General features: G+C 37.8%; 4 protein-coding genes and 1 long non-coding RNA gene across 9 annotated transcripts; 4 read left to right on the plus strand and 1 right to left on the minus strand.

Annotated features, from left to right (window-relative positions):
• Positions 1 to 50,205: 50,205 nt before the first annotated feature.
• Positions 50,206 to 69,225, plus strand: rps6kb1a (ribosomal protein S6 kinase b, polypeptide 1a). The gene is made up of 15 exons (XM_084401301.1): positions 50,206 to 50,646; positions 51,675 to 51,718; positions 51,858 to 51,975; positions 55,181 to 55,249; positions 56,455 to 56,602; positions 56,770 to 56,827; positions 57,645 to 57,745; positions 57,863 to 57,953; positions 58,883 to 58,973; positions 62,201 to 62,308; positions 62,401 to 62,463; positions 62,572 to 62,649; positions 62,773 to 62,880; positions 64,054 to 64,166; positions 65,369 to 69,225. Exons 1-15 carry the CDS (start codon positions 50,575 to 50,577, stop codon positions 65,628 to 65,630), a joined length of 1,524 nt encoding a protein of 507 aa, XP_084257427.1. The 5' UTR covers positions 50,206 to 50,574; the 3' UTR covers positions 65,631 to 69,225.
• rnft1 (ring finger protein, transmembrane 1) lies at positions 66,330 to 76,139 on the minus strand. 4 transcript variants are annotated; one of them, XM_084401305.1, is made up of 11 exons: positions 75,951 to 76,139; positions 75,667 to 75,804; positions 74,722 to 74,754; positions 72,525 to 72,964; positions 72,361 to 72,437; positions 71,424 to 71,524; positions 71,170 to 71,323; positions 70,922 to 71,080; positions 70,773 to 70,838; positions 70,560 to 70,661; positions 66,330 to 69,520 (listed from the first exon to the last, which is right to left on the minus strand). In XM_084401305.1, the coding sequence occupies exons 4-11, from the start codon at positions 72,907 to 72,909 to the stop codon at positions 69,386 to 69,388; spliced, it is 1,179 nt and encodes a 392-aa protein (XP_084257431.1). In that variant the 5' UTR covers positions 72,910 to 72,964; positions 74,722 to 74,754; positions 75,667 to 75,804; positions 75,951 to 76,139; the 3' UTR covers positions 66,330 to 69,385. The 4 variants fall into 4 exon arrangements, with proteins under 4 accessions (XP_084257431.1, XP_084257430.1, XP_084257428.1 ...); XM_084401304.1 differs by lacking the exon at positions 75,667 to 75,804; XM_084401302.1 differs by lacking the exons at positions 74,722 to 74,754; positions 75,667 to 75,804.
• A 29,610-nt stretch (positions 76,140 to 105,749) lies between these two features.
• med13a (mediator complex subunit 13a) lies at positions 105,750 to 192,117 on the plus strand. The gene is made up of 30 exons (XM_084400918.1): positions 105,750 to 106,378; positions 110,261 to 110,495; positions 133,291 to 133,459; positions 149,682 to 149,827; positions 154,821 to 155,018; positions 155,965 to 156,162; positions 156,262 to 156,424; positions 157,204 to 157,317; positions 162,290 to 163,012; positions 170,631 to 170,847; positions 172,688 to 172,718; positions 172,977 to 173,098; positions 173,378 to 173,468; positions 173,816 to 174,024; positions 174,981 to 175,180; positions 178,326 to 179,242; positions 179,800 to 179,967; positions 182,461 to 182,684; positions 183,197 to 183,386; positions 183,524 to 183,926; positions 184,072 to 184,291; positions 185,035 to 185,226; positions 186,031 to 186,254; positions 186,557 to 186,699; positions 187,013 to 187,171; positions 187,948 to 188,127; positions 188,269 to 188,426; positions 188,643 to 188,807; positions 190,725 to 190,825; positions 190,932 to 192,117. Exons 1-30 carry the CDS (start codon positions 106,313 to 106,315, stop codon positions 191,062 to 191,064), a joined length of 6,459 nt encoding a protein of 2,152 aa, XP_084257044.1. The 5' UTR covers positions 105,750 to 106,312; the 3' UTR covers positions 191,065 to 192,117.
• On the plus strand, positions 188,888 to 190,392 carry LOC311285320. Its single transcript, XR_014626340.1, has 2 exons — positions 188,888 to 189,019; positions 190,172 to 190,392. It is a non-coding gene; the product is annotated as an uncharacterized lncRNA (long non-coding RNA).
• A 1,119-nt stretch (positions 192,118 to 193,236) lies between the features above and the next one.
• On the plus strand, positions 193,237 to 215,752 carry ints2 (integrator complex subunit 2). 2 transcript variants are annotated; one of them, XM_084401394.1, is made up of 25 exons: positions 193,237 to 193,666; positions 194,215 to 194,511; positions 194,670 to 194,808; positions 195,515 to 195,617; positions 195,879 to 195,992; positions 199,831 to 199,961; positions 200,056 to 200,226; positions 200,317 to 200,537; positions 200,792 to 200,917; positions 201,777 to 201,848; positions 202,714 to 202,828; positions 204,183 to 204,251; positions 204,597 to 204,731; positions 205,862 to 206,032; positions 206,785 to 206,893; positions 207,697 to 207,801; positions 208,090 to 208,254; positions 209,534 to 209,735; positions 209,823 to 209,948; positions 210,472 to 210,673; positions 210,830 to 211,123; positions 212,079 to 212,186; positions 212,613 to 212,718; positions 213,190 to 213,366; positions 214,768 to 215,752. In XM_084401394.1, the coding sequence occupies exons 2-25, from the start codon at positions 194,219 to 194,221 to the stop codon at positions 214,938 to 214,940; spliced, it is 3,627 nt and encodes a 1,208-aa protein (XP_084257520.1). In that variant the 5' UTR covers positions 193,237 to 193,666; positions 194,215 to 194,218; the 3' UTR covers positions 214,941 to 215,752. The 2 variants fall into 2 exon arrangements, with proteins under 2 accessions (XP_084257520.1, XP_084257521.1); XM_084401395.1 differs by having other exon boundaries at positions 193,283 to 193,666; positions 194,218 to 194,511.
• The last annotated feature ends 72,606 nt before the right edge of the window (positions 215,753 to 288,358 follow it).

Consider the following 288,358-nt stretch of genomic DNA (forward strand, 5'->3'; position numbering starts at 1 on the left):
AAAAGTAATAATAATATCAGACGAGAATTTAATCATCAGTGTAACTCTTTGACGTCTTCTCTGTACATCTATTAGAGCATAAAACCCATTTATAGCTACTGTATGGAAAAATAAATACTGTGATATTGTAAATAAAATAAAATAAAATCATCATTGCCAAAATTAAATAATTGCAAATTGCAAAAATATTATCTGGATTTTGTATTTATTTAATTAGGTTGACAGAGTGTCTGAAAACAATTGAAGAATTTTCAGAAAACTATATGCTCATATGTTTTCTTCCTCATAAAAACTAGTTTATGTAAAAAAAATAGTTATTAGGCCTACCTTACATATCGATAGTATCTTAAGTTTGCAGGTCAAATTTTGTAAATGACATTATGTTAAAAAATAATAATAATATGTAAAAAGTCTTTTTTTTGGGGTCTTTTTTTTTTTTCCTTCAGGGAACCCCTTTGTTGGTTATCAGTTCCAGTTTGAAAGTATCATAAAAGTACCATCCTCCCTCAAAGTACCAAAAAAATACCCTGTGTGTAAATGTAGTAATCATTCAGTTGTGTCTTGAAAATATAATGTGCATGAAAAGGAAAAAAAAATCTTTGAGGTATTATGCAGTAATAAGATTAAGATTAACAAGAGCCCCTCTTTTTATGCTTTATTTGTTAGTTTGTGTATGTAATGAAATTGTATTTTTTTTAATTTGTTTAATGTCGACAAAGGTGCACTGTGTTGCAGATGAGTGAGGTACCATTGTCCCAGCGTTGACAGTAAAGGCCATTGCTAGTGCCTGGATTCACAACTTAGGGAACTAGGTAGGGTAATGAGAGCTTCTGATTAAGGTCACAGGGTCACTCTGCATCATCTCTCCCACTCTCACCATGCATACCTTACATGGAGCCACAGTTGGCTGGTGACACATCATTTCTGTATTTGTGATATGAATGGATTACAGAGAAGCAGTGAATGTGTGTGTTTCTGTGCTTTTGTTGTGTGTGTATAACGGAAAGTTCTCTGATGCTCATTCATGCTTCTGTGGCTTTTTGGCACAGGTGCAGGACACTCACCCTTATAACGGCCGTTTCTTCCCCAGAGTTTCTTTTCCTCCTTTGATCCGGGGCTCGTTTCTGCCCCCCTGGGTTTCCAATTATCACCTCCCTCCATTTCTGTCTCCCACTCATGTGTTACTGGGGTTAATGATGTGACGCTCATTTTTATCTCGATCTAAAAAGTTATTCAAATGCAATTTGTGCGAAACATTACAGCATTACACCACCTCAATGGTCTGATATGTTTTTAATTTCTGAATTAAATACTATTTTGTTGTTTCATTTAAAGGCTGAAATATTTGGAGAAGAAATGGATAGAAAATATGAAACATATATATATAGTACTGTGCAAAAGTCTTAGGCATGTCTCCAAGATGCTTGAAGAAACCTTCCTGCAAAGCTACCTGAAAACCTATGCGCAAGTGTACCTGGACAAAAGCCGTTTTAAACGCAAAGGGTCGTTAAACCATATATTGATTTGAATTAGTTAATAGAAGTTAAATTCAATTTGTGATTTTATTTTTGAAAGCATTCTCACTTTACAGCATTTTAACACAAGTGCCAGTACTTTTCACAGTACTGTAGCTTTTGCAGGAAGGTTTCTTCAAGCATCTTGGAGACGTTCCCGCAGTTCCTCTGGATTTAGTTTGTCTAAATCCAGAATTCAATGATGAATACATGAATACAAATACTAGATAAAAAAAAAAAATGTGACAGGGCATGATTTTTGAACTGATTTTGTCTTCTTTTTAACAACCTGTTGTGCTTAGTGGTGAGAGAAAAAGTAAAAAACAAAACAAATATTGCATATAAAAAAATATATATATATATATATATATATATATATATAATGTAATATTCAAATGATTTATCCCAAAATGGTTCACCCAAAATGAAAATTCTACCATTATGTCTTTGGAAACCCATGTGACTCTTTTTCATGTGAAACACAAGTTATTTATAGCAGAAAGTCCAAACTTCTCTTTTTCGTACAATGAAAGTGAATGGTGACCACAACTGTCAGGCATGATTTTCAGAGCAAGATTCTGACTTTTAAAAAAATATAAATATAAAAACTTCTTAGGCCTCATTAGACTTGAAATGCTCTGTAGCTTCACAGCCCCTGATTCCCATTCACTTTCACAGTGTGGAAGATAACAGCTCAAACATTCTGATTCTCTTTTAATGTTCCACAGAAGAAAGAAAGTCATACAGGTTTGGAACCAAATAATTAAATGATGACAATTTTGGTATAGTGTTTTTAATATGAAAAATCATGTAGGCATATTTGTTAATGCCTATCCAGAACCTTACTTCCCCTCTTTTTGTCTTGCAGTGTCGTCACCTAACCCATGTGATGCTACCTGCTCATGAGTGTAACTCACCACCAAACCAGATCTGGACAGCAGAAGAGTCACACAGCTGCCTGGAGGCAAGGAATTCATATAGTCAATGCCTCAAGTTTGCCACAGTATTAGTGACTTATAAATAGTGTGATATTTCTTATATCTCTGATATTTTATGTCATAAAGTTTCCTCGTTTTGAATTTGTCAGAAACCCCACAATTCCATATGTTGACTAATCTCAGACGTTTGGACCACAGTTATATATTGGCTGGTTCGAGAATGCGTTTAGCTACCAATGAGCTTTTTTGTTATGTTAAAATGAATTCAGCAGATTCGAAAGAACAGCCAAAAAAGGCTGCAGATTCTGTCTGGACCTGCTTGTGATTCATGGCCCAGTTTAATGCTATTAATACTAAGGTCTTATTTCATTGAGGTCTATTTTTTTCTGAATGATAAGTGTGTGTGGTGGGGAAAGAACCTGTCAATGTTTGCGAATTTCCCTGCTGCTGCTGCTGCTGCTGCTTACTAGTGGTTTCACACTTCTCACACCAGACATGTGGTTTAGCATTTTTTTACTATGAGTAGTACAACCTGTTCCTTTAAGCACACGCTCCTCCAATCACACCCGCATTTGCGCTACCCAATGAGGAAGTGATTCTATTGACAAGGCAAAGATGGTACAGACTGATCTAGAAATGTTCTTACCATCTTCCTGCCACTCACCTCATTTATTGTGTACATATTCAGCGTTTGCGTACATTGTATTCACTGTTTTGACTTTAAACCTCAGGGCTATGTTACAGGTTGTCCTGTTATCAGTTCATCTTTATATTAGAAATCTACATTTTTAAATCTAAAATTAAGACCATCAGGTGTCCCCCAAAAAAATCGTACTTGTTTGAAATAATTGGAGAAAGATTATGATCTTCAGCACGCCAAGTTCTCAACCTTGCCCTAGCGTGCAGATAATAAGCCTAGTACGCAGGAATCACTGATTGGCTGATTGTAACCCCACGTAGGTCTGTCTTCAGTCCAAAGGCATGTGTTGCTTTCTTAGAAAATTTTGGGGAAGTTTTGATTACAGAGAAAAACGTCGCTTTGGTTGCAAATGTTAGAAGAAATGCTGAGAAGCCTCCAGTAAATGATGCTCTTGAGCTATTTTTCCACTCAGAAATGAGAAGTGCACTCGAATATCTGTGACGTCATTATCACTTCATGTCTATCAACGGGTCATGTGCAAAATAGACTTTCTCCAGAACTGTTTAACAACTTTAAGACATGCAAAAGGAGCAGTGATGAGTCATATTCCAAAGCATGTATCATGAGCTGTATGTATATAAATCTCTAACCAATGTTGAATTCATAGAAATTGCTAGTTTCAGATATAGAGATATAGCCTATAGATATAGCCTATAGATATAGATATAGATATAGATATAGAGAGACCATCAGGATGTTTGTTCCACACAGTAAATATGTTTTGCCGCATTCAGTGTTTATGATTTTGTAGTACACTCATTGTTAATGATTCATGATGTGCTGCTCTTGTAGAAATATCTGTGAAAAATAAATATCATATTGCACTGTACGAAATGTTGTGCTTGTCAGGGTGCAGCATTTGGCACATTTGCTTGCTGCAACTGTGGTGCTTGTGGGGATGTAGGGTTGAGTTCGGCCTGCGCTATATACGCTATAAAGGCTTATGTCACTCATCTTTCCTGTTATTTTATACTGCCCTGTCTAATGAAGGCAAAGTGGCATAATAGACTCCCCCCCCAAAAAACGTTAAAGGTGAAGTATGCCATTTCTGTGTAACAAACACTGTGTTTCAAACACTCCATTCCATCTGTCTGCCATTGGTCAGACAAACATGTAGTTCTGCCCCAAACTCACAACATTGGTTTTGATAAAGTATACATTTTATTATATGTATCAGATACTTTTTCAAATTTGTGTTGCAGTTTTTTACATGAGCTGTCAAATATTAAATGGTAGTTAATTAAATTGTAATATAGCCACAATTTGAAATTGCACAATCATTTATTGTGCAATTATGTATGTTCATAATGTACAATTAGCAGTTTCCCTGTTTGATCACCACAGATGAAGAAATAATGTAACAAGTGTTCTTTTTCAGTGAGTAACACTTAATAAGGCTTTTTTTAATCTTTCGGAAGTTGACAGTTTGATCCACTTTGAGATTAATACAAAAATAGCGTACATTCATATTTGATTCATACATTGAGATTAATACAAAGAATAATGTAGATTGTTAATATTATAGTTTCAAATTACATTTAAATGCATTCAGACAAGTTATCAAAAGCCTGTGTTTGTTGGGTTTCCTAAATGGATTTATTTGATCCCCCATCCAAAATCTGTGCCTAACCTGTGTTAGTTTCATTTGTGTAAAGCAAACCGAGAGTGATGGCAATATGGGTCTCAAAACACCTGGCAGTGCCAGACTGTCTGCCAGGCTGCGCCCAGTCTCAGGAGACTGACGATGTCATAACTCTTGTTTTTAGCACTGTCATTGGCAGGAGAGACATTAACTACACATTATTGTGTGTGTTTTCACCCTCAGGGCTTTCTACGGTGAAGGGGGCAGAACTCATGCCACATATACACACACAAACACGTGTTCCTGTCTGTTCAAAGGTGAGAGTTCTCAGGGCAAGGGTTACTTGCTTCAACACGCGCTCACACAACACCCATCCATCCATGTTGGAGGCGGTTTATCAGGGAAAGTGGAGCTCTCCTCTCCTGCAGAGCTCATCTGTTCCTGTGCCACCCTGCAAACCCCCTGTAGACATTAGTGGGCTTTCCACACTCCCCACCCAAGGGGCAGGTGGAACACACACTCACACTAACCAAACACCTCCTACTGAGTGGCATTGAATAGGACAGCTGCCCAGGAGATTAGGGCCAACTGCTTTGTGAGTAATGCAGTGTCGGCCACCATCAAAGCCAGTTGTGTTGAAGAGACAGGATGTGAGGCAGGATGTCCAGATTAAATAACAGACCTATTAATGTCAGCATGACAACAGCTCGAGAGAGGAGAAAACTCGTCTGAACTTAAGCTGTCATAATTCGATATGCCACGGAACAATGCTTTTTGATTTCAGATGAAATAATCCTAAATCACACGACTCCTTTTTTATGCGCAGTCATGTATACAGTCATAAAATGTCATTGATCATGTGCGTGTGTTCACAGGGTGTAGGGTGTGGGAATGGTGATGGGGAGGCCCCTGCGTTCTTCACGGCCCGGGCTGCCGTGTTGTCAGGGACTGGCCCGTGTGATGAAGCCTGTGAGAAGTTTGCAGAAATGTTCCACTCAACAATGGTAAGAGCAGTCAGGTGGGTCATATCACATTTATGCCTCCCTCTCTCTCACCTTTTCATTTGACCTGCTTATTCTCTTGGTATCTTTTATTTCAGCACTCTTTTTATTCCTCTTTTCTCTCCTGCATTCAATCCACAACCACACCCCCATGTTTCACATGATGCCTGTTTCTTGTTCTCCTTTTCTCAAAACTTCTATTGAATATTATTAGAGGCGTTTGGTTAAACAAGCATCGCTGCTAGTACTAATACTTATGGTTAGGGATTTAAACAAACTCGGCATGCAACCCGTGAATGAATGAAATTTCACATATAGCACAATCCCATAATACTCCAGGAAGAGGTGGTGGCTTTTTGCCTATCATTTACAGGCATTACCAAGGAAACCTATCACATGGTTTATCCCTCTGATTAATCTGCAACCAATAGGTGACCTGTCGCCATGGCAACTGTGATAATGACTGAGAGGAGTTTAACCACAATAGCCTCATCCACTTGTAAACACAACCAACTGTTCTGGAAACTGGTGTCAAAGAATCCCACAATCTTATGTCTTTTTATTTCATGAATTGATCAAACACTTTTTCAAAACAACACAGAAGTCGTCCTGCACCATTTGTGCTATTTGTTGAGGAGAGGTTTGCTATTACCTTTCGAAGCAAAACAATTGCATAGACTTACATTAAGGCAACCACATAGCAATGTTCAACCATTCAAACAATGTAGCAATGCCATAGCAACGTGATAACCATTCAGAACATCCTAGAAATGGCATAGCAACATGCTATCAACCATTCAGACCACCATATGGCATAGCAATGTGTTAGCCAACCATTCAGAACATGGTAGCAATGGTATAGCAACTTGTTTAGAACACCTTCGAAATGGCAACAGCCATTCTGAACACTCTTGAAATGGTATAGCAACTTGTTAACCATTCTGAACACTCTTGAAATGGCATAGCAATTTGTTAACCATTCTGAACACTCTTGAAATGGCATAACTTTTTAACCATTCTGAACACTCTTGAAATGGCATAGCAACTTTTTAACCATTCTGAACACTCTTGAAATGGCATAACTTTTTAACCATTCTGAACACTCTTGAAATGGCATAGCAATTTGTTAACCATTCTGAACACTCTTGAAATGGCATAACTTTTTAACCATTCTGAACACTCTTGAAATGGCATAGCAACTTTTTAACCATTCTGAACACTCTTGAAATGGCATAACTTTTTAACCATTCTGAACACTCTTGAAATGGCATAGCAACTTTTTAACCATTCTGAACACTCTTGAAATGGCATAGCAACTTTTTAACAATTCTGAACACTCTTGAAATGGCCTAACTTTTTAACCATTCTGAACACTCTTGAAATGGCATAGCAACTTTTTAACCATTCTGAACACTCTTGAAATGGCATAGCAACTTTTTAACCATTCTGAACACTCTTGAAATGGCATAGCAACTTTTTAACCATTCTGAACACTCTTGAAATGGCATAGCAACTTTTTAACAATTCTGAACACTCTTGAAATGGCATAGCAACTTTTTAACAATTCTGAACACTCTTGAAATGGCATAACTTTTTAACCATTCTGAACACTCTTGAAATGGCATAACTTTTTAACCATTCTGAACACTCTTGAAATGGCATAACTTTTTAACCATTCTGAACACTCTTGAAATGGCATAGCAACTTTTTAACCATTCTGAACACCCTTGAAATGACATAGCAACTTGTTAACCATTCTGAACACTCTTGAAATGGCATAGCAACTTTTTAACCATTCTGAACACCCTTGAAATGACATAGCAACTTGTTAACCATTCTGAACACTCTTGAAATGGCATAGCAACTTTTTAACCATTCTGAACACTCTTGAAATGGCATAGCAACTTTTTAGCCATTCTGAACACCCTTGAAATGGCATAGCAACTTGTTAACCATTCTGAACACTCTTGAAATGGCATAGCAACTTTTTTGCCATTCTGAACACCCTTGAAATGGCATAGCAACTTGTTAACCATTCTGAACACTCTTGAAATGGCATAGCAACTTGTTAACCATTCTGAACACTCTTGAAATGGCATAGCAACTTGTTAACCATTCTGAACACCCTTGAAATGGCATAGCGACTTGTTAACCAGTCTGAACATTCTTGAAATGGCATAGCAAATTAATAACCATTCTGAACACTCTTGAATTGACAAAGCAACTTGTTAACCATTCTGAACACTCTTGAAATGGCATAGCAACTTGTTAACCATTCTGAACACTCTTGAAATGGCATAGCAAATTAATAACCATTCTGAATACTCTTGAATTGACAAAGCAACTTGTTAACCATTCTGAACACTCTTGAAATGGCATAGCAACTTTTAACCATTCTGAACACTCTTGAAATGGCATAGCAACTTGTTAACCATTCTGAACACTCTTGAAATGGCATAGCAACTTTTTAACCATTCTGAACACTCTTGAAATGGCATAGCAACTTTTTAGTCATTTTGAACATCCTTGAAATGGCATAGCAACTTGTTAACCATTCTGAACACTCTTGAAATGGCATAGCAACTTGTTAACCATTCTGAACATCCTTGAAATGGCATAGCAACTTGTTAACCATTCTGAACACTCTTGAAATGGCATAACTTTTTAACCATTCTGAACACTCTTGAAATGGCATAGCAACTTTTAACCATTCTGAACACTCTTGAAATGGCATAGCAACTTGTTAACCATTCTGAACACTCTTGAAATGGCATAGCAACTTTTTAACCATTCTGAACACTCTTGAAATGGCATAGCAACTTTTTAGTCATTCTGAACATCCTTGAAATGGCATAGCAACTTGTTAACCATTCTGAACACTCTTGAAATGGCATAGCAACTTGTTAACCATTCTGAACACCCTTGAAATGGCATAGCAACTTGTTAACCATTCTGAACACTCTTGAAATACATAGCAACTTTTTAGCCATTCTGAACACCCTTGAAATGGCATAGCAACTTGTTAACCATTCTGAACACTCTTGAAATGGCATAGCAACTTGTTAACCATTCTGAACACTCTTGAAATGGCATAGCAACTTGTTAACCATTCTGAACACCCTTGAAATGACATAGCAACTTGTTAACCATTCTGAACACTCTTGAAATGGCATAGCAACTTGTTAACCATTCTGAACACCCTTGAAATGGCATAGCAACTTGTTAACCATTCTGAACACTCTTGAAATGGGATAGCAACTTGTTAACCATTCTGAACACTCTTGAAATGGCATAGCAACTTGTTAACCATTCTGAACACCCTTGAAATGGCATAGCAACTTGTTAACCATTCTGGACACTCTTGAAATGGGATAGCAACTTGTTAACCATTCTGAACACTCTTGAAATGGCATAGCAACTTGTTAACCATTCTGAACACCCTTGAAATGGCATAGCAACTTGTTAACCATTCTGAACACTCTTGAAATGGCATAGCAACTTGTTAACCATTCTGAACACCCTTGAAATGGCATAGCAACTTGCTAACCATTCTGAACACTCTTGAAATGGGATAGCAACTTGTTAACCATTCTGAACACTCTTGAAATGGCATAGCAACTTGTTAACCATTCTGAACACCCTTGAAATGGCATAGCAACTTGTTAACCATTCTGAACATCCTTGAAATGGCATAGCAACTTGTTAACCATTCTGAACACTCTTGAAATGGCATAGCAACTTGTTAACCATTCTGAACATCCTTGAAATGGCATAGCAACTTGTTAACCATTTTGAACACTCTTGAAATGGCATAACTTTTTAACCATTCTGAACACTCTTGAAATGGCATAGCAACTTGTTAACCATTCTGAACACTCTTGAAATGGCATAGCAACTTGTTAACCATTCTGAACACTCTTGAAATGGCATAGCAACTTGTTAACCATTCTGAACACCCTTGAAATGACATAGCAACTTGTTAACCATTCTGAACACTCTTGAAATGGCATAGCAACTTGTTAACCATTCTGAACACCCTTGAAATGGCATAGCAACTTGTTAACCATTCTGAACACTCTTGAAATGGGATAGCAACTTGTTAACCATTCTGAACACCCTTGAAATGGCATAGCAACTTGTTAACCATTCTGAACACTCTTGAAATGGCATAGCAACTTGTTAACCATTCTGAACACCCTTGAAATGGCATAGCAACTTGTTAACCATTCTGAACACTCTTGAAATGGGATAGCAACTTGTTAACCATTCTGAACACTCTTGAAATGGCATAGCAACTTGTTAACCATTCTGAACACCCTTGAAATGGCATAGCAACTTGTTAACCATTCTGAACACTCTTGAAATGGCATAGCAACTTGTTAACCTTTCTGAACACCCTTGAAATGGCATAGCAACTTGTTAACCATTCTGAACACCCTTGAAATGGCATAGCAACTTGCTAACCATTCTGAACACCCTTGAAATGGCATAGCAACTTGTTAACCATTCTGAACACTCTTGAAATGGCATAGCAACTTGTTAACCATTCTGAACACTCTTGAAATGGCATAGCAACTTGTTAACCATTCTGAACACTCTTGAAATGGCATAGCAACTTGTTAACCATTCTGAACACCCTTGAAATGGCATAGCAACTTGTTAACCTTTCTGAACACCCTTGAAATGGCATAGCAACTTGTTAACCATTCTGAACACTCTTGAAATGGCATAACTTTTTAACCATTCTGAACACTCTTGAAATGGCATAGCAACTTGTTAACAATTCTGAACACCCTTGAAATGGCATAGCAACTTTTTAACCATTCTGAACACTCTTGAAATGGCATAGCAACTTGTTAACAATTCTGAACACCCTTGAAATGGCATAGCAACTTTTTAACCATTCTGAACACTCTTGAAATGGCATAGCAACTTTTTAACCATTCTGAACACTCTTGAAATGGCATAGCAACATGTTAACCATTCTGAAAACTCTTGAAATGGCATAGCAACTTGTTAACCATTCTGAACACTCTTGAAATGGCATAGCAACTTGTTAACCATTCTGAACATTCTTGAAATGACATAGCAACTTGTTAACCATTCAGAACACCCTAGCAATGGCATAGCAATGCGCTAACTAACCATTCAGAACATGGTGTAGCAACTTGTTCAGAACACTTTAGAAATGTAAACAGCTTGTTAACCTTTCAGGCCACTCTAATGCCATAACAACTTGTTAACCATTCAGACCTTGCTAACCATTCAGAACATAGTAGCAATGGCATACCAATTTTCTAACCACTTTAGCGACTGCATAGCACCACCCTGGCAATTGTGCTGACGTTATGGAGTAGGGTTTTGCATGGGCAATATTTCCTCAGAAGTTGTAAATATCAAATTTCACTTTTTTTTTGCACCCATCTTAAAAAGTTCTCTTGAAGCAACTAATACAAATATCTATGAACACATTGTGTGTGTTTGTGTTATGACAGATGTAGGTCTTTCGCAACAGTCTTTCTCATGAATGGTAAGTTTCTAGTCATGTCAGACTTATAAGGAACCTTTATCTTGGTGTTAACCTCAAACCGTCACTGATGGAAGTATGTATCGTGACTCATTTGTCATGGTCATTTTGTTTCTGAATTACTCTGCACCTCAACAGCCATATCACTTACAGAAAAATCATTTAGATTTTAGACACATTTTTCCATCAAATGTGCAAGCCCATATTTGTTTGGTATCTGTTTGCTTTGATATTATTTTTACATCATTGCTACATTAAGGCAGGCCTGGTACTCAAACTAGTTGTAATGTATGTGATCTCAGAAATGGTGGTTCAAAAACTAGTTTTGCTTCAAGTCTTCAAGTGAACTTATGCAGTACAGTAAAAAAAGGATTGAACATTTGAAATGTATTGATATTGCAAGATTTCAGTCATTTACTGCACAAAACACATTGTGGACATGTTGGCATTTAATTTGGCTAACTTTTAACAGATTTATTTGCACTCTAGCATTTGATTGGATGCACAGCCAACAACATAAGATATGGGAGGAGGAGTTTTCTCCTCCCTAAAAGCCTATTTATTTTGCTGTTTTTGATGATTAGTTGCATTTTATTGATTGCATTCAGCATAGTTTATCCTTTAGTCTGTGACTCATCAAAACAGATGGGGTCACGACCCACCAGTTGAGAGCCACTGCTATATATTTGAATAAGTGTGTGTATTTATTATTTATAAATGTTTATCTGTGTGTCTATTTGTGTTGTCCTATCCTCACAATACCGAAAGAGTATGTGTATATATATATATATATATATATATATATATATATATATATAAGATGTATATATAATAGAGAATATAGTTGTTTGAAGAAAACTAACATTCATTTTTCAGGTCTCTCAACTGACTTTTTCGAGTTGCGATGTGTCTCCATTGCTTTCTCTACCTCTCTGTCTCTCTCCTGCGCTCACTCTCTCTCTTTCTCCCTTTTTCTATCTCTCACTCCCTCTCTGTCGCTGTTTGGTCATTCTGACGTCCGCTTCTGGATCCCAGCATCTCTTTCTGGCGCTGCAGGAGAGTTTCCCTGTGCAGTCTGAAGCCTGATTCCCCCCAAATCTCTCGTTTTACTCCTCATTTGCTCTGTGACTGAAGACGGCACGCTTTCTTCTTCTGTGGCTTTCTTCTGCCGAAATCTTCTGCCACTTTGAATCTGAAATCATCCTCCAGTAGCTTTGCGATCGAAGACGATGCAGGTCCCTTTTTCCAAAACGGATTTGATTTTAGCTTGGTTTCTAATTGCTTTTTTGTAAACTCCATTTTGTCCAGGACAATATCCACAAAAGCATTGCAAATATTTGTTTTATCGATTTTTCAGCTTTGACAGCGCACAGGAAATTATTAAATGGGTTTTTGCGTGTTTTACTCATTTGTTTGTTTCTATGTGTGTTTCTGTGTTTGTGTGACGTCTCTAAGTCTAACAGAATGGTTCCAGACATCCTTTGCCCAAAGGTCAAGGGCATGGGATTATATGTCAAGTGTCTGTGTCGTCATGATTGGTTTCTAGAGTGCACCAGACATATCGCACGTGTGTGACTGAACACACACGAGCCAGGCTGGCACAAAGCGAGGAGACATCATCAGCTGCATCCGTTTATAGTCATGACCAGCTGCTTTAGTCACAGGAGTGCATTGTTTTAAAAAGAACCGTCTTTTTCAAGTGTTAAAAAGATGTCTACTTCCTTGTTTAAGTTGAACAAGCACTGTTAAGAAATGCTAATTTTGTTTTATGACTCATTATCTCCAGCACTTAAAGGGTTAGCTTGTCTGTGAATTCTCCCCTGCCAACTCCCAGGCAGTCGAGTAAGTAACCCGATTCGCAGGCATCTGCTCGGGGAAGGGCGTGTATCTGCCTCCCCCTCGCCCTGATTCCTCTGTTCCTCTCCTCCTCCCGGAGCTGTGGTTAGCCCTGCCCTTTATGGGTCATGTGACTTCTCTGAAACTCCCTCCTCCCCCTGCCTCCCCCCGTGTTTCCAGTAAACTGCTGAAAGGAGGGGCTGAGTCAGTCTTCAACCAGCTTCCCTTTGACCACAGCTTGTTAAAGAATTTGTCAACGTGGACTCCAGGGTGCACATTTTTTTCCTCCTTGTGATATATAGATTTGAATTTTTTTCGTCTCTCCCTCCCTGGAACGGTCCGATTACGTCAGGCACACATAATCACTTCCTGCGCTACGCCGTAGAAAGAGAGAGAGAGTGTGTGTGTGTGTGTGTGAGAGAGAGAGAGAGTGTGAGAGAGAGAGAGAGAGAGAGAGCCTGTATAATGGACTTTGATATTTGGCGGCATGTTGTGCCAGAGACGTTTGTCTTGGTGCCTGTCTGAAAGGGTTTCATTCAAAAAGAAAAAAAGAAGGGGATAATAATCTGAGAAAGGTGGTGGTGGTGGTGGTGGTGGTGGAGGTACAATTTACTTTATAACCTGATTACGGTCTTCCTGTGATTCTCCCAGCTGGCGGTCTGATTTTCTGGATCATATTAGATCATCCGTAATATTTGCTTTTGCAAACTCACTTGCTCCACAGACGGAACAATTAACATTCCATGCAAATGAACATGGAAAACGATCCAAATAACCTCATCGAAATCTATTACCTGAGCAATTTGCCTTTATTAAATTAAGAAAAGACAAAAGAGTTGATGTTAAAGGGTTAGTTAGCCCCCCAAAAATGAAAATTCTGTCATTTACTCACCCTTCTGTCATTAAAACCCTTTATGACTTTTTTTTTTCCTTTTGTGAAACACGAGAATTTTGAATAAATAAATTGTGTGTGTATATATATATGTATATATGAAGAGTTCAGATGCAAAAGCCTCTAAGTGCCATCTGAAATGTTCTTCTAGAATGATCATTTTTATCAAGTTTGTATATTTAAGTTCAGTTCACTTAAATGACAATTAATTTAATTTAAGTGAAATTACTGAACTTAAATATACGAGCTTGATAAAAATGATCATTCTAGAAGAAAATTTCAGATGGCACTTAGAGGCTTTTGCATCTGAACTCTTCATATATATACACATCCTTATAATGAAAGTTGTGTAGTAAAGTGTTGTTTTGGTCCCCATTGACTTCCATTAAATGCACAAAAAAAAAAAAAAAAATGCATAAATTATCATAGAATTCAAATTTTTGGGTGAACTGTCTCTTAAAATGAGCTCTATTAGCGTAAGTCGGGCTCAGGTAAATGTTGATGTTGTATGTATAGGAGTGTTGCTATTGTTACCAAGGTGCTATTGACGTAAGGGGAAGTTGTAACTGTAGAATGTGGCGTGGAAAGAGGAATATTATTAGGTGCAAATGTGGATTAGGGAAGTCTTTCGTCTATATGCGTCAATCCTCGTCATTTCTCTGGTAACAAAAGCAGGTTGTGACTTATGGTGCTTCGCTAAATATATTAAGTAGAAGAGAATTTTAGTGGTAAAAATAATCAGAAGCCTTTCCAGCAATGGATTCTGGTAAATCGATGTCCCGACCAAAATAATGCAAAAATTGCTTCCAGAAAATGATATGCCCTCTGAACTTCTGAACTTGAAAACAAGCCCTAAGTAAACAACATAAAGGTGATGATGACCAACATCAATAGCTTTAAAACCAAAAAACAGCTGAATAGTGCTGGAAACATATCAGAGAGCCGAAACTGTCTCCCATGGTTTTACTGAAGGCGCACCTTTGACGAGATCTCTTAAATGTAATTGCTGGTAAACCCTGCCCTGAGGGACGCTGGGTCGGAGCTGGTAAATGCAGGGAGGTTGTGGTGGCTGAACGCTTTGCCAAATGGTAATTTTCCATGCGCATGAGAAAAAGATTGAAATAGATTGAAATAAAAAAGAACAACCAGCCTGGTTATTCATTCATCATGTCAGATGGCCACTGTTGTGGTTAGAGAAGGAAACTTCCCACTAGAATTATGAATACGTCACATAACGGCATGATTACATGTGTACCGCTCTATAAAACGCTGAAATAGCTGCTCGATTTAGCTCTCATCAGTTTTCTGTGTTGTTTTCTGGGTAAAATGATTAAGGGGAATTAGTCAGCAATACGAAACATTCTGAGAATAACTTTGTCCGCCATATGGGGTCCGTTTACTTGCTATATTGGGCATTAACGCGTTTTGCCGCATCTGTTCTGTGTGGGGTATGGACGGCGAGAGATAGTGTATACAGATGTCTGGAGATAAAAGATACCTTTGAAGACAGATGAGAGACTTGTGACTGGGCCTGAATGCAGTGATTTAGTCTTGACATTACTCAGCAGTTTCTTGTGCCCGACTGAAAGTGACTCACTGCTCGGAGCAGAATGATGTGTTTGTAATGGGGATGGGCATGAATGTTGCTCTTTAATCAAACACTTTCATCCTGCGGTTTAGAGCTGATCCAGAGTGCTCAAGCTCTGAACAAAAGACATTCCTCTCTCACCAACCTGACATTTTCGACAGCCATTTTTATGTCTGGTTTACTGTAAAAATGAACAGTAGAATCTATAGAGAGAGAGAGAGAGAGAGAGAGAGAACGGCAATGGAATGAAATGTGCTGTTGCTATGTGTCCAACCAGTCTTTGTGATTGGACAGAACAAATTTGGAATTTTCAAGTTTGTCCAATCAAAACACAGCTGTTCTGTCTGCTTCCCGTCACCCCTCCTTTCTCTCCCCAGACAGCTTTTCTTGGACCGATTTGATGTCCATATTAGGTTTGATTCAGTAAAAATCCCCTCCCATGCCCTTCGAGTATTATATCGAGTGCTAATGTACTTTTATCTCTAGCAGCAAAAAGCATTCTCAACCTGTGTACAGTAAACGAATTAAAGATGATCTCATTGGCCCATGCCATCAATATATTAATTGTATTTGCCACCTGTCAGTGATTTTTCTCAGTGCCTTTGCTCATTTTTATGATCAGTGGGTGTTAAACATTTATTTTCGATTTTTGGAGATAATTAGAGCATTATATGTATGCCCTGAACTGTAAAACATTATTTAAATGAAAAACATGTGCATGCATTGATCCTGAGATGAATGGTGAATGTTTCATATTTGCAGAATGATTATGTTAAAATGCATTTCTGGAAGAATTACATACAATTCTTTAAATTGCATGAATAGGTCAATATTATTTAGAATAATTGTTGTCATTTTGTTAACACGTTAAAATGTCTATTTATTAGCCTAATAATTATTTTGACCAGTTTAATTTGTATAATACAAATTAAGACGCTCTTACAGGTGAAACTCTAAAAATGTGAATATTGTGCAAAAGTGCATTTGTTTCAGTAATTCAACTTAAAATGTGAAACTAATATATTATATAGAAAATTACATGCAAAGTGAGATATTTCAAGCCTTTATTTGTTATAATTTTGATGATTATGGCTTACAGCTTATGAACATTTTCAAAATTTTTGAATTTGGGGTTTTCATAAGCTGTAAGCCATAATCATCAAAATTATAACAAATAAAGGCTTGAAATATCTCACTTTGCATGTAACGAGTCTATATTAGTTTCACCTTTTCAGTCGAATTACTGAAATAAATGAACTTTTTCACAATATTCTAATTTTTATCGAGTTTCACCTGTAAATGCTCTTAGATTTTCATTATGAGATATATCTATGTATATGATGAATTAAACTTTAAAGGCATTTAAAGCAAGCACAAATCCAGCTGCAAATTCTACAACTTTAACTTGGTTTGCTTGTCCATCTAAACCCGTCATTTAACTGTAATAAATGCATAAAATAAAAAGAAATCTGCATATTTGTTAGTTTGTTATCAAAAGCATTCATGTCTGTTAGACATTAATGCGGGCATTCATACAAACATCCAACACAATTTCCTGAAAATGTCCTGTCATTATCTTTTTAATTATATAGTTTTTTTTATATATATATATATACCACCCCTCTTCCCAGAAAGGGTATCTGCAGGAAAATCCTTGTCATTTCTGTAAAATAGCTTTTTGTGAGGAATAAAGCTTCTGTGACTCACTGGAAGCACCTAGGCGTCTGGTCTTGTCCCCCTTTCCAATTCAATGAAAATTTAATATTTGTCATTCAAAGGTTCATGGATCTTTCTGGTAAGGGTTAAACATTTGGATGTTTGTTTTGTAAAATGTATATAGAATGGAGCATGAGAATGAAATGTGTTGGGTAAGACATTTTACTGTTTCTAATATTTTGGGAACAAGTCCTGCAAAAAATATGCATTTGCAGAATAAGATTATGTAGTTCTTAGAATAGTATTACACCAAATTATTAAAAAATGTTTAAGTTCTTTTTCTTAAGTGTGTTACAGAACAGTAGGTTGATGTAATTAGTGTAGTTTAACTTCTTGCTCTTAAATGAACACAGACCTTCTCTTTCTCTCTCTCTTTGGTTTTCTACAAATAATGTTTTTCTCAGTGGTTTTCTACGAATAATTTAGTGGGGAGATATCATGCAACAACAAAAACATACTTAGAGAATAGAGCTTATCATTGAACTGTTACAAATCTTTTCATTCTAAAAACATCCCAATATATTTTCTATATTCTCTAATCTATTCTTCTCCTGCTTTGTCAGTTTGTATGCTGGCTAAAATCCACCTAAATCCTCCCTTTGATTCCTTAAATTCTTAAGATGCTACGATTTGTTCTAATTGTTTCATCAAGATCAGTTAATTTGACTTTTTTTTTTACGTTATCCGTAGCACACAAACAATTTTAAAAGTGTGTTTTTCAAACTAAATGATTGTGTAAAATATTCTCTGAATATGTGGCAACATTTTGTCCTGTAGAATCCTCCCAAATCATGTTAAATAATTAAAACTTGCAAAATAAGATTCGTAAATTACTGTGAAGTAAACAATTAAAGGTTTATTTTTTTAAGATCGAAAACAGTTTAAGACAAGTGTTTAGAGTTATTTTAAACTGGGAATGATTAAATGAACTACCTAGTTGAGTTAATACATTTAGCACATTGTCAGAATGTCTCTGCACTGCAAAGTGGTTATTATTTCATCAAGAATTTGATATACTATTCAGATATGTTTTTTAATAAAAAAAATAATAATAATGATGCATGACAAAAGCATGAAAGAATCATTTTAGCAAGCAGTTTATTCGGATTAGTCTCACTTTTATGGACGGGTTTAGATGAAACAGGTTCATTGACTAAAAAACAAATGTGACAAGTGTTAAATGTATTACTAAATCCCTAAAAAATATTTCATTTAAGCTTTAATTGAATCAAAATATATTTTTCATCACTGTTTTTGTTACTCTCTTATTTGTTTCTGTATTATCATAACTTCATTTCTATTTGCCTGTTGGCATAGTTTATTAACTAGACGTTAATCATTTTTGGAGTTCTGTAAAATTAGTTTTGCTCTGCAAAGAACACAAAGTGTGCGTGAGCATTAAAAAAAAAAAAAGATTTATTAGTAACGTCAGTTTTTTAAGCCTTTTTCCCTCGCAAATGTCTCTAGACAATTGTGGGAAATGATTTGACTGATCTCTAATTATTAGTTTTTGATCAAATAAAATAAAAAATGTAAAAGCTCAGTTTTAAATATGCTTTTCCTCTTTTTCATATATAATGTATGTTTTGGTTAAACCGCATCAGATCTTTGAATTTTATTGCACATCAAATGCATCATTTTGATGCTTTAAAATGTAACATTTTAAATTGTTTTATCTGTGTTATGTTTTCCTTTCGGTAGTAAGATAACTGTTTAAAAATAGTTTTTTCATCCGTTTCGTAAGGGTAAACTCAATGTTTAACTCTTAATTTTCAACAGTCAGATATGTTAATTTGTGTCTAAGTGTCACTATTCTCTTACACTTTTTGTTTTAACTCTTTTCTTCTTAAGATCTAATGCAATCAGAACAAACTTTGCCATCTGAGACATTCCTCAGGAATTCTTGCCCGTGTCTCTGTTAGTGTTCTGACGAATAGAAGACCTTTCAAGGTTATTAGTAATAGCAAGAATATGTCACTGTTTGACAGTGATGAGTAGTTTTATTCAGAGCTTCCACTTTCAAAAAATCACACTTTTATTATGGAATCAGACTGAAGGATACTTGCTCTTCCTTGTGTGTTTTCCAGAATTGAATTACTAATGCTAACTTATCTATTTTACTTTCATAAAGAACAAGGTAAACATCACTGTTACTATATTGCATTACATTGATTTCAAATATATTTTCAGAACAAAATAATTGTACGTTTCTTCCCCTTGTGCTTTCCTACACCTTTATGGTCTTTTTGTATGTTTCAGATCTCATATCTGTGTCATGGATCAGCTCTGGACATTTTCCCAAACCCTTTCTGGATTTTATTTTCAGTGCTGTAAGGCAAACAGTGGTAAAGACACACACTGAGGTGAGTAAAGACTTTGTTTCTCACAAACATACAAAAGAGATGCTGATACTCTATTTCAGTCATGCAGGTTGTGGGATGTGTGTTCACAGACTTACCTCTATATGTTTATATATATATATGATTCAGATTCACAATTGTCATCTAACAAGAATTTGACAGTACAAACATTAACTTGTGTCTGACATTCAGATATTTAAGAAAATGTGCAACAATCATGTGTTGTGTTGTTCTTAGTTACATAAATGCAAACCAAGACAAATAAATAGGTAACAGAGAAATGTACATTATTGTAAAGTTGTTTGTGAATATATGAACAATTAATAATGTCTCTATATGTAGCCTATATGTACTCATATATTAAAAGAAATATATGTATCAATACAAAAATAACCGTAAGGTTTTCATCCTTTTTATATACAAAGTATAATGTTTCCATAATTTTATATTTGTGGAGTCAGGATGCCAGCTGGAGCATTCACATTAACTTTGACTCTAAAGTAAAGTCAGAGGCGGCCATTTTGTGTTTATCTGCCTCCATTTTGTGAAAGTTGCAGCTGTAGCCTCTCGATTGAGACACCCGGACATTCATTCCATACTCAGATGTATTAAATTATGGTGGAAATTGTCCAAAGATGCTGTAATGCATACCTTGAGTAGATCCAGTAGAACAATGTTTAGGAAGCAAGTTTAGGAAGTCAGACTCAGTTTTAACATATAGCCTATCATACAGGGTACTCCTTGTTTTACATTGTGCCAGTGCATTTAAAATATATTTAGATGTTTGTATGTGTATTTAAATACCTGTGCACTAAATGCCTACAGAGAAGATTGGGGGGAAAAGTTTCCACGTAACATTCATCATGATGATGAAGTGGGCCCGAAAATCTTTCGTCTAGTAATTTCAGCAGAGTTTACTCACAGCTTGTTAACATAACCGTTATGACAGCTGGCAAAACACTCAAAGTGAAAATGAAAAATGACTGCCTTAATATCATTTGAAATCAATCCTCGCAGTGATAAATAAACATGCTGTTATATACATAAATGATATTAATCTCATGAAAATGTGTAGTTGTTTGAGAATTTTTTTTTTTATCTGTCATTGGAAAAACCCGATGTTCCTCTCAAAGTCTGTTTTGCTTATAGCATTGCATTATGATGTACAATAATTATTTTCTTTAAGGAAAATGTAAGTTTGTGTACAAATACCATACTTTCTCAAGTATCTTTAATATCTAATTAATAGATATTTCTCATAATAATTGTATTCATGTGCTAAACTGCACATTTAGAACCAAAAAATGCAGTGATGAGAATAGATTTGCACTGTTTGGACTGTTATGGTAAAGTTGTGTGAGTTTGCGAGGAGGACAGAGGGAAAGTGAAGTGATGGAGTGTGTGTATGTAAGTTGAAAAGAGAGGGTGTGAACGTATGTGTGATGGAGAGAAATATGAAGTTTAAGGCAGACAGAAAGTGTGTGTGCATGTAAGTGCGTGAAGGGTGAGGCGGACAGAAAATGTGCGAGTGTGTCAGTGTTAGTCATACATATACTATGTCTGAATGGCCTCACCTGTGGATCAGGTGTATTCAGACACACAATCTGTTTTTGTGTATAACATGATACACTCGTCTCAAATGTTTTCTTTTATTTCATTGGGATTAACCCTTACCTATTCTGACTAGCACTTACTGAGATCTGGTGCTGTACTTGTGGTTTAGTATTAGCATGTTTTGTATATCATGATTGGATATGAAAATGTATTCATGCTGGTATGCAACAACATAACCATATACGCCATGTGTTTTGTTTTTGTTTTTTATCATTATAATTTACTATATATAATGGTTGTTTATATATAATGTTAACCCCTCGTATAAAACATCATTAAATAACAAAAAAAAATAGATCTTTATTTATTCATTATTCTTAATTCCCCTAAACCCACCACAATTGATTCAAAAATAAACATGTACTTTATACATAGAGCATATACTCATTTTAATCGCACAAATAAAGTGATACAACTAATTGAAAGTACCTCCAGATGTGATTATGCAGGCCCCAGACATTACGGAGTGTTTTTGTGCGAATCAGCTATGACAGACGTGACAAACACTGCAGCATGAAAACATAATGAGTAAGTCTTGACTGATTGAGTTGCACCAGGCACCAGCCAACAAAACCCCGACCCCCAAAACACCCACGCCGCCCATCCTGCCTTTTATCATGGCTGAACTTGTGAGTCAGCAGGATCCAGACTGGACAGGAGCAATCTTTGATCTTGCTATACTTCCAGTCAGGTTTTCAGACATGTTTTTGTTTCTTTTTTTTTTTTTTTTTTTCAAAGTCCCCCCCTCCCGCGAGTATATTAGCTGTAGCCCTGGGCCTTGTAAAGCTTACGCCATCTGTATAAGGCCTTGTCTGTCAGCTCTAAGATGTGTCATGTTGTGCTTTAACCTCTGATCACAGAAAAAACTCTCTTTCTGCTGACCACCGCCTGCTCATTTGCTGTGTTAGAAGGTCCATAGGGGGGCATCTGATGTGGTTATGAGTGTATCACCCAGTACCACTCCCAAATGTGCACATGGATAACTGATGAAGTGACTTCTCTCTCTCTCTCATATAGAAAGTCTTTGTGATTCCTTCAGCAAGCACATATAGTGGAGCAGATGGTGGCCCTCATTGGGTGAGTAATTCAAGACATTGACTTATATCTGGAGGCCCGTGAGCAAATGGAAAGGCAGAATGGTGTGTGTGCACATGCACATATGTGTGTGTGTGTGTGTGTGTGTGTGTGTGTGTGTGTGGTTTCGGTGTGTCAGAGAGGGTGGGCGGAGTACTTAGATGTATAGCAGAAAAATGAAAGAGTTAAATGAAAACAAGGAGAGAAAGTCAGAACTTTGTTCTGTGCGCTGGGGAAACCCTGTACATAGTCTGCAAGGTGTCTACCTACAGTTCCCATAAAACATCAAATTGCCAGTTTGACTGTGGAAATTAGTATGGTGGTAGTGCCATTGGTAAATTACAGGCCGAAATGAGATCATGGGGTCCAGACTTTGTCCGTTGCTCTGAAATTCCCATCATCTTGTTTTCAGAGCTAAATGGCCTAGATAGACGAGAGTTGTTGATGCTGTACGCCCACATGTTTCTTGTTGTTGTTATACTCACTGTGAGATCGCTTTCACAAACATAGACTAAGCTTGAGCTTGTATGTGCTAAATATGTGTTTTAAAACCATATATGCTTTCTGGAAGGCATTAAATGGCGCGTGGATTTAGCTTTTGGGTTAAATGGAACTTGACGCAACACACTACAGGTGAATAGGTTAAATATTTGAATTAATATGCACTACTATTCTTTCCCCAGTTCATTAACCACAGTACATTATAACAGTTGTTCATGTTTTCTAGATATGATTTAGATATGCAAATTAGGTATTATCTAATTAAATATGCACACTTTTCCAGAATAGAAATCTTAGCATTGTTTAAATCCTTGGTTTTTACATAGAGGATTTTGGATATCTCTTTTTATCAAGTATGTTTTCACCATGTTTTAGGAGTAACATGTTATATAAAGCAGGTGAATAATATATGACAAACTCTCTAGTTTAGTGAATGTAAGTGCTACTGAAGTGGAAATTTCTGGCTCGGTGCAAAAGGAAAAAACGAACTCATAAAAAGATAAAGATGTGTATGAAATTAAAATCTACAGATGTGAATAGATCAAGTGTAAATAAATAAACACTTAAATGTCTATTTTGGATGTTTTTTCCCCAGTAGTCTGAAAGAAGACATTAAGTAAGCCAAATAGCCCAAAATTGACCAGTGCATGAAAAAAAAAAAGCTTTTCCCTATCGTTTTTATATATTTTTCTTGTATTAGTTATTGTTTTTCCTCAGGGATGAGAAGTTGCACCCTAGATCTGATGGCATAGCTCAGGTTGGTCCTGGTTTGTGGATGGAGTTTTGTTGACAGTGCAAGATGGTGATTTGGCCCTGTCATGTAATGGATCTGACGTCGTCTCTGTCATTGGCCTGTGGCCTGTGGTCCTTCTAATCTGAAGATAACGCCCACCCAGAGTGTTTCATATGAACCGCTACTACACATAAAGATCCCATAATGGTTAAATGGACTGTTTGGAATACTGTGAGTGGGTGTGTGTGAGAAAAAATGAGAGAGAGATGGAGACAAACACTGAGAGAGACAGATACATGCAAACTAATGCAACTTATGAGAAGCATCTTATGAGAACTTCCTCTCTAGGGCACATAAAGCCCCCTAAACATATTGGACACAGAACCACACTTAAAGCAGAACTTGGTAACTTTTTTTACTTAATAAAACTGTCTAGAAATCATTTGGATGGTTAAACAACCTGTTCTGGTGATATTGGTGACTTTCCCCGCTCCCCCCAGCGTTCCCAGGCGGAAAACCAACCTTGCAACTTGGGGACTACCGTCCCGGCAAGATAGAAATTGGAAGTCTCGTGAGAAGCGAGAACGAGCGCGAAACACGAATTGCTTTACCGCAATTCGACATAAACACACACGCATGTATGTATTACCCACCTCGGTAGACATAGCTCCACACGATACAGTTGGCTTGCTCCGATCATAACAAACGCACATGAGCAGCGGTAGAGAGGGGGAGGAGGCCGCCGCAAGTGAGTTTTTTACGACAGTGTTGTGAAATATATGTGAAATATATGCTCGTGGGGAAAACATGCGACAACAAAAGGGAAAATCAGCGAAGGAGTGACTAGAGTTCGCTAGAGTTGCCGAGTTCTGCTTTAAAAGTAAAATTCATCGCATTAGATAAGCTTCCTTTTTTAATTATTTGAAACCAACTGGTATTGATGTTATTTTTCATGCATGTAAGAAGTCAGTTCCTCCTCAAGTTCACACACTAATAGAAGAACCACCGGTGTAGTTTTTATATTGTGAACATGTTCCGTAAACATTTACAACCAGATAGTGTCTAAGACTTTTTGCCATTATTGTGAATTTGTGAAATATATTTATTGAAAAGTGTGCTTGTGATTATATATGTAAATATACAGGGGTTGGACAATGAAACTGAAACACATACAAAGTTCTGGCATGAAACTCTAGATGGTGCAGGCTAATAGGTCCTTTTACTCACTTATTCATAATCACATCGTTATCTATAGGGCGCAGCTGATTGGTTTCCTGCCGTATCACTAGCCAATGAGCTTGCTGCTCAACCTTCAAATACTTGGGTAGCATTTGCCTTAGCAGTGCAGCGCGCTTCAGAAACCCTCCACCTTCCCCAGCACCACCTGTATAGATCTGCTACGGGTCATTCATGTACACTATATTGTACAGCAGCAGCATGTCTTACTTGCTCACAGCAGCGTGTCGTGTATGTATTGGCAGTAGCAAGTCCCGTACTTGCTCTGCCGCAGCAGCAGCGTAGCAGCTGAGACCAAAACATACAACATCTATTCCACCAAGACCAAACATACAACATTGTCATACCTATTACCATGCCAGTCACTCCGAGAGTTGTCATGACAGAACTGGTTTTAGACCACAATAATTCATTAGTATGGTGTTTTGCAGCCAATACAGCATCAATTGGAATCAATGACAGATACAAGTCCTGCACAATGGCCAGAGGGACTGTCTTTACTTTCATGTTCATCAAACCACTCTGTCAGGAGTCTTGCTGTGTGTATTGGTGCATTATCATCCTGATACACTGCCCCACCTTTAGGGTACAATGTGTGCATTGGGTGCACACGGTCCTCCAGAATGGTTCGGTAGTCTTTTGCAGTGTATACGCCCATTTAGCACAAGTTGTGGGCCTAGGGAATCTCATATTGCAGCCTAGACCATCAATGATCCACTCCTGTGCTTCCATCAGGGTATGCAACAGTCCGGGTGTTAAGCTTCTTTGGGCTTTCTCCACATTGTAACTCTCCCGGATGTAGGTAAGATAGTGAAGGTGAACTCGTCAGAGAACAAACAGCCCACGTTTTCCTCTGCTGGCACCAGTGAAATCGGCGTTTGGCATTGGCACGAGTAACCAAAGGTTTGGCTATAGCAGCCCGACATTGAATATTGATTCTGTGGAGCTCCTGATAAACAGTTTTTAGAACAGATTTAATTTCTTAATTGTTTCTCCTAAAGAGATCAAATTAAAGACTTTTGCTTAAACGTAAAAAAAAATTTATTTGCGTTTCATAACAGATCTTGTTTGTGTTGTTTCTTATGGATAAAATTAAAATCAAAGACAAAAATGTCTCAAATTCTCAGACTTGACAATACCACAGTCTGCCAACAAAAGTCAGTGAATCTCTACAATCTCATGTTTTGATGAACTGAATGTTCAAAAGAACAGCTTTTATTTGGAATAGATTTTTATTTTATTTTTGTAAAAAGGCAAGTCTTTACTGTCAATTCTGATCAATTTAATGAATCCTTTCGGAACAAATTGATTAATTTCCTTTAAAAAATCATATTGACCCCACACATCTGAACGATAGTGTATAGGGAGGGCTTTCCTGTAGCTCAAACAGTAGAGCGCTGGCGCTTGCAACCCCAAAGTCATGTGTTTGATTCCCAGGGAAAGTAATAACTTTGTTAGATGTGTACCTTGAAATGCAATGTAAGTCGCTTTGGATAAAAGCGTCTGCCAAATGCATGAATGTATATTCAGTATTTAGGCCTATATATATCAAAACACTATTGCTATAAATTAAAATGAAATTAAAATAATAAATTATAAATATTGTATTACAATATGATCTAAATTGCTACATGTTACTTCAAAATAAAGATAATGTATTTGGACACTATAGTTGTTAAATGTTAGTGAATCATGTTCATAGTTAATGAACAACATAGTTAATGACACCTGTGTGAACTTGAAAGTGAAATTCATATCTAATAAAAATCTCCTTAAGGCGTAAGTGTAATTGTGTAATTCCATGAAATTCATTTTAATTGTGGCTTAAGTGTTTCTTATGTACGTGCACACTTACAGACCTTCATATGTAGTACATTTATGTTGTGCAGTGTTTTTTTAGAGACTGTCCACAGAGTGATTGGAAGTAGAGTTATATAAATTGAGCTATTAAGATCCACATTAACTACCATCTGCTGTATGTTGAATTACAAACACATGGTGTATTGTGTTAAACCCCAGACTCTTCAAGCACCTGTGCAGTGGCGGTGGCCAGTAGTGTTGCAACAGGGAAATAGGATGCTATAGGTGGTGTTCAGTCCTGCTGTTTTTGGCTTGTGAACACCTGTCTTCGGGGCAGCCCCATCTGACAATGCAAAGCGTCAATCACCCCGGCCATAACTGCAACAGCACATGTAGATTGCATCAGCACTCCGCTTTGAAAACAGCTTGTTACTCTCTTACTTTCCAAAAATTGCTGATGCTATAGGGAATTTCTTACAAATCTGTTTCCAATGAAGAAGAAAAAAACATTATTTTCCTCACTTTTTGTCCACATGATGTTTTTGACCCTAAATTAAGTGGAGGGAATATCAGCAGATTTGGGTTATTTATGGACTTGTTTTTCTTCAGAGAAAATGAAGATGTATTCAAGGAACTGGATGTGATTTGAGAGTTGCATTTACCGTGTCATTACTGTTTATCTCTCTGTGTTCTTTCGTGGTTTTACCAAGTACACACTAAAATATGATGCAACTCAAATCTATTTGAGTGTGTGTGTGCGTGCGTGCGTGCGTGCGTGTGTGTGTGCATACCTACTTAACCATTTTGAGGACAAATTTGTGTGTCTAATGTGAAGGGTTGCATATAGGGTTGTTGCGGTTTTGTGTGTGTGTGTAAGAGAAAGTATAGGTAAAGCTGCAGAAATGTGAAGTTTACCACAGATCAGAGTGTTTACTTGTTCAGGTCTTTTGTAGAAGTGTGTGTGTCTAGGTCAGGTACCAAAAGTCCCCACAAGCATAGTGAAAAGTGGAAACACCTACACTGAGGGCAGCAAACAGAGAATGTAAAAAATTACAAAGGGGTGTGTAAGGTTAATTTTCAGTGTTAGGTGATTGAAAATATTATTTACTGAATTTTTTAAAAGAAATGGAAATTCCCCATCATGATAGAAAATCAAAGGCATGTGTGTTGTGAGCCTGAGATTGTAAGATAAAACTGCGAAACCAAAGACACCCCCACTTTTCTTTTCATTTTTTAATAGAAAAAAAGCCCGCTAATGTGCCCTTTTCCGAGCAGGTCTGTAGGATTGCACCCAGAAAAGATCTTGCTTCCCTTCCTCATTTTTCCTCAAGGCATCAAAAGATTAATTTTATTTACTGCCATTTTAAGTCATTTTTCTCTGTCGGTGAAACAAGTTAAATTGGTTTCCTCTGTCCTCCTTTCTCCAGATTTCACATTTTTGGCAGAACAACGCTATACATTCAGCTCTCTTACATGAAAGTGTGTGTGCATTTACTAGTTTTTAAACTCAGCTCATAAATATCCCATAGAGAGCATTTAGATTTACACTACAATTATCCAAACATCACGCAATCAAATAGAAATAAAATGCTGTTATTTCTGGAATATTCTTGTCATCGCTATAAAATTTCTGGAGCAATAAATTTTTAGTATTTAGTCGTAACCCAGTAAAAAGTCATACGGGCCGGCCTTCCTGTTTCAGGCCTGGATGGTGTGCTGCACCGTATCCTGTGCTTTATGACACACAAATGTTAATGTTTACCTCTTTACTACCTTCTACTTATGAACTCTTCTTCCTCTACATTTATTGTCCTGCCTTGCTTCTGTATAGCCTTCTCCTCGATTTTATAGGTGTGAAAAACTCCGTCAATAATCACTGAGCTTTGTTCAACTTAATAACGTTAGTACAGTGTTTTTAAAGTGTTATTTAATTGTTTATAGGTATGTGAATTTAAGGAAAGACATCTTTCCTTAGACAATCCTTTCAGATGAATTGAATTTGTGAAGTGAAGGTTATCAGTGTATCTATATTGAATTATCATACGATAAATCAGTTTCAAAACAGTATTTTGTACATTAATGGGAAAATCAAGGACATATCATTGAATTATACAGCTTGAAGACATGCACATCTTTTTAACTGTCTGTTATGTGTTTTCCTTCCGTATTAGATCACAAACCATTTTTCAAAAAAAAATTGTATTACCGTGACAAGCAGGGTGTGTAAGTATTTCTTTCTCACACAACTGTTTAAACTGTAAGTCTCTGTTTCACAATAACTCTATGCTTTTGTTTCATTTATTTTATTGGTTTTATTTTCTTATAATCACCGTATCTTGTTGTTGGCGTTGTGGAAGCATGTTACGAAAATGAATTGCCTGTAAACTAGTGTTGATATTTCTTCAGAAAGTGTGAGACTTTTCTTCTTTTTTAAAGGCTTTTTTTGAATCCTGTTTATCATTAAAACTATTATATGTGATATTATATTATAGACACTGTGGCCGTGTCATTTTGATACATTATACCATCATTGAAAAGTTCAAATATATAAACGTGGTGATGTGAAATCTAAGATGACTTTCTGGTGTATTTCATGTTAGCAGGATTTTTATGGGTGATGCAAATATGGGATAAGCTTTCAGTTCTCTTTCCCTCAAAGTGAAACTGAGTAAATTCTTCATTTCTTATACATGAGGTTGCCGTTTTAGCAGGGTAAATGTGCTTCATTCACACATGTGACACATGGCTAAACATTCATTTAAGTTTGAATGTATAACGGTAAAGATGTTGACCCTGAATTGTGAGCAACGTGCAAGCAATAGATTATGTAGCCTTTTTTATATTTAAGATATAAGAAAATATTATTTAAAGTATAGTGATTTCCATAAATTCATTTTTAAGTGATTCTACATGCCAGTTTATGCACTAGTGAAATTCTGACCCTTAGAATCTGGTGAAAAATGTTTTTTAGTAGCTGGCATTTTTGTGTTTTATTGTTGTTGTTAATTTGCTGGTTCTGAAGCACATACTATATGTAACAGATTTTATAAATGCTCATTACATTTAAAAAACAGGAAAGCAGTAATTATATTTGTACTTAAAGTCTCTAGAATTTAAAAGAAACAAAATAATTGAGTTATTTGTACTGTAATAAATGGACATGTATGTATGTTCAATAACAAGAAATACTCATTTACTATTTTCAAAGCAAAGTTCAATCAATGAGAAGATATTATAGATGGAAAAATAGCTTAAATATTTGTCCAGAGAAAAATAAGGGGAACAAGAAAAACAACTCTATTTAATGCATCCTATCTGTGGGACATAGAGGAGACACATCCATTACTATTTGAAGATTAATACCAATGAAATGCATTTATGCATTGTTTGCCAAGAATTTAAAAAAAACATGTAGGCTACAGTTTCTGCACGTATTGTATTTCATGACCAGGTCAATGGTTTTGGCCGAGGTAGCCCTAAAGAATTGTTTAAATGAAGAACAAACACACGATTAAATGATGGATGTCTGTTTTCAGTGTGTGTTCTATAACTGTATGTTTATTGCTATATGGATTGTCCTGTCTTAAAGTGGAATATCTATAAATTACAATTGTTGATAATGGAAAATCTTTTATCTTTGCAGTTAAGAGTTATTTTATGCATTACAGTTTGGCAAAGTCTCTGAAAAGCTGATTTGTGAGGACCTGTGTTGCTAAATAACTGTGACGTCAATAAGTTAAAGTCTCGCTTTATTTTGTGGAACTACACTTAACCAAATTATCTATTGTGAGGAGATACCAGGGTCCTGAAGCAGCTTTTTACAGGATGTGAGGAGGGGGGGGGGAGAGAAGAATTCAAAAGTCGGAACAAAACGTGAAAACAAGCAATTACTGGAATGGAACCGTGTCCTTGTTCACTCAGTGCAAATTATCTTCAGACTATGCATGATTTGACATTACTGTAGTCTAGTAGTCCTGAAAGGCTTTGATTTCCTGTTTAAGTCTTTTTCTTTGTTTCAGATGGATTGTGGCTTATTGTTCTCTTATATTAATGCTATTTATTGTTGTTATTTCCTGATTTGCAGGCTAATCGTGAGTGAGATCTAATGCCTTGCCAAGGGCAGGCTTGCTTGTAGATATGAAACTGCTCCGTCTGTATGGGCTTGCTTTCAGGTTGTGTAAAAAAAAAATAGGATGAATAATAAAAGAAAAGACAATGTTGTCACATTTACTGACATTTTTTCTTCCGTGCAACACAAAATGAGATATTTAGCAGAACATCTGAGCTGCTCTCTTCCATACAATGAAAGTGAATGGAGACCAAAGCTTTAAAGAAACATATTCAGAGAATAACGACTTCAAACTTTCATATGGCTTTGAACGACTTTAAGCTTGACCCTGGACCTTTCATGAGAAGAAAGCTGCTCAGATAATCTGCTAAACGTCTACTTTTGGAAAAAGAAAAGATATAGGCGAGTAAATGATGAGCGAATTTTCATTTTTGGCTAAACTGTACCTTTAGGTGTTGGCTTAGAGTGTTCCTGTGTTAAATCATACTGAAACAGTCTGTGGTCTCACCTCATTTAACCCCTCCCATCGATGATAACACGTCAAAACTGTTGATTGGTGAAGCCAGGCGCTTGTTTTCATTCAAAAAACGCTTTTGTGCGTGGCTCATTTTGTGCCTATTCAAATACAACTTGCTGTAAGAATTGTATTGATAGTCATGAACTCAGTATATATGAGCTCAAAGTGAGTGGCGGCTAACTGATTAACAGAGGAATGCTTCCTTTCTAAATGCACCTCATACATTTCCATCTGACAGCATCTCCTGCTGTTCCTTAAGAACATTCGTGAATAGTCACATTATCAGATTAAAGAATATGCAGATGACCCTGTTTTTTATTAAAGTACTTTAAATGTGACTGATGGTGACTGGCCAAGACAGATAAAAGAAGTAGAGAGACAGTGGACGGATGGGAAGAGATATTCCTGACACGAGAAATCAAAGCTAAAGTCGTCTAATGTGATTGGTCAACTCATTCCAGTGCTAATAGGGGACATTACTAACTGACCACCCTTGCTATTTCTGGTATGCTCATTGGTTTAAAATTGTGGTCATAAACAACTAATTTGCCTTTGCATTCCTGGTATTGAGGAGTTAAATTCTTGCTCTTTTCTGGAAAAGCACAGAGGGCAAAGTCACCTGTTCGAGAGGCATCACTGGACAAAGACTGCATTGAGTAGAAGGTCTCAGGATTGAGTCCCCGTGGAGGGTGACTGGGTGGTGATCGAGCTTTTTACTGGAATGTTAGTAAGAGTTGTCTTACAAAATACTGACCGTAATAATACACAAGACAATAATCAGCCCTTTATTCTAAATATTTATGAGTAGACAGATACTGGATCAGAATCACAAGGGGATGAATAAACCGATTGCACATCAAGTTGAACACTTGCGACGTGGCATAGTGCACTATAGAAACTAGGCTTTGCGAGCGTTGAACAGTGAACAAAGGTCTTTAATTGTCTTACTAAGGCTTTAACCAGCAAGACGGAACAGAATTGATCAATGACTTATTTCATTTAGATGTGAGCAAGATGACAGCTTTATCTGCAGCTGCTGCCCTAGGCCTCTTTTCATGCGGGAAGCCGTGCGAGTAATTGCAGCCCCGTCCAGTTGAGAATCTGAGTCATGAGCCTGTTTTACCGTCCTCTTTCAGGTAGACATGTTTAAACTGTGCATGGGGGTCAATGTTGGTCAATGTAAGTGCGAAAAGGGGGATTTTTGGGGTCTGGGTTGTTTTCACGCGCAGCAGTTTGAATTTAGAAGCGTGTCACACACCACGCAGGAATTTTGAACATTTGCATAATAATGTATAGGTACTTTTTTCAGGAGTTTTTTTTTTTTTTTTTTTTTTTACAGTTTGAGATAAATCAGAACCAAACCTGAATCACATGACAGTATATTTTGTGAATTTAGGGGAAAAGGAGGGGCATTTTGTTAAATTCTTCAGCTTAGAGAGCTCTAGATGCATGTGTTCTTTGTTCGTGCCGTACAACTAAGTAGGCCTACCGTTAAACTAAGTTTTTTAACAACACCCTTCTTGTTGCATGACCCCACAAGAGTGGTAAATCTCTTTTCTCGCATGGAAGTTTATTTACATTGGAAATCCATTTCATTTAAATGTTTTATATCTATGTATATTAAAGGATCTTATTTATTAGCTTATTTATTTATCAGAATTACATGATTTTGGCAAGAAAGTGGAGGGGGAATGGGTCTGGAAATATGCTTTTTGATTGTTCCAGAGAAAGTATATGAATGATCAGGGATTAAAGTTATCTGTCGCTATACGACGGATTTCCGTTAATTGCAGCGAGTCTACGACAGATTTCCGTCAGTTGCGGGGTTCCTGCCTGTCCTTGTGTCTTAAATTCACTTTTCATAATTTTTAGGCCGTAAATATGCTTACATTTCTCAAATAGTGATAAATGTCTTAATTTCAGTTTGAATAGGTCTTAAATTAAGGAAATATGAGGTGTATTCACCCTGCTGAGGGGGATGTGATCAAAGCGTAAGTGCGTTCCTCTCTGCACTCTAAGCATTCTGTAATCACTCCGCTCTGAGTCCACTCCGGGTTTTCCATTCCTGATATATATATATAGATAGATATATAGATAGATAGATAGATATAGATATAGATATAGAGATATATATATATATATATATATATATATATATATATATATATATATATATATATATATATATATATCATGCCTGTGAAGAAGCCTATACGCTGAGTTTCGGTTCATTTATGAGACGCGCTCCAGTTCACGTGCAGTGCAATATCGCACCGGCGTCTCCATGTCCTGATTATATTGTCTGCTATATTTGCTTCTCATTTATTAAATCTAGGCAATTGGTTGATGAAACATCGATTACAATTAAGATACAATTTATACAAAATGAAATTCACTTTAAAGAAAGGATTTCTACAAAACAAAACTTAATGAAGTGGTTAAAATCATGTCTGACCCACTCCATATGTCTCCCGATATATTGCGCATCTAATGATCCTATCTTACTCATCATGCTGTTCACTTTTCATATAATCAACATAGATAAAATGAAAAAAATAACATTATATTATTTATTTATAATGGCTTGGTTAAAAACATAGTTCGTGATATTAGCTCACTTTTCGGCAAAAGCTCTGTTGGCTTTTATTATTTGAGAAATAAAAACTTGTGTTAAAGTTATGCAAATGGTTCATTATTTGTATGACTACATCACAAAGAGTCAAGTCTTGTAAAAGCATTAGATTGAAAACATTGAAATTTCATAAAATGTGTAAATAATAGAAACGCACTTCAAAACGGCCTTTCTTTAAATGCAAATGTTCTTTGAGTATTTCATTTGTGAAGGTAAAGCATGTACTCACTATATTCCTAATTACAAGAAGAAGAAAAAAATGATCTTAAACTGGGTGTGTGACGGGCTGTGGAATGGGGTTTGGCCGAGGAAAATTTTTCTGTCAAAATGGGTTTTTTTTGCTTTAACCCCTGTGAATGCAAAGTACATATCAGTATAACTTCATATACATATTGTAGTTTTAATGCTAATGTTTTAACGCATCTGAAATGACCAAATAAATTAGAATAAATCAAACCAACTAGTGTAAGGCTCTTTTCTTACTTGAAATGAATAGTATCAATTAAATGTATAAATGGGAACAATCTATAAATCTAAGAAGATTTATATTCATAACTATATTCAAATTATAATTAATTGTGCTTAAGAAAAATCCTAATAGGACTTCTTAAACCTGTGATTACTTTATCATATTGTTGGTTCATGATATCATATTGTTGGTTTAAAACATTTTAAATGATAGTTATCTGCTTTGGGTTCTGTTCATCTATTTGTCTGTGTCACGGGTGATTGGTTAAGTGACATCCTGTTGAAGGTGAGCACGGTTTACCCGCAGACCTAGAGCTCACCGGATAACTCAACCTACAGCTGCCTCACTGTATGACTGTATGAGAGCACCGTTCCTGTGCGGTTACAGCTCTGGAGGTGTGTGAATGCATTCGTCTCGTATAACTCTTCTGCATATTTCAGAATAAAAGTTGTGTGCAGGTGAAATGTCATTATCACAACCTTGGCATGCTTCTGTCGCGAGCGACAATGCAGGTGACAATAGGCTGGATTTGATTGGATTTCAGGAAACGTTCTTTTCGCCGCTAAAGGTTGCAGGTTCCAGGAGTAAGCTGGTATGCTGAAATTTATCATGACATCTTTATACCCCAGCTTGCACCCTCCGTAACCTTAAAATGTACCTAATTGGAAGGCAATTTTTTTCCTTCCTTTAGTATTTTCTCAGTAGTCCTATCAGGCTATTCCAAATTAGTTTCCCTGTGTGATGTTTGTGTTGATAAGTGTATGTTAATGCATCTCTATTGCTGCTGTCTTTGTGTGTGTGTGTGTGTGTGTGTGTGTGTGTGTGTGTGTGTGTGTGTGTGTGTGTGTGTGTGTGTGTGTGTGTGTGTGTGTGTGTGTGTGTGTGTGTGTGTGTGTGTGTGTGTGTTTCCGTTTCAAAACTCTTGTTCTTAATCATCACTCCCGTCAAATACAAGTCTCATTGCATGAACCTATATCTCACGTCTGTTTTAGCTACAATGGCAGAGCAGCCGCAAGTGCGTCAACATTGAATGCCGTTCTGAGTGTTGCTCTGACGTTTAAATATCCTGTTTACTTGTTTGCGCCATTTTCATTATAACGAAATTGACCTTTGATGAGGGTAATGTTTATTTATCTGTTATTAATAGCATCATTGGTGACGTCTTTTCCACTTTAACTGTACAGTTATAGAGGGTCTCCAGTGCGGTGGTCAGCTAGAATAGGCAGATTGCAGACTCAGTGTGTCTCATGGCCATACCGAAGTGCCAGTGTTTTGTGATTAAGAGGAAGGGAAGGGCATTACTGGGTGGACTGTGGCAACACCATCCTCACATCCTCCTGAACTAGACACCCCAGCTTTACCACAGCCTGGCCTTGCCCGCACAGTCATGCTGGGCATGTTTGGTCCTCCAGTGAGTCAGTAGACAGTCCACCCTTTTGATTTTGTGAATTGTGTTCCCGTATAATCAGAGCTCGCTTTGAAGGATGCCTGATGTCTGGCTGATCTCTCGTGCCCTAGCTTGTTGCATGGGCACATAGGAATGATTTATGTCAATTGAAACTTTCAGCTGATGTTTTGGCACAAACAGCTTTCATCGCTGGTGCTCTCTTCCAAAACCAAGTGAGCAGCCGATTTGGAGACAGCATTTTAGCCCTCACAAGGACATTACAGAAGCAAAAGCTGTTTCGAAATGTTTCCTGGGAAACATGTTTTAACCAAATTCTAAGGCAGCAGTGAAGAAATTGATATATGGCTCAATGACATGAAGTGCATATTTTTGTGTCCAAGTCCAAGCATTATTCCAAGTGCATTGTGCATTAAAAAAAAAAAGTGATAACTATAGAAATGTGACACTTTAATCTTGAAAACGTATTTAGTTTGAACTCATTTGTTGTACATTTAAATAATACATATTATTTTATGTTTTGTTATCTTATACACCCAAAATGTCAGGTGATGCAGTTGTCCGAACAAATAAACAGACAAAGAAACTATTTAAAATGGTGTCTTAATAATACAAAATTTAAAACTAAATACTATGGCATCATTTTAGGTTTTGTAACCTTTCATATAAACAAATTATTTAATGAATCAGTAGTTTTAAAGCTGCTGAGATAATTGAATTGTATGTCAGGGTGGCACAGCTGCAAACATGGCTCTTTTATTATGAATTGACAAGGTTATAACAGTAAACATGATAATGCATCATCCAGATGACCTCAACTGATCTTTGTGGCATGAGTGAAAAGGTTTGTAGATCTGCTTAGTGTATTATATCTATGTTATATATCTAGTTACCGTGCTTGTGAAGAACGATTCATATTGCTTTCTATTCCAGTGTTGTGATCTAACTGACACCCGGTAGAAAGTAACATGATTTAGAGAGAAAGTAATTTTATGCGAAACCATAACCCTTTGTCTACAGATCAAGTATATTAGGAACACTCAAAGAGAGTTTCATCGTGCGGAGGGAAGCGTTTACGTGAACTTGAATTTAACGACTCACATTATACTATAGAATGGCTTCAGAACACTTATTTATGTTTTTGTGCCTTTTGTGGTTCTTAACAATAATAGAGAATAGTATACGTACAATATCGGATTTGAATCGGCCCTGTCTGACCGACACCCGATCCGGCAAAGAATGGCAGTATCGGAGCCGATACCGATACTGAGTAATGGATCGGTGCATCTCTAAAATGTTCCAAATTTGTCTCTTATGATGTTCCGTGACAGTTCGGATGCTTCCTTAGTAGACAGTTGCCTATGTAGGCTGCAGGGCAGATCACTAGGCTTTGTGTCTTTTATCAGATTATTTGGGCCTTTTGATTTCACAGCCCTGTCCATGGATAAACTAAATGTTTTGGCTCTTTAGTGGAGGTGTGCGAGTTTGTAAGCACACTTGTCTGCTTTGTGTACGTATGTTTGTGCGTTCGAGGTGACGAGTGTCTAGCCTGTGTGGTGGGAAGTGACACTTGTATGAGTGTGCTATAATTACTCCGTTTTTTCCTCCTCTGAGCAGGCATAGAGCCCCAGAGGGTAGGAGATCAGTATTCCCTGTCTCCCAGTCCCGTGCTGATAAGTCTTTTCCAAAATAGGAGTGATCTCACCCCTCTCTTTCTGTCTTCCTCTTCTCCTTTGTTTAGTCTGTTTTTTTTTACTTCATTCTTACTGTTTAAACATGGGACTGGTGCAGCTGGTGGAGAAACAGGAATGAGTGTGAGCACGTAAAGCAATGTATGTGTGTGTGTGTGTGTGTGTGTGTGTGTGTGTGAGTGAGAGAGAGAGTGATTAATACCCTGAGTTCGGGGATCTCCATTCAGGACGCGTCCTCGTGGTTTGCTCATGAGGTCATTGGGAAAGATCCTCATGTAACATGGAGCTAGTTTTAACTGACACCAAGAACCAGACCAGAGGTGAACAGCAGTGCAGTTATCAATTCCTCCTCAGAGCGATACCTTCTTTTGTTTTCAAATAACTGCACTGTAAATGATTATAGGACAAACTGATCAAGGCCTTTTTTTAAAGCCTCTTACTTCATTAGTGCGTACAGATGTGTCTAAGTTGGTAAGAAGCTGTAAATGTCCGTGATTAACGTACACTGGTGTATGGCCTCCACCCTTTATTTAAAAATGGCTGTCCTCATCAGCTGGCGGCATTGTTCCCTCTAATTTTTACTCTTGCTGAGCACAGCCTATTTTTATTGGGCGTGTCCTTCATCCACCTGAACAGAGAAATATCTATTATATAATATACATTTTAAATTAATTATATAAATGTAGATTATTAATCAGACTTTAAATAAAATATAAATTAATGATTTAAAAATATATTTCATTTTTAAATAATTAATTAAAAATAATTATTTTTTACATGTGTATATATATTTAATTAGGACAAATTATTATATAATATAAATTTAGTTTATAACATTTTTAATTATTACAAAATCAGATGCATGCATATATATATATATACACACACACACACAGGTAACATCTTTGATTGATTTAAATCTGATTAATAATCAAAAAAAATTCAAACTCTTGTTTTCTTCAAGATTACTCATTTTGTCATGATAACATTTGCCAAGATCATAAAACAAGATAAAGAGCAATGATGCATTGCCCCTGTGCAGATGACAGAAATTCTCTAGTAATGCAATCTTTATCTTGCGAATTAGTCAGGCCTGCATATTCACACATATAATTTCTCACAGCTTCAGTTCTGGACTGAAAATCAATGGTCTTGAAGTTAAAATCCCATCCATTTATTTAACTCTGATTCCTTAAATGTCATGGTTTTTCTCACTTGTTTTTTTTTTTGTCTACATTCTGTGCAGAATTTGTTCTCATTTGCGCGGGAACGACATCAGAAGTGTGCGACTGTGCACGAGCACAGCTTAGAGGGAACATTGGCTGGCAGCTTTAGAGGGGACCTGAGGTCAGAGGTCACCTGTGACTCAACACTTTAGGAATTCAGTCTCAAGGAAATGAATAACATGGGGGGAATAAGAGACAAAAATTGTAACGGCTACAGGAAATGATAGGTCATTAGAATGTTGTCAGATGGTGACTGAGAATTATTAACTGTTTTATAGAGGGATCGAGAAGAAAAAGGAAGCGGGAACCTGTTTACCTCCAAAAATCCCCATGTTGTTTGCCTGTTTTCACCTTCCTGCATGCTGATCTCATAGTTCTTCTTGCTTATTCGTCCAGTAATGTTGCTTCTGGGAATGTTTTAGTCACCTCTCCAAATATTGCAGTGTGTAAAACACAAGTATTGACAAGTAATTCTGTTAATGGTGTCACAAGGCCTCTTTATGTTTTTGCATCCATTATACTGGTTCAACTTACACTAAAAAAAAAGTAGTTCATTTATTATTATGACCAAATTGAGCACAAATTGTAAGTTAATTTTGATTCATTCAGGCAGGGGATTTCTAGTTGCATGCTTTGCATTGGACTTAAAAGGCAGGTATATTGTTGAAATGAAATGTTTGGCCTATTTATGCGTTTTTGAGCAAAATGAAGAAAGGAAAGAGACTTTGTTAGTGTAATGTTCTGTTATATTAAAGGGTCAGTTCCCCCAAAAATGAAATTTCAGTCACCCTCATGTCATTCCAAACCAGTAAGACCTTTGTTCATCTTCAGAACATAAACTAAGGTATTTCTGATGAAATCCGAAAGCTTTCTGTCCCCCTTATAGACAGCAACATCCTAACCACTTTCAAGGCCCAGAAAGGTAGTAAAGCATAAAGACAGTTAAAATAGTCCATGTGACTACAGTGGTTAAACCTTCGTTTTATGAAGCAAGACTGACACTGAAGAGAAAGAGATTGTTAAATAAAGTCATTATTTTTGTTGTTTTTTTGCGCACTTGAACCACTGTAACCACTATTTTAACAATGTCTTTACGACCTTGAAAGTGCTAGGGGTGTCAGAGAGCTCTCGGATTTCATCAAACATATCTTAATTTGTGTTCCGAAGATGAACGAAGGTCTTACAGGTTTGGAACAATATAAGGGTGAGTAAAGGGTGAATTAACCCTTTAAGATTTAGAGGAGGTACTGGTATGTTCTGGTAGCTTGTGTTTAGCTTGGATACATGCTAATGTGAGTGAAAATTGAGGTATTTGCATAGAATTTGCAGTTAAGTTTGTTGCTAAGAAAACCCATTTCCTACTGTCCACAATTGATTTAATTTCAGCCAGAGAATTACTGTTTCGAGCGTACTCTCATGCTAATCTGTTTAGCTAATCCCACAGTCTTCCTCTTCTCCACCATGCCTCACTCCTCAATAAAGTGTGTCAGCCTGTCATCTGTCCCTGTCTGGAGAGCTTCTGTTGCTCTCTCTGTTTCTTTCTTTTTCTCGCCCAATCTTGTTGACGTTAGCAAAGACTTGGAGCTCGCCGAGTCAGAAGTTTGTGCGGTCAAACAGGCCGTGAGGAGAAGTTGCCTGCACTGTCATGCTCTACATTTTCACATCGCCGATGACCGGCATCCTCATCATCCTGTTCTTCAGGATCATCATCCTTCCCTGCAGTTTGAATCATCTCCCATTTCCTGTCACTGATGTCACCCAGCAGGGAGATGGACAGACACATAGGAGCCAGTGCTAATGAATTGACCTCAGATACCCGTCTGCTCACCTGTGCTTTAATGCTGGCCGTAACATATCCTCAGCATCACTTAAATGTGACTAATCCATACTAATCAATATGGCAAACCTTGATAACATTGTTAGCTTTCTGCAGTCATCCTAGGTGTGAGTGAATAGGCATTGTGGGAAGACTTGGCTCTCGATCTGCTGACGCGCTCATAAGGTGTATTTGTCTTTGTGTGATTGCAGTGTATTTGTGCGGATTCAGAGTCTTGTCAGTTTTTTTGTGATAGAATAAATGATACAATATGATGTGAATTATATGATGTTTAAAACATATAGATAGATTATATAAAGGATACATTACTAATTCACCCTAGATTTTTATTTCATATTTTAATGGATATTAAAAATGTTATATATAAAAAAAAATGTATAAAAAAGGAAACTCTTTTTCAAATATAAGTGTTTTGCTGGCTTTTTACTCATTGCAAGAAAGCCGTCTTGCGAACAGATTTAAAAAAAAACAATGACGCATGGCTTTCCTGTAAATCCAGCATAACTGAAATGTTATTTTTAATTATTGACTCATCATCCCTGGTCATTTTTTACATACACAACATACAATAGGGTTAATGATTGATTTTGAACAATAATTCATTATTGATCTGTTATTGCTTCAGTATTTTAGGTCATGTAATTCAGTTGTGTGTGTGTTGTGCAGTGTTAAGCCATTTACTTTCCTAAGAAAACTCATAAAGGAATTTTCATACATTAAAGGATGTAGATAGTTAAAAATAGAAAATATGACGGGATTGCAGAAAAACAAGTCTCAACACATTAAAACAGTGTAACACGCATTTCAATGAATACAATTATTAGGGGAAATTACATGTTTATCCACAATATACATAGACAGTGTGCACTGTACACTAGTTTTTTTTTTTTTTTTTACAGTTAAAAACAGGAAATTACACCTTTAGAGTATTTTTTTCTTTTTCCATATTAACCCACATTTAAACAGTTTTAACAAAGCAAGCAGTTTATCTAATTGACTTATTTGCAATTTGAACTTTTGTTTATATATTTTTGCCAAGTTGATCATTGGCTTCAATTTTGAATTTTCCATTTTTAACCTTTTCACGTTACTCACAGTTGCAGCCACAACAATATTTTTTTTTTACTTTTTACTCACAAACGGGACAGAGACAACTTTAGCAATTAATTAAAAATGTATAGTTAGTGTGTAGTGTTGGAAATATCTGAGGTTTTGAGGTGACTATTCATTTATAATTCAGCATGAAATACATTTTGAACACAGATTTTTATCAACTTTTATGCACATTTTTATTACTGTTATTATTAGCTGACACATCTCTCTGCAGAATTTACATGTCGTAACAGCTCAAAAATAATTTTCCTCCTGCTCAGATATGCACAAGAATTGTTGTTGTTTTTCTTCTGATAACCTCATGATATACACTTTCAGGGTTGTTGTTCAGCAGAAATAATACTTTCCCACCATAAAATATGTTTTCACTCCAAAACCATGCCAGATATATTTTTGGAAACATTTCAAGTACTTACTTTTATTGCCCTTCATTGTACAAATCGCATGGGTTCCACCGTAAACAAAATCTGCCTTTAAAAAAGCATTTTCCAAGACATATCACAAAACATTTTGTCATCTGAAAATATAAATATGACCAGATCATGCAATGCTGACAGTGAATATATATATATCTCTTAGTCCGGCATGTTTTTCCAAAGAGATCTCTGCCCTAGAAAGTTCCAGAAGCAAAGTGAAAATCCTTGTTTTATGGACATGGAGATAGTCCTCATGTTTTAGTAGCGTGCTTCTGACTGTTGGTAGGAGTGTAATATCTGACTCGTACAGGCACTGACTCACCGTGGCTCATCGGACAAGGCTCGATTGGAGCCCGCCAATTTCTCAAACACAAAGACACAAGTTTTTGATCTGACTCTTTGTTCTAGCGCAACAGCATTTCGCTATACCTGTGCTCCAAAATCCCACTGACAGAAAACAAAACTAATGAAGGTTTAGATCTGAGATTCTGCTTCAGATGTGCTAATGCTAGCTTCCCTGTGTGTTTACAGTTGGTTGGATTTTGGTATGTTCTCCTCTGAGGTGTGTGGGTGTTGGTTTTGATGGTGGATTTTCAGTAACGTCCTTATAAACCTGCATCATTTTGGGCTTTTTTTGGGCTTGATGTGTTTGCGCTTAGTTAACCCACATCATGGGTGGATAATGATAGTGCGTTTGGTTAATGATTTAACAAAATAACCAGTATGAGCTCATCTATTGTTTATCCGTGAAGTTGCACTTTCAGAAACTCGAGTGGGCAGAGGGTCCTGTTTGCGTCTGTGAAATGTAGAGTTCAAAGAGAACGTTATCGGGCACATGACCGTGTAAAGTGATAAAACAAAAGTCCAAGTGTGTCAACGAGCATCAGGTCATGAAAAAAAAAGTTGAATTCTGACTCAAATGTCATTTTATCAATAAATTCCCTGAAGAATCTTACTTTTAAGTTGAAAAAAGTGTATATAATTTTTTTTATTTTTTTTTAAATTAATTTTCCTTGGCTTGCTTAGCCATGCCAAGGCAATCTCCTTCTCTTTTCCTTTCCGTGTGTGTGTGTGTGTGTGTGTGTGTGTGTGTGTCGTGGGGGGAGGGGAGGGGAGGGGAGTGGAGGGGGGGGGGGGGGGGGGTATGGGTAGGTAGTGACTGAATCTCATAAAAGGGTTTCCTAATATGGGCTGTCTCTCACAGAGCCCCGCCTTCCTGCCTCAAGTAGGTGGGGTTTACACTCTCTCTCGACCAGTAATGACACGCCAAGGACTTACTTCCTCATTAATTGGCTGAAACCAGTTCTTACAGGAACCGCTGGTGATAAATGTGTGAGTTCTGAGAAATCATTCATTTCTTCCTTCAGCCTGGCTGAGGGACATTACAGGAGAGTGTGAGTGAGGATGGCTCCCTGCGTGAGCATGCCTTCAGGACAAGCTTTTTTTCTTTCTATTTGTGTGCGTCTCTCTGCGTGTTTTTTTTTTTTGTAATTTTTTTTTTTTAAGTGCTTAGGATATGTAGTTCCCAGAACAAGCTGTACTTTTACAGGTTTTTTTTTTTCTTTTTTTTTCTCTTATTTGAGTTTCTGTCTTTTGGGATAAACTCTGTAACAGCTCGGTCTCTATCTCCCTCTGTCTGCGAGCGGAGAGAGAGCGGAGAGAGAAAGGAGAGGCAGGGTAAAGGAAACTCACTGACCTCTCGAGTCGGTAAGTGAAATTTATGTGACCTCTCTCTCTTTCCCCCCCCTCCCTTTCTTTCCTTCTTTCTTTCTCCCTCTCCTATACCGTCCCCTCCTCCTTTTCTTCTTTTCTGTCACAGAGCTCTTCCCCTGTTTGGCGCCTCTCTACAGAAGCCTTTCAGGGAGTACCTTGAGGCCCAGAGGGCAAAATTACAACACCGGACGGGACGGGCGGGCGGCTCGAAAGGAGAGGCCACCCCAATCGTAAGTCCCATCACTCATACAGAGTTTCTCTTAAATTTACCTAATTTACAGACGTGGCTTTTGTATTTTTGTATATTTGCCCTCCGTTCCTCCTTTTAATTTATTACACGCACCCGTATTTCTTTTTTGTTCCACATCCTAATTACCTCCCTGCCCTAATTATCGCTTGGAGACTGGTTTTATTCTACCGTGTGATTCCAGTGAGGTGTTATTGTTTGCATGTGGCAAACCGTAGTGTCAGGGGCTCCGCGTGGGCCGTGCGGTGGTTGGTCGCGGGGGCCTGTTCGGGGTCTGGCTGAGGAGGGATGCTGAGTCATACTCCGAGCTCTTTGAGTGAACCGGACACTCCCCCGCGTCACACTAACTCCCCCCTCTCGGCAGCCGAACCCTGTTGAACCCAGCGCAGCCGGAGACGGGAGGGGCCCCTGGGAGTAAGAGAAGGAGGGAGGGGGGGGGGGGGGGGGCGTTAGGAAGAGAAGCGGGAGAGGGGGGGGGGGTTGAGGCTGTACTCTCGATTCCTGCCACTGATCCCTCACAAGTGCGCACGGAAACAAAGAGCTACACCTTCTTTTTTTTTTACCGTCATCTGCCCCTGTGCGATTTGTTCGTTTTATCTAAAGCGCTTTTCCAGCTCGTGAGTGCATGCGTGTGTACGTGTGGGAGGAGGAAATGAAAGAGAGAGAGAGATGAAGTTGCACAATGAGAGATTACGGATGTTTCTGGAACAATGTTCCTTTTTTTCTGGTAACTTGAACCTCCTGCAGTTACTTAAGGAAAGCTGTGGGCTTGTTCAGCCGGCAGGAAGAGACGATGCCACTGTGCGCGTGTCACTAACGTAAATCTTGTTGCAAAGGAACGGAGAGATTGGAAGGAAATGCACGTGGAGATGAGCGACTGCTTAACCTGAGATGTTTCTGATGAGTTAATGCAGTAAAGAATATGCATAATTGATTGTTTTTTCCCTCTCTCTCTCTCTCTCTCCTTACAGGTTTCTGAAGACGATGATCAGTGTGGTTTGTTTCTCATCTGATGCATCTTGAACTTGTGGCACCTAACAGTAAACACAGAGCTAAACTAAATCAAGAAACCCAAAATTTTACCTTGTTACCTAAATTTTAATTTGCTAGAATAGGTTTTTTTTTTTTTTGTATCATGGTTATCGGTTAACATTTTTACTTTTTAATGTGCTTGGTTAGCTGGCGGATTGTGCTGAGATACTCATGTTCTCAGCTCTGTGTCTCGCAGGGGTTATCTGATCCCATTGGTGGGGATGTTAAGGTGCGCTGTGGCTTATGTTGTTTGTGGTCTATTACACTTAAGGGACCAACTGCATTACTTTAGCTTTAAATTAGTTGAATTAAAAAATTTGCTTTGAAATCGCTGCATATTCCAGTGTATAGTTGTTTTCTGATACTAGATTCGAAAATCGATTAAATTAAGGCATAACAGGAAGTGAATGTAAAGTAATGCAACCAACTCTTAAAGTCATTACAAGATGTTATGCATATTGACTGGTGCTTGTATTGCATTACTTTTTCTGAGCTAAGATCTTCTGGTGTTCTAAAAGCTTGGTGAATCATAATGTTCCTTTCGTCTAGAGTTATTGTTTTGTTTCCAGAGATCCATAGAGGAGAGGGAGAAGGAGTGAGTGAGTGTGTGTGTGTGTGTGTGTGTGTGTGTGTGTGTGTGTGTGTGACCACATGACTCACTACAGGGCCACTCCACCAGATGCAATAACGCATTCAATCAGATTAAGAAGTGCGTTTGTGTTCAGGCACATATGTGCGTGGGTGTCTGCCACGTTTCGCGCGTATAGCTTCTTATCCGCACGTATTCTTTACATCAGAAGAGCATCCGGTCACGCTGGAGGACTAGATGATGCTCGCTGCTGTGAGAGATGCTCGATTGGATTTGACTAACGGATTGTCTGGCAGTTGGAAAGGTAATTATCTTCCTTCTTTTATAGTTTGAATAGTTTAATTTACATGCGGATATCTAGCTTAAAACTAATGCAGGGGTGGTTTCCCCAAACCGCACATTTTGGGTGTCTCCCTGATCTAACACACCTGATTCAACTCATCAGTTCACAATTAGAGGCTCTATGTCCTGAAATGGGTGTGTCGCATCTGAAATGTGCAGTGTTGGGGGCCACGGGGACCAGATGAAGAACCACTGCACTGGTGGCATAACATCAGGCGGCTAGGCAAACGTCTTGTCCATTGCTTATTTTTACGTCTTTTTTTTCCCTTTTAATTGCTTGTGAAATGTTTTTTCGGTGCCTTTTTGTAACGCTGCCCTGGTATGTGAGTCTGGAAGCTGCAGGCGTATAAAAAAATGGAACAGTGTGGAGTTTCTTTTGCCGTTACCTTAAATGAACCCTCCGCTGAACTCAATGCACTGCGCGCTGCTGGCGTAGAGGATGAGGCGGTGTTGCCAGATCTCGTGAGAAAAGCAAGTGAACTCAATGGCTCCAGTTTACTGATCAGCATCGCATAATTTAGATTACAGAAATAAATAAACGTATTAAGCAACGCTAACCTGACTGCATTAATTAACAAAATAATGTTTTATATACGTAAATACTTTTGCTAAATTAAATTGTTAAAACTATTTAACATATACAAATAGTTATCTAAATCAATAAACAAATGGAAATGTTTGCTAATCGAAATTAATGTAAATAAAATAAAAAAACAGACAAAAGAACAAGAAAATACATTATGATAATTTGTATGAAACAACATAAAAAAAATTATTTGTTGAATTCTACAGTCATGTAACGTTGAAATCCTAAACACGCGTTTGTTTTCTAGAAATAAACCAAAAAGCGCAACGCGCCGTATTTCTAAGCGTCTTTATGAAAAGTGGCTTATAATACGCGGATATGGCAACACTGCTGGTAGAGAGGGAGCGAGAGAAGGGTAGCGCGCGAGAGAGGATGTGTCTCAAAATCCAGCGAGACAGTCTCTCGGACGTTCGAGCTTGATGCCCTCAGAACGCTGTCTTGTTAGGCACCTCGCTATGATTCGAAACACAGTCAGGGTGAGACAGAAAGGAGAAACTGCATTCGATTATCTCACACAACATCCGCTAAATGAGGGGAAAAGCTTTCGGTTCTTCCATAACGGGATTTAAATCATTACATTGTTAGAATTAGTGACCACGCCTCTCTTTCAGCCCCACCCTCTCGTCTCATCATTGGTAAGTGAGTTCATTCTTTATTATGTGTCTTTATTGGTGTGGACAAGTCTCTCCCAGTGTGTCAGATAGCTTATCAGACTGGTGTTGGCTGTTACATTCGCCCGGCGACAACAGTCTGTAGGCTGTCTGACATTTTGGGCTTTTTCATCCCTGCTAGAAGACATTCTATTTTTAATCGCTGTCGATGTTTTTGTTATTTTTTAACTATTTTTTTTTTGCATTACTGAACAATGTTTGTTTTTTCCTGATATTGGTGTCTAATTTTAGTGGGGTATTTATACATGGGGTCAAAATATTTCCAACGTGTGTGTTTACAGAGAGCGTTATTGACGTGTTTTTGCTTGTTCTATAGCCGTGTGTCTCTCCGTAGCCCTTCTCTTTAAAGGGCGTGTGTGTGTGTGTGTGTGTGTGTGTGCGCGCGCGCGCGCTCGGCACTTGGTTTTGTCCACTTGAATAAAATGAGAATCCAAAAAGAACACACCTCATTGCAACACACTCTGTTATGACAGATATTTTTGCCCACCCCTTCATATGCACTTGCTCTACAGTTTTTCCCTTTCTCATGTAACTGTTCAGTCGTTATCTAACATGTGCAACTGGTATTTGTTATTAAATTAAAAAGATGTTCATTCAGCAAACCCCCCCCCCCCCCCCCCCCCAGGGTGATCTGCTTGGCTTCCACAGTCGAGTCATATCATTTCCTCTAACTGTTCAGAACATCCTGTACTTTTTAGGGAACCCCCTCTGCCATTCATGTTTGACTGCGTATGTCCTGTGTGTAAATCAATAAAGTTTAAATGAACTAAATGTCAGTCTGTGTCCTGGTTTTTGTGAGTTGGGTTAATGAGTTTTATATAGGCCTATTTTTGTTATTTGAGCTTTATTATATATTGTTCACACATCAAAGTTTTTGTAATGCACAGCAATACAACATTCATTTAAACAATTTTAATAAAATATATTTTTTAAGTTAAGATAAGCTACACATTTTTTTTAAGTAAAAATAAATAAAAATCAGTTAAAAATAAAAAAAATACTGGGCTATAAAATATAGGTAAATATACATGACTATGAAAATAAAGATCAATAACATAAAAATGTATAGCCTGAACACTTAGCAAAGTGACAACTGCAGTAAGAAATAGCGCAAATGTCATTCCCTTATGCGCCAATAAGAAGCATCAATGAAAAGTGGCTCAGGAAATGTGTAGCCTACTGTATAATAGCATATTTACATTTTCATCCCGTGTCAGAATGAACTAGTTAAGACACTCTTCCTTCAGTGATGTGATTAACTCAGTCACGCGCACTACAGTTACGGCCTTTGCTTGAGGGCTCTCCAATATGCAAATCGCTCATTCAAACAGGTTTTAATATTCAAATAAGGCTTGACATGTTCAGTTGTAGTTTTTAACCACCCTCCTCCTCCTCCTCACCACCACTCTTTTGTATAGGTTGCACAATAAGGTGTTCTTGTTTGGCATGTGACCAGCACAACATCACACTTTTGAGGGATTAGTTAGATTCCAAACGTGCACGAATAGTGTGCACTACCTCTAGAAACCAGTAGGGGACACGCGCAAACATTTGTTATATTTTAAAAATACATTTACAAAAACATTTTCCAATATAAAACGGACACATTAAAAGTATTATAAAAAATAACATTAAACATTGGCATTTTAGCAGTAGTGTTCTCACACTTTATTGTGTTTTGTGACAAGAAGCTACATGTTAATGATCATTTGACACATTTTGGAAGATTCTGGGTGAAGAAAAACCCATCACAGTTGTCAAAAGCAAGTGTATTCATAACTAAAAGTCTGATGTCGAGGTGAATCAGGGGATTTAACTGTCACATGAATCAATGATGTGCTGTCACCGAACAGGAGAACACTGGCACACCCAGGTTGAGTCAGAAGAACCAAGTAAATGTTACCCTACCTGACGCAGATCCTAGGTATCTTTACCCAGGAAAACTCTCACATATGCATGAGCTTTGCATATCTGCACATGCCACAGAAACCCACAGGTATGTATTATTAAAACTAGCAGAAAAATGGAGAGTTTTATAACTCTTAGCTTCCTTCATTTCTCTCATTCTAAATTGCCACATTTTTAGGGGAAACGTTGTACAATCTGTGTCTACAATCTACACCAGGAGGCCTGTTTTTAAAACAATACAGCTTAAAATAGTTTGATTGTAGTTATTAGCATCAACAGCATACATTGTGATACACAATGTTTTGGTGTCAGGTTGTGTAAAGTATGAATGAGTTAGTATGCCTCTTTTTGAAAAAAAATAAAACTTTGGAAAGTCCCTGTAACTGTAATTTGCATAGTGATTTTTTTTTTGTTTTTTTGTTCTGCTTGAAGCATATGTGACAAAGTGCCCATTGTGATCCATTCATGTGGTTTTATAAAGTAGGGAACAGAGAATTGTGGCTACCCAGCACTTTGTAACAATGTATAGTGTGTGAGCTCGCATCTTTCTTCTGAACATGCCTTTTGGCAAGCTTGCTGACTTTTGAACATTTTAAAGTAAAGGATAGGATAAAAGGTTTGAAAGGAATTACCCCCATTCAACAGAATTACCCTTCACGATCACAAATAATCCAGTAGTGGCAAAAGGACTTCACTTTTCTTCCGCATTTATCACTGATCTCAAAATCCAAACAGAAGTAGCCTATCTACACCTTATTCTAAAAAAAAAATCTAATCAAGCCAAACAAAATAGGCCTACATGTGTCCCCTAACCCAGATTATATTCATAATATTATTATCTGAAGATGATCACACATTCTATGTTACTGAAATGGCCTATTGGTTGAATAGGCCACTATACAAAATACCTTGAATGCATGTATTATATGCAATTCTAATCTACAGTACTATACTTATATATTTAAAATCAGAACGTGCAGTTATTTTATTATTAAATCAATTAAGCTTGAAACACATGGGCAAATCGCTGAAAATGCAGTAGCTGTGTCATCTGTGTGTCTTTGAGCTGGAGCAGCACGAATGTTGAAGCTAGACAAAAGCAAACCATTGTCAGTCTTTTGTCGACGCCTACTGGCAGTGAAGCGGTACTAAAAGTAAAACTGCTTCCTATACACAGAGAGTGACGTGTATTTCTATCTATATACACCCACTTACCTCAGATACAAACCGACGGGAGTAAAATAAAAGATATTCTCGTGTTTAAATGAATAAAAACGCGAATTAATTTATTGGCATTTGTGTTACACATTCAGGAGCATGCGCACAGACGCTCAGTGATCTGTTAGCCGTGGTCGTTTACCGGTATTAGTTCATCTCTGTAAGGATATGTTGCGTAATGCGTACTGGACCCGGTTATGGCGTCTGTGACTCGTGTGGGAACATGAGCCGTCGAGATTCAACATTATTCCGGTATTGGTGCGTGTAAATAAACTGTTACCATGGCTGGTGTGTTTGATATCGACCTGGACCCGGTGGAGGACAGCATGTCAGATGAGGAGCTCCCTGACGGGGTAAGTACTCGGTAACAAGCTCGGTTCCAGATTTTCCGCATCGCCTGGACCGGCCAGAGAATCGATAAGCGTTTCAAAACTCGGCATTAAAGTACTTTGACTGTACTATGTAATTTACTATGTTAAACTAATAGATGACAACAATGGTACTGTAAGATTTACCATACTACTGAATTATCTATGTGATTTACAGGTGCGTTTTTTTACAAACGATAAATTTGCAGTAGCCTGCTTACCATGGTGTGTGTGTAAATATATGTAATTGTAATTAACCATGGTAATGGTATTTTATTATAGGTGGACATGTCTGTTTAAATAAGATATATTTTGAAGTCTAGCTTAAGATGGTTTCTAGTTGGTCTAAGCTGGTCATTAGTTGGTTATTAAGATGGTGGACCAGCAACAAACCAGCTACCAGTTGGTCACACTGAAGATATTCCAGTTGATTTTTAAAAGGTCAACCAGTTAATGACTGACTCAGACCAGCTAGAAACACTGCTACCTGCTTAAACCGGATTGTTGGATATCCAGCAGCATCACTTCAGGTGTATGAAGATGACTGTTTAATGGGCGGTCAAACTTTTATGACTAGAAATATGAACTTTTAAAGAACTTAAGAGGCAGTTAGTTTATGTAACACTGAAACTAAAGCAAGATAGAGTTTTAGTGTTCAAAAGTTTGACAAGTTCTTTGTCAGATTTTTAAACCGGCTTAGCTCCTGAATTGCCTCTGAAACCAGAAAAAAACCATTGTAGGTCTGGCTTACAGTGGTCTGACACTCTCTCCATTGTTAGACTGGGTCCTGTAATGTGATAATAGCGATCAGTGACCTTGATAGTCCGGTTTATGGAGGAGAGCCAGTGCGCATCAGTCATTGGTATAGATTGAGCTTTAATGGCCGACCGTGTCAGATCTGCACACTTGGCAATTGGTGAGAAAGCTGCAGAGATACAAAAACTGCAATCCACACCTAAAACTCCCTGTAAACCTACCAGAAACACAACAAGTTTTTTTTTTTTTCCCCACAGGCCAAGATTAATGAATACATGGATCAGTGCAGTGGCTTTGAATTGTGAGTATGCCACCGTGCACTTTTGGATGCACAAAATTATATTTGTGTGTTTTGAAGTTAGCTTCTCCAAAAGTGAGTTGTCTTCTCCTTAAGGCAATTCCATGTTTATATTTTAATGTACTTATACTCTATATTTCAGTACGGAAGACTGCGAGAAGTTCGAGATCTCTGAAAATAGTGTGAATCAAGGCACGGAGCAGATTCGTCCGGAATGTTTTGAGTTGCTTCGTGTTTTGGGTAAAGGAGGATATGGAAAGGTAAGCAAGACTAGCAGTGCTACTCAGTGTTTCCTCCCTGCATGTGGCGTGTTTTGGACACATAATGTGGGCTGCAAATTAACGCACTCTACCCTTCAAATGTTTGGGGTCAGTATGATTTATGTTTGTGAAAATAGTCTCTTATTCTCACCAAGGCTGCGGGTGTTTGAACAAAATACAGTAAAAATAAATACATATTGTGAGATATTATTACAATTTAAATTATTCAAAATGTAACAACTGAGGAGAACAATAGAAGCAGTCAAAACAATAGGACAACAATATGCAAGTGCTGTGACAAGTCCCAGTTAGTCTAGCCAAGCACAGTACACATAGCAAGTTTATATATATATATATATATAAATAAAAATAAAAATAGCTATAAATAAAAATAGATTTATAAATAGAATAGAATAGTAAGTGTTAGTGTTAGCGGGTCATGTGTTGACGGAAAAGATGCATCTTTAGCCGTTAGTGATAGAAGTCCGATTAATTTCCGTGAACCGTTTGTTTTAATGAGCCTGTTAAAAAAAAGTTTCATTGGTTCCTTATGTCATCACGCAATGATCTCACTATGCATTTCTTTTCTAACAACTCAGTGTCATGTCATATCAATTAAACATTCAAATAAAGTCATTTGTGTCTACGCATATTGAAACATTCAAATAAGAAGTTATTTGTGTGAATGCATATTGCTGATAATTGCCTTTCATTCATTTAAGGTAATTGTGTTTGTGTTCAGTTTCATTCGCGGATCCATTTCGGATATGACTGACCAATATTGGCTACGTTTACATGCAACCAAATAATCTGTTAGTAATCTGTAACTGAACAGCTGAAAAGTAACTGAACAGTAACTGAAAAGCCTTCATGTAAACAGCTTGCTCGATCCGAATGAAATTTCGATCGGATTGAAAGGGGTGGTTTATTCCTTTTTTAATCCGATGGAGAGAACATCTAAACACTTGATCGGATTGTAAACCGAAACGGAAAGGACTGCGCATGTGCAATGACGTTGAAATAGCGTAATGACGTATGACACGTGGAACAAGCTGTTCTTCCTGTTGAATAAAGTTTCATAAATGAGTGTCTCGTCATTCTAAAATTCTCCTTTCACTCAGCGTTTGTGAAGTGGAGCAGGACAACGTCCCACAAGTCCTTGTTTCGGATTCTCATCCATAGACGACTGGTTTTGGGCACGGGAATATAAGCAGCACGGCGCAACGGTTCATATGCTCATTGTCTCCAAATTATGACCAGAAATGGATAAATATTAAGTCTGCTGTTTAAAACAAATAAAGAACCAATGTAGGAGAATGGTTATTATGCACAAACAGCAGGAAACTCTGTATATTCGTGCATGTCAAAAAACACGCGCACATCAACCCGATCACATGTTTAGCGTTCATGTAAACACTACGTTCGGATTCATCAATCGGAATGAATTCAGTCCGATTGAAACAAAAGTTGTGCATGTAAACATAGCCATTGAGTAGACTACATCTTGGATAAGATTCCTAAAAGTTTTGCACCTACAGCACACATTACAGACATTGATGCACAAGCGTGGATATGTTCTACGTGTCTAAATTATACAGAAAGAATAACCCAACCTAAAGTCTTATAAACTCCTTGTTTTTCTCTTAGCAACTCAAAATATAATCTGCATGCACAATGAACTATAATAACATTTATTTACAACTCTCGACAGAAAGGTTTTTGCTGGTTTTAATAAAATGTTATTCAATAACAGTAGTCATTAATAAGCATATTTCCAGTACGTGCCTCAGGCCTGCATAGCAACTCACTTCAACTCATAAGAATCCTCGGTAATCCTTGTCAAACTTCGGCAGTTGGTTTAACCGGCTCATTCGGTTCTTGTTGACTTCGGCTGTTCGATTAGTGAACCAGCTCAACCGGTTACTTCCTATGAACCGGCTCAAAATAACGATTTGTTCAAGAATCAAACATCACTGTTAGCTGTTTCTTGAAAGTGGCTAAAGACTCAGCTACTCAACATCTCAAGTGATTTTGTGACTCTTTGGATGCCACCACAAGGCGCCGTTCACTTGCAGAACGCAAGATTCTGGAGGGCACATAGGTCTGAAGTAGTGAGTTTAGGTTTGGGGGTGCAGAGCCAGAGGTTGTTCTTTAGGCAAACATCAGTGCCTTGAATTTGCGAGCGGCTATTGGCAACCAGTGCAAATTGACGAAAGTGACATGCACTCTCTTCGGCTTGTTCAAGATCGTTCTTGCTGCTGCATTCTGGATCGGTTGCAGAGGTTTGACAGTATATGCTGGAAAGCCTGCCAAGAGAGCATTACAATAGTCCAGCCTAGATAGAACAAGAGCTTGGACAAGGAATTGTGTTGCATGCTCCGATAGGAAGGACCTGATCTTGCAAATGTTGTATAAGGCAAATCTGAAGGACCGGGCTGTTCTAGCAACGTGGTCTGTGAAGTTTAACAATTTTTTACAATTTCAGTATCAATAGACTTGACTATTGTATTTCTCTTTATATTGGAATGAGTCAATCCAATATTAGTCGGCTTCAGATGGTTCAGAATGCAGCAGCCAGACTTTTGACTGGCACAAGGAAGTTTGATCATATTTCCCCAATACTGCGTTCGTGGCACTGGCTGAAATGAAAATGAAATAACTCTGCTAGATCATGAAGGAAATCTCAACAAAGACTGCTGATGGTTTCGAGATCTAGACTTAAGACGAGAGGTGACCAAGCTTTTTCTGTTGTTGGCCCAAAATTGTGGAATAGTGTTCCTCTATCCCTAAGATAAGAGATCTAAAGAAGTTTAAAACCTACCTCTTTTCACAGGTTTACAACTAAGCCTATCCTTGATTTTAATGTTGAATTTTTGAATTGGTGTTTCCGATGTAAACTCCCTTTATCATTTGCTTTACAGTCTTTCTTGTTTTTGAGATATTTATCCTGTTGTACAGCACAATGGCCAACTACTGTTGCTTTTATTGTGCTATATAAATAAAAGTTGATTGATTGAATTTCTTTAAAAACAAATCATACTGACCCTAAACTTTGAATGATAGTCATAATACATAGTCTACATAAGCACTGAGGTCTTTAATGCTGTTTTTGTTTGCAGATTTGGATTGTAGATCTAACCGATCTAACCATTTTTAATTAGACTTTCGACTTTTATCTGTTAACAGTCCTCTTGTTTCAAAACAGGTTTTTCAAGTTCGTAAGGTAACTGGGGCAACTCCTGGGAAGATATTTGCCATGAAAGTATTGAAAAAGGTATGGCCTCGCATATTTCCCAATAATTCCCATTAATTAATCTTTCCCTGAAAATCAGCATGGGTGTTCCGCAGTGTTGGGTAAGTTACTCTTAAAAAAGTAAAGAACTAGCTACTAATTACATCTTCAACAGTGTAATTAGATTACTATTCTAATTACTCTCATCAAAGTATTGCATTAGTTTCTAAATCCTATATCAACCTCGACCAGTTGAACAATACAAGGAAATATATATATATATATATATATGAAACTTCTCTTTTCAATTAAATAATTTAAAATTGTATAAATTGTTCTTGAACTGACCAAAGTATTTAAATGGAGGTTACATTAAAAACACATGTTTACATACACATTACATTTTGATGTTAAATCCACTATTGTTTTATATAGAATAATTGTTCTATACGGTATTTAATGCGAATACATCAGAAGTAATTAAAAGTAATCCCATACTTTACTTTTTCAAAGAAAAAACTAATTAAATTATAGTAATTAATTACTTGGTAATGAGTTACACCCAACACTGGTGTTCCATCATGCCTCATCCTGCTGGTTAACAGGTTGTATTGGTGTAGTTTGCTTCACATCTATGAATAATCTCTAAGGAATGTTTCATTACCTGCTGATAGTTTCGTTGTAGAATCACATTTTTGGCTCTTTGTAACTGTAAACCATTAGATCATTACACAGTTCTCAACTGGTTTGGCCATGGGACTCACATTTTCCTGTGGTCATTACCCATGACCCAAATTTCTAGGAACTTGAACCAAGTATTTAGTACTTGGTAAGGCTGTAAAATATCAGCAGTTGAAGAGTGCGTGCCGCGAGCACAGTATAACATCTGACAGGACAAGCAAGTTTGTTTTTCTATAATGTTGGAATAATGACATACGGCCAGACAACATCTCATCTGACAGCTAATACTGAATCAGGACAATGCATTTTTCTCAGGCACTCTTTACTTAAACTGCATCTGGCAGAAGAGTCAGCAGCTTTCAAGCACATCTTTTAAAATAAGTCTCGCATCAGAACAACATTTAGAATTACATTTGGCTGCTGTTGTCGTTTCTTTTATTACACACTCCGTGACCCACCGGTTGAGAAACACTGCTTTAAACCATTCTAGGATGGAAGGAGAGCAAACGGTGTCTGTGTACACAGCTTTCCTTAATGGATTATGTTGCTTTTGTCTTGTTCAACAGGCCATGATTGCACGCAATGCAAAGGACACCGCTCACACTAAAGCAGAAAGGAGCATCCTAGAGGAAGTTAAGCATCCCTTCATTGTGGATCTCATATATGCCTTTCAGACGGGGGGCAAACTTTACCTCATCCTGGAGTACCTTAGCGGTGAGTTCAACAAAGCTACTGGTGCCCTCGAAAGTCTACAAATCCTGAAAAAAAATCTATTTTAATTAGTCTTGGTTTTCAGAAAAAATGTAAATTGTCTCGAGTAGCAAAATAGCATTCATGTTTTTAGAGAATGTATCTGAATCAAGGTCATTTTTCTCTAACAGGTGGAGAGCTGTTCATGCAGCTGGAGAGGGAGGGGATCTTCTTGGAGGACACAGCCTGGTGAGTGAGGCTTTGTTATACAGTACTCAACATTTGAAGTGGATCAAAACCTTTCATCAAAGTTATACATGAATTTTGAACAATACCCGTTCTTGTCTTAGGACAGCTTCGATGAACTTTTTTGATTCACTTCAAATGTTGACTACTGTAAATCATTCATGGGTCAAGATGACCTGTCTGCTATCTGGATGATACACTTCTGTTGTGTATAAACATTGATCTCCTGTGGGAGGTTTCAAAAAGCATTGGCTTAACAGATATAGTTTGTACAGCTGGCCCGAATGTTGATTTGATAGTTTGTCAGAACAAATACATGAAGTTGCTTGTCAAATTATTGGAAACGGTGACCATGAAATTATATATATACATATACATACATACATACATACATACATACACATACACATACACACACACACACACACACACACACACACACACACACACACACACATAAAATTCTAAGAGTCTACATGGGTGTTTTCAATACAACAAGTGCTCTATAAAAGGGCTGGAAAGCACTGTAAAAGTACCTTAAATGTGGTCTTTGTGACTCTTGTACTTGCACTATATATTAAATGTTTTTAACCTATTTTTATTTAAACCCTAAATATAAAAATAACTTTATAAAGGTTTAAAAATTGCATGAATGTGAGAAAATAATACTAAGAAATTTTGGGGTGAACTATTTGTGTAACAAAAAATTCAAATCGATGGTTTGGGAAAGCATTTACCTTTCTAATTAAATTTATTATTTAATTTTAACTTTTTATTTTATTTATAATTTTCTTAATTTATTTACAAAAACTCCTTTTAGCTTTTATCTGGCAGAGATTTCCATGGCCTTGGGTCACCTTCATCAGAAAGGCATCATCTACAGAGACCTGAAGCCAGAGAACATCATGCTCAATTACAATGGTAATAAAACACACTCACCTCTGTCCTTTTTGTCCCAGACAGTCCTCAGGCTTGCACCACATCCTGTTCAATAAAGACTGTACTACTATGGATTTGCTCATTTCATTCTCATCTCAGGTCATGTGAAGTTGACGGACTTCGGACTGTGTAAGGAGTCGATCCACGATGGTACCGTCACACACACCTTCTGTGGAACCATAGAGTACATGTATGTACAAACTCACATTTTCATCCACTTAAACATAATTTTTTTTATGCTACTGTAACTTCTTTATGTAAAAGACCAGTGTAGTTCACTCATTGCTGAATATTTTTATTTTATTTTAATATACTCATGGTTGTGACGTCAACACAACACAACACAACACAACAATTAAGATTTCTGAGCAACCTGCTGTTGCATCTTCAGACTGGAATACACTACATGACTTTTGCTCAGATTGTCGACCTGATTTGCAGATTTCTGTGTCGACAATAGTTGCTGAAAGTTTGTGCCAGTTTGTAGATTTTGGGCAGTTGGAGTTGACATTTCACAGAAAGTTGCGTAGTATATGATGGGCACAGACACAGATTTCTTTAGCCTCAGACTATGTTTCCATCCAATCAAAACATGTTTGAGATTTTGAGCCAATTTTAGAATACATATCGTTGTGTTTGATGCGTTGTACTGAAACCGAAGCTTTCCTCTATTTACCAGTGTTGCAATAAAATACAATACAATAATAAAACAAAGGTAAATTTACATAACACGCATAACAAATTAGCCAAATTAGCAATTTAGTGTTTTAAAATCTGTTCAGAAGTTGTGTAATGGATTCCAGCCTTTAGTTTAAAAAATGGTCTGTGTAGGCTAGAAAGCTTTGGGTTGTGGAAGTTTAACAACTTGAACTTTAAAATCCAATAGGGTCACGTTTTCCATGATGTGGCCTCTTTAAAAGTCTATCCAGTTCATAGAGGTCAGAGCCTCCATCAATCATGCCCACTGAAGGCTTATTTGTGGCCTCCGGTGTCAGTTAAGGTCAAAGTAAAAAAGACATAAGCACAAAAATGGTTGGTGCGCTGGCCTTTTCTCTCTTCACTCACTCATTCATTCATTCTGTGTCTGTCTTTGTTTCTCTTGTTCTCTCCCTCTTTCAGGGCACCAGAAATTCTCATGAGAAGCGGTCATAACCGAGCTGTGGACTGGTGGAGTCTGGGAGCCCTGATGTATGACATGGTTACAGGAGCTGTGAGTGCCCCTTCTCACATCTCTTCTCTGCTATGTTGCTTCTTATTAAAGTTTCACATGAAGATGGGAACAAAATACTTCCATAAGCTATAGATTATATAATTTGATAAATATAGATTATGCTGTTCAATAAATGCTGTTCTCTTAGAATTAATCTATGTGTATATATAGAAGCAATGCATTTTTGTAAGAAAAATATCCATATTTATAACTTTATAAACTATAATCACTGGCTTTCGTACACAAGTCTAGTTCCAGCAGCAGAGTGAACTCTGACCCAATTCATCAATTACATCGATAAGCCAGTTGGTGGCTAAAAGTGACTGTTAAAACAAATGTATACTGTCATTGAATCATTCAAGAGATAACAATTGAAAACAAGTGAGTCATTGAATCATTCATTCAAACCGATTAAAAAAAATGAATGAATAAATAATTCAAATTAATTTGGATAAATATTTGTAAATAGACTGCAGTAATGACATTTTTTTTAGAACCTGTTATTTTGTTTATTTGTAAATTCAGAATTGTGGGAAAATCATGATCTCTATTATAAAAAAATAAAATTGTCCAGAATTGTGCAGCTCTAACACTAACAATATCGTACAAAAGCTTGGGGTTGGTAAGATTTTTTAATTTTTTTTGAAAGAAATCTCTTATGCTCACCAAGGCTGCATTTATTTGATCCAAAAACTGTAATACTGTGAAATATGAATACAATAAAATTCTGTTTCTATTATTTAATTTTTTTAATTATGGGTATAACAGTACACGTTTGTGCCTTCGGTTCGTTACACATGTGTACACGACAAATACAGCATTGTAGCCTATTAATAATTTTTAACCACCAATAATAGCAATAAGCTCTGTGTTTTGTTACTTTTGATAATAAACAAAGTTTCATCTTTCAAATTCTGTCCATTTTACCATGAAATTCATGCCGTTTGACACTCTTGACATGCGACAGATCGCTGTATATAGGAGCTGCTAGTTACAGAATAAACATGAATGAACATCTAAAGGTATGTTGAAAGATACAGTACAACTTACTGAGACTTATATCTGGTATAATTGCTCAATCAGTGTTTCAACCATGGAAAGAATATCAATCAATAAAACAGCTTGTAAACAAAATGTCATTACATTTACCTCAGGCAAGTCATTCAGTGTCCACAACTTGTTAGTTCGCTAGAGAAATTAACTCTAGAGAAGAGCATTTCGCTAAATATATGCATTATGTGACCCGTTCTGGAAAAATTAGTCACAATGCACAAATTTAAAAAAATGAGTTATTGTTATTTTTATAAAGTATTCGTACCCCTTAATTTTTTTCACATTTCATGTTGGTGCCTTGTGTTAAACTGCTTTAAATGACTTTTTTCACATCAGTCTACATTCCATACACCAAAATGACAAAGCATAAAACTCATTTCTGACAACTTTGCAAATGGATTAAAAATAAAATACTGAAATAAATACATTGGATAAGTATTCGTTCCCTTTTCTGTGACACTTGAAATTTAGCTAAGGAGCATTCCAATTTCGCTTGTAGATATTACAACACCTCAAATTGAGTTAACCTATGGCAAATTCAATTGAATGGAGGATGATTTGGAAAGGCACAGACCTCTCAATAAAAAGTCTAACAGCTGAAAATGCATATCAGTGCAAAAACCAAGCCATGAGAACTGCATGTAGAGCTCAGAGACAGCATTGTGTCAAGACAGATCTAGAGAAAGATCACAGAAGCATGTAGCCTCCATAATCCTTAATGGAAGAAGTTCTGAACAACCAGGACTCTGCTCAGTAGGCCAGCTCTAGGAAATCAATGGAGAACGGCCTCGTGACCAAGCTTATGGTCACTCTAGTTTCAGTGGACATTTACAGAAGGACATTTTTATTTAATAATCCAAAATGATTTCTTTTTAAAGGTCTTTTGAGGCGTCTTGTGTATTTTTAATATCCAATAAGGCTTTTTAAAATGCCTCAACAAAATGTTTTTGACTTTGATTTGGCTTTGTTTGACACTCATAAACCTCCTGCCATTCATCAACTCTAGTTTTCAGTGAATTGCCTTACACCGTATTGCTAGACCTGGATAAGACTAATCTCTGTTGAGGTGTTCTATTGACAGAGCATTTTACCAATAATTCTGTTAACCTAGTTTGTGGCCTCTTTAACAAATAGATACTGTTTTGACTGTGTGAACACCCAAAATAACATGGATGGAGTCTTATACAAACAATTAATGTAAACAAATGTAGATCAAACCTGAAACTTACTCCACATAGCCAAAAGTATATGAACACCTACACTTGCATGTGCTTGTTTGACATTTAATTCTAAATCTTTTGCATTAAAGGAGAACTCCGGTCAATTTTAACATTGAGCTCATTTTTTTGTACATTTGGAGTGCTGTCAGTACAGAGAACAACGACAAAAATCGGTGTTGCCTACACCGAGTTATCCTCTTTTTAAAATTTGCACCCTGTTGACTTCAATGGGGCAAGTTTTAAACCTGCTTTTAGCCTCTTAACATCCTTGATGTGTCATTACAAGTGCACAGGTCATGTGAGTGAACGCGGGTGAATCTGACTACAGTAGATGTGAAAGATATTAATAAAAATGATGTTAATTCAGCCAGCGCACATACCTGTATTTACATCCTGTTTTCGGTCGAAGTCCACAGTAGTCGATTGTCGAGTTCACGCGCGTGATTATACTTACTAAACCTATGCGTGTGAACTCGACAATCGACTACTGTGGACTTCGACCGAAAACAGGATGTAAATCCCGCGTTCACTCCGAAGGAATCACTCACATGACCTGTGCACTTGTAATGACACATCAAGGATGTTAAGAGGCTAAAAGCAGGTTTAAAACTTGCCCCATTGAAGTCAAGAGGGTGCAAATTTTAAAAAGAGGATAACTCGGTGTAGGCAACACCGATTTTTGTCGTTGTTCTCTGTACTGACAGCACTCCAAATGTACAAAAAAATGAGCTCAATGTTAAAATTGACCGGAGTTCTCCTTTAACAGGGAGTTGCTCCTCCTGAACAGCTTCCACTTTTCTGGGAAGATTGTCTACTAGATGTTGAACATAATTTCCTTCCATTCAGACACATTTCAAAACAAAGTAATCATTATTGTGAAGATATCAAATGTCTTATGAATTTGTACAGAGAATAAGTTTGTCCTCTTTAACCTCTTAAACCTCTCACCTCCAGCCGCCATTCACCGCAGAGAATCGGAAAAAGACCATTGACAAAATCCTAAGGTGCAAACTGAACATTCCACCTTACCTCACCCTGGAAGCACGGGACCTTCTGAAAAAGGTAAGAGGTTTTAGGTCAATCAGATTTCACAGCAGTGTGGAATTCGGTCTTATTTCTCAACTTACGGGGTTGTGTGTGTTTTTCGCACCCAGCTGCTGAAGAGAAACGCATCAGTGAGGATAGGAGCTGGTCCTCGAGATGTTGTAGACATCCAGGTATCTGCCCTTCTGACGTGGTGAACCCATTACCATAAAAGCAGGAAATGACATATACATATATAGTGGAGTTGTGTAGATTATAAAAAGAGATTGTATTTTTTTTAGACCCACTCCTTCTTCAGACACGTCAACTGGGATGATCTCCTGGCTTGTAAAGTTGAACCTCCCTTCAAGCCTTTTTTGGTATGAGTGTTTTCTCTCTCTGTACAATCAAACTGTTGTGTATTTCTAGTTGTAATTATCATTATTATAGATCTCATGATGAAGCATCCAATAATAACTCATCACGGATCTCTCTTTCTGCAGCAATCAGCAGACGATGTTAGCCAGTTTGACTCAAAGTTCACTAGTCAGCCTCCCGTGGACAGTCCCGATGACTCGACGCTCAGTGAAAGCGCCAACCAAGTCTTCCTGGTCAGTTTGTTTCTTTTTGGGCTAAATTTATCTCTTAACTCTTTTAAATATAATATTCTTTGCAGCAACACTATACCTCTGTGGTGATTTCAACGTTAAATTTTTATTCATGCATGTAGCAGATGCCTTTTCCAAAGTATACCAATAGTGAATATATTTATTTTTGTTTATCAGCCATAAACAAATAAATAATCTGATATAATGGGCTACGGTTTTGGATGCACTACAATTCAGAAGTTTGGGTCGAAAGAAGTCTCTTCTGCTCACCGAGGCTGCATTTCTTTGATCAAAATACAGTACAAACCGCAGTATTATGAAGAATTATTACAATTTAAAATGACTTTTCTATTTGAATATATTTTGAAATGGTATTTATTCCTGTGATGGCAAAGTTTAATTTTTAGCATCATTACTATAGTCTTCAGTGTCACATGATCCTTCAGGAATCATTCATATATGCTGGTTTGGTGTTGTAGAAACATTCTTATTACTATCAATGTTGAAAACAGTAAATTACTGAGTACTGATGCACCCGTTAATGTACCCTTGCTGAAGAAAAAAAAAAAATAAGAAAAAAACCTTAGTGAACAGTAGTGTAGATAAATTCACTAATATTTTGATATGCTACAAGTATTAAAAAAACATGCGTTGCAAAAGATTCATTCATCAGATTGTCGCCATGATCTACCAGATGAGCTACAGAGCTACATGGGTAGTAAAATACCAGATTTTTTTAGCCTAAACATAAAGATGTTCTTCAGACAAATAGAATAGTGTTACACATCAGCACTAAGGCCTTGTTGCACGTGACACCATAGCCCAAACACAACACGAGACCAACGGAAGCCGTTTGAATTTAATTATCATCAGCATGCTATGTCGAGCACTCAAGAATGCATATGAGATTAATTTCTGACTCCAGACCTACATTTGTGAGTGTGTGTCAGCATGTGCGTGTGGTAAATTGGTTATTTTTGTAGACAAACTTACGAGAAGGGAGTAATGTCTCTCATCTGGTCTGTATTATTACTGTTTAACTGTTTTTTTCCAGCTGTTTGTGTGTTTTTGCTTCATCATAATTGCACATCCTCTACACTCATCTATTTTTTTTGTCTACCCAAACTCTTTTTGTTTTTATTATTTAATCTTTTCTCGGATGTTGTCTCTCCTCAGGGCTTTACGTACATAGCTCCATCTGTGCTCGAAAACATCAAGGAAAAGTTCACTTATGAGCCAAAATCCCGTTCGCCTCGCAAGCTTCTGGGAAGCCCAAGAACACCAGTGAGGTAATGTGTTTTTCTCATTCCACTGAGGTTTGAACAGTATTGTTTTCATGATCTTGTAGGGCTGTGTAAGAAAAAAAAAAAAAAAATTAATTCCAATTATGAGTTCTTCATTTGACGGATCTTTAATTGATCTTTTACTCTATGCTAGTTTTTCCCATTCCACCGAATCATATTTGAACCAAATTTGCATCTCAAAAGATTGTGAAAATGGCATGTTTTGCAAAACAATGACAACACCTTTTTTTTTTTGTGAATCAAAAACAAACCGCATGACCGTTGTGGTCTGATTCACAAACGGATGACTCTTATGACCTGGTTCTTTTAGTGAATCAAAAATGTTTTGATTCACATCAAAATTTTTCTTTTTAATTCATCTAAACCTTACAGTGCAACTTGATTCCGATCCATATTTTAAAAGAATCGTTCAAAATAAACTTACAGATTAAATGACCATTTGAATCAGTATGACGAATCCTTTATTGAATCAACTGACTGAATCCGTCAGAGTGGGTATTTAAGTTAAAAAAGTTAGTTGAAGAATATATTCTTAAAGGTGCATTGCGCAACATTTCATGTTAAAAATACCCGTTTTTCTAACCCATACATGCTTAAACAATTGCCTGATGGGCTGAATGAGCCCTTCTATGATCACTGCGATTGCCTCTATAATCCTGTACAGTAAAATAAATAAGAGGGATTCGGGTCGGAATCGACTGGGCGTGACGTCATGCGCGTTCACGCTCACCTGGTTATGTCTGGCAGTGGCAGGTTTGTGTATTCGCCGCCATAATCCGCATCAGCGAAGACAACTCAAGCGACTTTTGCAAAAGTAGAAGATGGATTCAAAGAGACCGGCTTCTAGTTCATCCCAAACCCCAACGCAAACTCCACGTAACCGCGTGCACAACTCTGGTTGCAGTTTCGCGTGTCACCAGAAGGGGGCATAGTTCTGCAAAAACTCAGAGACTTGCGCAATGCACCTTTAAACAAAACATGTATTGATTCCCAGCCCTATGATCTTGTAGGAAAGGGCATTGATTTAATTTATCTGAGTTTTAAGTGTAATTTGTTGACCAAAAATGAGAACCAAATCTAAGGTTGTGCATGCTGGAACATGCTTATCTGGTCATGTGTATACTGGTTATGTGTTTGAAACACAAATAGAGATCAGTAACCCGTGATCCCATACTTGCTTTTTCCAGCCCCGTGAAGGTTGACGGGGAAGACCGTTGGTCTCGAGGTCCACCCTTCCCAGAAGTGAGCAGAAACGCGTCGTCTGTCCTGCCGCGCTCTGATCCGCCCATGGAGGTGTCTAATGAGGAGCAGATGGACAATAACAGCAGCATGGAGGTGTCGGCCCCTCTCCCCATCAAAAAACCACTGGGATCCAATGTAGGGTCCGTCGTGAAACAAGCTCACCCAGCGGGCGGCAGGAGACCCAAGCATTTGAGAATGAAACTTTGATGAAGACTTGAGTTTTGCACTTTAGGAAGTTATTCAATTACCCAAAGGCCTTTCTGCACCCAGTTTTCTTCACTTAAACACTTGCCGCCTCAGCATACTTCATGCAAGCATGCAGCGCTTGTTCAGATCAAAGCCTGTGGCCTCTCTCTACTTGCACCGTAGTGAGTTGGTCTGCCGCTTGTTATGAAAGAGAAGGAGACCACCTTGCACTTTAGGCGAATCTCGAGCATGAATTTCACAGTTTTTCTATTATATGCCATGCTCATGCAAAAAAAGTAAGGAAGAATGCATATCTTCTGTTCTATATTTGAAGTTCGGTCTGAGAGACTGAGGGTGAGCTTCTCGTGATAAGTGATAGTTTATCCAAACCTATTTGACTTTCTTTCTTCTGTTGAACACAAAAGTCTTCTCAGTGTTTTAGACCCCACTGACTTCCATTATACTTGTGTTTCACAGAAGAACAGAAAGTCATACAGGTTTGGAGCAATGTGAGAGTGGGTAAATAATAAGTTTTGGGTGAACTATCCATTTAAAGTAAGAGAAGATCCAGGTCTACATTCCAGTGGAATCTGTTTATTTTGCGGTGTATTTGATTCTTAATGCATCAGTAGTTATTAGGACTACTAGAATCACAGATGTGATTCAGTGTCAACCAATGATAAACTATAAAGTTAAATATAAGCTGTTTTTTCTTTTTCCTTTTGTCCAATGCATCAGGCAGTGTTGGATGACTTCAAGACATTCTTCCCTTGTTTTCGTCTGTCATACAATTGAGTATGAATCTACCTGCGTTCTGGGCATCAAATCACTGTTTTTCTTTTGCATAGTATGCATTATTTTGACCAAAGAGTATTAAAAAATACTTAATTACCAGATAACGCTAGATAAATCCTTTCTAAGCTACATCTATTGCCACTAACATTAATATGATGTCATTTTTTTGTGAAAACAATTGGTGGAACATCCTTTTTCAGTTTTACTTTTCACTTTAGTATTAAAGACCGCAAGACAACAATTATGAAATAGTTTCCTAAACAAATTTTTTTTAATGTTTCTTTCTAAATATGTGTGTTTTCATTTTATTTATTTTCCAAGTGCCAGATAGTTTTTTTTAAAACTATGCAAATTATTTATTCTTAATAATCAAGAGTGCCGTTCAAGATTTAGCCGGATTAGTTACATAAAGAAAAAGATGAGCCCCCTTTATTTTGTATTTAGTACTTCTTTCTTTGGGGATCTTGGAGTCAAAATAATTGTATTATTATTATTAAGGATAAAAGTTAAAATCTTGGGATTTTAAATATATTTTCAAGATGTGCAGTGTATATAAATACACCAGATAAAGCGAAAACCACTGGATTATTTATTGTTCTGTTGACTTTTGATGAAATAAGCTTAGATATATGTGGTTGAGGTGAAAGAAAAATCTATATTCTAGTAAACCCAGAATGATGTAAGCATAATAAAATAGTTAATCCTTCAAAAAAAAAAAATCAGTATTCATTTCATTGCTGTATATACACATGGTTCTTCATGACTGTTGGTGCTCTTTCATTGTGTTATAGTTCTTATAGATACAATAAGTGTCTGGTCGACACAGAGTCTGCTTGTTAGGATTGTGCTGTATGTAAGAAGGGGTCCTTTAGACAAAGTCATCAGTGATTTCATGTATCTTGTTTCACTGTGCTCATAGTACTGTTATTGTTATCAATGAACGTCTACGTCTGAGGCTGTTTAACCACTTTTTTTTTTTCCCATGGGAATGTAAAATAGGCTTGTTTTCTGCTTGAAGACATTGTAACTCACTGATTGAATGTGATGTTAACCTCACATCCTCGAACTAATTTCCGTGGTGTAGATTGTAACTGTGGTTGGACATTAGGAGGCCATTGCTCTGATTGAACTGTCTGGACTTTGCAGCAGATTCCATCAAGCCAATAACTGTCTATACTCACTATGCACAGAAAGCATGATTGTGAATATCTTAAGCTTAACACAGTGCCTACTGATAAACAACAGCGTGCTGCGCCGTGGCAGTTAACAGCCCGTAATGGCTTCTTATGTGAAAGCCTTTGATTTTGAAATCTGCGCAAGACCAGCAGCTTAATTAAATTGCCTCTTAACTGGTACTTTGACTATGGAAGCATCGCATTATGCCTTTGCATACACAAATATAGACCGTTTATTCAAACTATGCAATGCTAGCTGAGAAAGGGGCCTGTAATGTGGCGTAAATGGCTTTGTGTGTCACTTTTGATTTGGTATATTTTCCATAAGCCCAGTCCCTATAATCACAAGACTCATGGCCTGGGTTTAAAACCTTTCAATCTGTCTCCCACTGATTTTTACAGTCATGTTGGAATATTAAGACATAACTTGGTGCTAAGTGTTCATTACTATATGTTCCTTATAAAAAATGTAATGTGGTGTGCAATTGAGCTTTAGAAAGAGTTAAACTGAACCTGATCTCAAAAATGTGTGTACTTCATTAGGAACCAGGGTTGTAACCAATTGTGAAACTTCCCGGATTATAAAGTCAAATAGAAATATGCCTGTAAAAAGAATTGAGATGCAGATAAGAGTTAGCATTTTAAATGCTTAAAGTGCTGTGTTTGATTTAGAGCAGCACATTTTGGTTTTAAAATACTGAATAAAATGGTGTTTTGTGACTGTTCATATTTATTTTAAAACTCATTTTGATCCCTGGAGAATTCTACATCATCAATAAAATTGAACTGGAGTATTTAACAAGCAACCCTGGAATTTTATATTGCATTTACTCCGCAGGTATTTCAATGACGCTTCTTAACAGTTTGAAAAGATTTATTTGGTCAATTATTGAAATATACTGGAAAAAAATACAACTGCATACTGTATAATGGTACTAAAATAGATGTTTTTTTTCTTCAACTCTTTGGTTTATTACACTAAGTGCAGCATTAGAAAAATACCATGTATCTGTGAAGGGCCTGAATTACAAATGCATTAAAGCATGTACAGTAATATAATAGCTCTGTTCAATCAGCAAAATATGTTGTTCATTCACTAAAATCACATGGTAACAAAAGTCTAATGCTACATCGTTTGATAAATCAGCAGTTCATGTGCGATTATCTCGCATTCGGATTATTACAGAACTAACCAGAATACTTCAAACGGAACGTAAGTTTCAGATTTTTTTTTTTAACACCTTATAATTGGATTAATAAATGTGTTTAAGACAAGTTCAGTTACAAAAGCCACAGTCTCTGACAGGATCATATGGGAGGAAAAAACCCAGTATCTATAAAAAATTAAACCCAAATTTTTTTTAAATACATTAAGGGAGACAAACATGAATTTCTAATACATTATTTCTGAGTGTTTTCTCCACAAATACAATCAAGAAACCCATTTGTCCACTATATCCTTCTGCTTACACCCACAGGGAAATTAGTAAAAACCAGAGATGGCATGCAAGAACACAAAGAGGAATATATATTATAAACATTAAAAAATAAGGGAGTTCCACATACAATAACAATAATAATACAAGAGCTGGTGAATGTACTTGTCCTTCTGACAAGATTTTTTTATATATATATATATATATATATATATAAACAAACCTCAAACCGGCGATTTTTCTAGTGACTATCGCCTTATAACAAGTGCTGTTTGCTCGACTGAGATGTTTGAGAGGAACAATCCACTGCCGGTCGACCGTTTCAACATGTCCCAACACGGTGTCTTCATCCTTTCAGTGAGCACCGTGTTCAGTAGATTTGTAAATAAGCTGATGTTGCACCATCTTTCCACTTATTCACCTTGTCTGTGATAACAGTGCGGCAGAGGGGGCAGGTCCTCTCCTGGTTAAGCCACTGGGCTATACACTCCTCACAGAAGATATGCTGGACACAATCAAATGGGAAACAGTTTACATTTAAGTTCTTGGCAGGAGGCTTACATGCATTATGTGACACAGGCTGCACCTGAAATTGCATAGTTCCCTACTATATAGTAGGCCAAAAACTGTATGTGGCAAAAGAAGTGTCTGAATTCACAAGATTGTTAAGTGCATAAGACGGACGCTTTACTATCCCATGAGGCCACGGGAGAGGATTTGTGAATCAGCTGATGCTGGTAGGTCACATGATAATGACAAAATGGCGAATGTAGTAAGTCCGGATTACATTCATATTATATAACACATACTTTGTGAGTGCTAAAAAAATTATTCATCAAAATAAACACCTATTCAAGAGAGTATGCGATTTTGTACGCAGCCACTGTGTATAATAGAACAAGAACAAGCTGTTCAAGTTAATGCAGGGGCATAGAAATTATCTCAAATTACCGTCAACACGTTTACTTAAAGAGAAAAAAGGTAAAGAAAAAAAGCATCTTGGCATATATTTTATATATCTGGGTGTGTTAGTTAGTTGTTAGATAAAATGTCAAATTAAAACACAATTTTAAAATAAAAACTGTGAAAACAAAACAGCAGCTAAAAAGATATATTTGATTAGAATATTTTATAGGTTTACTTGCATGTCATGTGACCATTAACAAACATCAGAGATTTGTGAGCATGCAAACGTGTTGTTAAATTATTGAAATATTAACTTAAACCTCACATTTTAGGTTGAAGGGGTTTGGCTGACAAAAATAAGAGGAATTCCTTTTATATATTATGAAGATATTTTTTTACAAAATCCTTAAAATATATGATAATTATGTTGTTATAGAGCTGATAGAAAAAGTGCTCAGTGTTTAAGAACACAAACTGTAATGACGAGTTAACGACTTGACATTATATAAGCTAATTTGTTGAGCCTAGCTTTGTAGTAAATACTACGCTCAAGAAGCATAACGGTTTAGCCAGTGAATGAGGTTAAGGGGGCTTGACATCAGAGGTCAGAGGTCAAACTCAAGGATATCACTTCTCACCTGACACACGAGGACCCGAGGCTGCTTAAAATCAGCCTGACAGATCGGACAAATGTCACCCGCCTCTCTAACCTGAGCTGGACTGGCTGGAGCTCCGTTCAACTTTAAAGACAGGTAAGAAGAACATGATACAGCACATAGATATTACAGATTACACAACAAATATAAGAATAAGGAGAGGAGCATAAACAGGTAAAAAGCAAACTTTCGTACCTTAGAACTGAAAAAAGTCCGTAATGTTTTTTGCAATGATCCTGACAGTCCATACAGTGCCAAAAGCTAAAAAAAGAAAGGTAATAAGATCAGATTGATGAATGTCTTCTAATACCATATTCATTTCTTATTGTGATGATTGTGCAAACCTTCATAATGAGGTAGAGCAAGGCTAGCAGGATTCCCAGAGTCAGACCCACTGAGGTTTCCATCTCATCATAGCTGACCAGATAGCGGAACCAGAGTGGGACAGGAGCGATCACCTGATACAACTGACCCGTCTCCTCGATGAGCATGTACCACTGACCCTATGGAAAGCAGGATGGATACGATGAAGCTATCGTTCATTTTGATTCAGTGCAGAGAATGAAATAATAATGTCACAAATCATGCTCACTCTTTGCCGGTATGTCATGAGCGGGGATGGGACGAGGAGAATAAGACACTTGAGCCCCATGAAGAAAAACTTGACGATGAAGTTAGTCACACCAACGCTCCATAAAACCTCCCAGAAGTTTTGAGAATCTATCGTAGGGTTGGCAAAAATGAGGCTGAGGGACACAAAAAGAGAGAGCCAATGATCTACATGGTACGCATTTGTCATTTAGTGGACATTTGGTCTTTTAGTTGATTTATTTAGTTTGTACCAACCAGCGGTAAAGTGACTGAGTGTGAAAAGTGTAGAACACGAGGAGACTGGAGGATGTGAGGAACACCAAGAGCCAGGCACAATGCAACTTCCTCCTTCGGTCCTTTACACAGGAGACACAAAACAAAAGAGCCTTCAGATTATATATACACACTACCGTTCATGAGCTTTTTTTTTTTTAAGTCTCTTATGCTCACATTAAACAATATTGTGAAATATTATTACAATTTAAAATAACTGTTTTCTATTTGAATATATTTTAAAATGTAATTTATTCCTGTGATGGCAACGCCGAATTTTCAGCATCATTACAATCTTCAGAATCGCATGTTCCTTCAGAAATCATTGCTGATCGTTTGCTGATTAGGTTCTTAAGTGACATCTCTTATTATCAGTGTTGAAAACAGTTGTGCTAATTAATAGTCTTTTAATCTTCTACTTTTTTTGCAGGATTCTCTGATGAATAGAAAGTTGAAAAGAACAGCATTTATTTGAATTTATCAATTTAATGCATCCTTGCTGAATCTTGCTAAAAAAATCTACCTTTTGAATGGTAGTGTGTGTATAAATATTACCTAAATGTATCAATATTACGTATACCAATCGTTATTAAACGTTCACCTCTTTTGCCATTATGCATCATATTTCTATATTCGCCATGACCACATGATTGTGAATTATTTAAAAAAATATATTAAGAAACAAGTGATTATTAGTATTATCAGATGGGTGGTTTTGTTCAAACTTGAATGAAGAGTGGTTTTACACTTTGCTCTTGGTCTGAATAGACCTTCATGCTTCAAGCAAACAATTATTATAGGTCACAGGTCACCACAACAGATTAACCAATAACCATACTAGAGGGGTAACAGGCCCTGCTCTTTAACCCCATGCCAAGCCAACCTTGATGTAACAAATTAAATAATAAGGTGGACTTACGTGGAAAAAAACTTGCGTTTGAATGCTTTTGTTGACATACATAAAAGTGGTAAACAGGCCCACTGCAACAGCCAGACCTACAGAAAGACGACATAAACAACAGACGTGTGACAGAGGTCATGAACTTCACACATCATAACCACTGCATCACCAGCTGTTCTCACCTAGGGCGTGCTGAATGACTAATTTCGCAGAGAGAATCACTATGAAAGGAAGACTTTTCTTGAGCCAGCGGAGGAGGTAGCGCAGTTCTGATAACGAGCTGCTGGATTCTCCGGATTCCAGGTCGGACTCGCCGCTGTCCGACTCGTGCTCCTGGCTGTGAGTGTGTGCGTGAGAATGGGAGTGGCCGTGACTCGCGGTTCTCACCCTCCGCGAAGTAGCACCTCGTCCACTCGCAGACCCCGATGAGCTGCCGATAGGAACCCGGACGTCGTCGCCTGTTTCCGGCCCGCTGGAACTTCCAGCCCCCGGCATTCTGGCGAGCAGCTCCGGCTGCAGGGTTAATGACAGCCCGTTTCTCTCCTGAGGGCTCGAATCGGGTTGCATCGGATCAGGTGAATCCCTCAATTTATACGCTCTTCTGGTCTCGCAATTTGTTCCTCTGTTGAAAAATAAACCAAAACAATAGATTAGAAGACGCCAGACACAAAACAGTCAAAACTAAATGCAAAACATATGTTGTTTTTTATATCATGTAATAAGAAATACATTTTTTCAAGCTTCATGGTCGCTCGAAGTGGGTTTCTCTCACTAGAAAGCGGCGAGTGTAAAAAACAAAACAAAGAAGAGCAACTGTTATAACGGGGATCTTGTGGGTGGGAACAGGAAATCACTGTAGCTCCGCTCTAGTCACACGGTCCAATCCGGGCGTTGCGTGGCGATGCAAAGAAGGGTCGCGTTTAGCGTTTGCAACCAATTCTGTCGGCTCCGAAGAACTATACAAAGTAACTGGCACATTTTTTTGTCAAAGTTACTTTATTAGGGCCCCAAGCCATGAAAGGACGAAGGCCCTATTGTTTTTCTTAGGATTATTCTATAATATTATTATTATTTAAAGTGACCTAGTGCATCCTATGACATAATGTTCATTTAGGGTGTATTCACACCAGGAAAGTCCGTTAGTTAGTTCACTTGATTTGGACCAAATACAATGTAGAATTTTTTTTTTTTTTTTTGGTTTGGTGTGCTTCACTTTCACACTGCCCTTTTTGCAAGTTAACCAAAATTTGTAAACAAAACCACATGTGTGCTAAGGTCATCCATTTATTGGACAGAAATTCTCAAGCAGGGAAACCGTAGCAGAATTCGTTTGGAACCGGACCGAGACCCAGCTGAAGAGGTGGTCTCGGTCCGGTTCCAAACGAAGTCTGGTACAGTTTCCCTGCTTGAGAATCGGTTGTTTGGTCCGCACCAGAGTGTGATTGCTGTATTCACACCTGCCCAAAAGATCCGCACCAAGGGGGGACACAAACTTGAGTTGACTTTGACGTAATCCTTCTACATTTACCCAGTTTAAATGCATATTGCCCGTCGTGCACAGTTGCCCTAACGCCACCAGGGCTTGGGCCTGGCATCGCTGCTTGCAGCTATATTTTTTAATTGCTTCCTTATAGAACCATTTGTTTTATAAAAATTTGTATCACATTTATTATAGCCATAATGTTCTGAATATCAACACCTCCCTCATTCCGAACCAGCTGACACCCGAAATCTCTGCTTACATAATATTTTATGGTGACATTTTATTTTACAGTGTCATTGTTACACGTTACATGTAGTTACTAGAGTAATAACTATAAATTATGCATAATTACTTGTAACTAACCCTAAACCAAACCAAACCCTAATCCTGTTGTAAGTAGGCCTACATGTAGTTACTTAAATGTATTACCTTAAAATAAAGTGTACCCATTTTATTTCTGTATTAAAAAAAGATTACACTTTATTTTAAGGTGTCTTTGTTACACTGTAGTAATACATTTAAATACAAAGTAACTACATGTACTTACTATCAGAGTAATATTAAGTAACTAGGCTACATGTACTTACTATAGGGTTAGGGGTTGGTTTAGAGTTAGTTGCATGTAATTATACATCATTTATAGTTATTTCTATAAAAGCCACTATGGGCAGCCTGGCCACTGGGAGAACTGGGAGAATTCCTGATGGCCTGGCAGCCAATTTGGCCCGATGCCCTGTATTATTATTGTCTGTCGAATAATAGTGTTTGTGATTATTGTGTAAGTGATTATTTCAGAATTCGCCATTCAATAATAAATAATCAATTCGAGAGAGGCGAGAGAGACTTGAGAAGGGAGTGGAAGCGCCCAGTTGGAGCAGAGAGGCAAAACTACTGACCTGTTCAGGACTTCAAGTGCAGGGCAGTCTCATCTGTAATTGTAAAATAGGCTAGTTTTGTCTTTTTTTTTAAGAAAAAAGCATTAAACTGCTAGCAGTAGTATCCCCCCATTACATCATCATCACTCAAAATACTGTATGCTAAAGGTAGGACATCATTACCTATTGTAAAGTTACAGTAGTAATTTAGCAGACAAATATTCACATCGTTTTATAATAGGTTTAGAGCGAGCTAGGGCAGCCAACAACACAACCCTCACGAAAATTAACCATGGTTTTACTACGAATAAAACCAAAAAATATGGTTACTATAGTTAAACCATGGAAACCACAAATTAATTATGGTTTTTCTACATTTGTAGTAACATTTGTTGTGGTTATACAAATGGTAAGTAATCCACCAAAAACCGTGGTTACTATACTTTTACTATAATAAAACCATGGTTAATTTTCGTAAGGGAAAAACATGACTCATGATAATGCAAGAACATGTTCAGAATTAGGATTTTTCTATAAAGATATTTTCATTATGTAGTTATTATTGTACTAATTCTGACAATTAAGCAATTTAGAAAATATAGTTTAGTTAAATCTCGAGTATTTAAGTCATTTTAAGATAAAAATGGTCGTAATGTACTTTAAATTAAACTGATATAAATGTATATTATGTGCAAACAAATTACAATGAGGTGGATGTTTTGCAACAAGGTGGACGTGTAGATGAAAAACTGACAGCGTGACAGGTATAAGAAACAAGTGAAAAAAGTAAACACACACACGACACACCCACACCCACACCCACACAAGTGAGAGACAGAGAGATATCAGGGAAAATGCTACCAATCACTCTTAGCTACTACGTTATGTCCTCAATTTTATATAGCAAAAATCATCATATCGAACGTAGTATCATCACTACCACTCCACTGTAAAATTGTAACCTACCCCAACTTTTGGCCCACCCAAAATGGATATCCTTGCTCCGCTTATAGTTCTGAACAGGACAGCAGTTTTGCTCGTGTCGTGTTATAATACTTACGTACACATCTGTTTACATGCTTATTCACGTGCATATGAACTGACCTAAACAGCGGGGTTAGACAGAAAATATTCCATGACTGCATAAAATCAAAGACAATATATTATCTCTAAGGTTTATTAGGTTCGTGGTGTTTTTCTTTCTATAATTGAAGCCCTGAATTGTTTTTTGAGATGTTTTAGATAAATACCTGTCATACTGCGCGCGGAGTTTCATGACAAAGCACCGATCTCCATTCTACAGCTTATGGTGGTGTTTAAATGATACAAATAAAAAACCCAAAATAACTCCAAGAGATTGTAATCAAAACATCGGCTAAAGGAGTTTAGTTTCAGCTTGACATTGTTCCGGGAGCCATCTGGCCTGACCTACTAAAGGAACCCGTGGCTCTGCTGGAAAGCAAAAGAAAAGTCCTCAATAAGTCTGCCCCGTGCTTTCAAAATAAAAGTCCGATTTAGGAGTTAAACTCAGTTGACCAAAAAATGTAATATTCTGTCTTCATTTACTCACCCTCATCTAGTTTCAAATCCATTTAATTCTTTGAAACCCAAAGATGTTAAGATGTTAAGTACAGTGTTAAAAATGTCTCAATCACCATTTAGCCTACATAATCCTACATCTTTTTTCCCATATAATGTGAGCGAATGGACTTGGAGAGTGCCTAATGTTTTGATGTTGGTACACACAGCGCTGAACTCTCACCTGCATTCAGGTTTGTTGATGATGTTCTGGATGGTTGATAATGCCCACTGCCCTCATGCCAATGATTGTTATCTGTTTCTTTTTTTTTAATTCAGCTACAGATACATCAGCTGGATACCTGGAGTTCATTTACTGAACTGGAAGAGTCCCACTTTCAAATCATAATATATATATTACTTTCCTCCCTACCCTATATAGAGAACCTCCCTCTGACGGTTAGCCTATATCTAACGTTACAGGGCTGTCTCTGACCATTTTGGCACCTGCAGTCGATATTGGTTGTCATAGTAATGACACTAATGTGCAGTGGTTAAGTCTAAGATATTTAGCAATCCAGGTTTTACAAATTTCAAGTACACAGTATCCAAATCTAAACTTGATTGTAAATTTTCCAGTTTACTTTCTATAAAGACTTCTAGATGACCATTTCTCTCTCCTGCCACTCGCTGCCCAATCACTAATAAAAAAGCTTGCACTGTATTCACTCCATATCAGAATTATTTAATTATTTTAATTATTTCAACCTCTAGACACACAATGTATTAAATGAAAAATAATAAATAATATTACAAACAATAAAAAAAATACAAAATTTCCAATAAAATATGCTTTATTAAAACACTTTAATTAGCCCATGTCCAAGCATATATTACATTTTTGTTTTATAATATTACTTGAAATTGTAAGTAAATTAAATGAACATGACAAAAACATCACATATTAATACCTTTACGTTACACAAATATGAATTTAATAAACCTTGCCCTAATTCTGTAAACAAAACAAAGGCTTTAATGACAGTCCCAGTATGTTTTCAACTTTTTTTATGCATTGAAAAATAAATAAAAATATTTCATATGAGATAGATGTTAGTATATTACTGACATTTAGATTTTATTTTCTACGTGTGAATGGCACATTTTCGTGTTTTCTGGAAAAAAGTGTATTATTATTATTATATTATTAATATGATATTATTCTGCTGTAGCATCATTCATTTAAAAAAAATATATAATTTTAATATACACAAAATACTTGGATTTCTGAATGCCATCTTTCTAAAAACATTAATACAAAATGATGCTACTATTCAACTGCTTAAATGTATTTAGCACATGGTGAATTTTGTTGTTGTTATGTCAAGGCACCCTATAGGCAACCGCCTTGTTCATCTATCCCTAAATGACCCTGCATATTATCTACATTAGCAAATCAAAGTCCGGCCTATCTGAACTCATCTAGTCACGTCCAATGTTCTGCTCACTTGACCCCACAGCATGGTATCTGTCTGTCTGCACAGGATGTGAACATAGCATAGTATGCATAGTATGCTTATCCAACACTTCAAAATAGATTTTTGCACCTCATGGGCTATCATCTTTCTCACTCTCTTTCAGGTTATCTCGCAACAGTCACTTTGCTGTTGCTCACTGTAGGTCTTTGTGATAATTACTGCTGTTGAAAGTACTGTACAAATAAACCTCAGTTAAATTCATGGTTTGCAGTGTTTAGACTTATGGTGAGGCAATTACAATGGAAGTGAATGGTACATTTAGGATTTAAAACCATACAATTGAAGCTTATACATTTTTTTAATCCTTCTGTTAAAACGTGTGTGTTATTTGAGTTTTAAAGTTCTTTTTTGTTATTTTTACGAAATGTCATGGGAACAAAGCCATTTAACCTTTACACAGAAAATATTTTTTTTTACACTAAAATTATGTTAACTTCGATATTATTCCCAAATTGAAGAAAATGAAGAAAGAAAAAAACATTTTTGGAAATGAATTAAGGGGTGATAATCAACATTATGCCACAAATGCTGTGGACTGAGCTTGACTTGTAAGGAATATTCCTTCAAATAGGCCTACTTGACCTGACCTCAAGACATTACTTCTGTGTTACAGGATAATTGGATATCAATGTTGCTTGCATGCTTTCTGTTAAGCAATACAGTGGGGTCCAATAGTCTTAGACCATATTGAATATGTAGGATTCGAAATCTAATTTATAATTTTTCTTAGAAAGAACCCTCCCACCACCACAGTCTTGTTCAAATTCAATTTAATTCTTCTGTTCATGCCGACAATATGTGTAAATTAAACTGTGAAATAAAATAATAATAATCAGTAAGCATTTTCAGTAGTGGTTTCAGACTTTTGGATCCCTCTGTACATTACTATGAGATGTACTGTATGTTGTGTTTTAAGGCCTGTTTACACCAAGCACGATTACTATAATGAAAATGATAAAGATATAGTTCTAAAAATTGTTAAATATAAAAGAATAGCAGAGTTCACACAATAACTATAACAATAACGGCACAGATAAATGATATCGTTGGAATCACTTTCAGAATGATTTTTTTCCAGCTGATGAAGGATAAAAACATTGGCAGCCAATCAGAATCCATCCTGCTTTAAAGAGCTCGAGCATTTAAAGCGGCAGACGATAAAACTGCAGGGCACTTAAAATAAACAGTATGATAGTTCGCTGGTGTGGGCGCTAATATGATTATCATTTAAAGTTATCTTTATATTGTTATTGCTGTAAGTGTGAATGGGCCTTTATGGACTTAAGGGGCCATTGATACCGTTTTCAACTAAAAACGGAAGAAATTGTATGCCTTTTGGCCGTTCATTTACAAAGTGTTTTGGGGGCCTTAAAACAGGTTTCAAAGTGCAAGTTTTTGAAAACGATAGCATTATCGTCTCCGTCTAAACTACAAAAACACGAATTTGAGAATATGGTGACGTCACTCGCATTATCTCATAGATTGCGTTCAAACTATAGGCGCATATTTCTTTACAAAGTGGCATCGCCAACACCAACTACTGGCCTGGCATGCATAGTGCAGCGTTTTTAGTCGTTTTCGCAGATCCCTGTGAACAGTTTTGAAAACGTTGTCATCTGTGCGGCCAACTTTTCAAAAACGCAACAAAAAAAAAACCACACATTTTTCTAACACATCAACTTTGAGGACAAAATGTCCACTTGCTGCCTAATATATCCTAATATTTGTAGCATTCATAACCAAACAATTTCAATAATTATTGATTTCATTTGCTAAAATGTTTCAAAGATGTAATTTCACATATCAAGTATTAGCACTAATACAATACAATAGAATCAATTATTAGGTGACCCTTCACTGTGTCCTGTCTCCAGAGTCTGAAGTTTGCTTTCTGTTTGCTTTGTTCCACATGTTCCCACTCTTCATTTGTTTTGGTAGCAACCCATTGTGTTCACCTGTGTCTTCAATGTTAAGATTGGTATGTTTTATGAGGTAATTCTGCTGTTAACAGTTCCTCTATTTGCCTCATTGAGGAACCAACCCATGACAATTACCTTGTAAAACATTTTAATGCATGTGGAAGTCTTCATATCTGATTTGCCAAAAATCAACAACAAAAAAAATGTATTTATACGATACTGCTGTAGCTGCTGCTGTTCAGAGCTGTGATGTTCCTCCGTGTTCAAAAAATGATATATAGTTTCCAAACTTGATTGGTTGGTTGATTGGTAGAGATTCCTATTTCATTACAACAGCAGGCCATTTGCCAATTTAGCAAACATTACAAACATTACAAACAAATAACATGTCTGACAGATTTTGATCACTCATTGAGAAAAACTGTAAAGTCACCATAAAATCAAAAATGGATAATTCTTGTTTTTATGGAATATAGCAATGTTTCTTATAAATTATTTATCCGTGCACATAAAAAAAATAAAAAAAGACTTATAATCTTTAATCAAAATAATTTCCCCTCCTTCTTGCAGCAACATCTCTTCTCTTGACGTGTTCACTGGCACAAGGGCGGGGCAACCTGTCAATCACATGACATCACAGCCATAACAAACTAATCGAATCGAATGATCCAATCAAATCTCAACTTTCTTTCATGCCAATTATAAGTATTTCTCTGTGATATAAGGCATTGAAATAAACAGTATAAGAGTTACCGAATTTAATTAGGTACGAATTATGATTCCCATAAACACTGTAGCATGATATCATGCTTCAGATAATCACACTCATCATGGAGTCAAACCTAAAACAGGGTTAATGAGGTTATAGTGAGAGCAACACCCCTCTCCTTCACTACCATGTAATCATGTTGCTCAACGTGGAGGCTGAGAGTTGTCTGTCTGCAGTAACTGTAGCTTATAGAGGTTAACTTGACACATAAATTACTACCTGTCAGATATGAATGGGCATATCAAGAGCAGGATGTGGATATAGTGAGGAGTGACAGACAAACTCTCTTTCTCTCCTTTCCTACCAACTTATTTCAATAGAAACATATAATGTATGTTATTTCCGTTTAGAAAGAATAGCTTCCCCTTAAAGGGATAGTTCACCCATAATTGAAAATTCGGTCATGATTTATTCGCCCTTAAGTTGTTCCAAACCTGCATGAATTTATTTTGTCTGATTAACACAAAATATGGTGTTTTGAAGAATATGGGTAGCCAAACAGTTGATGGACCACATTGACTTCCATAGTATGGGGGGAAAATACTATGGAAGTCAATGGGGTTCATCAACTGTTTGGTTACCAACATTCTTCAAAATATCTTCTTTTGTGTTCAGCAGAAGAAAGAAATTCATACAGGTTTGGAACAACTTGAGGGTGAAAAAATCATGACAGAATTTTTATTTTTGGTGAACAATCCCTTTAAAGAGTATGGTCCTTTTACTAACAGCAGATGGCGCTTCATAGCAAGGAGTGATTTGAACAAAGGACTGACTGAGGAAATCTCTATATTGTTAATAAGAAAAAAATCCAGTGATAAATTAGGAGAGATTACATGAGGGTAATTTGTGTGTGTGTGTGTGTGTGTGTATTAGGCTTATATCCTCATGTTCAAACTATCTGCTTTTAAATATTTTAACATCTACATCATTTTTGTGTAATTAATTTTTAAATGTTTTATTTATTCAGACTGTAAAGACAAAATTCACTGGACAATATGCATAATCTTTTGTAAAACTAATCAAATTAATCGATGTAGGCTAGTCATCATGAACTAATGTTCTCTTACATCATCTGTTCAGCTGAGAGGCACTGACAGAAAATATAGTCAGACCAGTCCAGCTGAAGTGACTGACCTTCAGTAAAATGCTGAATATGATTTTCTTTCCCTTAAATATCTCATCAGGTTTGCTGCTTAGCCGTTCAAGGTGCGAACTGATGATCTGTGATTGAAATTCAGCTGCAATTTTCAGCCATTTAAAAAAGCAGAAGACGTGTTTGATGTGTTTCTTTGTCTGAGCGTAATGTCTCATTTTCACCACCGTACACTCACACTCTCTCTATCAGGGCTCCCTTAATCAGCTTGTAGGTCAGTTACCATGACAACCTGATCTCTCGTGGATGTGGTGCTTCATGAAGAGGAAGATGATCACCTGCCCTCAGGTGTGTGTCTGTGTGTGTGGTTACATTTTGCCAGACCCCTACCGACAACCCCTCTTTTCACATTTATGATTTCTCTCATCTGAAATGGAGATTATGTGCATTCGCCCTTCAATGAGGTCACTAAATGGCTTTTAGCAGCATGAAAACATGCTTACATAAATGCCACATATCTGCCATATCATACATACATCTCAGTCATCTCCATATTTGATTGACAGATCTCTTTCAGTCGTTATGTTTAGCCGATATCCACTTCTGTCTTACAAAACAGCAAGATAATAATGAATATTGTTCATAAATGATTATTTTGCATGAAGCGCAATTTGTATAAAGTATAGACAGATGGATGGATGGACGGACGGACGGACGGACGGACGGATGGATGGGATGGACAAATGGCCAGATGGATGAATGGTTGGTCAGACATTAGATGGATGGATGGATGGATGGATGGATAGATAGGATGGACAAATGGCCAGATGGATGAATGGTTGGTCAGACATTAGATAGATAGATAGATAGATAGATAGATAGATAGATAGATAGATAGATAGATAGATAGATAGATAGATAGATAGATAGATAGATAGATAGATAGATAGATAGATAGATAGATAGATAGACAGATGGCCGGATGGATGGATGGTTGGTCAGACATTGGATAGATAGATAGATAGATAGATAGATAGATAGATAGATAGATAGATAGATAGATAGATAGATAGATGGATGGATGGATGGATGGATGGATGGATGGATAGATAGATAGATAGATAGATAGATAGATAGATAGATAGATAGATAGATAGATAGATAGGATGGAGAAATGACCAGATGGATGAATGGTTGGTCAGACATTGGATGGATGGATGGATGGATGGATGGATGGATGGATGGATGGATGGATGGATGGATGGATAGGATGGACAAATGGCCAGATGGATGAATGGTTGGTCAGACATTGGATGGATGGATGGATGGATGGATGGATGGATGGATGGATAGATAGGATGGACAAATGGCCAGATGGATGAATGGTTGGTCAGACATTAGATAGATAGATAGATAGATAGATAGATAGATAGATAGATAGATAGATAGATAGATAGATAGATAGATAGATAGATAGATAGATAGATAGATAGATAGATAGATAGATAGATAGATAGATAGATAGATAGATAGATAGACAGATGGCCGGATGGATGGATGGTTGGTCAGACATTGGATAGATAGATAGATAGATAGATAGATAGATAGATAGATAGATAGATAGATAGATAGATAGACAAATGGCCGGATGGATGGATGGTTGGTCAGACATTGGATAGATAGATAGAATGGACAAATGGATGGATGGTTGGTTGGTCAGACATTAGATAGATAGATAGATAGATAGATAGATAGATAGATAGATAGATAGATAGATAGATAGATAGATAGATAGATAGATAGATAGATAGATAGATAGATAGAATGGACAAATGGCCAGATGGATGAATGGTTGGTCAGACGATAGATAGATAGATAGATAGATAGATAGATAGATAGACAAATGGCCGGATGGATGGGTGGTTGGTCAGACATTGGATGGATGGATGGATGGACGGACTAATGGACAGACGGACATTAAATAGACAGACTGGATGGATGGTTGGACAGATGATAGATAGATGGATTGACGGAATGATGGGTGGATGGACAGACGGACTAGATAGATGGACGGACTAGATGGATGGATAAATGGATGGACGGATATGATAGATAGATATTAAAATATATATATTTGTTTGTTAGCACAGGCTATATGTCCTTGAGATGTGTGGACAGATGTCTCCATGGCTCTGTGTTTTCTGTCCTCAGGGATCTTCTCTTACTCCATCTTGAGTGCTTGGTCAATGTCTCTCACACTGCGGTTATTAAGCCTAGACTTTCAATTATTTTATAGTGGGTCGTCAACACATCTCTCCGAGATACACAGTACAGCAAAGCACATCATTATGCGTTAATGAATGTAAGCTTCCTGTAGTTTAAATGTACATACATTAGCATATATCACACATGCAGGGCCGACTGCACAAGGTCGACTCCTGTTATTGACTGACTTCCCTCCAGAAGGATTCTTTGAGGAAAAAGAAGCGGGCAGCGTGTCACAGCTGCTGCTTGACCTTTGGATTATGGCAACACAGATCCAACATTCCGACACGAAATATGAACATTCTCGTGTCTGGATTTAGCAGTCAGATGTTGGACTAACAGGCACTTTCCATGAATAGGGTACAAACATAGAGCGTGAAATGTGAAAGTCATTTTTTTCAGGAGGTACTTAACCTTCAGAAAATGATGACTGCCAATCCCAGGACAGATAAAATAGTATATGAGCTGTTTTATTTGCTATTCATTTTATATGACATTTGAATCTCTTGCAAACCTGTCAACATTTAATTAACATAAATATTATTTCTAATAGTTATATCCCTTGTGCTTGTATTTCTAATCTAATGCAAAGTTGTAGGATCTGCAGAATACATTTAGGATTAAATATTGTAACTTAGTGTCAGTAAACAACTCTTTTTTTTCCATCTAACTCAATTAAAAAATGTGTGAATGAACAGGCCCATGGGAAAACGAGCGTAATTGCAAACATCGCAGTGTGTATAATACTGTGTAATAACAAGGGATCAACAATGCTTTACTCTCTGTGCATGACATCATGCGTGTAATGTCTCTCTTATAAGTCACAAATCACAGCGCATTCAGTCAAGGGTCGAACTAGAGCGTCTTAATACCTTAATGTAAAAGCTCAACTACATCTTCAGAGTGACAAACAGCCTTATACGTCAGACAATGAACGACTCGCTAAGGTTATTTATTTATGTATTTCGAGCATTTTTATCTCACACTTTAATGAGCAATAACTCATTGTGATATGATATTTGCCACTGCTTAATTGCACATGAATAATTCAAACATACTGATGACAACATTGCTGTCTTCCTTCATTTTATAGCACCTGCTGATAATGCAGATGAGGACTTATGAATGTAAAAGAATCTGCTTTGGCTCTATCAGCATGGATGGAAATCCAGATCAAGCTTCCGCTGTCATAAAGACCCGCTCTCCCTCAGTCTGGGTTTGTGCAGTGGCTGTGTGGGGAAGATAATCTCATTTAAACCATATCATCGTGAAGACTTCTCATTTCAGAACACTTACGGTCTACAGCATATGTGTGTGTGTGTGTGTGTGTGTGTGTGCAGTCAGCCCTGTCTCCTTCAGTCTAATATGTGTGATTGCTCTACAAGACTGGCTTAGAATATGTGTTAAGACCAGTTCTCTTTCTCCCCAGCAAAATATATATTCTCTCTCATGAAGTGAGCAATTTCCTTCACAGTATCTTTCACCCTTCTGGTCATAGTGCTTTCCGAAGATCTCAGAATAAGTTGCTTTTCACAGCCGACCTGTTTTTTATAGGTAAACTCGGCCTGAACTTATTTTGATGCGTTGATAAAAAGGAATTGTTCTAGTGTGAAATAACTCCCACCTGTAGACCTGATGATGTGTAATGAGGACTTGACAGCTGTCTCTGTTGTGTAATCTCTCCATCTCTCAGATGCACCATCTTTACCCATAAATCCCTCCGGGCAAAGGCTTGTATAATCAGACTCTATTCGTGGTCATATGGGTTTTCCAGTGTATGTCAGCGAGTGTGTGATTTAGGAGGGTCTAATGTGTTTCTCTTGTAAGGGATTTGATGGGCCGGTGTGCGCGAGGGTTCAGGAAGTTTAGTGTGTTCCTCTGTAACAGTAAACCTTTTTTCAGCTGCTGTGAACTGTCACGCTGCTATTCAAGGGCTCTGTTGATGTGCATGCACCATGTGTGCAGGGATGGGCAGTATTTCAGATACATGTATTTGAAATACAGAATACTATTTTGTATTTTAAAGCCTTAATTTGTATTTAAATACATGTATTTTTGTATTTTCATACATAAAAAAATACTTTTTGCCAGTCAACCTCTTTATCAGGGTATTGATTTTGTGCATCAACTAGTTCAGACATTCACTAGCTCAGCACTGGATAATTTTTTTGGGAATAAGGTGAGAATGTCATGATCAATTCTACTTGTTGATTAAAGTTAAAATAGTGCATTATTCACTTCAGTTAACATGAAAGAATAAAAGAGCACAGACAAGTGGGAAAATAGCGTTAGCCAATCAGTCTTGACCGGTTGTTGATTTTTATCAGCTTGTCAAATGTGTTTAAAGCATCACTGCATGTTAGGGCGGGGTGATATGACACTATCATAGTGATGATATAAAGTGTGAATTGATGGAACTCGTTTACATAGATGGGCCTATTTGTGGGGTAAGCAAATTTATCCGTGCAGCTTTTAGCGGGCAGGAATTATTGGAAAGTTGGAGTGGAAAAGCAAACACTGATGAATGATACACCACAAAAATCTTCAGCTTAGTTTTATTGTATATAAAAAATAATAATAATAAAGGGGTAAATAGTGTCATATGAATTCATTCTAATTTTAGATACACTTTCTAATTTTAATAAACTTATAGAAGCAAATAAACTTTACATAAAAGAAACATAAAATTACTTTTTATGAAAAAGAAAAAAAAAAGAAAAAGAGTTTGAAATTCAGTTTATGCTGTGGAATCAAAACTGATATGGAGAATTGTGAAACCATGATATTGTTACTGTGAAGTAAAATTGAGATTTTGGTCATATCCCCCATCCATATTCCAGATAGCAGAAAAGGTTCCCACAGTTTTACATACAGTATGAATTTTTTAATAGTGTTCACCACAAGTAATAGACTACATCGTAACCGGAAATAAGTATATAAATGGCTGCTATTTTGCATAAGTTTATTTGTAATTGCCAGAAAGAAAGAAAGAAAGAAAGAAAGAAAGAAAGAAAGAAAGAAAGAAAGAAAGAAAGAAAGAAAGAAAGAAAGAAAGAAAGAAAGAGGGCAGAGATGAGGTTAGGAATGAAAAGTCAGTAGGCCTATGTAGTTTCTTCATTCACTGTGACCTATACATGCACTGGATGGCCATTTTCACACAGTATTTTGTATTTGTATTACATTTACATTTATGCCCATCTCTGCCTGTGCATGTGTGTGTGTGTGTGTGTGTGTGTGTGTGTGTATCTGGAAAAAAAAATTATGCAAAAAGGTCAAACTGAGGTTGTTTCTGGCTACAAATCAGCGTGAGTTTTACAGGTGCCATCAGACACTCTCAACCCCTTCAGACCCTGGGTCCATTGGAATGGACATGGTTTTGGTTATAAAATGAGTCTGGTCACTGATTGGTTCCTGATCAACTTATCACAATGAAGATATGACCGCACACGTAATCTGTTTGAGCTTTAAGCATCACAAAAGACAGGCAAGGCTATCCGGCTACACAGGGTGAGGAGTAAGCCCTTTTTATTCTTCATATTTAATGTCCATCGCAATGGACATAAGGTGTTGAAAGATACCTGGAACCTCTTAACTTGTGTGTGCCAGGTTGTAAAATGTGTGCAATTCAAAAATAAAGCTACAAATTCTAATATTTTATGAACATTAATGTTTATTAATATTATCAATATGATTTGATTTGTCCTCAAACTGCCATTCCCTTTTTCTCAGTTTTTTGTGAGAGACAGAAACAGTAAATGTGAAATGAGTGAATACACAGCAACACACACAAACACACACACTGGTGCCTTGATATACGACAATGCACAATTATTGTTGTTGTTGTTAAAATTCATTAATTTAATAATCAATATTTAAAATTCAGTCCTCCACGGACCAGACTGTTCAAAATTATCGATGAGTTTTTTTTATGGTAAAATATTTAAATGATATTAATATAACAACAACAGTAATAATAATAATAATGTTGTTGTTAATAATTTCCTATGTTTATGTATTTTCTATTGAAACAGCAAGTAAAACAAATAGGAAATGCATCAACTTAGGGAAAATGACTGGCAACGATGTGGTCTGTAGTTTTAAATGTACTTTATCACTATCACTGAGTTTGTATCATAAAGAGAAGAGACACTTATTTTGAAGCAAGAATCAAAAGAGTGTTTCCATCCACAAGCAACTCCTCTCTTTCTTTCTTTTCTCTCTCTCTCTTTCTGTCCTCTCTTTTCACATCCCATTTCTGTCAGAAAGTGCACTGGCGTTCAGTCTCTCCCACCGTGTGTGTGTGTGTGCGAGCATGACTCCAGAGACATGCCACGAGTGTGTATCCAGAGAGTAATCAGGTAATTGATCATACAGACAGGTAATCATTCCTGTGCCAGACTCTCTGGCTGCGAGTGGTCGGGCAGCATTAGCGAAACATGTCCTCAAACACAGTACAGAGAGAAAAACAGTCAGGCAGGCCGACGGCTAACACAGAGAGAGAATTAGATCGAGGACACATTACATAAATAGAATCCCTAGAATGTTGCCAATGATTTGCAAGGCCACAACAGTTCTAAGAATCTAAAGAGTCAAGCTAACAGCTCTTAATCATGAATGATTCATAAAGCTTCTTTGACACCTTTTCTGTGTAACGAACTGAGCAGATGGCTGGTGAACCCAAAGAACAACCTTATTTAACTTCAGTGATGTTTGTACCACGATATGTCATACACTTCTTCAAAACATTTGCTGAGACAAACTAGAACAGAAGGAAAGGTTTTGAATGAGTAATTGTGGAAGAGGGTTTCAGAGAGCTGCTTAGAACGAACAGTGATTTACATCGATCGATGTTCCAGAAGAAGGTTATTTTAACAGCTGCATCAAGCAGAATCATTCCCATGGATTAAATGTTTTATGTTGCGGTATCTTGACGGTTATTAAACAGTACATGTTTTGCTCCTTGAGCAGGACAGGACTGTAATGGAAAATGATCTCACCAAACTTGAGTGGCTGGTAAACATGCTTGTATTTGTGGAGTGATTCTCAACACACACCAGCGACTTTGATATGGCAATGTGAAATTTGTTATGTGATAATAAATAACGGATGCTGTATGTCACATCCGCCCATTATATCCACCAGAGGGCACTCTTCCCTCCATTGCAACCGTTTAATGAACTACATTTCCCATAAAGCTTTGCCTGGACTCATCATGTGCTGATTACTTCCACCTGTTTGTCATAGACCTTATTCACAGCAGCGCCGTCTTTGATTTTTAATGGGAATGAAAGGGAAAGACATGCATCTCTTCAATGGGCTGTACTGTTATTTAATGTGTGTTTGGATTGTTCTGCTCATGAAACATTGGAAAAATCTTTCCAAGAAATTTCAGTTGACTCCCGACAATATATGCTGTGGAAAATTGTTAGTAATCTAGGAGCTTTATACAGCGTTTTACAGCGGATGCCATTGGAAACACGGCAAGTCTATCCCTCACAGCCTCACTTTCATACCTGTCATGGCGCTGCTCTGAATAAGGTCTATTAGATCATTTATATTTGCCTTTTTATAGCCTGTGTTCATTCATGTTGTTACACTGTATTTTTTAGCGTTATTCTGGTTTCCTGTGTCTCGGTTTTGATCTTCTGCTCGTCTCCCTGGATTTCCGTGTTTGCCTGTGTCTTGGACTCTGTTATTATCTGGATTGCCCTGTGGTTATTGACCTTTTGCCTGTTGTATGGATTATGATTCTGGATTGTCCCAATAAAGCTGCAATTGGATCTTCAACCCAAAGTCTCGGAGAAGAACGTAACTTGACATTTACCCAGGCCTATACCCTTCCTCTCCATCTGTTCTTCCTATAATAATAATAATAATAATAATAATAATAATAATAATTTATGTATAATAATAATTCTAAAATACAATACAATATTCAAATTAAAATAGTTTCTAAAAATATTTTATTTTCATAAAATGTAATGTTTAAATTGATTGTTTAAAATTATATAATTTTATTTCAATAATAAACAACTTTCAAGATTTAGGTATTATTTAGGAGATAATAGTAATAATAATAATCATAACAATAAAGGATTATTGTTGTTTTGTTGTTGTTGGTGATATTATTATTATTAGATGTTATGTATAAACCTTAAAAATAAAAATATGATAACTGTATTATTATTGTTGTATATTATTATGTGTTTTATAAATAAAATGCAATATTAAATAGTAATAATTTTATATTTACATTGAATGTTTAAAATGCAAAAATAATCAGTAATAAATCACTTTCAAGATTTAGGTGGACATTTAAACAGATTTAATAATAATTGAATTATTATTATTATTAAAAATGTACAGTCTCTTCTGACCAAACAGACTCATTTTTTTATTTGTAAGAAATATTTTAAATACTTTAATATTAATAATATTCAAACAACCCATTCATAATAATAATTATTTGTATTATTGCTGTTGTTAAAATTCAATAATAAATAATTAAATAATCATTGTTTAAAATGTAGTCTTCCACAAGCCATATACAGATCAAATATATTGATGACCCTTTTTTAATTATTATTAAATCAATATTGTTATATTAAATTATTATTATATTATTATTATTGTTGTTGTTGTAATTGTTCAAATTTGAGGATAGTTTAATTATTAAATAATTTAATAATCATTATTTAAAATAAAATGTAATAACTGTAATATTATATATATATATATATATATATATATATATATATATTATTATTATTATTATTATATTATGTACGTTTTATAAATAAAATGTCATTATAAATAATATTTAATAGTAATAATTTAATATTTATATCGAATGTTTAAAAGTCATTTTATTTCAATAATAAATAACTTTCAAGATTTAAGTATCAATGAGATCCAAATACATATTTTAGTGCTTATACTAATATCCCGAATTTAAAAGCAGCCTCGCACTGACATTTTTCCTGTGGCCCTATAAGAAGAGATCTTCTCCATCAACCCATATTTGCCCTGCATTTTTCCAGGGTAAGTGACAGAAGCAATCTCAGCACATACAATATATTCAGCCTACTCTATGCCTTATTTACGAGCTGCACAAGTGCAGCACTGCGTCCCATTTGTTTCTTGTCATTTCACTGTCTGTATAGTTCAGATGCCTTTATGTTCTTTTAGGAAACGAGTCAGTTAAGGGCTTTTACTCTTACTGTCGGATGTGAGGATTTGTGCACACCATATAAAAGACTTAGTGTGAGTTTATAGTTTATTCCCAGCTACTAGTTGCCATTCTTTCATTTTCACATAACACAATGTTCGTTCCAGCTGTAAAGAAACAAATTAGAAGCTAGTTTTTTCCAGGGTTTTTAATGGATGCATGTACATCAGAAGACTATTTTTCTATGGTGTGTTTCGCTTTTCATCTTATGAGAGTTTTTCCTCGTTTTTTCTCTCTCTCTCCCTCCCTCTCTCCCGGCACAGATACCCACTGGAAGCATGTACTTACAATATTTGACTACAGGATAAGATCACTGTCTGCTAAACGGAATTGCCAAGTCTAGCATGAATCTGGGGCTGTGGACTAATCACAAAGTTAAAAAGCAACAAAAGAAAATAAATAAAAAAGCAGCACTGCCAAATTAATTTAGCCTCAGCATGCTGCCACTGCACACAGGAGACAGTAAGACTTTAGGGTTCGATAGGAGGAGAAATATGGGCAAGAGAGAGAAAAGCTGGGAGAGGGTGAGAGAATGGAAGATACTGAGAGAGAGAGAGAGAGAGTTGCTCCTTTCGTGTCTGTTCAGCATGAGACGGGGGAGAGGGCACCGGGGGGTCGTGCTTGTGTTTGTATGTGTGTTTGTGTGTCATGAGAACCCTGCAGACGCTGCCCGTTGGGGGTCTGAGACAAAGTTGAAAGAAGTGATTCCCTGTGTGTTCAGAGAAATAGCACACTCTTCATTAATTATGTATTTCTCCCATAGAAAGCCTGGCAAACTCATTCAGACACCCAGCACTAAGCCAGCTTCCTGTAGCCTATAAAGGAAAAGATAAAAGAGGATCACAACAACGGAATCAGAATGTGGAGAAAGTGACTTTGTAACATTTTAAAAGACAGGTCGTTGTAATAATTTTCCTATAAATAAATAAAATGTGCTGTACTTTCACAGTATTTACTTTCAATAATCTACAATTTGTTGCAATTAAATGACAGGTGAATATTGTGAAACCTGTTCTTTCGACTTTATTTCTCACAATTGCGACTTTATATCTATATCTAGTCGTGTATATATATATATATATATTGTCACAGTTGTGTTCAGTCTTGTTTTCATTAGTCACGTCTTCCTTTGTTCTGTTTTCCCGCCACTCCTTTGTTTCCACGGTAACCGTCATTAGTTAATCTGTCACACCTGTTTCCTCGTTAGTCTTGTGTGTCTCGTTTCCCTGATCTGTTTCCCTATGTATTTAAGCCCTGTGTGTTACCTTGTTCATTGTCTGATCTATGTTGTGTTAAGTGTGTGTGTGACTGTCTGTCTGTTGTTGATGTACCTGTATGATTTATATTGTGAGTAAAAGTTTGCATTGGAATTTTTGATTCTTCTTTGACTTCTTCTGCCTGCACCACACTGTGATTGGACCAGCCAAAATGGACAATAGGGTTAGAATTATCGTCATGGCATCAATCTTTTTTTCATTTACCAAGGACTTTTGCTGCCTTGCCGTCACTAGCACCCTCGACGATGAGAGCCTGAGTACCTTGTTCTGGATCGGGGCCACATTCAACCATCCCATCAACCTCCCTGACATGACTGGACTGGAGGGAGACCGTCCTCCGGTGTCTGGAGTGTCGTGCCTCGATCTGGAACACAGCTAGACCCAAGGCTTCTTCACGTCATGCCTTCCCAGCCTGAGCCCTCAGCCAGGATGGCTGCTGCCACGCCTATACCTGTTCCTGTTCCTCGACCTGTTCCTGTCCCTAGACCTGTTCCTGCCCCAAGAACTGAGCCTGAGCCTGAGTCTGTTCCCGAGCCCGAGCCCGAGCTTGAGCCAGTTCCCGAGCCTGAGTCTGTTCCCGAATTCCCACCCAGCCTCCCTCTCCCACCTCCTCCCATCTGCCACCTCTCAACCCTTCCGCCACTGCCTGTCAGCCCCTCAGCTCATCAAACCACCTTCGGGGAGGTGGGGTCGCCGTAGGTCTGCCAGCCTGCAGCTCCAGCCTGGTCGGTGGATCCCCGGTCTCCGCCTCTGACCTCCGCAACCAGGACTCCGCCTCAGCCTGACGGTCCATTAGCTTCACCTTGGCTCCTACCTCCATCTCCACCGTGGCCTATCAGTCCACCAGCTCCGCCGGGCTCCCTCGTCCCCCAGGCTCGGCCTTGGTCGTTCGTCGGCCTGCCCTCGCCTCGGGAATACAGTCCTCTGGCTTTGCCTTGTCACCTATTTTTTTACACCTATTTTCATTATTATATAATGCTGTTTTATACATTTTTTTTATTTATTTTTTTGCCACAGAAAATGAAATGAGGCCCCTTTGCGTACGCACAAAACAGGCCCTGAAAGAGGTATATGCCACTTCTGACGCACAAGTTGTGATTTATAAAAACAAACTTGACTGGAAAATTTGGCATGCGTACAAACATTTGAGACGGAGCAGTTTGGCGACACCAATGGTGAGCTGAGGAACTGACGGCAGATGAAGGAAAAAAATGTCATGATTCCTAATCATAAATACAATGCATGTTCACAATAACAGTTTAAATAAATAAAAGAATGATTTAAACTGTTTTACATCTGATATACACATTTCGATTAAATTCTCATTAATGGAGTTAAGCACTTCAATTACTTGAAATCATTACCGAGAAGTACAATTTTTTTTTTTTTTTTTTATTCTCATAAACAGAAATATTTGTAGTGGACGTGATGCTTTTGAACACTTTTCCTGTGGTATGCTGTGTTTTAACTACAGCGAGGATTGCTTAGCGCATGATAATAGCAGAAGATTTATAAAGGGAATTCTGCGCAGGTTCTGGCACACGCACGTTTTTTTTGGCGTACGGCATTTTTGGCTTTCAGGCACACGTACACTTTTAATAAGGATTCTATGCACAGTTTTATAAATGAGACCCCTGGCCTGCACTGAATCCTTTTTTAAATGTATTTTTTCATAATTTTAAGGAAACAATGTCCTATCTGCAAGAAGAAGAAAAAAAACTTTAAACAAAAATCAGGTTCACACGACTGAGTTGTGCAATGCAGATCCACCATGCAAAAGATGCTTTAAACATCTGTGTACCAACTAGCTAGGAAAGAAAAAAATGCTGAGAAGATGAATTCTGCCTGGAGAGGACATGTTTCATCATATCCCTGACATATTAAAGCCATTTGCTTAGAGGTTAGAGTTTTCAAGGAAACCTGTGTGTGACTGTGCTGCCCATAGCTGAAATATGCGTTGACTGCTGTCCCCATATCTCTAATGTGAGTGGAAGAGCCCTTAAGCAAAAGTATTATGTAATCAGTCTGTGCGATTGAAATCACCAGAGCCACATTAATGGTTTGAACAAGATCTGGAGAAACTCGCATGGACCTGTGTTTAAGAGACAGACTGAACAGTTTAATTGTTCATCAAAACTCTTGCAGACTGTTGGTGGTTCCAGTCATACACAATGATTACACAATGTTTTTGCCTGAGGGCTCTCAGACTCAGACTTTCACAAAGCTTGAGTTTTGTGTGGAAATGCATGTGAAGGAACTATCAAAACATGATAAACATCCTGATGATACAAATGGGAGTGACTCAGTTTATAAGTGACCCATAAAAAAATAAAAGGAAGAAATGTTGAAAAAAGAGATGAGAATTTTTTGCTCATGATAGTAATGCTAAATCTTTAAAATTTATATTATAAAATATTTTTACAATAATAAGTATTTAAGTTCGTCACCTTCACTCATTCTGGCATTGTCATTCCGGTGTTGGTTTTGTATGGTTTCACACTGTTATGTTTGATCTTGTTGGAATACTGCTTTCATATTGTTTTACTCAGTAAATATCTTTATTTGAACTTCATCCCTGTCTTCATCCTTTTTCAGACAAACCGTGACAGAATACCTGAATATCACTCTTGCCCGTGCTGGGCTTTCATTGTTTGAATTTTCACTTCGCTTTTGCCAGATCGTTGAATGATCAGACTTAGATAATACGACTTTGAATTAAGTTCCAAACGCAGGTTCGGGAGGAGCCTAAAACATTCAGTCCCGTCAATCATCATTTCGAGCGTACTATATAAGCAGCAGACACTGTATCATCCCACTGACAAAATTCTTCCGGCAGGCAGCCTTCCTCCTCCCCGTCTCCTCCTCTAATTCTCTCTCTCCTCCTATGTGCAGTTCCGTTATTGAAGGGTTTTAACTCAGAGCTCAAGCCGAGCCTCGGGTTCGAGCTTCCTTCAAGGACAGCAAGCCAAGTTAACCTTTAAGGATGAATGGGCAGGCGAACTCGTGAAAGTCTCTTTTCTGGATTGGGGCGAATTTTCACTACCCTCGTGACTTACCTGATCTGAAGGCGGACACATGGAGAGAACCAGTTCTCCTGTGTCTGCAGTGTGCCTACCCAAAACTGTTAACATCTGGTACAGCCCCAAAGCCCCCCACATAGCCAAGAGTAGAGCCCAGTCAGCCACCCCCCCATGCAGCACATGGATTACAAGCCAGAGCCCACCGCAGACGGGGAGCTTACACCCGCCATGGAACCTGTGCCAGAGAAAAATGCCCACTAAGGAGTCTGACCACGTGTGTGAACCAGCATCATCCGTGACAGAGGGGACCTTGGTGGAGCTGGACACTGACGAGTGCTTGATAGACTGGGAAATGGAGGAAATGCTTCCCATCCTGCCCTGCCTTGTACCTTCTGAACCTTCATCATCGCCGCTGGTCCTGCCCAGCATAATGCCTGTTTCAACGTCTTGTATTGAGATGCAGTTATCATCACTGATCCCGCCCAGCCTCCCTCTCCCATCTGCACTGCATTATTCAGCAAGTCCGTCAGCCCTGCTTCCCCTGCTTCCCTTCAGCCCATCGACTTCTCCCCTAACACCATGCCATTGTGTAGTTAAGCCTCAAGTCTTCTGGTCACCAAGCAAGTGGATCCCCCGGCTCCAGCCGCTGATCCCGTCACTCCACCTCGGTCTGTTGACCTATCGGCTCCACCTTGGCTCCTCCCTCCCTTGGCTCCACCAGAGACTGTTGTCCGTACCGCTCCACTGGGCTCCCTCCGGCTCCACCTTGGTCAGCCATCACCCTGTCTGCGCCATGGACTTTAAGCTATCCGCTGCGCTCCGTCTCTCCACCTCTTCGACTCTAGCAGGCTCCACCTTCCCTCCGGCTACCCCTTGGTCCTCAGTTGCACCGGCTCCACCTCAGTCCTCAGGCACTCTGGCTCCATATTGGACGCTCGTCGCTGTGGGTCTGCCTCTGGCCTTCTGGACCATCAGTGTCGGCGTCCCATTTTATCTATGTCTGCGCCATGGGCTCCACTTCCTAAAGCTTCATCTCTGTTAGTTGTCCCCCAGGTGTCGTCAGCCAAAGCCCCACGATGGCTCCTCCCTCCGTCGATTCCACTGTGGGCTATCGTCCTGGTTGTGCTCTGGACCACAGCCTGGCCACTCCTCTGATCCTCGCCTCTCTGGTTCTGTCCACCGGGGTTTCGTCTTCCACCAGTCCCTCATCTGCCACCAGAACCACCTCCTCAGACATTTTACAGCAAAAGGTGCCTTCCCAGGAAGGGGTGTTCTGTCACTTTTATGCTTCTTTTGGTTTCGTTTTCTATCAGTCTGTTTAATCACATGTTTGCCTGTGTTCCTTTGTTCTCTTTTTCCTGCCATAATCAGTTACCATAGATATTCATTTAATTATCACAACTGTTCATTATTTAGTTAATCACCATGTGTATTTAAGTTCCTCACCTTCACTCATTCTGGGTCCGGCATTGTTTGTGTATGATTCACATGGTTACTTTTTGATCTTGTTGGAATACTGCTTTCTTTTTGATTTTCTCAAGTAAATATCTTTATTTAATTGAATCATCCTTGTCTTCGTCCGTCATTGGACAAACCGTGACCTTTACCATTTTAATACCATTATTATTATTGTAAATATTAATTTATTTATAATTATAGTCGTATTTTTTTATAGTCGTATTAGAGTATTTATTATTATTAATAGTTATTAATTATGAATACATTAATATTTACCTGTTTATTAACGTTATTATTATAAATATTAATTTATTAATAACGTTTTTCATTAATTAATAATAAAAAATATAAATAATTATAATTTTTTATTGATATTTACAATAATAGTAGTAGTAATAATAATAATACAATAAGTAATAATAATACAAATATATTATTATTATTATAGATTTTATTGTTTTGTTAAAATATAACATAAATGAAATGAGTAAGATTAGTTTTATGTTAGCAGGTAAAGTCCATAAAATAGATAAAATAAGACAATTAATCTGTCATGAAATATAAAGATTAACTCAGATAAGACAGATACCCACACACTTCCATATATCCATGAATTAGTATCAAAGGTGACTTTACTCATACATACAGTTATTAAAGCAGCTTACAGTATGGGGCTCTGTTGCAGCACTGATATGAGTATGCATTATTCATAAGCACTGAGCAAGTGTGTAAATTGCTTTAGCATGGGTGCATGTTGAAACGGTGTATGGTATATCTCTCCATGGCTAATGCTATAATACCCATATTGATTCTAACTGTTTTCAATTTTACACACACACAGTGTTAGATTGCACATCCTTGCCATATCCTCCACAGAGCACATTACAATTTATCATCAGTGTTTATCGCACACTTGTCACACTTTATAGCTCTTTGTGTTAACACCCGTTAAATTGTGCCATTTGCTATTGCAGTTTCACTCTTTCTTGTGGCCTGGTGCACAATAAGTTTTTGGGCGATTATGTGTGTGTACACTGGCCTTTCAGATAAGAGCCAGACTGTCACACCATCACCTGCCCATAAATACTGTTAAAATCTCCAGTTGTAATGCAACAGTCTCTTTTACATTAACTGTCAGGGGCTGTTTACACCTGGCCACTTCATGCGTTTTCTCAGATCGGATAGCTATCCGATCGTGAAAAGACCAGGTGTAAATGCCCTCCGAAACGCATTCGAGACGGATTTGAATCCGATCGCTCAAACCACTTCAGGAGGTGGTCTGGGCCGCATTCCAGACAAAACTGGACAAGTGTAAATGCATCTGGTTGTTGAAACCACATATGTAAATTGTACTCCTCCCCAAAATGCTAAAAAATAAACGTGTGAGAGCGTGTTATACGCTATAGTGTTATAGCCAGATATGACGGCGCTACTGGAACACGCGCGTCACCGCAGATGAGAAGCTGAGCATCTCTTCATTAAGCCAACGTGCAAACTATCGCAAATCAAAGTGAAAGTAAGTCGCAGACGCTTAACACACAATCATCTTCATTAAAAGTAAAGAAACGAAGTGATCTTACCAGGGCTGTTACTGCTCTCTCTTATTGCGGTCTTTGATTTTGAAATTTTAGCTGATGATCAAAAAAATGCAGCTCATATCTGTTGCTTTCGTGACGTGCACTCCATTAAATCTGCATATAGCGCGGGAATTGAAGATCGGATTTAAATCCGTTTCGCAAAAACACATTTATGTGACCAGGTGTAAATGGAATCGTTTTGATAAATCAGATAGCTATATCCGATCTGAGAAAACGCATGAAGTGGCCAGGTGTAAACAGCCCCGTAGTTCTGCAGCAATTCAATCATCAATATTTCTTCCAAAATGTGTTTTTGTCTTACTCTGATTCAATGTGGTATCTCTTAAAGGTATAGTGGAGGATTTTTTACTTCCGGGTGGATCACCTATACTATTGGTCTTCCTAATTGTCAATTATTCTGGTGAATCAATCAAACTTATTCAAAAAGTGGAGAGGGCGGGTCTTATCTAAAATTCGGAAAGATCCTCCACTATACCTTTAAGAGATACCACATTGAATCAGAGTAAGACAAAAACACATTTTGGAAGAAATATTGATGATGCATTGACTCATTATTTAACAAAAAAGTTTAGCATTCATATTGCACCTTGAAATAATGTTAATATACCAGAATATATATAGGCCTGTATATATATATATATATACACACACACCTGTTATCTACCACTTTAAAAACACAGGTGGTAAAGAAAAAGGTAAATAGAGGTAAATACTAATATAGCATAGTGGTCTAGAAGGTGCATGGTGTCATACACACAAATTCAAAACATCATTACACACATGACACTAAAATAATGCAATAAACATTCATTTAACAACATAAGATGTATAAAAACCCTACTGTCCAAAACTGATAAGAAGAAATGTTATTTCATTGAAAAACCATCAAATGTGAACATCAGAATTCTCACACAGAGAAGTCTGGGAATGTCAATGTATGTTTGTTTTTTTCACTGTAAATTATAAAAAATACATATATTTTTCACTTTCAAACACTGTTCATTTAACAGTATTTTACTTGAAATGTCCCATCAGGTGCAAATCTATTACAGTTTTTCTTTGTAGTGAATTTACTGTGAACTAATTAACAAGTTTTTACCGTAGGAGTCTTTTACAGTTAAAATTCTGATAATTTGTAGCTGGATGATGAGGGTTTCCCATCGTATTGCCTGTGTAAATGCCTACATAATCATTCAGCATCATGTCGAATACGATCGTGGTCAGATGGCCAACATGTGGTCATGTCCTCTGTGGCAGCATCCGAGCACACGGACCCCGGTCCCCCCCTCCTCTGCCTCTCTGACGCCTGTCCTTGAGGATAACCTGGCAAGGACGCCACTACCCACTGTTTCATGTCTAATTGGCAGCCCCTACCCAGACCCAAGGTGAAACTGCAGCGTGTGCACGCTTTGATTTAAGAGAGGACCGTGGTTTTCATTTGTCATTGATTCTGTCCTTTGAGACGAGCGGAAGGGAAAGCAGGGCCAAATTGTGTGGGTGGCTGATTTCTCAGTGTCTTGTTCGTTGTGGACGTCTCAGCATGTTTGGACTGTTGCAGGCTTGCTGAGGTGACGCTCACGGGTGTTATTTCTGGATTCCACCGAATGCTTGATGCGTATCTGTTCTTAGCCCCCCGAGAGACACTTGTCAAAATGTCAAAAATAAGAAATTCTAAATTTGAGGTTGTGCTATTTTAATCTATTTTATTTGACATATTTCAGTGCCTTTACTTTATATCATGTCTGTCAGGTGCACAGCAGATTTGACTGAATGCGGGGGTATTTCTAGGATTTCAATCTTTAAGGGATCTGCTTCCTACCTCAACATGTGTTGATGGAGCTCATTTGAATATGTCTTGCTTTAGGTGTGAAGGTGACAACTTTTTAAATTAATATTAACATTACACCTGTTTGGCTGTATGTACCATTCAAAAGTGGGTTGGTATTTTTTAATGTTTTGTGCTCACTTATTTTTATTATTGGTACTCAATTGTTAATTGTCATTAATAGTTATTATTTTGAGGTAGACATATTTTTTAACATTACTTTACTGTCACTTTTGACCAGTTTAATGCATCATTGGTGAATAAAAGTAAAAATATTAAAACGATAAAAAAAAAAATCTTGCACTCAAACATGAATGGTAGTGTATCATGGTGTCTACCAAAAAAAAATTCAACATTGATAATAATAAGAAATGTTTCTTTAACACCAAATCAGCATATTTCTTATTTCTCATTTTGTGGAAAAATATGATTTTCAGGATTCTTTGTCAAATAAAAGCGTCAATTTATTACAGCAGCATGCATATATTTAATGATTTCACTGTAACAATAATTGCAATATATTTGTTATAGAAAAAAAGATACACCATCTTAAAATATTTCACAGGTATTATTTTTTTTCATTTGCTTTGTCTTTAGTACAATGACAAAATGAAAGACAAATATTTAATTTTGAAAAAAAATTGACTTTAAACTATACGTCCCTCAATCTCCAAGGCTCTTTATATAGCTGTCTATAGGCTATACATATATATATATGATATTTGAGGTTGTGCTATTATATATATATATATATATACATACTGTATATTATAGCAAGGGGATCCCTGGCAGGTGGATTATTATATTTGAGGATCTGTGTGGTTGCAAAAAGTTTGAAAAGCCCTTCCCTAGAGAACCATATAAAGGGCTCAGGAAAACAGTCTCACTTGTTCCCCCTCCTAATGCAATGAATTCATTTCAAGCTATACAGTGATTTTCCTTTTATTACAATAATGTGTTGTGTGCCCATATTGTGTCAGATCTAAGTGTTGATGTGTTTATTGGTAAAAGCTGCAGAGGAATGACAGAGTGAGCTGCCACAGAGGAATCTGCAGAGGTCAAAGTCTGTCTGCGATCCAGGGGCTGTTTCTGCTGACTCCTGCTTTTCAATGGTGCTACTTACAGGCTCCTCAGACGGCAGAAAACACAGCTGAGACGGGAGGGGGAGAGGTTCCTTTCATTAACTCTCTATTCATATTGAATTTATTAATCTCATGCTGTTTCTGCAGCTTAACTAAAAGAAGCCGTGATACCGGCACTTTTCATCCATCTGCTGGTGGAGAGAGAGGGAAAAGAGAGGGAGAGAGATGAACAGAGCGACATGATTTCTAACAGTGCTGAAACGGCAAAAGACTGCAAGTGTGTCACATTATTTAGCGGCAGGGATGTTCAGCCTAGTTGTGTATTGCTGGGAGAGGCAGTAGCCCTGCAGAACAGCCCTCCTCGCATCAGGTGCACAACAAAAGCATGTCATGTCTGCATTTGTGTACAGGGGAATGTTCCTGCTAATCTCATGTGTGTTCAACAGCGCTTTCCAGTCTTGCAGGCCTGGCCTCAACTGTGTGCCATGGCGGTATCACAAAAGCAATCCAGGCTCCTAGTAATACGCCCAGACGGAACCGCAGACTTTTTTTTTATTTTTTATTCAGACTTTCTGCAATGATTTGGAGAGAAAATTCTACAGAACATGATAAAATATGCAAAAAATGTATTTAAAAATAAATGTAAAAAATGTTTATTGTCCAAAATGTCTGTGAGACTCAATTGGCCTGATATTATGTAATAAAAATAAAATAAAAAAAGGTTTGGAATATTAAAGTAGCCTATTGTTTCTTGAACATATTTGAACTAAAATGTAGGATCAGTTCAGGTTATAAAATATCATGGTTCGCGACTCCCCTAAATCTTAATTATATTAGGCAACTAATTCGTGATATTATACACTTCTTTTCAAAAGTTTGAGGTCGGTAATTTTAAAAAAAATGTTTTTGAAAAAGTCTCTTATGCTCAGTCAGGCTGGATTTATTTACAAACTAACTTATGCCATTCCCACACCATACTCGAGTGAATCGCGTCACTCAACATAGCCAGAGCAACCCTTTCGGGCGAGTGGCCTATATCCCGCGAAAACCATCCCGATTCCCGACAGGTTTAAAATATTTATAATAGGCTTACCATATATGGGGGCCGTGTACGGACCATATAGGCCTAGTGATTCAGGGTAAGACAAGAAAAAAAATGGAATAAGGATTTTTGGAATAAGGATTGATTATGGAAATTTTGTTAGTTTTTAACAAAAAAGTTACAAATTACCTCGTGCTAAAATGGCTGTTTTCTAATGTAATTTATTCCTGTGATGGCAAAGCTGAATTTTCAGCATCATTACTCCAGTCTTCAGTGTCACATGTCATTCTGATTTGCTGCTCAAGAAACATTTCTTATTATCAATGCGGAAATCAATGTGCTGCTTAATATTTTTGAGGAAACCTTTTTCCAGAATTCTGTAATGAATATTAAATTGACTGCAAATTTTTTAACAGTATTGTATTCAAGCAGAGTTTAAGGAGTATACACTCACACGTATTCGGATGTAAGAAAAATGCTTGTTATATTTTCTTAAGATTTTGCCATTTCTTTATTGTGTTGTTTGTTAATAAACAAGGGGCTGTAGAACATTTTGATGGTGTCGTGAATAGCATTCATCAACAACCTGCTGAAAACTCCCTGAGTAAGTGATATATAAATGTGAATATAAATGAGAAGCTAAATGTTTTTTTTTGTTTGTTTTTTTTCCTTAGAGCAACAAAGGAGAAGGCTTAGAGTTCAGCTGAAAAGATATTGAGCTTGACTGACACAATCTTACACGGTTCAGGGGAAGTTTATGGTTGCAGGCAGCCTCCGTCTGTGGTCAGCAGGTCCTCTCTCTGCAAACAGAAACAGCACAGAGATGAGAGGGGCAGAGATTCTTGTTCAATCCTTCTGTGTTTCTAAACAAGGACATCCAGCAGAGAACTCAGCCAGAGCCACAATTACCCCCTAAATGACCCATTCAGTGGCTTGAAGCTCTTACCAAAATAACCGTGAACCCTTACTGTGTACTCTGGTTCAGCTTGAAGAGCTAACAGGGTATTAGGCTGATTGCAGTGGTGGAAGAGCAGAGAGGTCCTTACACACTCTCTGGCTCTGGCTGATCCACACACCTGATGATGGGATGGGAGACATCTGGAACCTAAATCAAGCGTTGTGTTTAAGCACCTTCTTGAGTTAAACATTTTGCTGCAGCATTTGACCAAAATGAATTGTCGAGAATAGAATAATTATTTCAAGTGAATTTTTTTCCCACATATATAGCCTACACTAAAAGTTTGGAATAAGTACGATTTTTTAATGTTTTTGAAAGAGGTCTCTTATGCTCAAGGCTGTATTTATTTGATTAAACATACAGTAAAAACAGTAATATTGTGAAATATTATTTCAATTTAAAATTACGATATTTCAAAAATGTATTCCTGTGATAAAAAGCTGCATTCTCAGCATCATTACACCAGTCTTCAGTGTCACATGATCCTTTAGAAATCATTCTAAATATGATGATTTGGTGCTCAAGAAACATGTATTATTATTATACACTTTATTATAAACTATTACTTTAATTCAAAGAGGATTCGTTAAATTGATCAAAAGTGACAGTACAGACATTAATAATGTATGGTGAACATAAGACACTTCTTTCAAAAACATAAAAAAAAATCGTAATTATTCCAAACTTTTGAACAGTAATGTTGGTAATATTCATATTAACGAATGTTAATATTACATTTTGTACAGTTTTGGTACTGTGTTGGCTCGCCACTTGATGTCCATTTTGTGAATGCATGTCTGCATATATTCATATGTGTGTTTGTACTGAAAGAAGCAGTCAGACTGCCTCTGTATTTACACGAATTACCCTTTTTGAACCTCTGAATCCCTCCTTGACTCCACTTTTGCTGAAAGGAGCAGGAAGGATATCACCACTTAGCCTGTGTAAACAGCAGGTCTGCTGTTGAACTGTGGCCCTGCAACTACTATTGACACACATTCCACTGACCACTGATGAGTCCCGTGTCTGCCAGCGGTCTTAAATGCCCTGTGTGACAATGTGTGAAAGTGTGTGTGTGTGTGTGTGTGTGTGTGTGTGTGGCTATCAGACAAACTTTAAAAGGAACCTGCCAGGAAGGTGGGGAATAATTACTTTTTTTAATTTTTATATTTAAGTATTTTTATGTAATGGATGACAGAGATAATAACAAATGATGAGAATATGTGAGAGAGATGTGGATGCCTTGACAGATCTATTGTGTGTGTATGTGTATAGGCACGACCTTGTAAATCAATGCAGCCATCAATCCACCTCATTCTCGATCCATCCTTCCCCCTTCACATCAAAAGCCTTCATAATTATACCTCTGACAAATATGCATTATCTAAAGTAAAAGTGTTTCATCTAGTGGACATATCATTTGAATATTAGTACAAATCTATAGACCAAAAGTAAATCATGTGAAGCACCGGTGTGGCTAATAGGTTTGTGTGCTCATCAATGAAGTTTTCATTTTCTAAATGCACTTCAGCCAGACAAGCCCCACTACCATTAGAAAAGCAGCGAATGATGCTTGCATCTGATTATTACATCCATGGGAATACATCTCACTTAAACTCTTGAGTGAAAGTAATCTCATTCAGCCAGCTGCGTGTCTAACTACGCCTAACACTCCACTGTGTATTATATTTATTTTTGATAGTCCTCTTCACGCACAAAAAATGCGGCTCTTGTCATGGAATCATAAAAATGCAAGGACACATTCAGGGAGGCGCTCAAGTCCCTCACTAGCTGTATACTGCACAGTTACTTTAACCTATTATGCTTGACCGCTTACAACATTTATACGTTTCCAATTTCTTATTGATGAGTTGTCAGCTGTAAATAAAGACTGTTTTGAATGTGAACATGGCTGGTGTAAATAGTCATATGTACATATCTATATTTCCATATTTTAAATCTATTAAAAAAATAATTATATTTATTTTTTATATAATTACCACTGATCTGTATAAATTTATAAATCATCATTTATTCCAGAGCAATATAAAGAAGTAACTGATTGATTTATGTTGTAAAAGTATTTTCATGAAAAAAGTTACATTGTCATTTTCTTTCACTCACAATTGCCTGTTGGTAAAATATTAAATTATGTTACTTTAATGTTGCAGTTTTCTATTTATTTTAGTTTTTTGAAAATGTGACCAGGAATAAAACAAATCTTAAAAAAAAAAAAAAAGATTTTATTTTTATTTTATTATTATATTTAAAGATAATGTAAGTGTACTACACGGGATTATCCAAGGAGTAAAAAAAGTGGGAAAAATAATTGGTATTAAAAACTAGGTTAAATTACCACTAGGTGGCGCAGGTTGAAAGTCTGCCAGTTGTAATTGTATCTGCTCAGTGACTCCCCTAGCGGCAGCGCCCGTCATTTACAGTGTTGTTACGCCCCTCATGACCGCCGAGCAGCCAATGGGCTCCGGGAGGCAGAGTTCTCCCTGTGGCCGCCATTAGAGAAAGGAATCCATGAATTCAAATGGAAACCAGCAGGAACACAGACCTTTTACGCTTTTAAATGAAAATGAGCCATTTAATGTAGTTTCTCGTCACCGGTCGACGCTTTTAACGCGGAATGTTTTTCGTTTTTAAAGCGCTTTCGGTGGGGATGGAGGCATAAGAGAGCCGTTTTTAAGCTAAAACCGTTTTTAAGCCAAGGGGGAGGGGGGGAGAGTTGCCTCTTTTTGCTCTCCCTTTTCTTTTTCTATTTTAATAACACATTCCTCTATCTTTACATGTAATCTGTTCCCCCACAGCCTCGTCGACGGTTAAGGCCGTTATTTTTTTTTATTCTAATTCGGGCTGAACGCGGGAGGCGCGAGCGATCGAATGGGGCTGTTGAATTCCATTCCCCCACCGATTGTTTAAAAATAATTCCGTTCACATTCGACTCGAATTCGGAGAAACGTTCTTTTTTCCATGGAAAGCCCGATGGTGGGATGTTCGAGCGCGCAGTGAAAGGATGAGTTCTTGTTTCGTACCGAACGGGGCCAGCTTGGAGGACTGCCATTCCAATCTATTCTATCTGGTAAGAGATTTAAAAACTAAAAGGAAAAAGCAGCCATTTTTAGCCACCTAGCATGCTAACATCAGCCCCAGTGGAGAGAGAGCGAGCAGGATCATGGCCCAGTGTATGTGTGTGATTCAAACACACACTGCTTGTTTATTTGCTTGTTTGTAAGCTTTTCTTAAGAGATTACATGTTTGTAGTATTTTGCACCAGGTGGCTTGACGCAAAGCGACTGTGTGTTTTGATTTGATGCGTTTGTAAAATCGCACGCAAGGGAAGAGAGTTGGCAGAATGAAAGTTGAAGTTTCATTTTAGCAGCACTTTTTTTTGTGCAAGTAACGTTACAAATCACTCAGCTGCTTTTTAAAATATATTATTGTAAGAGATGTGTAAAACAAAGCCTTTTAGACTTCAGTTCAAACTCCACGTTCGTATGTTCGGTGGTGTTTACATGAATGTTTACACGCTACTCCACAGGCTTCTTTTGGGTCATTCCACGAAAAGGTGATTTAATGTCTCTCATATGTTTAAGCAATGCGTTTAACAATGCAAACCTGACACCAGGTTTTAAGGGTTTTTCTAAACACGTAAACAAAAATCCAGAAAAAGTGTTTCCAACTTCTTGTTTTATTATCAAATACGCATTAATGCTAATATAGTATTTGATACCCAGTGTTTTGCATTTTCTTTTCATATAATAAAAAAATAGTGGACATACAGTGTTTTTAATAAAATGCCGTCAATTTTTTTTTTATTCCAACGTTAAGTTGTCAACTTTCCATCATAACTTCACCTTATTAAAATGATGTGCAGTTCCATAACTCGAATGACTGTGTCATAATGACATCATTCTTTCAGTATGTTTGTCTGCAGATTATTGCAAACTGGATGTTTGTAGAAATATCTGCATTAAATTCTCCTTTCTAATAACAAACACTGTTATGTAATGACCTTGAGCCAATGGCTACTAAATTCCAACATATTTTAAAGATGACAATGGAGTTTGTAAACACTTAAATATGTTTATTAACAATCAATTATTAGGATGAAAAATCTTACAGAAATCACCCTTTCAGAATGTAAATCCAGCCTTTTCATGGACGGATTTGGTGTGTTTGCAATAATCATGTGAGCCGTGCATCAGTTGTTTGGCTCAAAATAACCAATGTTGGGTTTGGGGTTTACCTCATGTCTGCAATAAGAGACATGGGGTTTGAAATAGATTGGGCATTCCTGGAGCCTGCAGGGTTGTTTACGGCACTTTCTGCTCTCTAAACGCACGTGCACACACTTGTACACACACACTGGTGTCCCATTGACTTCTTTTGTTGTTAGATTAAGCTAATTATAACTACTATGGACCAGCCCTGCATTTGTAGATTTGAGAACAGACAGTATTTGTTCTCTTTATGCAGCGTTTTCATCGCTGAGAAGGTTTTGCTATATTTGACATTTTCATTAATGTATCCCTCACTATTACTGCAAAACAAGTACACAGACGCACTCTCATGAACAGTGTCAAGGCCTTGTGGTGAATTATATAACTTCAGCTTATCCAGTTTAATGCCTGCTCTGTTTTATTACTGCCACAGCACAATCTCTGATATTGTCTGAAGATGGATGGCTGAACGGAGAACTTGTTTGCACACTTAGTTTGAATGTATTGCTTGATAATTTGAATATGAATAGTTGCAGTTTTCCAGAAACTTGCTTGTGCGCTGTTTCGGAAGAGTTTTTGTTGTTGTTTAGTCACAGGTGTGCTTTTTTTTTTTTTTTTTCTCCAGTTTCCCCCCAATGTCAGTTACATTTGTTTTATTACATTTAGTTAAAAAGCGTCCACATATGATCATGCGGAACAGCCCATCTGCATATTTCTCTGTACATGTAAGCTCTTAAAGTGTTTGACCCCGTTTTGTTTTGCTTGGTGTAATTTTAGCACACGACTGTAAGGCTCTACTCATCATGGGAAACTCTGTCTCACCTCAGCACACACATTTGCTGCCTCATAACACACACACACACACATCTTTTTTAGTTTTAGTGCATAATATTAGCCAGGCAGGTGGAGTACATCAGATTTTGAAAGGAACTTTAATAAGCATCACCTAACAGCTAACGTTAGTACATGTTTATTCACTTTATTTATGTCTAGTGTAGCATTAAAAATGCTTGCCAGAGATGAACTTTAATGTTGTCTGATGCACTTTTTCATGCAATACGTTGCAGATACCTTGTGGCTTCCTGAGATTGACATTTCCATTTTTGTTACACTTTTTGGGTTAGTGGGGTCGTTATGCTTGTGAAATTTCTCTTGAAGAGGAGATCTTTCAGTTAAATGGATTTAAAACAGTCACAGTTTTTATCTGGAGTGTGTATGTAAAGCTATTTTCCTCTCTTTGGACGAATCTCCAGGGGCTATTGGTCTTCGGGCGCCGATTGACTTTTTTTGAGTGGCTGAAGCAATGTGAGACAGACGCTATTGATAAGTGTCTCTTGGGAGTGAGAGCTACAGAGAAAGCATCCGATAGTTTTTGGGCCGTTAGATGGAGTGCGTCTCAGGAAGGTTGTTGGTGTCACTTCACCTGTAGCTCAGCTGTTTGCTTTGATTCTCACTGGAAGCATCTGCTGTCGTTCCTGGCAGCACTCAGAGGAGTTCTTGTAAACTAGTGAAAAGGGGAGCGAGAGGAAGAAAAGATGTTGTGACAAAGGAGGAAGTTATGTGGAAGGCCATGACCCAAGCAAACCACTCAAGTTTAAGTGGAAAGTCAAAGGAGCCAGATTCCTCAACCTGAACATGACTCCTGCTCTTAAAACACGCACTCTTTCCATTGATGTTTTTGCATATTGTGGGTGTTACTAATTTTAGACTATATGGAATTCCATCAACAACAGAAAAACTCTTTTTGGAAAACAAGAATTTTGAGCTGGAAAAGTGGATTGCTTCATGTGGTTGTTTACTTTGCTCTTACATTTCAGCCAAATTCTTCTTTCTGGCTTTAAGTCCATTTTGACTTTTTTTTTTCCTTTTTCTCAGCTGTCAACGGTCTAAACTTCGACCGCTAGTTTTGTTCCATTTTTAGTTTCAGTAACAAGTGTGTAACAGCTTTTGCTGCTGTTTTTTTCAGTGCATCCTCTGCAGATGTTCTCTCCTCTTTGCATATTTTGCAGGTGTTTGAACTGCATTATTTTCCAACAGCTGCAACAAGTTTCACTTTGTAATAAACGAGCATTATTATGAACATGGCTGTAAACACCTGGCTTAAGCTGTCTTTTTCCATCTCTGATTCTAACTAGGCGTGCACAAGAGAGAATGACTGCTGTTAGGCTTGCCGATGGTCAGGGTTTTTAGATTGTAACAGTTAATGGTTGTTTTTATGTTGTTCTCTTTATAAACGCTGCCATCCAGTTTATAAAAGCTGAGGTCTGCATGACCTGTCCTGGCAAGTCAAGGATGTGTATAACTTCACTGCATGTGTTATTGGTTAATTTGTGCTCTGATAATGTGGGTATTTTTATCCTCTTCCTTATTTTTCTTCCTTTTTATGTATAAAATCCCTGCTTGCTTTTCTTCATAGTAAAAACAAAACAAAAAACTTTTATTAAGAGAATTTTATTGTAACCCATTTCTATCCATTTTATTCTTCACTGCTTGTTTTTGGGTCTGAGTGTGGCTGATCTTACAGTGGATCATTAAGGCAGGATTAACTCCTGGGCTGGGATCCATTAAGTATTTCATAGCTCGAGTGCTGCTGTTCCGTCACATCAGTGCCGTTTATCTTCGGTCTTAAAACCAGATAATAGATCAGCACTAAGATTTTTAGATGCTGTCGAATATGTGTCTTTTTACTGGTGGTGAGTGGCCTTACTGACAGAAGTTAACATAATCTCTCTTTCTCACAGGCTGACTTGACAGGGATAAAATGGAAGAGGTACGTGTGGCAAGGTCCGACCTCGGCGCCCATTCTGTTCCCGGTCACCGAGGAGGACCCCATCCTCTGCAGCTTCAGCCGCTGTCTAAAGGCGGATGTGCTGAGCGTGTGGAGGCGGAGCCAGAGGCAGGGACGCAGGGAGCTCTGGCTCTTCTGGTGGGGTGACGATCCAAACTTCTCTGATCTCATCCATCACGAACTCACAGGTAAGCTGTGGAGTGCTGCTTAGAGTTTGTTCCAAAACCCAGTGAGCTGCCAACCTGAAAAGCATTTTTGAAAATCCATATTATCAGTGTGTACTTTTGCACCAAGTTGATACTTAAATAAAAGAGATGCTGCGATATGGGGTCATAGCAACCCTTGTGTCTTTTGAAGCTGTCTAGGTAGGTGGCTCACTGTGTTTTTTTGACACGCAGTCGTTGACTCTAACGAATACTTCTTTTTGTTTTGCGTTTTTCAGTTTCTTTTTTCCTTTTCGCCCACTTCATCTCTCTTTCTCTATCGACTGTGGTCTCTCTGAATTTCTTCCTCCTCCTTCCTTTCTCACACCCACACACTCTTTGTGTGTGCATTTTAGTTACTTGTCATCAAAATGTGCCGTAGGCCCAAGCAAAAATCTTCAAGTTTTTATTTCTGTAGTCCCAGTACAGCAGTCAGTGTCTGTCGCTTGCGAATAAACCTAGAAAGTGTGTCATTAAGTTTATGCACGGTACAATATTTTTAATGTTTACAAGAACCGTTAGAGTGATAAAAATAGATCAAGAGCCTCTGCTTGTGTTTGAACAGACTGGTCTGAAGGTGTTTGATTCATCTCTGTAGAAGTTCTCACCTGTAGATCAGTGTGGTAGGAATAATGTGAAATGCATTTGTAATTGTGTTTTCCTTTAAGATCAGTTCTCGCTCTGCTAACCCAGACCTGAGGGTTATAGTTTTGGGTTTGTGTTGTATTGTGAGAAATGGAGCAGTGGAGTCTGTGTGATGCCGTCACTTCTCAACCGATGTGTGTGAGTGCAAATCCCTTGGTTTGATAATAAGGAATAGGAAATATCGAAGAAGTTTTGCCTCATTTTTATTTCTTAAGCTCTTTGAAGGATGGAATAATGAAGAGCACTGAAGCATGAACAAGCCGAAAGCATCATGGATGTCTGCGGAAAAGCTTTCATTTTCCACCTTTCTCTCCTTCCTTGTTTTTTTTTTTTCATTTTCCTTTATGGACCAGGAAGATGGACCTGCCCCATCTTTATTCATGCCTTTTGCTGTGTGAAACAGAAGGAATGAAAAATGGGATGTAATAGAGAAATAGGAAAAGGCTATTTTTTATTTTTTTCATTTCATTTTTTCCCCCCATTTTTCCATTGACCCACCCTCATTACCGTTCATTGTGCCAGAGGAGGGACAGAAATGGAGCCTTATGGGCAAAAGGATGATCAATTTACCCATTCCATAATATCACCCTCCACACAAGATATTGCTGTATTTTCCTTTCGTTTGTGGAGATGTTTGCTATAATGGCTGCATCCCTGTTGTGTCTCTTGACTTTCAGAGGAGGAGTCAGACATGTGCTTCTCTTTTTCTCTCGACACCTCTTGTTTCTTTCTTCACTTGTTGGTCTCCGGAACAAGGTTCCCACGGTCAAAGGAAACCCTGGAAATATTAGGACATTTTCTAAATGAGATTTTTTAGGCCTGGAAAAATCTATATATTTTTTTTCCTAGCTATGCCCTGCTCTAAAATATTTATTTAGTTAGAGATTGCACATCTAGAACAGCTGGAAAAGTCATGGAAGACTTTAAATTGGTCATAAGGTGTTGGGAAATCTGTTAGATGAACCCTATTTAAGTGTTAATTTTATTGCAGATGAAATCGCAGTTCATTTTATGTGAGTGCTAATCCAGATTGTCAAATGTCGCATTAAGCTGTGCACTTTTAATTTGTTCCTCTTGTAGGCATCTGTGCTTCTCTGTTCAACTAATTCAGGATCAGATAAAGTGTCAAACAGCCAGTGTGTCAGGACTAAATGTTATACTTGTGGTCGTCTTGAGATCAGCAGGGTCGTTGCCACTTGACCTTCTCTCCTTGCGACAGACGTGTGAACCTGCTGCCCGTTCGACAGCTCTCTTGACGCACACTTCTTGATATCTTTTTCACAAACACACATGCTGTTGTCTTTCTGCTGGCCTTCTCACAAACACAGTGGAGACCCACGGGATGCAGTAGTTTAACCTTCCAAGACGCACACACGTAAATATATTGGTCTGCACTGGACCACAGAGCACCTGATTTAGATCTCGACTGGCACCCTGGCAATGGAGGTGTGAATCAGTGAACAGCAGGTGCAGTGAGACTTTAAAGGGGATAGAGAGAGAGTGAAAGATGGCACTATCACTTCTTTTGTATGCTGCACTTGAGGAACGCATGTCTCAGGATATTTCAAGAACCAAGTGGATGGGCCAAAATTGTCTTGCCATTATTCAGACTTTTGTCAAATATGAGAGACAACCTTCTGAGAGTCACAGGAGGCTCAGAAAAAAAGGTTGGAAATTTTAAGATTTGCATTTCACTTAGTGGCTAGAGTCTTAGATGTTAAGATCCGGTTTACACCTGGTGTTACTTTTGTGCTTGCATTACCTGAACTTCACATGTGTTAAGTAAGGAATATGCTCAGATCTGTGCGTATAACAGGCTTTTTCCCTCCATTTGGACAGATTTTTTTTTTAAAGCATCACATAACCGTTGAGGTTTAAGTCCCTGTTATAGTGCAGTGATGAATTTACAGTTGAGTTGGCAGTCTGGGAATCTGCATCAGGGTGCATTAGCATTTACATTACAAATACAATGTGGTCACATGGTTTTTTGACTAGGGCTGTGCGTTTAATCATAATTGATTTTCAATTTTGATCATGAAAACAAAATAATTGAGGTAAAACGATTATTGTGCTACTGCCACATTCCGTCCCGCGCACCTTCCTTTCCTTTTCAGGGGTGCGCTTTCGTTTCTCCTTTACCCCCGGTTCACACAGGACGCCGAAGCGACGCGGAATGGAGGCCGCTTCCTTTCGGCGCCCATGTTAACCTATGGTGTCGTTCACACCAGACGCGGTGCGCCGCGTCGCGTCCGGCCCGCGCCGTGAAGCGGCAGTTTCGGCGTCTGGTCTATTTTTTGCGCGAGCCGCGAGTGATCCGCGTCCATTCCGGCAGGAAGTCACACCAAGTAACACGAGACATCCGGTCAATTGTCAAAATATAAGCAATTTTCAAATTAAAATACCGCGAGTATTAACAAAAAGTATTAATACAAGAAGTGTACAAACTTCTTGGTTACAGAAACATGGTGTATTCATTTTATGAGGTTATTTACTTACCCATGATGTAAAAAAATAGCTCTGAATAAACAACAACTGAGCAGAAGCGCTTGTCGACCGCCGCGGAGAATACGCGTCTAGTGTGAACAGGCAGGCGCCGGACCGCGCGTGATTTTCCGTTCCGCATCCGGTGTGAACCAGGCGTTAGCCAAACTTAACATCCGAATCAGCCGAATAAGTGAGTGTTGTAAAATGCAGTCTACTGTTGCTAAACTGTGGGATGCAGCTGATATTAAACAGTGTCATTAAAAACAAATTAAGCTGCGAACGCGAAGAGCGTGCATAAGCAAAGTATACTGTGGGTCTCAGTTTCGCGCCTAAACGATCAAATAGCCTACACACAAAATGTCGAAATGCCATTTTGACAAGTATCCTCGTAAACATAGTCCGTTATGTCTTAAGTGAATGTAAACAGTTGAGAAAGAAAACTCGTGTGTAACAGTATATTGGATCCGTGCAGCCTAATAAATCTGCTGCAGTCAAAAGACAGATAAAATCACTCACTGCTCTTCAATAACTTTTATAGCTTTAATAAGTATTAATCTATATTTAATGTATACAGTGAAGACTATGCATTATTATTTGAGATGCACCGATTACAATTTTCTAGGCCGATTCCAATTTCCGATTTTTCATTGAGTTTGACCTGCCGATACCGATTTTAGCCGATTCCAATTTAATTTTTTTCTAACCACTTTACAGCACACACAAATATTTATTTTCGATATTTTCTACCCTTTCACGCGTAAGTTTAAAATATTCTCTAACTGACACCCCCACCCCTAGAGTGAGTTTTTTCAAGGCGAACGTTCCCTTTAATGTTTCCATGGCGACGCGTCACGCGATACACCAGCCACAATAATACTGTCTGACAGATGTGTCGCTTTTATTTTGCTTTTCCTTTTTTATTCAAAATATTCACAAACTTGCTTACCACGTCATCAACTAGCCTATCTGATATTCCGATTCTCAAATACGTGTAAGTGAGTGTGTTTGGTCGTTTAAAAACCTTTATAAATAATCTTGATCTATAACATGAGATGGGCGCCGCAATGTTGTCCTGTCAGTCGGATTTACAGCACGTGAATTCATCAGTTTCTCCCGAAATAAATGCAAGAAAGTGGCCGGTGAACTGAGAAGAATAGAGTAAACTTTATAGTTACTTCCACTATGTTTGTCTGATATGAATAACACATGTCAGCAAATTATATTTGAATAGATTGTTATTGCTGCTTCCACAGACATCAGTGTGTATTTTACAAACTCTAAATGTATTGTTTTACTCGTGCTTATGTGTATTTAAATATCTGAAACCTAAAATAAACATTATGAGATTGAAAACACTGCTTAAGGCTGATTTATACTTCTGCGTCGGACCTACGCCTGAGCCTCTACGCTGTAGGCAACGCGTTGATTTTCATTTATACTTCTGCGTCGTTGTCCGCGTTCACACGCGCAGAGGGAGCATGTGAAACCCGAGGGAGCGGTCCTAGCAGACCAATCACAGCGCTTGCGTCCGCGTAGAGTTGGCGCGTTGTTACATTTTTGGAGAGGTGCACGTCAGGGTACGCCGAAGGGTACGCGCGCTACACACAGCCTACGACTTAGCTACGGCGTAAGTTCGACGCAGAAGTATAAATTGGGCTTTAGTTGTGATATATGACAGCGCTGAACGCGTCCGACTCTGGCTCAGCGCCAGCCAACGCGCGAAAGCACAGTTTGAATCTGCCAGTTATGCGACGTCACTGAACATTCTAAATGTGGCACCGTCTCAGGGCCACAGAAATAAAAATCCCATATATGAGACCGTACCGCTCAAAAGGTTAATCATGCGGCGCCCGAGTGCATTTGGCCGGCATAAAATTGGCTGGTCGCCGGTCATGGCCGATCACGTGAAAATCGGCCAATTCCGGTCACCAGCCGATCAATCGGTGCATCTCTAGTTATTATACATTTGATTACTTTATTCAGTAATATGTATTATTACATTACACATTAATATGATATACTTTAGTCAGTTTCAGTTACTTTATTCAGAAACATGCAGTTTCTTTTGTAGGCTGTTTGAACCACATTTACACCTATATTCAGCATGGCCCACTTGTGATTGCATGTTAATACCAAGCATAACCAAAGAGATTTTGTCATTGGGTTGGTGTCTTCACATCTTTATCCCTCCATGTTTGTTCCCTCCTCTCATAGTTTACCCCACTCATCAGATCTACAGCTTGTTAAAGTCTGAAAATTTTGCAGCAAGTGCCATTCCTGTCTGCTAACTAATCACTCCCATCCCAAGGGAAGAGCAAGTGAAGGAAGAACTTGACGGATCTTCTGAAGCCTTGTATTTAATCACAGAGTGAGTGGAGGAAAACATGGAGTGCTGTTTCGGAGATGTAATGAGACAGAAGGCCATTTGGCTGATGTTTGAGAGGGAACTTTTCCCGACTCTGAATGGAACGTGGGAGAGAACCAATCCCAGTGCTCCACTTGCTATGTGATGGAATGATCTGGAATAACCGAACTGCCATTGGAGTAAATGAGCATCTCCTCGGTAGACCATGGCCCTCTATTTTTATGTAAATGTCCGATCGCCTCCCCTCCCCCTTCCTGCTCTCTGTTCCCGTCGGTGGCGCTTGCTGATGTCGGTTCTATCCAGGGGCATCCACAGAACGAGACATGAATAAGGTCTTTTTTCCCTCCTCCTTTCTGTCTCTTTCTTTCCCTCCCCTCTGCTTTTCCGCTCTCTCCCTTTTTGCCTTCCTCCTTCTCTCTTTTTTTTTTTTCTTTCCTCTCTCTGATCTTTTTTGCATAGAAATTAAGGAGCTGTAGTCTGTCTGTAAGGGTAATTGCTGTAGGGCTCATTTCTTCCTCATTTTTCCTCCTCTGACACTCGTCTGCTACACTCTCTCGCTCCCTCCCCCGTCTGCCAGTCTCCCTGTGGTGCGAGTTGTGCTGGCAGCTTCTGTCTCTCTCTTTTCTTCCCGCTCTCCCCTGTTCTCTCTCTCCCTCTTCTGGCTTTTTTTCGCGAGGGCTACCTGTTTACCGCATAGCTCAAAGACAGCTGCTGGTGATACCCATTATGCTGAAGGCTGATGGGCTTTCAGGCTATGAAATTAAGGCTCATACCGACTTTTTTTTTTTAAACGACATGTTTAAATTTATTATGAGAGGAAAAAGGAGAGCACAGTCTTTGTTATTGGAGTATTTCCTTCCATATATCGGCCTATAACGTAAAACATTTTTTTAAGGTAAAGTGTGTATTCTGACCACCAGTTGCTCTGAACAGAATTGCAATATTTTTTTTTTAAGAGGTTTCCCACCAAAATAGGATTGAGTTATTTTAGATATTTATTATTTTTATTAATTTGAATTGCCTATATACTTTTATTTTTTTTAAGTTTATTTTTATTATGATATGAATTTTTAATATACCGCAATACAGGTTGTGTATGTCGCTTTAACAACGATCGGAATGCGGCGCGACACTGTTTGAGAGGATCACTTTTCACTGTTGCACTGTGGTGAGGCACAGCTGTATGTGTTACTAAGCGTGACGGTGAAGATGGATAGGTTAAACTATAATTGATAGCTGTCAAATTATATTACTGTGCGTTCACACTGCCGCCGGCAAGAGCGGCAAAATTCGCTCTCGCCTTCCTGCCAACGACGCCGTAGAAAGATTTGTGGACGCTCTGACGTAGATCGAATGCTTGGTCTTTTTTTAAACTTTATTTAAAGGGACAGCAAAGCAAACAAGCATGTTGATCGTTATTTTTGCAGACTGACCAAGTAGGGTATAAGTTAACCCCATGGACTCTTTTAAATGTGAAAGTAAGAAATTGATCGATGGAAAGAACTTCACAATTATAGTGACGTTTGCAAACGAAATAAACCAATTAAAAGCCATTTATGTGGTTAGTCTTTTGTGTTCATGGTTAAGTGCTAATCTAATTTGCATTCCCGCTGAAAAACAAGCATGAAAATTTTGCCTTTAAATAGTGTTTGCGTGCCATCTTATCAAATTCACATGATCAACTTCTCCTCTATTTTGCTTGGAACTAATGTGGTCGGAACCAAAGTTTACATGACTGCGTTCTCTGGAATCCTCTCAAGCGGAGGGATTTCTACATTCCGATTGGTTGCCACTGAACCACGTCATAGAGTTGACCTGACTTCAACTCTTCTCGCCGGAGCTCGCCACCGGCTCACATTGAAAATGAATGACTTACTGACGCTCTTGCCGGCGGCGGTTTGAAATCACAGTTACAGTGTTTCCCATACATTGGTTCGAAATATCAACACAGCCGTTTGGAAAACCTTTGTGGTTCAAAAATTAGTGGTTGACATTGACATCGTTGAATAAACATGAGCACTGCACGTTTCAAAATCAAAATGCGGAATCTGAAGTAAACTGACTGTCTTTGGAAAAGTTTCGATGTTATTTCAATTGAATCTTTCTTTATCTTTCCTGATAAAGGAGCGTTTATGAGCGCTGCTGCTTTGTGTTCAGCCGTTACTGAGGAAACCGCTATTTCTGCTGCTCCTAAAGTGCCTCCTGTTGGCACCTCTTTGTAAACATCCTTGCAAACCTTTATTAATTCTAGTGTGGATTTTTTCTACAATATTCACTCATTACAGTAAAATAGTAGCCTGGAAATCCAGACCTAAATCTAAAAGATTAATGGTCTGGCGTCGACTAACGAAAATCGGCCAGCTCGAGGGGCGGCACCAAGCGTGCATTTGAAAATCTCACTGCAGGCAATTGGATAACATTACGACCAATCACAACAAGTTATCGCTTAGCTACCAGCAGAGCTAACTGGTAGATTAGGCTCTTACTGTATCCGGTCGGCAAAACAGCAAAAACGCCCTTCTTGCAAAGGAACGATTCGAGCGCTGTCTTCTGTTCCTCTTTTAGAGAAAAAGTCGAAATCTTTCATTGTAGCGGCCAAAGCCATTTCAAACAAATGGTGTTCATTCATAGCCATCTTGCAATGTTTACTAATGACTTCGTCGTCGCAGCGCTGTCGTCATCTCGCCTCTGGCCCGCCTATATCAGATAACCCGATGTGATTGGTGCAGCTCAGATAGAGGGGCATATTTAATGAGCATCATTACTCGACACCAGAGTAACTCGCTGAGAAAATTCAACTTGTGCTCTCGCGAGAACTCTGGATTACCAGGGTAGTAAAATAGGGCATTCTATGTCAATCTACTGCAGTATTTCCTCTCTCGATCAGTAGAAAATGTGATTAACGCCCAGTCATGCTTGAAAAAAAATACCATCATATACCCTGAAACGGTATAATTTTGAAAAATAATTAATTAAAATAAATTATTATTATTATTATTATTATTACTAAATATTAATTATTATATCAAATTAATTATAAAGTTAATGTAATTAGGGATGAATCCGATCCAGTATCGGTATCAGGACAGATACCAGCGTAATTCTCGTATCGGATTTTCCCGATCCATCCTGCGGAGATATCCGATATCCATGAGTCATGTCTGCGCTCCAAAAGTGATTCCCGCCGGCTACTCTACTAGCTGGCTGCAAACTGCGGAATGGATTTCCTGAACGGAGGCGCGGCTCAATGAGACACAGAGTTATGAGACACGCCCCCGCTCAGGAAATCCATTCCGCAGTTTGCGGCTAGCCAACAACGTCCGCTGTGTGGAAATACTTCACACTGGAAACACCGCAGAGCAAGACAGCAAAATGCAATGTTTGCAAAGCTGTAATTCAGAGCTCTTTGAAGCTCCCTCGCGTCGTACAACACAACGAATGCAATCAAACATTTAAAAAAGCACCACGTTACTGTGCGTTCACACCAAACGCGCATAGTGCGTCAAATTCGCGTCTACCGCGTCTAGTTGGACGCTTGAACATTTTGAATCCATTCGCGCGTCCAGAGAAAAATATACGTGCGTAAAAAGCAAAAGTTTGAAGCGAAATTGACGCGCGCTGAGGCAAAATCCGCTTGTCTGTTTGCAAGATGCTGATGTTGATCGAGCATTCATCGAGAGAGTTACCGCATCGGAGCGAGGATCACCCTTCAGATAGTGTGTGTGTAAGATGTGTACACTTGCACTTTTTGCACATTTCAAGACTCAAGTATTTGACATTTTGGGAATGTAATAAATATTGACATGACAATCAATTTGAAACCCTTAAGGCCCTTGCACACTGAGTCCGAAATTCGCGTCCGAAATTTTCGCACGTTAAAAAATAAATACGACCTCACGTTATGTCAATCACGCTTGTACACTGCCTCCGAAACTTTCGTCCGTCAAAAAAAAAATCGAATCAGGTTCGATTTTCTGCGTTTTTCGCATCCGTAGCAAGCATTTTGAATGGTGTTTTGACAGTTCAGAGCCACCGAAATCACGAAAGCGAAAAAACGCATGCGATAATTTCGGACTCAGTGTGCAAGGGCCTTTACAGTTGCATATTTGTTTTCAGAATAGGATTTTTCCTGTTAACAGGATTTCCTGTTTTTCTGACTTCCTTTTCTGACCTTATACTTACCTCAAGTTGCCTTTTGGGACATACATGCATACATACGTACATATCATACTTGCCTGTTGAGAGAAGTTTATTTCAGCATCATATAAAATAAACAATAATGATAATAATAATATTAAAGCAAACACAGCTCTGGTATCGGAATAGTATCGGTATCGGCCGATATCCAAATTCAGATATCGGGATCGGATCGGAAGTGAAAAAATGTGGATCGGTGCATCCCTAAATGTAATCATAAAATTGCTGTTGTTTTGCATTAATAAGTGCAGTTACTAATAATATTACATGGAAATTTTACAGTAAAGCACTGAACTTGAATTGAGATGCAGATACAATCAACTTGTATTAACAGCAGTAATGTGCAAAAACCTAATGTGTATAGGGAAAATTTTAATATTGTTCTCTTATTAAATGTACCATTGTTCATCTATAGTTTCATACTAAACTGACCGACAGCTTAAGTGATTATAAATGGAGCACTCTTAACTTGCTTTCTGTGTAAATCAGTCACAATTGAAAGAAAAGTTTTTGTTTTTCACAAGACTTTGTGCCTTCTTACTTTTCCATATATAGAGAGCCTAAGTCCCTCCCCTTCCGGTTGACCACCATGGGACCTTACTTCGGAAAAATATTGTAATATAAGACAACAAATATTTTGATCTCGTTTGAATTGTGCCCTGAATTACACATGATTTTTGTCAATTTAAAAGATACATTTTAAAGTCAAGAAAGTCGCAGTTTGATGTAAAACTGTTGAGGTATAAGACTGTGAAAATACGTAATTACAGAGACTACAAACCCAAAAGGCGCACGTGTGACGTCATACCTTTTCTCTCAATGAATGAAGCTAACTTTACTGAAGCTACCGTCTGTCATTTTTTTCCTATAGTCTTACGTTATAATCGTAACGTTACGCCGTCATGCCTGAGTGTTTTGTACCAGACTGCACACATACGAGCAACGGATCTTGTGACATACATAGTGCGAGACGAGAGATGTAGTTCATTGAGCGATTTTCATATAAAACTAAATGTTGCTCTTCTGTTTTATGACAAACTGCGACTTTCTTGACTTTCATAATTATCTTTTAAATTGACAAACATCATATGTGTAATTCAGGGCAGAGTTCAGATGGAATAAAAAGATAAGTTGTCCCTCGCCATTGACTACCATACATATTTTTTACGAAGTAAGGTCCCATGAGCCGGAAGCGGAGAGGAGGGACTTAGGCTCTCTATTAGGCAGCAGAAGTGGCTAATAAGTCAACAAGTGCTCCTCTGCCGCCATCTACTGGTTATAGTGGTAATTTCGTGTATTTGTTTAAATAGAAATGCTTGTTTGCCACAAAGTGTTAGTTTTCCTTCATCTTTAAACTGGGGTGGCAGTGGCTCAGTGGTTCATGTAGGTTGTCTACAAACCGGAAGGTTGGTGGTTCAATCCCCGGTTCCACCTGACCGAGGGCTGACACTGCCGTCGGTGTATGAATGGGTGAATGTAAGGCAATATGTAAAGCGCTTTGGTGGCCATGGGTCTGTTGAAAGCGCTATATAAATGCAGTCCATTTACCAGTCCATTTGTTTTACAAATCATCTCATTAAAAATAACGGATAATAATTGTTTAATATTTAGAGCTTTGACGTGCTGGAAAAAGTGTGAAACCATTGAAAGCTCTTGTAAAGTGTTTGAATTTCAGTCTCAAAAGGGTTGTACCCTTTGAGATGAATAAAAAACATTCGACTCTTTATGCCACAATACAATGGTTACAGTTAGCGTTGCTACATTAAATCCATGGTGAATGTTGGTGATTTGTGGATTGAAAAGCCTACTATTACTTGTTCTTTCATGGCACAATGTTTCTCCTGGTTTAGACAATCAGCACTGTTTGATCTGATATGGTTTGTAACAGAATTTTGGCCTAAATTTGAATGTGTCCCACTAGATCTAACTGCAATGTTATTTATTCTGCAGTGAGTTCAAATGCTTTCTTACTGGATCTCCCAGCGCTATGTAGTAACGGTATCATGTGTCATCCCGCCAGTAAACCTGTTTTGAGCTTGCGCTGTCTATTATTTCTCAGAGCTAATAAACGTTCCGCACTGCGCAGCTCAAACAAGTAGAATGTTTCGTTCCACTTTTGTGTCGTTTGATGTTTCTCGTATGCAACAGAAATGGCAGCCTTTATCAGTTGGGCAACGTGGTGGTGGGACAACAATATTCTTGGTTAATCTTTAGCTTTTTGCTATGTGGGGCCACTGTAAAACTAATTGTCCCATGTAGTACAGAAATTAAACGATGCACCTTTAATACAAGTGTTAGTTGGGGCAGTAAGCCAAGTACACCAAGAGCCTGTCAGTCGCAGTAATCCCAGGTTGATCTCAGAGACTCTCCCACCAACATAATGACACAAGTTGTGATGAACACCCTTTATTAAGTATTTGTCCGATGTCACATCGGCCGCATGACTCTTAGGCACACTGGTGGTGTGCTAGGAGCTTGACTGGAACTGTTTGTCAGACACATGAGCCATGCATTTAAGAGCAGGAATCTTCTACTGGCAAGCTGTGTGTAGTGTGAACCCTCGGGCCACAGAGCTGAGCTGCTCAGAGAAAAGGTTATTTGAAAACGTGTTGGATCCCATCTACAGAGAGAGAACTGAGTGCTCTGGAGGAGATGATGTCTGCTTTTGCCTTTCTTTGACATCTCTGTGTGTCTGAAGCTCTTTGGGGTGGTTGTGAGTGAGATCATCCCAGCAATGTCATTTGTAAATCCTCTGCTTGCTTCGGCCTTTGACCCATTGCTGGAAAGATTTGCCTCCAACAGGAAATGATGTCAGATACAAAAGGAAATAATACAAGTTATTTTGCTTCAGAAGGTGCGTTGTTGTCCTTCTCAATTTCCCCGACCCTCCTCTGTTTCCGCAACGCTTCCCAAGTTTTAAACAGACTTCGGATACCATAACAGTCAAGCAATGTGATCAGACAATCACACATTGTGCCAGATGCCTACCAGAAAACAGCATGGGTCTTGTACAGACACATTCTGTTTAGTGTTAAAAAGACATTTCTAGGTCACCTGAAATTGGTGTTATTTCATTTGCTTTATTGAAGGAGAAAGATTTGGGTTGATTTACACTGCTGGTGGTTAGCTCCCCGGCATAACGCGCAAAGCTTCTTTTTGTTCTTGATTTTTATTTTTATTTTTTTCTGGTAATTTTGTTGTGCCATTTGACAGTTTAAGGGCTTTGTTGCAAGAGTGTTATTCCTCTAATGACAGGGCTTTGTTTGTTTTTGTTAAAATGTGCAATTGCAGTTGTCAATAACAATCTATTTTATACCTTTACCAGTAGTGCTGGCAAACATCAGTTTACATTGTGCTTGAAAGTAGCTTGTGTTTGGCTTATTGGTCAAGATCTGCAGATATGTGAAATAGGTCAATTATTTAATGTTTTTAGATTAAAGGAACCTGGTTTAAACTGTTTTTTGGTGATTTTGGACAGTGTTTATGATATGCATTTTTAGTAGGGATTAGGGGTGTAAAGGTTCAAATTACTCAAATTACGGTCACTGTTTCGGTTAGGTTTTTTTTTTTTTTTGTGGGAGAATCACGATCTTCATTTAACACACACAAAAATAAAATAATCGTGATTATCAATTTACCCTGAATCGTGCAGCTCTTGTTCAGTTTTTATTACGGTTTCGGTACGGTTCGGTATGTGCTATGTTCAGGGAAAAAGGACTACTGTCGAATAAAAATAAAGAAAATAATAACAAATAATTAAACTACAAGCAACAGCACAAATTCAGTAGAGCAAAGATACAAATAAAATAAGCAGTGCTTTTCAGGTTATTTAGGTATCTAACAGTAGTTTTCATGTATCAAAATTGAATAAAGTAATCAAATGTAAAACAACATTGCATATAATATTCACTGTATAAATAAACCCGGTACTGCAGAAATGCTGCCATCATCACATTTGTAAAAATTCATAATTTATGAAACAATAATCATCATAATATAGGAACTGGTAGAATTGACCATCTATGGTATTGGCTGTAATCGTTATTGATCATTTTCCTCAGTAATCTGTCTCTGAAATGCACTTACAATTATCAGCGAGTGCTGATTGCTGCTTCTTGTTGTGTCTGTGCTACTGAAACTATGGTGTGGTCAGACTTGTTCACCCTGTCCTGATGATGCATTGGCTTTTGTACTTAATTCCCCAAACCAGAGACAAGGGGTAGCCCTGCCTCCTCCTTCCTCCATCTTTATGCTTCTCTTTCCTTAGCATTTCTCTCTCTCTTGCTGTGCTCTCCTGTCATCTTTGGAAATAGTCATTAATTAGTAATTGAAGCTCTCCGGTCCTTGTATGGCTCTGCACTCAAAATCAGAGAAAAGGAACAAATGAGAGCGAGCGAGAAAGAAAGGAAAGCCAAGGGCACAAGGAGAAGAGAAAGGAATGGAGGTGCATATAGAAAGAGAGGGAAGACAGATTACAGCAGAGGATGAAGATGAGGTAGACCGAATTAAAGAAAAATGGAGATGGAGAGAAAGAGACAACAGAGAAAATAAGCAGGAAGAAAGAGAAGAGGCTCTTGTAGCGCACAGCTCTGGCTCTTCCCTGGTCTGGCGCAATCCCCTGGGGCCAATGGTTGAGCAGACATTAATCTCTCTGTTTAATGACCCTACAGCTGATCTAATGACTCCTGCATAGGAACCTGTGGCTGTAGGGAGCAGCGCTACACTAAGGGGTAGGGCTCACTGTCCTGCTGTTATGAGCCCATGTGTGTCTGAGGCAGGATTATATGGTACTCACTGCTGGTGTGCTGAATAATACAGGGAACTGCTGAAAAGACCAGCATGTTCTGGCCTCCTAGTTGTGGTCAGGTTAGGGTACAGCTCTGAATTTCTCTTATTGTCTCTACACATGGAATTCATATATTTGCAATAATTTGCAAATTATATTGTAAATGTGTAAACAGCGCTGTGGAATATAATCGTTTTTGCAATGCTGATGTGAATGATTTTGCATCAGTGCATAAAAACCAAAGAATCGATTTAAAAAAAAAAAAAAACCTTTTTTTTTTTTTTGTAAGTGTAATTAAATAGGCCTATAATATATGGTAATGTGCTATACATGTTAATTTATTGTAAGTAAAGTAGGCTACTCTATTAATAAAAAAGTTACGTAAGTCTTTAGGAAGCAAAGCATTTGCGTCCGATGTTATCTCCTACTGTGTGTACTTTACTGCCTTGCTTTACCTTGAGTTTCTTGTCCTATTTTTTGTGTGATACATGTGTCCCCTGTGATCTTTGTTCAAGAAACAAACAAAAAAGTTTTTGCGTCTGTTTCGGTTTTTACTAAAAGAACATGCATGTATCTGAAAATAAAGTGCAGGATGTGCTTTGTTAAATATGTATAATATATATAAAATGGAAATGGAAAAAAGCACTGTTTATTTAATTTGTTTTTCTTATTGTACTTGTTCGACTGTTTGTTGTTTGCATCTTTGTTCTATTTTTAATTACAAAGATAAAATAACAAAAATAACTATATTGTAATTTATTAATACAGTAATTTAACTATTAATATTATACTATATAAAAGACTGGGAGGAAAATATGTATCGTGATACCCCCCTTTCCATTAAACATATTTTATTGGACTGTCCCTCTTTTAATGCAAGTAGAAAACATTTTTATGAAGTAAACTCACTTCAGGACTTGTTTAGTAAGATTTTACCAGAAAAGGTTTTAAAATTAGTAGGGCCTATCTTATGTTAAAGGTCCCGTTCTACGTGATCCCATGTTTCAAACTTTAGTTAGTGTGTAATGTTGTTGTTAGAGTATAAATAATATCTGTAAAATTATAAAGCTCAAAGTTCAATGCCAAGCGAGATATTTTATTTAACAGAAGTTGACTACATAAAACGGCTCGATTGGACTACACCCCTCTACTTCCTTCATTAGTGACATCACCAGAACCGTGTTTAGACTAACCTCTGCCCACAGGAATGCTCCCTCAACTCTACTGGCTACTTGCGCACTTCTTATAACTTAGGCTACTGTGTTTACTCAGCTCTTACCGTGATTTTCTGAAGTAAAACTGACGCTTCATCTTTTGTGTGATGTACAATAAACTTTATTAAACTCATCAGTACATGTTTGATCATCATTCGGACCTGGTCCGAAACAGCAGACTTGTAGGCTGTTAATAAATAATGGATACATACAAGCAGATGACAATACGTTATAATAACCGTAATTAAACTACTAAACCATACCTGTTTCATCTCTATACAGCACTCTGACTCTGTAGGCATTATTGTCCGACTCGAAATGAACGCCGTTACTGAGAGTTTCTGATATTATCATCATTCCATGAGATGAATTTGTCCTGACAGACTGAGCGCGAGCTCATGAAGCTCCGCCCCCTGGGTCGTCCAGCAGCAGCTCATTTGCATTTAAAGGGCACACACTGAAACAGCTCGTTTTTCTGAGCCCCAAAAAATGTCAATTTAAACATGCTGTAAAAAATGATCTGTTGGGTATTTTGAGCTCAAACTTCACATACACACTCTGGGGACATCAGAGACTTATTTTACATCTTGTGAAAAGGGGCATACAACGGGACCTTTAATATTAAAATCTTGAATAATATTAATAACTGTATTTTTAGTGTTTGCTTGGTTTATTTTTATTGTGTATATGTAATTTGTATTTTTTGTCACGAAGATAGCCACAGATGCTGACATGGTATTAAATAAAACTATACTGTACTGTATCGCATCTCGATTTTTTTTTTTTTATAATCGAATTGGTAGCCTCTGATTCTTAAAGGGGAACTTGTCAACTATTAAAACTTAACTTAATAAAACCATTTAGAAATCATTTGGATGGTTAAATAACCTGTTCTGATGAAAATGGTGACTTTCCCCGCTCCCCCTAGCGTTCCCAGGCGGAAAACCAACCTTGCAACATGGGGACTAACGTCCCGGTAAAGTCTCGTGAGAAGTGAGAACGAGCGAGAAACACGAACTGCTTTACGGCAATTCGACATAGACATACACACACACGTCCCCCTCAATACCGTTTTTTTACGACAGTGTTGTGAATTATACGGCCCACAGCTGTAGGGGGAGCTCGTTGAGAAAACATGCGACAGCAAAAGTGAAAATCAGCGAAGAAATGGCTAGAGTGTCCAAGTTCCCCTTTAATCGATGTGAAGATTCACACCTCTGTGTAAATATAATAATTGTATTATATGTTTATTTTTTACATTATACATTTTTACATTATTATTATTATTATTATTATTATTATTATTATTCACTCAAACTTTGCAGTTATTCATTAATAATAACAATAATAGGTTTTGTACAGAAATATTGGATTGGTAGAATTATAATAAATATAACTATTATTAATAAATAATAATTTTATTATTATTGTTTTTTAATTTTTAATTCTTAAATTTAATTCCCCCCTCTTATATATATATTATATATTCCCTTAAATCCACCCATGATTAACTTGGTTGGACTGTGTGAACCGGGTGGTTTGTGTGTTTTGAGTTCTATATTGTTCCGAGTCCGGAAGTCAATTCAATTGTTTCCCTTGATAACTTGAACTTTTTTTTTAGAAAAAAACCCACTGTCTCTGTGTCTAAAAATCAGTGTCTTACTCTTCCAAAACAAACTACCCTTACAAAACAAACACAGCCAGTGTCAACACAGCCAGTGTCAGTCCGACGATACTCATGTCACTACTCAAATTCCATGCATGTAGAGAGGCTGCATCATTTATGCATTTATTTATTATGAATTACTCCTTAATATTGTTTTGCACTCCAGGCTTAATGTGTTTATTTTTCAGGGGTGTTAGTATGTTTTGCAGTCTTTTGAGCACATGGGTCTTTGTAAGTCAGCTATCTTCCTCTCTTTGTGTCTCGTGCTCTGTGGGTAGTGGTTAGACCATAAGATACAAGGTCATAGGGAACGCTTGATAGAAACCAGGTGCCTCCTCCCCACAGTAGAAATAGTGAACATGATGGTTCGGTTTAAAGGAGGAATGAAATGCCGTTGACACACAACAGTAGATTTTACGGCAGCTGTTTATATAAAAAAAGTTAGACGGATGATTTGCCGTTATTGAAAGTGGAAGTGACAGTGATGCCTTCATTGGTTTTTCATCATCTTAATGCCACAGGCTCACAATCTGGGAAAACACGGGTTGTGTTACCTATAGCTGAGATTTCATATTAGGTATTGTATAGGCTAGTGTTTTTGAGTTTCATATTAAAAGCACCGTGTATAGTGTTTTTGCATAGTTTGAATTAGGGATGCGCGATTAAACGGTTGAAATTTGGCAATCAGTAGAGATTTTGGATTATTGTCTCTTGAGGTTATGGTCATGTGGTGTTGCAGTGCTGCGCTGTTACAAAAGCTTATAGGCTTGTTATACTGTCGATTATGAGAGACAATACGGTATGGAATTTTAAATCGGATTAAAGGAGAAACATCATGAATGAAACTTAATTGACACTTGAAAAGTTCCTATATCAACATCCCAATGAAGAGAATACGCTTAAATAATGTATAGTTGTCAGTACACGTCAAGCTTTTCTTGCGATTTTGCTGCCCATCATGTGTACAGATACTTTTCGTACACGAGAAGTGCGTTCAAACCCAGACGGAAGTGGTTGCTGTGGTAATGAACAACAATACCTTAACATGCTAATTTGTGTGGACTAACTTTTGAGTAAATCTGTTTATAATAGGCAGGCTATTTGGTTTTAACTTCTTGGTCCTGCACTGCCTTTTATTTCAGTTGATTTGAATAAATGTGTCTATAATAACGAACGTTGTTTAAGTGAACGCTTTAATATACAATGATCAAAATGCAAGGCAGGGACATTGCATGTATCTGACCTATTTTTAGCAGCATTCAGGATGGGGTTTGACTGTTCATAGATTACTATTTCAAATGGATTGCATATACAGACTGTCTCTGGGGGGGGGCGGGATTAGACTTAGTCGGTTGAAAAAATCAAGTTTAAACATTAATGAAATTAGTTGTGCACATCCCTAGTAAAAAGATCAATGCCTTTTTTTGTTACTTTTTTTTTTTTTTTTGATGTTGCATGAATGGGAGATTTTCATGGACTCTGAGGTTAATGTTTCTTACCTTGAATGATTCTGTCAAGAGCGTGTATCTGTGTACAGGTGAAAAGTAGCTGGCCCTGTACTTAGGCTATTAAAAGATGCATGAGACAGCCAAAACCACCTAATTTTCTCTGATTCTCTCTCTCTCTCTGCTTTGACAAAAGACAAGGTGTTTCATTGTTGCCAAGCTGTTAGTCAAATCAATGACATCCTTTAAAAGTGAATTGTGCTACTTGCTGCCTTTTCAGGAGACATCAACGAATTATAGATTTGCCTTCTGGCCTGATTCCAGTTCTTCAGCTGCGTTCAGTTTTAGGGATGCAACGATACCATTTTTTCAGAACCGATCCGATCCGATCCCAAAAATTCTGAGTATCGGCCGATACCGATCCGTACCGATACCAGCGCCGTTTTTTTTTTATCAAGTAGAATTTCTATAACTCTGTGTTGAACTGATAATAAGAACTGAAAAAAGAAAAACAACAACAAAAAATATATGATCATAATCTGACATAAATGCTATTATAAACTAGATTAATGGATAATTCAGCAGTAAAATTTAGTCTAGAAAAATTACGAGTGCACAATAATTGTATAAAATTTGAACATTTTGTGAAAAAAAATGTTTAGTGCGGAACAAATTAGAGACAATAAGTGTAACACTAAATCTGGTAAAACTTTACACATTGCTCTTTGTATTGTTGTAAAATACATTCATGAAAAACAACAACAAAAATCAAAAATATAAATTATTTTATAGCCTACAATAAAATTTAGACATTTTTTAAATGTACAGCACAGCTGTTTAATGAGGTAGCAACATAATAGATAGGACAGAACAAGAACGGCTATTGATATTGTTTCATTGCGTCACTGTATTATGATATGAAAGGCTCCAATACAGAGCGGCACAAAGCGCTTATGCGCATCCCGAGCGCAGAATGATGCGCTTGAAGCAACATGAGTCACAGCGCGCAGCGCGTCGAGTCCGCATTGAAAAGTTTATAGCACAAAGAAAATACATATTGATGCGTAGTGTATTGTACAGTATCTATCTATGCAATAGTCTCTTCAGCATTTTCTTTTAACAGTTTTAAATTTCAGTTACTGTGCGCGTGAAGAACAAATAGTGCTCTGACTTTACTCCAGTGTTGTGATCTAACAGACACCCGGTAGAAAGTAACATGATTAAAGTACAGCAATAAAGTCCAGCAAGATAGTTGTTTTATGCGAAACCATAGACCTTTATCTACAGATCAAGTATAATAATAGTAACACTGAATCATCTTGGAGAGAGTTTCATTGTGTTAACTGTTGTAACCGATCGCGACACGCTGTTTGAATGAAGAATGACTGACAGCGCAGCTGAGGGAAACGTTTACGTGATCTTGAATTTAACGACTTAAATATTAATTTATATCTCACATTATACTATATAATGGCTTCAGAACACTTATAATATTGTGCACGAAAACTTATGGTGCTTTATAATGTTTGTGTGCCTTTTGTGGAGCTTAACAATAACACTGAATAGTTTACGCACAATATCGGATTTGGATCGGCCTTGTCTGACCGATACCCGATCCGCCAAAAATGGCAGTATCGGAGCCGATACCGATACTGAGTATCGGATCGGTGCATCCCTATTCAGTTTGCACTTCTTTCACTGCATGCAGACAATCTCTGATTTAATGACCTTATGATTTGGCCCACAATGAATCTTCTGCACTGATTGTGTGGGAATGTGTTAAAACGGTTAATGCAGACCTGAGTGAACTAGGGGTGTAACGGTTCTCTGTAAAAAATCGTGCTGTTCTCCACCCACGGTTCGGCAGACTAGTCCTTTTTTCCCTGAACATAGCACATACCGAACCGTACTCAAACCGTGACCCTGAAACCGTGATAAAAACCGAACTAGAGCTGCACAATTCTGGATAAATTCAGATTTACACTCGTTTTTATTTAAAAGATATATTAATTTGAACGAAATAAAGAATAATTTGAATGGAGTCGAGGTCTCATTCATCAAGACTTGTTTCATTATTGGATGAATCGGCATTTGTGTATAAATCATTTAAATGAATATACAATACGTACAAGTGTCAAAATAATTTTTAAAAGAGTATTTACTCTTATTTTGATCCATACCATGTTTATACCCAAACTATAAAGTTTTATCCCAGTACACTTTAATCCCCTATTATTTAAATGTTTGTAACCCAGAAATAACGATAATGTGTGGTTGGAAAAAACTCTGTTTGTGAAGCTGCTTCATACTGTCCATTTACATGACAGCTACTCTCTCCGGATCAGCGGCAGCGCAAACTTGGATTTGAATGTTGCAGTGTGATGATCGTACTTTCAAAGGTTAACTTGTCCTTGTTTAGCACGTGTTTTGTCACTGCCCATATCTATGAATGAGAGCGTTCACATCAGAAGCGTGACGGCGACCCTCTCGTCCACTAGCGCGGAGCGGAGCGAGCGGTTTCAATTCATTCCTTTAGAGCTTTAGAGCTTCAGAGAGACGCTCAACTTCCATGGGAATGAATTAAAAACGCTTGCTCTGCTCCGCTTGCTTCGCGCCAGTGGACACTCGTCATTCCATTAACACGGACAGCAGCAAAATACTTGCTGTTCACGTGAAACAGGCGTAAAAGACATAGCAGAATCGTGGTCATTTAGGAATAAGATCGTGTGGGTGTTTGAATCGAGAATGAGATCGCGATCTTTTAACGATTAATCGTGCAGCTCTAAACTGAACCGTTACACCCCTAGGTTGTACAGAACTATTACTGATAGCTGACGGCTTGATCAAAGTAGCCTCAAATTATCTTTTTATTTCAACATTTAAGCAAAGCATTTCAAATGCAGTCATAAAGAAAAACAAATAAATATGCAGTGTTGTTAGCTGCAACAGGTACAGTAACTGCGTTTTAATTATACCCGAGTGCATGCCATGACCAGAAAGAGGGTTGCACATAAGAACACTGTTGTGATCAGTTGGGAAGATATGTTGAGCTTCTTTTTACCTACAAATGATCAAGTGCTTTTGTGTTGTCACCTTAACTAAATGTGTGTCTAATTTATAACACTGGGGCAATTATGTTGTCTCAGACGTCTGCGGTGTTGGGGAATCCTATCTGAGCTGTTTGTTACTGTTTTATCAAGTGGATTTGTTGTGTATCCATCTGCAGACCTGCGGGCGGGCAAGTGTGGGTGGGTGGTGTAATGCGTGCAGCCTCTGGGTGCTCATGGGAGCTGTGCTGCACAGAGACATGTTTGAAAGGAGCTTAAGAGCTGCCAGGTTTAAGCAGTGACTCCTAATGAGATTACTGAAGCATAGAGGCCACTGCCGAACGTGATCCAGAAACAAACCAGCGCTCAGATTTACAGCCCTCTTGGACACCATACCTGCAAGTCTAGTCTGTGCAAGGCAAGATGGCATTTGCTAGAATCAGTGCATCAGATTAATTAACTCAAAAAAAAAAAAAAAAAAAAACTGTTGCTTTAAATTAACTAGAGCTTCAGAAATCTTTTTCTTTTTTTAAATTCTGCAGGTGCTTAGGTCTCTTTTAAATTCAATCAATGACCCAAGCTTTTCATTGACTTAAAATCAGCAGGAGCTCTGGATTGTTTTAAATTTGAGTGATCAGATGCAGCATTGTTTAAGATTGTCAAAAAAGATTGTGCAGATATGCAGCCTCAGCTTTGTAGAGTGATCTTGTTTTTCTTCTGGTCAGTTCAAAATTGCAGTTATTGTATTAGTGAAGTATAGTGAATACTTTTTTGCCTTTTGTATAAAAAAAGTTGTAGATCTGCCTTTCTTTTTTGTTTGTGTTCTGTCATTCACTTCTGCAAATTGCTTTTACTTACGAACGTTACGTCAGATGTTTATAGACAGCAGCAGGCTGGTGACCGGGTCTCTGTGTGTTTGTCCTCTCCACAGGCGAGGATGACGGCGTGTGGGAGAGCGGTCTGTCCTACGAATGTCGAACTCTTCTCTTCAAGGCCATTCACAACCTGCTGGAGCGCTGTCTGATGAACCGGAGTTTCGTACGCATTGGAAAATGGTTTGTTAAACCCTACGAAAAGGATGAGAAGCCCATAAACAAGAGGTAAGAAAAATTATATTTCTGTTCAGATGTTCTTACCTTTTATTTGTTTATGATCATGTTTTGATCATAGCTTTGATGGAGATTTGAGCTACCAAGTTTGCAATTTGCATTATCCATTGTAGTCCTTACATTAGAAAAAAATCTTTTTTGTGAAGCTCAGGTTTCTAGACAGAGTAATATGAGGGGATTTAGAACTGGTGGCCTCAAATCAACCGTACTTCCGTCCCAGTCTTACACCAAAGCGTGAATATCATTGCTATCAGTGCATATTCACACACCATCTCAGTGTGTCCAGAGATCGTTAATTGCAAGGCTATTTGCACTCTAAATCTATATATATGCTGTACGCTCTTGTGTGTTTGTGTACATTAGCTTCTTGGCGCGTTTCTTGCAGGCGTGCAAGTGCACTGTCTCCAGCGCTGGATTTCTCCTTGTCAGCATCTGTGCTCTTTGATAAGAAACTGAGACGACGTGTGTAGAGGTGGAAAAAAAGAGAGCAGCTTGGCTTTTCTCTGCCCTCTGCCACAGTTCTCTCCTCACAGCGTCATTTATTTGCGCTCTTCTCTTATCGTGCTCAAGGTCATTTATACACTCTATTAGCACAGCCAGACAGCTTTCAAGTAGGTTCAAAATACAGTGTTTTTTTTTCCATACAGCAAATCACAAGAAAGGTTTATAGTCTTCAAGCTCAAAGCTAGATATGTATTTGAGGCATTGTTTAATACTGAAATTAATATTTTAATCCTAGAGCCCCTGAATTTTGAAAGATCAGAGTCTGTTGGTTAAACGTGGTTAAAACACACATTCCTTTGAGATCTGTTAAGGCTCTAACTGTGTCTGTGTTTTATAGCGCTGTCTGTCTGCAAATCACTGTAAAGTGACAGAAAAAAGGAACAACCGCATTTCCTCCTTTAGCTCACACTTTTTCACTCATACAGACACTTTCCTTCCCTCTTTCCCTCTTTCTAATAGTAGTTTCCTTTAGATGGCATGTTGAAGATGCAGCAGTCTTATAGATTCAGTTTTCTTATTTTATTTTAGATTTTTTTTTTTTACCTCTAGCATTTGAAACCAAATGATTACGACCATGCTCGACGTGCTGAACACTGCTTACATACTCATTAATTATTAATTGAATACTTGCATATTTACTATATACTTTTAACTCTTTGTTCCTCTCTCTTATCGTAAACTGACAAAATGTATAGACTCCATCCGTTAGATGTTAGAAGCAATGGTGGAATTTGGATGTGGAGCTTGTAACACATTTTGTCTTTCAAAATTCTTGTTTACATTATAAATTTTTTTTTTTATGTTTTTGAGAAGTCTTTAATGCTCACCAAGGCTGCATTTTAAAAAATCAGAAATACCGTATTTTCCGCACTATAAGGCGCACCGGATTATAAGGCGCACCTTCAATGAATGGCCTATTTTAGAACTGTTTTCATATATAGGGCGCACCGGATTATAAGGCGCATATAGAATAGAAGATACTGCAGTCAAACGTTTGACTGGGTTTGCGTTATGCAGTGGTCACCAACCTTTTCAAGCCTAAGATCACATCCAAAGTCCAAATGTAAACCAAGATACCTTGTTTATACTCGACGCGTCCGCATGAGCGCGAAGTTAATAAAAAAAATAATATCCGTCTGCTCGGGCAGATTCGGCTCAAAGTCATGCATCTTCGGATTCAGAGGCGCGCGCGCTGTTAAGCCGAATCTGCCCGAGCAGACGGATATTAGTAGTACATCTCATCACACCGGCACCCAGTTTGCGCGTCTAAATCAGTTATATGGTCTGGTGTTCAGTCTAAAACAAAACAGTTGCGTCAAGTATAAATGCCTCGTCTGTTTGGGGAGTTGCGCGCGCAGTCAGCGGAGGCTCGCGCTCCGGTGTCAGGCGAAAGTATAAACAAGGTTTAAGTCAGCGGTTGTTTAACAGACGTTAACATAAGGCGCCAGATCCATATATAAGGCGCTCCGGATTATAAGGCGCACTGTCGTTTTTTGAAAAAAATAAAGGCTTTTAAGTGCACCTTATAGTGCGGAAAATACGGTACAGTAAAAACAGTGATATTGTGAAATTATCATTTGTAACGACTGTTTTCTGTTTTAATGTTTTGCAATTTTATTTATTTATGATATTGCAAAGCTGAATTTTCAGCATCATTACTCCAGTCTTCAGTGTCACACGATCCTTCAGAAATCATTCTAATATGCTGATTTGCTGCTCAAAAACATTTCTTATGATTATCAATGTGGAAAATAGTTGTTGCATAGTTGTGTGAAATTGAAATTGAAATTTCTGTTTTTTGTTTTTGTTTTTTTGGATGAATTTAATGTTCATCAAACTTCACTTTTGATCAATTTGATGCATCCTTGTTGAATAAAAGTTTTAATTTCTTATAATAAATCATATGGCCCCTAAACTTTTGAATGGTTGTGTACATTCCAAGATGGACCTTAAAGGTGATGTAGGTGATTCTCTGCAGACACAGTTTTTTTGTTATGCTGGTTGAATGTCTCCTCATCCTGATAGCGATCACTCTAAGTGGTCTAAATGTATTTTTATAAATATATGTTGTCTGTGGAAGGCGTAGGACCATAGAATGTTCGTTCAATCGTTGCGTTCTGTCCGAACGGTCCTATAGCATGTTCCCTGTCGGTCAATGTGTGTTTGCATTCAGTACCACTGCGCAGGCTGTTCACGGCACGCAGACAATAAGAAGTCATCAGCGTGTTCACGTACACTGTGCAGACAGAGCGAGAATGGCAGGCAAGCAGCAACAACAACCAGACTGTCATCGATGAACCCCTGGCATGCAAGAAATATTACACTCAAAAGTTTTGCTAGCTAAACAAACCGAAACTTGCTGCATCTAATTCCGTTTTGAAGATTTTTTTACATTTCGTATGTAGTACTGTTACTGTACTACTATAATGTTTTCTCACCGGTGAATGACACATGATGTATTGCAGTAACGTTGTCTCCGGTCTTCTGGGGTGTGTGCGTTCATGCTTTCAGGAGGCGTGGCTTTGGATGGTGATTTGCACGGATTGCAGGGAGTATAGGATGCTTTTAGTGCTATCAGGCTAAAGTTAGCATTTTCCCAGATGTCCTACTGCACCTTTAATGTCGAAGCAGCGCATGATGTCTTTGTGTTGAAAATCTCTGTGGAGTTCAACCACTGGTGGTCTGTGGTCAGCTTTACTTCATGACACCTAATGTCTCTTAAAATCTGATTCTTCTTAATGTAAGTGTTCATCATGAGTTTTCAGTCCCTGCATCCCTACGACAAGATAATATGAACTGAAGGGAACTGATTCTCAATCGGTACTCATTGAGCCTTTTAAATTACAGACAGGGCAGGCAGAGGAACGGGGAACACTGTCTAGTAATGGGCTTGGATGGTGATTAGCTGCCTGCTACACTGATTCACAAAGTTCGCTTGTGTCTCTCTTAGTGCCAAATCCCTCAGTGAGTGGCTGTGTTCAAGTCTTAAACATGTGTATTTTTTCCACCCAGCAGGTGTCCATAGCAGAACACACATGTGTCCCTTAGAGGATATCACCTGTCACAAATATGGCTATGGGTTCTTGCATGCCATAAAATCTCAAAACACATCTGATTCCTCACAGGCCTCCATTCATAAACGGAAAACTAGCAGTGCATCACAGATTGGCCAAAACTTGTCCAATTTTCATACAATATATTTAGTAGATTATTTTGTAGCATCAAGTGATTTTATTAAAAAAAATATTTTGAATTTGGGACAAAATAAGGTACATTTTACATCAGCCATAGCATGTATATAACAATTGCCTAAAATGTTAATCAGTGTATCCCTTGTTAAAAATAATTTCTTGTGTTCTTAACAATCACAATTAACCTAAATAACTTTATTAATATCCCTGGTCGCATCGTGCATGATTCATATATGCAGAAGTTTGTTTTTCATAATGTATCATCAAATCTACTGACTGTCTTATTAAATTATTGGCATATTGACTATAAATGTTACCCTATGTTCAAAAGTTTTTCTTTTTCTTTTTTTATTAATATTTTGTACCATGACTCGTTAAATTGATAAATGTAACAGTAAAGACATTTATAATGTTACAAATGATTTCTCTTTCAAATAAATTCCTTGTGAACTTTCTGTTCTTCAAAGAATCCTGAAAAGGTGTATCGCCGTTTCCACAAAAAATAATTGTTTTCTGGAATTTTTCTTTTCTTCAAAATTTATAATAATAAGTACTTGTGGATATTAGAATGATTTCTGAAGAATCATGTGACACTAAATACTAGGGATGGGTACCGAAACCCTGTACTTAATGGGCCTCGGGGTTAAATTGCGAAAGACTGTAGTATTAATAAGCTCCAGTGTGATCAGTTCTGCTTTTGGTACTAGAGCATTTCAGAAAATGTCCTGTTTATTGCTACATAAATGCTGTCTTGGAAATTTTATTTTACCAATATTTCTTAATTGCTATAATATTAAGACATTTGTCTATGATGCGTTTTCGCCTATTCACAATCCAGAAGAGAGATCTCTCTCGCGTCAAAGTCTGTGCCTCTCGCACGCTACAGCGCGCACAACACGAAAGCCCTGCTTAATTAGTGACAGTGGCAGAGAGAACTAAACCTACAAAAGTGTGGTTACACTTCACTAGAGTCGATGCAGACAATGCTCATTGCCACAAGTGGAACAAGACTTTTGCTTGTAAGTGCGGAAAGACTAGCAATCTGTCCAAACATCTCTAAAAAGTGCATCAACACAAAGAACCTGATAAGAATTCCGTTATAGTACCGAACCAATAAGTCGTTTGATACCCATCCCAACTTTGCCATCAAAGGAAGTAATTGCTTTTAAAAAAAGAAAAGTTCACAATATTAGTGTTTTTTACTGTATTTTTATATTTTGCATTTTATGTTTTTAACCTCTGCACTGAATGTTTAGATTAGGTAAAGTGTAATTAAGGAGTGGATCCATACTCGCAGCACACACATACACACTTGTATTCTCTTTTGAGGGATTACCTCAGTAAACCTGTTAGACTTCAGGTCTGTGTTGTCCCCACCTTTGCTTATCCTGACGCCTGCCCTCTAAATCCTTCCGCACGGAAAACACAGACAGCCTCTGCAGCGCCACTGGCTTCCTCTCCCTCTCTCTCTCTCCCCGCAGGTTTAAAAAAAAAAAAGAATTCCAGCTTGTGAATAGACCCAAACCCTTCCTGTTCTCTTCTGCGCTGTGTTGTCTTGCATATGAGCAAAAGTGTCTTGTGGTTTCTCTATAATTAGAGGATCTGCGTGGAAGGGAGCTCAGAAGCTAGGCTCCGAGGAATGCCAGGGAACTTGTTTTGTTTTATTAGATTTTTTATTTATTTATTTTGAAATGGCTAGCACACTCCAGCCATATATAGCTCTGTGTAGTTTGTGTGTGTGTTTGTGTAACTATGCTCAGTCACTAGGCGGTTCTCCCATTGGCTGCCTGTGTTGTCACACGGTGCTGCTCTGTAACCAAACCCGATGTGTTTTAGCTGCTTACATCATCCTTCATACAGGTCAGAGCTGTGATCGTGCGCACTCTCTTTCTCTCTCTCATGGTGGGTGTGAGCAGCAGATCTGTTACCATGGCTAATCCACAGATCCAGTGTGTTCTTTTATGGGCAGTGCTCGCAGGGGAGCCGGGTGATGCGTGAGCCAGTGCAGAATATGATGCATTCCCTGCACGTCACTGCACGTTACTCAACAATTATTGTGGTGTAATGTCGCAGTCATACTGTAAAGGGTATCAAAGATGCATGATCTGTGATTTTTCTATTTGCTTAGCAAGGCAGCGGAGGAGACAGACTGCGGCTGCAACGCTGAATATATCCATCACATTACCTACCTGAGTGAAACCACAGACATTTCTGAACATCTGTACACACCCACAGAAGTCTCATGTAATAAAATCATGCGCTTGCATAGGCGCAAAATCATTTGCATGCAGAAATGCATGCATGGTCTCCCTTGAGATACACATCGATGACAAACTACATGCTAGGATGTTTTATAGAGGTTTGCACACAACTGTCACAAAGCATTCACACACCAGCAGATGCAGCAACGGGATTCCACAGAGAGCGAAGCGGCATGTGATCTGGTGTGTTTATCTATTATGAATGAACTTGCTGTAACTATACTGTTAAAAGGATGAATTTCTCCACACCAGGTCCCTTGTTTCTTTGTCTCGGTCATGACCAGACCCACACAGAATCCTTCTGCAGAATTGGGGCAAAGTTCAATTAATCCAGTCCTCCAATTAATACTTGTTCATTTATTAAAATGAAAGAGATGAAACACAAGTAGCGACAGATTTTCTTCTGTATTGTCATCCAAGTCAAACAGATTATCAGAAAATAAAATGATGTAAGTCGGGACTTGGTTGGAATGGAGACAGATCTGAAGGCAAGCTTGCAGTTGATTGTAAGAAAGGGGCAGTATTGATCTGGACTAAATTATTATCCGGCATACAACATTAGAGAGAAATCTGTTGGTTCACTGGAAGTTCCAGTTATGATGTTTTGATAAAAAAATTAAATAAATTACAAAAAAAAAAAAAGATCATTACGAGGCATTTCGGGTCTGTGTACCTTCTAGGGCTGGGCGATATGGCCAAAAATCATATCTCTGTATTTTTTGGTTAAATGGCGATATTCAGTATATATCTTGGTACTTTCTACGTTTTCGGATTTGGATAAAGAAAATCTGTATTTATTTAAAAAAAAAAAATGTTCACATCCTGCCCAATGATATCCTACAAGCGATGTTGATATTGAAGGATATGGAAACAAATATAGTGAATGTAATGTAGGCAATGCAATATATTATGTGCAAAAAAGGTGGTTAAAATAACATTACATTCTAACATCGTAACATTACAATCTAGTTTTTAAATTGGCTAAACTAAAAATGAAAATAAAAACAAAAGCACAAACTAATTATATTAGCCTGCATTTGATTACCCCATAATAGTGGTCACTTTCATAAAAATATACTTGTAGGTTTAAAATTCCACACATGGCACATTTATAGTCTCCAACAACAAATATTTTAGTAATATGTATATTTTAGTCAGAATTATTGCTCTACTATTCTATTTTGCGCCGTCTGTATGGCGCGCATGCGCGTGTCCTCTCCTGACAGTGAAATGGACATATTTGTTTGACTTTCTAACATTTACAGATGGAGAATATACCTGTGAAATGTAAGTTAAGCACTGAGTAAAGCACCACATCTCAAACGCATTAAACAGCGCAAGTATTTATTTGTCAGTCAGCAACAGTATCTGTCAGAGCATCTGACAGGGCAAGCTGCTTTAAACTTGTTAACTATATCTTACCAGTTATTTTGAAGCCCTTAATATAAGCTTGTGTCATGTTTAGGACAAATTGTACCATGTACTTTCACTGCAGGAGCTCACACTGCATCCTAAACTATTGACTAAAGGGCCATTTATAAATAGTTTATTATAGTTTATAAAGCATAAACTAATAAACTAAATTTGAACCAAAAATACGAAAAACCTCAAGTCTTGTTTTTCCTTTTTATTAAACAAAACGTAATCCAACCATTTCTTGTTTCCTGTTTCTTTTTAAGTAGAAAATCAAATTACCAGAACATATCCAGATCATTTAAAAAAATAGATAGGTGAATTTCCATTTCATGCCAACTTTAAAGGTCCCGTTCTATGCCCCTTTTCACAAGATTTAAAATAAGTCTCTGATGTCCCCAGAGTGTGTATGTGAAGTTTGAGCTCAAAATACCCAACAGATCATTTTTTACAGCATGTTTAAATTGACATTTTTTGGGGCTCAGAAAAACGAGCTGTTTCAGTGTGTGCCCTTTAAATGCAAATGAGCTGCTGCTGGACGACCCAGGGGGCGGAGCTTCATGAGCTCGCGCTCAGTCTGTCAGGACAAATTCATCTCACGGAATGATGATAATATCAGGAAACTCTCAGTAACGGCGTTCATTTCGAGTCGGACAATAATGCCTACAGAGTCAGAGTGCTGTATAGAGATGAAACAGGTATGGTTTAGTAGTTTAATTACGGTTATTATAACGTATTTGTCATCTGCTTGTATGTATCCATTATTTATTAACAGCCTACAAGTCTGCTGTTTCGGACCAGGTCCGAATGATGATCAAACATGTACTGATGAGTTTAATAAAGTTTATTGTACATCACACAAAAGATGAAGCGTCAGTTTTACTTCAGAAAATCACCGTAAGAGCTGAGTAAACACAGTAGCCTAAGTTATAAGAAGTGCGCAAGTAGCCAGTAGAGTTGAGGGAGCATTCCTGTGGGCGGAGGTTAGTCCAAAAACAGTTCTGGTGACATCATGAATGCAGGAAGTAGAGGGGTGTAGTCCAAACGAGTCGTTCGTTGTAGGCTTTGAAAGTCAACTTCTGTTAAATAAAATATCTCGCTTGGCATTGAACTTTGAGCGTTATAATTTTACAGATATTATTTATACTCTAACAACAACATTACACACTAACTAAACTTTGAAACATGGAATCGCATAGAACGGGACCTTTAAAGATTTGGATCAATTGAATTATTTTAACTACCAGTCAGAGTTTAGTGCTCAGTTGAACAATTTTTTACCACATTGAACATAATTCTGGGGATTTTCCCCCAAAATTTGTGCATTGAAAAAAATCTGTCTCAATCTTTTCTGTTGTTGCAATTTGGATGATATAGGAACAGTCCTTGTTTCATTTTGTCCTTGTTTCATGTTCAAGTTCAAAGGAATGTCCAGATTACATCATTATATCGTCTGATAACCATTTTTCTACACTTCACTCCTGGACAGCTTCAGATAAACACACTGTAGTAAATCTGGATCATTCAGGGCGGGTCCAGAAGATTGCTGTAAATTTAGAACCCTGCCCAGGCTACAGCTCCCAGCTCCTCTCTGCTGCTTTCAGAGCTCAGTTCCAAGAGACTGATGTGAGATTCCTGACATTCCAGAACTCCTACTCTCTCACTTCCCATTCCTGTTCTCCACTCACACACTACTACTGACACTACACACTGGTCATAGATATCAATGGTGAATGCTGAAATTTCAACTCTTTTTCCATTTTTATTCTGGTATTTCGTATCTCTTCATTCTCCTCTATCTCCTCTCCCTCTCCACAGATGCTCACTGCAATCTGGCCTTGACCCCGTAGATTGACTTCATCAGAAGCTCCTTTCTTTGCTCTAAGGAGTGTGTCTGGAGGGTGTCTGCAGTGAATAGATTTACAATCTGTGGAGATGTTCCAAGGTCTCCGGTCTGGCACCTCCCCCTATTTCCAAAAAGCATGTTTATTAAGGAAAGTCCCTTTTCCTATAAAGTTTAATTTTGAGGATGGAATTTAAGGGTGGTATATTGAGGTAGACAGGGTGTAATGGCTCATTTCGGAGGGGTTTGTTGTCTCAAGAAGCAGATGTTCATCAGCTTACATGCACAAATGTACAAAGAAAACGAGCACCTGTACATATTGCTCTTTAAAATCAATCTACATCATAGTTGTTTTAAAAAAAGTCTTGATTTTTGTAGCTAAGAAATTACTCGCTTCACTTTTTGAAATCCAAATACAGTCTGTAGGGAGCACCGCTATTAATTGTTTTCTGTTTATTAGTTTTATATAAAAAAAAGCATAATTCAAAACCCATCCCTTTGTGGCTGTTGTGATAATCTTTGCCAAGATTGAGAGTCTCTATGGCTTTGAGCCAATCAGGTCCTCTTTTAGTTAGAACATTGACTTTGTATTTAGTGAAAGCCTGTTACATAAGATCAATAAACATTTAATTAGCATAAGTGACTGTTGACTAACTAACATTTTGTTTGTGAAATGTCTAGCCAGGTTTGTTCAGCTGTTATTATGAGGCAAACATTTAAAGCATGCAGAATATGAGCTCTTGTCTAATCTAGAGGCCTTTTAAGTTCTGTTATTGACTCTGCGCGCTTCGTTTAAAGGCCACACATTATGAATGAGTGAGAGGATGTCCTCTGTGTGTGTGCGTGTGTAAAGGCTTTGTTTGGAGGATCTTTGATGGATGCAGTAGACCGTGTATGTTTGTGTGTTAACTGCCATTGCTCTGTGGTCGACTGCTTTAATCTGAAGGTATTTCAGAGAGTCTCAGTTCTCTATTTGTGGTAAACTCATTGCTGTTAGTAATGCACTTCAATACAGTGGCTGATGTCTTCCAGGGGTCTGGTTTGGAGAGAGGCTGTGTAACGACATGTTCCTTCAGTTGATCACCTGATCTTGCTACTGCTATTGGTCAGGTGACAGAAGACAGACAGTTAGTCATGTGGTTTAGACACATGTGACATGTTAGAGGGAATAGTTCATCCAAAATTAAAAATATAAATGAGTAAATGTCTGAATTTGTGATGTTTGTCCTGACAACCTTTACATTATCTCTCTCGTTTTACATTGTTAAACACTCCAGTATTATTTTACTATTATTTATATACCATTATAGTGTTTGTTTATATTTTCATTTGTTTTAGTAACTTTTATTAACTTTAAATTTAAGTTTAAATTGGAGTACTAAAATTATTATTTATTTAGTTGCCAAAGCAACATTTCATCTAATTGGCAAGTATTTCATCTAATATTTATGTTATTATTATTTTAATTAAGAAAATACTTTCTAGTAGTTTTATTATTAGTTAACAATATCAACACACTCGCATGACTGAAGCAGGATTTATCCTGTAGCTCTTTGAACATTCTGCATGATAAGGTAAATGTGAATTATGTTGGATGCTTAGACAGAGGTGTTTCAGATGACTTGGCCACAGGGCTGCTTACACCACCTGCTTGCCTGTATCTGGGTGTGCTGCATGTGTAAAGTCGTTGAATTTAGATGTGAAGTGTGTTTGTGGGTTTTGTTAGTACGAGTTTGCTACGCCCTGACCAGAGCCACTGCTTTCAGGAAGTCAGTAACAGCCCAACACTACAACAACTGTGGAATGTTACCCCTCGTTTTCTTTTTTTTTTTTTTTCTCATGCTGTTTTTCTCACCACAAGCTGTTCTTAATTTTTTGTTTGTTGCTAATGCTTTTTCATTCTGCTAATTTTCCCCTCTAAACCTCATTGGATTAGCTGTTTGGGATCTCTCTTCTTTTTCTTTTTTTCTTTTCTTCCTTTCTTGCTTTTTAGATGAAATCTGCGGTCATCAGGAGTAGCTGGTGTCCTGAGAGTTCTATTTTTGTCATCGGTTGACTGATGCAGGGACCATAAAACTGTTTTGCAGTTATGTTTGTTAAAAATACACTGCTATTCAAAAGTTTGGTGTCGGTAACGTTTGTTTGTTTTAGAAAGAAGTCTCTTACGCACACCAAGGCTGCACTTTTTTGATCAAACATATTCTACAAACAGTACTATTGCGAAATATTATTACAATTTCAAATATATTAATATCATTTAAAAAATAAGAATTTTCAGCAGTCATTACTCCAGTCTTCAGTGTCACATGATCCTTCAGAAATCATTCTAATATGCTTAGTTCAACAGAACAGTATTTTATTTGAAATAGAAATATTTTGTAACATATAAATGTCTTTACTGTCACTTGATCAATTTAACGTCATTTCTGAAGTATACATTTAACTTTTTAATGACCCTACACTTTTGAACTGTTTATGTATTTTTATTTAGTTGTTTTCCTTTGCATATTTGTGACAAAAAGCACGGCCACTTGCAGAATCATATAAGTACAACCATAAAGTCCCTTGGTTAAGCTCGGTCTCAAAAATGTGAAGGCGAAATAGTATTAATCTTAGTTAAACCTCTGATGATGAATTGGCCACAAAAGGGATAAGTTGTCTGAAGATGCAGAAGTCACAATACGTGTCGCTCTGTTTATTTTCTCATTTCCAAAGACAATTTTTTATTTTCATTTGTTGAGTGTTAATTTTGGACTGGTGTGAACTCGAGCAGGAACAGTGGTCACAGGTCACGTTTTTGTTTTGGAGCTGGTCAGTGATGCACACACTGATCGTTCTGTCTGCCGCTGAATAGAGAACTTCAGGAGCATGCTGTTATTGAGCACGCTCTGTGTGTAGACCATGTGATCAAATCTGATGGTGCAGCAGGATTGAGCTCGCTCAGAGAGCCTCCTTTTGTGTGCATTGTTGTTGAGAACGTTTAAGACCTGTGCAGCTAAAATAACGTCAGATCGCAGTTGTGCTAATATCTCTACAGGGGGCAGCCTGCTGTAAAACATCCTCCCCTAGCAAGACCAAGAGCTGTTGTAGTGCTTGGGGTCAGTGTGGCAAGTTTACTCAGTTTAGGCTTGACGTAGTTGCAAATCAGTGTCTCTGTGGGTTAGTGGCCAATCCTCTTTTATGGTTTTCACTCTAAATGCAGATGTTTGGTAGGTGTCCATATTGATGGCACACTGCCTGTACTGTTTTTCCGGACAGACTTTTTCAGGTTAATGACCATAGTTATAAAGCTGCTCTCAGTGGGTCTCATTTATCTAACATAAAAACGAGCGCAGATCCAAGCGCAGAAATCATCTTATGACAGGGTTCACGTGTGATTCATGAAACATTCGTATGCTGCCAATCCCATCGTACGAATGATCGGTCATTGATAAATGTGGCGGCTGAATACAATTGTCATTTGAATATCACGCCCCTAAAAATTCACGTTTTAGAAGCCTCTCCCCTAGGAGAGGAAGCAATCTCATGAAAGAGAAATTGATTTTACTCCAAAAACACCTGTTATTCTCATAATTGCAAACAATGACATTAATTTATGTATACTAAATACCGATAAATAACACAAAACATTTTCAAACATTATAAACACTATAGTCAAGTGAGGCTATTTCCCCCCTCACTCCACAAATAATCCTTTACGTTTAACGGTATTCAGAACTAGGGGTGGACGGTATGATCAAAATTTGGGGTGGTATGACTCATTTTATTTCACGGTAACGATATATTTCACGATATAGTTATTTATATATGTAGTTATTCTCGAAAAATCGACAAAAAGGGCTTTGTATAATAAATAATCCCAAATACTTTAGAAATGAAAAGTAGGCTACTTCACTTTGTTTGAATTTTCTTTTTCTTTTCTTTGGTAAATAATTTCTTTGGTAAACTATTTTTAATAGCTAAATATAGCAAACAAAACACTCTCATCAACTTTTAGATGAACTGCCCACAACTGATTAACAACTGATACAACTCATAGGTGCAATTAAACTTTAAATAAAGTGTTGCTGAATAATTTTTCAATCTCATGTTATTGCTTTACTTCATCAATCAGTTTATAATATCTGAATATTTTATATTGAACTATTCTATTCATAATAAATTAGTTACTTCCTTTTAATTTGGTAGGATATTTTTTTGCCATGTCTGCTTATGTTGTGTTTTAAAGGGCTTCAATCAAGAGATGTTCAGAAGCGTTAAGATCATAAGTGACTAGGAGAACAGCAGTATGAAAACCGAACAGCAGCTACTGTTAGTGTTGACCAAGTAGTGTAAATTATACACACCTTGTTATTGCGTCATTATTTTACCATAGCCCGGTGTACACCGACACATCACACTCCCTTCTCAATGCGTGTGCATGCGCGCGTCTTTTACATCAGTAAAATGCGATCGGTTAATTTGAGTGACAAGTTGTAATCATGCATTGAATCAAAGGAAGATTTTATCAGCTGGTTCAGTGGGCAATTGTTTGGAGTATGAAATATATAACTCGCGCAGCATATTTAGTAATTATTTTGCCTCAGATACAGGATTATACATTCGCAGGTTGTTCATTACCACGGCAACCGCTTGCGTGTCATACTGAATGCGAGTTTCGTGTTTAAAAAGTAACTATACATAAGAGACGGAAAGATGCAGATTACTATACATTATTTAAGGTTATTTCTATTCGTTACGATATTGATATATGAACTGTTGTTGTCAAGTAAGCTTCATGCTTTCCCCGTTGCGATCGTGCACTCCTCTGAACTGTAGCCTACGGGTGCCGCACTGCTCTAGACTGCTGCGCCTTTCTCCCCGAAAATATCACTTTAACAACAACGCTTTAGAAAACGTAATTCCTTTGTGGATCCTCTTGATCTGCTTTCTCCGTGTTTCTTTGACAAATCTCATGCAGTGTCTCAGTCTCACGCACGCTGCATGTGAGTTAACCACGCCCACTAATTTACATGTCGCGGTATACACAGAATAAAAAAATCTGTTACGGTTGACATTTTCTACCGTGGTAACGATATATACCGTCATACCGCCCAGCCCTATTCAGAACAAAACAAGAATGAAAAATAAGTAGCTATAAATTAGGGCTGCACGATTAATCGCAATTTACTTGCGTACACGAGCTGAGACCTGACGTGAGATTTGATCGTAGCCACTGCTTACGTCCATAAATGGCCATTGATAAATGGCCATAAAAAGTTTTAACGTGGAAACGGCCTTACACACAGATTTCTGTCGTATGTTCATTTCATAAATGAGGCCCAGTAACACTGTATGGGACAATGGCTGGACCAGAGACATCCATAAGCACGTTCTTGTATATCCAGAATAAGTGTTGTGGAACTAAGTCCGGGTGCACGCTGTACGATTTATAATTGTCCTTTATGATTGTTGCTTGTCAGATTGTACGAATATGATCCCAGCTGTAAGCCATGTCACACTGTAGGATCTCAGTTGTCATTAATGTCAGACTGTTCGGCAGTCAAGACATGTTAAAAAATGGACTCATGCAAAAAGACTCATCCAGGGTTTTACATCAACCCATGACACGTTTGGTGACTGTGAGCGGAATTTACATGCGGGAGATAGAAATTGTGACTAGCAAACAAAAACAATATTTAGCGTTTATTTTGATCATTGCTTTTCTTAAAAAAGGAAACGGGGAAAAAACGAAGACATTTGTGTGGAGCAAGTGGTGGTTTGTTGTCGTCTCACTAATTGCGTCATTGGGTTTGCTCTCCTATTGGTGTTTGATTTGCCGTTTGTCGTAGGAGAAGCCACACTGCTGGACTGCGCCTCAACTTCTGACATTTCGGAGGTACGATTTGATCGCAATGGTCATTACTCGGCTGTCGGTGAACATGTCAAATTAGCGATCAAAGACTTTACCCTAGGATCAGAGGAATTTTTTAGGATTCACTAAATTTGGCCAAAATCGTGCAGTGTGAACCCGGCTTTAGATGTTCTGGGTTGTTCCTAGGCTCAAAAAATCTGAAAAGCAAGACTTTGTGATATTCTGTTCTCTAAATCAGTGGTTTTCAAAGTGTGGGGCGCACAGATACTGCAGGGGGGTGCGGGAGATAAGCAAAAAATAAAAATAAAAATAAAAAACAGCCGTTGCTACGGCGTTCAAGTGCCTCACCGTTGAAACAAGCCCAACATAGAAGTTGCTAGCCATAGAAAAGCACCTCTTCAGTGGACCGAATCACAAGCTGCTATGCGTTGCTCCGCTGCTGTGCGTGTTCCGGTGAGAAGACAAACAAGAAGCTGAGCTTGTGAGGCACAGTCAAAAGCTGTTATATATTGGCACTTTTATATATTGCTCATCCAAAGCATCACTGAAATATTTAAATAACTCCAAAGTATAAGCAATAGTCATAGCAACAATTGCCGTAGCAAGCATAATTCATTTATGCAGGAACTTTTTTATTTTACAAATGTTTCCTTTTAAAGCCTAATGCAGTGGCATTTCATGGAAATACAAGTGGGTTTTTCTGGTCAAGCAATTTTGCCAATGGACTACTTTTGCTTTAAGATGCTTTAATGTCTGCGATGATTCCAGATCAGCAGAGCTACCCTAATGCACCGTGGAACAAAGGATTTTAAGCACATATTAGGAAGCTGGTGTAGTTTGGACTTATTTTCACAGAGCTCAGGCTTTACAAAGCTCTGAGTTTGACTAATTTAGAAGTGTTATTGTCCTTTTACATATATTAAAGAGCCTAATGCATTCATGAAGAGAACAGTCAAACGCAGTGTAATCCTTGAGGTCAAAGACCAGACCAGATCACATCAGATGGCAGTTAAATACATAAAAAATTCAATCAATGATATGTCCTTAGTTGTTGGGTCTCCAATTAATATATATTTTTTTCTCTTTTTGAAGCACATGTTGCTGCTTAACTTAAGCACCTGTCTCTCTCTCTCTCTTTTTTACTCAGAGAACACCTGTCTTGCTCCTTCACGTTCTTCCTGCATGGAGACAGTAATGTGTGCACCAGCGTGGAGATCAACCAGCACCAGCCCGTATACCACCTGAGCGAGGAGCACCTGACATTGGCCCAGCAGGCCTCCAGCCCTTTCCAAGGTGATAGAACACTCTTTACTTGATATGCTTTTTCATCCCCCCCCCCCCCCCCCCCCCCGCTTTTGTTTCTCCTCGCACTTTTACTCTTTCCAGCATTTCCTTTCCAATCAAAATGAGATGAGTTTTATAATTAGTAAAGCCTAGTGGCATCCTTTCTGCTCCTCCTTATCAAAAAAAAGAAGAAAAAAAATCAAATACAGAAATAGAGTTAAAGACCTTTTCCTGTTGTGAATACTTGGAGAACAGGGAAGTGTTTTTCATTACCAGTAACATGGGCAGGGCTTGACGTCCTGATGGTGGCTTCTGCACATCCTTAAATCTTAAAATCGAAACAAAGGATATGATTTGATATTTTTATTTTTATTGCGCAACCCTTTAAGTACAATAGAAAAGTGGAATTAAGTGGTACTTCCAAAAGGCTGTTAGTGATGGTAACTGTGTGGTAAATCCTCACTTTAGAAGATTTAGGCCTGTTTAAACGTATGCAAATTTGCTGCTAGGGGATACTTATTCAAAACAAAGGCGTAATTTAATGACGCTGTGAATGAGTGTGGAATCATGGGATATGTCGTCTTCACCTCCACAGCCGATGAAAAGAAATCCGTTGGGAATTGGGCAGAAATCATGTTCATGGATGAGCTAATGTAAAAAAGTTTTATTAACGTTACAGTGGAATAAAGTTATTTTATATATTTTATTTCATTCTAACGAAATTCTTCCTCGTACAGGTCAGTTTATTCGACTAATTGAAATTGTGTGGTAACAGCTCTGTTTTTACTGGGTAAAAACAATCATACTAAAAATACATTTGAGTGTGTTGAAAGTTATTTAACGTTACTCTGTGTGTTCGCTCGGTGGCTGGTATGAAACACTTGTTGCACATTACAGTAGGCTAGATCGATATCATTAATAAAATCTGGATGACTTGTGTTGTTAATGGCATGCAATTCATTTTAAAACATGATATAGAAAATGGTGTATTATTGTTTCTAGAAGTAAAGCTCGTTCTGATTATTCTCTGTTAGCCACTTGACAAAAAAACACTCAGCCATGGTATGGCTGGCATGGTTATTCGGTCTCTGTTTAAAAAATATCGACACTTTAGATCGTGCTGGAGGATCGAATCAAGTTCGATATTTTTGTAATAACGGCTGATTTTCAGCATGCCGGGAGTCGGAGCCACCATCATTGGGGATGAACAGAAACGGCTCAACGAAATGAACATTTCCACACAAATCGACTAATTATGTCGATTACGTCAACGTGTCATTCCAGCACTCCTATATAACAATGATTATTTTTCTATTGATTAAGGTATCCAAACAGTTGCTTACCTGTGGAACAAAACACATAATATATTAAAGCATATTTTAGTGTTTCCACGGTTTCTACACAAGTAAAACCGGAAATCAAATTGACATGAAATCAAAAATGACAATTCTTATTTTTTTTTATGGAATATTGCAGTGTTATTATTGATTTATCTGTGCATATTATAATTTTTTTTATTCCTGTGCCTTCAAAATCTTCAGTCAAAAACCTTAACTTCCCCTCCTCCTCGCAATGACATCTCTTCTCCGATTTCGTCTTCTGCTGCGATGGCTGGGCAAATAATCCTCACTTCCAGCAAACTGTCACTCACATGAGATTGTAGCAGTTAGCAAATGACAATGGTCTAACCATCCAATGATTTCTCCATGGACAAAATCAAGTCCTATCCTATGTGTTTTTTTTTTTTTTTTTTTTTTTTGAGAAGCTGTTTCACTTGGATATACATCACAACAGGGGAAAAAACAATTGCTGACTTTAAGACCTTAACTGGATTTTTAAAGCCCTCAGTTGCTCTTATTTACCCAAGGACTATCAGTGGGAAGTATTGCTTGTGATGCTCACTTTTGAATGGGTTTCATTTAGTATTGTGTAGTTAAGCTTGGCTGGAACGCTGTATTGACCAATCTGCTCCCAGAACCATGCACTAGAATCACATCTGATGTTGTTTTGCATAATTGAGATTGTTTGCGTTCCTGCAAATTAAAGTTTTAAAACATAATTCATCCTTTTGATGGGAAATAACCTTTGCAGTGAATCAGGAATGTGTGATGTGTCAATTGGAACCAGCTGACCTTTTTCTCACTCGCCTGCTCTCTCTCGATCTCCTTTGGTCTGCTGCTCACCGTTTCTGACAGTCTCGGATTAGTGAGCGTGCGAGTGTTGCGACTATGACCTCATAAAGAGCAGTGAGAGGGGTGTAATGAACTCATAGCTCACTTAACTGAGCAGAAGAGAGAGAGAGAGAGAGAGAGAGAGAGACTGGTAGTGTACAGATTGCTTGACAGAATAAATGTGAGGTGAACAGTGTGATATTGGAATACATTTGTTTGCCTATTTGTCTGAAAATTGCTTTATATCGGTGTGATGCCCCCAATCAAATGCAGACCAGAGCAGCAGACCTCTCTCTAATGATGGCCGACATGCGGATACATCTTTAGTAGATTCAATGCTTCCGAGCTCTCCTGCAATGCAAATTCTGACCTTCCACCCTGACACCTGCCTGAAGAGCTCAATGGCGGGCTTCCTTTCTGTAAATATTTTGTGGTTTTCAGCGTAGTCTTTTCTGATGCACTGCGACGAGCCGGGGGTCCAGAGGCTAAACAAATTCCGGCCCCGTCACCTTGGCTCAATCAGGGAGCTGTCGGATATTAAAAGAGCTATTTTTGCCTGGAGAGACATTCTGCAAACAAGCCGTGTTTGTTTTGTTAGGTCTGGTCAGCTTGGTTTTTCTTGAAATAATGCATTTTGGATGCTTTTGTCTTCCAGTGTTGATAAAGGATAATGATCGCTGTTAAAGCGTGTAGGTTTAAGCCACTGAAACCCATTAAAGATGAATCGTGCCACCTTTCCATTTGTATAGCCCCCCTCCCCATTCCCTCTTCCCATACCTCTTCCGGATGGACGGAGGTGTCCTCTGTCATTGCGGCTTTTATGGATTTGTGTGATGAAGGCCAAGGAATGAGCCGGCTAATGGAAGGACACAGGATGGATTCATCCACCCCACCCCCCTTTCCCTGGAAGCTCCTTCCTCCTCTTAACCCCCAAAATGTGGATCAATATATCAGGTGGTACAATATGAGATTTTCTTGGGAAAATTTGTAACTACCTACCGCTATGTTTAGTTGTTTTTTTAAGGCATGAAGACAGCATGTAACAGAGCTGCTCTTGAGAAACTAAAGTGTTTTGGTAAGATACCAATAGGGTGAAAACTGATGCTGTTGCTTCCATATTTGTGTGTCACCTTGTCTTGCTCTCTCTCCTTGTCTTTTTCTTTCATCCTGTTTCTGTCTCTCTCCCTCTGAGTGACCTGTTTATTTTAGTTGGTTTATGGGCCCTGAATGAGTGCTGCTTGGCAGTAACTGGAGGCTGTGTTGATATGAAAGGGTTTAAGAAAGTGTCTGAGAGAAAGGAGGAAGGAAAGAGACCCGGCTGCTGTGGAGGAGTCATTTAAGACCACAGTTAATGAGGAACAGAAGTGGAGCGAGCGGTTGAGAGGGAGCCAGGCGGGAGTGTTTGTACAGTGTTCCCCGCTTCATAGACTCATTTGCTTTGGCCCTGTTCTGATTACACGCTCTTCACTCTTCATATGTTTCTTCTACATATGCTGGGCTTTTTACATCAGAAGAACCAGCAACTTTCCAATGACAACTCCAGATAAATGCCACTTGATTTTACTTTTTAGCAGAGGTTCTTTTGCCTTAACATGTTAACATAAGTACTTACATGATAGGCGAATTGCTTAAGGGCAAAATGGTTAAATGGTTATCATCTGATGCATGTTACATGGTCTTGGTAGTTCCTTTTGTTTACCAGCTAGTGTTACAATCCTACATTTTTTTTTGCGGGCTTTTAGATATCATACAATTACAGTTAACAATTGAATAGTCTTTTTTTCCTCACGTCTTTCACATTGTAAGCTTAAAGGGTTAGTTCACCCAAAAAATGAAAACTGTCATCATTTACTCACATTCATGTCATTCCAAATCCATAAGACTTTCGTTCCTCTTCAGAACACAAATAAAGATCTTTTTGTTGAAATTTGAGAGATTTATGTCCGTCCGTTGACAGCTACACAACTAAAACTTCGAGGCTTTAAAAAGATTGTAAAACTAATCCATATGAATTGAGTGGTTTAGTCCAAATGAAGAAACACTACAACTTTATATGCTGAACAACAGATTTAATTTAAGCTTTTATTTACATATAAACATTCATCAACTCACACATCAGTTGTGGTAAACGGAAACTCAAGCATGTTCGCTTGACGTGCAAGAACCAATGAGGTTCATTCTCGTGTCATAAGTAAGCTCTGTAAGTTTGAGCTTCTGCAAGAGGTTTGTTCTTGGTTGAGCTTCTGCTTGTTCACTGATCAATAAATATGGATTAGTTTTACGATCTCTTGATGAAGCGTCAAAGTGGTAGTTGCGTAGCTGTCAATGGAGGTACAGAAAGCTCTGTTTTAATAAAATCTTAATTTGTGTTCTGAAGATGAACGAAAGTCTTATTGATTTGGAATAAATTACTTGGGTAAACTATCCCCTTGATGCTTTCCTTTTGTTTGTTTTTTGGTCTTTTGTACAGAAATATTGCATAAAGTTGAATGACCCAATATTTTAAATATTAGAATTGTTAATGCTTAAATATGATTTTTATTTATTTATATTTATATTTATTAGTATTAATAATAATGTTACATTTATAATATAGTTTAATTTTAATATTGACAGATCTTTCCGTTTGCACTGTTGTTTTATTTGAGTGGCAATCTGTGATTGGGATGAAAAGAACACAATGATTATGATTATCTCAATCTTAATTAGATCAGATAATCGTGACCGGCCTGTGTTCCAGATTATTGCCCTTTATTTCACTTTTGTCCAGTATCTCTTGTGTTCTGTACGTTGTGCGTATCAATAAATCTCTTCTTTTACTCTCCCTACAGTGATTCTGAGTCCATTTGGATTGAACGGGACATTGACTGGCCAGTCCTTCAAGCTGTCTGACCCTCCAACACAGAAGCTCATTGAAGAATGGAACCAGTTCTATCCCATCAGCCCCACCTCCAAGGAGAGCGCAGAGGACAAAATGGAGGACATCGACTGGGAGGACGACTCTCTGGCAGCAGTGGAAGTGCTTGTTGGTGAGTTGGACCAAAATATATTTTACTTAAAAGTCTGTTAGGTAAAGTCTTAAACTAATTGCATTGCAGAGCTATACATGTATGCGTGTACAAGTGTGCATTAGGCTTGCTACGATAGTCGTTGTTACACGGTGTTAAGTCGCAACACCAGTTTCATCACTTGCCCACCGCGGCAATTTTTTTTCAGTTGAAAGCATTAAAAATATTTAACGCAATTAAAATGCAGTATACGTTTTTTTTTCTGTCACCCGTTGACTAGTGTTGTATGATAACGCTCTTATTAAGGAAAATGCTTTTAAACCATTCAAGCGCAACAAAAAAAAAAAAAAGAGGCCGCGCTGTCTGTCAGTGTCCTGCCTATGTGACACACACAACACACAGAAAGACTCGCATCGAGTTCTCTTTCGGGGTTGAACGAACCATAACACACATTATGCCAAATGTCAGTTTTGTCGAGTGTCCTCATAAGAGTGCACTCTGCTATCTTTTAACACATCTCCGGCGAACGGCTTCTTGAAATAGGCCTACCGTTTTGTGACTCTTCAGTGTGTCGTGACAGATTGCCTCAGGTAAAGCTGAACCGATCATCTCTTCCTTAGTTAAGCATCAAATAAACATGAATGAACATCAGAAGGACTGTTGTTTTAACCGCAGAAAGACGTCAGTACACACAGTTTTTCAAGTGCAAATCCACAGACGTAAATCTCCTGACTGCTTTCGGACAAAAATGGCGGATTATGATTGGTCAAATCGCCTGTCAATCAAACTCCTTGCAACGGGTGAATTGACGCTTATTTATTTATTTATTTCATTTTATACATCACACAACTGGTTTTACCGGTGTTGTCACAAGTCGATTAACCGGTGGGAGAATTTGATCAGTGTTACATCTCTAGTGTGCATTTATTAATTGTTCATTGTGCTAATGCATGGGATTTTTCTCCAGGTGGTGTGCGCATGGTGTATCCTGCATGCCTAGTGTTAGTCCCGCAGTCAGACATCCCGATCACTGTAACACCTACGGGGTCGTCGCACTGCACTGCTGTCTATTCAAACGGCCATCAAGTGCCTGCTTCAAACCGTGACCCTGCCATCTCTTCAGTGACCCTGACTCCTCCCACCTCACCAGAGGAAGCTCAGACAGGTGAACATGCCTCTATTTTAACTCAAACCCATACCCATCTCATTTCATGGGCGAGATCCATTACACTCAAACTTTTTGTCTTTTTCTTTCTTTCTGTAGTTCACTCTCACTCGGCACAGAAGTGGATGCGGTTGCCGATGGCAATGGATGGATTCAGTGTTGACAGCACCAGTCACCATGGTGGCAAGATTCCACGCAGGATGGCCAGTCAGGTGGTTGAGGGCGTCTGGCAAGAGTGCAACATCAACCGAGCTCAGAACAAGTAAGTGTGCTCTGACATCCTCAGATGAGCTCAGAGCAAATCTTACATCAGATAATCCCATTTCACAGTCAAGATAAATCAAAGCTGCACTGCAACAATGCACTGCTAAAACTGGTACAATGCATATCTGAGCCTCAGAATGTCTTATCATTGATTAGTTTAATAAAGACAAAAAGAAAGCAAATACAAGTCATTGGTGCTAGTTGTTTCTCAGGGAACTTTTCACAACTTTTCTGTAAGTTGTTCGTTTCGAATTTACACAGATGTGCAATGGTTTGTTTAATCCATTTTAGGAAAAAACTGTTTCTGTCCTCCAAAACTAAAATGTTAGGTTGTGTTGTGACATTTTAGATTGTAAATTAATTCAATTTATTAGTTAAACATTTTGGGGCCAAAATATATGACATTTTTGCATGTTCACTTTTTGCCATTTTGCAATTGTTTTATTGTTTACATTTTAGCTAAAAATGCAATAATAGTCTGTGACTTCTATTATGCCAGTTCTGGCTTTACTCCAAAAGGTCAATGTGTGTCAAATAAAAAAATGTTTTCCTGTGCAATAATTGTGAGATATTCTAAAGCTTTTGTGTAGCCAAGACTTAATGGTATGTGTCTATACAGAAATTGACTTTCAAAACAAAATCTACCCTGGGAAAATTTCATTCGAGTAAAACGTACAACTACTAGCTTTGACAAAATACCATGGATTTTTTTTATTTAGAAAGCCATTCTGAAGATACAGAGTTTGATTCCAATCTTGTTTCATCGTGTCTCCACAGACGGAAATTCTCCGCCACAGCCTCCAATGGGACCAGCGAGGAGGAGACGCTGATGAAAGTGGGCGCCTGGGACTTTGTTGACTCCACACAGAGATCAAACTGCAACTGTTCAAGGTACAAACATGCAAACTCACTTAGCCTTATACTCTCGTAGGCTCTCGTTGTTTAACCATCCCGCACTGCTGCTGCTACTAATCGCTTTTCAGCTCTTATAGTGTTATATGCCACTCTTGAAAATGACAGGCATTACATTTGTCATGGAGTATTAAATAAGCTCTTTGTGAAAACCAGAGGAACTGGTTTCTGAGTGATTGTGTTAAGCAGTTCTCCAGACTGCAACCAATTTGCGACCTTTTTTTCTTGCCAGTGCGTATATTTTGTTAGAGGTCACACTGATTGCAAATGAAAGGCATCAAACGGCAAACAAATCGAAAGCGGAACTAAACAGCGCGATTGGAGATCCAGTGAGATAGTGTTTGATTTTGCAGCTGTATTAACATTGCTGCAAGATCTACTGAGAAGCATTCAAATTCAGTGCAGAATTGTCATAAACCATAGATATCAGATCAAACAGCACTGACGTGGAAACCAGTAGAAATATGCCATGAACAAACAGGGTGTAGACTAGGGCTGCACAATTAATCGCAATGAAAACCGCACGTGATTTGGCAAAGGCTGTGATTATTTTATGCGCTCTCACACACACACACGCCAAATATGCCCTGCCGCAGAAGTATGATAAAGCACATCATTCCAGGAGAACCCTATCAGGCATCATACTATCTGTAGCTGAATAAACAGAAGATTGAAACGCTTTGATTGATTAAACATGACTAATAAACACACAACTGCCTTATTCTTTGTAAGAAGCCGCATCATCTCATAGAAGGATGCTCAACTGAAGTGAGTTTGTAGTAAAAGCACTTTATTAAATGTTGTTTTTTGTTGGACAAGAGGTTCATAAATGTTTGGAAAAATGTTTGATGCGTGTTCACTCACAGGGCTTTCAGATGGAGCAGCGTTTACAGAGCCGTACATCAATGACAAGCTGCACATAAAAAATAATTGCAGCCTTTGCGATTTCAAAATCGTGATTTCAAATCGGTTTCGGTGCTATTACGTGTAAATTGCGATTAATCGTACAGCCCTAGTATAGAAGGCTTTTCAGTCCACAAATTACCAAAATTCACCATTGATTTAATGTACTAACGCTAACTGTGACCACGGTATTGGGTTCCAACAACCTTTTGAGAGTGAAATTCTATCTACCTTTGATTTAAAAATCCCCCCAGCGCTACTAAATCAGATGCTGGTGCCACCATCTGTAAAACTTTGTGGCACCGGTGCTACTGCTCACAAATGTTAGTTTGCTGCCCTTTTAAGTGGTGTCATAAGTCTCTGATGTAGAGGAAAAATGAACTTGCTTAGATATTCTATGTAGTCTACATGTTTTGATTGTGTATATGTTTATGTATCAGGCTGTATCTAGTCTTAAAGCTCTGTAAATTGCTTGGTCCCTCCACTTGCATGTTTTTGCATGGTTTTGTGACTTCTGAGTATTTTACACTCTTACATGAACTCTTTATCCAGATTTATATTTAATGGAAGTGATCTGGAAACAAATGGAATTCCCATTTGGCTTGGTAGCATAATTGTTAAAAAAACAGTTATGAATTTTATTGTAACACTCAGCATCATTACAGAGCTCTGAGTGTGTATTTGTTTCATAATTAAAGAGGGTGGTAATTAATTCATGTTTGAATGAAGTGTGGTAGGTTATTGTTCCTTGCTTCATGAAGGGTACTTTAGCTTAGAGTTTTTGTGATATCAAAAACAGATACGTGGAAAAAGAAACAAATTACAAGCAAGAGAACAAATTAAAACAAAGAAACAAATTAAGTAAACTGTTAGATTGTGAATTATGTATTAAATAAACATTCAAGGCTGTTATCTCTTAGAAGAGTGCACTGTGTGCACTGTATTTCCACTGAGCAGAATAATGTAAATAGTCATTGTTCAAACTGATGCTGGTTACATGCTACAGAAAATAACTTGTTATAACTTGTGTTTACAGATTAGACAGTAGCTGACTCGCTGCCCAACTGTAGTTATTGTAATAGATGCACACTAATATCGCGGCATGCTGTGACAGGACTTGAAAGGAACTCAGATTGACTTTCATTATCAATGTATTCCAATACTATCGGTGTTGTTGACATGCCTACTTCAGGTAGATAATGGTTTTGTAAACAAGAAGCAGCAAGTACATGAAAGCGTGCATACATGCATACAGCGTAGTGCTGTGTGGTCTTGCTGTTAGTCGTCTTCTCTTTCTCTTCATTGAGTAGCTGTTCAGTTCAGGCCAAGAGAAGGCCAGGCGCTGTGGGACTGTTGTCATTTGCCAAATATGTTTTTTGGAAGAGACCCAGCTTGAGAGGTATGATGAAACTCGGAGTCCCCCCGTGAAGTGAAAATGACCATGCATCGACTGAGATCCTTTCTGCTTGCTTTGCATTCTGCTTGCTTAGCATTCTGCTTGTGTATGTGTGTGTGACTGGCTGTGTGTTGTTGTGTGCTTACATGTGAAATTGTTTTGAGTGTGAGAATAAAAGGGTATAATTTTACCTTTGACTCCCCTGTGGTCTGGTCGTTTTTTTTTTGCTGTTAAGTTTGGTTGTGCCGGTAAATGTTTCTCTGAAGAACTGTCTGTAACCAGTGTTTACCGCACGGGATGACTATTAAAAAGAACAGCTGAACATCAATACACAAATAAAATATATTGTTTAAATTATTACTGCCTATAGTTATTATTTTGGAGTAAATGGAAAAATGCTTAAAGACCCCCTGTGGTGAAAATCAAGTTTTTAATGTTGTTTATATGTCTATGTGGTGTTTTTAATATGCTTTAAGACAAACCATGTGCAAACTTATAAGTCAGCAGCATTGCTGAGTATTTGCTCCTTAAAACTGCAGTGAAAAAAGACAGTCTCAAAAACGCGGTTTGAAATCGCCGGTATTTCTTACATCACAAACTACCTTATAACCGTTAACGTGCGGGCGGGCTTTATCATTAACTGTGAAGCAGGGGAGTCTCAAGAGAAGCCAGGTTATCCCGGTGTATTTTTCTGTTGATATGAAAAATCAGGTACATTTAGCAATATAGTGGGTGAATTTTGTATACGATGTATATTATTATGATGTTATGATGAACTATATACCTTTCTCCAATGACGTTCTGAGTTGTTCAAAGCGTTTCTAAGGATACTGATTTTAGAAGGCAGCTGTCTGACTCTGACTCTGAGATGGGGAACGGGAACATGGTTTGTGTAACATTAGCAACACATTATTAGCTGTTTGATAACATAGTCAAGCATAAGGCCATTCTGATACATCGACTTGTATGCGAGTTGAACGAGTGGATCTCTGAACCGGTGTGAGTGATTTGGAGGCTGGACTAATTTGCATATGCATTGTTCTGCATATATTAAATGAAGCAAGGGCGTAGAGTTACATTCAAGCTATTTAAGGCAGGAAAAAACATAAATATGTACTTTTGGTGATCAGAGATGAGTTTTAAGGGACTACAGGGGACTTTAAAAACACGATTTTGATCAAATTGATACTTGGTTTTAATAAATAGAACATTACATGGTTAAAGTAAAAATATTAAATAGAATTGTATTTGGGTTCTCTTTTTAATGTAATGTTTAAGCAGGAAAATGTGAAAATATTAAGTGTAACTGGGACATGAATTTACATTTGATTACATTTGATTTATTTATATATATATATATATATATATATATATATATATATATATATATATATATATATATATATATATATATATATATATATATATATAAAAACATATATATATATATAAAAACATTACAGAACACCACTCTATGCCACTAATATAGGGGAAGTCTTTTATGCTTACCAAGGCTGCATTTATTTTTTTTATCAGAAATGCAGTAAAACAAATTGGGAAATAATATTATTACAATTTTAAAGAACTGTTTTCTATTTTAATACATGTTCAAATTTAATGTATTCCTGTGATGGCAAAGCAGTGCCTCATGATCCTTCAGAAATCATTCTAATATGCTGCTGATTATTTGATGCTCAAGAAACATTTCTTCTTATTGTCAGTTGCATTTCACAAACAATTTTAGCTTCATTTAAAATATAAATCTTTTGAAACAACAAAAATGTCTTCCCTGTCACTTCTGATAAATCGAATGCGTCCTTGCTAAAAAAAGAATATCGATTTCTTTAAAAAAATCATACTGACTCAAAACTGTAGTTATAGGTCACATAAGACTACATACTCACCATTACAGTTCCAACCTCAAAGTGCCCCTGTGGTTGCTTTTACAAATATGGGCTAAATTAAGTTCCTTGACCCCTAAACTCCTCACACTACACATGAACTACACACTCAAGCCTCTCTCTCAAATATTAACGTGCATACATATACCACACTGATTGATATCTGAACCAAACTGAAGTTTCCTGGCTTTGTAACATAAGTGGTCATTGTGGAAGCGTTGCTTTTTTTAAGGGAGGGATAAAAGCCCTACAGGCTGGTGTGTTGAGATTCTGTGGAGGTTGAGATGGTAACTGCCTCTGAAGAACAACATTATAAATGAGAGACACTGTAAAAGGAATCCCACAGGGAAACTCTGGCAGCTGCGGAGCTTTACATATCTCTGAGAAAGTGTGGACACACGTTATCAGGTCAGACAGACTCTGATAGGAGTGGAGTGCTTGTTAAAATGGTTGTTTCTTAAACCTGTCTTTGGACTCGACAAGCAGAGAATCTTTATTCAAAAGTGTTTAGTTTTTTCAAGGATCCAATAATAGTTTGAAAATTCTAAATAATGAGCTAATTAAGAAACTGTTACATTTCTCGGTTACGAGTCTCAAAGGCCTATTAAATCTCTCCCCCCCCCAAAAAAACTCTGTGGAAAGAAATGAATTAAAAAAAAAAAGATTTCTGGTAATAGGCTTTCTTATTAGTGTTGTCATCAGTTCATAACTCATGTCCCTGTTGAATTAAAATATTTCTTTCTCTTATCAGGCACAAAACATTGAAGCAGCGAGGAGGCAGCACGCCTGGTCAGCCGCCCAGTGCCGGTCAGACGCAGCAGCCACCCATCAAGCACAAAGCCGGAGAGAAGCCCGAAAAAGGAGACAAGCAGCAGAAACGCCCGCAGACACCCTTCCACCACCGCAACTCAGTCTGTGAAGATGTTCCCATGGAAACTGACGCTTCTGCAGGCCAGCGCTTGGCTCTTAGAGGTCAAGAGGGTGGACGATTTCCTGGGCTCCGCCCATCTGATGTGAGCACTGGCTCAAAACCGCCACAGCTACACAGCGGGGGCGGAGCTACCGTGGGCAACAGTGGCCCGACCGAGATGGTCGGTTCCCCTCAGCCACCACCACTGAGCCCTCACCCCTGCGAACGTGGCGAGGAAGCCTCAGACGCCATTAAAAACCCCTCCACCCCACACAGCCAACATTTTTACCCTCCTTCTGCAGAACCATGCCTCCAGAAGGGCCCAGATGACGCCCGTTTGGATTCCCTCACCCAACCTTTTCCCCCTGCATACTCCGAGCCCTTGGAGCCTACCCCGTACATCAGTGCAGCAGTAAACCTGGATGACGACGGGAGTCATGCGCCGTGGAGATTCTTCAACCTGCCACGTAGGAAAGATGCAGAGTTTCCCACGCCATCACTACCAGGGGACAAACTCAGAGAAGAGGTGTTACTCGGAGCTGAAGGGATTATGTCTGCTACTGAGTGAGTAACAGGTTCTTTACAAGCACCACAAACAATTTCATGCACTTATTTGAAGGTAAATATAATTTCTGAGCTACTGGGTTCACCAAGTGAAATAGCAAAAAAAAAAATATATATATTTGAACACTTCTGTCTTCCATAGGTTGACCACTGACTCTTTGAGTTAAATAGGCTATACTTTATGTAAATTACCTCTGTTATGACTGTAATGACTCAAGATGTTCTTGAAGGCGGGCCAGCTTGCAGTGACTGACATGACGGCCTAGTATGGTAACCCATACTTGGCATTTTTAACCCATCATGCGCATTAGTGCACACACATTAGGAGCAGTGAGTAGTGAACACACACACTGCAAACCATGGACACAGACACCTGGAGCAGTGAGCAGTCATTTTGCCAGTCTGACTCTCTAACCATTAGGCCACGACTGCCCAACTGAATACTGAATAGATTTGGCTTGTCATATGTTAATTTACTCATTGCTCTGATAACCTTGATAACCTGATTTCTTAACAACCCATTTTTGCAGGTTAGTATAAATGGGCTCTATTGATTGGGGAGAGATCTTTGCCTTGTGATTTTTGGCTGTATGGCTAGACGTTTTCAAAACACATTTTGTTTACATTCTGATACAATGCAGTGAACTGAAAGTACATATCTTTAGGATTTAGAGCTCTCCATAACCTGTAAACAGCCAGGAGGATTGTATTGTGCATTAGTGTTGTGTAATAATGGCTTAAGTAAATGTGTTTCTAAAGTGAGAGCGGGACAACCCTGTGGACCCCCTTAATCCCCTCCGCTCACGGCCCTTTTATTTGCAGCAGCCAGAGTTTGTTAGCGAGAGCCCTCCATACCGAACCCCAAACGTTCCCGTCTGTTTGTGCAGTAGGGCCCTATGTGTTTTGAAATAGCTGTGATGTAGCCTCGCGCACAGTCACACACATAAACAGTCTTGTTCTGTGCCGAATGTTCTTTCTCTGAGTGCACACATCATGTTAATCTCTCACGATGCGCCCTTTTGACATCATACTTCACTAATGTGCAGGCCCAGCACTGTTGTGAACTAGGAGATTATGTGTCCATCTCACACGTGCATACAAACACTCAGGGGTTTAAGTAGGGATTTAGTGTAGAAATAAGCAAGCGACAATTTTAAACACTAGCTTGTGGACCTGAAGGAAACACAAAACAGAGAGAAATTGGGGGACTGCTTTTCTACACACTCTGTAAATGTAAGGGACTGTTGCCAAATACATTTTGTACAGTACTGTTCAAAGGTTTGAGGTTGGTAAGATTTTTTTTTTTTTATAAATGTTCTGCTTACCAGAGCTGCATTTATTTGATAAATAATATAGTAAAAACAGTAATATTGTAAAATATTATTACATTTTAGTATATTTTAAAACTTAATTTATTCCTGCTATGGTAAAGCTGAATTTTCATCAGCCTAATATTACGCCAGTCTTCAGTGATCCTTCAGAAATCATTCTAATATCCTGATTTGGTGCTCAAAAAACATTTATTCTTCTTATCATTGTTGTTTTCAAGATTATTTAATGAATACAAATTTTAATTTCTTTTAAAAAAAGAAGAAAATGTGTAAATAAATATTACTCACCCTAAATCTTTGAATGAAATCATGATAGAGAATCCAATTTTTTTTTTTTTTTACTAAAAAAATAAATGTTATGAATGTGAAATTCATGATTTACAAATGGAATCACAGACTGATTTTGATCGCTTTACTTGTTGTCAGTCAAACAATATCTTCCTGTCAGATTGGGCTGTAATAAGCTAGACTAGATTTAAGCAAGTTGACTGGATTTAGGTCAAAAGTCACAAGAATGCAGACATGATGTGTGTGAAATGGAAACTTACTGTTGTTGCAGGGTTAATTTTTTCTATGGAACAGTTGATGTTAAAATAAATTAAGGATGAAATAAGGATGCGTTCAGATCCACCATATGCTAAGCCCAGACTTTCTTGGAAGAGCACCAAGGGAACTTCGGCTGGTCTCCCTTGTGGCTGCCTTGATTTAAAGGCACAGACATTTGACACCGGTGCCAGTGCTGTTTGATGACAGTCTCCAACTAAGCCGTGACATGTTTACGCGTGTGAAAAATTTCTGCTAAAGTGTTCATCTTATCTGCTTCGCCAGAAATGTAAATCAACAAACGGTTACCCACACTGCTTCCAAAAGACATGAAGTTGTCATTGTTTTACTGCAGTTTTCTCTGTATTTGTGCTAATATGCATGATGATTAAAATGATTGTACCTATACAGCGGGGAGCACATTCATCACTTAGGCTGTTACTTTGTATACAAAAAATTTAAACATTTGTTTTTTTGTATGGTCCACAACGTCACATCTATTAACATGAGATAGTGTTTGTTGAATCTGTTGAAGGGGGAACATTTGTTGGTCGCACTGATATTTGGCCCAGTTTGGGAATGTTTGGACACGTTTGTTTGAATAATGTTAGTGTAGTATGAACTAGAGATGCACCGATTACAATTTTCTAGGCCGATTCCGATTTCCGATTTTTCATTGAGTTTGACCTGCCGATACCGATTTTAGCCGATTCCGATTTAATTTTTTTCTAACCACTTTACAGCACACACAAATATTTATTTTCGATCTTTTCTTTAACCCTTTCACACATAAGTTTAAAATATTCTAAATGACAACCCCACTCCCAGAGTGAGTTTTTTCAAGGCGAACGTTCCCTTTAATGTTTCCATGGCGAATTTTTATTCAAAATATTCACAAACTTGCTTACCATGTCATCAACTAGCCTATCTGGTATTCCGATTCTCAAATACGTGTAAGTGAGTGTGTTTGGTCGTTTAAAAACCTTTATAAATAATCTTGATCTATAAACATGAGATGGGCGCCGCAATGTTGTCCTGTCAATCGGATTTATAGCACGTGAATTCATCAGTTTCTCCCGAAATAAATGCAAGAAAGTGGCCGGTGAACTGAGAAGAATAGAGTAAACTTTATAGTTACTTCCACTATGTTTGTCTGATATGAATAAAACATGTCGGCAAATTATATTTGAATAGATTGTTATTGCTGCTTCCACAGACATCAGTGTGTATTTTACAAACTCCAAATGTATTGTTTTACTCGCGCTTATGTGTATTTAAATATATGAAGCCTAAAATAAAAATTATGAGGTTGAAAACACTGCTTAGTTGTGATATATGACAGCGCTGAACGCGTCCGACTCTGGCTCAGCGCCAGCCAACGCGCGAAAGCACAGTTTGAATCTGGCAGTTATGCGACGTCACTGAACATTATAAATGTGGCGCCGTACTCTCAGGGGCACAGAGATAAAAATCCCATATATGAGACCGTACCGCTCAAAAGGTTAATCATGCGGCGCCCGAGTGCATTTGACCGGCATAAAATCGGCATATGTCAGACTGACCGGCCGGTCGCCGGTCATGGCCGATCACGTGAAAATCGGCCAATTCCGGTCACCAGCCGATCAATCGGTGCATCTCTAGTATGAACTTTTCCTCTTAACCGTTATGGATGAGAGATACTGAAAGCAGAGACTTTATGCCCCTCATAAATTTACAAAGCAGCAGTGTTATGGGAAAATAAAGTGCACACATTGCTCAGTAGTACCATTGTCTTCCTGGAAGAATGCTTGTTGATAGAATTAAGTTAAAAAATATGTGTCCTTTTAATCTCTCTCTAGGAGAAATGGCTGTTAGGAAAATGTTGTGGTGTGGATGTTTCACACATATCTGATTCTTGATTTTTTTTTTAGTTTCCTTCAACAGTTTTAGGTGTACTTGAACATTTCAAAAGTGGTTTTCATCTGTATTGTTTCCACTGCAATGTTTTTTTTTGCCTGGAGTTGCCTAAGATCAGAAAAAGAGACAGTGCTGTGGTTTAGAGAGCTGTCTCTGTTGGCCACAGTGAGATGTAATGGTATGCAGTGCAATCCCAGGATGCACTTGGCTGGTGTCCTCTTGTGTCCATTCTGCTGTTACGGCCTAATGTAATCCCTGTGCACTCTGGGGCCTCAAAATGGGTTTAATCTCTGGCCAGCGCCACTGTGCACTGTCACCCCCCACCAGAGCTGCAGTGGTCGGATCTGTGTGAGAAAACAGTGGTTGGTACATACCATTCAACAAGCACAGAGGGATTTTACATAACATATATACACAAACAGAGATTTCAGACACTGGGGTGTGACATGATTTCGGAGTGATAGAACTTCCTTTTGTTTTGTTTTTTCCAAACAGAGTTGGTGAATAATTTCTGGGCACATGGACATAAAAATAGGGCTGTTCTTTTAAATGATCAACTCTTAATTAGGGCTGGAACAAACGATTATTTTTTCAATTGATTAATCTATTGATTGTTTTTTCGATTAATCAATCAAGCAAATTATTTATTTATTTTCTCCTCACGGTTAATCTATTGAATTTTTTTCCTGAATAATTGATTAAACCTTTGGTTAATTTAACGATAAATAATAAACAATTTGCCAAGAAGTAATAACCGTAGCTAATCTATGTATGGACTTTTACCAAATGATATCACAACAGGTAAGGTTTATGCAGTGTAGACCTAATTAGGGAAGGTGTTTACTATGGCTGCGTTCAGTCACTTTTGAGGATTTAATGCAGCAACTGCTTACAAGTGTGAATTCTGAAATGTTTTGTTCAGTCAGGAGATTAAAGTAGCTGTTTGAATGTTCATTCAGCTGTATGATCAAACAGCAGAAGTCACAACCGCATTCTAACTCATCATAGCGTCAACCATAGTGTGTAGTCGAACATGGCGGTGTCCATAAAACCGCACAGTTTTACCATGATCGACGGCGCATAATTAATTATGTGTCCAATCGAGGCACATGTTCATCCATTTGATATTTAAAATAACCCACAGCAGCATTAAATGCTTTGTTTGTAAGAGTTGCAGAGAGTACGTTTGGAGCCGCGCGTCATGGGAGCTAGTAAAAAACAGCAGCCATATTAAGCACAAAATATGAGACTGACATCTGTATTCTAGTGATCTGTAAAAATAATTTTATTTGCATAATCTGCGTAATAGATTACATCAACACATCGTTCCATCCCTATTCTTAATACATGGAGATAGCATTATAATTCATTGTTGACTAATATGGGTTTCAGGGCTCAACAGTGCGAGTTTTTCACTTGCATTTGCAACAACAAAAAAATTTGACTTAAAATATATGTCTGTGAATTGAAAGGTCATAAGTCTGAAATATCCTAAACGGTATAACCAAAAGTTTTGATTATCATTTTAAGAGATGTTAAATTTGAGGCCAAAAAAAACAGGAATTGCAATATGACTCAAAGTGGTTATTGTCAATGATTTAATAAAAAGAATGTGAGCGCTCCACGTTCAAAGTCAAAACGCGGCGATGTTGCGCATTCTACAGGCTCGCTTGTCAGAGCAGTTCGCGATCAAGGAATACCATGCATTTATGTTAAATGATTGCTTATGATTTACTTTTGATGAATTATGACAATGTTTACTCGATGGTGTTTGTATTGTAATATGTTTTAAATGCTTGTAAGAGTGCATATTTTAGCTCCTCTGATATGTTTTGGGCTTGTTTGTAATTCGAAAAAAAGTCTCGCATTATGCAGAACATTCTTTTTCTAGCCACTTAATTCAACAAGTCTTAAAATTGCGACCATTTTGTTCGCATATGCTCCCGAAATTGAATCTGTGTGACCTCAATTTACTCACATTTGTGCAAATGCAAATAATTGTTGTGGTGCGACCTTTTTTCTAGAGATGCATCGGTCGACCGGTGTGGTGAAGAGATGAGTCCCACCGTAGAGATGAATCCCACCATAGAGATGAGTCCCACCGTAGGACCCAAGCAATCCGATTGGTTCAAAGCACGTTTTATGGGTAATCGCTTTAGTGCCTGGTTACAAATACGACAGTCAATTTATTATACAAGTCGTTTGATCTACGTTATAACGACCATTAATGTCTTTTAACTTATTTTTTTCAAATACTAGTATGTAACCGAAGCTATTGATTGTGAAATTAAACATTTCTCGTTCTTAGTGTTTTTTAGTTAGCTTACATATGCAATTCATTTACTATACAATAGCTGTTTGTCTTTCTGTAAAGTTGTGTGTACTGTGAAAAGCGCTATACAAATAAATGTATTACTTGATGGGCGTTATCCCACTTAAGGCGGGACTCATTTCTCTGGTGGAACTCATCTCTTCACCACACCGGCCATAAATCGGAAACGGCCAGTTTGTGCTCTAAACACACGATCGGCAACCGGCTGGTTTTTAGTTTAATTTTGGCTGAACTCTATTCCGGACTTGCACACAAACCGCATTGTAATAATTTCCCAGAATGTAATTTGTGTGAAAACATTACGAAGTCTGTTAAAAGGACGTTAACACAGGACAGAAACGGGACACGTTAAAGACGGATGCAAAGAGGAGAGCGCAGACATGGAGTAGAGAAAATACCAGGCACAGCAAGATTATTGTTCGCGATGCGAAATATAAGACGAAAAATATAAATATTGAATGGGGGTGGGGGTTTAAATTAATGTATCTCTGAAGAGAACTGACTGACTTCAGAATAGTTTCGATGGCATTTTCTTTTCCTCTTACCTCCAAATAAAGTAGTGTTTATAAGCGCTGCTGCTTTGTTAACAACGGTACCCAAAGAAACGCTTATTTTCCGTAGGCTGTCAAAGTGAATTTACATTTTTATTCATTCAATCAGTCTGTTTTTTTTTTTTTTTGTGCAGGTGTGCCTTATGTAGCACAATTTCACAAAGCAAAAGTCAGACCATTCTGTATTTGCTCTTAGTCTTGGAAATTATGCAATCTAATTTAAATAAAAAACAACTGCTCATTCTACATGTGTGTAGCATCTTTGTTTGGATTGTGATTAAAATGCTATGGTTTCCTATAATTTCAAATAGCTACAGATGTTTGTTGTTTAAGGCCAGTTTGGCCTGTTATAGAGCAAATAAACAACAAATAAGTGGGGGGCGGGACTCTTCAACCGGTATCGGAATTAGCAAATTTACTTGTAAAAAAATTGGAATCGGCAATTAAAAATCATGATCGGGGCATTGTTTTTGTTTCTCTACAAAACGTGCTGTTTTTAAATAAAATAAATCCTTTAATATGTATTAATTGTAGTTGTGGTGCTTCTTATTTTTTGCTGGTACTTCTTAACATTTTTACGTTGGGAGCACCAGTTCTACCAAGTAAAAAAGTAAATTTCGAGCCCTGTTCAATGTTTAGAATATAAATAATTATTAAATGCAGTTTGAAGCAGAAATATTTAAAAAGTGTAGTTTCAAATAAATAATCATTTTGCTTGTAAAAATGTCCTCGTATCCCTTAATTAAGAAAATGTATTTAATACAATTTCATTGTGTCCCATAAAGTTCTTAATTTTTCAAATTAGGAGCATATTTGTTCCTTGGGTATTATGAAATGAGAAAAATAATTATTGCCCACTTGATCGGGATGATATATTTACCTTCTGCCCCAGTATATTGGTATACCATGCAGTGTTATGTTGTTTTAGTCATGGTTTGACCCATTTTTCTTTTTGCCTTGACCAGGTCAATGGTTGCCTCCAAAAGGCCGCTCAAGGTCTCAGATGAACGTCTCCAAACGTACCTGCAGCGACAGAACCAGCACCTGGCTGCAGCCATTACAGGCAACGACCATGAGCCTGAGGTCGACCCCTACGCTTTTGTCGACGGAGATGTTAAGTTCACCTTCTCGGATAAGAAAGACAAAGCAGGGGGAGATAGAGAACCGGGGAAGAAACACAAGGTGAGCTACACTTTTTTTTTTTTTTTTAGAGATATAATCCTACAATGCACTAGTTTTAAGGCTGCACTAACATTCAAAAGTTAAGAGTTGGTAAGTTTCATTTTAATGTTTTTGAAAGACATCTCTTATTCTGTAATTAACTGCATTTATTTGCCAAACATGTGTACGGTATTGTAAAAGTAAAGGTGCTTTTCTCTTTATACAAGCTAGTTTCAGTTTCACTTGGAAATGTGCAATGTTACGGAAGTACAATGGGCTGTGAATCCCGTTTCACATGGACTCTTTTTCCCTGTGAAAAGGAATTTTAGAAGCTGCAGATTCTCCATTGGCAGTGTAGCATGTAATGTGCTGGCATCATGTCTGCTATCTTCAGCTTATGGGAGATTCCCATCTGAGATCTGAATCTGACACCCTCAAACGTGGAGGAGAGCGCATGAATAGAGGGGGCGAAGACAGTCTCTCCCATTCCTGTTGGATTTTCACACATACTTTTAGCGTCTTTTTGTGGCAGCTGCGGAGGCTGAACAAAAATCAGCTTTGTCCTTCTGTATTCTGTTACTCCATCATTTTGTAAGAGCTTTTTTGGTACCTACTCTCAGAATTACACGTCATTTGTGTGTCTTGGTACCTTATAGTCTCTTTTTGCAGTAATTTGGGCCATATGGTACAACAATCTCATTGCTTATAGCGCACATGTGTTGTATCTGTTACGTATAAACATACACACAGCGGCGTTCATTTGTTTTAAAATACAGTCTACATAGAAAATTGGCTTCTCAACTCCTGTACTCCACCTCAGGGTTCTGCTATCGATTACGGGGCGGAGTGATTTGCATGTACAGGCGTTTATTACGGAGTTGGTCATTAGGATGTGAAGTGTGTGTACGGAGGAACAGATTACACTCTTTATGCGGAGAGACGGCCTGCAGCGTAATGAAATTATGCATGGCGTAATGAATCTCCGCATAGTGTGCGGCTTGCATTGTAATGGTGGCTCTGGGAGGTGCAGGCTGCATGAGGGGCAGGTTAAGGGTCTGGGGTGGGTTTCTAAGGTGCTGTGGGGAAAGCTGCTGTCCCATTAGCCTGCTCTGTTATCTTATATTACAATGTTATTTATTATGCTGTGCGTGGAAGATTTGGTTAATTTGGTGACAAAGTATAAATATGCTTCCACCCTTCCTCTCTCCCTCTCTTTGGTTGTCTCCTGTTTCTCTCCTTAGCTGTCACTCTTTTACTCTTCTTTTACCATCACCTTTTCTGATTGGTCACTTTCTTCTCTGTGATTAATTAAAGGTGTTCTAAGCGATTTCATGTCACGCGTTTTTTAGCCTGCAGCCTCCGTTTTGTTTGACAATACTTCGAACGTCAACAAGAAGTGACGTCACCCAGCATCGTTTAGAGCACCTTTAACGTGATCATGAACTGATGCACTCTGGGCTGTTTTATTGTGTTTTATGGAAGTTAATCATTGAGTGCTCGATTCTTATACATTGACGACTTCACTGAAAAAATGGTAAAATATGGTAACTACTTCTACATTTAACTGGTTTTACTCAAGTCAAAAATATTACTTAACATCACCTAATCAACATAAATACATTAATTTATACCAACAAAACAATTTTTATGGGTTAAATAGAGTAGAAATAGCTCTTTAAGGTAACAATTGCAGGTTGCCACTTTTTAAAGTGCATATGTTTTGGTTTTTCTCAACTTACTTGCCATTGATATGTGCCAGAAAGTACAATTTGGACCCTGCATATATAATCTAACATAACCTTTGTGTATCTGTGGCTTATATATTACATTTTTAAACCTATTTTATTTTGCTCTCTTGCAGGGAGAAGATGGCAGTGCTGCTCTATCAGATGGTAAGGATTGTCCTGTTACACTCCAGTGACTCTCTCATGAACCCTCTCAAACCCTGAGTCCATTTATTTTATTTGAAATAGTTTCCCTGTTGACAGCCTGGGCCGATTTAGTGTATTGTTGCCCATAAAGGTTAAATGTGTTCGCTTGGTGAGGGAAAGGGCTTGTCCTGATGTGGTCTCAAGCCCAGGCTGTGGTTACGCTAGATAAAGCTGGAGAACAGGACCATGTTAAGCTCTTTCTCTTTCTCTCTTGCTCAGATGCTCAGCGGGCTGCGGCCAATAACCGGGCCGCTTCCACCAGCCTCATACATGATTCAGACCTGGCAGTCTCCATCAAAGACCTGGACAACCTCTTCAACTCAGATGAGGATGAACAAACAGTCAGTATCAAGCTGTATTTCTGTCTCCCCTGAATGGCTTTGTGTCACTGTGAATTTTTCTCTCAATCTGACGCGAGGACTCAGAGTTCATCGCCATACATGATTAGAAGTAGAAATATATCATCTGTACTCAAAATAATTACTGTTAAAATTGCCATTGCTTTGCTATTGGAAAATAAGGGTATGTTGTAATGGAAATATATTTTCTTTAGAGAAATTGCTGTAATTTGAATGAAATCATAGTTTTGATTTTTGGCTAATTTGTGTATTTCTCCATAGCCTGGAGCACGGAGAGCTGTAAATGGAGCAGATGAGAAGTTTGGCAGCAAGGAGTCGAAGCCAGCCACACTGGACCCTGTCTCCTGTATAAGTGAGCACAGTCTCTGTCTCTATAAATATACAAGATTTACTTCATCATTGAACTCTGTATACTGCTCCCTGCTGGCCACTGTGACAACTTTTACATTGCACGCAGACAAGCAGGGAAGGGACATCATGCATATATTTCTTTGAGAGGGAGCAGCATATTCATTTTCTATTGCAATTGGAAAAGTTTTTTGTATAGATTTTGACAATAATTATTTTTGTTTTCCACAAGAATAAGTAGGAAATAGGCCCATGAGATGACTTGAAACGACATACTTGTCATGGATGTACCGCCTCCTTCTATCCCTTTCACTTACATGTCATCTTTCTCTCTGCCCATCCCTCCCTCAGGCACGGCTGATCTACACCAGATGTTCCCTACGCCACCGTCACTAGAGCAGCACATCATGGGTTACTCCCCCATGAACATGGGCAGTAAAGATGGCTGTATGGAGCCTGGCTCTGGCCTCAACAATCTGGACGGCTCTACGGTTCTGGGTGGCCAGTTTAAAATCGAGGTGGAAGAGAGTTTCTGCAGCCCCAAACCTTCTGAAATCAAGGTGAGATGCTGTGTGCAGTACAAGAAGTTTCCAGCGTCAAGTCATTTTTCTGTCCTGACAGAAAGCGAAATGTTGTGCAGAATGACACAATCACAGCCAATCAGAATCATGCTTAATATTAGGATTTTTGTTTTTGCAGGGACACAGCTGTTCTAAGATATAAGCTTGTGTGCATTTTAGGGGTTCATTTAGTTTTTATTTCCTTATTGACAACCGAAGTTTAACCATTAACAGACAAGATTATGTTAAATTAGAATTACATTAAATTGGAATGAATAAGTGTCTATGACCCATTAAAAGTAACACCAACAACAACAAAAAAAATTCCCAGGTGTTTAGTTTTACATGTGTGAATGGCAGCATAAACAACAGAACATGAGGATTCATCATACTATCACACACCTGCAGTGCTTCTGTGAATGGAGAAAAACATAATAAAGTCATATGTATAAAAGGAATATATAGACCTTTACGCAAAATATATTTCACTTCAATAATTAACAGATTAACAAAATTAAAGACAAAACTGCGACAAGTAGTATATGCTGAGATTCGGCTCATTTTTGTGGCGCGCCCCCCAAAACAAGTTCACGGAAAGGAAACCGAGATGGCAGAAGCGGCAGCCTGTTTCTTCTCTTTATTTTACAAAAGCACAATGATTTGTTTTTATTGTGAGTGTATACAAATAAAAGTAAACTCTTTACAGTTTAGAATGATGTCTTACTCTTACCTGAACAGTCTGTATTGTATAAAGCGCTATATAATTAAAGGTGACTTGATGACTTATTAATCGGTCAAAATTCTTACTGTCGGTTAACCAGTTAATTATGAGCATCCTGAGAGCATTTACTCATTTGAGTGCCTCTTGTGAGAGTCATTTCTATTGTTTTGCTGAAGAATATGGACTTATACAACAGCGAATTTAACATTTTGTTTCTTTCTCTCTCTCTCTTCAGGACTTCTCATTTGTGTACAAGCCTGAGTTTTGTCAACCGTTTGTAGGCTGCTCCATGTTTGCCCCCCTGAAGTCTTTGCCTAGTCAGTGCCTGCCCCCTATCAAACTGCCTGATGAGTGTGTTTACAGGCCCAGCTGGACTGTGGGAAAACTGGAGCTACTCAACTCTGTACCTGCTATGTCCCTTTTCAGCAAGGATGGGTGAGTTTCACATCTGGGGTGACGCACAAATTCATTGAACCTACTGAATGAACAACACAACAGAGCCAACAACCTCAGCCATTATATATATTTTTACACAGACTTGTGTATGCACTAAGAATGTCTCACAAAGAAATGTCTGGTTCATATTTCGTCTGTGTGAAGGAATGAGCTGTGCCGTTTCATGTAACTACGTGACGCTCATGTTTTCAGCGCCTGCTGTCTCACAATATGAAGACTTGAACACATGAACATATCCAGATGTTCTCTGCTCTGAGAGAACGCTTAATGTGCATTTCATAATTTTATTTGAGAAAAACTATTGTCAAATACAGTGAAACTCGAAGGTCTTCACTAGCCTGGTAATACCAAACTCTGCTACTTCGCTTTGCTTCGTAGACAGAGTCTGGCATGGCATAATTGAAAAGCGTTTTCTTTCTCGCGGGAAGGCGCTTGTCTGAAGTTTAAAATCATTGGTTCCCGTAAGCCAATCACATAACGTTTGGTTATGGCGTGTGTTATGCGCATGCTCAGCCGCATCTAACTTCCACTGTAAACACATGTAGTATGATGCGAAAACAAAACCATCGAGCGAAATACCGGAGTGAACATGGCTGTGAACGACTTTTGCAGATTATGTGAAGTAAATCTACGCATCCACGGTACAATCAGTGTCTACGTCACGGCTCTCAGCCCGCCCTCTGTTCGTTGATTGGCCGGCTGTTTTCAGGCCGGAGGAAAACGGAAAGCTATTACGCTGTCTCAGACTGAGTATAGAAGCGAAATGAAATTGAGCGGAAGTAAGAAGTCTGACGTAGTCAGGCTAGGTCTTCACTACAACCTGTCAAAATAAATTTTCGGTTTAACCTGAAGAAATTGACCCTTCTATAGTACAATAGAATGTACTTCTCATTATAACAATAATAACAACAATACATTTTTTTAAATAAAATAAAACATTATTTAAAGGGATAGTTCACCTAAAAAGTAACATTTTGTCATCATTTACTCACCCTCATGTTGCTTCAAACCTGTATGAGTTTCTTTTTTTGATGATATATTTGTTAAAGATGCACCCAATGCAACTTTCTTGGCCGATTTCGGATTTTTTTTGTAATTGTGACCTGCCGATTTCGATTTTCTTTCAAAGAACTATAATTGATAGCATATACAAACAAAAATCGACTTTTCTTCAATGCAAATATTTTTTTAATAAAAAACAAACAAATAAAAAGACAAACAACAGCACAAATAAATGCAGTAGAATAAAGAGAGAGATGAAATAAACACAGCTTGTTTTTCAGGTGGGTATACAGTATATTCAGGTAAGAAATGCTACAGAAATGAAAGTAATCAAATGTAAAATAACACTGGATAGTCTTCATTGCAAAAATTAAACACGGATGAATGCTTACAACTAATTACCAAAGTTATTCAGTCAAGATCAGTGAGTGGTTTTCTCTTTGATTTTTATTCTTTGATTAACATTGAAAACACAGACAGCAGCAGGAATATTAGACTGCTGTCACTTTAAGAGTTTATGCACAGATCCAATATACTGTTACACAGCTTGCGTTATCTTAGCTTACTAATTAGGTTCCAAAACTTACTGTGTTTAACATAATTTTGTGTGTATTTGACAGTTTATTTTGCACAGAAAGACAGTCATTTTGGTATTTGCGACTCACAAAGTGCTTGAGACTGAGAGGCGGCTTGTGAGCATCACTTTTATAGATCAGTGGTCCGTTCGCTTTTGGTGTGAATGCGAAACCTGCAGGGATTAGTAAAGTTATGCGCAATACAGACAAGTGATGAGACGAGTGAGTGTGAGGAGGCGGCTGTGTGTCACTCTGCCGTCAGAGAGAATAGAGTGAGAACATGCACCTGACGCTATTCCCTGTGCCGCTGGCAACAAAACGGGACCGGCTTGGAAGACATGACACTGTTTACCGGTCTAAGCCGATCATGCGGAAAATCTTGATTTTTCCAATCAATCTTGATTGATTTTTGATTATTGAAATTAGAAGAAACAAAACAAAAAATGTTTTCAAGTTTGTTATAATAAAGCATTTGTTCAACAAAAAAAAAGAAAAAACGTTTTAATTAATTTAATGGTCATTTTAACTGATTATGCTGATAATAATAATAATTGATTGTTTAATACCGTATATACCATGAAACATGATATTTTTGGAGACTGTTATCATACCGTGAAAATGTCAGTACACACCTTTTGTTCTTAGTAATGGCGAATAGAGAATAAAAGCGAAGAACAGGTGTTAACACACTAGTAATTTGGCTGTCAAATCCATCTGCTGTCACTTTCCTTTTATTTTCTTACATTTAAAGCTGCTTATCTCAGAGCTTCTTCACTGTCCTTACTCAAACAACTGTCATCTGGATTGCTTTTTCATCTGATGTTATGAACCTGTTTTCAACTCAACTACACTTTCATTCTATTAGGCTGAAGTTAGGCTTGAGTTACGCTGCTTAAATGCATTGTTTTTATACTGCGGCAATATCGAAGCAGATAAAAAAAAATCAAATAAAGTTCTTTTTATACATTAATCTCAGAGAGCAAAGAGAACACTGTGTTCTTGAACATCATATTTGATGTCAGTAGAAATTCAGTGAAATCGAGAGAGAGGAGGGTAGTGTTACGAATGGTCGTTGACAGTGATAAGTCTGGTTGTAAAGTCTACGTTTGTTTAAGTCAGTTCAAAAGCCCTTTAAGAGCTAGTTAGGCGTCTTTTATAACCCACAGCAGCTGGGGGAGAGGGCCACGTCTTCAAATGGGGGACCTTCAAACGCCTGCCTGTTTTTAAAGGCCACCGGGAGCCACACTCGGCATTCTCACACACAGACACACAAACACGGTCCATGTGGCACAAGCTGTGCTTTCATTTCTTGCACAGCTGCCTGTTGGACCGTCTGTCTAAAAATAGTTTGTTCTCCCTCCCCCTGGAGGTCTTCTTAGGATACAAGTACAGTACTGCAGCTCATAATATATGTCCACTGTGTTATATCCAATAATCTTTTTTGTTGGTGAGAACAGACATTTTAAATGTCGCTCATTTGTTGTAGGGCTTGATTTCAGTGATGCCCAAATTACCCTCTTGTCTTTTTTCTGCTCTCTTCACTCTAGTGAAAACAATGCTATGGAGCAAGAGTACATCCAGACGTATACGCCCACTCAAACCCACACGCCATTCTTGTCAAACAGCGCCCCGCCCAGCAACAGTGGCACAAACATCCTCCCGTCCCCTGCCACTCCTCGTTTTTCAGCTCCTACCCCTCGTACCCCACGGACACCCCGGACGCCCAGAGGCCCAGCCAGCGTACAAGGTTCCCTCAAATATGAGAACTCGGACCTGTACTCGCCAGCCTCAACACCCTCCACCTGCAGGCCGCTCAATTCTGTGGAACCTGCGACGGTTCCCTCCATCCCCGAAGCCCACAGTCTATACGTCAACCTCATCCTGTCGGAGTCTGTCATGAACCTGTTCAAGGACTGCAACTTCGACAGCTGCTGCATCTGCGTATGCAACATGAACATCAAAGGCGCCGACGTTGGCATCTACATCAGTGACCCCAACATGGAGGCCCAGTATCCCTGTACTTGCGGCTTCAGTGCCGTTGTCAACCGGCGCTACGGTAATGGCTCCGGCCTCTTCCTGGAAGATGAGCTGGATATCATCGGACGGGGTTCGGATGTGAGCCAGGAGGCGGAGAAGCGCTTTGAGGCGTTACGGAGCATGTCGCTGGAGAAGACAGGGGGTGGAGGCAAGGATCGAGTCCCGGATGAGCTTATCTCTCTCCTGCAGGATCAGTGCACTAATCCCTTCTCCCCCATCCTGGCATTGGACCCCGAGGGACTGTCTTCCCAAGGGCCAGGGGGCGTCACTGTACCACCATGTGTGCGTGTAGAGGAGAGGGACTTCCACAACGACTGTTACCTGGCTCTAGAACACGGGCGGCAGTTCATGGACAACATGTCCGGTGGGAAGGTGGACGAGACTCTGGTGAAGAGCACGTGTTTGCACCATTGGGCCAAACGCAGCGGTAAGAGATTAGAGCACATTCAACGTTTGTTCACGTCTTTTAAAAAAAAACAATTCCTCTCATTAAGCTGGTACATTAATTATCACAGATATAATCACAAAAAGAGGAAGACAATCACATATATAAAATTTAAAATAGTCATAACAACTTGGTCACAATTTACCCTACTTACTTTCATACACATTCCTGTTCTTATAGTGTCTTACAGTTAATTGTTCCCAGTCCTTCCTTTTAGAGTGTTGAACACCAAATATTACCACTTATGTGTTGGTCTAGTAATGCATTGACATTTCGGCAACCAAAAATATTTTTCATATTGAACAAAAGTAGTTTTGGAGTGCAAACTTTTCCACTTGTGTTTTTGGCTAAATGAAAACTTAATTTTTGGATATGGTGTTTTTCATAAAAAAAATTGTTTTGGTGCATCACTATATTCTACTCATGTTTATATATGATAGTAAATATTGAATATTGACAGATTTAAATGTCTATATTAAACTATATTAAAATTATCTCTCTCTCTCTCTCTCTCTCTCTCTCTCTCTCTCTCTACACAGCGGTGGATGTGAGCGGGCTGTGCTCTCAGGATGTGTTGAGAGTTCTTCTCTCTCTCCAGCCTGTTCTCCAGGATGCCATCCAGAAGAAGAGGACCGTTCGCTCCTGGGGAGTCCAGGGGCCTCTCACATGGCAGCAGTTTCACAAGATGGCTGGAAGAGGGTCTTACGGTGAGCAACAAGGGTACTTAAGACTAAATAGGCCAACACAATTTTTGGAGGGGAAATGTTCAAAATCATTGTTGTTATGGATAATTACGTATTCAAGATTGTTAATAGACTTTGAAACTGATGTCAGGGGGAATCTTGATACCGCTCTCCTGTAATGTCTATGTACTATGCAATTAATGTTGCGCATGCGTGTTGTAGACCATCGCACTGGTGCCAGCACCAATTTTCCTGACTGATAAGCGATCCCATTTTTGATGCATGTGAGAAACATTAAACCACAAACGTGCCAAAAGCGGAACGAAATAGAGCTGTTCGTTTGAACCGTGCCGCAGACCATTTATCAGATCAGCTCAAAGCACACCACAGTGTGAGCTTAGAGCGAATGCATTTACTTGCTGACCGTTTCAATCACACCACCACTAAACAGCACTGTAAGATCAAGTGAGAATTGTTTGAATTTGGCACAGAGCTCTCCCATGCAAACCACAAATCAAATGCCTTCTGATTTAAACTAGTTTAAAGCCAGATGAAACAGCGTTGAAAACAACATTTAACGAAAATAAGGAGTAACATTGAGTCACAACAACACAGTTAGAAAGCTTTCAATCCACAAGTTGCCAACATTCACCATGATTTACTGTACCATGATTGTTTTCATAACTGAAACCATGGGATTGTGACAGAAATGTGGAAAATTCATATAAAATTGTATTATATTATTAATGTTAGACATTAAAATGGATTATAATTACAGTATTTTTTTATTAAGCTATAGAAGTTTTTGTGCATTTGTATTATATTAAATGTCTTTTGGCTATTGTTTTTCATAACAAATGCCATAGAAACATGTTACATGTTAGTCAATGTTACCATCCGTTAGTTTTGATTGTAGGAGAAAATTAGTAATTTTTTTACCTTTTTGCTCTGTTTTCAATTTTAACGGGTTTAAATTCGTCTTTGTGTCAACTTCACAGAATGTGATGCTTTCTTGTATAATAGTACGGTGATGACTCATAAACCATGTGTATATTGTGTTGCACGTAATGGTAATTTGTAGGGCTGGACCCGAATATTCGAATATTAAAATATTCGTTCAGTGGGTTGGTATTCGATTAGAAAATTTGACATTCGAATATTGTTTTTTTTTTTTTTTTTGCACACCTGGCATCCCCCTCGAAACGGTTCTCATTCGCGCTTGAATATGTTCAACACTATAAAATCTGGCGAAATACAATACTCTTTTTTACAATTATCTTATATAGCCTAGCCATTTTTAATAGGATGGACAGTTGAAGGAACCCAACCTCGTTATACTTAATAAATATATTTGCTTCTTCTTGGCCTACTAAAGTGTTCCTGCAACGGGAGTATTCTCTGGCTAGAGCGCAGAAAAGCGGAGTTTGTATGGACAGAAGTGCATGCCTGAGCTTGTATTTGGGTTAAGCTGCGTTGCTTTGACATTGTGAAAAATAGAATAATAGAAACAAAATGTATTAAGCTTTTTATCAATCTAAATTAATCTCGTTTTTAATTTAACTTAGTTTAGTTTTTCTTTATTTAAATTTCGTTTTTTTCTTTATTTAAATTTCGTTTTTCTTTATTTAAATCTACCCTCTACTGTGTCAGTAATTTGTTAGTCAGAAAAATATTAGACTACCTTATTAAAAGCATTGCTTAAGTTAACAGACCTGTGTGTGTGTTACGTGCAAGTGTATTTACTTTGTGTAGTTCATGGGGAAGATGTGTTTAATATCACTAGTGCAGTGTCCGTTCTCGGAGCATATAAGCCCTGCCCGCGTGAGGCGCGCCGCTTCCCGCTCGCGTTGTTCTGTAGTTTATTAAAAGTTTATTAATTCTGAACGCGTCGCGTCTCGCGTCTCTATCTATATTGCACCAAATGCAATCCAAATTACACTGCACTCCCTTGTGAAGTCGATTGGATGAACGGTTCTCGAAATAATCAAAATGCAAACGGACAGACAGACACATAGATAATAATGCCTTTATTAGAGAGAAGAATATGTTCAGCCCCCTCTCTCCGAAGCTTTGAATATTCGATGTTCATTACTACCGAAGCTTCGAAGCTCAAAAAATGGTATTTGGACCATTCAGCCCTAGTAATTTGCAGCTTGCATTTGCACTCCGCGGCTCACCACACCCAGTTTTGTCGCATTTTTCAAAACTGTGGTGAGAACTGACTGCTGCTGAAACAAATATGACCCCTTAATTTGTGAAATGCTCACCTGTTTGACGTGTTTGTCATGTTCTGATGATAAAACCACAATTAATTGTCTGGGTTCTACAACTTTCACTCAGTAAGCAAAAATCTGCCTTTAAACTTGAAAGAGATAAAGATTGGACATTTGATCGTGATAATTATCGATATCGGCTGATATGAACATTATTGTTGTGATAATTTTTTGGCCATATTGCCCAGCCCTACTCTCCTGTCACTCTGACTCTCACTTTATTTCCTAATTTGCTCCTCTCCAGGCACGGATGAGTCTCCGGAGCCTCTGCCTATTCCTACCTTCCTGGTTGGGTATGAGTATGACTTTGTGGTGCTGTCTCCCTTTGGCCTGCCGTACTGGGAGAAGCTACTGCTTGATCCCTTTGGCTCCCAAAGAGACGTAGGATATCTGGTCCTTTGCCCGGACAGCGATGCTCTCCTCACCGGAGCAAAGAGCTTCTTCAGAGAGTTGACAGCGGTCTACGAGGTAAGGGAGTTTGTCAATCTTTACTTTAATGTTCCACTCAGATTTTTGTCTGCCACTATCCACCTTATTTTTCAACTAAGAAGTAAGCTATTTCCTGTGAATGTGAGACTTCCCAATTCATTAGCCGCTACAAGTAAATAAAGTGCAGTAAACTGTAAAAGTATTTGCGCAACAAACTAGTGTGAACATGATTACGATAATAAACTAAAATAATGTGATAATAAATAGCACATTTCAACATCAATCAGAATAACAGAGTGTTGCTGTACTGCCAAAATAATTGGAACTGACTGACACTGGAAGCCTTGCATGATCGTTAAAAATGTTCATGCCCACTCTTATGTTAAAAATATTGTGGATAAATACAATCTAACAATGCAATAACATGATACCCTTTTTTAAGTGATGTACAAAAATGGATAGTTCGTTTCTGTGTCCACTGCACTCTTTCAGCATTTCCTGGCTTCCCTGTACTGCTTTCTTATTGGTCTCTTTCTGTTTCTGCCCAACAGTCTTGTAAGCTCGGTCAGCATCGACCAATCTCCAAAGTGTATGCTGATGGCATCGTTAGGGTAGGTGGAGCTGCTGCCAAGAAGCATTCAGAACAGCCAGTCAACGATTGGTTCCTGAAAGCGGCTGGTGGCAGCAGTGATGCATTTGCCAAGCTCAAGCTGTTTGCCCAAGTCTGCAGACATGACCTCGGTAAGACCATCTCTCTCTCTCTCTCTCTCTCTCTCTCACTCTCTCTCTCTCTCTCTCTCATTCCTATTGTCATGAGAATAAAATAAATCAAACAGTATTTCTCACTAATCTTTGTTTTGTCCCTTCTGTTTCTTCAGCTCCATACCTCGCTACACAGCTATTGGACAGCTCCCTCCTCATTCAGCCAAACCCTATCCCTTCTTCCTCCCAATCATCTTCCTCGCAATCCTCTTCCAACTTACAAACCTCAATGGCCTCCGGAGGCTCCGCCCTCAACAACAACAGCGCTGCCAGCAACAGTGGCTCAGGCCTGTCAGGCAACACCAATAACACCTCCTCCTCCTCCTCAGGCCCTCAGGGCAGCAGCATCCAGTCTGCCAAGCCCAGCTCGTTCCCTCCCTATGGAAGCATGGGAGTCCAAGGTAACAGCTCCCAGTCTGGGGCTCTGGGCCAGCAGGCTGTCACCCAGAACTCGAGCCTCTCTGGAGACAATTCAGCCGTCAACAGCCAGACTCAGGGGCCATCTGAACCACCAGAGAGGTACGCAATGTATTTGTTGCTTTTTCCTGTCTTAATAGTGGCATCAGGTATACATTTACCCTGAAATTGTGATGCAACTCTTAAAATATTCAGGTTTTGTTTTAAAAGCACATTTAAGACCCTTTCTTTTCCTCATTTTTTTCAGCACTATGGAGAGAGAAAAGGTTGGAGTTCCCACAGACGGCGAGTCCCACGCCATCATGTACCCACCTGCCATCATGATTTATGTTGTGGACCCCTTCTCATATGAGGAGGCGGAGCCAGGGACGTCACAATCAAGCATGTGGACGATGGGACTCCTCCGCTGCTACCTGGAGATGCTGCAGGTCCTACCAGCTCATATACGCAACTCTGTGTTTGTACAGGTAGGTACAGCCGCTTTACCTGATACTCTACAGTGGACACATCTTTAAAAGCCAATTTAACATTTCACAATGATCTTTGCATATATGCGAATGGAAGTCAACAGAACAAAAAGTCTAGCGCAGTGGTTCTCAACTAGGGGGCCTCAGAAACTTCCAAGGGGGCCTCAAGATGACTATACATTTTTTAAAGCAAGAGAAAACAACCATTAAAATTAGCTAATAATCTATAGATTTTTTTATTTATTCACTGCCTCAACAAGGGTTCCCATGGTTTTGAAACGCCTGGGTATATGTGGAAGCCTAATTTTAAGAATGTGATTTCTAGATCTGGAAAGTAATGTAAAATCTTAACTCCATGGCCATTTTATAATGAATATACATGTTTTTATTTTTGCCAAGCTCTAAAATATTTTATCAGATTGTGAAATTGAATAAAAATTATCTAGTTCATTTAAGAACAACTGGAAACTTCATGTAAATTCATTGCTTAAATGTAAATTCATTGCTTAAATGTAAATTCATTGCTTAAAAAGAGTGGGAAGAACATTCTCTTAACTTAATTGTTGGGCCTTCGAATATTGTTGTGGACAATGGAAGGCCTTGTAATCAAAAAAAGTTGAGAACCACTGGTGTAGTGTGACTTTATTGCTACCGTTTCTTTCCTTTTTGACACCAGAAGAATTTATATAAAGACAATAGTAAAACGAATCACTGTTTTACATCTGTGCACTTTGTGTTCTTAGATTGTCCCCTGTCAGTACCTGCTTCAACCTGTAAGGAGTGAGGAGAGGCACCTCTACGCCCAACACCTCAAGTCTCTAGCCTTCTCTGTCTTCACCCAGTGCAGAAGACCCCTCCCAACCTCCACCAATGTGAAGTCACTGACGGGTTTCGGCCCCGGCCTTGCCCTTGACACCTCCCTCAGGAACCCAGATGTGAGTAAGGGTCCAGCAGTTTGATCGGTTGATAAATTCAGAAGCATTTGCCTTTCCATTGTATGGAACAGAGTAGCTCAGACAGCCACCAAAATGTCTTAAATCTCCAAAATATAAAGTGTTCCTGTTTTTAAAGTTAAATTGCTAAAGCTCTGCCAATACCTTAGACTGTCTGAGCTGTTGCTTTGCCATGTTAAAGTGCCAGTCCCTTGTGTCAAAATGAACACCCTGATTTGAGGCTCCCAGAGCCTGTGGTTCTAACCTCCTCCATAGAGCTCCTGCACCGCCAGCCCATTCAGACTCTTTAGTGGCTCTCAGTGCTGTATGAGAACCCGGTGACGTGTGGAGACTGTTACACTGACCTCCCTGTCCTGGAACAAAACCAAAGGGGACTCGAACAACCCAACAGTTCTCTTTCCATTATCTGCTTGGGCAGCTCCATGAGACCTCCCTAATGGGATCCGGCTTGCATGTTTTGGCAGCGGAATCCGAAAGCTCCACTTGCTCTCCTTTCTTCACCGAGCTATTTGTAGAATCCAATTTTCTCGCTCCACTCGCTAGCACTGTTTCTCCCACCCTACTTCCTTTCCCACTCACAAAAGAGATGTGACTACTTGGTGGGGTTTATTGATTTTATAAGAGAGGAAAAAGCTATATTGATGTGTGCACGGGTATGACCACCATTAGTCTGAGGTTGATGGTTCGACCTTAGACTTTTTCCTCTTTGCTGGTTTTGCTGGGGGGCTGGGAGACAACTTAAGTTCTATCACTATTTTATTTTGACATTTGACTTTCTTGCCACAGAGACCAGAGTGTCTGCGATTGTACACGCCACCTTTCATCCTGGCCCCAACGAAAGACAAGCAAACAGAGTTGGGCGAGACTTTCGGAGAGGCGTCTCAGAAGTATAACGTCCTTTTTGTGGGCTACTGCCTGTCACATGATCAAAGATGGCTGTTGGCCACCTGCACGGACCTGTACGGAGAGCTACTGGAAACCTGTATCATCAGCATAGACGTACCCAACAGGTGAACTACAACTTTACAAGTGTTCAGTAGCATAGTGGGACATATGTGGGCGCATTAACTGTCATATAGGTGTCATATCTAAATATTGCTACCTTAGTCATGACAAATGAAAGACTTAACACCTTTGTAACACTTTTACTTTAATCTCCATAATGTACCTCTTAAATATAACAAATTTACACATTTGACTAATTTCTAATCAGGTTTAAAAAATGTAATCATAAAATATCTAATCATTTAAAATATATTTAAAGCCTTTGTTTTTAGAGGTTTTATATAATTTTCTGTTTTTGTCATCTCAGAGCAAGAAGGAAAAAGGGATCTGCCCGGAAGCTGGGCCTACAGAAGCTTTGGGAGTGGTGCCTGGGTTTGGTTCAGATGACATCATTACCATGGAGAGTGGTGATTGGCCGACTTGGACGAATAGGTCATGGAGAGTTGCGAGGTAATGCCAATGTAATGCTTTTAGGCCTTTAGCCTTGGCGATTTTCACAACACAGTTGGATTTGAGTTGTTACTGCTTTTAAAAAAAGGTTGCTACATAAATATGTTAATATTGATAAAAAAAATTAAACAATTCTCAAGAGAATTCTTTTAGGTGGCACATTTCAAGCTAACTGCTCAATCAGCATCCTGGACCAAAGCAAATTAGTCTTAAAATTCATTTTTAAAGTCACAAGATTTGTTAACACTGCAGTGCAAACATGGACATTTTTTCCCCAAGGAAGTAAATTTATGGTTTTCTTTTCCTCTTTAAGACTGGAGTATTTTACTGAGCAGAAGGAATCTGCAGTCAGTGTCTCGGAGGCTAAAGGAGAACTGTAGGCTGTGTGGGATCTCAGCAGCTGACACTCCCAGCATCCTTAGCGCCTGCCTAGTTGCCATGGAACCCCAGGGCTCATTTGTCATCATGCCAGGTAGAATCACACTTCCTGTTTCTCTCCGTATGGTGCGCATGTTGTCGTCCTCATTTTTATAGCTAGTTTGTTGCGTTAGCAGTAATTAGTGTGCATAGGTAGTTCGTTTTTGCTTCATTTGTGGCACAAAAGGGACTTGTGAAAAACAAGTTTTTTTTTCTTTTCTTCAAACTTTCCAAACAAGTTTCAAGAACACTTAAATGCATATTAAACCGGAATAGAATACTTAAACAATGAAAAATTGCACACTTCAGCTTTAAAATATAGGCCCACATTGCTGTAGTCATGCGTCTCTTTTCTGTGGATGTGAATGATAGCCTCAATGTGTCATAACGCATGTGTCTGCTGTCCCTATCTGATATACGCTCCTGTCCTGTGTGTGTCTCGATCTCATAAAACACTTTTCTACATTCCTATTGATTCCTGTGCTGGTGTGATGATACTGAAGATCGATGGCTTTATTTGACAAAAGCTTTTTATTCTGTCATAGTATCAAGATGTATTACATCTGATGGATTTTGCCCATCATTCACATAGCTTTGAGAGCTACAGGTTTTTTTTTTTTATACTAGGATACCTATGCAAGGAAAAAACATTTTTGTTCGTATTGAATTAAACTTATTAATTTTCATTTTTTGAATTTCAATTTCAGACAAACCTGATTCACTGATGGAAGTAACTGCTAAGAATAGTACTTCCATCCATGAATCCTTGTTTCTCTTGAGTTCATTTTCAGTCTGTCATTTTTAATCTTTGCTGTCTCTGTTCTTTTCCAGACTCTGTGTCAACAGGTTCGGTGTTTGGTCGAAGTACAACTCTGAACATGCAGACATCCCAGCTGAGCACCCCGCAGGACACGTCTTGCACACACATCCTGGTGTTCCCCACCTCTGCCTTTGTTCAAGTCAACAGCTCCAACTACCCGCACGAGGACCTTGCCTTCAACCCTGGCAATGGTGAGTACTTTTTTTTCCTCCACTCTATTTTACTTGGTAGCCTGTGTTTCTGTCCCACTTGGAGATGTTGCAATATGAAACCGTTGTACCAGATTTAATGTCATGTTTATACAAATCCTTGAATCCTTGCTTTATCTCTAGATGGATCGGATCCAATCGGTGGCATCTTTGACCTCCTGGAGCAGGAAGGTAACGACCTGGTTGATCCTGACATCATAAGCATCCTCCCTGCCTCACCCACCACGTCACCAGTTCACTCACCAGGATCCCAGTACCCCCATGGAGGAGATGGGAGCAAGGTAACCGAGAGTCAAGTTAATTTACCTCTAATAAGGAACAAATAATCGGAATATTCTCTTGCAAGACCTTGTAAAGGTTAATGACATGACCTTTGAATAGAAGACACAATGGATAAGATTAGTTGATAGAATAAAATATTACTTTTATCAGCTTTTTAAGGTTTTAAGTGATTAACTGAGTAACTGACATCTTCATGTCTTTTCATCTTTTTTCAGGGTCAAAGTACAGACCGTATGGAGTCTCACGAAGAAGCTCCCAATATCCTCCAGCAGCCATTAGCTCTGGGCTATTTTGTGTCCACAGCTAAAGCAGGTCCACTGCCTGACTGGTTCTGGTCCGCATGTCCTCAGGCACAGAACCAGTGTCCCCTTTTCTTAAAGGTAACTGCTCTACTCATAATGCAGAAATGCTTCTCTTGAGATTTGTACAATTTGTATTGCAATATTTGTATAAATCACATTTTCCTAGCAAATCCTGATTCATCCCCCCAAAAAATACTGCATAAAAAGTGCAAAGTAATAATTTTTATCTGGCATTAGACTATATGCAGAGTGATTTGCCCAAAATATTTTGTCCAGAATGTCATTTTCTTGTTGACTTAGAGCAGCCTTTCTCAAAGTGGGTGCCGCGGCACACTGGGGTGTCAGGGGTGTGTCAGGGGTGCCGCCAAAAAATTACGTAGGCAAAAAAAAATAAAAAAAAAATCTGACATTTCATATATAAATATATTTGAATTTACATAAATACATTCTTCTTCTTTTTAACCCTTTCGCACGTACGCTCACACCGGTGTGATCAGTCTAGGCTGGTCCCTGGGGCACCGGTGTGATAAGAACGGTCAGTGCATGATGTGATCAACTGCGAAATTCAAATGTGCTTTCGCTCGTTGGCTGGAGCTGAGCCAGAGACAGGCGCGCTCAGAGCTGTCATATATCACAACTTTTCAGTGTTTTCATCCACATAATGTTTGTTTTAGGTTTCAGACATACTAAAAAAACAATACATTTAGAGTTTGTAAAATACACACCGATGTCAAAGGAAGAGGCAATAATAATCCTTTCCATTATAATTAGTTTTATTCATATCAGATACACATTGTGTAAGTAACTTTAAAGTTTACTCTATTCTTCTCCCAGTTCACCTGCCACTTACTTTTATGTATTTCGGGAGAAGTGGATGAATTCACGTGTTGTAAATCCAACAGATCCGATTCTCTGAACTGCATCTGCGGCACAAACTAACATGGCGGCGCATACAGCTCAACTAACGTGATCGTTATAAAGGTGTTCAAAAAACAAAACACTTCCACTTGCATATATTTGACAATCGGAATATCAGATATTTCATGCCATATCTAACAAATTTGTGAATATTTTGAATAAAAAAAGGAAAAATGACATAAAAGCAGATCATCATTCATTTAGCTCTGTTGTTGCTGCGGTGTGTCACGTGACAAGCAATGACGCGTCACCATGGAAACCATAAAGTGACACATTCTAAATAATGGTCACCTTGAAAAACTCACGCTGGGGGGTCAGCCAGAATATTTTAAATTTACGTGTGAAAGGGTTAAACATATGAACGGATTAATAAAATTGTAAATTCATTTTAGATAAATATATATATATAAAATTTGCATTTACATTTGGGTTATGCAGTGTTTTTAAATTATATTTTACACTGGGGTGCCTTGAGATTTTATGCACTTTTGAAAGGTGCCCTGACTGAAAAAAGTTTGAGAAAGGCTGACTTAGAGTATCGCCTCCTTGTGATACTGCACCCATCTACCTGTCATGCTTTGTCCAGGTCACATGAACTTCTGTTTCCCCCTCATGCAGCATTTATAGAGAATCCTGCAATGAGGGATTTTTAATAATTCAGTACTCAGTGATTGGGCCAGACTGCTGTTGGTGTGTATAAGAAAGACAAAGAAAAAAAAAATAGGCTGATATATGTATACGTATATAGAGAGAGGGAATTGAGCTCACAAAATGACATGATTTAAAGCAAAGCATTTGATTTGATAAGCAGCTGTTAGTGTATTGCTGACTTGTTGACTTGTACACAACTGAAAAGTCTGGAACAAACTGTTCCTTAATTAAGGAAATTGTAAACAGTGGTATGAATGTTTCTGGCGTCTCATGTTTACTTGTTCATGGGCTTGTCAGTTTAATTCATACCAGGCCCTGACAATGAGAGCTTTGTAACTCAGCTTTGTAGCTTGTTTTGGGTGGGCGTGGATTAATAGATGCTGTCGGCTGAAAATTTCCTCTTGCCTCTCTCCTTCTCTACTCCAGGCCTCTCTACACCTCCATGTGTCTTCAGTGCAATCGGATGAACTTTTGCACAGCAAACACTCTCACCCGCTGGACTCCAACCAGACCTCTGATGTTCTCAGGTAACGCATCTCTAATTGTTTGAAAAGCTATCTTGATCTTCTAGTGTATACAATTCAATTTAATGATAGCTAATATTGAATATGCCAAAATTTTTCTATTTCGCAGATTTGTGTTGGAGCAGTACAACGCCCTTTCCTGGCTGACCTGTGACCCTGCGACCCAGGACCGCCGCTCTTGCCTGCCCATCCATTTTGTGGTGCTCAATCAAATGTACAACTTCATCATGACCATGTTGTAACACTTACAGAGCAGAACTGAGACCTTATCAGGGAACGAAAAAAGAAGAGTGAAGAAAAGGTGGATCTAAAAACAACCCAATGGATAACTATAGTGCTGGACTTTATATGTACGTGAGTTACAACGGAGATGATCTGGGTAGGCAGTCACTACACCTGAGACCCAGCACTGTGGAGGAGAATCAGGCATCTGGTGTTTATAACACTCACTCGAAGAGAAAGAGAGGATACGACAGAGGACGAACGTAGGCCTTGAATGAGTTTTCCGCAATGTGGAGGCCAAAGAAAGAAGACAAAAGTGCTTACTGGTGGTGTTCTACATCCCTGGTTCCACGCTACTTCGACAGTTGCGCGCGGATCCTCGGTTATCATGGATTCGGCCAGTTCTATAATCAACATGTATGGAGAAGGAATCTGTATAGTATCTGATGGAAAGGGACTTTGATGCTCTATGAAATGAGAGAATGAATTCTTGGTTTTAAGACCTCTAATTCCTTGTTTCTTTTGGATGGGATTATATCCAAATGAAATGCCTGCATCTGTCTTATTTATTGTAAGTTTTTAAATGTATAATTTGTCTGATTTCTTAACCTCTTTTATATATAAAAGTTCTAGAAGGTTTGTATTGCCTTCCTGCTTTAAAGCAATTGGTCAAAAATATATGTAATCGTCTTAATTACAAAAACAAACCAACAAAAACCCACTAAAAAGATGAATAAAATAAAGTTGCGGTAGGTTGCTTTTAGAGTATTATTTTTTGTAAGGGAGACAGATTATTTGTATTGTCACGATGTACAGAGGAGACCAGAAAGGGGGTTTCTGTCCACGCCTTTGCGTGTGGACACAATTACAGCTAAACTTTAGCTGCACGGGACTTGTACAGCAATGAAGTTCACTGTGTTTAAAAATAAAGAGGTACATTGTCGTATATTGTATTTTATACCACACATTTAGACACAAAAACGAAAAACTGCAATATATAAATAATTATATATGAATGCCGCACCGGACTTGGGTGGCACTGCTTCTGTTTTAGGAATAAAAAGTCAACTTCATGTTTTTTCCTGTGCTTGTGTTTTTTGGGGGGAGGGACTGTGATGTAAAATCTGATTGTAGTGACCGAGACTTATGGCTTTGATGAAGATAACAAAGACCTATAATAAGCTTCTAGCCCCCCCTTAAGAAGTTCATTCATTTAACTTCACCATGCCCTCCCTGATTGGCTCTCCTGTTTGCACCATTTCTGAGTGAACATTTTCACTTTTAGACCAAAATCACTTTTCTTTGAGTGTGACAAAGAAATGTGTGGTGTAAATGGACTTTACAATCTGATCTGGGTACTTGTTGAAAATGCAGTGTTTGTGCACAGAGAAAGATCTATTTCCTGTATCTTACTCTGTTCAGAAAAAACTGTATGGTGATATTCAAAGACCCTGGGATTTCTCTTACCTCCCACACCAGTTGTACATGCTTTCCAAATGCAAGTGTGTGATGAACAGCATGTGAAGAGATATAGGGTCAAGCACCTGAAGGTTAGAGCACACCGACATTAGTTTACACTCCATGTGATGTTTTCACAGTTTACTCTAATGAAAATCAAGTTAGTGTGACTATAGTCAGAACTATAGTATGTGAGAAGCATACTAATTGGCTATTTGCAAACTACCACCTCAAATGTGTTTTAAGGTACATTTTCATGACAAATCCCATAAAATATAATTACATTGATCTAACCATTCTTTTGTAGGTTGCACCTGTTTACTATGGTATTTACACATTTAAATGAGTTACTATGACAGCTGAAGTAAATCTGAACACAAATACTACATTTACTGAGCTAAAACTATTGTTAAATTTGAATAAATATAATAAAAGGTTAAAAAAACAAATTATATAATTAAATTATTAATATTACTTATTAAATCTGGAATACAATAGGAAACATTTGAATTGGGAAAAATAGTAACTGAAGAAATTTACCTTGCTTCTTACAGCTACAATATAATGGTTAAACAAGTCTGCGCTGTTCCTCTCATGGTTGTGTCTCAAACCCTTTTGGGTTATTAGCATAGACAGCATTTTTGGGCATCACAGGCATGTTCGGTTATTTTTTCCCTTAATGTACCATATCTCTTGCACTGTTACCATATTTTAACTATGAACACGCCTATGATGTCCAAACAATGGTGTCTGGGTAGGCGGCTCACTAGGCTTTGAGACGCAGTCAGAGTTCAGTTCAGCATGCACACCGCAGGGAAGATGAGCGCTTGTGCTAAAATCATTCACCATTCTACCTTTTAGCTTGCTGTCTGGAAACAGTCTGATGGACACATATCGTTTGAATACAGAATAAGTGAATTATATGAAGCATATACATATTAATCTTGTAATTATAGTGCTTCAATTAGTTAAATCTTGATGAATGGATCTCTTGTTAAGCGGGATAGCTCTAGCAGCTAGCCTGTTAGCTTACCGGTGAATTCTGCTACGTTGACCGACGACGCTCAACTTCCCGTTGGCGGGAGAATCACGACGAACCGCGGTCACACGGGCCACACCGGGGCTTGTGTTTCCATTGTAGCCATCGGCTGTGGTAAACTCCAGGTAAGACGGTCCCACTGCTGTCACACGGTCCTTTGTAATGCAAAATATACTTGTATTGGATTCTGTTAAATTAACGTTTGAGCCGAAGAGTTTGATACATTAAGCATAAGTTTGTACTTGCTGTTTATCTTGAGGGCACCGTCTCTCCACAGTGAGCATTTAAAGTGTTTTAAATATAAATTAATTTTTTTTTAGACCAACACATGTTAAAACTGAAATATACAATGGTACTGTTATTTATGTAGCCTACTATTGTATTTAAAGACGACCACTATATACTTCAAGGAATATCATGGTATTACCATGGTACATGTCCAGAATGTTGTGCAAGAACATGGTAATAACACAGTACTTTTGCCAGTGTGGGTTTGTACTGTTATTATTATTATTATTTTACACTTGATTAAAAAAAATCCCATTGTCATTTATTATTATGATCTTGCAGTAATAGCACTACTGATTAACTAATATTGTGGGGTTACTGCAAACTTTTTTTTTTTTTTTTTTTGAATTTAAACATTTACTTTCTCTTTCCTTTTTCTTAACAGCAGAATGTCAGACAGTGCCAGTCTTCAGTTTGTGAGCCCATATGCATTCGAGGCAATGCAGAAGGTAGATGTGGCCAGACTAGCAGCTTTAAGTGACCCAGAGCTGCGGCTCTTGCTGCCCTGTCTGGTGAGGATGGCTCTCTGCGCCCCTGCGGATCAGAGCAATGCCTGGGCACAGGACAAGAAGCTCATCTTGCGACTGCTGTCAGGGGTGGAGGCGGTGAACTCCATCGTCGCGCTGCTGTCTGTGGATTTTCATGCTCTGGAGCAGGACGCTAGAAAAGAGCAGCAGCTTAGGTGGGTTCAGATGACATTTATCCCAGGTGGCCATTCAGTATCATTGGCATAATATATCTGATAAGTCAGTCTCGCTCAGAACTGCTCTGAGAAACTGAGAGGGCTTCTCTTCTGCTTAGATATCTGATGATATATATGACCAAATGTTCTCCGTACAGGCATAAGGCTGGAGGCTCTAATGGTGAGAGCATCCTGGTTTCTCAGCTGCAGCACGGTTTGACTCTGGAGTTTGAGCACAGTGATCCTCTCAGGAGACTCAGACTGGCTCTCAGTGAGCTGTTGGCAATTATGAACAAGGTTTAGTGTCCTTTTATTTACTCATGAATAATGATCTGTCCTTCACATTCTTATGCAATTCAAAGATGAATTGTGTTATTTTTTTTCAATGTTAAAATTCTTTATCTTAGACATTGTAAGCCATTGAGACCGGACTTGATGTTTGGTGTCAATAGTTGTGCAGAATTAAAGTAAGGCATTTATAATAGTACAAAATATTTATATTTAAAATAAAAGCTGTTCTTTTGGACTTTCTATTCATCAAAAAATACTGAAAAAAACCTGCACAGTGTCCACAAAAAATATTAAGCAGCACAACTGTTTTCAACATTGATAATAAGAAGAAATGTTTCTTGAGCACCAAATCAGCATATTAAAATGATCTCTGAATGATCATGCGACTGAAAATTCAGCTTTGTCATCACAGGAATAAATTTACATTTTAAAATATGTTAAAACAGAAAACTGTTATTTCAAATTATTTCACAATGTTACTCTTTTGACTGTATTTTTGTTCAAATAAATGCAACCTTGGTGAACGTAAAAGGCTGGTTAAAACATTAAAAATACAGACACCAAATAATATATGTAATATGATTATTTAGTTCACAACGCTGCAAAACAAAACAAAAACACATTTATAAACGGCAGTATTTCATAAATATGCCATGCATCTTTCAATCACACATCAAAATAGTGTTACAAAATATTTTCCTCTCTTCAAAAGGTGACTGACTCCAATGGAGAGTTTTTCCTCAAGTCCTCTGAGTTGTTTGAGAGTCCCGTGTACCTAGAGGAAGTGGCCGATGTTCTCTGCATCCTACAAGCAGGTGAAGAGTGTAACATTTTTAGTGTGAAGACTGAAAGCTTTTAGTTGTCAAGACAAATTTAACAAGTTTCAGCAATCATCTCTAGATCAGTAAATATTTCCTTCAGCATGTCAGAAATGAAGACCTAGCTAAAATTATACTTAAGCTGTGACTGCAATCTGATGTTTTGTCCTTTATTTACCGACTTTAAAGATAAAACTAAAAATCCTTCTTAAACAAGGAAAATTACTTTTTGATTTTAAGTGTATATGCTCCCAACAGAGCTGCCTTCTTTGTTGCCCATCATTGAGGTGGCCGAAGCCCTGCTTCACGTGAGGAATGGGGAGTGGTTCTTGTGCCTGCTGGTGGCAAACGTCCCAGACAGCTTCAATGAAGGTATGTCCATCACCTGCTGAAATATTATGTTTGACTTTAAAACAATTTAGATATGTAACTTAATACATTAGCTTTCCTATCCTTCAAAGACAACATACAAAATCGATGTTTATTATAGGGGTGAAATGGTTGTCGGTAAAAAACGAACCGTACCGTTCTCCACCCACGGTTCAGCAAGCACTTGCCCCGCTGTTCATCTTTAATCTGATGACGCATCTATAATATGGTTTGTTGAAAATAACAACGTGTAAAGCAAAGATCGAGGTCGGCTAATGTTCGCTTCCCAGTACGTTACAAGGGCGTTATGCGTTATGAAAAAAAAAAAAAAAACGTGGACAAAACAGTGACTCTTTGTAATCTGTGTTCAATGGGAGTGCTGTATGCTCTAATATGTGAACGTAAACAGTAGAGAAAGACAACGCATGTGTATTAGTATCGGTGTACTGGATCCGCGCATTAGTCTTAAAGTGACAGCAGCCTAATATTCTAATATAATATTCATTAATCAAACAAACAACAAAAGACAAGGAAATCACTCACTGCTCTTGACTGATTATCTTTTGTAACTTTAATAATAATTCATCTTTATTTAATTTATATAGTGAAGATTATAATCAGTGTTATTTTTTATTTGATCTTTACATGAAAACTACTGTTAGATACCTAAATAACCTGAAAAGCACTGTTTATTTTATTTGTATCTTTGCTGTATTGTATTTATTTGTGCTGTTGCTTGTAGTTTGATTATTTGTTCTTATTTTCTTTATTTTTATTTGATAGTAGTCCTTTTTTTACCTGAAAATAGCACATACCGAACCGTGCCGAAACTGTGACCGTGAAACAGTGATAAAAACTGAACGTGAATAATTTGAACCGTTCCACCCCTAGTTTATTAGATGTATTTATTAATTTAAACAGTGATGCACCGATCATGATTTTTCATGCCCGATTCCAATTTTTTTTCCAAGCGAATTGGCCGATTCAGATTCGTTTGCTGATTTTTATTTTATTTTTTATTTTTAAATAATTTTTATTTCTTTGTTTAATCAAATTTATTTGTTGTTTATTTGTACTCTTTAATATAGCAAACTGGCCTTAAGAAAAAAAAATATCTGTAGCCATTTGAAATTAGAGGCAACCACTGCATTTTAATCATGATCCAAACAAAGATGTAGCATGAACAGTTGTTTTGAATTAGATTGCATCATATAAAGCGAAAACAAAATGGTTTGACTTGAAATTTCTGAAATTATGGCACATTAGACTCCTGCTCAAAACAAAAACAGCAGATGGATTGAATGAAAATTCACTCCCTGACTGTAGTTTCTTTCAGTACCACTGTATACATATCAGCACTGCGCTTATAAATACTACTTTATATGGAGGTAATAGGAAAAGAAAATGCCATCAAAACTTTTCTGAAGACAGTTCCCCTCAGAGATACATTCATATAAACCCCTCACCCCCAATTCAATATTTCTATTTTTCTTATTATTAGCATCGCGAACTTGTGCCTGGTACAATATTTGCTCTGCTGACACATCTGTGTTTTCTTCTTTGCCTCCGTCTTTGGCGTGTCCTGTCTTTGGCCTGTTTTAATGTTCTGCTTACAGACTTTGTCATATTTCCATGCAAATTACATTTTGGGAAATGATTGCAATGCAGTTTGTGCGCAAGTCCAGAATAGAGATTGGCCAAAATAAAACTAAAAACCAAAAGTGTGTTTGGAGCAAAAACATCTGGTTCCGATTAATAGCTGGTCGACCGGTGCTTCTCTATAATTAAACGTTCCTGGCCTTACTGTGTAAAAATTAATCAGTCATCTTCATTCAGAAATACTCCACATTATGAAAGGTTATTGATTAGAGTGGTGCAGGGATGACGTTAAAACCCCGTCCCCTGGTTCCCTTGAGATTTTCCTGTGTGGTGGGGTTTTCAATTTATGAGTAAAATAAAGCCTGTGGTAAACATCAGTTGATGATACTTTGACATTTTGTTCCACAAAATAAATTGCACACACCCATACTGAAAACGCGCATAAGCAGTTACGTTCATTTCATTTTTGAAAAAGTGCATTTTGGGGTGTGAGTGTGTGCAGTTTACGTTGTAGAACAAAACAGAGTCAGAGTATCATGAAGTTATGTTTACCACAGGCTTTATTTTACACATGAATTGAAAAACCCCATAGGAAAATCTCGAAGGAACCAACAGTGATTTAGTCTTCATGGTTCTGACGTCATCCCTGCATTACTCTATTGCGAATTGTCTTAAATCATGGAGTTGTATTCAAGTATTTCTGGTTTTTGGATCAGGTATATGTACGGTTTTCTTTTTAACATACCAAAATATAACAATGTTTTATTTTTCTGCATTGACTATAAAACCACTCGTGACTCAGTTTTACTTTACATTTTATCTGCCTTATGTGGCTATGGCACGATCATCCGAGAGGTGCTAAATTTCCATTTTGATGAGTTTGGCTGCTGATTATGTGCAGTTTGGGCTTGGGTGTGTTTGTGCACCTCTTTATGTGTATGTGGGTTTTCCTCAGAGAATCTCGAAGTGGAAATAATAATATCTCTGAGTCTCTGGTATCCTTTCATCACTCCCAGGTCCTTGTTGAGTCAATAGCTTATTTGTGCGAGGCCTCATTCAGAGCCAGTTTGAAACATTTTATATTATGAATGGCCAATTCTCAAGGCTCATTACCTAGACAGGATCTTTCATTGGGAGAATATTCCGCTCAAGGCTGAATCATTAAGGGAAAGAGCTTGTCTATAGAGATACACTGTAATCAGATGCAGCATGAATTGTGACGGACTCGGCTACGTTTTCTCTCAATCAGATGTTTTTTTCATAAGAGACTATTGAAACTAATATCATTCCGGCACTCAGTCATAAAAGGTTCTCTGTAATTCTAATCATTCTGCGCGGCGAACTGTCATCTGTGGTTAAAATCACAGAATAAAAGGGAAACAGATATTTTAATTCAAGGTGAGAGCTTAATACAAAGCCAAATAAAGAAGAGCTTATTTAAAGATATTTGTGGAAAATGTGTTCAAAATAATCTTGCCCGAGCCATAACATAGAAGTTAATACATATGCTTCTGTCAGGTTTAGCTGTTGTGCTCACATGAACATGCAGGATCGAATCTGGTCTACATAACATCCCAATATTGGAGGTCTAAAGCTATATGTTAGCATTCAGATTCTTATACACACACACACACATATATATGGCTGTATATTGACACAAAATGACACGAGGGAAGGATGAGTTAAATGTTTTTGAAAAAAAGCACCAAGGCTGCAATTGTTTGATCAAAAATACAGTATGACTAATATTGTGAAATATTTAATGTAACTGTTTTAATATATTTTAAGGTCTAGTTTATTTCTATGTTGGCAAAACTGAATTGTCAGCAGCCATTACTCCAATCTTACGTCACATGATCCCTCAGAAATCATTTTAATATGCTGATTTGCTGCTTAAGAAATTTTTTTTTTTATTATCAATGTTGAAAGCAGTTGTGCTGCTAAATATTTTTGTACTTTGATACTTTTTTCAGGATTCTTTGAATAGAATGTTCAAAAGAACAGCATTTATTTTAACATTATAAATGTCTTTACCATCATATTTGATCAGTTTAATTTGTCCTAGCAAAAAAAAAATGATAAAAAAAATATCAATATATCTTTTGGCCCAACCCTTTGACCTGTAATGTATGTAATGAAAATATAACAATATAAGTATCTTTTATGTGGTTTATAGGCTGTTAAAAATGTATAAAAGCAGCACATTTAATCAAAATTGCTTGTGTTTCTTTCATGCCTCTAGTGTGCAGGGGCTTGATAAAAAACGGAGAACGGCAGGATGAGGAAAGCGTTGGTGGCCGACGTAGGACAGAAGCTCTCCGGCAGCTGTGTCAGATGAACCCGTCTCAGGCTCTGAACATCAGGGCCATGGTGGTGAGTTTCCAGCACTAGATCCCCTGTCATGCTCTGTAATTGGCTGCAGATAAATTATAATAATATTGATGTCAAAACCATGGTCTTTCCACAGGTGGAGGAGTGTCATCTTCCAGGTCTCGGTGTTGCTCTAACACTGGACTATAAGCCAGACACGGCAGATGAGGCGGTCAGTCCTCTGGTGTCTTATGTCAGTGGCCTACTTCTGGGCACCAATGGAAAAGTGCGTACCTGGTTCAGTATGTTCATTCGCAACGGTCAGCAGGTAAGGAACAACAGTTGCCCTAAAGCATTTGATGATTACCTGCTTTTTAAGCACATGAAATCAAGTATGTGTCTCACTGTCTCTCTTCAGAGGAAAAGAGAGAGCAGCTCAGTGCTGTGGCAGATGCGGAGGCAGCTGTTGTTGGAGCTGGTGGCCATCTTACCCCGCTCTCGCAGCACCCATGTTCCTAATGACAGTGAAATGGACTCAGAGAGCAGCTCGGGGTACTCTGGTCTGCGGGAGGAGCATGTGGTCAAGGCTAGTGCGCTGCTGCGGCTCTATTGCGCACTTATGGGGATCGCTGGTCTTAGGTATGCTACAGTTGACACAATCAGGTCTCTACAGTGGTGCAGTAGCTCTTAACCACAGGTAACGTAGGCACTTATGCTGCTAAACTTAATTTTCCACGATAAGAAATTCCTGGCTCCGTTCCATGACGAGGTTGCAAGTTATGGAAATGATTAACTCCACCTGTTTGATTGTATCAGTTCGTGTTGACAGCGAATACCTCTTTGAAGTGTCGCAAAGTTTTAAAGATGGTTTCAAATGTGTTTTCTCTCCACAGGCCCACAGATGAAGAGGCGGAGCAGCTGTTGCAGTTGATGACCAGCCGTCCACCAGCCACACCTGCAGGAGTGCGCTTTGTCTCCCTGTCCTTCTGCAAACTACTGGCGTTCCCCACCCTCGTCAGGTACATCCTTGCTCTACCCATTAAAATGAATCATAAATTATGATTTAATGATTAAAGGGTCATATCATAAATTAATAAAAAAATTCTCCATGAGGTCCACTTGTATTATGCCAAAAATGCTAAGTTTCACACAAGTAAAGATAGTCAGTAAAGATATATATTGATATATATTTATACTTTTATTTGCAAGGATGCAATAAATTGATCAAAAGTGACAGTAAACACTTACATTGTTACAAAAGTTTTCTATTTTAAATAAGTGCTGTCTAAACTTTCCATTCATCAAAGAATCCTGAAAAATAATGCATTACGAGTTCCACAAAATTAATAATAATAATAATAAATGTTTCCTGCTCACCAAATTAGCAAATTAAAATGATTTCTGAAAGATCATGTGACACTGAAGACTGGAGTAATGATGCTGAAAATTTTGCTTTGACATCACAGGCAAATATGTTTTTTATTTTAAAAAAACATATATTTAATCAGAAAACAGTTCTTTTAAATTGTATAACATTTCACAATATTACTGTTTTTACTGTATTTTTTTATCAAATAAATGTAGCCTTGGTGAGCATAAGAGACGTTTTTCAAAAACCTTAAAAAATCTTGCCAATCCCAAACTTTTGAATGGTAGTGTATGGCAAAAGAAATGTATAACATTAGCAATTACTTTAAGTGTTTTCAGTAAAACATCACAGATTTAATGCTCTGTCACTCAGTTATGTTTAGTGTAAAGCTGTTTGTTTCTGTTCAGTTAAATTTATATCCAATAGTTCAATACAGTTTAGTTTAATATACTCAAAATCCGGAGTTAACCCAGGTGCGTCATCACTGCTGTTGTGTCTTCTCTCTGCAGTACTCCAGAACAAGAGCAGCTGATGGTAATGTGGCTCAGCTGGATGATAAAAGAGGAGGAGTATTTCGAGAGGTATGACAGGCCTGAACGGACAAACCCCTTCAAAGCCATAATAATCAATAAATGCATTTTACAACATTCTAAGTATGCCAGTTATTTTATGATAAGGAAATCTTCTGGAAAAATAATAAATTACAGAAAAAAGAATTGTTATGCATGTACCAAACATATGTTTATCCTTATCCTAATCCAATTAGTTTCATTTTGAAGAGAACAAGTATTTGGAACTAAGTTTTGATTTATTTTCTCATTCTTTGCATCCTGCAATTATTAGTTCTCTTGAGGTTTGCCTGATTCATTCAGACCCACTTCTGTTCTAGACATGGGCGGTAGAAGAGCATGTTTCATGTTTTTTTTGGTATAAAGTCCACTTTAAGAGAAAAAAAATAATCTTTGTGCATACACAAACATTTGTGGTAAAATGTGCTCAAATGTGCTTTCTATCTATTAGACAATTTTACTCCTATAAAAGGAGGGGGGGAGAAGAGCATGAATGATAAAATGAAAACAGATGGGGTTATGCAGAGGTTAGGCAGTGACAGCCTTTTTCAATTTAATAACTAATAAGCAGCTGATGGGTTATAAGTCATCTCTCCTGCAGCTTGCGCTCCTCCTGACCCACTGTGATTGGAGCGCTTATCCATACTATAAATTTAGAGATAAATGTCCATGGGTGCGCGGCAGTGTGTGTTTGTGGTTAGTGTTATCATGGATGTTAAGCCCACTGTAACCCTGGGGGTTGGTATGTGCCTAATAAGAGTGTTTAAATATCATGGACTCTTTTTAATCCATTTCCCCCTTTATTCCTCCTCTTCTTCTCTTCCCCCATTTTGCTTTTCCGTCTCCCTCTTCTCCTCCCTTCTCTTATTCTTTCCAGTGCCGCCGGTGTCTCTGCCTCTTTTGGAGAGATGCTATTACTGGTTGCCATGTATTTCCATAGCAACCAGCTCAGTGCCATCATCGAGCTGGTTTGCTCCACTCTTGGGATGAAGGTGAGTTTAAGTCATCAGTTGAGCAGCACTAGAGCAGCCTATTAATCGAATAAGAACATCACTTCACTTCACTCTATTCTGGAGGGATTCATTTTCAAAATGACATTTGAGTTATAATTATTAAGACTGGACGCCTGTCATTTCATGTATTTTACTAAGAGTCTTTTTAACGCATGTGGATGTTACGGAAGTTCTTGTGATCACCAAGGCTGCATTTATTTAATTGAAAATACAGTAAAAACAGCAATATTGTGAAAAATTATTATAACTGTTTTCTATTTTAATATATTTTTTAAATGTTACTTATTTCTGTGATGGCAACGCTGAATTTTCAGCATCATTACTCCAGTTTTTAGTCTCTTGATCCTTCAGAAATTCTAATGTGCTGATTTGGTGCTCAAGAAACATTTATTATCATGTTGCAAACAGTTTTTTTTATATTCGTTGATGAAAAGAGTGGTCAAAAGAAAAGCATTTATTTGAAAAACATTATAAATGTCTTTAATGGCGCCTTTAAACAATTTAATGCATCCTTCCTGGATAAAAGTATTTCTTTAAAAAAAAAACACACAAAAAAACATTTACTGACCCCAAACTTTTGAACGTATGTGATAAGGGAATTCCATAATGAATGTGCACCAAGTAATGCAATGACAATTTTCCTTTTGATTAAAGCAATGAATAGTTCACATACATTCCTTAATCACAGATGTTTCTATCCCTGTGGGTTTAATTTCACAGAGAACCTCCAAGATAGCCAATGAAACATTAGCTTAATATGCGCTGTAATTTTTGCCAGTGAAATCACAAAGTACATCTGTGAAACACATATTTCAAATAAGTTGGACAAAAGTTAGTTAGTTGGACAAAACCATTTAATACTAGTGCCTACAGCAGTAGGTCAGGTTTATCCATCAGTGGCGCACTCTGGAGGTATTAGGTTTTTTATTATTAGGTATAAGTCCAATTTAGAAAATAACAAAGTGCGGTTTACTTTTGGGCTTAAATGCCAACATTGGTTAAAATCCAGAATTAGTCCTGTAGCTGTAAACATCCATTATACTTAGCTTGTACTGTAAAAGTCTCTGAAGGAAGTGAATTAATTGGTGAATTTATTGATTTTTAGTGTCTGAGAACAGGCACATCCCAGAGAAGGCTAAAGTGTTATATGTAATTGCCTTTAACCGAGTCGTGCATTATTGATGAGTCATGGAGGGTTTGTTTAGCCAGAATGAGTCACTTTCGGCATTAAAAACCTTCATATTTTGTTGAAATTGTTTTTGAAACTTGCAGTTTAAGTTTAATCGGGTTTGGCAAAATATTTTGCTGACTTAAACTCCTTATCCTTCCACAGATCGCCATCAAACCCAGCTCACTGAGCAAAATGAAGACCATTTTCACTCAGGAAATCTTCACAGAACAGGTACTTCTTTCCTTGTAGTGGATTGATGGTGTTTTAATGCAAAACAGTCTCTTTTAATAAGAACAATGTTTTTGCAAAAGATAATGAATTGTGTATGTCTCTGAGTTTGCACAATCTATTTGACTTATTGCAAGAACTGTGCAGTCACCAGAGCAAACATCTTAATTACTAACAACTTGTTATATACACTATTATAGATATCCTGTCCTAGCAGATAACTTGCTCGCCATCTGTCGAACACAGCGGAAAACAAAGCACTTTTTGTCGTTATGGAGAAGGCATCTGCTGAATATCTGAAATGTAAATGTAGAAGCTGATATTAAGTGGATGTTTGTGTTGTGGCAGGTGGTTACAGCACATGCAGTGAGAGTGGCAGTTACTAATAACCTCAGTGCCAACATCACAGGATTCCTCCCCATCCACTGCATATACCAGCTCCTGAGGAGCAGAGCCTTCACCAAACACAAAGTGTCCATAAAGGTAAACCTGATGATCTCCTTTATTGTTCTGACTGTGCCCTGTTGTGTTGAGTTGTTTTGTTTTTGTGTCACTTGCTACTTTTTTTGTGTGCACTTTTGTATTGGATGGATTCCATAGTATTTTCTTGCATTCTGTTTTTTTTTTTCATTAATATTTCATTAATTTTTTTTGTTAATTTTTTTCTAATACATCATTATTAATATATTAAAATGAAAACTTAAATGTCATGTTTAACGTTCTTCAGTCTTCTTTTTTAACTTTTTATTGAAGAACCTGCAGTTATTGACACTTCAGGAATCATAAAATAAATGAGTTAATGAATTTAATATATCTTATGCACCAGAGAAACAAGACCATCTTTAGAATTTTGTTTGAACTTCTGTTTTTGCGGTAGCTCTGTGTATTTCTTTGGCATCGCTGTCAAAGAGTAATTAGCTTGTGAAGTGGATTTACTTAATGTAGAGTTAACGAAAGTTATCATGAGCATTAAAGGGGATGTGATAACAGATGTCAGTAGACCGGGAAGATTTAAAAACGAGCGGCTCATTCATAAATCTGTAAGATATAACGCAATATGGAAACGCAAACTGAAGACATTCTATTATGTTCTATTATTTTGTTTTGATGCATCCTATGTCCTGTTTTGTTGTTCTGTTAAAAAAAAGCCCACACTGTGCTAACTACACTACATTACATTACTCAGTGCTAGTATTGACTTTAATCCATTGGGTTCTATTATATGTTTGACTGGCTGGCTCCTCTCCTGACTCATGGAAAGGCACTTCATTGATTTAATTAAGGATGTGATTTTTGAATGTGGTAGTGCATCGCCCGGCAGATCAGAATGTTTCCTCACAATTACATCGTCAGCCTTAAAGACTGGAATCTGCCTCCTCTAGAGTCAGTAAGGCATGTTATAGCTATTGATCTGCTCAGCTGGAAAGATGATTTAATCACCCGAGTGCCAGAGCTAGATGATTGGATAATTCACTTACTCTGAATGATCTGACTTTCTTTCTTTCTTTCTTTCTTTCTTTCTTTCTTTCTTTCTTTCTTTCTTTCTTTCTTTCTTTCTTTCTTTCTTTCTTTCTTTCTTTCTTTCTTTCTTTCTTTCTTTCTTTCTCTCTCAGGACTGGATCTTCAGACAGCTGTGTGAGACGACCACTCCACTCCACACTCAGCTGCTTCCATTAATTGATGTTTACATTAACTCCATCCTGACCCCTGCTTCCAAGACCAATCCTGAGGCCACCAACCAGCCAATCACAGAGCAGGAGATACTTAATGTTTTCCAGGCAGGGGTGAGTGGAGCTAAATCATCTTTTTACTCGCATTGACTGCAAAATCATCTAAAACAGCACAAAAAAAAAATAACTCTGATAAATGACCGCCCTGCAGTAACAAATATCAGCCTACTCAAATCAGTGGGATAGATATTATTGAAGGTTATTTTTAGATAAACGGCTTCTGGATATTGCAATATGTACAAACGATTTATAGAAGCATAAATTATATAATATCAAAAAGCATTTTAAAACATTTGAGGTTTAACAGTATTAAAGCCTTGAGTCTGTGGTAAAGTATATGTCAGTGATGCTTCCTAGAATAAAGACAATTAGTATTCGGTAATATTGTTTATTAAACTTTACCGACACTATCAGATGAGAACAGCATTTCAACTAAATTGAGCTGGTAAAGACACTAACTTTGCAATATTTTGACACTGTTATTGAACTGATTTGAATGAACATTTAACTGACTTGAGCTGAATGATGACACTCTTGTCTTCTGTAGAGCTGCTTCTATCTGAAATGAACTTGTTTCATAATTACATTTTCAACATTAACACTTATTTTCCTGTTTATTAATGTGAAGGTGCTTTGAAACAATCTGTGTTGTATAAAGTGCTATAAATGCTATAAATAAATGTGACTTGACTTGAGTAGATGGCACACTATACATCTACAATTCTGTCCAATACTTCAGTAACTTCTCTTGCTTTTAACCTCTGTTTGACCTCTCTCCATCTCCCCCTCTAATCTCTCTCTCTCAGGGAGATGGAGGGAAAGTTCGTTCTCAGTACACCATCACCACCCAGTTGCTCATTCTCTATTACATCCTGTCGTATGAGGAAGCTCTGCTCGCTAATACAAAGACATTGGGTCAGTATATTACACACCTGACATAATATTTAAAAATGTCACCTTTAAATACATTTTTATTATATTAGATTTACTTTCTTTCTATATTGAATAATTTTTTTTTTTTTTTACATTATTTATATTGTATTGTATTTAAGTTACATTTTATCGACAACAATGTAAGGACACTTAATTGAAGAATTTTATTTCCCTGTGTAAAATTTCTTTATATTAAAATTTGGTCATTTCAATTAATCCGTTCAACCCAAATTCCAACTTCATCCTGAGTTTTGCATGTATGGTTCTTTTGTTTTTGGACATCTTTTCTGTTTTGTTGTCTCCTTGCAGCCTCCTCCTTTGTTTAATTTTAAACAATTAAATTATTAAATGAACAACAAGACTTAATCATTTTATCTACACTTAATCTGTTGCATTCACACTTATGTAAGTTCCTGTCTTGCCACCCAGAGTGCTATTATAATATTAGGATGAGAGCAATACAGCTTAGCTTCCCGCTCCCTCCTCTGCATGTTAAATTGCTTCGAACTCACACCAATCACCTGCAGTTTGACTTTGCTTTGGAAGCCTCTCATGGGTTATTAGAGCGGTTACTCTTCACTGTTTATGCACACAGCTCTTCCCAGAGTGCTGTGCTTATTTAATCTCTCTCTCTCCCTCTCTTCTCCTCTATCATCCTGGAGTAATGATGCCCTTTGGCTGTGCTAATGAACTGGAATACAATGAAAAATCACCTGTACATGAGCGGCACCACAGAGGCCTATTTTTAACAAACAGCCTGATAATCATGCGTTCTCTCCTCCCAGCACTTATGCAGAGGAAACCAAAATCCTACTCTCCTGCCCTCATGGACCAGATTCCCATCAAACACCTCATCCGCCAGGCCCAAGGACTGCAGCAGGAGCTGGGAGGTAAAGGACACCCGTTTAACCTCCAATGCGCTTATATTCAGCCAAGTAGTTTTCAAATATGTTCACCAGGGCTGATAATGCTGCATTAAACATGCATCTCTAGACACATGACATTAATTTGATACTTGAAATGTTTCTCTCAGTATATTTTTATTTGTATGTGCATTGATTTCCAGGCTGTATTCATACAAACAGTGAAACATTCCAGTGGTGTTATTCTAAATAAAATGAATATAAAATAAAGTTTAAAAAAATACTTATTTTATTTTATTTTATTTCCATCGTAAGGCCTGCACTCTGCTCTTCTGCGTCTACTGGCCACAAACTACCCTCACCTGTGCATGGTGGAAGACTGGATCAGTGAAGAGGAAGTGACTGGTACTCTGCCCTTACTGAGGAAGATGCTACTGACATCCTCATCCTGCAAATACTCACAGACACAGCTACGAGAGGGTACGAGCAACTCCCACTTAGTTAAAGACGAAATGTGTAAATCACTTTACTCTTTGGACAGATTTCATTAAAGATTTTCTGGCATTTACTGAAGTTTCAGATATGATGCATGATTTAACAATCATTTTGATGGATTAAAGGGATACTCCACTTTAAAATGAAAATTCTGTCATCATATACTCACCCTCATGTTGTTTCAATCCTTTATGAATTTCTTTCTTCTGCTGAACAGAAAGGAAGATATTTAGAAGAATGTCAGTAACCAGACAGTTTCTGGTCTCATTGACTTCCATAGTAGGAAAAAACATATACTATGGAAGTCAATGAGAAATTTGGTCATTTCAATTAATCCGTTCAACCCAAATTCCAACTTCATCCTGAGTGGAGTATCCCTTTAAATATATATATGAAGAGTTCAGATGCAAAAGCCTCTAAGTGCCATCTGAAATTTTCTTCTAGAATGATCATTTTTATCAAGCTCGTATATTTAAGTTCAGCAATTTCACTTAAATGGCAATGAAAATGACCTATTAATTGTCATTTAAGTGAAATTACTGAACTTAAATATATGAGCTTGATCAAAATGATCATTCTAGAAGAAAATTTCAGATTGCACTTAGAGGCTTTTGCATCTGAACTCTTCATATATATTTATCAAAAATGCCAATTTTTGTTCAGTCAAAACAAGGAACTGGAGTGGCATATGTCATTTTTTGTAAAATTAATACAATCATGGATAGAAACGTTGCTCAGGTGGATTCTGCAAACTATTTAGCACTACTCTGCTGTATGACGTACTTACGTACTGACGTACGTAAAATTTCACACTACTGTAAACCAGACCACTGAACTCTACATTGAGACTCATAAGGCCCTTTGGCACTGGAGGAGATCACAAGTGCTTATTATGGCCTATGATATGAATAGTTTGTTGTTGTAGTCTAACCTTTCATGTGCATAACTCAGTTTTGCACCTGTGGATTAATGAGCCTGAAGGTGTTTGTGTATTTATACATCACTGCTCTGACAGGCCTGTTTCTCCACAGGGCTCTTGTATTCACAAACAGTGACAGGCTTGTGTTATTGCTATATTTAATGATATGGAAATAAAACGAACAATATATTGACTTTTAAAGGCTCTAAACGTTTTACTTTTGTCTTTGAATTAATTATAATCAAATTAATATATTAAATTATTTTTGATTAGATTTTTTTATCAGCATGTCATGTAAATCAATTAAATTTGAAAATGAATGGCATATGTTTTTTTGTTTATTAGCTTTCCAGAATGTCCTCTCTGGCGGGCCCAGGCTGCTGCGTATCCTGGAGCACCTGACACTGCTCTCTGCGGGAGATCTGATCCCATACGCAGAGGCTCTGACTGCCAGCATGGGGCTGCTCTTAGAGGACGGCGTATCTCGCAGAATCCTACAGACTGTTAACAAACTCTGGATGGTACTTAATACAGTCATGCCACGCAAGTGAGACTTCCTCTCTGTTTTATATGCTGTAGTAAAATGGAAGGATATCTTCAGCACTTGTACTTAAGTCTTCCTTTACTTTGTCAGGCTGTGGGTGATGACAGTAAATGCTCTGCAGCCCTCAGTAAAGCTCCTGCGGCAGCAGAGATACACTCAGAATGATCTGATGGTGGATCCTCTCATTGTCCTCCGCAACGACCCCAGAGTCTTCAGGTATTTTCTGCGTCGAAATTTTCTAATTTATGCCAATTGTTATGCTGCTAATATAATTTGTAATGAAAAAAAGAAAATCAGTTTTTTTTCCTTTTTTATTCGATTAAGTTTGAGGTAGGTACGATTTTTGAAATAATTTAATTGTTTACCAAGGCTGCATTTATTTGATCAAAAATACAGTAAAAGCAGTAATATGAAATATTATTGCAATTTAAAATATTGCTTTCTAAAAAAAAATGCTGTTTTCTATTTTAATATATTTTAAATATATAATTTATTCCTGTGATTGCATCATTACTCCAGTATTTGATGTCACATGATCCTTCAAAAATCATTCTTATATGCTGCTTAATAAACATGTATTATTATTATTATTATTATTATCAATATTGAAAACAGTTGTGCTGCTTATTCCCCCCCCCCCACATTTTTGTGAATATTATATTATATTATATTATATTGTATTGTATTGTATTGTATTGTATTGTATTATATTATATTATGTGTGTTTGTTCTTCTGAAGGTGTCCTCCGCTAATGGACATCACTCTTCACATGCTGAACGGCTACCTGCTGGCATCTAAAGCCTACCTGAACGCCCACCTGAAAGAGACGGCTGAATTTGAGCGACAGGCTCAGACCGTATCAAACCTTGGGCTCGGTGGCCAGCCTGACACACCTGAGGTCACCAGAGAGGAGCTAAAGAATGCTCTGCTGGCTGCTCAGGTAGACACATGCGCGCACGCACACGCACACACACACACACACACACACACACACACACACACACACACACACACACACACACACACACATCTCTAATACTCGGAGTCATGAGTTTTGTACATTAGGCATATGTGTGTTGTTTTTGTCCACCTTCAGGACAGTGCAGCAGTACAGATCTTGCTGGAGGTGTGTTTGCCGTCCCCTCAGGAGGAGCTGCAGCTGGGAGGAGGTGGAGGAGCAGACAGTCTGTTGAGGAGCGTTCAGTCTGCTCCAGGTATTCCCATGCGGAAGCAGGTGGGCGACACAGTTTTTGGGCGGGGGTCCCAGCGGGAATGCGAGGCAGAGGGCGGACTGCTCAGTGACCTGAGGGAGGTGCAGTGCCTCATCTGCTGCCTGCTGCACCAAATGTTCATCGCAGACCCCAACATTGCCAAACTAGTACACTTCCAGGTAACTAAATCTCTTTGTTACAGAACAGTGATCACCGTTATAATGATATACATGCGTTGTAATTATCAAACCTCATGAAAGTCTTAAAACACAGTTTTTCCCTTTTCAGATTACTTTTGTATTTGGCATTTTTTCTTTTACACATTTTAGAGTCAAACAGGATATTCAGCGAGAAAAAAAATGTAGGGCGGGATTTAATTTTCTCCATTGGGATTTCTCCATTGTTTAGATTGATTCGAGAAAAGTGGTCTCTGTATGACAGGTGGTTGAAAGGGAGCTGTTAAAATAGGTGGAGCAAGTTACACTACCGTTCAAAAGTTTGGGATTAGTAAAAAAAAAAAAATGTATCTATGAATCCTTTAAAAAGTATCAGTTTCCTCAAAAATATTAAGCAGCAAAACTGTTCTCAACAAATGTTTCTTGAGCACCAAATAAACATATTAGACTGATTTCTGAAGGATCATGTGACTGGAGTAACTGCTCCTGAAAATTCAGCTTTGCCATCACAGGAATAAATGACATTTTAAAAGATATTAACTTAGAAAATAGTTCTTTTAAATTGTAACAATATTTCACAATATTACTGTTTTTACTGTATTTTTGATCAAATAAATGCAGCCTTGCTGAGCATTAAATACTTTTTTCCAAAACATAAAAAAAATCTTAATAACACCCAAAGTTTTGAACTATCCTGTAACATTTTGATGACACTACGAATTTTTTTTTTTATTATTTTTTTTTATTTTTTTTTAAATATGTACCAGTGAATCATTTAGCAAATTTAGCAGGAACATGTAATACGGTAATTTTCCTGTTGGTGTGAATATAATTTTGGAAATCTGGAAATTAAACAGCCATTAGGTTTATGTAAATCAGTTTCAGAATCTCTAATTGTCTCTCTAAGCTCTATTTGAGTTCTTAAGGTTTTCTAAATGTTCTTTAAATGTTTCTTCAGGGTTATCCACAGCCCTTGCTTCCTCTGACGGTGGCAGGAATTCCTTCCATGCACATCTGTCTAGACTTTATCCCAGAACTCCTCGCTCAGCCACAGCTGGAGAAACAGGTAAGCAACTATCAATGTGTCCATCCGTATTATTAGCCAGGACTAAATGGACCATGTACTAAGTTCTGGGAGTGACAGCATCATTTGAATTTAGGTGTGAATGCCATAAATTATCATCCTGTGTGTGTGTGTACACTGAATATAATCCCTCACAAACCTGTCATGGTCTAAAACGATAACCATAGCGATGTTTTTGACTAAATGAGATACAGATGTACGTGGTTTACTATATTTAGTATACAAGTATACTCAATAGGATGTGAGACTCTTTATAGTATATACTACAACTTAAATTAGAGCTGTACAGCTACAAGTTGAAGCATTAAGAGTGTGTATTACATCATTCAAATTGCTGACACATGGTGAGCCCTCAGGGTTGACCTCTGGGCTTGATGCTAATGGCAGTTTTGTTTTTTTCTGCCACAGATCTTCGCCATACAGCTGTTGTCCCATCTGTGCACCCAGTACGCCCTGCCCAAATCCCTCAGTGTGGCACGTCTTGCCATTAGTGTGATGGGTACCCTCCTCACTGGTAAAATAACTCTCATCTGTTTCTTTATCTTTATCTCTCTTCCATCCTCTCTTTATCTTGGTCTCCGTTCTTATTCATTTATTAGGGCTGGCATTTTATTAAAGAGTGTCTAAAAATAACATTGATAATTGGAGAGATCAGGCTATTACCCTGATGTTTTTTTGTAACAAAAACCAGCCAGTGCAAACTTGTCCGATTATCTTTGTACACGCTGCCCTCTGCTGGCCATTTGTTACTGTCTATAACAAACTTTCATCTGCAGTGTTTTATAAATGATGCATCAGCCATCCATTTATTATGTTTTATTGAATGAGAACCAGAGGTGTCTTGAGCACTCTTAAATCCTGCAGTTCCTTACATTTTGTATTAGATCATTTAAGTTTAATGTTATCTCGTGCATCTGTTCTCAAAAGCAACCAAAACTGGTCCAATATATTCACTTACGTAACTCATTTTTGGTATCTGTTACAGTACTGACCCGTGCCAAGCGGTTTGCATTTTTCATGCCAACGCTGCCATGCCTAGTTTCGTTCTGCAAGGCTTTCCCTCCACTCTTCGATGATGTCATGTCACTGCTGGTTCAGGTGGGACAGGTGTCCGCTGCTGATGTCACCACCAAGGCCAGACACATTGACCCTCTCATTGCCAGTGAGTGTGTTCTTGTCTTATTTGACAAGAGTTGTTTTTAAATTTTGTAATGTTCAATGACTGTTGTATGTCGCATGGATAGGGCAAGATTAAGTTTGTATTCGATTTTAGATTATATTATGTTACTCATTTGATGCTTTGAAGAGATTTTTAACTAAGTTAGATCTAATAGAGTGCAACAGTGCAGGCCCACTTTTTTAGATGCCTTGATTCTGGAAGTATTTTTCACATAGGGGCTTAGAAAAAGAGAACCAAACCAACCAGCGACAAGGTGAATCTTATCACCACCATGATTTAAAGTGCAATAGATAGATTTGCTTGTTGCAATTCTCTGATTGGTGGCAATTTCTTTGCTAAATTATTGATAATGTAGCTTTCACCAAGAAATCCACCGATATTTAAATAAGTTGAAATAATGTGATCTGATGGCTTTAACATAAAAATATACCATCAGTTAGCTCACAGTAGGTTTGTCATTGTTAAAAATGTATCCCTTTTTTTTCTTCCAAGACCCAACTGTTGCACTCTATTCAGTTTGAGTTTTTAGCAATAATAAATCGTAAAAAGTTTTTTTTTTATTGTAATTTTTGGAATGGAAATGGCTACCAAAGCTGGCAAACTTGTTAAAGGTTTTGAATAGTTTTATATTTGCAAATGGCTGCACAATTAAATTATTTAATGATTATTAAACAACCACAAAAAGCCAAGATTCACATTAGCATAATTCAAACATTTCTGACGATTACCAGTTATTATACAAATCTAATAATATTGTGGTTTAGAAAAGGAGATTTCACCAGATTTTGAATAAATAATGATGTATTTATGCATTACACGAAATTTAAAGGTCTACCTTCAGTTTTCATATTAACATTTAATTCATTATATATTAATTATAGTAGTATTCAAGTTTATTAATTATAGTAATATTGCATTAATATATTCATTATATATATAAACTTAGATTACTTCACTATTACATTACCATCAAATTCAACAATTCTTTTTTAAAAAGTGGCTTGTGACCCTATTACAGCTAAGGTGGACCCAAAATCTACTTGCATATTCAGGTACCATATAGGTGCCGCCAAAGAACGGTGTTCATTTCACTCTTTAAAGAGGTTTGAGTTTGATTCTCAAATGTGACGACTGTTTCTACAGACTTTGGAAGCACATTGCTTTCTAGTTTATTGTTTCTGCACAGTCTGGTGAGCATGTGCGTATTTGATTTCAAAATGTTTTATGCCTTTTTGTTCTTTTATCTTTTTTTCTAAGCATCGGCAATCTGAGGTTATCGTTTCTCAGTATATTTCTCAGTGATTATCATGATAAGCACACTATGATTTGGCCAAATCATGTAGCCCTAGATTAAGATCTAATACACTGTGCTCTTGTGTTTAGGGCTTCAGTATCTGAGAGAGAAGCCACAGGAAATACCTCTATCAGAATCCAAACTCTCTCTACCAATGAGATCTGCAGAGGAGCTGGGCGGAGCCGATCCTGACGTACAGCTGTGCTATCAGATCGAGGCCACCTTCATGGACATCATCAGCTCCAGCACACAGACACTGTGACAACACACACAGGCAAATAGAAAAGTTGATGGACTGTGCATAGATTGGAATGAGTATTTTGTCCCATGTAAAAATTAAGCATCATGTTACAGGAATCTTGGTCGTACAAATCTACTTATGAACCTACGAAGCATTATAATGATAGATGTCTTGCAGCTGTTGGACTAGTGCTGAGAATATTTCAGTTTAAAGTCAATCCACTCAAAATCCTCCATTTTGGCATCCCGATACCACAAGTGATGAAAACATCTGGAATGAAGGTAACGGAAGATAGTCTAATTTGACATAGTTTTAAGTAAACTGTTCTTATATTATATATATGAAAAGTCAAATCACTGAGTACCATTTTTAAAAACGAAGGACAAGATGATACTGAAAGGTTAAAATATAGATTTCAATTCTATATTCTGTTGCCAGCGAAATCCACAGTCTATATTTGACTCAAAATAACATTGACTTTCCAGGAAGCGTCTTTTCAGTCTTACGTGAATTGGATGCTCATTCTCTGGCCTGTCCTTAAGGATTGGTTTAATTCAGGTCACAAAGCAGCTTGCTGTAGAAGTAGTGGATGTTTTCTAAACAGTGTGTTAGGTTGTTAGTAAATTGTGTATTTGAGTGTCTGACGAGATGTGTGTGTTCAGGGCACTTAGCAGTGATATTATTGGTCTGTTTTCTAGACCAGCATTTAACTGTATTTTCTTGGCACACATTCAACTTTTCTTGAAGTGTGACGTCTGAATTTTTTTTTTTTTTGTTACCTTGGTTGTTTACATGTCTATCCTTTGAACATTTGTATTAAAACATCTTTTTGGAAAGACTTTGGCTTACTAATGGCTTACTTGTAGTTGCATATTATCTCACTTCACTTTTATTTAGCACATATTAATAAGAACATATCTGGCTGGCATTATAAACAGTTTGGGTTGCCAAAACAAAGTCACAAAAAGCACCAACAATTTTTCTGGATATTAAATGCATTTACTTAAACTTCAATATTTCAGATATGCCGCTTAAAATTCTTTTATCCTTTATCTGTGGTGATAAAATGTAAAAAAATAACATTTCCTTTAGATCCACATGGGGGTGCTCTTGTTTCATCTAAAAATACTGTTCCACAACCTGGAGTGCACATGGAAACACTTATGCATGTTCAGTTATGGCATGATCAATGATTGGAGCATAACAAATAACTTGGCCAATCACATGCTCCTTTTGCTCCAGAACAATGGTTTTCTGTGTTATGAGAGCTTTAGAAGATTTAATTTGCAATCAAAGTTGGCCCATGTACTTCACATTAGAGGAGAAAAATCCAGTACAAGAATGTACTTTTTTTCTGAGCCAGATTACACCATGAGGCTTGACCCAACCTTGTGTTATTAAAAAAAAGAATCATTTTTTTGCATCACTTACATAGTCATTCTCGCCCCTGTAAAATCTTTTGTAATGTCCCTTATAGAAGCTGTTGAGTTTTTCCTCTTGTCTGATGTGCAGTATGTGGAACTGCATAAGGATTCATAAAAATAACTACGGCATCCATCACTCCGAAGTGCACATCTGCCCATAGGGTGATCTTAGATGTTCTTGCGTGTGATAAAAGTGGAAGAAAATATGCATTCAGAGTGTTTTTGTGGTGTAAATGGATCTCACCGCAGGTCTTTTGCCTCTTCAGAGCTCTAACTCTGAGCTGCTGTGAATGGCCTCAGGCTAGCAAAGGCAGAATCACAGCTCGGTTTTGTTTCTCCTTTAAGGCGCTGTCAAGTTTAAACATCTTTTTCACACAAAAAGCATCTGTGCTCTTTTCTCTCTTTCACCTTTCCTTGCACCTCTGTTGTTGCGTGGCAGAGAGAAATGGAAATGTTTATCGCCTCCCCTAGCAGACCCAGCTTCCTCTTTTCCAGGGCCATTTCTCGTTACTTGCTCGTTTGACCTTCAATTGAGTTATTTTCCTCACTTCTGGATGCCTTGAGTGGGAAGTTTGCCGTTTGAATATCCGTGCACGCATCAGTAAATCGGATTGACTTTGTGCTGCGAGACAAAGGTCTGCTGAAATCTAAAAGCACGGATAATGTAATTCACGCTTTGATTTGGTAATTGACATCTGTTTAGTGTTGTGCTCCTCGCTGCACATCATCCATTTGTGAAATCCACCGTGGCGGATGCCAGCTTTCCTTCTGGTAATGGCTGGCGGGCATGTGTGCGAGATTAAATCCGATAAAGATCTTTTCAGTAAACATCAAGATTGTAGGTTGTGGCCGGTCAGTCTATCTCGCCTTGCATCTTGTTACAGACGCTCAAAGATGGAGACCATTTTTCAAAGGAGTTCAAACGGGAATGTCAAGTAACTATGTGAAGCCTGCCAGTTGGAAAGGCGAACGAAACCGAGTGAATTTGTCTCTTGCCCAGATAGTTATATCAAGTCTCTGATCTCAGGCAAGCCTTTGGTGAAATTCAAAACATCTCGCTTCAGAACGCGAGGCGCTGCGGTGAGTTTGTGTTTTATTTCCCACTGAATCAAAGCAAGCTGTGCTGCAAATCGTGTTGTCAGCATAGGCCGACCGAACTGGCAAAAGCTATTTACAGACGCTTGCAATCAAATCACCATATTTCAGCTCCGGCCCCACGGGCTCCATCTAAATGCAATATGCCTCTACGTTCATGGCACCCTGGAGCCTTACATCATGTCTTTTAGTATTGTTTATGAGATTAGAGACTGCACCATGTAAAATACTCTTTTCTTCGTAGGCTGAAAGGTAGCAGATGCCAGCGTGTGGTCTGCGGCGTGCTCAATCTAATTACCCCTGCTATTACAGGCCGAGCTGTTCGGCCTTGGTATGTAACCCCTCTGCTCCGCGGCCGGCGTTGCGGGGAGAATCGGATGCGGAGGAATCTTAAGGGCTCTTCGATGCTATACCATCTGGAGAGACGGGAGAGTGCATTACATGATCCCACACCTGGTGAATGTGTGATTAGCTTTTGGTCTGAAGCATAAATCATTTGCAGCTGGTTGCTTCGGGCTCACATTGACTTCATCGGCCGCTCTGGGTGACTACATTAGTAAAGGCAATAAAGCTGTTGGGGAGATGGTCTGAGGTTACAGGACTGTGTTAAATGACTGATGTAGCAGCATTGTGCTTTAGCTTCTCAGTATGCACATTTTATTTGATCTATATTCCCATGATCTATTTATTATATGGTTTGTTTCACTTAATTATTTGCATTTAGCATCGTTTTCTTCCTGCTGTCCGTGACCCAACAGTTGAGAATTGACCTAGTCTGCATTGATTTCAGCTTAACATTCTGACAACAGTATATTATTGTACATAACTAATATTATTCAATGTTTTAGTGTTCATTTGTTTACCTAAAGAGGGTGAATGTTCATGGCCTTGGTATTGAAATCATTTTTGAGGGACCATCTCTGATGACTCCAAAGCTCACTTAAACACATTGTAATCTTTAATTACCAGTGCTGACATGGCGTATTACTTTTCAGTGTTTCCCCTCAGAGAGTAAATTGCTCTTAACCAGCCAACCAGCCATTTAACGCCCTCATTATATACACATTTGACCTCGTTCTGACGGCTGTGAGCTGCGTAACACGTCCTCTTAAAGCGCTGAAGAGCCTTTGAGCACCTCTCTCTCTTTCTCTCTCTCTCTACACAACAGATGGCTTCAGTGCTGAGAGAGTATACATATTAATAGCACAATTACAATGCTCTACATCAAGATTGTGTCATTATCATTGTGATTGAAAAAGCAATTATGGTTCTTGATTATCATCAGCCACTGTAAATCTCTGTTATTTTGTTGTTGCCTCTGGGCACGATCCCCATCCGCTGTCAAGAAACCGATCTCTGTGGTGCAGGGTTTGGGAGATGAGCACTCCTCTTTGACTGCCAATTAATTAGCTAGCCTTGCATTTGCATAATCGGCTCCTCGGGTGGTTTTGGGAGATTGCTCAGCCTCATTCTAAAGCTATGGCGACAGTTTGAAGGTGTAGATACTGTTACGGGATCAGGCGGGTTGGCGTAGGAAGTATGTGCTTTGAAATCCGCTGCCTTTGCTCTTGATGGCGAAGTTCTGCAGGCAGGGTGGGTTTTTTGAGGCACTCACATAAGCTGTAAATCCCATGCGACTAATAAAAGAATGAAACAGGACTATATGTATATACACACACCACTTTTCAAAAGTTTGGTGTCGATGGTGTCAAAAGAAGTCACCAAGGCTGCAATTGTTTAATAAAAAATCTGAAATATTGTGAACAATATTATTAAAATGTTCTATTTTAATATATTTTAAAATGTTATTTATTCCTGTGATGCGAGGCTGAATTTGCATCATCATTCCTGCAGTCTTGGTGATCCTTCAGAAAATATTGTAATATGCTGATTTGTTGTTCAAAAAACATTTCTCATTATTATCAATGTTGAAGACTGCTGTGCTGCTTCATATTTTTGTGGAAACCGTGATACATTTATTTGAAACTGAAATATTTAGCAACATTAAAGATGTCATTACTGTCACGCAACCTTGCTTAAAGGGTTAGTTCACCCAAAAATGAAAATTCTGTCAGTAATTACTCACCCTCATGTTGTTCCAACCATGTAAGTCTTTCGTTCATCTTCGGAACACAAATTAAGATATTTTTGATGAAATCTGACAGAATTTTGACTCCTCCATAGGCTTCCAGTGTGACCGAAACTCACCGGCCCAGAATAGTTATTAAAACATTGTTAAAATAGTCCAAGTAACTACAGTGGCACTACATTAAGTTTATCATGCGACGAGAATACTTTTTGTGCGCAAAAACAAACAAAAATAACGACTTTATTCCACTTTTCATTTCCTTCTCTCTGGGCCTCGTAGTGTGTTTGCGCTGCGCGTCTGTGTTGCACGTCATCACGCAACACACACATCACCGGCGTCGGCCAATAGTGAGCCTACGTGGTGACGTGTAACACAGACGCGCTGCGCAAAAACACTACGCGAACCAACTAGAGGTCCAGAGAGAAGGAAATGAATAGTGGAATAAAGTCGTTATTTTTGTTTGTTTTTGCGCACAAAAAGTATTCTCGTCGCTTGATATACTTAAGATTGAGCCACTGGAGTCACTTGGACTATATTAACGATCTCTTTAATAACTTTTCTGGGCCAGCAAGTTTCGGTCACACTGGAAGCCTATGGAGGAGTGAAACATGGCTCAGATTTCATCAAAAATATCTTAATTTGTGTTCCGAAGATGAACGAAGGTCTTACGCGGTTGGAACAACATGAGGGTGAGTAATTACTGACAGAATTTTAATTTTTGGGTGAACTAACCCTTTAATAAAAGTAAGAGGTCCTTTTTTTTTTTACCCAAGATTTATATATTACGGTGCCCCTAAACTTTAGGACCTAAAGTGACATGGAAAAGAAATGGAAAAAAATATGAGATGGGAGAAAAAAATCTATCTATCTATCTATCTATCTATCTATCTATCTATCTATCTATCTATCTATCTATCTATCTATCTATCTATCTATCTACTGTATCTATCTATCTATCTATCTATCTATCTATCTATCTATCTATTCTAACTATCTATCTATCTATCTATTCTAACTATCTATCTATCTATATACATTTTGCCTCCAAAACATTTTATCAGAATTGGTGGCTTCTTTTAAATGATGCTCATATGACATGACTACGCTAGCCTGTCAAATCTTGACCACTTATTTGATAACTTTGTTTTAAAATGCCGTACTGATCCACATTTGTTAGTGCTGATAAATAAATCAATATGTTTGCTTTGCTAACACAATCATTCCCAGAGCTGTATTCCCATCACATGAACCAATAAAGCTGAATTTAGACCAAATGATTGCTGTAGATCCGTTGAGCGGAATATGTACCCTTTTGTTATGGGAAAGTATGATTCTTTTTGGGAGGCGGGGGTTGCTCAAGGGGAGTGTGCGTATCTTCACTTTGTAAAGTCACAGATCCAATCTGTAACGCTATTGTAACCTCAGGTGTGAAATCTCGTACACCCCACAGCTCAGTGGCTTTAGCAGCTCAGCTGTGAAATTATATCTGTTCTACCTCTTGAGAGCTCCAGAGAGGTGGGAGTAGTGTGTAGTGGTTTACAAAAAATAATAAAGATTGTCTCTGAAAGAGAGAACAAAAGACAGAGAAAAATAAGTGGTAGGCCAGATAAAAAGTAGAAGCTGTATGTATCCCTCATTAAAGGCCCATGCCTCAGCTGCAGCATCATGAGGGATTCTCAGCCTCCAGTCACTGTTGGGACAGAAACAAGCTGTGGGGTTAGAGGACTCCCCTGAGGTGGAGGAACCTGACACTGTCAAACATATAGTAAAGAGGCAGATTATGTATTTATGTACACCTATATCCCACTTTAAAATGTCTTTATTTCATTGCAACGAAATATAAAAGTGGCAAAAAGTTTATAAAGAATAAACAAATAACACTATACCTTTAGTTTACGTGTGACTTACAGTAAGTGCCCAAATACTGACTAATTTAAACAGTGTAGTGTCCCATCCATCCATCTAGCTATCCGTCAGTCCTTTCCATCCATCTTTCTATCGATCATCATCCATCCATTCATCAGTTCTTTCCAACCATCTTTCTATCAGCCATTTCATCCATCCATCTAGCTGTTCATCAGTCCTTTTCATCCATCTTTTTATCAATCAATCATCCATCTAGCTGTTCATCAGTCCTTTCTATCCATCTTTTTAGCAATCATCTATCCATTCATCAGTTCTTTCCAACCATCTTTCTATCAGCCATTTCATCCATCCATCTAGCTGTTCATCAGTCCTTTTCATCCATCTTTTTATCAATCAATCATCCATCTAGCTGTTCATCAGTCCTTTCCATCCATCTTTCTAACAATATTTCCATCCACCCATCCACCCATCCACCCATCCATCCATCCATCCATCCATCCATCCATCCATCCATCCATCCATCCATCCATCCATCCATCCATCCATCCATCCATCCATCCATCCATCCATCCATCCATCCATCCATCCATCCATCCATCCATCCATCCATCCATCCATCCATCCATCCATCCATCCATCCATCCATCCATCCATCCATCCATCCATCCATCCATCCGCAAAAACATTATTTATTGACATATATTATTTATAAATAATGTTGTGGTTTTTACATGCATATAATACTATTATATATAATATAATAATATACTAAATATTGTAATAATGAAAATGTCCACTGAGGGTGTTCCTTTGAAAGGTTCGCAGCACTACAGCGTAAAGATCCGACGCATGCAATGATGGCTAATCGTTGACGGGATCCATGACGGGATTTTGGAATGCCAGACACAGCTTTATAAAATGAACCGTGAAAGCTAATCAGATTTTTACTGCAAGGATGATTTCATTTTGTGCTGAACCAGTGTGGTGATTAACTCCAAATTACGTTTAAAAGGTTGCTTCACACTGGGGATAATGAAATATGAAATCGGTAGTTTTTCAGTTGACGGAGAGCACGTAGGTGGACGGGAAGATGGAGGGAGATGAAGGAGAAATGCTGTGGATATTGGGAGCACTTCTTTGGAAAGCCTTTGTTATGATTAGAACGTCTTCCAGCTGTCGTCACCTTTATTACCATCTGCTTATTGTAGCTTTGGGAGTGATGAGACAATTCGCTGTTTCTCTCCAAGCACATAAACACACGTAATGGGCTCTTTATGACACTTCTGATCTGAGTATGAACAGACTGTCTGGTCAAAAAATATTAGGTTTAGGGCCTCTGAGAGCAGAAACAAAGGGAAGAATAATATCTGTTGTTGCTACTTTTTTCCCATTCAGGTTAGCCTGTAACCGTGTCATTTCAGTAACCACTTTAAGTGGTGTCAGATGCAAACTGACACATAAAACATGAACCAGGCCTATTTGCTCCTCAGCTCATTTGAGTTGCTAATGAGATACCTTGAAATCATTCCCATGCTGAGGTGAAGAAGAGAAGAGCAAGGCCCTTTTTAACCGCATTTAAATAAGACCAATGGTGTGAGAGTAAAAGCATCATTAGTTCAATATCCTTATTAAAATGCTGGACTTATAAATGTACAAGTTTCTGTTGCCAATTGGAATTTTCTACATTTTTAAAACTGATATTTTAGTATTATTTACATACTATTACAGTATTTCTTATTTGTATTAGCTTTTATTTATATATTAACAGTTTTTAGTAAATTAGTCGTGCTTTTGTAAAATTTTTTATTATTTTTTTAATTTTAAGTTTTTGATTTTGTCATTTTATTACAAGGCAAAAAAATTCTGATTTATTTAATTTAATATTTATTTTCTTTTATTTCAGCTTTATTTTAATTAACAAAAATGATAACGATAACATATGATTACGATAGCAATGATTGCAACACTTTTTTTATCTTTCAGCTAAAACCACTGCAGACAAAATATTACTCAGTTTTATTGCGCTGTAGCAATAATGTTAGCTTCTAATGTTAGCAGGATATGCCCCTATTAAGTGAATGTGTGGGGGTCGTTTCTTTTTAAGAAAAATAGTGTGCACTTTAAACCCTGCAAATGAAATTCCCGGGTTTTAGTGTGATAAAAAGTCTGTTAATCGGCTTCTGGAAAATGCTCTACATTTGTCTTCATGAACTAAGCCGGCGTGTAATTGCTCTTTTGACACATGAATGTGTGTGTGTTTGTGTATTAACAAGTGTGTGTGTGTGTGTGTGTGTGTGTGTGAGCTCTTGAGCAGCCCCAGAGGTAATTTTCACCCGTCTTTGCATGATTTTCTCTCCTGGTGAGATGTATAGTAACACAGAACAAGTGTAATATCACCTTTTGGAGGTATCAGGGCAGATTTTATTTAACACTCAATAAATAACACAATTTACAGTTTTTATGTGATTCTTTTTATCAGCAGTGCCTGAGAATCCTCTTAGATTTCTCTCCCATAAGTGTTCTCACATAATGATAATGACACAGCTGATAAATTCTGTTACATATCGAAATTAGCAAGTAAACAAAGAAACAAAGGAACAACTTGTAATTTTCAATAACTGTCTGGTTGCCTTCATATTTTGGTTTATATGTGAAATGCCTCTTTCCTCTTGCTGTGAGAGGAAATGAGCTCAGTGGTGTGTGTTTAGTACTCCAAATGCTGCTGTAGATCAGGCTAGTGGCCCTCCGAGGCGCCGTCAGTATGTCCTGTGCAAATAAAACAGCGCATCTCTGGTCTCGTGACTCCAACCCCGATAGCTCATGTTTCTCACAGCTCATTCCCAGAGCCATGAATGAAAAGTCAGTATGTGTGTCTGTTTCTCTCTCAAAGGCACATTCCACCCAAGATGGCGTGTTTAAAGTCACCATGAAATCATCATTTTTAATCAAAATAACTTCCCCTCCATCTTGCAGTGACATCTCGGACATCTCTCTAGTGACGCGTTTAGTGGCGTGAGGTTGGGACAACCTGTCACTCACAAGAGATCACAGCAATAGCAAACCATCCCAATCCATTCCAGATGAACAAAAGTCCTTGTTCGAGAAGCCGTTTCACTCGGATATATATATATCACAATAGAGGAGTTTCAACTTCTGTTCCATGCCTTCTGTAGCCAGGAGGAGTCAATCTTGAAATGATGCGTCCATATGCAGTATATTGTCTGTGTTGGGGCTGAGGTCACCTTGTCTCAGCCCAGGCTACAAAGGCAATATATGAGAGGAGATTGCTGGTGACCTCATTTCCTCCCACTTCCTCTCTCTGCCACAATAAGCTGTTTGTATTCCTCTCATGTATGAAACTCCAGGCTGGTGAGATTACTTTCATCCAAATTATTTTTGTGACCTAAGGATATCCTATCAGTCCTTACCTGTTTAAGCCACTCTTTTCCTCCTTCCTTCATTGCAGGCTCCAGTGAGCTGGCAAAGGGTGTGTGTGTGTGTGTGTGTGTGTGTGTGTGTGTGTGTGTACAGTTTGACTTTTTCCCCCTCTAAGCCGTCTGTTTCCTTTGGCAAACACTGCCGTGTGCTTTCACTGTTTATTAACTGCCTCTCGGGTCCCCTAACTTTTTCTTGGAGCCCTGTTCGTGAAGTTTAACAAGATCTCTCTGTATTAAAATCAGCTTGATTTAGTTTCCAGACGCTGCGGGGTGAGACCTCAGGGGCTCTGCGACTCTCCTCAGGCTCTGCTGGTTAAAGTTAAAGTGTCCTCAGTCAAATGGACAACTTTAAGTGTGAAATATTTATATACCCTATCTTAGGATGGTGAAAGAAAGAGATTGAAAGATATTAATAACTTGCTTTGTTTTGCAATTTGCAATTGTTTTGGTTAAAATTGTCAGTGTAGAACTTTATTACAGTTGATCATTTAAAGAGAAGTTCTAGAGCTTCTTAAAGGAGCTGTATGTAAGAAATGTATTTCAATTAATCATAAAATGGCCCTGATATGTCACTAGACATTAAGAAATCATGTTCATTTCAAATACTTATATCACTGACAACAGTAGTCCGGCCAGGATATTGTCATTTAAAAAGTGAAGTTGCAGCCCTCAACTGATGTTGATGTTGTCATGTTGCGTTTCGGCCTGAAGCGCCACCCTCCACCTATCTACCAATCACGAAGTCAGTAGTGTTTCGGCATCCGGGTTGCCAGCTCAGCTCTAGTTACCACAGCTGCAGCTACAAACGTTCGTGCTGGTTGCCTATCTGGCAACCTCGAGTCAGGGGGGAGGGGGAAGGGATACACCGCTCTACAGTAATTTGAAAGTGATTGCAGTACCAGTTTTGGCCACAATCTTACATACGGCTCCTTTAAGCATTGTCTCTTTCTAGTAACAGTAAATATTTTAAAGGGATAGTTCGTCAGTTTTTGAAAGAAGTTTCTTATACTCACCAAGTATGTATTTATTTGATCAAACATACAGTAAATACTGTGAAACATATTACACTTTATATAAAAATAAAATTTATTCTTGTATGTAATTTATTCTGAATTATGCATGCCAGGCCAATAGTTGTCATTTTATAAAGAAACACTACTCACCTATAGAGTAGACTTAACACGTAATACGCATTCGCATTACGTCACACGTTTTTGTAAAGTATAGACCATAGACTGTAAAAAAATATGGACGACGCCCCTTCGCTCTCTTCCATTGGTGAGAACTGAAGCCGCCAGTGTCCCGATATGGCGCTGACATCTTAGGGCTTGAGTCTGCGCAGTAGCGATTTCGGGACCAGACGAAATCTGGACGAATTTTTTTTGCTTTTATTTGAAACCGGTGTTTTGTAAACAGCCCCAAAACTCGTCAGCTGTTTATTGCTTCTAACAGCTTTCACAAAGCTTTTGTTCAGATTTAAGTAACCTCTAAAAGATTTCAGGTTACAGCAGAGTTCAGAATAAGCCTGACAAACATGCTAAACAGCCATGACAGCTCAGATTTACACGGTCCTGATTTAATTCAGAGCAAAAAGAGAGAGAAAGACATTTTGTCAGTGCAATGTTGCCTTATAAACTGTCCCAATTAACAAGATGGATGGTTCCTGCCTTCGATTTTGTCTCACGAGAACATAAATATACAAGTCCTGTAATGCTACAAACAAACAGACAGATATTTTTCATTCTTGTCGTCTCGTTGCGTGCCTGCTGTTTTTATCATACCTGACAACAGTGTGCTATTTTAGGGAGAGGGCTTGTGGGACAGATCGACAATGCATTGCAGGAGTGGGATGGTGAGCCGGAGATGGAAGTGTGAGTGTGTGTGCACTTAATATTGAGCAAAGCCTCTTGTGGGATAGAGCCGAGACGTGCAGTGATGTTTTCTCCTTTCCCATGGGATCTTTCCACATCCTTCCTTTCCTAGCCACTAACCAGACAGGATGCTCCTCACACAGCCAATCTGCCTGACAAATGGGAAGCAGAGTTAAAAAAACACAGCTTTTTTTCATCTTATTCCAGCAGGTTTGACTTTGATATGCAGCATAGCTCTGTCTCATTAACCCCTGATTTTCTCTTTGATTTCTCTTCTGTGAGCAAATTCAAACATATCTTGCCATCAAAATCTAATGTAAAATTCATAGTCCAGTTTGCATCGAGCTGATATTAACAAAGACAACATATAATGTTATTTGCCTTTACCAAATTGATATATGGTAAAGCACTGTATCAATTTAGGGTCCAAAATTCTCTTTACACCACACTGGTGAGTAATTTATAGTTTGGTCATTAGTTGAAAAATGTAACGTTTTGATTTTTTTTTACTTCATCAGAATGGTATGATAGTACTTTTGTGGCACTTGTTATCACATAAAAATACGGACATTTTTTGAAAAGGTTAAATGTTCTTAAAAATAAAAATAAAAAAATGAATGGGAACAAACATTGAAAAAATACAGACTTAAATATACATATAGCCAGATGGATCTGATTAATTTTCTTTTTACATTTTTATTGAATTTTAAATGTGTGGGTAAAAAAGATTGTGTTTTGACTATAACAATATTGCAAAAACTGACACTTAAAATCAACATTTTAATATAAACTTTGACAAAAAAATTCTTTGATAATGTCTAAATATATATCCAAATGCAAAACCTAATTCAAGTAAGTAATTATGTCTGAAAACACTGTTCTCAGCAACTAGGGAATTCACAGGCCTATGTTTATTTGTAATGAATATGATGTGTATAATTAATATATATATATATATATATATATATATATATATATATATATATATATATATATATATATATATATATATATATATATATATATATATGTAATATTTAGGAGGATCTGTTGACAGAAATGCAAGATCATCTACATAACTATGTTTTCAGTGGTGTATAAAGACCTTACTTGATGAACCGTTATGTTTTATTACCTTAGAATGAGCCATTTCTATCTACATAAACCGCGGGCCCCCTTACATTTCTACAGCAGCCCTAAACAGACAAACACGTTTCGTCATGTTGTTCTTTGTGCAAAGAAGCAAACTAAAGTCAGCGAATAAACACTGACACAATGATGAACAAGTAACAATAATGTTCGCAATAACATATGGTTTTACTGAATAAGTAAACCTAATTTCTTAATTTATCTTTGTAAAGAAACCTCATTGCTTAACTGGCTACTCTCTGCTGTCTCAGACTATTTTTCCTGTCAGCCACCATAACTTCTGTTGGTTGCAATTCGCAACCTCACCACTAAACATTACACAGTGCACCTTTAATATACTTAAATACTGTTTTTACTTTCTAATATTTTTATTACTAGGCTACTATGTGAAATCTCCTAAAAATACAAAATATATTTATTTAAAAATGTAAGCTAAAATATAGTACTTTCATTTCATTAAATTTTTTTTTTACACTTATTGTCTTAGCTCTGTTTTGACTGACAAAGTTCAAGTGTGAGCCCCAAATAAACAGCACCTGACGATAAGAAAATTGTATTGTCATAAATATTTTATACCAGCCAAGAAACTGTATTTAAAATATTTTTTAAATATATATTAAAAACAAATGCCTCCACACTGAACACATACACATTCAACCAATCAAATTTGAGGAAAAGAACTAAATGTTGAATAAATGTACATATTAAACAATTGTCTATGGTAATTCTTTATAGGTTATATAAGTTACCAGCCACTTTTTACTCTCATTTGGCGTGTTAATTTTGGACCCTGCTTCAAATGCTTCATATAATTATGCTAAGAAACTCATTATTAGGAACATACCCTGAGGACAGTAATGAGTTTGCCTTTTGTCATTCTATATTTATAAATTAATTTTGCAAGGGTCAAATTCAGCCCTGAGGACATCTGTTTCCACAGCTGTAAATCAGGATGATAATTGTAGTAACCTAAATGGCAGGTTGATTCATCATGTGAGTGAGAGTGAGCGTGTACGCGCGCGCGACCCCGCGGGCATGCAAATAATGTCTACATGTGTGTTTTTCTCTGATTTAAAGCGTCTTATGCTAATTACACAACTCGGATTTGTCATATTTTTATATTTGAAATCAATATGGATTTCATGTAGGCCTGTTTAGGCTATAGGCTACATAAACTGGAACACACACACCCAGTGCTATCTTTCACATGAAACCACACTCATCCTTTTGACTGCTCATCTTTAGATATTTGCTAAACAAGAGAGGAGAAAAGGGGAGAATTATCTTTAGTGATGACAAGAATTGATTTCCAATTTCCTCTAGAATGGCTGCATTATCGCGGGCGACTCAGGCCATTTGGTCTACATTACTGCGCCAGCCTGAGGCTGTAGATCAAGCCGACAGCTGTCGTAACCTGGACGAGAGCTCACGCTGACGAGGGACTGAGAAAGATATGCGGTCTGAAAAGCTCTATCAAACACACTGAGGAAATAGACCCTGAAGAGAGAAAGAAAGAGTGGTTGATGTCACTTGTTTCATGCTAAAATTGGCATGATAGAAGCTATACAATATTTAGCTCTAGCAAGGTTTTGTTTGGAATTGGTTGCTTGAGACAAAACGGTCAAATGTTAATGAGTGTTTGCAGAATGCAAGTGACCAATCAGATGCAACTTAGTATCCTAGAGCGTCACGACTGAATGAGGGTTCTTGGTGCGTGCTAGTCATGTCGGAAATATCATATTTTGATCGAGTTGAATGCACGCGGACTGTACCACAAAGTCGTAAATACCAGTGGGAAGCTCGGGATTTTCTTTGAGCATCGATCTTTATCGAGTTGGGGGGAGTGTCAGTGAGAAACATGGTATCAGTGACATTGTCAGGCTTTTTTATTTACAACAAAATAAGCTAACTGCCTGCACAAAATATGATAGCATTGTAGGCTAATATAACAATATAATATAACAAAAGGCTATAATTTACAGAGGCTTCCTAAATAAATTAAAAAGCTATGCACACCTGATGCACATTATTTGTTCTTCATTTTTTTTTAGAAGTAGAGTTAAAAAATATCTTGCTGTATTATATCTGTGTAGTTAATTAACAGAAGGTACACCGCCAACTTGCTCCATATGACCTCGTAGCCTAAACACAACTTCCCAACTCTTAAATACCAACTTCCCAGGAGGACGTGAGCGCACCATCTGATTGATAAATCGTGCCATCTAGCACTCTGATATTTTCTGATGTAGCGTCATATCTGGGTAACTGAAACTCACTCAGAAAAAAGCGCTACTTTTATTTATTCACTAACTAGTAAAGTAAAAGTTTATTTATTATTATTTATTATAACATTGCCGACTAACATGTGAAATATAAGCCTCAATCTCTGTCTGTCTGTGTCGATATTGTGATGATAACACATGTCTGGCTGTACATTATCCCTTAGGCCTACTTAATTACAACAATAGTAAGCAAGCAAAACTGTGAAATAGTAAATTAGCCTACTATTTGCAAATGATATATCATCACAAAATTCGAGTCAAGCTGCTGTTTATTCTTCATAATACATCTTTCTCTCCTTTACCTATCATTTTCCGAGGCCGCATATGTCAGCCGTCAGATTCAGATAGTGCTTCTCTGTTAGACTGTTCTGTATAAGAGTGTATTTTTATCTTGGGCTTTGGCAGGCAGAATAAATGGAGTCTCATTAGTTAGCTGTAATGTCTCTCACTCTGTGGTCTGTGAACACGCCGTTGTTTGGCATATTGAGGAATGACCTGAGCAGGGCTGTGTGTGTACAGAGCTGGAACTGAATACCGGCTTGTCTCTGTGTTGTCGCATCAGGGAGGATTTAGAGTTGATGCAGGGATTTAGTGGCACTGGATAAATGTGTGTGCGCTTCTGTAAAAGCACTTCAGCTGGCTTTTGGGAAATCTGTCACGGACAACCGAACTTCTTGTGTTTGAACACAGTTTGGAACATTAATAATCACTCATAAATTCTAACAATTGAACTTTAATGTAACTATATAACTTTTAAAACTCTGTTTAAAGTGTTTCAAGAAAGAAAAAAAACGTTATAGGTGTATTACCTTTCAGAAGAAAATGTGTGTAGCGTTTGCCATCGGTGACATTCTGGTATCTATTGAGACTTGCATTATTCTGTAAGTCTATGGGTGTTTTCCCCACATGTTTTATTATCCTACACTCATAAAACACAAGTAAGATTGTTTAGAAAAGAATTATGTCATACTGAAACCCCAGAGGTGACGGTTTTTTTATCGTCATGACTGAAAATAAAATTCTTTCCATTTTATCAAGAAAATCGTATTTTGTGTGGCACATCGGGAGAGACATTTCCCCTAATGTCCTCTCCTAGCGACAGCTGTGGGCTGATACATTCCCATATAAACCAGATAAGACATGGACGGTTCCTCTGTAAACCCTAGAGCATGTCTGATAACAGCATCACTGATGAACAGGCCTCTGTTAAACCGGTCTGGACTGTTTGCCACTTCATTCAAGAACATCAGCATAACCCATTAGTTTCTCATTTCAAAGGCTCCTATTTGTGTCGACAAGCATCTTGTGCGCAGGCTGTAATTTCCTGCAAAATGTCTGCCTGCATTTTACATCGTTTCAAATAATGACAGCTGCATGATGCATGAAAAGGGGAGAGTTAATACACAGAGCATTTCAAATGTCAAGCACTCCGCTGTTAATATACACACAATGCCTGACTCGCAGAATAAAATACTTTACGAAGGCGTCTAATGCAAATCCCATAAATATTTAACCTTGTTAATTTTTAAGAGCATCCAAGGGGGATGTCTTTAAAACATTTACCCCTCCTACTCACATGTATTTACTTGTATAGCTCCTTTATGGACATACAGTACAGTGTAGCTTTACTACTGTGTGACAAGCAAAGCATCCTAACCTCACAATAATAGAATACTGCTTTGATATGACCCACAGATATAATGGGGTGTCTGGGAAATCCATTAAAAGTGCCAAGCCATCATTAATGGAGATCTCATTTCGTGTCAAATGGGCTTGTTCAGGCATTAATTCACACATTGTAGCCGTTACAGCTAAATTCAATCAAAATCCCAATAACTCTCATTTAGTGGTACTTAATCAAAACACGAACAGAATCTGAACAGGAAATCATCAACAAATGGAGAATAACTACAGTTCGATCCTTTATCAGGAAATGTTCCATAATAGGAAAAATATATTTTTGTTGTTGTTCCAGTTATGGACTGGCCTATAGACTGACATAGAATTGGAATGTGTGTGCATCCTTCACCCCTCGTGTGTTTGTTTATTAAACATTTTGGCTAATTTGCTTATGCTTTTATCTACCAATATGAGCACATTACTTTCAGCTCCATTTTACCAAGTAGATCTGTTAAGGAGATTTTCCCTCAAAATAAGCACTGAAAATGTGGAAAAATCCCACAGATTTTGCCTAGACCTGCATGGAGTGCTGAAGGCAGTGAAGCCTGATCTGAAGCTGTTTCTCACTGTGAGGGAAGGTCATGGTCTGAGTTTCTCTCTCTCTCTTTTTAACTGTTCTTGGCTTATTTGCATGCAGTTTATAGTTTAATATAAATGCTGTCTTGGTTTGAGGCCTGGTACTAAACACGATTAAGCAGCCATTTAGTTAGAGTTTGGAACTGAAAGCTGTGGGACCACTTTTTTCTGAATGATATTTTAGCAATTTTTATAGTGGTGAGTTAATGAGCACAACTCCTCTGAGCAAATCCTATTTTGGGATCCTTTGTCATATCAAAAACCTCATATTACTTGTCTCATTATTTTAAACAGTCCTGCGTTACTTGGACGATGCAAGAGGAGAAAGGGTTATTGTTATATTTCACTACAACTAGATGACATTTTAAAGATGATAATAGCTACCTATGTACATATACAGTGAGGAAAATAAGTATTTGAACACCCTGCTATTTTGCAAGTTTTCCCACTTAGAAATCATGGAGGGGTCTGAAATTGTCATCGTAGGTGCATGTCCACTGTGAGAGACATAATCTAAAAAAAAAAATCCAGAAATCACAATGTATGATTTTTTAACTATTTATTTGTATGATACAGCTGCAAATAAGTATTTGAACACCTGAGAAAATCAATGTTAATATTTGGTACAGTAGCCTTTGTTTGCAATTACAGAGGTCAAACGTTTCCTGTAGTTTTTCACCAGGTTTGCACACACTGCAGGAGGGATTTTGGCCCACTCCTCCACACAGATCTTCTCTAGATCAGTCAGGTTTCTGGGCTGTCGCTGAGAAACACAGAGTTCGAGCTCCCTTCAAAGATTCTCTATTGGGTTTAGGTCTGGAGACTGGCTAGGCCACGCCAGAACCTTGATATGCTTCTTACAGAGCCACTACTTGGTTATCCTGGCTGTGTGCTTCGGGTCATTGTCATATTGGAAGACCCAGCCTCGACCCATCTTCAATGCTCTAACTGAGGGAAGGAGGTTGTTCCCCAAAATCTCGCAATACATGGCCCTGGTCATCCTCTCCTTAATACAGTGCAGTCGCCCTGTCCCATGTGCAGAAAAACACCCCCAAAGCATGATGCTACCACCCCCATGCTTCACAGTAGGGATGGTGTTCTTGGGATGGTACTCATCATTCTTCTTCCTCCAAACACGTTTAGTGGAATTATGATCAAAAAGTTCTATTTTGGTCTCATCTGACCACATGACTTTCTCCCATGACTCCTCTGGATCATCCAAATGGTCATTGGCAAACTTAAGACAGGCCTTGACATGTGCTGGTTTAAGCAGGGGAACCTTCCGTGCCATGCATGATTTCAAACCTTGGACAGTAACCTTGGAAACGGTGGTCCCAGCTCTTTTCAGGTCATTGACCAGCTCCTCCCGTGTAGTTCTGGGCTGATTTCTCACCTTTCTTAGGATCATTGAGACCCCACGAGGTGAGATCTTGCATGGAGCCCGGTCCGAGGGAGATTAACAGTCATGTTTAGCTTCTTCCATTTTCTAATGATTGCTCCAACAGTGGACCTTTTTTCACCAAGCTGCTTGGCAATTTCCCCGTAGCCCTTTCCAGCCTTGTGGAGGTGTACAATTTTGTCTCTAGTGTCTTTGGACAGCTCTTTGGTCTCGGCCATGTTAGTAGTTGGATTCTTACTGATTATATGAGGTGGACAGGTGTCTTTATGCAGCTAACGACCTCAAACAGGTGCATCTAATTTAGGATAATAAATGGAGTGGAGGTGGACATTTTAAAGGCAGACTAACAGGTCTTTGAGGGTCAGAATTCTAGCTGATAGACAGGTGTTCAAATACTTATTTGCAGCTGTATCATACAAATAAATAGTTAAAAAATCATATATTGTGATTTTTTTAGATTATGTCTCTCACAGTGGACATGCACCTACGATGACAATTTCAGACCCCTCCATGATTTCCAAGTGGGAGACCTTGCAAAATAGCAGGGTGTTCAAATACTTATTTTCCTCACTGTAGATACAAACACACCAGTTTAAATGAAGACACTGCAAACTAGACATCTCAGGCCCTTTTTCTCCATCTTTGCTGGACATACATCTTTTCACTTGTGAAGGTCAATTCATTTCACAAGTAGCCTAATTGCACTTCAAGGTTCTTAATTTTAATGAGATAGTTAATCACTGAATTCCCAACCATATCAATAAACCCTGTCAAAATTATTCTTTATTAACCTCATAATTGTCAAACCTCATTAGAGCAAATGGGCAGTTATAGTGTATAGCTGAGCCCAGGTAATGAAGGGTGGATCCAATCGCTGTTCAGGGCCTTTAATTCCTGTTTCTGCATGCTTTGAATTATCCGTCCTCTGTGGAAAGCATTCTGATGCTGTTGACCATCATAAAGACCCTGTAGCTGGAAATGACATATTTAAATCACAAAACATTAATCACCTTTTCTCATTAAGACCAAATCAGTCAGGCCTAAATAGCTGTCCATCAGTATGTACAGAAAATTGAGACGAGAACAAATATGATATGAGCTAATTTATGTAATCAATGTGTTAATTTTTCCCAGAATCCTAAATAAATAAATAAATAAATAAATAAATAAATAAATAAATAAATAAATAAATAAATAAACAAATAAATAAATAAATGAATAAAGTACTCCTTTAAAAAAATTTTTTTAAAGATAAAACAGTTTTGAAGTTGCCATGAAATGGAAGTCGCGGTAGTCTTTTCTTCCCTATTGTGACGAATATATGAGTGAACAAGAAAAAATGTCCACCAGGAATTGATTGGATGGTTGTGGTTTGCTATTGCTGTGATCTCATGTGATTGACAGGTTGTCCAGCCCTCACTCATAAAAGATCATATTCCAGGAGGGGCCGGTGCCACCCCGTGCCCCCCCTCTAGACACGCCCCTGCTTCGGAACACAAATTAAGATATTTTTGATTAAATCTGAGACCTGGTGAGAATACCTCTGAGTGAGTTCAGGTAGTATAGTGAGCCTACGTTCTGACGTACAACCCAGAAGCGCTGCGCTGTTACACTATGTGAACGAACTCAGAGGCACACACAGAAGAAAATGAATAGTTGAATAAATAAAGTCATTATTTTTGTTTTGTTTTTGCGCACAAAAAGTATTCTTGTCGCTTGATAAACTTAAGGTTGAGCCACTGTAGTCACTTGGACTATTTTAAAGATGTCTTTACTAACTTTTCTGGGCTGGCAGATGAAATTACATAGAAGCCTATGAAGAAGTGAGCCAGCTCTCAGATTTCATCAAAAATATCTTAATTTGTGTCCCGAAGATGAACGGAAGTCTTACGGGGTTGGAACAACATGAGGGTGAGTAATTACTGACAGAATTTTCATTTTTTGGATGAACTAACCCTTTAAGTCCCAAAAGGCATCAGACTCTTAGTAGATTTCATGTTCACCAGCTCGTATCAGCGGAAGTAAAAACCTGGTAGAGCACTCGACTCTTGATCCGCTTCTGAATATTTCAGTATTTAGATTACTTGCAGCAGCAGCATTGCTGAAGATTTGTCGGAGCACCTCAGACAGGAGTGTAACGTAAAAACCAAGCAGGTGGGTTTTGAATTAAAGATGAGCCGTGGGGTTTAAGAAACGGATTCGACATGAATTTTTGATCTGAATCTGCCAGATGAGCAGATTCCACTCACCAGACGCAATTACACAGTTGGCCACTGGGTGGTACTGTTCACCCGTAATTATTTGTGTTAACGCTTAAAAACGCTGTTTTGATAGCGCTTGTATTATTTTTTATTTTTTTTTACTTTCACTTATTATTAACACGGAGGAGCTTCTAGTGTTGTTTTTACTCAGCTTCCAGAATTTCAGTGGTCTCTTAATACATCTCAATTATTTTGTATGCGTCATCATAAGCCATGGAGCCCTTGGACTGCTGTAGGCTACTGTTGAACTGGTGCATGGTAGGCTTGGCTTCTACACGCCTGTAGTTACTTATTCTTATATTTACATACTTTATTATCCATACATTGCAAAGACATTCAATTAACAATGTGTTATTAATGTACAAAATCATGTAGGCTAGCCTGCATTTTGATCTTCATATGCCTGCATTTCAAATGTAATGTAAGTGGCACATTGAAACATTTAGATGAGCTTTAGCTTCTTGTTAGTTAGTTATCCTTTTTTGTTTAACACATTTTATTTTTTCATAATAAGTGTATAACTGTTGCTGACTCCTGTCATACAGTTTGGTAGCCATATTGTAATATTATTTTGCTGTAAACTATGTAAACATATTAAGGATTTGGGGTTGTGGATGTAGGCTAATGATTTAAGAATGAGCTATTGAAAAAAAACACACATAATGCTCCAAGAATCTGCATCTGATGCATCCCTCTTAATACCTGTAGTTTATCACCCCAAGAATGAAACGTTTGTCATTTTTGGGTGAACTCTTTCTTTAATGTTTATATAGACCTACAAAACAGGCTAAACATTGTGTTGAAGTGGCTTGCCATTACATATAAAGGTGGACAAAACTGTAATGAACATTATGATGTAGTTTACAAAAGGCAACATCCTTATTTTATTCTTACAGACTCTGGCACTTCTTTTTTGTTTATCTTCATTTATATCCTTAGCTACCTGATTCATATGCACTTTCTGCAACAACATATGCGTGTTGCTATGATAATCATCTGCCTAGAAAATAAATGCAAATGTGATTAGGCAGTGTGATTGGATTATACAGTATGGCACAAATATCTCTGAACATGAATGGAATTAGAAGAGCGTTTTATGTTAACGTCTAGAGTGCAGTAGCTTTGGGTTTCGAGCTGAAAGCAGGGGTTCTGCTGGCCTGCTTGTCTTGGCACAGACAGAGTTTGTCTTGGATTGGCGAGACGGCCATCGGAAAATCAATGAACCGCAGTGCAATCTGTAAGTGGTGTTCATTTCCATAATCACACACAGACTTTTCATGGGGGGTGCAGATGCTGAAGGATTTTGTGGCCCTCACACTCTCTCTTTCTCACTCTCATCTCCTTATGTACACACATATATTCACCCCATTTTTAATTCTCAATTAAATGGTTTTCAACAAACAGAATTCGATAATCCTTCCCAAATTCAGTGTGAATCCCAGCAATCTGTGGACCCTCTTCAGTCACACCATGTGTTCTTTCTTTTGGAGCACATTATTTATTTTAAATCATTAGCACTTAGCACTTGGAATACACATTTTCCCATTTGAGTCCGATTCACAAGCTCTCGATTACTATATAAACTATATGCACATAATATCCCATCCGTATATCCTGAAAATATGTTAAGATACTGTGCCCTATTACTCTACATTAGTTGATTCAGTAACTTGCCATGACAAGTTCAGTGAGTTTATTAATTTAAAGAATCGTCACGCTGATTCTCAGATTACAGGGAACATTCTCAGAACTTTAGGTATAACGTTATCTCAAAGTTGTGAGCAAACATTCTTGCTGTCACATTACAGAAAGTTCTGTCAGAGTTATCTGGTCTTTAATAATGTTCTCAAGAACGTTATTTATACATCATTCATTAAAAATGTTTGTTTTGTTTTGTTTGTTTTAAAGAATTTTTAAAAACTGGACATTTTGATCATTCAGCATTCATTTGAAAATTTCATAACTTCATGGGAACGTTAGCCAAATGTTCTTAGATCATATATTTGTTTGCTGGGTTCAAAGGCTTTTTGAATGATTCCGTATAAGGCAAAAATAATCATTTATTGGTGAATTAGACTACACTGATTGCACTGTATGTTATGAAACCAGTTCATAACAGTCTAAACCGGACTAAACCGCTAATGCTAAATGCTAACTCAATATGCTATTTCGTAGTAAACTTTGGTAAACTACTTTTATCTTTGCAATCTGAATTAAATGTGATAACTCAGGTAAAATATTACTTATTTTGCCACAAGGCTGTTGATTTATCAGTGGTTTCTTTCAGAGTTGACTGTAAGCAGTGTTTCACAGATGTGATGGTTAAAATATGTCATTTCAACGTGCATGTCTATTGTCATGCAGTATCAAAGCCCATTCTTAATAAACATATAATGTACGTATAGTGTGTGAAGACGTTTTGTATTGAATAACATTATAAAATTGAAGTATTTTACAATTTATTAAAACACATTATATGGGTTTTTACATTTAACTTACCACCATCAGAGTTATACAGCATAGGTGTTATAAACATAGGCCTTTTATAAATTAATTGTATTTGACTCAATTAATTTGGTGTGTCAACAATGTGTGAGGCAAAGTTTCAAAGCATTAGGCTAAAAATGTTCAGAATAAATGAGCAAAAACCACAAGTGTTACAATTATTCCTGCTCCCTGCTACTTAATCAATAATAATCAGCTTAGATAAATCAACTTTGTTTTCTCACAGTAGGGAAGGAGGAGATGAAGTACGCTGCTTCAGATTTCCACAGATGTACATTTTATATCACAGCAGGGTGTTCAAATTCCCACAAATCCTCTTCATTGAGCATTCTATGAGCTTTTTCTGAAACCCAGATGGACAGCCAGACAGATGAAGGTGTATTTGTCTGTAGGCTCCCTATCTCTGCCTTCCTCCACCTCATTAAATACAGCATATCGCTTCCCTTCATCTCTCCTTCCTCCCTTTCCTCTATTTGCTGCTCTCTGTCTGGATCTGTCTCATGTTTCCTCTTTTTAACTTGCAGTGACAGTGCTGTGTAAATGCTGTTGCTCTGAGGGGTTGTTTGTGTTTGAGTGCCCGTGTGTTCATCTTCTCTTGAACGTTCCTATTCCTTTCTCCACACGGATAGATACAGCATGTCTAGGATTCGTTTGGTTTTCCCTGTGATTTTCTCCAGAGAGAGTTCATAGTGAATGCGGTGCATTTTTCTACAGCAAGCCAGTCTGGCAAAAGAAGTGCTGAAAGTTATAGCCCTTTTTCAATGAAAACCTTATGTTTGTTGTCTATGAAAATAACCAAAAAGAGTGTACAGAGACAAAATGGGACATTAAATGATGTATACAGTGTCCCCCAAAAAGCTTTTGGACACAGCAACATTTTGGAGAGATTTGGCGGGAAAGAGGTCCATTGTTTATTGTCCAATAGTGTAGCGATTTTTGAAGCACAGCTCACAAAGAAGTTACTTTCAAACCAAGTAGCTTTCTTTTGGTCAACACTGTGAATTACTTTTTTGTGGATTACTTGATTTGCTAGGCTAGTGTCTATCACTATGTCACTGACTTTTATATTTGTGTCTGCTGATGATAGCTTTGGCTACTTGGACTAACAGAAGTTCAAATTTTAGTAGTGAACTTTAAGTTAATAGTGTTGAAAAGAACTTAATTTTAATTAGGCATTTTAAATGTCAAGTATATACTTGTAAGAAAAGTCTGTTAAAAAAAAGAGGCCAAAAGTACTGTGTTAATATGAATCTATATTATCCATGCATTGTGTTGTGTTTTAGGGTTAAAGCCGGAATCTCCGGGTAGAAAATTACCAGTACCTTTTCTGTTTATTTTTTTCTTTCATTTAGATGGAATTATATCATATATATTGGTATTATATCTGTGTTCTCTTGATATCAGCAGCAGCGTCACCCTTTGAAAACCTATATTGATTGACCACAAATAATTTGATCTGGAAGAAAAAACTGTTTGGATCATTCTGAAATAGCCAATATATTTGTGTTGGCAATTCAGTCGTTTGAAAGCAGAGCAGCCCCATCCTGTTTGCACTTAGTAGACTTGTTATATTTTGTATTTTGAACACCTATACATATCACTTTGTGGTGTAAATTGTACCTTGACCTCTGTAATGGCTGCTGTGATTTTGAGGTTGTATGAACGATGGCTGGTTTGAGCCATGCTTTGATGCTTGTGGAGTGCTGTGCTAACATCAGATGACCTGACAGATATCAGGTATTAATGGAGCTGTAGACAGGGGCAGCATAACAAGGTAGGATTGGTCTCAAGTGCGCTCTCTCTTTTTTTTCATTGTTTCTCCCTGTGTGTTTCACCTCTCAGTTCTGTGATGAATTATATATAGGATTCAGTCTGGCTGTACATTGCTTTGGATCAAAGCTCAGGCTCTTTTATGTGTGTGGTTGTGCATATGTTTGCATGATCTTTGCCTCACATTTTCTTTACAATGATGAAATATAATGCATATTTCCAACACTATTTATTCACTCTGTTCCGAAACCTAGTGGGATGCCTATATAGGTAGGATTTTAAAGGGATCATTTATCTAAAAATTGTCATCATTTGACCCATGACTTTTTTCTTCTTCTGTGAAACACAAAATAATATATTTTGAAAAATAGTTTTTTCCCCAATACAGTCCAGTGTTGTTTTGGATCCCACTGATTTTGACGGTATGAACAAAAACAGCTGAAACATTCTTTAAAATATCATCTTTTATGTTCCACAGAAGAACGAAAGTCATACAGGTTTGGAATGAGTAAATGATAACAGAATTTTGGTTTGATCTTTTGCTTTTAGGCATCATAATTATGGTAACGCCTAAGATACAGGCCCTGTCCCACATGGCACCATAAACACTCACTTTCTTCCTACGAGTCTGCTCTTTTGTTATGCAATGGCGCTTTATCTGTTGGGGAGCTCGCTTAACTACGGGCTCGGCAAAGGCATGCATCGAGGGCGTATATCGACCGCAAGGTCACGAGCACCCTTCTGACAAACGGGACACCCTACGGTCTCATGGACTTAACGGACATGTGCACGCCACAGCCATTGTAAGTCCACAAGCCATTTGGGACAGGACCACAATTGGAATGAACAAATCCAATATGGCAGAGTAAGCTGGTGGTTTGCTATTGCTGTGATTCTCATGTGATTGACAGGTTGTCCTGGCCTTGCACCAAAAAACTTCATCAGAGAAAAGATGTCGATGCAGGGGAGGTTATTTTGATTAAAGATTATGAGGGCACTTGAATTAAAAATAAATCATTTATAATAAATTCTGTAATGTTCCATAAAAAATTTGTCAATTTTGATTTCATGATGACTTTAGTTTAAACCAGTCGTAGTAAAGTTATATGCAAAGAGGCACGTCCTGATCTTTTTGGTCACAGTGAAGTGAGTCCATACTTCTGATATGTTTGCCTATATCTTGTCTACTTTGAGTGCACGAAACAGACATTGTCGATGTCAAAACACATCATCAGAGAAGTGCTAATTAGACAATATTGTTTGGGTCAATGGTTTTGTTGCTGTATATTAAATAATATTTATTATATAGGTTTAATATAGTTAATATTTTTGGTTGCTGCTAATTAAAAATGACTCTTTTATCCAATATTTGTGCGTGCTATGCATTTTGATTCTTACTAGAATATAATATTGTCAGTTTAGCAACATGGTAATGGTAACTCTTCTGAAATCAATTGCAATGCAGCTCTCTAGGTTTTGGAATGGAGCTCTTGTCTAGCTTTAAGTGTTAAATGCTGTAGGCAGACATACCAGGTCACACTATTTCCATGGCTGGACAGCAGAGGATTACATTTCGTTCTTGGCCAAAGTAAATGTGTTGAAAGATTTAGAGCCGTCTCTAACAGAGAAAGCTCTTCACTGCTCCTAGGTTTCCTGTGTAAAACAGTCTGAGGAGTTCATCATCGTGACAAATGTGAACTCTTGGCTTGGTGCTGATTAGTCCTGTCAAAACACCTTTGTGTTTCATTTATGGCCCTCCCTTTGTCTCCTCTTTCCCTTTCCTTTCTACTCGGTTTCAGTTTTGACCTTTCTATGCAACAAGTGAACTCTTCATGCTGTTATGCCCTTGTTTAAAAGCCTCCTGTCTAGGTTCAAATCCACAGGCTGAACCTATGTGTTGTTTTCTGCCAATCAATGCTGTTATGTCAGCTTCTTGGAAACTCACGCTCACATCTCAAGTGCCGGCCCACCTATAGATTCTGATGAAGTGATACATTTTGCCTGGGTTTAAAAAATCAAATAAGCTTAAACTGTGGTTGAATGACATGATTTTCATGGTTGATTAGGAGATTGCTTTTTTCTACTCAAAGCCTTTTCAGTATAATGACTCTAATCAGCTGCTTTTGAAAGCTAATTATGGTTATTCCAGCGTGTGTGCGCGCGAGTGCGGTTTCTGTCAATGTGTTTGTTTGTTTAATGTCTGAATAATCTGAGAATTGCAAGCGTATGTGCATGAGTAGATGCATGTTTGTGTCTGCGCGTGGGTGAAAATGAGCTGTGTGAGCTTCTGTAAATGGTGAGATTTTCACTTGTGATAGACAGTCATAGTGAAAGAAGACAGGCAAAAGCCGGGATACATGATGCTAGGGATGCACAATATATCCCTGTGTATAATATATATTTTGGTCGACATTGATTATTAAATTGTTCATGCTTATGTCCCCTTTTTGTGCATTTAAATTGCTATTATCATCATTACTCACTCAAGTTAATCTTCTAAATTCTCAAAATGAATATCCAGTTTTCATACCTTCTTGTAATTTTAGTCTTTTTTTTTTTACATTTATTCAGACAAAATAGTTTAGAATATGAATATCAACAAATTATCATGCAGAATGAATACATTCATTCAGATTTTGCTTGCGATGCATAACAGGGGCCAGTTAAGATGAACTAGTTTGACTATTGAGCACCACTGAGCAGTTAGATAATAGGTAGTACTTTTCCAAATCAAATTAGCCTGACGTAGCTTTTTATGTAGCTGACTTTAAAAAGTTAGGACCAGTCTTGAAGAAAAAAATTAGATGATTAACTTTTAAGATATACATTTCCATATATGGTGGAAAATTTTTAAATAATTTAACATTGGATAATTTGTCATTTTTTTGTAAAATATTGTCAGATTAAAGTAAAAAAAAGAAAAGTAATTCATGTTGATTTTAATTAAATTAAGTTTTTATTCTTTTGAGTTTTTGTTATCGGTGAATTTAGCTGGATTGGAACAGTGTCCCAATCGACCTGAATTTTGTTCAATTTTCTGTTATTAACTTAATTTTTATTGCATTATTTTAGTGTCATGTGTGGGTTACCCTGATGGCGTTTTGTCTTTGTTTGTATGACTCGTAATTTTTATGTTGAATTTCTGGCAACCACAGCTGCCAGGTTTTTTTTTTTTTACCGTAATTTAATGGTTTACTGGTGTAGTCATAATGGAAAGGAGGAGGAGGAGGAGGTATAAGGGAGTGCATGAAGAGGGCGCTGAAATAGATTTCATTATTTCTAACGATTCGCCAGTGAAAGAGTTTCCTCCATTTCCCCACTTATTCCTTTTCAACCAGATGGAACGTAAACAAACACAATCAGAGGCAAATGGGAGCAAATGCGATGTGGCAGAGGAATTGAGCTTAATTTATTAGCAGTGTTTACACGGCCCCTGTTTCCTTCACCCAGCTAACACAGCTGACTGAGTGTAAATGAAGGAAATCATCAGGTTCATGCAAAATGTAAATAATTAATCCCGACATAAATAGATGGCGCCATTATGAAAAGCAGCTCTTGACTTGATTCAGCCTGGCTGCTTTAAACGAGAGTATTGTGCAGTTTGACAGCATGAATTCAATTCACATCTCTCATATGGTGTATAATGCCACTTGAGGAGCGAGACATCAATTGGCCTTGAAGGTGGCAGTAATGATGTTTTTCCTGTCGGAGCTTTGAAATAATAATAGGTCAGACCTGCCCGTGATTATTTTTCGTGTAATGGTGCTGCCAAAAGCAGCAGATTCAACAAATCATACTTCTTATTGTTCTCATGCTTAAAATTCATGGAAAAGATTAGATTATAGTGTGTGTTTCTGCTCTGAGACACAATCTTGTTATTACAGAGGATGAACTGGCTTAGATTCACAGGGTCAAGCTAAATGACTCCTTTGAGTGAACGTGGTGATTGATGGCTCCGGTGTTTCCTCATCAATATTTGTTCCGGCAGAGAGGCACTGTGTGAAATATTTATTTAGGTTCTGTTCCATCTGTGGCATTCCACTCTCATTCACATTCTACTCCGTCGTGTTCCATGAGAATTCTAGAAGGTTCCTGCGTTCCGCTGGGTCTTAATCAACTTCCAGGACATTCTATGCAGCCGTCGATTCGCAGAGAACCGAATGAGTGGTATTTCCTGCCCTCTTTCTTCCTCTACCTAAGCCCTATTCACATGCTCTCTGCTTCTCAGCAGAGAGAGAGAGAGATAAAGGTTGGGAAGAGTCTGGCCAAAATTCTGAGAATACACTTCTAGTGAAGCTCTACAAATGTTTGATGCTGGAAGATAAATTTACACTAGATTTGTATTCATTTACTAAATCAAGTGTGGGATTTCTTGGTTGGCACAGTGCTATTAATTTCCACAGGCATATCTGACACCTTTATCTTAATGTTTTGAAACATTTAGGCCTGTTTCACACTGCATGCATAACTACAGTTAGCTGTAATCCATTGTGTTTATGCTGATTCATAATATCCTATAGTGTTTTAGACAGTGATGATGATAAATAAAATGCATTTTTAATACACTGTTTGCATGCACATTTTGATAGATCAAGGTTCACCCCTTGTTTGGTTCATACCTGCAGCCTTTTATTCCTATCTTATATCTTAACCATAAAGCCACTTATTTATTAATATACCCTTTATCATTACTGACCATAGTGACCATGCAAGTATTGATATAAGTCTTGGGGTTCTTTGATCATTTGAAAATCAGATTTTTGCATATTTTTCCCCTTTTATGCAATTCACTGTTGGGAAACACTGTTGCGATTTGGCTAAATGTTTAATTAGCTGAATTAGCATAATAACAGGTTTGATTGCACATGAAAACATCAGAAAAACAATGAAACCGAATTAATTAGCTTCATGCATATTGTGCCTATCATGTCCGGATGGGTGAGATTATATTGATTCAGAGCCGGTACACTGATCTAAGAATGACTGCTGGTGGCATGCCGGGATTTTCAATGAACTGAATATACTAATAAAAGTAATCACTATTCGGACGGCAAATAGCAGCTCTGTTGCAGATATGAGATTTGGATGGGAATTTAAATATGTATTTGTCATAAAACAATAGGCAGTTTGGCTATTAAATCACTATGCACATGTAAATGCTGAAATTACATCACATCCCTATGTAAAACAATTACTGTGACTGTACACTACACGTTGTAATGTGAAGTCTGTAGTGTTCATTATCTTTTATTGCCGTAATATTTACTCCTAAAGTACTGTATGATTGCTTTCATTACCTGCTATCTAAACTTCTAATACCACCTTGAGAGTATCAATTTCTCGCTTGACTTCCCCTTATACATCGCTGACCGTAATAGCATGCAGGATCACACACTTGTTTAGGTATGGTTGGTAATCGCTTAATATTGTTCACGGTCATGTGACCATATCCATCTGATTTTGCACTAATCAAAGAAGCGCTTTGTGTTTTTTTAATATATCTATTATGACAGATTAAGGTTTCAATCTCCTCTGCTAATTGAATGTGACTCCTTTGTTCTCGTTTCCATCAATGCAAAAAGTGAAACAAGACAGTTGAGTGTGCTGGTAAAACTGATCAGCTATAATTAGTCACTGTAGGCTCGCTTAAATCACAGAAGACCAACATTTCCTCTGTTCTTTTATTACAGAGGAACATTTTTGCTTCACTTAGAGCCACTGTGTCTGTGTTTACAGTTCTGGGAAAATTGACGACGTGGTTTTACTCTCTCAAATGAAAGAGATTTTTTCTTTTCTTTCTTTTTTTCCCCCCTACCAAATCATTTTAAGATCTTGTCTCTTGATCTTGGTTTATCTTTAGCTTATACCAGACTTGGCTGAGTTGAAAGTTTAGTCATTAGTGACTGGAAATGGTGTGGCTGATGTTTGGTTGCACAAGTTTACTCTTTCTCTATCAGTGATGTTATAATTCCTTAACGTAATTGTTTCCCCCCGATGTTAAAATACTGTCTTAAATCTGTGTACAATGCAGAGACAACTATATAAGCCATTCATTGGTTTATTTTTGAACCACTTGATGATCTCAAGCTCTGTGATGATTTCAGAACGTCTAGGGAACCGTCGCCCTGTAGCTTTGAGTATCCTCACCTGAGCATTTCCTGTACAACAATGTAACTTGCTGCTTAACCACTGTAGTACAATGCATAGTTAGAGAAATTAACTAGCTAACATGCAGATTGTGAGGTAATGACTTCTGCTAAATAATTAATGCCAGATTATTATAGTTAATTTCCTCAAAAAACAGAAAGTCGGTCATTTTTTTAATTGGTAAATGGCATACACTTTCTCTCACATACATGTGATTCATTCGGCCACCATCTTTCTCCACAACGTCATGAACATTGTTTTATTGAACTTGGCATCTGTTAACTACTTCACTATTTTTGTTCCCTATTGTTTTGCTTTATTTGATGTTTGATTTATTGCATGATCCCTCTTACATCATTCGTTCCCTTATGTATTTATGCACATGCACACTCTTGAAAACACTCTTGCTGATTATTGATCATGGTATCAAAGAAACTGCGCTTACAGGCAGAGAACTGTAATTCCAACCAAACAAGTTTGCAATGCAGGTTTCAAGAAATGCAGAATCGTTGAACTATGGTGGTATAACGACTGATCTTGCGACCATAATTGACTAACAATGTTTTTGGGAAACAAACTCCAGCCTGGGAACCGCAGCACTGGCCCAACCAAAGGTGTGGGTTTGGGGCGGGCTAGCTGTTTATTTGGCCAATGGAAGACATTTGTTTAAAACTGGTACTTTTGACACAAAGAATAGTTTTAACAATTTAAAGATATAAAACACATTTATTTTATTAGATTGAGTGTTGAGGAAATCAAATGTGTAAGTCTCTTTAATCTTGTGTATTTCTGTAGTCTACAACATTTACATGTATAATCAATTGAAATGCTGAGAATTATGAGAATTTCTTCTACTAAGATTTTGTGTAGTGATGTAGAGGTACTTTGGTTGGGTGAATTGGGCCTAGTTACATGGTGAAATTGTAAGACTAGACTGAACTAATCTGTGTTGGTAAGATTCTCATTTGGAGGTGAAGTAAGAATGAATGAATGAATGAGATTTGATGGACTATGAAGGACATATATAGCATAATCGTACTTGTAATTTCTGTTGCCTCTATATTTCTATTTATTTATATAAGTACAATAATTTTTTTATGTTGCCATAGATTTATGTTAGCTGATGCACCATTGGGTGTTCATCCCAAGTGTCTGAATCTCAGCAGTGTTAACAGTGTGAATTTGTCCCTCAAGATCCACTGATTGTTATTAGCGAATGCAACCTTTTCATATCCGACATGGATTTCGTGTTAATCCTCTAATGCTTGTCTTTGTTTGTTTTAAAGACGTAAACTAATGGCCACCTTGTCGGTGCCTTTTTCCAAATGGGATGCACGTTAGAGGCGTCAGCTAATATTCGCCTGTCTGTTCTAATTCCCCGCCCTGCTTTCTATTAGCCTGCAGACGGGGTGCAGCGTGCAAATTACTCATCGGAAATGATTAATTCTGCACAAGATTAATAGCTCTGGCTCTATTTCACCCAAAGCTAATTTAGCAGCCAGGAAGGAGATTGGCTTTATTGCTAAACGAGGCTATTTTCTTTCTTCTCTTGTTTCTTAGCGACAGGTTTAGAGAAATCATGCAAATTGGCTAAAGAAAAAGCAAGATTTTGGCTGCTTCGGAATAACCGTTTGTCATAAACAATGAATTTTGCTGCTTGAATTCATTCCTACACTCAGATGGCAATCCTTCATGATGGTTTAATACAATTGCGTTATACAGATAGTGTTTGTGAGGCTCTTTCAAGGAAAGTAAAAAGTGGTAATTTTTGGACAAATCTGAAGCTAATAATTTTTATGAAACACATATATTAATTATTATACTGAAGTAGTTCTCATAATTTTTACAGGTTTTTTACAGTAATTTTTACATTTTTAATATATATATATATATATATATATATATTTGGTGATTGTTGCCTTGGAAACGACATTGCTTAAAGTCCCCCTCTAGTCAATAATTGTATCCCTTAAAACTCATCTTTGATCACCAAAGTGAAAAAAAAATTCTTCATGCCTTAAAATAGCTTGAATATTTAAAATAGCTTGAATAATAACTCTACACCCTTGCCTCATTTAGTATACGCGTTTCTATGAATATGCAAATTAGAGATTTGACACACCAGCTCAGAGATCCACTCGTTGAGTCGTTGACGATCACACGTTTGACGTGATTGGTTACAAGGTAGTTTGTGACGTCAGAAACATCAGCGATTTCGCGTTTTTGAGTTTTAAAGAGCAAATACTCAGCAATTGCTGACTTATGAGTTTGCACATGGTTTGTCTTAAAGCATATTAAAAACACCACAAAGGCATATAAACAACATTAAAAGCTTGATTTTCACCACAGGGGGACTTTAAAACTTTACACACAAAAGGTTAGTGATATTTTTTCAAACCAAAATAATATTAACTGATATTGTTCACGTCTTTTGGTGAAGCAGCCTTGAAAGTGTGAGTATTTCAACATTTACAGATTTGCCCAACTCACTATAACTATGTCTGTGCGTCACTGTAACTTTTTTGCCTTATTCTTAATTATTATTTTTTTGCTTTATTTTAAAGAAAAGCAGGATAGTAGAAATGAATTTCTGTGCTAATTGATTATGCCACTAGTGCTGTCGATTGACTTGTCGCTTTTACTAACCCAGAATTTTCTTTGAACAGTTTAGCTGAACTATTTGCTGTATTGATAAAAAAACTTCAGTCTTTCAAAACTGAAATAGTACAGCTTTGGATAAAAGCGTCTGCCAAGTGCTTAAATTAAATATTATAAATATAAGTGCTTAAATATTTTTGACCCTGTAAGATTGCAGAGCCTCACATCCAGGCCTCCTCTTGAACTGTGCGCTCTCAATCGTTGTGGACAACCAGATTCATCCTTTCTCTGTCCCCGTCCTTCATGGCAGACACCATATTGATCCCTGCCGCCCTGTAATAGCTCTAATTGAAGGCCGTCACGCTCTGCGTGTGATATATATCCGTCCATCTGACCATTAAAAGGCGTTTTAGCTGCTGTCATGTGCGCTGGGATGATCTGTGATTCGGTATTGATGAAACCGCGCACCCTTTCTTTAGCCATGGTGCTGTGTTCAGACCATGACCTCCCAATGGTCACAGACGTCTGGTCTTGTGATTTGGGAGGGTGGCTTTTAGAGCAGTTAGTTACAGCAGTTTGCTCCATGCTTCTTCTTTTTTTCCCTGTGTGTATGATGGGGTCAGAGCTTGTCTTTTCACTGCTGTCAGGAAGACTGATCTTTGCCACACTACTCTGGAAGATTGTGTTCTCTTGATGTTGCCTGGTGGTTGTTTAGAAAAGCTCCCTGGGGATGTATGAACTTGGTCCCTGCACACCAATTCAGGCTGTGTGTGTGTGTGTGTGTGTGTGTGTGTGTGTGTGTGTGTGTGTGTGTGTGTGTGTGTGTTTTTGACTCTTTAAAACCTCCTCTCTTCATACCGCCATAACAATTTCTTGCATTGAACCTGGTTCGCTTTGTGTTTTTTGATGCGCTGCAGTGGCATTGTACTTTCTGTTCTGTTGCATTATAATTAGTGTTGTCAAATGATTAAAAAATGTAATTCTCATAACATTTTTTGTTGTTAACGTGTTAATACATTCAGGGATAGTACACCCAAAAATTAAAGTTCTGTCAGCATTTACTGACCCTTTAATCTTGCATGACTTTTTTTCTGCAGAACACAATTAATTTCCAGCTAGTTAAATTCAATACAATCATATTTAGCTTACAATGGTGCCCACCATAATTGTACAGTTAAATTGTTTAAATATCAGGTTTTCACCAAAACCGATCAGAGCGGGGTTTTTTGTGTGTGCCGAAACTCTTGAGTCCTTTGAGCATTAAAGTAAGTTTAGGAGGACACGAAGGTGAGTATATGATAGCGTTTTTCATTCTTGGGTGCTCTGGTAGTAAAAGTACATAATACACTAGACAAAGGCAGATTTCTTCAACATTCTATTTTTAAAATGCACACAAAAATTCAAGTTACTGAAATCAGCAAAAAAAAAAAACTGCAGTAACCAAATATATCATTTTCTCCAGACTTTGGGGATTTTAAGTTACAGTACTGTGATGCACTTCTCATTCGTGTTTGTCAATGTACAAATAATGTTATCTTTGCTCATAATATTAATGGTAATTTTAATATTGACAGCCCTTATTACAATACAATGCCCCTTGATAAAATTATTTTATTTTATTTTCACTTTAGTGTCAATGAAAATGCAAAATCAACTTTAACATCATCACAATTTAAGCATATTAACTGTCCTGTTAGACAGAGGTAATTCACTCAAAATGAAACTTTTGTCATCAATTAACCTGTATGACTTATGTGGAACATAACATTTCGAAAAAAGTCAATGTTCATCAAAACTGTGTGGTTGCAAACATTTGAAATGACACAAAGGTGAGTAAATGATGACTGTTCACGTTTACATTTATGTATTTGGTAGGCGCTTTTATCCAAAACGACTTGCATTGCATTTAAGACAGCATTTCATCAGTTCATGCATTCCATGACAATTGAACTTACAATCTTGGCATTGTGTTCTTCATTTTTGGGTGAACTATCTCTTTGAAGACAGAAGAATCCAGTGGTGTTTCAAGCCTAAGAGTGTAAGGATTGTTTAGAACATGACAGAAATACTGGTGAATACTTCAGTTTTTGTGTATTCACAAAGATCTCACTGTCATGTCTGCCCTTTTCAAAATGGCACCCAAACATGTCAGATGAAAGGTCAGTGATCTCAGAATAGCATTGACGACATCTCAAACATTTGACTCCACTGTTAGCGATATTAGATACGAGTCATGTTCGCCTTGAAGTGTTTATTTGCCACGTTTTACTATTTATTTCATCTTTTGATATGTGAAGTCGTGATATGCTGGGATACTTAAAGTAGCCGTGATCCTTTCCGAGATGGAGTCTGATCTCATCTATTAAATGGATGCCGGGAGATGGCAACCCCTCCACCCTGTCTCGCCTCATGTCTCCATTTGTCTCACCTCCCTCCGTGGGTAGTTAAAACAGATAGCAGGTCCCCACAGCACAGACACAGCAGGTCAAGTGCACACACCACAAACAGACCACTGTTAGCTTCATTCTCTGAGCAGATGTCGATGGTTGTAAATCACACTAAACAGCACTCAACAGCAGAGGGTTTTCAAAAAAAGCTTTGTTACTCTCAATAATTTATCGACAAGTCTCAGCGCTTACATTTGTTTCTGGGTGGAACTTTAATCGCAAGCCTGGAAAAAATCACTGTACTTTTAGCCTCTGACAACAGCATTTGTAAAGTAAAGTATTGTAATAATGCACCTCATCCTAATTTAGTTTTTATGCTAATATATCCCTTGTACGTAATAGACTATCATCTGTGTGAAATAACATCGTTTACACAGTAATGTTATTTGCATAATAATATTGTGTTGTTCTGTGGTAGTATTACTATACAAATGTACGACAAGGGGATTGTGCATGATCTGTAGTTTGTATATTAAAGCTTTGATTATATTGCATAAAATATTTTTACATTATTGCCTTGAGTGCTAAACAGTGGCTTCATGCACCATTTTTTTATTTTAATATATTTTGTTGAATAGAGAAAAGTCCAATTGAGGAAAAAATACACTTTTATTTAAAACGCATAATTTTTTTTTGGGAGAGGAAACAGTTTTTTAAAATCTCCCAAATCTGAAAGGACATGAGGCTTCTGAGATGTTTTTGCTCATGATCTGGTGTCTTCTCTCCCATCCTTACAGTGGAGGGCGCTGTTACTCCGTAAGATCAGAGGCCACAGTTTTTCTCACTTTTCACTTTCTCCTTTGCATTTTTTATTTATTTTTTGTCATCAAGCCTGTGAGGCTGGGCTGTGAATCTGTTTCGCTCGGTTTGTATAACTATTCATCTCACATGCCTCAGTCTTTAGAAAGGGTGTGCTTGTTGTTGTCTGGATCACCCACCCACCTGTGTGGATGTCCTACAGCTGGCAAATGCACCTCTCTCAAACACCTGCTCCCAGTCCCATACTGTTTTCACATTTTCCTCTGAGATTTTCTTTCTAATTTACTCACCCTTAATGTCGTTCCAAACCTGTAAGACTTTTGTTCATCTTTGAAACACAAATGAAGATATTTTAATGAAATCTGAGATATTCCTGTCCTTTCATTGACAGTCTACGCAGTTTGAAGCTTCAAAAAGTTCATAAAGAGATAGTAAAACTAATCCCTATAAATTGAGCTGTTTAGTCTAAATTTTCTGAAGAGAACTGATCGCTCTATCTGAGGAAGATGTTTAATTTAGCATTTTATTCACATATAAACATTCATTAATGCACAGATCAGGGCCTGGTTTCACAAACAGGGCTTAGATTAATCCAGGATTAGGCCTTAGTTCAATTAGGATATTGAAGTAGCTTTTATCAACATGCCTTAGAAAAAAAAAAATTCTGGTGTGCATCTTGATACAAAATAATGGCATTGACATATTTTAGGAACCAATGAAGTTTATTCTTGTGTGTTATACAGCACATTTGAGCTTCAGCAATAACCAATGAGGTTAATTCTCATGTGTTACGCAGCAAGTTTGAGCTTCCACAAGAACCAATGAGGTTCATTCTCATGTGTTACGCAGCAAGTTTGAACTTCAGCAAGAACCAATGAGGTTCATTCCCGTGTGTTACGCAGCAAGTTTGAGCTTCAGCAAGAACCAATGAGGTTCATTCCCGTGTGTTACGTAGCAAGTTTGAACTTCAGCAAGAACCAATGAGGTTCATTCTCATGTGTTACGCAGAATGTTTGAGCTTCAGCAAGAACCAATGAGGTTCATTCTCATGTGTTACGCAGCAAGTTTGAACTTCAGCAAGAACCAATGAGGTTCATTCTCATGTGTTACGCAGAATGTTTGAGCTTCAGCAATAACCAATGAGGTTCATTCTCATGTGTTACGCAGAATGTTTGAGCTTCAGCAAGAACCAATGAGGTTCATTCTCATGTGTTACGCAGCAAGTTTGAGCTTCAGCAAGAACCAATGAGGTTCATTCCCATGTTACGCAGCAAGTTTGAGCTTCAGCAAGAACCAATGAGGTTCATTCTCATGTGTTACGCAGAATGTTTGAGCTTCAGCAAGAACCAATGAGGTTCATTCTCATGTGTTACGCAGAATGTTTGAGCTTCAGCAAGAACCAATGAGGTTCATTCTCATGTGTTACGCAGCAAGTTTGAGCTTCAGCAAGAACCAATGAGGTTCATTCTCATGTGTTACGCAGAATGTTTGAGCTTCAGCAAGAACCAATGAGGTTCATTCCCGTGTGTTACGCAGCAAGTTTGAGCTTCAGCAATAACCAATGAGGTTCATTCTCATGTGTTACGCAGAATGTTTGAGCTTCAGCAAGAACCAATGAGGTTCATTCTCATGTGTTACGCAGAATGTTTGAGCTTTAGCAAGAACCAATGAGGTTCATTCTCATGTGTTACGCAGCAAGTTTGAGCTTCAGCAAGAACCAATGAGGTTCATTCTCATGTGTTACGCAGAATGTTTGAGCTTCAGCAAGAACCAATGAGGTTCATTCTCATGTGTTACGCAGAATGTTTGAGCTTCAGCAAGAACCAATGAGGTTCATTCTCATGTGTTACGCAGAATGTTTGAGCTTCAGCAAGAACCAATGAGGTTCATTCCCGTGTTGCGCAGAATGTTTGAGCTTCAGCAATAACCAATGAGGTTCATTTCTTATGTGTTACGCAGAATGTCTGAGCTTCAGCAAGAACCAATAAGGTTCATTCTCATGTGTTACGCAGAATGTTTGAGCTTCAGCAAGAACCAATGAGGTTCATTCTCATGTGTTACGCAGAATGTTTGAGCTTCAGCAAGAACCAATGAGGTTCATTCCCGTGTTACACAGCAAGTTTGAGCTTCAGCAAGAACCAATGAGGTTCATTCCCATGTTACGCAGCAAGTTTGAGCTTCAGCAAGAACCAATGAGGTTCATTCTCATGTGTTACGCAGAATGTTTGAGCTTCAGCAAGAACCAATGAGGTTCATTCCCGTGTTACACAGCAAGTTTGAACTTCCACAAGAACCAATGAGGTTCATTCTCATGTGTCAGGCAGGTTCAGGTTCGGTTTATGTTCGCTGATCAATGTTATGTGAATAAAAGCCAGTTCAAAATGGTAGTTGCATGGAAATGTCTCTTTTAAAGATTTAATTTAAAAGATCTTAATTTGGGTTTTGAAGATGAACAAAAGTCGTATAGGTTTGTAATGACATGAGGGTGAGAAATTAATTACATTACACTAAACTTTTAAGTCTGAATTAGGTGCAAGACTTGAATAAAATGAATTTGTTATATTTATTAAGATTATAATTCTAAAATAAAACAGCTTTTTCACCAAAAAAACTTTAATTTGAAGCTTAAACCAAAATACATTTTAATAAAATGTATGCTTAAAACAAGAAGAAAACTTAAAATCAGGTCTTATTTTACATTTAATTCAGACTAATTAAAAAAAAAAAAATCTAATCACATTGGCAAATATTTTTGTTTTGTTTCTTGTGTTAAGCTACAATCCAACACAATTTAGTGAGGTTTAAACAGGGAGAACATTCCCAGTGCAGTAAGAACAAATAAACTGAATTTAATAAGATATATTCTGTGACACAAATCTTATTCTCTTACACAATTTAGCTTCTCAAGTAAATTTATCTTGCTTTAAGAAAAATGAATTAAGAAAAACATTTGCAGTGTATTACTTTCTTCCTGATCGCTGTTCTATTGATTGTTCTTCTTTTCGTGCTCTTTTGAGCCTCTGTGCATCCAGCACCTCAGTAAAATTGATTCAGGATAGCTGTATTTTTGCTAACTCATTCTACAGGAGCAGATTGTAAAAGAAGCAGTGTGCAGTGTAACAGTGAGTCTCTGGGGATGGTAGTACGGTTATCGGTCTGATTAACAGTGAACTTGGAGCCGGAGGATGTTTTTTAAGGATGCAGACAGATGTTCAACCTTCCCCTGAGAGGAAAAGTGATGGGGTTCAGCCTCACTGAAGAAAAAAACCCTGCATGATTAAACTGAATATTACATTTATTTAAAGTTTGATAAAGTCTTATTAATCTTTAATGCTCTTACATCATCCATTCAGTGATAATTAACACCCTTTCTCCGGCTGAAGGCACACTGACTCACATATATTAGCTCTGTGCTGGTTCTGCTGAATGAAGGATGTTTGATCGACATGTTCCTCGACTGCTTTGTCTCTGCTGTCAACTCGGGAGGAAGCGAACGTGTACAGATGCTGTCTGTCAAAAATCATGCATTTTGAGTTTTATTGAAGGGGGCCCTTTTTCAAAGTTTAGATTTTGCTTTTGGGCTGTACTAGAATAGGTTTTCATGCTTGAATCAAAAATCACATTATTTTCACATATTTTACATTGTTGCAGCACCTCTCTTCCCAGTCTGTCAGTAATGCTCTGTTTAGTTCCTGTCTCTATGAAGCCCATCCTTCCAAAAAGCACAATGTGGTTAGCTGGACCAGTGTGTTGTGATATGTCAACCGATTGGAGCGCGTTTCGGAAATGTCACGCCCCTTACCATAACCGTGAGTTTCAACACATTACTAAAGCAACTCAACCAGGCCTCATCCCATTTTTTTGCGTATGCCTTTCCACAATTGTTTAAATTAGGAACATTTTATGTGTCCGGAAGAAGACTAAAGACTACATACAAGGCGTTTTAGGGAGTTCAGAAACAGTGCTTACTGATATAACTCCCTTTGGAATGGACATTTACTCACCCTCCTGTTATTTCAAACCTTTCTAACTTGGAACACAAAAGGGGTGGTTGCTGTTTTTTTGGATGGATCTTTAAACAATTACACAAAAACATCATAAAAGTTGTCTGTGTGCAAATATCCAAGTTTTCTAAAGCAATGGTGTCTTTGTTTGAAAGATTGGTCATGAAAGGTAGAATAACGACTTAAATTGTTTGGAACAAGGATGATTTAATGATGATCATATTTATTTTTGGATCAACTTTCATCTTTAACATCTTGTTCTGTTCAAAAGTTTGGGTACAGAAAGATTAAAATGAATACTTACATTCAGAAAGAATGCATTCAATTGATCAACAGTGACAGAAAAGACACTTATAATGTTACAAAAGATTTATATTTCAAATAAAAATGTTCTTTTGAACTTTCTTTTCACAAAAGATGTATCAAAAATGTATCAGGGTTTCCACACAAATATTAAGCTGCGCAACTGCTTCCAACATTGATAAGAAGCAGCAAATCAGCATAATAGAATATTTCTTAAGACTTTCAACTTTGTCAGGACATGAATAAATTACATTTTAAAATATAATGTAACAATAGAAAAGATATTTAAAATTGTAATAATATTTCATAATATATATTTTTGATTAAATAAATGTAGCCTTGTTGAGCATAAGAGACTTTCAAAAACTTAAAAAAATCTTATCAACCCCAAACATTTGAACAGTGGTGTATTTGGAAAATGAGCTACTTTCCCCGGGATAGTTTTATTTGTACTCCAGACATTACTCAGGGGTTTGATACCGTGCGTCATAAAATGGGAACATACAACTTCCACATCTGGTATCAGCGTAGTCTGAAAGAAAGGCAAGAACTTGTATGTGAAGGTGTGAACAGAAACGTTAAGTGGTACTTCTGTCGTTCTGTTACTTAAGCTCTTTACACCTTTCCCCCCCTCTTTTCCTGGTTATTCTCCCAGCAGTCTCTTCTGGTTCTGTCTGTTCCTCTCAGCAGCTCTCCATCCATCCCCCTGGGTCTCCTTACATTCCTGTAGTGATAAGTCACTCCTGGCTCTTATTTCCTACTGCTACCCCTGTGGAAAACACACTCCAGACAAACACACATGGACATGGTTATGTGTACCGGAGGCCATGTAATTCAACCAGCATCCTTTTGATTTTAACTCCCGCCCCCTCCTTTCCCTAGATCAAACACGCGTCGTTTGAGTCGTTGTTGGTTCAATCAAGGTTCAGTGCCAGTCCGTTTGGCTTGAGGTCCTCACCCCAGTGGAAATGTCCTCAAGGTATTATTAGCAGACATTTGTTCCTCTGAAAGAAGAGATCACAGGTATGCAAGACCACCTACTCCCACAATTCAATACGACAAAATACATGCATTCTGTGTGGCAGATAGAAAGGTTATTCTAATTGTTTTGCTAAAGCTGGTTTGTGTCTCGCTTAAAGGAAAAGCGTTTGAGCCCCTAATAACAAGCCCATTGTCAGTAATTATGGGAAAGGGAATTTCAGCATGTTTACTGCATGTGGCTTCACTTTGGGTCAGTGCTTTGTATTGAGGGATGTTTTCTAGAAGGAAAAACTGTATGGCAGCATACATGATTTTGCATACTAGCTGCGCATTATTCCATTTTGCAGTACAGTGCTGGTCCTGCTGATGGAAATTATGTCATAGAAAGGACCCCTGCAGACCCTCATGACTGTGTGTCAAAATCAACAAATATCAGATAATTTTACCCTTTTATGCCAAGGCAATGCTATTCGAGGTTGTAAAATATCATTTGGTGCAACTCCACAAAACGTAATGACGTTTATTAATGAATACATTTGTAACATAATAATAATAATAATTAAAAAATAAATTACCTTGCAAAAATATATATTGAAACTACCAAAATACATACCATTCAAAGTTTGGGTCAGTAAGTTTTTTTTATGAAAGAAATTATATTTTTATTCAGAAAGTATGCATTAAACGCGACAGTAAAGACTTCTATTTCAAATAAATGCTGTTCTGGAACTTTCTATTCAAAGAATCTTGATTGATCACCAAATCAGCATATTTGAATGATTTCTGAAGGATCATGTGACTAAAGACTGGAGTAATGATGCTACAAATTCAGCTTTTCATCAGGTATAAATTACACTTTTAAAACATTGAAATAGAATTTTTTTTTAAATGATAATATTTCACTTTACTATTTTTCAACAACAACAACAAAAAATCTTACAAAAACCCCAACCTTTTAAATTGTAGTGTGTTTTAAAAATATTTTATTTTTACTTGGTTACACCACATTATAATACATTTAAGTCATCAAATGTACATTTTTTAAAAAGAAATTGTATGAATGGTTTTTAAAACCATGTGAAACCAACATTTCTAATAACTCAACACCCTATAGTTTTAAACAAGATTTTCCTTTTTAAGATTTTCCATGAACACGCTTTTGTCATTGTCCCTGATCACACCAGCTCAAAGTGGTCAAGCTGTTTTCTGGAACATGGTCACTCCTGGTTGACTAGCTAATAAGCAGCTTCTTTGTTCCGTAGCTACCAGCTTAAGCTGGAGAGGTGCCTTCCAAAGAAGCTGGCATCCCAGGGCCTTGTGCAGCCATAACTTGCCCTTGATTGTCCTTGACCTTAATTCAGATCTGTGGGCCGTATAACTCTGAATTATATTTGGAACATTATTTGCTCTGACTTTAATTTGGGGGTAATGCTACTGAGGACCTAAAACTGTCACATTCTTTCCATTTCCTTGGATTGATGCAACTGGTTAAAAAAAGCCTAGAGGTGAAAAACGACGAGTCTCTCCTGAGCACGGCTCATTTCAGCAAACCAATGAATTGTTCTCTATAATTGTTATTTCCCTTTGCCCCATTAAACAGTGAATGGCAAAGGTGATGGTTTAAATGTAGGCTAAAACACATTTGTTTTGATCAACGTGACCTCAGATAGGAAGTGGAACAAAACATGCCAGTGGGTGAATCACTAGTGCAGCAGCTGTCATAACCAGCATCTATGCGGCAACAGCTGTGTTGATTTATTATTTTATTTAGAGCCTCACATGTTGTAATTTCCACAACAGTATAATTGCTTTTGTGTGCTCTTGACATGAATTCACAGTCTGCTCTGAATGAGCGGCGTTTAGCATCTTTAAGTGGATTCTCTCCAGGTGCTAAAGTGCTCATGACTCACTCATATTTTTCGCGACAAGCGACCAATGGCATGCAGTTTGCTTGAGCGCACTTCTAAGAACTTGTCAATCATATTTTATCTTCTGTATTTAAGCCATAATGATGGCAAGGGCTCTTTTGGTTTTGTTGAAAACTATGCGGTGACCATGCACAAAATGCAAATAGTTACTAGCTTCAAACCGTTTGCTGAAGTGAATAAGTGCTCTTTCTCTCTTTCGTTCATCCTGAAGTGGGCTGCCAGTATTTCATCTATAATCCTCTACAATTTTAACATTGTGCTCTGCCAGTCCTTTTAGCCCAACTATTAGATATTGTCCCAGGCTCAGGGTTGGTCTTAGTAACCAGTGGGGTTCCATTATAAAATATGCTTTCACTTTCCCCCTACTGTTAGGTTGCCACACGAATGAATCCTACCAGCCTGCCCAAGAGGATTGTGGGGGGATTATGTTTGGTCTCTCTCCACTGAAGAGGGCCTTAGGCTGATGTTTCAGCTTGTTTACTAACTCAATCTCTCTGTAGAGGAGTAAATCATGGTTTTCTAAGCACTTCATCCATTCAATAATGTGTGTGGTGGTATTGTGGCATAGGCCATGGTTGATCATGTTAATGTTGATATGATTTTTACACTCCATCTCTGAGAAAATGAGAATTTGTTTGTCAGTGTTTTAATATTTAACATAATAATTAGTCAATGTTTATCCCATTTATTTAAATTGAAATGGAAATTGTTACTTTTTTCCTACTATACAACTAAGTTTGACTTAACGTTAAATTCTCTCTCTCTCTCTCTCTCTCTCTCTCTCTCTCTCTCTCTCTCTCTCTCTCTCTCTCTCTCTCTCTCTCTCTCTCTCTCTCTCTCTCTCTCTCTCTCTCTCTCTCTCTTTATATATATATACTCCAGTCTTCAGTCACATGATCCTTCAGAAATCATTCTAATATGCTGATTTGGTGTTCAAGAAACATTTATTATTATCACAGTTCTGCTGATTTTTGGAACATTGTAAAAGTCTTTACTATTAGTTTTGATTAATTAAATGTCATTGCTGACATTTTTTTTTTCTGTTGAAAATATATTTGTTCATAAATAGATGTATTTATGAATTTAATATATATTTATTCTAAGGGGGTCCCATATATTTCGGAGGTGATGTCATCAAGAATTATACAATTTCTAACAGACTTTTTAATGCAGGTATTAGATGATCAAGTGTTTAAACACAGCATTCACTTAGCAGCTCCCCACAGACATATAGTTTGTTATACGCATCTCTGCTCCAGTTATTCATGATGCAAAAAATGCAAATAAACAGAATGCAAATAATATGACACACCACAGACTGAGAGAAATAGAGGGCTTGGAGGGATGTGCATCTATGAAAATAAGAATGCTTCACACCAAAAGTCTTTTAACCTCTGTTTGTATTACTTTTATAAATATTTGCAGGTACACACTTCTGCAACCCAGTTGGCATCCATATTTATTTCATCTCAGCCGGCTGGTCATGAGTGGCAGTGTGATGTTCCCATAGCAACCCTGCTGTTTGGTTAATGACTGTTCTGCTGTTAAATAGCATGGGAAGACTGACAGCAGGCGAGACGAAAAAACAGGAGAAGCATAAAACATGATGCAGGAGTAGAGAGAAAATATACTGTCGCATCTTAGGGGATAACTCGATTATTTTGGTGGATTTGTTTGCGAAATTCGTTTTGCATGGAAATGAAGGATGCCATGCAGAAGAGACTGACAAATACTTTCTCATATGCATCGTATTCAAACAAACAAAAAGTTCAAAACATTAAATCAAACACACACTTTCAAATGGACAGATGAAGGTACAATGAGATCACCGTTATCTCTTACCTCTAAAGGTACTTTGATTGACACTGATCTGACTCCACCAACTGAGCTGAGGGCTTCTGCAGTGAGGGATGCTGGGATAGAACAGATGGAGTGATTCAGATAGTCTTTCATGTGGAGATAGGAACTGCCAGTACTTCAGCCTTGACAACAGGTCAAATAGACAACAGGCCTGCATACACCTTCATCAGCCATGTACAATCATAACTCTTTCATCATTCAGTCTAATGAAATAAATGTTGAGCTGGTGTAAATAATATACAGAATATCATGGAAAAGTTTATTTATTTCCATAATTCCATTCAAAACGTTAAACTTCCATAATTTCTAGATTCAGGGCCCACAACTTAAACGATTTCAAGTATTTAGTTGTTTATTTGTACGTAAATTTGAATATTACATGAAATCACACAGTAATTACACAGTGATACCATGGTCATTGAACCAGGTTTTGGTTCTTTTGGCAGTGTGGGCAGGTGCAAATCCTGCTGGAAAATGAAGGAAGCATGAAGTGCTCTGAAAATGTCCTGGTAGACGGCTGCGTTGACTCTGGATTTAATAAAGCACAGTGGACCAAAGTCCTCTTTTCTGATGAGAGCAAATTTTGCATCTCATTTGGAAACCAAGGTCCCAGAGTCTGGAGGAAGAATGGAGAGGCACACAATCCAAGATGCTTGAAGTCCAGTGTGAAGTTTCCACAGTCTGTGTTGGTCAGCGGCTGGTGTTGGTCCACTGTGCTGTCCACTCAACGCAGCCGTCTACCAGGACATTTTCAGAGCACTTCATGCTTCCTTCAGCAGACAAGCTTTATGGAGATGCTGACTTCATTTTCCAGCAGGATTTGCACCTGCCCACACTGCCAAAAGAACCAAAACCTGGTTCAATGACCATGGTATCACTGTGTAATTACTGTGTGATTTCATGTAATATTCAAAAAAATTTAAATCCTTTTTTCGTGGGTTTTATGAGCTGGAAGCCCAAATTATGTACAAATAAACAACTAAATACTTGAAATCGTTTAAGTTGTGGGCCCTCAATCTATAATCTATGGAAGTTTAACGTTTTGAATGGAATTATGGAAATAAATAAACTTTTCCATGATATTCTAATTTTTTGGAAAGGGTCTGTATTTTAATTTACCATAGTGGTACCATGTCCACTCCTATCGGATTTTACTGTATAAACACAGCTACCTTTTACTTGGTTGTGTGACGATAAGATCTTCTTGTTGAATTACTAGTTTATAAAGTTTTTTCCAGTCACAGAATCACAGAGAGTGTCGTTTGATCTATGATTAGCCGGATTAAATGTCTACAATACTGCCTCATATGTCTTGGAGATTTGATGGAAACGTTTTGATTCACGCTGTGGCTTATCCTTCAGTTTAATGCTTGCAAATTTATTCCACATTTTGCTCTCTCTTCATTTCTTAAAATCACACAGCAGAAAAGCGCGCGCATGTTTCAGGAATGAAGCTCGCCTCAGCACTCTAGGTTAAAGAAACCGGATTAAAGCTAAAGCAAGATTCGCTCATCAGGTAAATCCAGGCCGTGACCAAGCAGGAGCCAGTGAGAGAGTGTGTTTGTGAATAGTGATGGACCCAGGGGGACAGAACCGCTGAAGGGGAATCAGGAGGAGAACCGAGAGATATTGATGGTTATGATGGTTTCCAGGAACCCCAGAGCTCCCCAATCTCTGTCACACTCACTGTTTTAGACACGCATTCTTCAGGGGATGGACTAGGCACGGTATCTCTGAATAGCATTGTCTCTTTCATAGCTTCCATCCTACTTTTCCAGTGTGCTGACCCTGGGTAATCAGCTGTGTTAATCTTGTAAATGAAATTAATAACAAAAATGTTTAGCTTGTGGCGTAATTGATAGTTCACTCAAAACAGAAAATTCTGTCATGATTTACTGACCCTCATGTTGTTCTAAACCTTTATTTCTTCTGTGGATCATAAAATATATTTTTAGTAGGGCTGCATGATTTGGGAAAAAAATAAAATAATTGCATTATTTTGTTTCTGGTAAAAATTGCCACTTTATTACAATTAATTCATATTTATTTTTCTATGCTTGTTTGTAGGGCTGCAGAATGTGGCCCGACATTTTGTTATTATATATCAATGTGGCTATAATAATAAAAATAAATGTAATTATTATTGTAATATTTTACTGTAAAACAAAAAAAGATTAGATCGTAATTTTACAGTATAACTGTAAAATTGCAATATTTATCTTATATGTCTTCATTTCTTCATTTTCAAATGTTTTAAACATATTTCAAAATATAATTGTTTTGTGTTTCGCAGAAGAAAGAAAGTCATACAGGTTTGGAACGACATGAAGGTGAGTAAATGATGAAATCTTTCTGTTCTTTTTCAGCTCTCTCTACAATATAAGTAAATAGGGACCATTTCTGGATAATTTAAATGCAGAAATGTAAAGCTTAAAATTTATAAAAACGCCTTTAAATGCTTTAAAGCATGATTTTTTTTTTTGCGGTTTAAGGCATTGCGTTGTCATGATGACAAAAGCCCTATTCGGACAGGATTTATACTTGAAAAACCGTAGAGAACTACTTTTAAACAAGAAATTAGGGAATATTTACGTACATATTTACCTAATATTAATTAGGTAATACATAGTATTACCTAATTTTTCTGGACCTTTTTACAGAAGGTAAAAGTCACCGTAATCTTTACTGACATTGTCCTTAATGATTACTGAGATGGCACATTTGGACGGGACTAAAATCACGGAGAAGCTCTGGTAATAATTACTTTACCCCACCTCTCCATGTAAAACTAATCCTGTCCAAATAGGTCTGAAGCGGTACAATCGGAAATAACTTAAGTGTGCAAGGTTAACAAATGATATTGAACCCAGAATATTTTTGACAAAAGGCAAAAAATATTACTATAACAAAAAAAGTAAAAACTGGTAAGGAGTGATGGGAGAGAGAATCTCCCCAGTATGTGGTCATTATGTTGTCTCTGTTCAATCCTTCGTGACTGTGCAGGAACCTGAGGGGTGTGTGTGGCCCTGTACATGTTAATGGATGATGCTGCTGTTACTCACATCCCCTGTGGTCCTCCTCACGCACTCCTCTCTGCAAAAGAGCCCAGTATTTGGTGGTCTGTGTGATAGTATATCAACCTTATTTGTTCCAATAACTGGATTTGTGGGTGGTCTAATACCCATGAGTAATATCTTAAACAGAGCTTTTTAGCCTTGTAGCTCATTTTTGGGAATGTGTGTGTATTTGTGTGTGTCTGGTTAGAGGGCCACGGGTAATGACTGTATTTGAACCGGTGAATGGTGCTTTCAATCAGCTCAGACCCGTATCCTAAAGCTGGTTTGCAAAAATAGTCTATTGGATGAAACAGGTCATCGGGTTTGTACACCGGGCAGTGGCTGTAACAGGCACAGTATTGAAAAACCTTCCTTGCGTGTTGCCTAGCAACCTTGCCCAAAAAGTTGCCCCATGTATCATCACCTTAAGACATTGAGCTCCATGTTTACTTCTCTTGCATTTGAGGTTTGTGATTCTCACTCCTGCTGCTTGAATTATGAGGCTGTTTCAGTGAGTTTAATCTCTTCATTGTTACTTCCAGTTTCAGCAATACTTAATTCTTTTGTCTGACAGACATATTACCTATTATTGCATCAGCACAGTGTTTGATAGCAAACTAGTCAATATGTGCACACCTGGAAATTGAATACGCAATACTCATACGCTACCGGATTGGGAACGTGAGTTCCCTTCCTCTGCAAAATAAGTTTTCTCCTTTTTCCCCCAGTTTCTTTCTAGCATGTATCTCAAACGGAGATGTTTTGCTAGATGTCCAAGCTGCTCCTTTGCATACAATGAAAGTGAATGGTGACCACAGTAGAATATTATCACACTAGACTTTGAGCATTTAAAATTTCTACAGGCACTGCAACGGTTGTGATATGATGGCACACTCTGCAGCGTCTATTTTTATAAGCAAAAATTCAACATAACAGACAATAATACATCCAAAAAGTAAAAAAAAAAAACTATTTACTCCACTTTACTGCACAAATGAGCATTCTTTTAATTCAGTCAAGAGGGCAAGCAGTGGCTTATCAATCTTCTGTTGGTCACACATCTTCACGTGATGCGGATTCATAGGTCAGAGTTCGCCAAACTTGAACTTTGAAACTTGCCGAAAAGAGCTTGCGTTTACTGTCTCCCTCATTTGCATGCATATGAATGGAAGTCAATGGAACGAAAAGTGTGACCGCCCCTTTCCCCTGATGGTATTTTGTCTTTGTGTGTATGGCCATGTTTAATGAACCTAAACGGGCTGTTTACGCTGAACTCTGATCATGTGACTTTCTGTTTTGCTACCTGTATAATCATGGTGGTCATCAGTACATTTTAATGTAAAAAGCTGAATTTGGTACTTGAAGTAGTTTGATTATATGAACATATCACCTAATGAAATACAATTGTAAGTAGTAAAATATACAAGCAGCAATATTCCATGTAACGCCTGTCACAGTATATTTTACTGTGAATTTCTGGCAACCACAGCTGTTTGTTTACTGTAAATTTAACAGGATAACATAGAGCACACTCTTAGCTTACGGTTTAATACAGATACCCCCATTTTATCTAAAACTGTCATCTCTTCATGCATGTATCAGATTAATCATTTAATTTGTAGCTCCATGACTGTGCTGATTTAACAGACATCCCGAGAGACTGACGTGATTTAGCTGTGTCTCTCCGGTGGATTGTTAGATAAGATGTAGGTGAGGGGCAGTGCTCTTCTTTGGGGACTCTCGCTCTCTGCGGGGAGAAATTCTCTCACCAGCTGACACTTCAAGGGATTTGCAATCTTCCTACCCACATCTCGAGAGAAGCTGGAAACCCCTGTCTCAGTGAAACATGGGGTGGAGAGAGAGTATCTTTGTCAGGCAGAGACTGAGAGTGGATTTAATGTTTGGATTAGGGGGGATGAATTCATATAGTTATAAATATGATGATAAAATACATATTTTTTTAGTCGTCAAGTGCGTCTTCAGTGTAATTCATTTAGTTCTGATGCTTATTCAGTATACTCCCTAATACAACAGTGTTGTCTAACTCTCTGTTCTAGATGCAACCAGTGTTATTGTAGTATTATTTATATTCTATTATATCCCCCCCCCCCCAAGCCTGTTCATCTCTTTCAGATGTTTCTCAACCTTCCTTTCATCCTCTTCATTCCTTTCTTCTTCTTCTCTTAGATTACTGGTGAGTTATGGGGCGAAAATAAAGCTGTTTCAGTGTTTAATTGCCCCCTCCAACAAAAGTAATTCTGGAAAAATCTGGCATCAGCTGCACTGCTCTTCAAAAAGAAATAAACTAGATGTAAAATCCGTTTGATTATCTTGCCAGGATCTTAAAACACCAAACATTCTTGTTTACTGTGGGGAGGAAGAGCATCACTGCCTTCATTCATAGACTTAACAACCGAAGAAACTGCAGATGCACAAACAAGGACTTAAAAAAGAATAGCATGTAAAATTAGACTAGAGGGCCTGTTAACCTCGTTTTTACAATGGCAAAATTAAAAACATTTAAAAAACACATTAATGCTGAATAATTGTCTCTACTTCTAAAACCATCACATCTTTAGTAATCTCTCTCCTAAAGCCTCTTTCTCTCTCTTCACGTCTCCAGAGGAACACAGCAGGAAGAGTAACCTTGTGGAAAATGACATTATGTGGAGTAAAGTGTCTGTAATTTCAGCGTGGATATGGTTGAATGAGCTCTGTCTTAAGCATGTGTTTTATGCTAATATGGAGATTACCTCTGTAATTGCTCTTACAACACTCACTGCATATTACTGGAGTTTTAGACTTGAATGGAACTGAAGGAATGTCGAGGGTGGATTATGATGTGATGATACATGTCAAGATGAATGTGCTCCTTTGAAGTCAGCTGAGTATTTAACGCCCCACTATGTAGGGTGTTTAAGAATACAAAATGTGTGTTATGTGTAGTGTAAAATAAGTGCTATGGGGTTGCATGATATATTGGTCATCTGCTAATTTTAGAGGTTTATTATATTGATATTGGATATTTAATTTAATTTAACACTTTATTTTTCATACTGTACATTATAATGTTGTGATACAATAGTTTTTAGCATTGTATTTAAAAAAAAGAATGAAAAAAAGACAAAAAAGTAGACCTTTAATATTGTCCTTCATCTGTATTGGCCCGGATTTAAATACCAATGCAAATCCTTAAAATGCAAATACATACTGTACAAAGAGTTTGGGATTGGCAAGATTTTAAAAAAAGTCTCTTATGTGTCTATTTGATTAAAAATACAGTAATATTGTGACATATTATTACAAATTAAAACAACTTTATTATTACAGTAAATGTATTACAGGGACAATCTTTCTGGATCAGTCTAAGGTTAAAGTGAACACAGTGTCCTAACAAGTTACAACACGATGAGTTGCTAAGAGTAATTTATCTTTCCACACTGAAAGTGAAAATGCTGTACAACACAGGACAGTCTCGGTCAATCAGAACATATTAAATACAGTTATGTAGAGCAGGATTTTGGGCCAATGATGTCTCACAGTAGGCAAGGCTGCTTAGCATGACACTGCAGAAAAGTGTAAATGAGTATGTTCCAGCAGAGCCGATGGGTGAAGCCTCCCTTTTTGTTCATTTCACTTTACCTATAAGGAAGTCGTGTGGCATCCCTCCCTATTCCCGTCTCTCTGTCTCGGAACCAGGAGCTCCTGTGATAGACTGAGGGGAGGGGGCCTTCCGCTGTGATTGAGGATGTGCAGCTGGCGTCTTCGTCCTTGCCCGAGTAAAAATCCATCAGAGTATTAACCTTGTGAAATAAATCAGGAGATGCAGGCAGACAGGATGAATAGCACTGCCTGAATATAGGCTTGTCATGTGAATAGCGAAATGAACAATGTGCGCGCCGCTGAGGGGCCGATGAATGCTATAGCTGCACTATTGTGTCACACACAATGGACAAAGCTACATCAGGGCTTCATTGCGATTTCAGCTATTTTGACATTTTGACTGCTATTTTTTTTTCTTTTTCGTTCCGGATCACCTTTAAAAGCCAGAGGCGTACAATGTAGGAAGGCTCATTCACGATTAGGCACGCACTCAAATAGCGTTGGTGAGTGAAAGCGGAGAAAGAAAGAGGAAGCGAGAGGGAATGGTGAGAACTTGATTGATCTGGATCCTTTTGACCTATTTCAGTGGTTAATGGTGCTGCTTTAAACCAGTGAGTAAAGGGAAACACTCGTTCTTTCAATACACTCTTTACTCTCTGCCAGGTGCACCATAAGAGGTTTCAGAAAAGAACCTGGATTGGAGGCACCTGGTTGGGGAGACAGCAGCACCTCTCTTGGCTATTGCTGAAATTCAATAAATCAGTATACTCTTTGGTTGCAGAAGACTTCTACCATCTGGCTATTTTCACTAAACCCACAAAATAACATCAAGCGTAGTGTCAGTTCTGGCAGGTCACGTTAGTCAAGCTTGCATCAGCTGACCCTCAGCTGATCCACGTCTACCTATAGGAATAGGACGTCTATCACTGTATACATATATAAGCTCCTTCAGTATTATCAGCAGCCATCGCGTTTCTCAGGAGCTAATTAAACTCCTCCATCCTCAGCTCCTCCTCTCGTCAGTCAGGATTTGGCATTCTGATTCCTTGATCCCTGATCCTGAATCAGACTAAAATTCTCTAATTATGTTGTACATTAAAATGAATTAATGATATCTGCAATACATTTATGTTTGATCTGTTGTGTTTACCGTAAGGGGATTATTGCTGCTCTTATCCATGCTAGGCTGCAGGGAGTTCTCGCCCAGAACGGAGCCAATCCAAACAGTATGCTAACTGTCAATCGTATTTGACGATAGTGGTCCTGACAGAAATCTAATAGCTAATACTTGTCACATAGTGATTTATTGAATTGCAGTCTGGTAAAAAATGAGTGCAAGCTTGGTATGAAAATGACAAATGATACAATTGAAACGTGAAACACATACATACGTTTTACACTCCAGGGTTCACAACATGGACACAAAAGATTTAATAAATATTTAGTAAAAAGTTTGAATAAAGTGTGTGTATATGTATATAAAGTGGATTTGTATAATACATAACAGTAGTAATTCATAAGATATTTCTCTAGCCCCTCTTTTTCCTGTCATGCATGCTTCCTCTCTCTCTCATCTGTCATTCCCCATGTGTTGATTGCTCGGATGTGGCAGGCACTTGGAAGCAGCACCACCTGTGGTCTCCAATAACACATCACTCCTTTCCTGTGTACTCATATCTCTCCCTCCACCAGCATCCATGCCTGCTCCGTGAAGCTCTAAACGGCCTTTGCAATCAAGGTTTTAATTAGTATGGGGAATATAAGGCAGATGAGAAAAGAGACAGGCTAAATCGACAGCCCTGTGGGGTCTGTAATGGAAGTAGATGTGGAGGCCCTGGGTGGTGATCGAGTTCACGGCACATTCTTACTGCTTCTCATTCCTGCTCAAGAACAAGCCTAAATGACAGCACTGTCAGTCCTCTGTGAGTCCTTAATCTTTGTTTCCTGCCCTCACCGCACTGCGCTGGGAGAGGCTTACTGCTATTACTTGGCATGCGGTTTCCGAGATATCGGATGTTGTTATGCTTTTTGGATCAAAGTCTTTGTAAATCCCCAACAAATAACATAAGAAAAGAACATAAGAACATAAAACAGAATTTTTTTTTTCTGTTTTTGTTCAGCAAGGATGTGTTACATTGATAAGTAAAGACTGGGTTGCACAGTTTTTCCCTACACTGAGCATTATTTCTGTTAAAACACAGATTGAGTGATTACATGAGAAATTATACGGATTTCAGTAAGTTGTACTTAATTTTTCAACATCATTTCTGATATTCATACATGTTTTTCGAGATTTTAACTTGTATTAAAGTGGGGATAAAAAGACTCGCGCTCCATGCTGCCGCTTGGCGCTACAGTGATCTGTCACGTCACATTTAAGAGTGTCAAAACGCCATGTATTGTTTGAATTTCATGATAAAATGGACAGAATTGGTTTCTTATCAGAAGTAACAAAGCACAAAGCTCCATGTGAACAAGAAAACCAGTAAATTAAACAACACCAGTGTGTGTATATTTTTGGCCTGGAGCTTATTTTCAGTATAATTCATCATCTTCGGATGGCATGGCACCCACTCAGGAGGTGTTGATTGAAGTTGGTACTTTCACTGCGGTAGAGGTTGGTTGGCTAAAGTCTTCACTGGGCTGTGACGAAAGCGCCAGCAGAGGCTAATGCCCGCTGAATGCCAGTGCACTCTGTATGTAATGCAAATGGCCTGACATTTAACTGCTGTGGGCAGGGTGTAATTAAAGATGTGGCCTTTAACAGCGCCTGTCCTCCCCTACTGATGAGAGAGAAAGAGAGAACAGGCTATAGTCTTCATTTACAATGGAAACAGGCTGAAGGCAGTTAAAGAAAACAAAGATGGTTTAAATTAATCATATTATTCATTTGAGAATTTGTAGAGTCCTTTTTAATACTCTGACTAAAGCCGGGTGCACACTGTACGATTTATAATAGTCCTTTAAGATTGTTGCTTGTCAGATTGTACGAACATGGTCCCCGCTGTAAGCCATGTCACACTGTAGGATCTCAGTTGTCATTTATATCAGACTGTACGACAGTCAAGACGCGTTAAAAAACAGATGCACACATGACTCTACGGAGTTTTACATCATCAATCCGTGACTCGTTCAGTGATGTGAGCTCAATTATGCGGGATAGAAATGGTGGCTAGCAAACAAAAACGATCTTTTGCGTTAATTTTGATCTTCTCTTGAAAAGCAAACTGGAAAAAAATAAAGATGATGTGTGTGGAGCAAGTGGTGGTTTGTTGTCGTCTCACTAATGGCGTCATCGGGTTCTGCGCTCCTATTGGTTTTTGATTTTTCGTAGGAGAAGCCACACTGCTGGTGTGTGACACACTAATCGTGTGTCGGTGAACATTTCAAACTAACGATCAGATTTTGACGGACAAATCGTGGTCAAAATCGTTTAGTGTGAACCCAACTTAACAGCAGAAGGTCTGGTTCACATTGCATTTTATTCTTGCTATTAGGCTAAATGTCACAGAAAGCCCATCCCAATGTTTTTCATGCAGATATTGAGAGCAAATCATTGATAATCTCATGGAAATCAGCAACTTTTTGCTTGTGTCAGTGGTTCCCATGGCGATATGTGTTGTACGTTAAATATTCTATATATGGGTCTATATACAATACTGCCTTTTGAACTTTTATACTTTACTTACTGCCTCACTTTCTAAGTCTTTGAGCCTATTTTTATAAATCATAGGCCTAGTTTCACAGACAGGGCTTTGATTAAACCAGGATTAGGCCTTGGTTCAATTAGGACATTTAAAGTGCCCCTGCACTTCATGCAGTGTGTTATATAGCTGTTTGTGAATGTAAACGTTCTGCAAAGTTGTAAAGTTGAAAGTGCACAATAAATAAAGTTATTGGCTCGCATGTTACATCAGTCATTCTTGTTAGAGCTCGGCTAACGTATGCACCGTTATTGATATCCCGCTTATTCACCACAATAAATTAGAAATATACACATCGGTTTGTTGATGGACGTACACTTGTTAATGCTGATGGTGAGGAATTACAGTTGCAACATCTCATAATGTACCTCAAACTGAGTACTGTATCACTGAGAAACATCCTGCTCAAGTCGTCCTTGCTAGAATAACTAGTTCTTCCACTGTTTTATCTTCAGACTCGCTCTCAGATGGATATGGTAAAGACTTTACTGTCTTTAGTTTATGGTGTGTACAATCGCTGAGCTGTAAGCCTCTGGATGGGCCTGAAGTTCAGTTATGGCAATGGGCATTTTTGTTTCCAACAAGCGCTGTAGATAAAGCACAACAGTCTGAGTGCAGAGCAGAGTAGCTCGCCGAAAGGAGGGATTTAGAGAGATTGATTCTTCCATTGGTTCATTTGAGAACCATTGAAAAATGTAATGATGTGCAATGTATATTATAAGAAAATTAAACAGGTTTTTTTTACCTTTGATGCATGTAAACCTGTTGTAGGAGACTCCAAAAACAAATTTTGGTGGTGGTTGAGGAGAGATTCCCTGATATGATTGTAAAGCGCTTTGGGTGTACAGTAGTACATATGAAAGCGCTATATAAATGCCTCATTCATTCATTCAAATTAGGATACTTTAAAATAGCATAATAAGGGCACTTATCAAAAAAAACAATGGTATTGACATATTTGAAGATAAGTTGCTTTCAGTTGAAACAGCTCAAACATACATTTTAGTCTGGAACTAAGCCTTGTCTGTTAAACCGGTGGATAGACAAATAATGAATGCAATGAAAAAGGAGTTAAGAATAACTTTGCAGCATTACAGTGGATCTGATGATTAGAGGTAATAATGTGACATGCTAAATGTAATTTTCTTTTATCATCAGCCAGTTGTCAAATTCACCTTGATACTGAACCTCCCAAGGTATCACTGAGACATTATGGAATCGTTGCATAGGTATTATAGAGAAGCGTAAAATGAAACTAAAATCATGTCTGATTTTGCCTTTAAAATGAACAAGATGAGATCCTCTGAGAGCCAGAGAGGGAAGAGGACGAGTCCAGCCAAGGAGAATATACTGCTCTCGTTATAAAGGTGACATAACATGGCTGTCCCTCTGTGTCTCTTCGCTACTACCAGCCATATATCACACAAGTGAAGATGTATGAAGAGCAGAGCGAACAAATCAAGGGCACAGACACAAGGGAAATCTACTGGCGCGGAGTCACAGGCCAGGTTAAAGCCCTGCTCATCTATGCGCTGGTTCTCCATCGCCAGTGACCATGTTGAGGGCTCAGGGAAAAGAACCGAGCAGATTCTCAGATAGCGTCTGCGCCGAGGGATGTCGAGCCCACAAGAGGGTAGCTTAACCTTGAATCCCCTTACATGATGCTCCGTTTAGACACTCCAGATAAGTAGCTAAGAAAAATAGCCTCTGCCAAACACTATCTGCACTATTTTACTGGGTCTTGTCTTTGAAGTTGCACAAAACTGCATTGTATTGAATATCATTGTGGCTTAATGTAATGCTAAAGTTAAATGAAGCAAAAGTTTGTGATTAGTAAACCAATCGTTCTTTTTAGGCTGATCTTTCTGGTGTAAATAAATGTTTTTGAAAGAAGTCTCTTATGCTCACCAAGGCTGCGCTTATTTGATACAACTTAAAATAACTTTTGTAATATGTTCAAATATATTAAAATAACTATTTTTATATATTTTAAAAAGTAATTTATTCCTGTGATGGCAAAGCTGGATTTTCACATGATCCTTTAGAAATCATTATAATATGCTGATTTGATCTTCAAGTGGAAACCTTGATACATTTATTTTTTCAGGATTCCTAGATGATTGGAATAGCATTTATTTAAAACAGGATTATTTTGTTACATTATAAAAGGCTTTACTGTCACTTTTGATACATTTAATTAATCCTTGCTGAATAAAAGTATTGTTAAACAGTAATGCCGAAACAAATTAAAAATGGTTAATTCATGTTCATGAACTGGATTGATCTGGTGTAGCAAGTTAAATGATTAATTCACCCCAATATAGAATGCTATTATATATTTATGTATTTATGATTGCAAACCTCTTTCTATTTCTTAAGTGAAACACAAAAGAAGGTTTTTTTTTCTTTTCTTTTTTTCTATACAATGGAAGTAAGTGGTGTCCAAAAACAAAACCAGTTGAAACATTCTTCAGTTGTTCAAACAATGAAGAACTAAATTCTTCAAACATACAGGTTTGTGATGACGGTGAGTAAATTATAGTTTTTTTATTTTTTCATTTTGTGAAACATTCTGTCATCATTTACTCACCCTCCAGTTTCTTTCTTCTGTTGAACACAAAAGAAGATATTTTGAACCAGACAGTTGACGGAATCAACTTTTTTCCTACTATGGAAGTCAATGGATACCATCAACTGTTTGATTACCAGCATTTTTTAAAGTATCTTCTTTCGTGTTCAACAGAAGAAAGAAACTCATACAAGTTTGGAGCAACTTGGGGGTGAGTAAATGATGACAATTTTAATTTCTACTATGAACTATCCCTTTAAGAGCTCACAGAGCTGTTGTATGGCTTCAGAACACTGAAAAGCTTCGGTGCCCATTCATTATGTGGAAAGGAGCAATTAGGACATTTAAGTGGTCAAGGGTCGTACGATATGAAAGACCTGCAGTGTGTTTGCATGCATTTGTTTGTTCTCACTCTCTCTCCTTTACCTTCTCTTACTCTGTTCCCCTCTCTTTTGCTCTGTTTTTGTGGTTAAATGACTCTTGTACAGTTTCAGTGGCTTGGTTGACCTTATCAGTATGCAATAATAAGGCGAGTTTATTATGAGTTTATGTGTGTGTGTGCCAGTGTGTGGAGAGTATTGAACTTCTGCTCAGTCTGTTGTAGCTAACACATTAGGACGGCTCCTCAGCAAACAAAGGGCACGTTATTTTCTCTGGGTCTGACCCAGACGGAGGTTATTAGAGCCCATTGACTCTGTTATCATAGTGCACACTCAGTGTTTTGTGTGGGTTTAGTCACATGGGATGTTTTAGTATGGTTTTGACACTTAAAGAGTAGGCATTATTTGATGCTGTTTATGGCATTTTAATTATTGTTTATTATTATTTAATTGTGTACTACCAACTTTGTTACTGATCCCAACAAAACTTTTTACGTATTTGATTTTTTAAAAATGTTTTATATACACTACTGTTCAAACGTTTAGGGTAAGATCTCTCATGTCTTTGAAGCAGTTTTTAAAGTCTTTACTCACCAAGTCTGCATTTATTTGATCAAATACAGTAACAACAGTACTATTGTGAAATATTATTACAATAACTCTTTTCTATTTGAATATATTTTAGAATGTAATTTATTCTTGTGATAGCACAGCTGAATTTTCAGCATCATTACTCCAGTTTTCAGTGTCACTGTCACAGAGTCAACAACGTCGACAGCACCAGACCTCTACACTCCACCCACTCGTTCCCAGTCACCAGAGGACTAATCACCGTCACCTGTCTCCATCTTCACTGATCATCACCCAGCACTATATAACTCTTCCCAGTGCAGTTCACCATTGTCTGGTCTCGTCGTTCCCTCAAAGAACACTTACCTGACTCCTTACCGGCACGATACATACCTGAATGATTTTGTCTTCAGTCATCTGCTTCCTTCATCGCTGTTCAGTCATCTGCCTCGATCTCCATTTCCGAACCTGCAACGGATCCCTTACTCATCCAGATATCCATCCTGAACACTGCATTCATCAGTTACTCACTTCAATCGTTGCGATCACATACTTCTGCAAATAAACCTGTTGATTACTTTACCTGTGTGAATCCTTGTTTCATGACAGTCACATTATCCTTTAGAAATCATTCTAATATGCTAACATTTCTAATTATCAATGTTAAAAAGTTATGTTGCTTAATATTTTATATTTATATAAATATTATGTTTTTCAGTACTCTTTGATGAATAGAATGTTCAAAAGAACAGTATTTATTGGAAACATAATGTTTTGTGACAATATAAAAGTCTTTACTTTCACTTTTTTTGATTTCAACAAATAATTGTTAATAATTTGCAATAGCTGGACATTTTATATTTTTACTGCTATAAACATTTGGAAAATAATGGCATAGTGTAAAATATTATTTGATTTCTATATAATTTTGTCACCTGTCATTCTCACAGATCTCTACAGAGATGTACACATTTACATATCCTTGTATTCTGACTCCTCACAGATTTGTTTTATATATATATATTATATATATAGTTACATCATGTTTTTTGGAATTGAATGTGTGGGGACTAAATAGTTAAGAAAATGTAATAGAATTAGCTACCCTTTCAGTTTGTGTTCTTGGAACCATCTGTTCATGTTTGGAATATCAACTACAAATGCTGTTGAAACATAATCAAAGTAGTCAGCCAGCCATTGAATATACACTACTTCAGAACTCATTTGCCAAATTACTTGATTTGTGAAATTAAAAAAGCCAATTGTGTTCCAGTCTGAGATCCATCTGTAATGTTGCCATTAGATCATACTGGACCCAGAGTGCATGCAGTAAAGATCCCTCCGCTGCATCAGGCTTCCGCAATAATAAATTACAATGATGGCTAGTGCTCTCCCCCAGTCTGTGAGTCGATACTGTCACCTGACAGCTTAATCGTGCGCACCGCCTAACCAAACAAAATAAACCTCACACTATTTCTCTTTTATCCTGACCTTGTTTGTGCTATCCCCCAAATACAACATGTCTTCTGTCATGTCTATGAATTGCTTTCTTCTCTAGCTTATCACTTTCCTTTCATCCCCTTCTTCCTCTCTCTCTCTCTCTCTCTCTCTCTCTCTGTCATCAGTGCTCTTAGTGTGGGTCCGATGTCATGCATAATAAGTAACTTTGTCTCTCTTATTGACAGAGCTGTCAATCCAGAGCAGTAGTTGTTAAAACAGGTATAGGGAATTAATTTACTGCCTCCTCCTAGAGTATAGACGTGAGTGCCAGCAGTCACAAATGTGCTTTGAGCCAGACAGGCACTGTTAAAGCTCTATTGTCTGTCGGCCCATAACTTCCTGAAGACATAAACTACCCTAGACTGTAAAATCAATTCAGTCAGTGGCGCTCGTAAAAGCAGCAGCATTCTGTTCTTCAAACACACACACACGCACACACACACACACACACACACACACCTGCTGTGTGGAAATGCGCAGTCCAATCACTCTCTACTGGGTCACAGTGTGCAGTTAAGTAATTACGGCTTATTTGGGCTTTTGTTGGCACCAAGTGAATTTTACACTTGAGAAGCCTTTAATATGTTTTCATTTGTTTAATGGGGGAATCTACCTTGGCTAGGTTGGAAACACTGACCTGTAAAATCTTCCTTGTTGCCTTACGCCAAGTTTAGAGAGAGAGAGAGAGAGAGAGAGAATGTTAGAAATTTATTTGCCTTTTTATTAGAGCTGTCAATTGATTCAAGAGTTTAATCAAATTAATTGTGTGATTTGTCAAGTAATAAAACCAATTAACCACAATAAGATGCATATCTGTATTTACGGATGGATGGATGGATGGATGGATGGATGTAGATATGGATAGCGATGGATGGATGTGGATATTAATGAATATGGATTTATTAATATGGATGGATATAGAAATAGATAGGTAGAACAATAGATAATAGATATATGGGCGCATATATATATGTATATCTATAGATAGATAGATAGATAGATATGGGTATATAGGAGTATATATGGACAGATAGATGGGTGTATAGACAGATAGAAATGGATAGATATACAGTAGGTAGATATGGATAGATATAGGGGTAAATAGATATGTAGATACTTTAATTTGTGTATGTGTGCATATGTCATCAAGTGTCTTTTTTTAAAAGAATTAACAAATACTATTTATAACTAACAGCCTATAATAAAGTAAACGTGTTAAAATGCCAGATCTAGTGTGTTTTATTTCCACTGTGTAAAACTGTATCAGCTCCAGTAATGTGGATTAGCAAGCGTTATTATCTCTACCGGAGCATCCTCCAAGTGAACTGAAGAGTGGAGCGGCTGTAAAAGCCAATAAAACGTGTTTGTATTACCTGCCCCATGCGGCCTGCTTCCTCTCTATGTAACATCTGCTTCTGTTGCATTTGCTCCATTTGTTCTGGGCCAATTAATTCCTCTCTAATTCTATAAATACAACAACGAGTTCAATTAGCTCTGCCTATAAGCCCACTGCTGTGAAACTGATTTCCACAGGTATCGAAACACTCCATCGTAATGATAGTCAACACCCTGTTGAGGGTTTATGAGTTTGTGTGTATTTGGAGGGAAAGAATGAGAGGTCGAAAAACACAGAAAGAAAAAAGCGACCATTTAAAAGCAAATGAAGTGAGACTCTTAAATTGAAATATGGCCTCTGTGGAAATTAACATGTTCAAGAGCGCTGAATGTTTATCCGATTTAGTGGGGGTTTTACGGCACAGCTGTTTGTTTGAAAGAGTTTATCTTGATTTGAATCCCCTTCGTCCCAGACTGATGATTATTTTCATTTTATCATAGACATTCATCATCATTTTGGAAGTGGGCGCAAAGCATCAATTGTCTGCTAATTACGTGGCTTCTCCTCGTTTCAGAAGTGTGTGTGTAGATAATTTTGTTATGAAATGCATTCTCTCTTGTGTGCCGCTCATTTACGAGAGCTCTGAGGAAGAGATGCGTTTTCAGCAGTTTAACTTTCATCTCGTTATAAGAAGCATCGTTATGAATTCTTGATCAGATTTGAGTGCTCTTACTTTAACAATGATCACTTTAACTATGATTAGTGATAGTCACAGCAGCAGCTGCCAGGGGCATTTCCTTCCAGGGGAAAGATTTCCTTAAACCCTAAACAAAGGTAAGCCTATTTTATTGTTTATTAGTTTTTTATATTATATTATATTATATTATATTATATTATATTATATTATATTATATTATATTATATTATATTATATTATATTATTTTCCTTTATTTATTTTTTATTTTGTTTAGTTAAGCACATTTACTGTAATGCAAAATCTCATTCTCATTACTGTAATGCAAAAAATTAAGGAGATATTTAAATTAAGTATTTATATATCATGGTAGTTTTATTCTACTGTTTTTTTATGTAGCTTAAAAAAAATTCATTGTAATTCAGAAAAAAAAATGTGCAATGAGAATGATCATTGAGAATATTAGAATTAGACGAAATATTACAGTAATAATGAGAATTTGGTGGTGAAAAAGTGCTTAATTATCCTGAAAAGAATGTTAATGTTCCTAAAATAAGCTTAATTTTCTTTCTGGAATATGACATAACAACATAAAATTGGCATTTCCAAGGCACCCTCGAGTTTTCTACAAGTAGTTTTGCACTGTTGAGATGTGAGGAGACGGCACATATTGTTGCCACCTCAATTTCTTCAATGTTTTCAGTTTTAGCTTCAGTTTTTGAAAAGCTGCCCCATCTTTGATCTGTTTAGTGTGGGTGGACAGGAGGGTTTATAAGAGCGAGCAGCCAGGGGTCTTTATTTTTATCACAGAATTGTTGCCTGCATTCGAAAGCCACTGTGATATTCCTGTATTTCAGCACATGAACAGCAGAAGGCCTTTGCTTTTAATGATGCAAGGCTTTTAAGTATGGTTGTTAAAGGGATACAACTGAAAATTTAAACTGTAATTTACTCACCTTCATGTCGTCCAAATGTGTATGACTATACTTTCTTATGTGCTCAAAAAAAGATTTTGTTAATTGGTAATGTTACCTTTACTTTTAATAAAGGAAATAAAAACTAAATTGATCTTTTTGTAGAACCAGGAAACATGGTCTGCTTATATGGTCTGCAATTTTTTGTTCAAAAACAGTAAAAAACAAATAAACCTGTTTGCTGATCTTAGCTGGTCTCTCAGTCTTTTCTAGCTGATCTGTTGGCTGGTTTTAGAGGAATTTTGGAACAATTCAGCTTATGGTTCAAGCATTTTCCCCCACAGGGATAGGTCTGTTTTTCTCAGAAAATTATTATTATTATCTGTAAAAATGCCCAAATGTTTTGAGAATCAGTTTAGAATGTTCAATGAAACCAACTGGACTGTTCATAATGACTCGAAAGAGCCAGATTATTTATTAGCAAACCAATTAAAACCTGGATATTACTGCAATTTGAGATTCCTGTCACAATATGTTACACTTTTATGAGGGGATTCCAGTCAAACCATTGACTTTAATTAATGTTAGCAGACATAAAAGCTGGTGGGCTTCTCTCCAAGAAAATGCATATTTTGCATTCATATTTTTATAACTCTTCTGTGCTTTTTGTCACTGCCATTAAAGAAGACCTGAACCCCATTGCCCTGCTGGAGCTTTTCAAACACTCCACAGTCTGGGTCTCTTTGTGCATTTATCCCAAGTCAAGCTCCGGGTTAAACTACCTAATCAAATTCTGACTGTTTTTGGCACCTCACATTGAATCAAAAGACCTAAGACATAGTCTAAGTCTTTGCTTCAATTAACCTTTTATCAGCAGAGCTATTAAAAATTCCCCAAGTTTCTGTGAAAATGTCATTTTTTTGGGGGGGCTTTCTTATTCGATACACGCACCGGCAGATTAAATCAAAACTTAATGAGAGGTTTTGCAGTGGACTTAGAAAAGCAAGGGGCGTTCTTGCTGTTTTACATGAGAATGAACGAGTCCCGCTGAAAGACTTCATGGTGTAAATAAAAGTACACGCTCATCACTGTAATGTCCCGCTGCCAAAAATCCTGAAGGCTTTTGAATGCTTCATGTTTTATAAAAAACCCTCTTTATATTTGTATGATGAATAAAGACATGTTTATAGAATAGTAAGATTGGCCTAGATTAGTCCTCTTTTCTTTTCTGTCTTTATTCTCTCTCTCGCACATACAGATTGCTTATGTTTTATGCTTTGTGAACTAGTTTCCTCTTTCAGCAAAAAGGCAAAATCAATTTGTTTTCATCATCTTGCCTTCACCTGATGATGTTTCTCCATTCAGACGCACATATGCGGCGGTTTCCTGCTGCGCCGATCCAGCTGGTAAGCTTCCAAAAACTGAAGGGAGGCAAAAATTGGCCCAATTCTGCTTTTATTTAGAAGCTTATGCTGTCTATTATTTAAGGCAGCAGAGAGCCACTTTAGTGTTCAATAGGCACTGATTTTCTGCCAGGTGCTATCAGATTCAATGGGCTCTTTCCCCTCCAGATAAGAGGAGATCTCCTCTGACTGGGTCTCTGAACTCTGCTCTGTTAGTTATCTACGACCTGGACGGTCTGTCTGCAGTGATCAATTTCAGCTCGGCTCCCGCTAACCCTGTTATTGATAAAGAGCCGCCGCTTCTGTGAGATTGGAAAAAAAAACTAAAGGAGAAAAGGTCTCATGAGAAATAAGTTGCCTTTGTGTTTGTACTTGAGCCATGGCTGAAGAAAAAAAACAACAATGCTCGTTAGATTTCTTCTTTTTTAGAGGAGCTGCCACAAAGCGTTTCTCTCACAAAGAGTTTTATTTCACCAAACATGTTTTGTTTTTAATCTAAAAATGGCCCCATGAGTCAGACTTTCTCTCATCATTTGCTGCGTGGTGAGCCGGGCACTACGCAATTGTTTCATAACTTCAGGAATGTGCTATGAATTTAAAGGAGGAACAGATGAAACCGGCTGGATCTATAGAAGAGACCATGAGGCAAAACTCATAAAAACTAATCAAAACCTCTTTTCACCCAGACTTGGGTCCTTATATGAGTTCAGAAAAACTGGAGGAAAAAAAAATTATGTTGCAAGGTGAAAAGGAGAAAGGAACAATGAAGCCCGGTTTGTCAGATCCGACTTCCTGCTGAAAACCTCTTGCTTTAATAACCACAACTCTTATGTGATTAGACATTATTTAATCTCTGAGCTCAGTGTTCGCGGTGTGATTTCTTCATTTTAAGTCGTTAAATTTCTGTTAAGAGTTATAATTAAGTGTCCAAATTGACATGTTTTGAAGTCTCTGTAGCGATGCTATCAAAACTGGCATCTCTATCACCAGCCTGATTTAGAATCTTTTCATTCTTCTTTGCAAATTGACAGCGAAAGATGAAAAGAAGCTTTAGCAGCATAAAGGCACCGGCCTGGAAGTTGGCAGCCACCCAACAGACATTGATTTGCCTTTTAATCCCTCACATATTGATGGACTGGGGCATTATTTGGTGAACCTCTTGTGCTCTGTCTCTGTCTACGGTGGACTTATTCTTCCCTCACTCTCACTTTGCTGGAATTCCACCTGGAAGTTCAATGAAAGCACAGTTTGAGAGGCAGGCATTGCCACATCTGAGGCAGTCAGGGTGGCCTTGGCACCAGAAACTGAAGTGTGTTTTTTTTTCTGTGTGGGTTTTGAAATGGCGCTTTGATCCAAAAAAAAAAAAAAACCTCTGTTTACCACAATATGAAAAAGAAAAACTGCTGGGAGATTTTACAATGGGCTCGAAAAAGATGTTATTTTTTTCACCGTTTCTCCCTCTGTCTTTTTCCACGTATTGAAACCAAAACACTTCCAGACTACCTCAGTGTGGTCCGCCCGAGGCTAACTAGCATTTAACCTGAGAGGAAATTGATCATTATGGAAGACTTGCCTGGTTGCATCTCAAGGCTCTTGCCTAATGCTATTTTAGCGCCAGCTTAGGCGTGTGGCACGACTGCCAGTTTGCATCTGCTCGCGCAGGTTTGATCTCTGATTTGCTCCTACTCTGTCTGCTTTTGATGGTAACGACAGCATGATTTGATTTAAGTCTGGGGGGATTGATGGATTGAGTGATGTGTGTCAGTGCGAGAGAGTATGAGACAATGTGTGCCAGCTGGGATCTCGACGTGAACAGAATTCAAACGGCACAGTTAATGTCAAATCCACAAAACAAAAGACTTGCTTTATAGAAATTGATGGGAGAGGACTATATCAGAGGCTTCATGAGAGCATGAAGAGGGAAAAAAAAAACTAAATCTATATTTTTCTCCACCGGTTTTTTATTTCCATTGACAGATGGCTGTTTTTTCCCTATCCTATAAACTCAGGATTTGCATACATTTACCCCAGCCGCTGTAAATCGATTGGATGATGAGACTTGGCTCAGAAATGAATTACCTTGCTTTTGTTCTACGGTTGCTGTTTGTACCAACTTTTAATGCCTCATTTAACAAGATAAGTAAAGGATATATAACTCTACTCAAATGAAGCTTAAACATTTATAAACCTGTTAAAGTTGTACTTCTCTCCAGACTAGATATGAATCCCTGAGGGAACATTTTGATACTCCAAAGTCCTAGGACATAGCCTTTTTGCCTCCTACTTAGGATAATTTAGTGGTTGTTTTTTGTTATATTCTCATAAATCAGTGAGGAGCTCTGCTGAGTATGTGCACTCATTTTGAATGTGATGTTGGCTAACAAACCAGATGGTGAGTGTGTGTTGTACGTCGTTGTGTGAGAAATCCAATGCATTTAGTTCCAGTTTAAACCGCTCATATTTGAGGTATGATGTTAACAGCTCGTCTAGCACTGTTATATTCCTGACCTGTGTAAAAAAAAAAAACAACCAGAAACATGACAACACGGTTAAGCGCAATTGATTTTTGCCTTGTTTACTCATTTTAACTTTTTGTTTTTGGCAGGGTTATAAGAAAAATAACACTTTTGGCTGCTAGTTGAAGACTTTACAAAGCCTGAAAGGACTGTTGCCGGTGCTGAGCTCAAAAGGGGGGAAAACAAGAAAACAATCTTGTGAATTAAATCTTTAGCTTGCAGCTTTCCCATAACGGCAATCATCTGCACTTTCCGCTATGGCGTCCCCCCTCTAGTTGCTAAGCTTGCAGTTCAATTTGTCCTAATTCCGGGCTTAATTGTAGAGAGCTTTGCAGCTAATTAAATGTTCAGAGGAGTGATAAATTGGGTGGGTCGAACACAACTACAGTAATTAGTCCAATGTACCGAATGCAGAAACTTCCCAGCATGCACTGCAGGAGGAAAGGAAAGAGCAGGGCTTATAGAATCATGCAGAAATAACTGATCCACACACACACACACACACACACACACATTTCTTTGAAAGAAATTAAGGCAAGGGCACAATAAAGTGACTGTAAACACAATTGGTATGTAAATGCTGTTACTTACTATTATCACTATTTTAAAAACAATTAAGCAGCAGAACTGTTTTCAACACTGATAATAATAAAAAATAAAAATAAAATAATGCTTCTCGAGCAGCAAATCAGCATATTAGAATTATTTCTGAAGGATCATGTGACACTGAAGACTGGAGGAATGATGCTGTAAAATTCAGCTTTGCCATCACAGGAATAAATGACATTTTATAATAGAAAACAGTTATTTTATATTGTAATAATATTTCACAATATTACTGGTTTTTTTACTGTATTTTTGATCAATTAAACGCTACCTTGGCAAACATAAAAGACTTCTTTCAAAAACACAACAAAAAAATCTTACCAACCTAGTGCAACGGTATAGTGCAATGTGTGTGTTTTTGATAATATAATATGGGATGTGTGATGACAAATATTGCCAGCCTGCAACATGAAGCAGCATAATAAAGTATTTTGTCCAGATAAAATGACCAAAATAGATGCTAGTCTCACACAGCAGTCCCTCCGTCTGTTTCACTGACCGCCTGATGCATAACGCAACATCTCTCCCTCTCTCTCTCTCTCACACACACACATACTACATGCATATACATGCACTTTAATGACAGATGTTCCTTAATCGCTATACTTAACTTTGTTGACCCTTAATCCTGGTGGCTTCCTATAAAAACAAGATGAAAAGCTGTTAAAAAGTGCTTCGGCTCGCTTGTGTGTGCAAGCCTGACTCACAGTATAATCCTCATGTTGTTCATAAATTGAAATGAAGTGTGCATCTTTCTATTCATTCTATGTTGAAAGGGTGATTTGAATCATCCAGACAGTCATTGTCGACTGCTTAGCAAAGACAACGGAGCAGATTAGCTGGTTTAGTTTTTCAAATAGATGGTGAAATATAAAGGAGGCTTTTCAGTCTTCACTTGTCTGCTGGCTAAGTGCTGTTATCTAAAGATTTACAGTAATTCTCTTCACTTAGAGTGTAATTAAACATCTTGGACACAATCACAGACACTGAGAGATGTAAGGCCGGCGCTGAACCTGAATCGTCTGCCTGCCTCCCACTGACAGAGCCATTCTGCTGGGCAGATTGGAAATCAATGACTGCAGTTTCCCCCTTACTGCTCTTTAATCAAAGATGTAATTTATAATCAAATCAGAGGATGGACATTGGGAATATCATCTATGCTGCCTGCTGTGTTTTCTGCCTGGGTTTCAGCAGTATTCATCCATCTTCATTATTTTGTGTCACCTTCAATATATTTTACAGTTAATGTTTTTATAAATGTTTTAATGGGCAAGCTCTTTTTTAAACATATTGTATTTCACAATTTCAAAACCTTAGGGTATGTTCACACTTGTAAATCGGTTCTTTTGGTTCTTTTAATGTTACATTTAGTCATGCTTCACACACTCCAAAAAATTTGTTTTGCCTCTTGTTAAATTTAATGAATTAAAATAAGCTAAAGTAACACGATTGTTTAATATTTTGTCACAACTTAATTTAATTGTGTTCAATCAACCTAATATATTTAAACCTGAAGTTTACTTAATTCATTTGTGTGAAACCTACTTGAATCATTTTTGTTGACAACTAACTGGGCAGTGGATCTGTAGTTCCCAGCATGCTTTGCAAGGGACTGCATTAGGAGGGTAAATTTAGGGATTAAAGTGTTATTTTATGTGTTTTTCTGTAAATGGAAAGATGTTGTTAGTTAATGTTAGTGTTTAATATTCAGTTATGTTAGAAACTTAGAGGACTTTCTGTAATGTTTTTGAGTTTTGTGGTTACCATTATGCAGAAGAGTGGCGACTGTGTTTAGATTAGGGCTGTGGACACTCAGTATACAGTACATGCATTAAACCTCTTTCGCAAAGTGGTTTTAATTTAATTGAACACTAGTAGCTTCTATCATTGGAAATAACTGCAGAGTCAAAATAGCAAAAATTATAATGTTGGAGATTTTAGGCAGGGCAAAAATGAGTCAACCTGACAAAACTTTATCTAGCAGGAATGACTAAATGAATTTAAGTTCATACAACAAGATTACAATAAATAATTTCAAACAAATTAGATTTTGTTGGAAAAATGTAACTCAATTTCGTGGAAAAGTTTTCCTTAATTTAATCAAGTTAGTTCAACAGCTTATTTTTTTGAATGCAGTGTTCACACTGTCATTTTTAACACCGAACCTAAAGATACGTGGAAAAAAGTATTTATGATGTTTATTTTGTGAACAAACTTAGCGAACATCCAAAACAATGCTGAGGGATAAACGTGCTTGTTGTATGTGCATACATATGATGGTATTTTTACCAGCTCAGAAATTATAAAGAGCTTATAAAATGTGTAATGGAGTCAAAACAGAGCCAGGAATTCCTCCGTTGCACACACAAATGAAGATCTGCTGCAAGAAGAAGACGCCTGTATCGAACTGTAATGGGCAACATAGCTCCTATGATGAGAACAGGGACAGATTAATGCACGGGCCTACTGGGCTCGTGCAAACTAGACAAGCTGCGGGGGAACTGGTTAGACTGGCTGTATTGAGAAGTCGACCATTAAGTGGTTTAATTTCACAGCAGTTATAGTGCAGAAGTTTAGAGCAAACACGATCGTGGCTGTCACCAATGAAGGCAGGTCAGGGAGACGTGGATGCTGCTCGTAGGGTTCGTGATTTGTGTGCTGAGATGTTGAAGAGGAGGAGTGGGGCTCATGTAGGCTTGCAAAATTACTTAAATGCAGTTGTCGGGTACACACTTAATTGAGAATTGATGCTTTTGGGCCAAATGTAAATAGTAACTAAAATATAAAATAAAAACTTGAGCACCACTTATGGTTTATCTGTTCACGTGTCTCACCATGTATTTTGTGTATCATTAACTACTACTTTGTGTATCTTTAATTGTATCTTAAACAACCCATATGAAAATGTTGAATTCCAGATATGTGCATTGGAAAATCATTGGAGCAGCATTACATTTATGAAATAGTCTCATATTTGACCTCATTTTTTTATCTGGTCTTTTGTTTTATTGTATTTATTTTATCTTGGGCTGTGTGTGTGTGTATGTATATGTGTATATATATTTATATATATATATATACACACACACATATACACACAGCATAGAATTGCTGCCCTCCACACTGCCGGTGGCATAACCACCAGGGTTCTCTATTGCTAATGGGGTGTGTGTGTGTGTGTGTGAGTGTGTGTGTAGGTAAGCTCACACAGATCAGAAGGTCACGGGTGAAAACAACAACAGCAGATCTGATCTTTTTTCCTATACCTTTCAACAACCGCCTGAGGCCGTACCATCTGCACTCCATTTCTTATTCGAAAAAGGCAGTTGGAAGGAAACATTCTGCCAAGGTTAAAAGAATGTTATTTAATAATCCCAGCAGGCATACGGTTGGCTGCACATTTCATAACGTTGATGAGTTTCCTTTGAGACCTGAATAAATCTACATTTTCAGAATGCTGCATGTTTCTCTTGCGATCCATGCTATATTTTATGACTGACACCTTTCATGTCATTACTTTTTCTGTGTAATATCACAGGCCACTTGTCAAACAAGTGTTTTCTCTTGAGTAATACAACAAACACTTCAGCAGACCTACCCCAAATATGCTGGAGGTTGTGATAATGTGTGTGCACCTATTCTCACTTTCCCTATATTTATAGGTTCTTAAAATGATAAATGATCAAAATAATTTTCAATGTTTAAATATTTTTGCAACACTTTTACAATAAGTTCAATAAACTATATTTTTGCAGCATTATTAATGTATTTTGTATTTTAAATTTGTACCTTACTAATACCTCATTTGTATTACTAATACATTTCTAATTGTATAAATTAGCATTAATGTATTATGAACAAACATGAATTAGCACCGAACAAGAATATATTTAAAGATGAACAATAACCTAGAAATAAATGCTGTTAAATATTGTTGTTCATTGTAGTTCACAATACCTATTTGAATTGAACCTTATTATAAAGTGTTACAGATATTTTCTCCAATCCCAGATAAATATGCAGAGAAAATAAGCCCATTTGTATGATGATTTTTCTGTTCGTTTGAAAATCTCGACCAGCCCAACACAGAAATATTGGCTTAACCAATGGCTTGAGGCCATTTGTGGCGGCTTCTTCTGTCTTGTTGACCAATGGC

Source organism: Rutilus rutilus, assembly GCF_951802725.1.
Source record: "Rutilus rutilus genome assembly, chromosome: 25".
Classification (NCBI taxonomy): domain Eukaryota; kingdom Metazoa; phylum Chordata; class Actinopteri; order Cypriniformes; family Leuciscidae; genus Rutilus; species Rutilus rutilus.

Coding starts and splice junctions, on each gene's coding strand:
- rps6kb1a (XM_084401301.1), top strand. CDS start 50,575: ATGGCTGGTGTGTTTGATATCGACCTGGACCCGGTGGAGGACAGCATG. Junction 51,719..51,857: donor CAGTGCAGTGGCTTTGAATT/GTGAGTATGCCA, acceptor TCTATATTTCAG/TACGGAAGACTGCGAGAAGT. Junction 64,167..65,368: donor AGCCCAAGAACACCAGTGAG/GTAATGTGTTTT, acceptor TGCTTTTTCCAG/CCCCGTGAAGGTTGACGGGG.
- rnft1 (XM_084401302.1), bottom strand. CDS start 75,976: ATGAAACTCCGCGCGCAGTATGACAG. Junction 70,839..70,921: donor TGCTCTACCTCATTATGAAG/GTTTGCACAATC, acceptor TTCTTTTTTTAG/CTTTTGGCACTGTATGGACT. Junction 69,521..70,559: donor CTCGGGTCCTCGTGTGTCAG/GTGAGAAGTGAT, acceptor GATTGTGTCCAG/CATATCTTCTGTGAGGAGTG.
- med13a (XM_084400918.1), top strand. CDS start 106,313: ATGAGTTCTTGTTTCGTACCGAACGGGGCCAGCTTGGAGGACTGCCAT. Junction 149,828..154,820: donor GGCCTCCAGCCCTTTCCAAG/GTGATAGAACAC, acceptor CTCTCCCTACAG/TGATTCTGAGTCCATTTGGA. Junction 163,013..170,630: donor GGGATTATGTCTGCTACTGA/GTGAGTAACAGG, acceptor TGCCTTGACCAG/GTCAATGGTTGCCTCCAAAA.
- ints2 (XM_084401394.1), top strand. CDS start 194,219: ATGTCAGACAGTGCCAGTCTTCAGTTTGTGAGCCCATATGCATTCGAG. Junction 206,033..206,784: donor TTAATGTTTTCCAGGCAGGG/GTGAGTGGAGCT, acceptor TCTCTCTCTCAG/GGAGATGGAGGGAAAGTTCG. Junction 209,736..209,822: donor AATACAGTCATGCCACGCAA/GTGAGACTTCCT, acceptor TTACTTTGTCAG/GCTGTGGGTGATGACAGTAA.